Source organism: Peromyscus eremicus, chromosome 2, assembly GCF_949786415.1.
Source record: "Peromyscus eremicus chromosome 2, PerEre_H2_v1, whole genome shotgun sequence".
NCBI classification, from domain to species: domain Eukaryota; kingdom Metazoa; phylum Chordata; class Mammalia; order Rodentia; family Cricetidae; genus Peromyscus; species Peromyscus eremicus.
This window is the reverse complement of record NC_081417.1, coordinates 15,426,353-15,714,710: the sequence shown is the minus strand read 5'-3', so window position 1 is coordinate 15,714,710 and position 288,358 is coordinate 15,426,353. Positions and strand designations below refer to the sequence as shown.

Here is a 288,358-nt window from a genome sequence, read left to right as displayed (position 1 = left end):
TTTCCCCACCAGACTCCTTAGTCCATCACCTTTAATCCAGCCTCCCATCTTCCTATGAAAACTTCTTCTACAGGCTTCTGAACTGAGGGAGTAGAGGTAGAATTGCTGACAGGTAGACAAATAGAGAGAAGGGCCATGACTATGTAATAAAGACATTGAACTTTCAAGATGGCTGGCTTCCTTCTCCCTGTCTTTACCTGAGACAAAAGTCTAGAAGTTCAAACAAAGTCCTAGCATGTCCTTTTCTCCCAGAATCAAAACATCCCTCCTAGTGAACCAGTTGGAAGGCCTGATGAGGACATGTTTACACATTGTTGTGGGCTGATCAGCCATCTTGTGTTTGTCCAATATAGCCAACCTAAACTAGGAGAGGAACACCCTTCAAAAATATGACAAATCCCACCCCTCAAGTAGAGCCTGGATTTCCAGGCTCCAGAGTCCCCATCTGCTTTCCAAACGGTCTCAGTGTGCTTTGCTATTTGTGTTTCCTTACCTCTAATAAAAACCTCTCCACAAGCTGATGGTCTGCTATGTTCTAGAATTTTCCCAATGCTACTGCTTTTTTTTTTCTGAAATTGTTCCTGCCTTTTAATTTTTTAACTGACATAGGAAAAAAAAAAACTGTACGGACCCTTACATGGTAACAGAACCACACAGTCAGGTGGCAACAGCAATCTCTCCACTGTTCTGGTACCGTGTGTGTGTGTGTGTGTGTGTGTGTGTGTGTGTGTGTGTGTGTTTTGTTTTTCTGTTTTAGTCTGACTTTCCATGGCTGTAATAAAATACCTGACATAAATAATGTACAGAATAGATTTGCTATGCCCGATGGTTTTGGAGATCTCAGCCCACCATGACAAAGAGGCTGCAACAGTGCATCTCACACTATGGTTGCTGGGAACAAAGAATCTCCATATTCCTGAGCTCCTGACTGCATCCCCTTTAAGGAAGTACAGGCCCCAGCCAAGGGGATGGTGCCACGACATTCAGGTGGGTCTTATGCTCTAGTGACTCTTCTCTGTAAATGCCATCACAGACATACCCAAGGGTCTGCTTTAGTAACTTAGACTTGTCAATATTAACTATTGCAGCATCCTAACAATGATTTCTATTCCCTACCCAAGCTGACACAGAGAGAGGACCCCCTCCATCTCATCTATATGGATTATTTCCTAAGCTGGCACAGAGAAAGGACCCCCTCCATCTCATCTATATGGGTTATTTCCTAAGCTGGCACAGAGAGAGGACCCCCTCCATATCTTCTATGTGAGTTATTTCCACTCAAACATTTGGAACCTACAGATATCTGCTCTACCTCTTTGATTATATTCTCTATTGTCTTCCCTACATAAGAAGGTTAAAATAGTTTCTATGATTTAGCTAGCTTTACTGTAATGTTATACAGGTGGTTTTCAGGAATGATTAATACAAATTATACCATAAATAGCATGGAAACAAACACCCATCATATGTTAGGTAAAAAGGTCAGAAGAATCCCATCCTACATAACAAGGATACCAGCTATGGGAATGAAAGAATTATCTTTTATTGATCAGTTATTGACAATGGTTAGAATTGAATCTAGATTATTCTCAGTCAGTTCAAAGGCTTAATTGTCCACAAATAAAGTAGGACTTTTTACTTGCCTTCTAAATATCGCTTGAAGATAGTCTCTCCATTGTGGAAACTTGCCCTTCGGACCTTAAATCTGGATCCTTAATTCTCACCCTTCATCTAAAAACAGCATCTCACAAAGACCCATTGTAAATGATACTTTGTGGCTGGAAGGCTGCTAGGCTGCTCTGGAGAAGTGGAGCCTTATCAAGAGACTTTTAAAATCACTTTGTCCTTGTCTGGGAATGGCTATATTATTTAGCCAAGTTACCTGATAATTAACATAGATCTGACCAATTAGGCTAACATTAGTGTCACCTGATGCTTGCTCTGAATCCTGCCTTTTCTATTTAGTGCAAATTAAAGCCTGCTAATTAAATAAATTTGAATGCCAATAGCTAAAGCATGTCAAGGATCAGCTCAGAAAGCCCTGCATTCAGTGGATTTATTAATGCTTGCTTCTCAGTTGATATGAGCTCAAAAGAATGGTGACAGTCTCTCTTTCAGTTCCCTATTGGGGAAAAACCTACAATGGGTTAGAATGTGCAGAAATGTAGTAAATTAAGCAGCACAGTCTACAGTCCAAAAGATGCTAAAAAGGTCATGTCCCACATAATGTAAAATATAGCATTTGGTGGCTCCTTTTCTACAAATCTACTTCACATTTCTAGCGTTCCTGGGCCCAGGTGTCAGGTATCATGGAGACCCAGAGCATACATTGCAATTCCACACAGTGGACTTGACTTCCTTTAATGTTTTCATTAAAATCCATTTGAGGGCTGGAGAGATGGCTCAGCGGTTAAGAGCACTGGTTGTTCTTCCAGAGGTCCTGAGTTCAATTCCCAGCAACCACATGGTGGCTCACAACCATTCGTAATGAGATCTGGTGCCCTCTTCTGGCCTGCAAGCATTCATGTAGGCAGAACACTATATACATAATAAATAAATAAATCTTAAAAAAAAAATTTAAAAAATCCATTTGATATGTTTTATACTGGTTAAATTAAACAGATGAAGCTAACTTTTAACATAAAAACACTTCCATACACTTCATTAAAAGAAGCCATATTTTGCATAGGAATCATTCTTACATATATTCTATCTTCTACTAGAAATACTATCCCAAATTTACTCCCTACTGACTTTTCTACAGCCCAACAGCTCATTGCTTTAACTCACACAGACCTGACCAATTAACTCTTCTCCCATCCCTTTCAACCTACATATTACCAGCATGATATAAATCACATTGCTTCCACACTGCAAAACCTGAATGGGATCCCTACTACCAACAGAATAATTTTTAAAAATAAATTCATGGTTCTTTACCATTGGCTCCAAATTTTGCAGAATTATTGTCTACTATGCTTGTGTAGGTAGATCAACTCTCAGGTTTTCCAAGAACATGCCTGAGCTTTCTTCCTGTTCTCTCCTCTTTTAATTATGTTAGCCTTTACTGGCAATAAACAATAATAGCCACATCTAATGAGTCTTTACTGCATCCACATGATTTTTTTAAAATAATTTTCCATAAATTATCAACTTTTACCCTTATAGCAGTCTTAATAAATAAGGTATTAAAGAAGCTGTCCCCTTTTATAACAGGACTGACCCTGACAGGGACAGTTGTTTTGGTTTTGGGTTTTTTTTTCCAAGAGTCAGTTTGCTAAGACCTCTGCCCTATATTACCATCCTATGTTAACTCATGTCTGGCTTCAATCAGACCCTCAGAAAGTATGTCCAGTCTGGTAGCCAATCTGGCCACAAAAGGAACTGTTCTTGCTATTTTCTGTCAAGTAGACCCCTGACACAACAACTACAGTTGCTGACCAGATGTCATGAGCCAATCATAAAATGATTCCTGTACCATAAGGGTCTATACCCAATACTTCAAAAGTACACTTAACCACAGCTGGAATTCCCCTAGCCCTTTAAAAGCCCCTTAAAAGGAGCTTGCACACTCTCCTCATGATCATCACCATCTTGTCATATGGCTGACCTCTGCATGCTGGAATTTTTACTCTCAAGAAATAAATGCTCTTGTTGATTACATACTTGAATGGTGGTCTTTTGTGGGATGACTCCCGTACACTAATATAGCCCACTTTTATAGATGAGATTTGAGGAAGCCTGTGCCATTTTAAGTGGTAGTCTGTGCACCAAATCCAGACCTGGAATCATGTGCCCAGTCCTCCCTCCACTTCCTTCTGTGAGAGCACAGCCTGCCCTTTCAAACAGTGGTTGCCCATCAGAGGCCAGAGCCCGCAGCCTGAAGAAATCAGGGAATAGAGTTAAGAAGCTGCTCTGTGCTGCAGATAACAACTCTTCATGTATGGTCCTAGCCAGTTCCTCACTCTTCTGTGCTCTTTATCTCACAGGCTGTTGAACTAAGGTTGCTTGAGGTAAAACCTCCCACCCTTGAGAGTGGTTATGAGAGTCAGATGTTACCTTTGTTCAGTGGATTTTCTCTGAAAATTCCACAGGGGATTTCACTGAAGGTGCTCCTCTGTCCTACCTCCAACCATTCCTTCCTGTGGTGCTTATCTCTGCACCCTATCTTTCTAATTCTCATTCTAATGAAGATTCTCTGCAGGTTTTAAAGGAAAGCCTTCTTTCCCTTTAAGCCCTCACCATGCTGCTTTTAGTACATTGGTGTCCCTTTCTAATGTTCTTCATCCTCAAGGCCTGAGCTTGTTTAAGGTGCCTTCTCTTAATCCTCATTCCTAAAGAAGAATTATGTATCTGGTCCTTTCACAAAGCAACTACAGCTTCTTTTCTTTTTCTTTTTCTTTTTCTTTTTCTTTTTCTTTTTCTTTGTACTTAACACTTCCCTCACTTTATTCAAGAAGAATACACACACAAACATGCAAACACATACAAACTAACACATGTACATATACACATAGAAGTTCTATCCATTCTTCAAGGTCCAATCCAGATTATACCTACCTCCTGCATAAAGTCTTTCTTCATCCATTCCCTTTTCCCTGTACATTGTCCTCTCTACCAATAACTCCAGGATATGCTCTGTCCAAGAATCTATTATGCTCCTGGTTTCACAGCTGATGATCTCATAGTAGAGTGATTAACTCTTTAATACTAAAATTATAATGACTCAGACTGGCCAGTGAATCATAAGAGTTGTGCTTTTCTACCAGGGTGCTTTCATGTGTGATTTTTGAGAATCACTTTGGAATACTCACATGCCCCAAAATCTATTGGTTTTCGTTTCCTCCAAGATTAAAGCCTCCATCTTCAAGGGAAGCTTATTAAGATACAGAACATTTACAGGGAGGTGAGACAACAGGATGTTCTAGGCAGAGATGAAACACTTCATCCTTCAGGGAAACGCCAGAGCTCAGGAAGCAAACAACTCAAAGCCTCCAGGAAGTTCCTGAAACTGACCAGATTCACTGGGCCCCTCTTTTCCCAAGCTTATATATGTAGTAAAGACTGCTAGGAGACACTCTCAGACAAACTAAGCTGCCTAGAAGAGGCTTAACCCCCCTGAACTACCTGAAGGGGCTCAGACCACTTGATCAGCCTAAAAGAAACAGTCTCCAGGCTGCTTGGTTGCCTACAAGATGTGCAGTGCACTATTTTCATGTGAGCTGTTACCCATGTTGGGGTCAGTTTTTGTGATGCAACTATTTTGTTTTGTTTTGTTTTTGCCATTTCTCTTCTGTAGTAACCCATCATCCATATTTCTGTAAGTAACCTTGTAAAATCCAGTGGTTCATCAAGCTGATATCTTTGGTTTGTCATCTACACACTCTCTGGGGTGAGTAGTCATTGTTCCACATGCACACCTGCACACACACACACACACACACACACACACATACACACACGCATGCACATGCTTTGAAATCAGCTGTTTCAGAACTTCCCTGGAGTCTCTTCAGAATGTTGCCTTTCTCTGTTCTGATTTGTTTCATGATGAAATACCAGTCTATTTTGCTGTCGCTCAGCTCCTCCTGAAAATGTTCACCAGAAAATTTTGTCGAAAAATCTTTGTTAGACTTCCTGTATCAAAGATTGTCACCATGACAGAGATTCCATAATGTCTAAGAGGAGACAGCTCAGAAGAGGAAATCTATAGTGTCTGAATGATTCCCCCTATTAAGCCAGGTCCCCAAAGTGAAGAGCCAATTGAGGTTAGACAAAGTTTTTGACATAATACTTTAGGGTTGATAGGAACACTGGTACCTAGAGGTACATTATAAAGTAAACTCTTGTCAGATGTTCAAATTGTTGCTTAGATGAGAAATCCGTTGTTCTGAGAGACCTGTTTGTCCAGTTGATTTGGTTTCTTTGGTTTGAAAGAATTTCTTGAATCCAATAATCAAGTTTTGTTTTGTTTTGTTTTAGTCTTTTAGCTGCCAGTAAGTTGGGGGAAATAACAGGCCTTATTGGCACAGACTATGGCAGTTTTCAATTTCTTAATACTGCCTGACTCACAGCTCCACTCAAGCTTTGGTGTGTGGATAATAAGATCTTACTGAATTGTGTGATAATAGGAATGTAATTCAGTTGTCATGTCTGCTGCTAATAGCCTTTATACTTGGAGTTCTTGAGCCCTAAGGTCGACCTCAAGTCCCCGGTCAGCCCCCAGAATATAAGCATGAAGAGAATGCAGAGGTGGCAGGTGGAAACTAACAAGGTAGCAAATCAGGAGGAAACTGAAGGGAAAAATAACCATAGTTAGAGCATCAGTCATGGCTGTCATTGTTTAGGGTTGGTGAGGGTTTGTTATAATTGCATTTCTGCTTGTGATAGCATTTTCCTAGTGAAGTGTGAAGGCTCCCATTCTTTAAGTGTGAGGTCTCAATAGCCTGAAGGGAGACATCTAGATGTGTGGTGATTTTAGAACTCTAATTATAACTATGAGACCATCCTCACACATTCTTCTACTTTCAGCCTCTTGTATTTACCTAACAAGATGCTTTGTAATCACACCCATCAAAGCATCCCTCAAAACAGAGAGCAGGCTTTATGCTTTCCACTGGCCATCTTGTACCTTCAGAGGAAAGAACAACATTTTAAGTTCAGGCTAAATAAATAAATCTATCTTTCAGTCCAGAGAAAACCCATAGCCAAATGATGATCAACTTACTTTTTAATTACTGTGAAAGATTAAAGGCCATTATTATAGCCATTGGTATATTAATATCTCCCCCGCCCCCCAAAAAAAGAATTTGGAAGATCCTGTTCCTGGAAGAATCTTCCTGGGCTGCCCATAAGGTTGAAATTAAGCATCATGTAGAATTTTAATACAGAGAAAGAGAGAGAGAGAGAGAGAGAGAAACCAGGTCACCTAAATGAGACCCTTCCACCCAGCTGTACTGAATGAGAATGAGAAAGACTACAAGGAGAAAGGAAATCATCCTAATTCCTTGAGGTCCTCTACTCCAAACTCTTCAAAAGCCCCACAGACTCTACCATGGACGGAGCCTGGTGTCGCAGGGTGTAAGGAAGGCTACAGACACAATCGCAACATGCCTACCTGCTGTCAAAACTCATCTGTTAATAGCCAAGTGTGTGGAAGGCCCTGGATAGCTCCTATCTGTGGGGAAACTGGTTTCCTATTCAGGAAAAAATGGAGTTGTTATTCTTAAGCAGGGAGATGCCTATTGTGTGGGTAATTAGGAGGAGGCCCAGCTGACCTGGCAATGAGGTAGTGTGGTTAAATACCTGAAGGCAAGGAGAGCCGGGAGCCGGGGATGAAAGCAGAGCCCCATCTGTCAGGCTGTAATGATTGTGCTATTTGGAGGCAGAAAGGTTTGTCTGAAGCAGCTGGTTTCTCTCCAAGTGACCTTTTAGCATTTCTGCTTTCGCCGTCTGACAGATGTGTCAACTCAATAATTTCAAAAGCCCCTGAGTAAATAACCAATTGTGAGCAAGGATGACCCAAAGCGATGACAAAATGGCCGCACGCGGCGCATTATGGAGCATAATAACGGGGGACGAAACCAGGGACATTATCAGAAGGAAAAAACATTTTAGTCTTTATATTGGACTAAATGGCTCTCCTATGCACACAAGAGTCGGTCTCTGAGAGGGGACGAAGGCGGAAATGCGAAGCACAGGAAGGGCTGTGCAGAGGCGCCCCCGGGCCTGCATCAGCCGCAGGACGCAGGTGGTGTCTGGGTGCTGGAAATGGACCCGCTCGTGCCAAGGAGGGCTGCGGGCCCCAGCTAATTGGCATTGTGAAGGATTGGGGGCCATGGAGAGGCAACTGCAATCAGAACAGATCTGATGGAGTTTAAAGGCTTGCAGAGAGTTTGCCAAGGCTAGGTAGGCTCAAGTGTTGTTGCAGAAGAGAGCTGGGGCCACAGGCAGGAGATCCAGACACAAGGGCTGGGCCTTGGGAATGCGCTGTCTGCTCCCCTTTGCCCTACTATGAAGCCTTGAATGGAAACCTGATGCATTTTGCCGCCCTTGGCTTTGCTGTTAGTTTGTTTGTTTTGCTTCTTTGAGCCCTGGCTGACTTAGAACTTGCAGCAGCACATGCCACCACACCCAGGTCTCACCCCTCTGCCCCCAGGCTTTCTAAGGGGTAACGGCTCTGCAGGTAAACACCACACCACCAAACTAAAGTGGAAATCTCTTCTCCCTGGAAGGAGTCGATGGGCTCAGTCCTCAAGTCTTGTCAGACAAGTATGGGGACTTGACTTCAGTCTCCAACACCCAGGTAAAAGTGAGTGAGCGCACTAGGGAGACGGAGATGCCAGAAGAGAGGACACACAAGAAAGGGTGCTGGGAGGAAAGGAGGGTGACGTGATGTAACTACATTTTACTTAAAATAAGCTCCATGTTTAGTTAGGTAGCCTGTCTCAAAAAGTGAGGTGTAGGATGAGCACAGAAGACCCAGGGTCAGCCACTGGCCTACACACACACACACACACACACACACACACACACACATACACACACACACACACACGCGCACACACATACACATACACACACACACGCACACACATACACACACACACACACACACACACACACACACTTGAATGAGGCTTGCTACAACATTGGTGCCAAGTGTTCTTATGTTCTATTTTTCTATGTTAATTTTTAACCTCCTTTTTTTCATAAGTTGCACAAATACAGGTTAAACTAAATACTAGCTTTAAAGTTGGATCTTCCTTACCTAAACCATGATTCTTAAAGAATTAATGTAAACACGGAAGTGGAGGGTCAGAACCAACTAATACTGGCTTGCAAGAATGTATGTCAAATTTTGGAAACTGAGTTTAAAAGCACTGGAGGCTTTCAAATCAGTCCTCGTGGCTGTGCTTAATCCAAAGGACTCAGCAAATGTTGTGCATTAGAGTTCCTTCCCTCTAGAGAACTGTGTGTTAGGAATTTCCAGCTCACCATGACTCAAGTGAACATGAGCACTGGAGACATTCCCATCTGTCCATGAGACCAGCCTCCCTTCCACTCTCACCTGAATACTGTGGATCATATACCTCAGACCCAACAAAGCTGAGGCTGCTCTGTGACCTGACTTTCTGCTTACTCATAAAAGGCTTACAATGTTTAAGCATATGGCTATGTTGTTTGAAAAATCAAACCAAAAAGCATCACCCTATGTCTAGCTTTAAAGTAAAATCCTTGAAATGGCAAACCAGTTCCATACTGGAACCTCCTCAAAATAAAACCTTCAGACAGTGATGGGTAATCTGCTCAAAAGGAACCCAGAATGTCCCACACTGGTCCTTGACATCAGAACTCTGCTTCTTTCTATGTTCTGCATCTGAGCAGTGCCTCCCTATCTGGCTGACCCTGCAGACTCTTGGGGGCCAGCTTTTCCCCCACAGCTCTAATCTAAGATTCACTTTCTCTCCCTAGTATCCTATTATTCCCCAGGACATTTGGTTTCTGCCTCTCACTTGTGCTTTTGGCCACACAAGATACTAAGCTAGGTTCTACTTCATTGCCTTCTCCACCCCACCCCTAGCCCTATGTGCATACCTTGTCTACTCAGAGTAACCAACTGCAGAGACAAGCCTTTGTATCTCAGAGGTTAGCACGTGTTTTCCTCGGCCTAGTACACTACTGCTCAGTCACATAGTAGATCTCTCTTGACTCTAGTATGGCAGCTCTGAAGGAACTGTTGGCAGATTTTACAACCCTGCCCCAAGCTCTCAGATTCTGATTGAGTCTGATCATAATGTGCTATGAAAGTTTCTAATGGTTGCAACTATACCCTACTTCATTGCTACTGGCTCAGAACAATGGTGAACTTAATACACTAAAATAGTTATGAACCTTGAGTTTAAGAGATGTACGGGTGAATTTTGGAATGCAATTCAGTTCACTACCCAACAATGCCCCTCCCCCAACACACACACACAAGAGTGGAAGGAGAAAGGGAGGTGGAAGATAAAATAGACAATTGTTGCTGGAGTGTGGTAGTGCATACCTGCAGTCTCAGGGCTCAAGTAGGGTCAAAACTTCTAGACTAGCCTGAGCTACACAGACACCATCTCAAAAACAACAAAGTAGAGTCAGATAACTGAAATCTACCACTGACCTTCTGCACCTTCAGCGTGACCTTGAAAATCTCAAAGACTAGTACCAAGGCATCTGTAGCAGCACCCCAACTGTCTGTAGTCAAGCATATCCTAGATAGGAGTAATTTGTTCTTTTGTGTCTATTTAGACCCTTCAGCCCCAGGTGTAACCCCTGTTCTTTCATGTCTACCCATTTAGATTCCTTCAGCTCCATGAAATGTACTGGTAAAACCCCTTCAGACCTCAGATGAGATGAGAACGGAATAAGAATCTCTGGAGGATTGGGGTTGGCCTCAGTTGATAGGGTGCTTGCCTAGCATGCGTGAAGCCTAGGGTTCTGTCCTCAGCACACAAAACCAGGCCCGATGTTGAACACCTGTGATAACAGCACTCAGAGGTGGAGGCAGGAGGGGCAGGCAGTCAAGGTAGTACAGGAGGTCAAGGCCATCTGAGCTACATGAGACTATCTCAAAAAAAAGTTTTATTTTAAAGCTCTGTTTTTAATAATAAAATAAAAAAACAGAACAGCTAACTAACTGACAAAAATGGTAAATCCGTTCAAAAGCAGAACAATTCATTTTCTAGTTTGCTTTCATTTCTGATGCATTAGAGAAAGTGATAGCAAGACTGTAAAAGACTGAACACAAATCTTTCTAGGGGAGAGAGAGGAGAGTGCCTGGCAGCCTTAACTGTGTTCAAGTCCAGATGCATCACATCCAAGACAATTAAACCTATTTGCAGCTGTTATTGCAGCTGCTCATGTCCTGGGAAAAAAATCAGAGGGATTGGGAAAATTGCCAGGAGATCAGAGCTGAGCAAATATCTCCATTTCAGAAAGGGGGTTTATAAGCCAGGGCCAGATGACTTTGACAATCACACCTAACCACATTCTAAAACATCTCCTTAGCTCAATTATTTCTATGTACTTAGAAAAAGGGACCCTCACCAGAGACCAGCTCAAAGGTCACCAAATTCAATTCAAGGCAAGCCATTTTTACATAGTTTATTAGAAGAATAACAAAAAATACTAAAGTCAATTTTCATTCAAATATCAGTCACAATTGGTTTCTTTTATTAAATAGAAATAGTGTTCTAAGTCTTTGTATGTGTCATAATATGCACAGGGAATAAAACAGCCAACGAGACAGTCATTGATTTCAAGAGAACTTAAATCCAGTGTGACAGACTGAAATAAACACAAGGTCGTCTTCATGGGATTAAGCCTGGCATTAGAAAAGAATTAAAAGAAACTTTAAGGTAGGTAGAAATGCTCTTGCTGTCTCTTTGCCTTCTTGCTGTCTCTACTGCTCTACTTCTCATTATTCTCTTGCATCCTTGCTATTCTCTACCTCTTGCTGTCTCCACTATTTTCTCCCACTTTCCTAGCCTGGGCATGTCCAGGTTGCTTTCTTTTCTCTCTGCTCTGGACTTTTCCAGATGCCTCTGGATATTTTCTCTCTCTTATTCATAATAAAAACCCTCCCTCTAAAAAAAGAGGTATAAATATCTTAGTTAATGATCAGGGCCTGGAGGGCAAAGAGCCGTTCAGATGCTAGGACAAAAGAGCAAGATGCCAAGGCAGGGACCATGCCTGAAGAAGCCAGAAGTGAAGAGCTTCACACAGGCAGAGAGCAGGGTAGTGTAGACTGCTGCATAGAGTTCAGAAGGACTGGAGCAATGGCTTCCAAGTTGGGAGTGAGGAATGGATTGAGAAAAGAGGGAGAAACTGGTAAATATCACCTCTGAAGCCCTGTTCAGGAGTCTGATATTCTTCTGGAGGTAATAGAGGCATTTAGGAAAATGGTAGCCAGAGAAGGCACATGAATTTCTTCAAGATATTTGATCTTTTTCATAAGATCTTCAGTGATAAAATGGAGAGCTATGGGCTGGCGGTTGATTGCCATGAAGCAGGCGACTTATAAGTGACTGGGAATGGTCCGTGCAATGTCAATGCATCAACTCTTTTTCTAGTAAAAAGAGCTCTGTTGACCTTTCTCTAAGCCCCTTCTTTGGCTCATCATTTTCAATGTCTTTATTAAGAATTGGGGAAATTTAACTTTTTAGCTACTTTTCTGGTTGCTGTGACACAATACCCAACAAGCAACTTCAGGAAAGAGAGGTTTCTTATGGCTCACAGTTTGAGGACACACCATGCTGGGGAAGACAGGAGCATGAGGTGGCAGGTCTTATTGTGTTCCTGGTAGGGAAACAGGGAGAGATTAATGGTAGTACTCAGCTCCTTTTCTCACTCCAGCACGGATTAGTGCTACCCACATTTAGGGTGGCTCTTTCCTCATCAGTTAAAGCTTCCTGGAAATGTCCTCAAAGACAAACCCAGAGGAAATTCCATGGTGAGTCTAAACCCAATCAAGCTGACATTGAAGACTATTCATCACAGAAAAGTCTTTTTACAGATGATACAAAGCTGAGAGATTAAATATACTTGGGATGATAAGGATCCAGCTCCAGATCAGGCTGGAATGGGGACCTGAGATGGTTAATTCTTTCTGACAAGTTGATTGGATCTGGGATCAACTAAAAGACCAGTTGTTGTTTTTCACTCTTTTGACTTTGGGAGAGGGGGGCTTTTTGCTCTTTGGGTGCCTGCTACCCAGCTCCCAAATAAAGACACACAGAGACTTACTATTACTTACAATGCCTACCCTTAGCTTGGCTTGTTTCCAGTGGGTTTTTCTTAAATTATTCCATGTATATTTTGCCTCTGGGCTTTTATCTTTCTCTATTTCTGTATACCTTTCTTTACTTCTTTCTCCATGGCTTGCTGTGTAGATGGGTGGCTGGCCCCTGGAGTCTTCCTCTCCTCCTCTTTCTCTTACTATTACATCTTCTGGTTTCTCCCCAGATTTCTCTTATTTATTCTCTCTGCCTGCCTGCCAGCCCACCTATCCTTTCTCTTGCCTTGCTGTTGGCTGTTCAGCTCTTTATTAGACCAATCAGGTGTTTTAGACAGGCAAAGTGTATGTGTGTGTGTGTGTGTGTGTGTGTGTGTGTGTGTGTGTGTGTATTCATTCTAATAGTTCTGTTTCTCTAGCAAACCTTGCTAATACAGGGGCTTAAACAACAAGCAAGATAAAATTTAACCTGCATTTCTGTTATAAAATAATTCATTATAAAAGGATAAAGTGGTAAAATATAAATTTAAATATTAAAAACTGCTACACTGGAGCTATATGATCTTGACATGTTGATGATATCATTGCGTTTGGTTCCAGACAGGAAATGGCCCTACTACATGCCATCATTCCACACTTAGAGAATTATGTTCAGCTCTAGGTCTAGACACCAGTGTCAAAGGATTTGGGGAACTAGAAACCATGTGATTTTTAAAAGATATAACTGAAAATAATAGATGTCTTTACTGTTTAAGGGGTAACTCCCAATGACTGAAATAAAACCACTGTCTATAACTTTTTTTTTTACAAAAAAGAAACTTTCAGATAAATAACTTTGGAAGTTAGTAGAATTGACTATACAGGTCACAGAGCTTCAGAAAGTTTAGTTTGTAAATAGAAAAGATATTCTCATCACTTGGGATCTTTCCAGCACTAGAGACGTTTGTACCCTCTCCAGAGATGGGCACTGAAGATATATACATCTAGTGATGAGTCCACAGTACTGGAAATGGTCATGAGTCTTGGTTGGGGCAGTTGAAAGGGGATTTTCACACTAGAAGAGAAGATGATGTTTCCTGCTAACATTTCATTTCCCCCGACTACATCTAAGCTGGCTCACTGCAGGGGAAAGCAGTGACTCCAGCTTGGGCCAACCTTACCCCTTGTTGCAACCCTGCTGTCCTCAGTTCACTACTTAATGTTTCATGACTTGAGTCTTCCTTCTCCCGGTCATTCTGCTAAAGAAGCACTAACATGTTTTTGTCACCTTTTACATCTAAAATTTCTGACACCACAAATATGCCAGGTGTGGCACACATAGCCAGAGATAAAATTCAGGATGAACATTTCCTGAGGGAATTTTATATAAGCCCCAGTAGTTCCTTTGTGTCTGTCCTTAGTTATGAACCATGAGTAACATCTTCTTCATGGAATCATGCTGCTGCATCATGGCTTGCACAAGAAACAAGGCTGAGAATGGGTCTCCACTCACCACTGGCCCAGGATGTGGAGCACAAATCCAAGCACGCAGCTGGTCCCTTCATGCATGTGTCAGAACCGCCCCGTTCCTACAACCCCGGCCCACAAGAACAAACTGCACCCATGTTGCTCCCTAAGGCCGTTTGTTCAGAGATTTTCAGGACAAAAAGCTACTCACAAATTTTGTCACAGGCTCTGAGGTAATGATCTCGGGATTCCCCTGTGCTGGGGTCTACCATTTTCACCCACTGTAAAGAGCTTGAACAAGTGAGCTCAGTCCAGCTTCTAGTACCTTACCTTCCTCCCAATCTCTGTTCTTGTATTTTATGCTCTTCCGATAAAGAGTACTTGATAACCGAATGATCCTGCTAGATGTTCACATACCACCATGTTCTGTCAAATTTCCCTAGATAAAAGTCTCTAAACTGACCTCAAACCAGAACACAGCAGACTTTTCATCAATACCACTTTCTTCTTGAGACCTTAATTTGAAACTCTTCCCAACCCATAAACAGGCACTATTGCTGCAAGTTGACTGAAAAAAAAACAACAAAAAAAAAAAACCAGACAAAACCAAGTCTATTTTCAAGAGTGCGCTCCTTCCCTGTGCTTTTCCCGTTTGCTCTCCAATGCATTGCAATCCAGGCTTTTTCCAGAACCGCTCTCCACTCTCCCCATGGTCCATCTTGCCGTTTGAGGAATACAATGGACATGTTCCAGGTCAATTAGTACTTTATCCCCCTACAGCAGTTGACATTGTTGACCGTTTCCTCCTTTTGAAATGTTGTTCTGCCTTAAGCTCCCAGACTTTCCCCATGACTGACTGACTCCTTTTTACTTTTCTTGTCTCTCTCCTCCAGCCACTTTTTAAAAAATTATCTCAACCAAGATTTCACTCTCAGAGCTTTGCTTATCTCTCTCTTCAAGCTCTCCCTTGAATAATCTCATCCACACACCACGCAAGAGCCTCTGCTAACACAGTTGATGACATCTGCCCTCAGGGCTCACGTCTGCCTTCCTGTGCGGTCAGCTTAGAACTTCAAACTGACCAAACTCACCTCAGTGCTGCCCTGTTCTCATTGCGTGAGAGAGAGAGAGAGAGAGAGAGAGAGAGAGAGAGAGAGAGAGAGAGATGTTCTTTAAGCCTAAATTATCTAATTTTTCATTTGGCTTCATCTTCCTCCCTGTTTTGGTTCTAACGATGTGTAAGATGTGAAATAAAATTAAGGTCATACTTGGCAGGTGAATTAGAAACTATCCTCAAGAAATGGTCCAAAGTCACATTACACTTCTTTATAACCCTATTATTTTTTAGAAGAAAATGCTAATTATACTAATTCTTTAATTATAAAATATATGCATATATTAACATACCACATTTTACTCCATATATATATATATATATATATACAATTATGTGCCAATTAAGAATATCATAAAGCTCAAACAATGAAATTGGAAGGATATTCCTAATCATGTTCAGTTGCCACTGTATAACTGTACTTTTCAGTACACAGAAATTCAACTCTGAATTAGAGCAAGCACAGGAGACTGGGGAATCCTATGTGCACTTTCGGAGGGGATTTTGTGAACCAGTCTTCCGCCTGGAGCTCGCCAAACTTCAACCTCTGAGGCTGGTTAACTGATGACACAAAATTAGCTGCCATGTTTCAAGAAAAAAAATTCCTGGTAGCTGTCCTATGATTCTGTCCACAAGCACAGGTAAGTTTGTCATCGGCGAGCTTCTGGCTCTGATGAGAGAGGTAGAGCCTTCACTGCCAAGGTCACAGTGTTTTCTCTGCTGTGAATCCTCAGAAGCAAGTCCCCGCCATTGAAGTCCTACAGCAGAAATCCCCAAATAAGACTGCATAAGCTGAAGTGTCCTGGGCCCTAGCACATGCGGAGAACACAAGCCCATTATTTCACACCTGGTGCTGTGCCAGAGAGACTGTAGGAGCACAGAAATAAACAGTTATTTTGACAAAGCAGAATTGTTGGTTGGCATTCAGTAATTTTGCCTGAAATTCTGACAACTTCCCTGCATAAAAATATCCACCTACCTAACGCTTTCTTTACATGAAATCTTATAATAGCAAACCTGTAATTACATTTCCTATTTTCATTTTTTCCCAGGAACACTGTTGACTTCTACTGTATACAGACTACAGTGCATCTATCTCCATTAACACTGTCACATGGGTTTTATAAAATCATATTACGAAATGTGGGTCAGTGATCACCGAGTCATGTAATTTATCAAGACAATACCCAGATGCACTGTTTGACATTCGTTTTGCAGGGATGCAATCTACTGGTGTATACAGCTCTGCGGAGCCTTCCATTCTTCAGAAGCAGGAGCCATTTATGACTGGGGGGAAAATCAATATCTAGAGTTCCACTATCAAATATTTAATGTCCCAATGTTTTATAAGATAATATATCAGCAAGGCTGACAGGACACCTCTGTTTGATAATACATCATCTCTGCAGCTTGACCATCTAATCATGTCTCCAGACTCAGGCTTTTAGAACAGAAAGCACTTCTCTTAGTCCAGTCTGCCAATTTACTGAGAGCACCAGGTACAGGAGTGAAGTGCAAGCACCTTACCCAGCTGTTGGTCACAGAATCTGTGACTGAAATTCCCCTGATCACAAACTCGGTTAAGGACCCAGTAGATGACCAAGGGGCAAGTCCTTGGGGGTGTCCTTTCCCTGGCTCTCCCTGTGTTTTTCCTGCTTCCTGTATGCAATGAGATGAAGATGCACACACCGCCCCCCATGTTCTCAGCATTATTTTCCAACCAAATCATGGGGTGATGTCACCATGAACCAAATCATCTGAAACCATGAAAAATCCCCCTTTAAGTAGCTTCTGTTCAATATTTGCTACGATGAAGGGACGGCTAAGCAGCTCTTTAGGTCTCTTTCTTCATCACATGTCTAGAAGAGAACTGATTTTCAAATGCTTCCACTGAATTTTATTGAAACATCATTTTTAGTACCTGCTCTATGCTACTTACAAAATACACAAAGGCAGAGACAAAGCTGTTTTCTTATGTCTCCTATGTACTCCCAGAGCAGGACTTTGGAAGGTTATGGGAAATAAGTATGCACATGCTCCCCACATCTTCTACACTCTCTTCTCAGCTTCACTAACAACCGCCCTTCCTGCCTCTGTTGGCCCGTAAGTTTTGTTTTTGTCCTGAGTCATTTTCTTGGATGGCATCACTGAACTTTTTGGGTACCTCATAGCTAACAAGATCTTGGCTGTGAACTTCGCTGGAGAAATCTAAAGTGTATCTCCTGAGTTCTGGTCCTCTACATCATCTATAACCCTTTGCCCTGACCTTTGTTAGAAGTAGGTCATAACTTCATTATGCTGGTGATCTACATGTCCATCAATGTGTGTATCTTTCCCTACTGCAATGCAATCACTGATTGGCGATTGGGCTGTGCGCCTTTTCATCTAGATATTCTCAGGACTCGCCACTGTGATGGCTCCCTATTGAATCAATAAGGGATACTTATATAAAAAGTAAATAAAATTACAGTCTGTATCACTCAAACCAAAATCCTGAGTTGTCTTTATCCAATTCCCGAAAAAGTCCTGTGTATTTTATTTTCTTAAATCTCTCCCAAACCATACCTTTTTCTTCATCAAAATACTGACCTAGTTTAGGTCCCATTTTTCTTACTGACATTGTTGGCAAAAAATCCCTGCTTCCAGAATTTCCCTTCCCCACTCAATCTTGAAGAGTGTTTTAAATAAAACCCTGACTCCAAGAGTCTGTATGCTCATTGCTTCACACCCTTCTGTGTCCCACTTTGCCCAGCAGATGAAGGCTGACATACAACATCCATGTATTCTTACTCTACCCACATCTTCATTTCTTACAATGCAGTCTTTCAACACCAAATCTCTCACATTTCCCTTTCTGTGTGTATCTTACTTTGTTCAGAATGACCCAGATAAACTTTGACCTCGGTGTTTAGCTAAAAAATGTATCACTTGCCGGGCGGTGGTGGCGCACGCCTTTAATCCCAGCACTCGGGAGGCAGAGCCAGGCAGATCTCTGTGAGTTCGAGGCCAGCCTGGACTACCATGTGAGTTCCAGGAAAGGCACAAAGCTACACAGAGAAACCCTGTCTCGAAAAACCAAAAAATAAAAAAAATTCCCCCTAAGCAAAGTTTAGACCTTCATCTTAACAGTCACAACCATGGTTATGTATGTGTTCATTGTGGCACTCAATCAAGGCACTGAAATTCTTGTGTGTGTCTGCCTCTCATGACACAGTGAGGGACAGATTCTTTTCTATCATGTAGCCTCAGTAGTTCACAAATCTCCTGATAAACATGAAGGATTCAGTAAATAATAATGTTTATTATGTAACATTGCACCATCTAACACAAAGCCCCAATCTCGACATTTCCCCATATATGAGTTTTATATTTTATGTGTATGAATGTTTTGTCTTTGTGTGTGTGTGTGTGTGTGTGTGTGTGTGTGTGTGTGTGTGCGCGCATGCGCGCTCGCACGCGCGCGCACATACACATGCACTGTGTGTATGCCTGGTCCCTACAAAAGTAGAAAAGGAGATGAGATTCCCTGGAACTAGATTTAGGGATGTCTGAGAGCTGTATACAGATGCTCAGAACTGGGCCTAAGCCCTTGCAAAATCTTGCACAGCCTTTTTGAGATTAAAATACAGTTACATTTCTCATTTCCCTTTTCTTCCTCCAAGGCCTCTCATATACTCCTTCCCACTTTTCTTCAAATTCATGGCCTCTTTTTTTTCACCAATTGTTATTGCATAATATATGTATACGCAGATATATTCCTAAATGTAACCTGTTCAGTCTGTATAAAGTCACTTCTATGTATAGTATGATACGCCTTATCTCCAGATCTCCCACTCCCATATGTTTCCAATCATGACTCCACTTTGTCTTCCTTTGGATACTTTAATATTACTATAGCCACTTTGTGACTCCAAGATATATAGGACACTAAATAAACAATCGGCACAGAAAAATGTCAAAGGGCCATGGTACACACAGGGAAATAGAATAAACTGGAGGGGAGCATATTTGAGCAAATGGTGACACAGTCCTCTCCTCTTCCCTCTGCCAGAGTTGTCCAAATCATCGTTCACTTGTCTTCTTGCTGTCTACTAACTATTCTTCTTCTCTGTTTGCTACAGAGAAGCCAAGTCCATTGATAAAGTACAAAACCTCTTTCCAGAGAACAATTTTAATATCCTTCCCAAATTTTCAGTGGCTAAGAGAAAGCCTCACAGTAACACTGGAAATTAATCTGCCCTATCCTTCCATGAAGATCACTTCCAATGAGGATTGGAATCAGCAGAACTTCACCAACCTGTCATTGGCTCTGGATCCACCACAGGAGGTGCTGGTGGTATAGACATGTTAAAGTTGTACACCTCAAAATTATTTATGAAACAAAGTCTACACTGATGCTGTCATGATTGTGAAGAAGAATCCTTTCTCTGAGCATGGGAAATTATGATCAGAAGTATTCCAATATATAAATCCTTCAAGTGTTACCAGGAGGCTATGGGTTCTGGATGTAAACATGATGACCCATAACCCTCATTTTTACTATTTAATAACTATCTTAAATTAGATTGCTGTCCAACACTGAGCAGAAGAATGTGCATTACTTCCCAAGATACTTTCCACATCATCCATGGGGACTTGGAGTTTGGGGGATTTGTACAAATAATCAAATCTGAGCAGGATGTGTGTGCTTTGTATCCATATGTAGTAAGATAAGGGTCTCAGGCTGACCTCCCTACTCTGATCCCCCTAGGATACCAACATGAAGTCTTGGGCAGACCACCAAGTAACCCTGCATTACTTCATACTAAATGCCCAAGAAAATTCTAAAATATATCATCCATGTGCCCATCTCTGTGGGAATTTTATTAAAGATGTTTGCTTTTGAGTTGAAAACTACCATGTTGGCAACTGAGTACCTTCCTATGCTCTAGCCTCTGGATAGTACCAGTTGGAGTTCCAGCATTAGGCAGGTAGTTCTATTAATGTATTAATGGTCATATTTGTTGGGGAATTCACCATTTTCAAATAAAAATTAAGATCAAAGGGGGAAGTCTCTTTCTTGTTCTTTCTCTTTACCAGACATTTTCTCTTTATTTGCTTGGATAATGAAAGAAATAAAGAAAAAAAGATAACAGTGTTATTTGCAGTCCCCCAGTCAAATTCCAAGAAATGCACTTGACATCTTACTGATGGAATCAAGTAACCTTCAGAAATCGGATGTAGCAGTTCCCAAGTGCCCACCTTTTCTGTTCTTCTTCCTAAGATGGTAGGGGCTGCTGACTGTGACTGGGGCTCCTTTTCCTTCATCAAAAATGTTGCCATTCCTCTTGAGAATGACCTGTTTCCACCACATCTGCCTTAGAGCTCTGCTCAGCCCCTCGCTGCCGAGGAATCAGCTGAGAGAATTAGTCACACACACACAGAGACACATGGCTGTGGGGAGAGAACTCAAACACATGTTCAGTGTGTTTAAATGTTTCATAGAAAACTCACCTCAGCCCAGCTGTTGGAGATGTGTACACTAAGATGAATGAGCTCTGTAAAGCAAAGCTGACATGAAATCTCCAAATACCGTACCAAAGCCTGCCATGGATGTAAAAGTCTGAAACCATATGCAAATATATGTGACTGATTCCCCAAAGAAAGAAAACCAATATACTTTCTTATTGTTTCCTGTAACAGTAGTCAGGGACATAAAGAATGTTCAGTATGGACCCAAGTGAGCCTCAGATGTTTGCATAATGTCACGCACCTATAATATCAAAAATGAATCACTAAATAAAAGTAATATGATGAAAGGACTTTCTCAACATTTATCAAACATGTACAAAGGACTGTTCCTATTCAACCAGACAACTTTAACTAGTTCAAATGTCAAGTACAGTGCTGGTCCTACAGCAATATACTAGGGTATACTAGGAAAGAAGTGGGTGGCAGGCTGGGATCACGGACAAATAGTAAAATTAGCACACAATGATGAAATCTGTGCTATAGAAACAGAGTTGCTAAGGCACCAAGGGACCTAATATGAGTACAAAAATATCTTCCTGAAAAATAGTAGACCCACAGAATTTTAGTGTAAGCTTTCCATGAAGGTTGCTTTTTGGAATGGATGGATGAACAGATAAATTACTGATCTCAAGAGGAAAACATTTGGATTGTGTATGGAGACTAAGAATATTGATGAGAGTCTGCATTACTCTCCAGAGAATCAGTCTCAACTCAAATGTCACAACTGTACAGCAGCCCCTCTCCCCAAACTCACTCAACTGTACCCAACTTGAAGGTTTTCTTATCTGTCCCTGTCTCTGTCTCTGTCTCTGTCTCTCTCCCTCCCTTTCTCCCTCCCTCTCTGTACCTCTCTCTCTCTCTCTCTCTCTCTCTCTCTCTCTCTCTCTCTCTCTCTCTCCACACACACACACACACACACACACACACACACACACACACACAGAAAGAGAAACCATTTTCATCATACCTTGCAACCCTAAAATTAGGATGAGAGCAGTCATAGCCAGACAGGATGCAAATATCATCTTCTCGACTTTGAGAGGGGAAGGTAAAACTTAGCAGCCTGGCCAAGGCTCACAAAGTGGTAAAAGGGCAAGAGCAGCATCAAGCCCCACAACTGCTGACCCCAAGACCTGTGTATTGCTACAGCCATCTATTAATGTTTCCAGCTGCCCATTAATGTAGCCATCTGATTTTTTCATGTCTCAGATAATTTGAACTTCTGATCTCCAAAGCATGGTACAACATCATCTACTGTTTTGAGAAAATTAAGTAACTGAATTTCTTCAGAAATGACTAGAAAAATCATTTTCTATTCATTTTCAAAAGGCAAGAACTTGTTGTGCCAATATTTATATACCTATTGAGCCCAGTACAGAAGTGAATCTCTTTGCTGGACACTTGCAAGGGACACATTGCACACCTGCACAGTTTATAGTGGAGGCTTTCCCTGCACATTTACTTCAATATACTGCAACATACTACAGTGTGCTGTACCTAGCAAGCACAGGTGATATTTTACAATAAATAGTCAACCTTATTATTATTAGAAAAGCTGCTTTTAGCAACTGTTCTAGTTGTTCCGTCATTTGGAAATGTTGGCATAGTTCTGTGATTCCTACTGCCACCGTTTCTACTGAATATTCAGGGTCTGCTATAGTAGGATAGCTGAGCTCTAGTGGAGACAAATTGTCCTGGCTGTTATTGATTGTGTTTTTATACTGGAGTCTTAACATTAGGGATTGTGATGATTATAGGTCTAGTTGCTGATTTCTGGAATTGTCTTTGTTGAGTGGATGTTTTGTTCCTTGCTTTGTTTTTCCTCTCTGGATTTTTGGAGTGTGTCAGCTGTGTGTTACCTGGTAGGGAATTTTCTTTGGACTTGATAATTGTGGGCACTGGGAGTTCTAGGTTTAAAAAAATTAATTCTGTGTATTGGTAGCTGACAGTTAGGAATGAGGAAAGGATTGGCATCTGCAGGGGTTCACAAGAGGGAGGAGAGCAGAGTGTTCAACCTGGATCTGCTTATCTTATCCCCTTGGAATGGGGGAGGCAGAAGAGAGGGCATTCTAGAGAGTCTGCTCGAGCACTAGGGATAAGAATGGGGAGGATTGGATCTGGAGGAACAGAAGGAGAGAGAAAGATCTACTGGCAGCCTACCTGCTTTTCTGGCAGGAGTGGTCTGTGGGTTAGCGGGGAGAGCCTACTGGAGGTGGGTGCTGGGACAAAGCAACAAGTAGGGACAGGAAGGCTGGGAAGGGAAGGTCTACGGGACCGCAGATGCAGGCAGAAGGAGAAGGAAGGCAGCAGCAGGCATTCTGTTGTAGAGCTGAGACTGGAGGATTGAATTTGAAGGAGAGGAAGAAGAGGTGCAGGTCTTCAGTTAGCTTACTTGTTTTCCTGGCCTGCTCAGGTGGTGTGTTCACAGGGAATGCCTGCTGATGTTGGAGACAGGATAATGGGAAGAGTTGGGAGATGGAAGGTTAGGGGAGAAGATCTTCATTCATTGAGGTTAGGGTCAGAGAAGAAAGAGAGACCAGAGTGGGTTTTCTGCTACACACAGGGGATAGAACTGGGGGTATCAGGTCTGGAGGAGCAGGAGAGGTGTGGATTCCCCTTCAGCCTACTTCTCCTGGTAGGAGAGGCCCTTGAGTTAGCAGGGGGTGCCTGCTGTGTTTGGAAGCTGGGACAAAGAAATGGGAGAGGAGGATTAAAAGGGGGAAGGTCTGTGGGATCCAGGGGAGATGGGAGCAGGAGAGCAGGGAGGCTGCCACAGGAGTTCTGCTGCAGAGCTGGGGATGAAACTGAGTGTTGGATCTGGGGGGAACGTAATAATTACTTTCTTTGCATGCTGTAATTTCCTCTTGCTGTTCTTATAACAATTAAAATTAAATCACTGTCTGGGTCACTTATTTGATCAATGGCAGATGATTTTTCTAAAAAGCTTAAGCTCTGTGTGTACAGATATCACTCTGGCCTGTGCTTCCCTCCCAGGACCAAACAGAACCTAGCAACAGTAGCATACTGAATAAAAAATCAAGTGTAAACACAGTTTTTCTCCTTTAAAGTATCCTGCAGTCAAGGGACTTAATGACAGACAGCACAAGATATAAATTGGACCATTAAACATGTGCAATTCGTGAACTGGAAAAATTATGACAAAATAGAGGATTGTGAGAATTCCAGTTTCTATTAGTTCTGTAATCTAACCAACTGAGCTATCCAGTCTATTAACCATTTTCCACTTTCCAACTAATTCAGTCCTTTGGGGATCAGATTCACAGAGGCATCAAAGCTTAGTGTGTCCCAACTTTGAGTTGAGATGAAAAAATGGACTCAGAGCAATGACTGTCCACCCTACTGAACACTCCAACCATGCCGCCAGCTCTAGCATGGCAGGGCCTGCAACATAACCCAAAGACTCTGATATAAAGAATTCACTTGCAGCCTGATGATGGGAGAAATCCATGGAGTCTGCTTTAAGGGCAAAGGAATTTGGAAAGAAAACTCACAAGACAAAATAGAGGACTTTGTCACAAGATCCTGGAATGGTGAGGCACGGTTCCACACTGTTCTTCTGCCTAAGATTTGCCTGGTCTGTCCCAGCATCCAAAATCATGAGGAAGCCAAGAGAGAGTGCCAAGTACTTACATCCCAGGTCTTAAGGGTCCCCAGCAGCCACGCCCCAGGGGCATGTACTTCAAGGTCATAGGCAAATGTAACGGTTACTTGCTACTTCACTAGGGGCAGTGCTTCAAGGTCATAGCTAGAACAGCTACCCACTACAGCCTGGTCATCTGGATTTCTCAGAGCTCCCCAAGTAATTCTTATGGACAATTAGGTTGAAAAATACTGGTTAAATGGATTCCTGAGATCCAATGGTTCACAGTCCAGGAGACTCATTAATACCTAGAGTTCAGAGTAAGCAATAAAAAATGTGAAGATGATAATAATTCAGGTTCTATCACTGCTGCCTGACTGGTAAAGATGGAAATTCTTGGTGTACTTATTAGTCAGCTCACCAGCGCTGTGTCGAAATACCCAAAGAAAGCAACTTAAAGAGGGCAGTATCCTTTTGTCTTGTCATTTCAGAATTCTCAGCCCAAGGCCAGTATTGTTTCCAAATCTGCAGAGACACATAGCTCATGTCAGAGAGGGTTTGGTGGAACAAAACTGTCTAGCTCTTGGGGAGTGGGAAGCAAAGACTGACAGCCAGGGAATGGGGACAAGATTTACCCTTCAAAGGCATAAACCCAGTTAACTACTCCTCCAACTGGACCCATCACCCTCAGTTCCACTTCACAATAGATCCATGCATCTATGAGTTAACCAATGGAGAATGAAGGTGATATTCCTCATAATCACATCTTAGCACTGATGAGCCAGGGACAAGCTTTTAACACATGAGTCTTTGGAAGGCATTTTACTTATATTCAAATCATAATATTCCACAGCTGGTCCCCAAAGGCTTATATCTATACCTTAATGCAAAATGTATTCTGTATATCTCTAACATTCTCTGACTCTCATCAGTCAAAGTTCCAAGTCTCCTCTGAGACTCAAGGTAACTCTTACTGGTAAGTCCTTGTAAAAATAAACAGCAAGCTGCATGCTTCCAAACCATGGGGTAAACTATTTCAAGAGGGGGGAACAGGAGAATGCCACAGAAAAAAAAGAGACCCAAACCACAACCCATTAGGTAAATAATAAATCCTATAGCTCCAATACAAGTATCCAGGAATGTGTGGCAAGAAATAAGCTCCAAAGGGTTTGAGCAGCCTGGCCTCTATGGCCTTGCTGGCTGCAGTCCATTGGGCACTCTCCTTGGTTGGCTGTAGCTATTGCTTGTGAAATACTGGTAGATATTCCACCTTCCTGAGATTTCTAACTTCCTGGCATCTCCACAGAGCTCTTATCTTCACTCTCCCATCATTATACAGTACCCTGTCAGGGGTTGCCCCAGGATTTCAACCTCAACACATACTGCCTGACCCTCCTTTGAGTGGAAGCTTTATGATACTCCAACTCTTGCATTGTGCATGCTTACAAAACCAAAATCACATGGACAGTTCTGCTGCCAGAGAAAACAGCAGCTGGGCCCATTCGGATCTTGGGTATAGCAAGGTCTCAATGACTGGGTGGCTAATCACAGTGCAGTTGAAGCAGGAAAGCATGGGGAATAGAGTGGTACTCCGAATGGATTGGGTTATACACATCTCCCTCTTCTAAGAATGCACTAGGTAACCTATCTCCTTTGCTTGCACATCCTATGCATACACACACCCCTCTCCAAATAATGCACCTAGCAACCTCAGACCCCCAGCCACCTGCGTTGGACTATACATAAACCTTGCTCTGAATAGTGGGATAAGTTTCTCATTTCCTTGACAATTATCACATTTATGAGTAGATGGTGAAGTTAATGCTCCCATAATCCAATCACCTCTGAATGCCCCATCTCTAAGCATGGCTTCATCAAGGACCAATCCTTCAACATCTGTATCTTGGGGCAGATCTCTCCTATCTAAGCTTGGTCAGGTGTTATGGCGGGGATTATCTATGTGAGCACTGAAAACTGTTGTTTGTTTTTCTCTTTTTGAGGGGCCCGCCACCAAGCTCCCAAATAAATCACACATGGAGGCGTATTCTTAATTATGAATGCCCAGCCTTGGCTTATCTTGTTTCTTGCCAGCTTTTCTTAACTTAAATTAACCCATCTGTCTTTTGGTTCTGGGTTCTTACCTTTTTCCAATTTTATATACCTTTCTTTCTTTTTCCGTGTCTGACTGTGTTGCTGGGTGGCTGGTCCCTGGAGTTCTCCTCCTTCTCTGGCTACTAGGTCTCTACTCCCAGATTTCTCCTTCTATTTATCCTCTCTTTTTGCCAGCCCTGCCTATTTCTCTCTACTGCCTCACTATTGGCTGTTCAGATCTTTATTAGACATTCAGGTGTTTTTAGACAGGCACAGTAACACAGCTTCACAGAGTTAAACAAATACAATATAAGCAAAAGTAACACACCTTGAAATAGTATTCCCCAACAGAAAACCATTCCTCTAGCAGTCCTTATATCTTTGGTGCTCCTGGCTGACTCACAGAGATAGAAAGCCAAAGTTATTGACGGCAAGTAAAGCAACTATGTTAAGGTTTTCGCATTTTTCTCTTTATACTTCCCTCAACCATCTTCTCAAATATTAACAACACCAGGCGTTCCATTCCAGAGGCCAATATGTGGTTTCTGAGAGGTTGTGAACAATGTCCATGCAGGTATGGGTAGTCTCGAACCAGGCACATAAAGGGCTAGCCCTATGATCAAGTGACCAAAGAGAGTAGGACATGTTCAAGTTGCTCCCAAACTTTCCAACACCAACAAATTAAGCCCAGGGAAATTTAGTGAAATTTGATAACAGGGACATTCAAAGATAAGGATATAAAATTAAAACAGTTACAAAAGTAGAATGTTTTGCACATGAGAATTTTTTAAAAAGAATTTATAGCCTTTATATACAACACAATTTCAAGGATGTAAAAACCCTTCAAAGATGTTTGGTCAGCCAAAATATGCAGAACTTTTAGAGACACAACACACTAAGAAAAATGGGACCATGATGGAAGTTTTACTTTTAATCACCTAAAACGTAAATACCAAATAGCTCAGCAAGGGAGAGTGGTGGACTACATAGGCCCTTAGTGATTACCTATACAAGATAAACACACCTATACAAACTGAATAAGCTTTGACTGACCTGGTACTCCCTATGTGTCCCAGGGTGGCCTCAAATTTACAGCAATCCTCCTGTCTTAGTCTGCTGGTGATGGAATTATGGCTATGTTCCACCACATCTGGCTACTCGATCTTGGTCAATGAATCATTTCTCTTTCAAGCCCCAAGAGATAAAGAAGTCTGCTACATTAGCAGTTCACAATCATTAGCTCAGATTCTGATGCAGTAGATCAGGTGATCTGATTGACACAAAAATCTGAGCACCATTCTTTATTTCTGCAAGTGGAAATACCTGAGGCCCCCTGACCTCAGTCAACTACCTAGATACATTTTGATGCTTAAGCCAGAATGAGGCAGACAAAAAGAGTTCACAATTAATTCTACTAGACTTCAAGAATTCATAATGTACTCAAATGTGAACAGTTTATGACTAATAAACTGCAATGTTTGTTATCTCTGGTTGCCATAGTAATATGCAACAAACCAACAATCTTCAGAAGCATTTAGAGAATGTTTCTTTTTTTCATGTGCCTGGAGTGACTGACTAAATGGCTAGCCATCTCTACTATTCTTGCTGGTCTCAAAAGATGTGAATATTGGCTGGCTGCCTTGGCTAGGACACCTAGAACAATTCAGCTTGGATCCGTACTGGTTCTAGAACACAGTTGGAGTTTGTTCTCATGACTAAGACCAAGAGGCAGATATTATGAAGTCCAAGCATACAAGCACTTCCCCTTTCTGATTGTAACTTCCTATTGGTTTAGTAACTTCCTATTGGTTAAATCAAGTCACAGTACTAGACATCAAAATAGGTCTACAATACAAAGTAACACAGTAAAGAATGCTTATATATTCTGCCATATCAGATTTCCCAAGTCTTATTTTAACTGTACCATGCCATGGTAAGAAATTAAAAATTCATACAGTGCCCTGTAAAGTCTCAAGGAAATTCTTTTTCTTTTTTTCCCAAATGTAGACTGTTGGCCAGGCTTTATAGCACATGCCTCTAATACCAACTCTGGGAAGCTAAGGCAGAAGGATCTCAAGCTCAAGGTCAGCCTGTGCTCCATAGCAAAACTCCATCTCAAAAATAAAAATAAATCTGGACCACAACATTTCAGTGACTCATTGCTGAGATTGAGTGGATTGTTACAAGCATTTCTAAGTGGGGTAGGGTTGAAATGAGATGGAGAATAGGTGGAACATCTCAGAGCCCATCACCCATGACAACACCAGTGTTGTACAACACCAGCAGAAAATATATGAGTAGATTGATTTCATATAGAAATTTGAAAGTCACTGTTGTAAAGCATGCTAGTCCAAAGTAAAATTATTTCGCTTTTGCACATTTTACCAATATTTTACCTTCAGGCTTGCTGCCATCAATAGTTCCCACTGACAAAAGGACGAAGGAGTGTCACCAGCCTGTCACCAAAGCCTGAAAGCTCGATCTTCACTCAGCAGAGCCCAGTGCCTGGTGTGGTGAGTTAGAGAGTGGTGGTGGGTTACTTGGCTGGTATAGTTCAAGTCATGGTCTTGGGCCTCAGAGAAGCCTATAGATTGTGACAGTAGCATTACCTGATGCAAAATTAAACCTTCTAGAATGCCACTAACTAGAAGATGTTACACAGGTGATCATGGAATGATGGAACTTGAAATGTGTTCTTCATAATTTTACTCACGTACACTATTTAGTCTGTAGCTCTCCCACCACTCCCATGCCCCCCTCTCCTACTAACTCCATCTCCAGTCATGCCTTTCCTCTGTTTAACAGTTGGGGTTTTGTTTAGTCTCCCTTGCAGCTGAATCAGAGCTGTTTGTGTGACTCTAACTTTGGAACTAATCACTAAAGCCTTGTGGGTACACGACTGGATGCCATGCTTCTCTTTCTCCCACAGTCTGTCAGTTACCAACAGACTATCAGTATCTTGTAGGATTCCATGAGTCCCTTCCCCTTCCATATAAGGCTATTATAAAGGCACCCACTCTGTGGACCTAGTGCCAGTGTTCCCAGATTCTGTGACTTCGTGGTTTCCTTGTCTGTGTCCTTGTTAGAAGCTGATATTTGGGAACACTCCCTCCGTCTTCCAGCTCTATGTTCTCTCTGCTTCCTCTTCTCCAATATCCCCTAAGCCTTAAAGAGGTAGTATAAATGTCTTTTCTAGAACCGAGCACTCAACTGTCTTATTCTTAACATCTTGTAGAGCCATGGGTCTTTGCCTTTATCTATCTCTGTTCACTAAAAAGGAGGGGTTTCTCGGTTTAACACCGAAAGTAACCTTTGTCTATGAGTATAAATTCATATGGTTCGATGCTATGTCCATTCAGCTAAGCAGCAATTTTCGGTTTCCCCCACAGTCTAAGATTTCAGTCTTGGATTTTAGACCAGGTTTACAGTACTAGACATGGACACCCTCTTGTAGCCCAGCATCAAATCCAATTAGTGGGTGAGCGGTTACCCAAATAACATTTGTGGTACCACTACACCAATTTCCTGTTGTCATAAACCAAAATAAACTCTTTCTTCCATACGTTTACTTTTGGTCATGTTTTTTTTTTTTTTTTTTATCACAGCAACAAAAAGTAACACAAAAGAGAATCTTTGTACACTGCTGGTGAGAATATACATTAGTGAAGTCACTTTGGAGATCAATCTAGAGATTCCTCAAGAAAACTAGGTAGTTTTCTTGGCACTAGGCACTAGGTCCACATAGTGGGTACTTTATATTAGCCTTATATGGAAGGGGAAGGGACTCATGGAGTCCTACAAGATACTGATAGTCTGTTGGTAACTGGCAGACTGTGGGAGAAAGAGAAGCATGCTATCCAGTTGTGTACCCACAAGGCAAAGTGCACACATTGGTCACAGAACATGAAGAATTCAAGTTGATACTGATCAGGAGGCTTCCTCCCTGCTGGATAACTTTCATAGATTGGAAGTTGCTATGTAGGCTGCTGGAGGAAAAGGTTCTTAACAGTCTTCCAGCCGTGATCCTTGTGAACCACAATAATGACTAGCATGGCAAAACACACCATGGGTGCAATAATAGCACAAGTTAGCCAATCGTGTTCTCTTTCAATTTAAGGCCTGCTCCTAGGAGGAAACACCTGACTAGTACTGTACATCAGGCCAAGAACCTGTGACTGAGGAGCTCACAGTATCAACTGCCCTCCAAATTCCTATCCACGGACCAAAGATCAATGCAGCTCTCAGACCTCATCAGAGAAGTTTCCTTGTGCAGTGGATGGTGGTTAGTACAGAAATTCACAACGGACCAAAGTGCATAGGGTAAGTGTCAGTGGAGTGGTCAGTCACAAATGAGACACCCATAAAATACCCCACACACACAAGGCGCCAGGGCCATTGTGGAAAAGGGGGCAAAAAGAGTGTAAGAGCCAGAGGTCAGGGAGGATTGGATCAAAATGGTGTCTTCAGAATATAACAGGAGCACTGCACACATGGAGCCATAGCAACTATGCTTTCCACATACGATGAAGCGAGGTAACGTTCTAGTATGAAGTGGGAAGGGCATCGTGAGTCCCCACCCCCTAACTGAGGAGCTATAGATAGTTGTGGCTTCCAGGGAAGGGAGAATAGGTTTTCTTTAAGGGTGTTGCCCCTGGATGTTGACCGTACTCCAGGACATGGCCCTGCAACCAGGAGTATACGGGCAGCACAAATTGAACTCTTGAGGCATGTAAGATATGACTATGCTTGTCTAAGTAAAACACCCCCACCTTACCACTACCAACCTTGTCTAGTGTTATACCCAACTCCCTTCTCCTTATCGCTTTATGTCTTTTCTTTAAGCTAAAGCCCTGTGGTTCCTTGAAAGCCTTTGACATTAAGCCCTATGAAACAGTTGTGAATGAATGAGTACCACTCCCACACCATAAATTCCACCAAGAAAATTTCTGATTCTTCTTGCACATATTTTATGTCTTTGTGCAGAAATGCATTGATGAGACTATTTCTTTTATTGTCTTTCTTCTTTTACAGAGTAATAACACAAACTGAAATTTTAAGCTTTTTGAAGGACCTAAATAAAAATACTTAGCATTGAAAAATAGTAGGTAAAATACACCGTGCTTTTTTTTAACAGAATCCACAGAAATAAACACTTATCACAAAGCTAAAAGGTAAGGAAGCCACTTCCCCTTTTTTATTGATATGACTCTATGTATTTAACATATCATTTTTATGTAGCCTTTATATTTCTTTACAATGTTTCATGTTTCAAAAGTCTCTTAAGAATATGGTCATTCTCTTTTTAAAGATCTGATACTGACTCAATTTCCAACAAATAACCTCCTGCTTGAAGATAACTGTGTCTTTCTGGGTTTGTGATTAATAACACTTCAGATACAGCTGGGTTCAAAACAAAGCAATCATTATGGAAGAATGTATTTTTTTAAGCAGTTTTAAGATCCAAATGAACATTACAGATGAGACTTCTTAATACACAGTGTTTCTGTTCCCTAATGACAGAGAACAAGCATGCCTTAGGTCGGTAATATCACTGAATTATTTTAATCTGGGGAAATACGTTGTCCTTAATTTGCCATTTTTTATATTGCACACATTTTTTTTATTCTCTAAAGTATAAGAGATACATACCACACAAGACAGACCTAAGGGCAAGGATGGAAAATGGGCCCTCCAAGTGAAAACCATGGAAATCCTGAGCTGAAAGTCTACTAGAACTCCAGGAAACAGGCAACTGAAAAGGCTGGCATTTGAGTCAAGACCATTTGCAATCACAACTCAATTCATGACAATTTTAACTGTGATAAATACAGCATTATGGTTTTGAGTTCTTGAGAAATACTCTAAACTTCCCAACACATCATCATTTGTCATGCGCACAGGTTAATTTGAACTGCAGGTGTCGTAACCTAGTCTCACCTGGAGCAGTGACAGAAGAGACCCATCTAAGGACCCAGGTGATAGGCAGCTTTGCTCTGGTGGAGCACAGGGCACTGAGTCCCTGTACTTAAGCTTAGCTTTAGGGCTGAGACAGAAGACTCTCGAATTTACTTTATTACATTTTATAAGAGAATCCATGTTCCAAAAGAGTAGTAATGAGGTTCCATCTCCTGAGAACATCCGTCAACAGTGAAATAGACACCTAAGACTCTTCACTCATGTGTCTGGTCAAGGACCCTAAAAGTATTTCTCACGAGGTAATCTTTCAGCACCATTTTCAACTGGCTGTTGTGAGGCTGTGAGGTTGGCAGCTTTGGGGTGATTCCATGTACATACAAGGGGATTTCATGATCAAAGGTCACTCTGCTCCACGTCTTCATTGTATAAACACTATGGACCAGGGCAACATACACCTATTAATGCTAGCTAAGGTTCCAAGAGCACAAGAGGCAAAGCTGTATCTAGAAGACATATTTATACCTGAAAGAGCAAATAACGGGCACTTTCAGGACAAAATTGATCTAATGAAGTCAGCTTGCCACTAACTAGCTGGTTGGCCTCAGCGACTTGTGAGGGACACTGGGGACTCGGCCTGGGATATGTTGCTGTCAGGTTACATGTTCGGAGTTGAGAATAACATTTGCCATCATACGTGACAATCTATGCTTTCTGGGCTTCGCCTTGCATCTGTGGCCTCTTCACTCATGTGCTCAGGGTGCATTTCTGACATTGACAAATGCCAACTAAAGGCAAGTATCTGAATTGTTGGTATACTTGATTCTTTTAGTACCTATGGTGGTTTGAATGAGAAGGGCCCCCATAGGCTCCTGTATTTAAATATTTGGTCTCCAGTTTGTGGAACCATTCGGGAAGGTTTAGGAGGCCTGGCTCTGTTGGAGGACGTGTGGCCTTTTTGGAGGAGGTGTGTCACTGGCAGCAGGCTTTGAGGTTTCAAGACTCACACCATTCCCAATGTGACCTCTCTCCCCTTGGCTTAGGGATCAAAATGTGAGCTCTCGGCTGTTCCTGCTGTCATGACTTTGTTCCAACATCATGGACTCTAAACTTCTGAAACTGTAAGCCAATTAAACACTTTCTTATATAATTTGTCTCGGTCATGGTGTTTTATCATAGCAATAGAAGAGTAACCAAGTAACCTCTTTATAGCCAATGCTTTCTGTAACTCACGAATTAACACGTGGGTGAAGCACCACACCACTGCAGGTTCTTTTCCCACGCCTGTCCTCATGCTTCCAGCCACAGACTTGATTTCCGATTTAAATTGTTTGCCTTTCAGGATCCTAACTAACTCTCTAAGGTGTTCACTATCATCCCAAGGTTTGCATATGTTGCCATTCAGACACTTCATCTTCCTCACAAAGCATATGGGCTGATGCACTGTTCAGCATTCTCCTACAGGGAGATTTCTCTCCTCCACATTACTTTTCAATGTCTCTTCTTCATGTTGCCATATTGCTGTTATCACCCATTTTCAGCTTGTCTCTATAAACCAAAGCAGCCCAATCACAAGCCAGCTGACAGATGAGTGCTATGACAACCATGGTGAAGAACAAGACGTCTGAGATGCTCATGTCCTTGGCTTGCGGTTTTGACTACCTCATCTCCATTTTACAATGGATTGTGATGAGCATACCAAACAGTTTGGCATGGTGGGTACAACAGAGCCCAGCGAATAACAGGCAGTTCCTATGGGTGTCCTCATAGGCCTGTAGAATGTAGCCCCTGAGAAAATTGTTCTCATGACAGGCTGCTGCTGCTACAGCACTCTTTCCTGATCTAATATTCTCCCAAAAAGACCTACCAGGCATTCACTTCTTACTTTATAATAACAAATAAAAATAATAATTTTATACTCTGGAAGAAATGCCTCAATATCCCCTTGGGCTGCTGGACCCCTAAAGCCATTGCCGAAGTAGGAGGATTCACCAACACCCCACCATCTGTGTCCAATGCACAAACCAGGTCCAAAGATAGTTTTGAATGCATCCCATCACAAAATCATAAACTCAAAACAGTGGTGTGTGTGTGTGTGTGTGTGTGTGTGTGTGTGTGTGTGTGCATGCTCACATTTTCCTGTTGTTCCTCCTGTTGTTTGGTTGTTTGATTGGTGTTTTTAACATTGGGTGGTTGTGGAGCATGAATTTTGCAGATGACTTAGTCACAAGGCTAAGCACCAAGGCCTCCAATGCTCTGACCACTCATTTACATCCCGACAAGCATGATCTCATCGGTGTAATAAATACATATCCTGAACACTATCCCAACAATCCATACCCGTTTAGTCATAGCACAGGACATGAAGTTTAAAATAATTTTTAGATCAACTCTGAATGTATACTCTTTCTCCTCCTTGTTTGTAGATGTAAACTGTTACAACTCTTCACTAACAAGGCAAGGGAAAATGCCATCACTGAGTCAATGGCTACATATTGTGTAGCAAAGCAGATTAATTTACCCTCATAAACTGGAGGCGTGCTGCCAGAGCACCTGAGGCAGTCTACTGCTTGTGTCTGCAGAGTTCGGCGGAGTCCTTCTCCAGAATCCATGCAGCTAACCACAGAGCAGATTGGCTAATGAAATGGATCCGTGATGGGACCATCACTCCTCTGTCCTTACTGTCCTCAAGGAAGCATTAATTGCTCCTTTTTCTTCCACGATCTGATACTACCCTTAATTTCAAAACTTGCCTGGAAACGTAGGCAGACCGTTTCAAAGGCTCCCCCTTCAGCTTTCCCACTATCATAGCTGTAATCTAGCAAAAGAGCTGAAGACTCAATTTTGAAGTTTGTTCATTCCAATTATATATTTAGAAATTGAGGAAAGTCCACCCAGGAAAACACAGGTGCAACTCAAGGAATTTTAGGGAGTCCACTGCCTGGGGATGCAAGCAAACAGTCACAGGTCCTGCTGCAGAAGGATGGGCGGGATTACTACCTTACACACATGCCATTGGTGGCACTGGCTTCTTCCACTGGAAAGCAGATAACTGGAAGTGGCGAGTTCTGGGCCTGAAAACTGACTCAGGTCCAAGAACTGAAAAACAGACCCATGACTTTCTATTACAGTGACTCTCCACAGTTTCTTCTCTTCCATACTTGCTTTCTGAGATCAAACAGTGTTCTGTATTATGCAGTACTTTCTTTAATACCATCTCTATTTTATCCTGAGCAATGGTATTTATATTCTATTAAGTATCTCTTCACAACCCTCTGTAGATTTAGACTCCTTGGCTGCCACTCAACCCTGGCACTTTTTCCAAAAATTTACAACCTCCTGGCTTCTGGCAGTTAAGTCCCACCACCTGGTCTCTACGGCGCTGGCACTCCATAGTCCTCATTAGTATCAGAGAGGATTGTGACAGCCTATCTTGCCATCAGCTTCTGCCTGTGGAGAAGAGCCATGTGGAAATAGACGAAGGCTACTCGAATATAATAAACACAGCCTGTTTATTCAGAGCTTCCTACAACACGGGAGTCAGTCGCCATTATGGGTATTTGGTGTAGACCGGCAGGCAGGCAGAGGCGTGGGAAGCTTTAGCTTCATGAAGAAGCTTCCACTGTGTTCTGATTGAAGCCTGTTGGCATGGTGAAGCTAGAGGCGGGGTAACTAGAAAAGGGGCATCTTAGAGCATCAGGCAAGGAGCAAACCTTGGTGATTGGTCTTGAGTTGGAATAAGAACAAATGGAAACTAGCCATTCTGGGAAATTGCTGCAAAGTTTGTGGTTTGGAATCCAGTCTGTTTGCAGCACAGATTATGGCCCTTTTTCATTGACTGATTTATTTGAGGCTTATTTATCTTTATTTTCTGTGTATGAATGCCTTGCCAGCACGTATGAATGTACACCACATGCAAGCTTGATGTTCACAAAGGACCAAAGAGGGTACTAGATCCCACAAAACAGCAGTTACAGATGTTTGTGAGCTGCAATGTGGGGCCTGGGAATTGAACCCAGGTCCTCTGAAAGAGCAACAAGTGCTCCTAACCTCTGAGTCATCTCTCCAAGCCCCGCCCATCTTCCATTTATTCTTTGAGCCTCTCTAGCATCACTGCACACCAAGTCTCTTAGTAATATGGACTTGTCTCTCACCTGTGATAGTGTGTTCTCTGGACTTTTCCACAGAGCATTCTCCATGAATGAGTTGTTGGTTACTTCCCAGGTAAGCACCTTTGGGGTTATTACACCATGCCATATCATTGGTGTGGTCCATAGACATCATAGCTTCATACAATGGAAGCTGGTCCTCAATAAGGAGGCATTTGGGTAATTTCCAGCTCAGGAGTTTCTGGGCCCTGAGTCTGAGGTTCATGCTGTCTTCAGAAACAGGGAACTCACCTTCCACCTCTGGTGAACAACCAAGAGCAACAGCAATAGCTTGTGATGTTTGGGGAGTCTCGGGACGACCCTGACCAACAACTCAAGAGAGGGCTTCTCATTCTCGGTATTGGAGCTTTTGTTAGACGGTCTTTGGCTCTCAGAGGGAGTATTGTCAGCCCAGATGATAAAATTTGACTTAAACTATATATGTATGTTCATATGCCAACTTACATGTATTGTAGGTATTATTAGATAGTTAATAGTGCGATTCATTGTGACACTTTTAGACATCCTTATTTTACCCTCCTTCTTCTGTATTTACCTTCCTCCCTGTCCCTACCTTTTGGGACACCCCCACTTTCCCCACTTCCCTGATCAGCTTGCTTGCACCCTACTAGTCCCCTCTATTGCCTCCTCACCCTCTCACCCAGGCAACGGCCCCTTTTTACTTCCAGGGTTCTGGATTCACTCCAGGATATGTACTCACATCTCAAGATTCGGAACTAGGAGCCTCAAATAAGAGATAACATGCGACATTTGTCTTTATGAGTCTAAGTTACATCACTCAATATGATCTTTTCTAAGTTCATCCTTTTGCCTGCAAAGTTCATGACTTTTTTTACAGCTGAATAGCATCCCATGGTATTTATGTACCACATTTTCATTATCCATTCATCAGCTGAAGGACATTAAGATTGCTTCCATTTCCTGGCTATTGTGAATACAGCAGCAATGAACATGGATGAGCATGTACCTATGGAGTAGGGTAGTAAATCCTCTGGGCATATGCCAAAGAGTGGTATAGCTGGGTTATATGATAGATCTATTTTTAGCTTTGGAGAAGTTCTCCACACTGATTTCCAGAGTGCTTGGACCATTTTGCAAGCCCACTGATAGCAAGTGAGAGAACACTCATGACCCTTTAATACCCCTTCCTGCCATCTGCTGCAGTAAGGCAGGTATTCTAATTGTTGGCTATTGTTTTCAACAGCCTTTCAGAGTTCCACATCAAGTATCACAAATTGAAAAACTATCCCCCAACTTAATAAATTCACACTAATTCAGTCTGACTTCATTCCTCCTGTTCAAACAACCTTGGTAGCAAACCTCCTGATCTTCCCCCAGCTCCTACCATGGGCTACTTCTTATTATTCTTTTTCCATCTTTATGAGGCCAAGCATATCCCTAACTGTTTTTTTCTTACAACTTTTCTCTAGGTGTCAATTTGGGGGTCGGTAAGGCCAGATCCTAACAGGAAGTCCTCCTGTCTTTCAAGAAGGATGCTTCCATAGGTGTTTTCACCTGGGGAGGGTGACCTTTCTGAATAGAAATGGGTGTGCATTCTATGCAAAGGAAGGCTTCAAAGAATGCTGGAGAGCCAGAATCCTTGGGCATCAATCCAGAAACCCCCACCTCATATGTCAAGGCTCTGTGTCTTCACAACCAGGAACCTAGTCTCAGCATAATAGATCTTTCATTATCCATGTGAATATCTTATAAGCATACAATTCTACTAATAGAACTTGAATTTAGTTGTCAGCCTATTCTGATCACATACTGCAAGAAGAGGCCCCGAGAGACACAAATATTCTCTGCCGGGATTCCATTGTTTGTTAACTGCCCTCAGCTTTCCATTGCTCCCAAGGAGAGCATTGATACAATTGACTAACACTCAGACAATCCACCAGCCTCAGTAACTGGACTGAGATTTTGTGCCACAGTATCTGTTCATTTCATTTCTTACCCAAAAGCAACAGTTCCAGGTTACAATCCATTTCTGTGGGGGAGTTAAGGCAGCAACATGAAGCAGCACATTCAGAGTGAAGAATAGAAAGAGAATAAATACATAGAGCCTTGCTTGCTAGCTAGCTTTCTTCACTCTTACACGTTCACACACACACACACACACACACACACACACACACACACACACACACCTAGGGGGTGATGACATTCACTGTGGGATGGTCTTCCTGCATCAACTAGCTATTAAGACAATGCCCCATATTTATCAACCACACTCCTGGGCAGGTCCCATGCCCAGAAGTAGTTGGCCAATACAAAACAAACGGCATAAATTTTTGTGCAATTTTCATTTTGTTTTGGAGGTTGTTTGTTTGTTTTGATTTTTGGTTTTGAGATCGAGAATGAAAGGTCATGAATTTTGGTGACTAAAGAGATGGGGAAGATCTGTGAGGAATTGGGTGAGGGGAAAGAAGATGATTAAAATATATTGTCTGCAAAACATTTTAATTAATAATAGATAGATAGATAGATAGATAGATAAATAAATAGATAGATAGATAGATAAGAAAAATAGTGTCAAAAACTTGAACTGATGTCATTCACTAAAATCAGGTAAAATGGATGTATCTAAGGGCAATTAAGGTCTAGGGCATTTATTATTATGTTACCATATTAAAATCCATCCTATGAGGAGAAAAAAAACCCTAATCCCCCACAGAAATGCCCACAGGCCAAGCTGATCCAGACAATTACTCAATTGAAATTCTCTTCCATATTGCTTAGATTTCATGGATGCCAGACCTGTATTATGGCAACACAAGTTGATGTGACAACCGGATGGGGAAATTTCACAAGATGATGCCCCAAGATGAAGAGCGACGGGCAATCAATGGGTGCTGAGAGAGGAAGAATCAGTTTTCTCCCTGACAAGCTCCCTCATAGGTTATCCAATTTCATATGGTCAGCCCTAAATACATGTACATATCAGCAACATTAAATGGACTCAGCAGGATTTATATATGCATATATATTATATAAATATTTATGCAAAGTATATTAATACTTTTTTATATATCATAAAATAATAATTAAAGAAGAGATAATAAATTTGAGAGGGATGGAGTGAATATAGTAAGAGTGGATGGGAAAGAGGGAGGGGTAGAAATGGTGTAAATACAGTAGTCATGTACAAAATTCTAAAAAAAAGAAAGAAAGAAAGAAAGAAAGAAAGAAAGGAAGGAAGGAAGGAAGGAAGAAAGGAACTCTAAGTTGAGGCAGGTTGACATTTAAAACTGACCTTCACAGTATCTGCACCCTACATCTCATTGCCAACCAGGCAAGAAATGATCAGTCCCTGTGGGAGTCATGGTTCTCTAGAGGAACAGATCTTGTTGAATGAATCTCTCTCTATATGTACAGAAAGGAGATTCATTAGAATGACACACAGGCCGTGGTCCAGCAAATCCAACAGTGGCTGCCTATGAACAGAAAGTCCAGTAATCCAGTAGTCACTCTGTCTGTGAGGCTGGATGGCTCAGCTGGTCCTCTGTGTATGCTGGAATCCCAAATAAGTAGGCTTTAAGGCCCGTGGAGAAATGGACTTGGTAGCAAGGTGAGAGCAAGGAGGCAAAGAGCAAAAGCTTCCTTCTTCCACATCCTTATACAGGCTTCCAGCAGAAGGTGTGGCCCAGATTAGAGGTGGGTTTTCCCAGCTAAAAAGATCTGGATTAAAGGTGTGTCTTCCTACCTCAAAGATCTGGATTAGAAGTGGCTCTTCCTACTTCAAATTAACAAAAATCCTTCATAGGTATGACATCCATTTTGGGGTTTTAATTAATTCCAGATGTAAGTCCAGTTGACAACCAAGAATAGCCATCACAGTTGCTATATACAATTCTTGCCTTCTTGGCAGCTTCATACACACACACACACACACACACACACACACACACACACACACACATACACACACACACACACATTTATTGGGTCTCTTTAAAGCAGATACATGGGCAATATCTACAAAAGTTTTAAAAGACAAAGAACAGACAATCTAAGCAGGAAAGTTTCAACCAATTGCAGACTAACGAAGTGTCAGCCAACCATGTAGCTGCCCTAGAAAGAAAGAAGGGACAATCCCTATTGGAACAGAACCACATTGAACAGAAATGGCTGGGCATTGGCTGGGGTTGCCTAGAAAACTACAGTAAACCTGGAGTTGCTAGCACTGGAGAAAGTAAGGAGACTGCACTTCGTGTAGCTGAGTAAGCTCTTTCCAGAATGGTCCAGGTAGCACAGGGCTGCCACATCATCCTGCTCACAGCTTCCTTGCTTTTCCTTGACCAATTTGTTGACTATGACTTCAGGACAGTGCTGGTTAATAGCAAGCATCGTTTTCTGAGTTTTAAAATTTCTAGTGAACATCTCACAGGAATCTGACTTTTGGTTTCTGATATTCTTTATCATGTTAAAGAAAATTTGTCTGTTTCGAGTTGAGCTGAGAGAAATTATTAGAAAATAATTAGAATGCAAGTGGTTCTCAGCATTCTTTAAGGTCTTTTTGACATATTGAAGTAACAATAATATAATAGTAGCAGCGTTTTAGCTACTATTGGTTCTTATACTTATCTCCATTTCCTCTAACCTTGCTCTTTCTTTTTGCCTTTGTAAATATTTGATTTCCTTTCTCCTCCTTTTCTTCTTCTTCTTGAATCTCCCCATCTTTCTTCCCCTGCTTCCACCTCTTCCTTTAACCAATAGCACACTGATCTGGGTACCTGCATGCTCCTTTCAAAAACAAAGTCCAATGCCTTCCTTTTTCACTTTTAGAGCTGTTACACCCATACCATGCTTTATACATACTAGAACATTTTCTAGCAAAAATTCAGTGCCTCTGCTTATTAGATAATGACTTCATGTCCTGATCTAAGGTGCTCATACCAATCTACACAAACTTACTGAGTTAGTTACCTACGGTGTAATTTCTGCAAAATAGAGGAGATTAGTTCTACTCTTAGTGAAAAGGGGCACAGCCTTCTGCAGTTTCTCATCACCTGGTAACTTTAAGAGTATCCTTACAGAACATGCCAGTTTGCTCTTCTGCCACTACCAAGCTGTATCTTTCAATACAATATCCAGGAAGAGCAGCCATGCCTTGGAGCTTGCTTTTCTGTTGCAGGCTTTTACTACGCTCTTTTTCTTCTATTAGAGAAAAATACTTGAAAATAATTTGAGGCTTGTGAATTTATTACTCTATTGTCAGCCTATAATTTTATAGACAGGAACCATTTATAGGCCAGGTTGAATGATCTCAATATTGATCCCTGGCTTTTACAGGTCCTTCAGAGTCTTTACTGTAAAGTCAAAAAGAGAGCAAAGTGGATAAGAAATGGCTCTTGACAGGGCACATTGCGGCCCCCAAATGTTGCAAATGTCCTAGAACACCTACTCCTTAACTTCTTCCTAGACCATCTGATGTATCTTTTCATAATCTGGATGCACGACCTTCTGATATAGCATCCTCCTTTATGCTGATGTCATGTTCCTATTGCCATTCAAAGTGTGGCCTCGGGGAGCAACTAAGCTGGTTGGGCAATTACTGCCCCAAGGAACAGCTCAATATCAATTAAACTAGTAGCAAGATTGCTTCTTTTGGCAAACACCCTTCAGCATTTAGATAGCAAATACACACCAGCTCTATTAAAAAGATTAACTCATTTCGTTATCTAATGGAACATTTTGCAATTAATTCATCCAAACCTGCTCATTAGAATGCAGTCCAACACAAAATTAAACAGGTCTAATTTTCACTAGGGAAGAGTCATAATGCTTGCTGGGCCAGTTTTCAAAAGCTTCAATGATAGAACCTTCTATCAAAGTTGGTTCATGACACCAAGGCTAGACAGCCAGTGTGGTGGCAGTAAAATCATGCCAGAAGAAAGGGTGACTCTACCCACTTCTCAGACTGTTCTCACTGTTTCCAAGATGTGTATGTGATTGGCTGCCAGCATGGTTTTGGAACTGTTTGTTCTTTAGGGATATGCAGTCAGAAGTACCTGAAGTTTGAATCTTAGTTCCCATCACAGGAAGTCACTGTCCATCAGTCCAGCTCCTGAATGCAAGAATATGAGGGTCCAAGTCCCTGATGTCAAGTGGGAAGATTATGAAGCAAGTACAGGTTCCTCCCTCAGGCAGTTTGCTGCAAACCGCTTTCTCTAATGTTTCTGCATAAAGATGCATTCCTGGGGTGCAGCCATCACACACAAACTCAGCCCTGGGGAGCCCATGCCACTGAATCTCTACTCACAGTAGGTACGAGTGATCCTTAGGCTGGCTGCCACTTAGCTTTGCAAACTAAAATCCTCAGCCAAAGGAATGAAACTGATGCAAGTAACGTGCATGGAGCAATACCAGGCCCACGTGTGTGCTCACTAAGGGGTTCTTACTATGATTAGTGTGCATAAAATAAAACTATGGATTACTTAACTTTTATTTGGGGGACTATGCAAAATAGATTGCCTCCCCTTAGGCAAGAAAGATGTTTCTTATTTCTAAATCTATAAGATAATAATGAACTATAAAATGTATGAAATCTATATATTACCATTTTCATCTCCATAGAAAATTTAATAGCATAAGGTTACATCAATAAGCATATAGAGTTACTGAAAGGATGTATCAGTAGTACAAAAACTACTTTATGCACATCAGAAAGAAAAGCATTATTTTTATTATTACTATTATTATTATTGTGTCATCTGTCAAGTTGAACTATTCTTTAATAAATTAAAATTTATTTACAAATTCCAAGTGATTATATCATAGCTGGTAAAGAATAAAATCACGCCGGGCGGTGGTGGCGCACGCCTTTAATCCCAGCACTTGGGAGGCAGAGCCAGGCGGATCTCTGTGAGTTCGAGGCCAGCCTGGGCTACCAAGTGAGTTCCAGGAAAGGCGCAAAGCTACACAGAGAAACCCTGTCTCGAAAAACAAAAAAAAAAACAAACAAACAAAAAAAAGAATAAAATCACTTGGCATTCTTCATCTAACCTGACTTCTCCTCCCATCGCCTATGGCATCCTGATCTCTTCCATCTCTTCCATTCCCTTAAAGTTACCAAATCTGCACTTTCTTCTCTTTTTTCCCATTACTGCATTTGCCATGCCTGGTCACATTTCTCCTGGACCACGGCACAGACTCCAAACTCACCACGTATCATGGGAGTTCTAAAGGATCTGGCGTGGTTCCTGCCCACCAGCCTGTGCCTGGTAAACTGTGTTTTAAGAACAGCAAAGTCCTTGCAATTCTTTACATGCTTGTTTTTAGAAGTTATTGCCTCTCCCTAGAATGTCTATGAGCACTTTCATCTGCTGTTTAAAATCCATAGTTAAACATTAACCTTAAGAAGTGTGGTCCCTGCAATCTCTTTCCTAAGCCCCAAAGTGAATCCAGCCCACACTCTCCTTCTGCAGTCCCCAAGCATGCTTCCATCATAGAATTTATCAGAGTCTAGCCCAACAATCCCTCCATGGCAATCTCAAGAGCAAGATGGTCCTGGGCTCAAATACGGCTCCATCATTAATCTGAAAAGCCAGGTCACAATAAAGAATACATGAAATGTTTGTCGAAGACTTGGCACAGCAACTAGAAAGCCATAAAGCTCAGCCAATTGGAGTTCTCATCATGCTGAGCATCTTCCCTTGGCAGACCTATTCCAGTTCTCCATGAGATGTCCCTGCCTGTCTCCACAAAGCAGCTCAAGGGTACATCAATTCACCTGGTCCATGAGGAAAGCGAAAGCCAGCTGCTCTTTCAGGAAGAACAATGGTGCCCCGAGAAGAATGACCATTTGCCTGTTCTCAGACACACCTCACCTGTCCTTCTGTGCTTCTTTGAACCGTCTTCACCACCTGCCTGGTGTCCACCCTGCAGGTGACCTCAGTAGCTTCTCAAACACAGAGCAAGAGCTAAAGCGGGCTACACTGCCGTACACAGCCAAGTGCTCGGCCACACACTGGGGCAGCTTTCTGAGAGTAAGAAACATTTCAAAGGAAGAATCTTAGAATTTCATCTTTTCTTTCCTTTCTGGGACAAAGAACAAGAAACATAGATCATAGAGTCACAGGAAAATCATCTCTCTTCCCAGAGCTAACAAAGACAAGGGGCAATAAAAAAGAACATTCAACCCCCAGCTGAGAAATAAAAATAGAGAGAGAGCCGTTAGCTCAGAATTGTCACCTGACTCTCTCCTTGTGATCATCAACAGAGGTGGGAAGGAGCCCAGAGGGCCAATAGCTGTCCTGCTGGCATGACGTACCCTCCTGCTCCCCACGGCCCCTTTCTCTCAGTCTCCACTGCCTTCCCCAGCCGAAGCTTTAGAATGTGCTCACCCAAGCTGTCCCATAATCACACAATTATCCTACACTCCAAATGCAAGAAAAAGGACATAATTCAAGAATTTCCCACCTACCTAAATTCAGAGCAAACACATGTTGAATAAGATAAAGTAAACCCAACCTTGTACCAAATGCATGCATTTCTCCCTTAACCAGAGGCTTGCTCTGTTTTATCTAAAGCATCAGACATCTTCTCTTGGCATGGTGTCCTAGGTTCCCTTGGGGATGTCTAAGTGTAACAGCAAGTATCGTTGCTCAAATTCTATATGTACTATGCTTCCTACTGGATAATGAGCATCATTTCCACCCAGTGTCCTGAGAGGCTGAAGTGAAAAAGTGAAAAACATACAGATACACACACACACACACACACACACACACACACACACACACGCACACGCACACGCACACACACACACACACACACACTACCCATTGAAGTAAAAGAATGTGACTGACCATTCAAACAAAGATCAGGACACAGATTTTTTTTTCTCTTATTATCTTTTTATTTAGAGAGCACTCAAATTCTTCCTTTAAAATATTATTATTAAAATCTCAAACTTACTATAGACTAGGGCTATATATAGATATGTACGTACATACACATACATGTCTATGTGCACACAGTTTTCTAGGAAATTAATTTCTTTACATTTGAACAGGGAGGTGGACTACAAGAAATATGAAAAGTCTTACAATCTTGTTCTCTGCTTGACATGGGGACTCAGAGAACCAGTCTAGTAAGATTAGAGGTTTCTTTAAGGTCAAGGTCAAACCCCTGCTTTGACCACTGAGGAAACCAGAGTATAGAAAAGTGTGACAATTTTCCAGTACTCAGTGAGATGGCAGAGGAGCTGTGAAATGCATTCATGGATTCTGGCAAGACACCCGGGGAGACAGGAGCTTATGGAACAATGGTAGGGAGAGACACCAGTTGAAACCTCCAAGCTAGAAAGTTCCAGGCTGTAGACCTCACTGTGGTTTAGCAAGTAAAACTGGCAGTCATGCTAGCAGGATGATATAAGCAGAGACCATGTGCGTGTGTTCATACATGTGACCGTGAGTGTGTGCAGACGTAGCTGTGGACCTATGACAATAGATAATCCTGCTTCATGAGTGCCATCATGAAGGACATGCAAGATAGCTTGTTCCTATTCTTATTTCTTTCTCCTTTTTCCCACTTGCAATTATTTTTTCTATTTCTTCTCCTCTTACATACACTACCATTTATCCAAACTGTTTCTTTAAGATTCTAGTATAAAGAAATATAACAGCAGCTCCTGAGAGGTGGAGGTCCCCGAAGCAAGCTAGCTAGCTAGACTGTCTGAATCACGTGTCTCTGGGCTCAGCTGAGAGATGATATAGAAGGTAAAGGATGATTAAGGAAGACACCTGTGGTCAACCTTTGACTGCCACCTGCTCATAAACCTGCACACATGTACAATATACACACATGCAAACATGCAAACACACAAGCATATTGCACACACATACAAGACATACAAAGAAAGCGCTATATGGCCATGTTACATAGTGTTATGATGTGAATATGAACTGTCCCCCACAGGCTGTTTGGACACTTGGTCTCCCCTGGTGGTGGTGTCTGAGAGGTGGTAGAACCCTCATGGAGACATTAATAACTGAAGGAAGGCTGTCACTGGGAAATGGACTTTGAGGCTTATAGCTCTTACCACACATTTTTTTGGCCCAATCACTCTCCTTCCTGGCTGACAACATGTGAACAAGCTGCTATGGAGCTACTCACTACCATGCCTGACCCAACAGGATGGCCTGTATCCCTGTAAACTAAAAGCCAAAATGAAGTATTCATCCATGAATTTGCTTCTTGACTAATATCTAACCAGAGTGACAAAAAAATCACTAGCACAGAAGATTCGAACCAAGAACAGAGGTCATAGCTATCACGAGAAACCTGACCATGTGGTTCTTGGCCTTTAGTACCAGTTTGTAAGGAGAATGTGAACAAGTTTGGAGCTGTGGGCTAGCAAGTCCTAAGAAAGCAGTGAGCAGTTTAACAACCCATTCGGGCAGGAGTGTGGAAGGCCAGAATGCAGACAGAAAGACAAGAAAGACTGTGTCCATGAAGTGTGAGAAGGGAACATGGACTCTCACAGGACTGGACTAGAGTCAACTCACAGTACATTCTGGCAAAAGCACTGGGCTGTGTTCTCCCTCTGTTGTGAAATTAGAGTAAGGCTGATTTCACAAATGATGAATGAATTTGTTTGTCAGAAGAAATTCTGAGACAGAGTAGTATCCAGCAAGGTACTTGCTGATTAACTTTTAGTGAGGCTTATAGTGAGAAATCAGAACAAAATGTAGAGAAGAATTATTTGGGGAAATGTATGGTTTCATGAGGAAAGGAGAGTGGGTGAGGTAAAAGAAGCTGTGGAGAGGTCGGGACAAACCAAGAGTCTGCAGTGGTTAAAGAGTTGAACCAGGGACTCTGCGCCATATAAAAGCCTCTTTGAGAGCAAGACTACAACCATTGGAGGCTGCAGGGTGTGGCCATGCAAACTCATTTTAAACATTCATTTCCAAGAAGAGTGTATGAACCAAGCGTGCCTGAACAGACAGTGCCACAGCAGGGGCACCGTGCTCCAAGAAAGCAACCTAGAGAAATCTGTCCCAGATTCCAGCACTCAGAGGCTCATAGCTGTGCTGAATGCGGGCCAAGGTACATCCTGAGCTAGCAGCAGAGTTTGGCACCAGCTCCACATGCTGCTGGTTTTGCATGCAGGAAAATAGAAGAGTTATAGAGTCATGGAGGCTTGTATCAAGATTCCAGAAAACTGCTAATGCTGAGCAATATGTGAACAAGATTGGATTCCCTGAAGGGAGGCCCTGAGAGGCCATTGTGTGAAACTATGAAGGTAAGACCGAAGTTGCAATGCAGAACCCCCTCCCTGTCGGTTATCAGAAATGACAGAAAATAGGAAACACCCATGGAGACAAGCAGCAGGCAATGAGCAGAGTGACCCGAGAGGCTTGTGTGTACCACAGATGACAGAGCTGAAGGTCAGGACGACTCAAGCCGACTGGAGCCCCAATTATGCCATTACATGCCCTAGATGTTGGTCACGATGCTATAGGGTTTGGTGTTTTCCCTGCAGGCTTTTGGTCTTGTTTTGTTCTGACTTTCCTTGCTATGCTCCCATTTCCACTTTGGGAATGGAAATGCATTGCATATTTCAAGTATATAAGTTGTTCCTTATATACAGAGCTCAGAGGCAGAAGATGGTCTTCAATTTCTGAGAGACTTTGGACTCAAGGTTTTTTTAACAATGTTGGGAATGTAAGGCTGTACAGACATTTGAAGTGAGACTGAATGCATTTTGTATTATGAGATGGCTATGAGCCTATGGGAACCAGGGGTGGAATGTTATGGCTTATATATGAAATGTCCCCCAGGGGTTCCTGAACACTTCGTCACAACTGATGGTACTGTTCTGAAAGGCTGTAGAGCCTGTAGAAAGTGGAGTGCAGAGAGGAAGTCAGTTGCTAAGGTACAAGATTGGAGAATTCTAGTTCCGACCTTTTTCCAGCTCTTTCTCTCCGCTTCCCGCTCCACTGAGATATGAACCACCCATGGAGCCTTTCCCTAGCATGATGTAATATATTCTCCCAAATCATGAGCAAAAAAAGAAGTCTTTCCTCCGTCATCATGGTGGCACACCATTAGAGAAGTGTAGAAGAGGTGTAGGCAGGAGGGTCATGAGTTTGAGACTAACCTGAGCTATACCGTAGGGGGCTGTGGGTGTGACTTAGAAAAGTGTTTGCTGTTGCAAGCCTAAATAACCTATCTTTGTCCCCAACACCCCATGAAACCCAGGAGCAGCGGCATGGCCTGTGAGGCAGTGACAGACCACACCACTGCAACCCACTGTTGGTGGGCAGAGAGAGGTCCTGGAGGCTTGTTACTCGGTTAGCCCAGCTACAGCAGTGAGCTCCATGTTCAGTGAGAAATGCTGTTACAAAGAGTAAGGTGGGGAACAACTGAAGGGGACACTTGATGTCAACCTCTGGCTTCCACACTCATGTGTACACATGTACACACACACACACACACACACACACACACACACACACAAATACACACCCAGATACTGCATACATACATACATTTAAAAAGAAAAAAAGGTGCTTCTTATTGGTATTTGGTCACAGAAATAAAGAAAGTAACCAACACACGTGGTCAGTCATGGTCAGCTGACTTCAGTGATTCCAAGAGCATTAATCTTGTTGGTGTTTCCATGACATGGTCTAATGTTCAAAAACAACATCAACAGTTCAAATACACCAGGTGGCTGGGATGCTTACCACATTAGTTCATACTACAGCATTCTATTAAAGGGCAATAAAGTATGGAATTCATCACATAAGCTGTCCTTGTCACTATAGGAAACTATTGATGAGTAGCAAGAGGACACAGAAGACACTGAACTCAGGATTGCTTCCAGGAGCCTTGATGTGGCAGAGATATGAGAGGAAGACAATGAGTATTCACTGAGCAGTGATGGTAGATAGATAGATAGATAGATAGATAGATAGATAGATAGATAGATAGATAGGCAGTCAGACAGACACCATAGACAGATAATCTTGAGTAGTGAGGAAAGGGGCAAATTTTATTATATTAAATGAAAGGAAAACTATTTTTTATTTGAAAAAAAGCAGACAGAAGTTGGTCATAGAGTAAAATGTTTGGGTTTTGTCTCTAAATGACATCTAAATTCATTGTGTTTTATGAACTGAAGAAAATCATTATTGTCTTAAAGATCTATAATACTATGAATTCCAAATAAACTATAGTGGAAATCTCATATGGAAGTGAAGAAAGATGGTTACTGGTCATTAAAGGCTATCTGGCTCCTTGTGATATTTTACCTAACTGATTTATTTACTTGGATCTTTTTGCAGTATCTCCAAATCACCCTTTAAACTATGCGAGCAGCAGAACACAAACCAATTTCAGTGTGTAAGAGTGAGGGAAAACATATCATGGCCACAAACCTAGTTCCTGTCTGTTGGTTACAGCGTTAGAAAACACATTTCACATCTCCATATTGCATCAAGTCTCAGGTAACCTGTGCCAACAATGGATTAAATACACCGAAGACAGGAACTGAACTTGGATTCTGTTTATCGGTTTTGCCTAGGAGAGAGAGAGACTGACCTCTTTCTTCCTTTGTTACAAAAGCTTTTCTCAAGTAGTTTTTAAAACATTTTGTTACAAAGTGATCAATCTAATCCTGAAAACTCAGGCTTTGGGAAGCTTCAGGTCCCCATAGTCCTCATACTCTCCAGCATAGCAAAGATGGCGTGTCCTCCTTCCCCACCACATCAGTGTTGAGTAGTACCCACAGCACATGTACCACCATGAACATTGGGCACACAGAGCCCGGAGACCTGGACCTTCTGCTTCCTTAGGTTCCATGTGACTGTTTAGAGCTTCAGTGTGACAAGGTGTGTGTGTGTCTGTCTGTCTGTCTGTCTGTGTCTGTGTGTGGCGTCTCCTCCTAACTGGAACACACTCAGTAGTTGTTCTCATGAGCACATGGTTAGTTGTTAGTTTTTCCTTTTTGTTTTAATTTCAAGAAAAACTAATGAGTCCCCAGAAGCAGTGTGAGTGCTCTGGGGCTGCATGTGATTTAAAGCCAGCAGTAAAAGAAAAGGAAGACAGGGAAGGGAGCTGGTTAATTGACCTTTATTGTGCCTTCTGGTTCATTTAGAATTGGAAATTAAATTAACATGATAATTCAGTCCTACTGTGTTAAGGCTGCTATAAACCCATTAAATTTTATGGCCATTGATTTAGCATTTTTTTCTATTAACTGGGTTTAATTTTCAAAATTGTCATGCAGGTTCTGAAAAGTGATTCATTCATCCTGGTTCCTTCAAGTTACTAGTGTGTGGCCGGCCTCTTTTTAATGGTATTCACGTAATTATTCAAGCATGGAGAGCACAACTGCCCTCCAATACCAGGATTCATCCTGAGACAAAGCTGTTGAAGTGAGGGGGATTCTGGATAGAAGAAGTGAGAGGCATCTTCTGCTATAAAATGAGGTTTCCTAAAGGTCAGACCCCAAATTCAACCTGACATAGGGTAGCTTTTAGGATTTATGAGATGGAGAAGGCCAGGTGCACACTATAAGTTGGCACTTTTATTTTTTTACGATTTATTTATTTTTACTTATGGGGAGGGAGCGCAGGTATGTGCATGTGAGTGCAAGTGTCCCAGCAAGCCTTGGATCCCTGATAATAAAGCTGAGCCATCCAGTCTGGGTGCCAGGAACTGAACTAGGGTCCTCTGAAGGATTAGTGCCTGGTCATAACCATTAAGCCATCTTCTCAGCCCCAATGCTTCTATTTTTAAAGTATCTAGCTAATATAAAATCGTGTATTGTAGAATCCCAAATACCTTTTTATCTACTGGGCTGAGATTACATGCAATCTGGAGGTGCTTTCTAGGCTCGTTAGCAGGTGCAGGTTATGTGTGCACAGTTTTCTTAACATGGCAAGGATTATTTTTATAGTCATTATAGTTTATTAGCTCAGACACTCATTTCACTTAGAGGACCATTGGTATCTGAGGTCTCTGAGAACTTCCAAAAGATTGTCTCCTTTAGGGTCATAGTATTTTTGAAAAGTAGAAATATAACCACTTTAGATTTATATTCTTTACCACTAAAGAAATAAGCTAATGCCTCATGCACCCAAGAATAGAACCTTAAGCCTATCAACAATCCTTGGCTTTCAACCCTAGGATTAAACTACCATCATATTTTTTCATCATTTTTAATGGTATGCTCAATTAAAATGTCTTTTTTCCAAAATGCTGCATCATGGCTGATCTGATAATATGATAGTCTAAATGGCTGTTTTAATGTGTGCAGCATGCTTTTGTTAGTTTTGTTTAACAATTGGCAATCATAATTAAAGGTCCTCAGAGCCTCTGAAGATATTTGCCACTGGAAAAATGGCATATAAATACCTCACTTCCCTTTGAGCAAATAAACCATGTCTAAATACTGTTGCCTTCCAGGCATGTGGTTGCCTACAAAGTTCACACTAAGGAACTGCATGATTAAATTACAAAACAAAAGAAAATACTACACACACACACACACACACACCCCTCATAATGCTAAGTTTATGATTTTGTGTTAGGCTGCATCACAGCTGTCCTGGGGTGAATGTGGCCAATAGACTACACATCAGATATGGCTGCTAAATGTTCCTACTCCAAGCCAGTGTTTTTACAACCTCATATGTGCTTTCTGATTTAATGAACAACCAGATGTGATACCAATAGACAATGTTGTCTATATGAATATATTTGTGTGTATATATTTAAATGAAGTTCTTCTCTTAAAGGAATAGCAAACATTAGATTGTTAAAAACATAATTCAATGAAAGTGTCCCAAGTACATCCCAAGTGTGGGGATGATGCTGGCCATGGGGAACATCTGGCTCAATGACAACAGAAAGGAAACCAGATCAAAGAGTGTGAGCATGCAGACAAAACCTAATGGAGACCCTTCCATGAGAAGAGGTAGGACAACACCAAAGGGAAACAAGCTGCCCCCTGAACAAAAAAAAGAAACAAAAAGGAGGCCATGATTGCTCCTAGGTATGGTGGAAGAGAAGGTTTATTATAGATCTGAGGGAAAGCATAGCCAGAGTCAGAGACAGAGACATCCAGGTGAGTCCAGAGTGGACATGACCAGAAGACTGAGTAGGGCCATGTGAGGAGGTAGGGGCAGGGAGAGGAGAGAGCCAGGAGATCAGGAGACCAAGAAGCCAAAATGGCAAAAAGGGCCAAAAAGGGCTGGCTGGTGTAGCCAAAATGGCTGGGTTATACAGGAATTAGGGAAGCTGGAGGAAGGGCAGCCCAGCCCCTGGGCTAGAGAAGTTTAGGAGAGGGGGCAGGTTATGCCAGCCAGGAGGACCCTGTAATGGGTAGGAACTGAGGGATGCAGGGAGAACCTGGCAGTCAGAGTCTGCTTTGGAATGTTCATAGGCACATCAGTTTGTCCCAGGTTTGAGATCTAACATCCCCAAACAAAAGAAGGGGTTACCTTCCATCAGGCTGCTGGACCAGGGTCTGGTAAACTGGCATTTGTTGCGCATGTGTGTGTGTCTGTGTCTGTGTGTGTGTCTCTGTGTCTGTGTCTCTGTGTGTCTCTGTGTGTGTCTGTGCATGTGTCTGTAGTCTGTCTGTCTGTACATATTTGTGCATAAATGGGCATCCATGTGTGTGGAGGCCAGAGAACAATCTCAGGCATCATTCCTCAGGGGCATCCACCTTGTTTTTTGAAACAGTGACACTCATTGGCCTGGAGCTCACCAAGTAGGCTAGTCTATTCTTGACTCTCAGTACTAAGATTACAAGTGCATGCTACCATGCCCAGCTTTTTTAATGTGGGTTCTGGAGGTCAAATGCATGTCCTCATTTTTCCAGTGCAAGCATTCTTCCAATTGAGCAATCTTACATGCAAGTTCTCTAACCTCTGTCCTGCCCGTGAGGGGCAGGGTAGGCATGAGAAGAGGGGATGGGAAGTAAAATCAGTGTAGGGCATTCTGGCACCTTCTCTCTCTTGCTTTTATGGAATGGGCATAGGATTGGCCAGAGTGGTGTTTGCTTCCTTTCTCAAACACTTTGCCTTCCAGAGAGTAGAGCTGCGTAGATAGAACATCTGATCATTCTCATTTCTCTGTTGTCCCTCATATGTCCCTCTGTACTAACCTACCATGACCTCTGTCATCCTCTTTACTCCTTACAGGTCGTCTCCTTTAGAGCCTCAAAATTCACCTACCAGAACATCCCATCTCTCTCCATGCAGTCAGTGGTCCATGGACTGAGTGTGGAGCCCAATGTCAAGTATGGTCAAGGGATGGATTGCTACAAAGCAAGTGGTCCCCTGAAAGTGGGAGCTATGCTGAGTTATATAAACGTTCAGCTACCAGGACATTTTCCAGTTATAAGATAGATAGTCTTTCCTGCTTGAAAACATTCAGAGGGACAAAGAGAAAAGGACATGAAAGAGAGAGAGCGGTGACATCATCTGAAGACCTGGATAGAATAGCTGGCACTGCCCCCTCCTCAAGTATTTGATCTGATAAACACCTGCTTTCCACAAAGTGAATCTGAGTTACATTTATGTTGCAGTAAAGGTCTTATTTGAAAAAGAAGATTGAATAGCTGGGTAGTTAACTGGTGAGTCATTTTTTTCACTAATTTCAGTTATTTTTATGATGCATTGCTGTACTAAAAATTACGGCATATCTACTTTTTGCTAAGTAATGTAGAAATACAAAGGTGTAAAAAAAATAAAATTTTCCTTCAAAGAATTTAAAGTCTATAGAGGAGACAGACAAGCAGATGGACAGAATCTGCAGTTCAAAGTGATTCATAACACACTAATGTGTGTAGTGTTGGAGGCACACTCCTAGATGGGCACACAATGCTGAACCGGCGTGACATCCTAAAGAAGGGACACGAGTCAAGTTTAGAAGAATGAGTTAGAGGTGGAAAGCAAGCTAAGTTTGGGGTGGAAAGAGGCTGATGCTAAGCAGCAGGAGCAGCTTGTGTGATGCACAGGCACGAGGAAGCCTAACTGTGTTAACTAACTTCAAGTATTCAGCGCTACAGATCCATGAGGACAACGCCACAGAAGTGAATATGGTACACAGGGGAGTTTGTGACTAAACTGTAGCCCAAAGACACTCAAAGACTGTAAATGACAGTTGATTGTATCACTGTGATAAACGGGACACATTTGAAATGTTTGATATTCACACACACACACACACACACACACACACACACACACACACACACCTTACATCTTATACAACCATACATCATTTTCTAAGGCTCAGTAAAATAGCAAAACAAAAACATCCTTTTATTTGCTGCAGATGACCTGCTCATAGGCAATTGGGACTGAGCATTCCTCCTCATATGCATGTTCATTCAGCACGTACTTCAAATTCCCAGGAAGAATTTTTGTGAAATGAGTGCTTATCCTTGTATTTTCTCCCTTAGAAAATGCTCACTGGCCTATCATTGGCTCACTTACTAGAGAAGGGTACAGAGAACATATTATCACTGGTTCATGAAATTCAATGAGAATTTATTTACCACAATTGTGGTGTCTGAGGACCAATTTTAAAAACTGTAGATCTGGTTCAATCCAACAAATACCCATTAAGTTTCTACACTGTGAGAGCCACTATTCTGGAGATGCTGGGGGACAAGCTGAATTCCCCATGCAAAAACAAATTTTCTCAATCATGCAATGAAGGGTTCTTTATATATCAAAGTTGGCAGGAAATAGAGAACTAAAATTGTTTCAAACTGTTGTTGGCAGTAAGCTTCTGTCTGTGTTAATTACACTCTGTGTTTGGTGCTCATCATTCAGTCAACAGTTAGTGTTGTAGCCTTTCTGTGATTGACTAAATACCAAATTACTATGTGCAGCTTTGGGGATTTTTGAGTTTATCAAATTTACATCATTTCCAAACTTGGTGATTTAACAATTTCCAGCCCTAACTCCTTTGATAAATAATTAGTCATAAACATAGTGAGCACAAATACAGATACACTTGGGAGAAAGGCTTAAAAGTCAAGGACCTTGCAGACAGACAGATATCTGAGCAAGCCTCCTCAGTTTGTGTTTGAAAGGACAGATAACAAAGAAAAGCTAATCTGCACTGCATCTCAGAATCTTTTCCTTACAAATAATTCTATCAGGCATGGACATAGGAAAAAAGTTAACAAAATTTAGTTAATAACAGGATATGTGTGCATACATATGCTTGTGTAATCCATATTGGTGTGTTGGGGGTGAGAAATGTTCATTAAAATAACTGAGGGTCAGGCACATAACAAACAAAAATAAAACATAAAATGCATGCTTACTGTTCTTGGTTTTATGTTTGGTGTTCAATACTCAATATACAGGTGAAAATGAGTATTTTAGCATGAAGTTAGGACCCAGCAGGCTGCCTGTATTCAGTGTTGTGCTGGAACTACCTAGTGCTGGCTTGCAAGAGCCGATTTTGTGAATCTTTTGTTGGCTCAGTGTTCAGTGGCTTAATATATGGCCCCACTGAGAACAGTTACCCCCATAGAAATTGGCGAATGTTACAAATCACTGCTTTTCTTTTCCAGGAGAGTTTTCTGGTAAGCATTTATCAGAATATCACTGCATATATGTGTGTTTGTACAGATGTACATATACATACAATGTTTGTGTATATAACATATGCACATATATAAACACAGAGTATATATAAAGGAAAAGAAAATTAAGCAAATACAAGCTAGTCATTTATTTTGTTCCCTTATATAGACATTGGGTAGTCTTTCTCTTTAGTAGGGGAAATGATAATGGCAGAAAATGATAGATGATAAATAGACTGATGATAGGTAAGTAGATAACAGAGCATGTTTGAAATTTTATAAGTAAATACAAAACTTAAAAATCACAACAAATAAAAAATGTTTCTATGAAGGAAAATAAATGAATAAAATTGGAATAAAACTGCATAGTGGATCACTAACACTATGCTAATTAGCTTTCTGTTACTGTAACAAATGCCTGAAACAATCAGCTTATAGAGGAAAAGATTAATTTTGGCTCACAGTTCTGAAGTTTCACTCCATGACGGATTGGCACCGTTGCTATGGGCCTGTGGTGGCACATCACAGAAGGTAAGAGAAAGAGGGAAGAAAGAACCCGAGTCACACTGTCCCCTTCAAGGTCGTGTTCTCCTACCAGTGACCTACGGAGCTCCACCTCCTAAAGGTCCCCCGATCTTCCTACTAAGACCAAGCTGGGAGTGAACATATGGACCTTCTGGAGACATTTAAGTTCTAGACAATAGCAAATGATGATTAACTCCGGTGTTGCTAAATGTTGCCAAAAAGAAGTAAAATTCTGAAGTGCTTCTACAAACTGCTAAAAGTGAGAAAAGGGACTTATTCTCAACAAATCCAGCTGTTCAGTTCACTGGGAAGAAGACAGATGTGCAGAAATATAAGTGACTTGTTATAATTATAAAGTGACGAAAGCGGTGACATCAGAACTAGTCTTGGGTCTCCCAACTCATGTTCTTAATGGGTGCGTCATGCTACTGTACCCCCTTCCATGGCACCTTAACAGTCCGAGATTACCAAAGCAAAGGCTTCCATTTTTCCAGCAAATAATCCTATTATCACAACAAAGAATCATTTGCTTTAAGGCCTTTTAAGTGGGCACACTATATCTCAGATGTTTCTTTAAGGCACCCCCAGTTGTCTTGGAGTCCTTCCAAGTGGTAACTAGAGTTACCACCATCCACTGGAAAACTTGGAACACAAAATTTGAGATTTTAGTCTGATTTAAGAATTTCCTTTGACAAAATTTCTCTTATAGCCAATCACATTAGCAGTTTATTTCATTATTTAATATAACCATAAAGGCATGGTTTCATCATCTCAGAGTCCTAAGCTAAACAACTTTTATTACTTACTTAAAATTTTTATTAGAGCCGGGCGGTGGTGGCGCACGCCTTTAGTCCCAGTACTCGGGAGGCCATGGCAGGCAGATCTCTGTGAGTTCGAGGCCAGCCTGGGCTACCAAGTGAGTTCCAGGAAAGGCGCAAAGCTACACAGAGAAACCCTGTCTCGAAAAACAAAAACAAAAAAAAAAAAATTACTAGATTACAAAGTAACAGGCTCCCTGTGGCATTTTCTTTCTTCATTATGACATGCTCATAACTGTATACAACACATTTTAATCATATCTGCCCCCATCACCCACTGCTGTAAATTGTCTTCCTCTTCCCAACGAAAATCCCTTCTACTTCCACATCTTCTTTATAAACCGTTGAGTTTCATTGTCTGCAGGGGCATGAGTGACAGATTGTTTACAGGAACATGGACACCTTCACAGTAGCCAACACTCTGAAGAAAACGTCACTTCTGCCCCCCTCCCCCAGCAACCATTAATTGCATATAAATCCTCAGGAAAAGGTGAAGCCTCACACTCCCAAACCCTTTTATGGAGCCATTAACCTCCTACCAAAACAAGAGAAAGACATAACAATCAGCATTTGGCTCCAGATGTCCTTGATGTCAGCTAGAGTAACATCATTTAACTTCTGCGATCAAAAGGTAGAGGACTGCTATGTGGTGCCCAGTCAGTGAAGGCATACTAGATTCCACTCCTCTCTGCTGGCTTAGAGCTCTGCTCATTAATTAAGTAGAATGGTTTCATGATTTACTTTTTTTCATGTGCTTACGTACACTCTTACTCTCTTTTGCTGAGATTACGTAGTCAATTTGTGTTGACGGCACCCGTATACATTAGTATCATCTCATTTCCACAAGTGAAGAAATTGAACCTTACAGCAGTTGAGAAGCCAGACCCATCTCTAAGTTACTGTAATTGAACATTTTGAAAGCACAGCCCAGGGAGTGGTAAGTCTTGTGTCTGAGGCTAGGACAGCAGGTTTCTGCATCTCCTGCCCATTATCACGCAATGACTCCATCACATTCCAAATGCTGCAGTCATTCTCCATTTCCCCCTTTTACCTTCTCATGCCATAAATATTTCAAATGCATCCATTTCTTTAAATTTAAGCAACTATCATCTCTCAGGGATATTGATAAGAATATGATAATGGTAAGTGTGTGCACATGTATGTGCAATCTCTTTACCACATATACCTTCCAGTTTGTTTCATTTAACAGGGTCTTATACTATATAACTCAGGTTAACCTTGAACTTGTGATCATTCTGCCTCCATCTCCCACATGCTGGAATTATAGGCATGTGCCACTCTGCCCAGTGTCCCCCTCATCCTACTTTTATTAATTTATTATGTTTAATTCTCCCATTTACTCCTGAGGTAAGTACTTTGTGTCTCTCATTTGACAACAAATAGAGATATTCTTAGAGAGATGAGAAAACAAAGAACATCCGATTGATTTTCCTACTTTTTCTTCCTCCACTTCACTTTCTACAACATAGCTACGGTTTGCACTCAACACTCCCCCTCCCCGCTCCCCCTTCCTCTGTTCCTCTCTCCCTCCTCGCCCTCCTTCCTCTGTCCCTCTCTCCCTCCCTGCTCCCCCTTCCTCTGTCCCTCTCTCCCTCCCCGCTCCCCTTCCTCTGTCCCTCTCTCCCTCCCTCCATTTGTGAGCCTAAACCTGTGCCTGTCTCCTGGCCTCTATGGTCCCTCTTTTTGAGATACTATCACATGTTTTCTAAAGCATGCCTGAGATGCACACCCCTCAGGGGAGTTCCGTTTCAATTTTTAGAGCTTTGTTATAAGGTTGAAAAGCTCTGGATGACGTTAACTACTGGGTCAATCCTATGTGGACATATGTGTGTCTCTCTCTCCCCCTTTAACCCTAAGTGAGATATATCCATGCAACAACTGAATGACCCAAAATGTCTTCCAAAGAAAGACATGGAATTCCTTTTCAAATTACCCAATTAAACAGAATACTCTGGAAGTATTCAAGGGCCCAGGATTCCTGCTACCTCCTGATTCAGAGAAGCCCCCACCATTGGCCAAAGGAACCAAAACAGATGATACAAGTAGGCATTGAATCAGAAGACCTCTGGGCCGGGATGTTCAGAGTAGACAGGAGTCAATACCGATACCCTTCAGCTCACTTCTCACAAACTGTTCTCCAGCATGCCTGTTCCCTGTTTTTTCCCTCTATTCCTCTCTCCCTCCCTCCCACCTGCTTGTCTCTCATGGAGTTAACTGTTTCCCATTCTGGTGTGAATAGAAAAGACCCTTTGGAGTATCAGTGCAAGCTGTCTTCAGAGTGCAGAATGCAGAATGCAGCCCTCCATTCTCCTCCCCTGAGGATCCCATTCACTGCAAACTCCAGCGCTTCCTCTCATTTACCTTTCTGACTTGGGCCTAGTCCATCACGTCTTCCATGGAGAAAGCAGCCATGTCCTCAGGTGTGCCCAGCTACCCAGTGTTTTCCTACATTATCACATAGCAGGTTTATTCCTTGGATAAAATCTCAGTTTCAGAAGACATACAAGCCTGTATCTAACTTTCCCAAAGGACATGAGGTTCAACTTATGTGGTACTACCTCCCCAACATTCTCACTTGAATCTCAATGCTACCTCATCATTCATTAGTGCCCTTTATCCAGGTTTTCATGCTGTTGATTTCTTTCTAGAATGTCCTTTTTCACAGCCCCATGGAGGTCCAGGTTAAATAGCATCTCTGCCTTATTGCACTCATCCATTTTTGCATTCATCCCGATGCCTCAGGCATTGCCCTAGAGCCTGCAGCAAATGAGTCCTCTGCAGAACTGGCATGCAGATCTCGCAGTCCTCTGCCAGAGACCAAGCAACAATCATGCAAAGAAAGGCTAAGCTGAAACTGTGACCAAACCTGAAAAGGAAAACAAGCTCGTGCAGCAGATGAAACCCCGTGTGCCGCGGTCCTGTACTGGGAAGTAAGAAGCAGGGGAGTGACCTCTGTGTTCAGAAGTAACGAGACAAACGCACAGCAGAGGAGAGGAAGAACTGCCCTCCGGGGCTGTGAGTGATGCTCACAGAAGGCAGATCCCCAAAGCCTTGATGGCGGGCGGTAAGACAGTCTTACTTATTTCGTGAGAGCAGTGGGCAAGCACGAGAAAGTTTACAGTAGAAGGTGACTAGGTCAGCTTTCCCAAGGAACAGTGGGAGAGGTCGTGATGTAAAAGAGCTTAGATAGGAGCAAGACGAATCTAGGGCAGTCACAAAGCACATGTGCCAGTATCCACCTTGTCCCCACAGCCTGCTCTCTCCTGCTTCTGCCGCCATTCTGAAAGAGCATGTGTGAGGGACAGAAACCAACTCAGATGAAAACACCTTTGATAATGTACAGTAGAGAGGCCTCTTCACTTTTTACTTCTGGCCAGACTCTGGCCTTGAGAGACGTTACTACAGCATTCTTCTGTGATGTTTGGGAAGAGAAAGAACAAAAGAGACCAGAACATCCCTGAGATTCAGAAGGCAGTGACTATTCTTAGAAATAGATCCAGCCTCACCGTACGTGAAGGAAAGAGGATATGGATAACTGTGAGTAGTGTGTGCACACAGATGTCACAAGTGGTCCCAACTGTCATTACCACCACAAGCCAGGTGTGGAGGACTCTATGTACCCCATGAGTTTAGAGCAAGGCCAGGCCAGTAGGAATCCTGAGAGCGTACCTGGAAAGACATCTCCAAAGAAGAATGATAACATGGAGTATGGAAACAGGTGGTTGCTTCACTGCGATTCCTCTGGCCATGGACCAGGGCAAAGAGTCTAGCGTAGACAAAATTCTAAACGGTGTTATTAAATAAGAAACACAGAGCCAAATACAGAGGTAAAAGCCCAGAGATCAGAGCAAGAGCCACGACTCTTTTTAGCTTACCACTCACTGCCGTCCTTCCCCTGAGAGAGAGACCTTCTTCCTGTGTGTCTTGAGTTTCATTGCTTTCCTGTTCTGCTTTCTCATTGGCTCTAAGCCCAGCCACATGACTTCCTCGTCACTGCCTGTCTGTACAGACCTCCTGGTCTCTATGGTTGGTACTGGAATTAAAGACTCAAGGGTCACCACGCTTGGCTGTGTCCTTGACCACACCGAGACTCTGCCTGCCATGTGATCAGATTAAGGGCATGGGCTACCACCACCTGACTTCTATTCCTGGCTCTCTGCTAATGACCTCTGATCTCCGGACAAACTTTATTTATTAACATACAAATAAAATCACATTTCGGTATAATTAAAATATCACCACAGTCTAGGGCTGACTACTTTGCACTGCACAGCTAATTGGCGTTCATGCCTAGGAGGGGCTAATTCTCTTTCTCAGTAATCATTAGTTGTCTTAGAAATCATATGCACACAAATAACAAAACTGGGCTCAGCAGGTTGTATTTATGTATTTGTGTGTGTGTGACAATAATACAAGTGTATTGAAAAAATAAAACAGAACAGTCAACAAGGACATCAGCAGAAAACCCAGTGATTTCACTCCACCCTCAAAATCCTGAGAGTAACATCTTCCGTCACAGTAATTACAGTGTTAGATCAGAATAAAAAAGGGGGAAGAAACCTCGGGTAGGAAAAATAACAACACAGTCAATGCTGAACTCACTAAACATTGAACCCATTTTATATATTACTTTTCAAGATAGCATCTTGCTGTATTTGCCTGGCTGGTAGCTCATGCTTTGAACTCACATCAATTCTCCTGCCTCATCCTCCTAAATAGCAGATTTATAGATATGAGCTGCAATTTTTGGCTTCCATTGTATATAACTTGACCAAAAATCAGGGCACTGAACTGGTTAATTTGAAAATAAGCTGAAAATTCAGGCATAATTTAAAGTCAATGTTGAAGTAAAGCTAATTTTGGAACCAAAGATGCGTGACCACACAGGTGATCCAGTTCCAGGTATGTGTGTCACCCACAGCTTAGCCAACCTTCCTGACACAATTTGTCACCTGGCTAGTTTGGAAGTAAGCATGTGAGATGGGACTTGTGATTTTAAAAGCAAAACAGAGGACAGTTGAGATAGACCATTGGATAAAGAGTAGAAGCATTATTAAAGGACGAACTTTGGCTGAAGCAGATAATCTGGACTGAGAAGCTTGGTAAAGAGTGGTCTTTCCTCAGGAGACAGCTACTTAATGGTGTGACTTAACTTTGTTTTTCAAATGACCCCTCAAGACCCACTTTAATCTTTTCAAATTATTTCCATGTCTCCTAGGCTAGCCTTGAACTCTATGTAGCCAAAGACGGAAATGAGCTTCCGCTCGTCAGGCGCACACTCCAGAATACTGGGATTACAGGTGGGCACCACTACGCCCATTTTAATTCTTGCAAAAAGCACTGATTGAGAGAATGCTGGTAATGTAATTCTATTGTAAGCAAAGCAGACACTTGTTTTCAAATCTGTTGGTGCAGACCAGAATTCCTTCCTTTCTGCCTTGCAGATGATAGTATGTAGCTTGAAGAGATTGAAACCATTCCTTTTAAAGCTCACAAAAGAAAGATGAAACTCCCTCCCTATCTCCTCTGGACATAAGGAGAAAGAAACCAACACCAAAGTCTCTTTTTCTAAAGTATATGAATATACTACTTTTACTAATTGATTTTAATGAAAAAGAAAACCAAGCAATTACCCTCTCCCATGACTTAGCTTCCTCCAGTGTAGCTTTGATCCACTGACCATGATCCGGACTCACACTTTAGCAGCCATATAGGGTGGGGAGGGGTTTGGCCTTGAGAAACAAGGGAGGGAGCTTTTTAAGGGGTCAGAATCTAACATTCACTCAGGCAAGCGTCGTCTGCAAGCCCAGATGTGGTTTCTCAGCAGTGACTCCCACGGCGGTGCAAAAGCAAGAAACAGTAAAGAGGCTCCAGGTGGGACAGGTGCACAGAGACCAGCGAATCCGATACCAAGTGAAATTGTCACGCGGATGTTCTGTACTGAAAGCTAACACGCTGCCTGAAAGGGCCCACATGGTCGGTCCCTCGGGCGAGACATGCCCCCGGGTTGTTATTGTTTATCTAGAGCCCCAGGTGGACAGTGAGCTCTGTAATAGGTAGCATGTGCCAAAACAAAGAGCGCAGCCCTTGCCCGGAAGTTTGCCTTCTAAAGACACATTTGGGTACTATTATGCTCCACGAGTCGACAAAGCCGAAAATAAACACAGCACAGACACCAAGGAACACAGCTTTGCTGAGTGTGTCAGAGCTTTCAGAAATGGGAGGTTTAGAACAGTTGTGGCTTCTAGGTGTTGTTGTTGTTGTTGTATTAGAATATGCCGTTCATAAGATAAGAAACCTTGACAGCTTAGAGCAATGAGCTAAACATCCTGAGATGACTTTAATATTTGCAGTGTAAGGCTCTATACTTGGGGGAAAAAAATCAAAAGATGATTTAGGAGCCAATTATATGAGTATCATCAACGCAGCCTTATGCTTGAACTCCCCAAACAATAGGTTGATCTCAGGATGGTGCAGATAAAGAGGTTGCAGCCAGGGTTGGGGTTATAACCCCAAAGTCCTGCCCCCAATGACCCACTTCTGCCAGTGAAGCCCCATTCCCTAGAGATTCCACAGTGTGTTGTTACCTTTGTGTCATTGTGACCAAAATATCTGACAAAACGACTTGAGGGGGAGCTTAAGGCTCACTAGCTTTGGAAGTCCGAGTCCATCACTGGTGGTGAAGAGCAGCTCCGGTTGCCATGGCAGCATGAACATGCTGCAGTAGAAGCTACTCACATCACAATGGACCAATACACAGAAAAAGAGGCAGAAACCAGGGGTTGGGCTGTGACAATCACAGCCCTGATCCTCTGGTGTCTTACTTACAAGGCAGGTCCCAGCTCCTAAAGATTCCACCGCTTCCAAACAGTGAGACTGGTTGGAGAACAAAACACGACCTCTGTAGGGTCTCTTAGAACCTAGTCCTAACAGAGACCTGGGAAGGGGGATGTGATTTGGTTCAGGAAGGCCTCAGAACAGGTTCTAACCTCAATCAAGACGACACATACAGTTAACTAAGGGAACAGCCCACTTGCTCTGCTCACTGCCCGAGTGTAGGCAGTGTTTCCCTGGACCTGAGCCTGCAGGAAGGTTGCTTGTGGCAAGAACTGTCACAGAGAATATGTTCCAACAACCTCCGATTGCCCAAATTCAGCTGGTCAGTGTGTAAAGATCCTGCCTCCCTTAGCCAGCAGGTGTGTGTCTAATTAGGGGAGGAGGGTGGCATGCTCTCCTCTCAGGTCCTAAATCATACCATTCCTTCCAAGATGCGGAGGCTGCTGATTGGTGACCTCAGTAAGAACACTGTAAGCAGAGGGAAGGCTTCTGGTTAGTTTCAAAGGACACAGGTTGAGGGTCCCATTGCTATGAAAAGTCCTTGTATTGACTACGGCAGACTGGGAGTGATGCTCTCTGATTGGCAGCTACTACTTCCCCAGTGACTGCGCTTGGGCTGCCTGTGAAGACCCCAGCATCATTACCTATTCATGCATTCTACGTGCCATCTCGCCCCTCTCTTGTTTCTGAGTGACTTTTCACTTGGCCTTTTCTGTAGATCAGCTTCTCGGAATAAACCATCTGGAAAAACGAAGAGTGAGGCACTGTTTTAAATTAAAAAGGGAAAAAGGGAAAGAAAGAGACTTTTCATCACCTCGAATTAGACCCAATTTTCCCACTCTGTCACCACCCCGTCACAAGAGCTGGCACGGTCTTCAGAAGCTGTCCATGTTCCTTCTAACCATGACAGAAGGAGGAGATGAGAGAAAGAGAGAGGAAAGGAGGGGAAGGAGAGAAAGGGGGACGGAGAGGGGCAGGGGGAAGGGGGAGAAGAAAGGAGAGGGCAGGGGAAAGAGAGCTAGAGTGAGTGACAGCAAGAGCAGGAGACAGACAGAGAGTGAGAGAGAGGAGGAAAAGCCATCCAATACGTTAGGTAGAGTTGGCTAGATTGATGTCATTGCTCATTAAGAAAACAGGCAATCTGCATCTTGTTCTCATTGGAGAAAATAAATCTGCACAGAGACCAGCCAAATAATGTGTAGCAAATGATCGATGTTATCTGAGGGAGAGGATGATTGATCCTTTATTTCTTACAGCCTCTCATGCATAATGCATAAGATCCAGGATGTCCCCGGCTTGCCTCGGGATCCAGCAATGATGTACCACATTACCATGCAGAACACTCACTCTGAATTTCTAGTGACAATCTTCATGTCCCTGAGCAAGTGAGAGCCAGGAATGCTTCAGAATCCCAGAGTTCCTGAGAGCAGGATGATGGTTTCTTGAATTCCTTCCAGGCCTTTCACAAGCACATCCCTGACTCATGGGAACTCTCAAGAGGCTTCAGAACCCAGCAGCTCCCCTAATACAAGACCAAATTGGTAATGCTACCTTCTCACAGAATATCAGTTAAAAGATTAGAAAAATGGGGACCCTAAAGGAACTGAAACTGGGAGAGATAGCCAGCAATGATAAAGAACCGCATCTGTATTTCATTACAATATCTGAGTTTCAGAGATCCAAGGAAATCCCAGGTGATTCTGGAGAATGCTGGCTTCTCAAAGGTTAAATGCTGGAGTCATTTTGTTGTTACTTCTCCATAGTCATTAAATGAAGATAGTGGGGGGGGGGTTGGGGCAGTGAGGAGGAGGAGGATAATGGCAATAACAACTAACATAGTTCAGTGAATGTTAGTAGGGTGTGAATTAAGAACCGCATGCATTATCTCATGTAATATAAAACTGTAACATAATGCTCCTGGGCTGCAGTTAGAGATCAAAGGAAGGAACCAGAGGTCAAAGGAGAAGTGTTCATCTTCAACAGCTACTGGTAGGATATTATAAAAGCAAAGCTTGAAAACTAAGGACAAACCTCATGAGTTTAGCCCTCCCCGATATGGGGCCAGTCACCGTACTACACTCTTTATATAAATCGTAGTGATGATTATTGATGAGAACCAAATGATGGGATTAGTAGTGTCGCTCTGTGCTGGTGATTATGCCTCAGTTTGAAATGCCCACTCTCTGCTGCTCAGACTGTGTATGGCTGGACTCTCCAGACCACATTTCCACTTTGCCTGTAGCTCTAGGTTGGGCTCTGACAACTGGAACACCAGAGAAAGACTGCAAGCTGGAGGAGGAGGAGGAGGAGGAGGAGGAGGAGGAGGAGGAGGAGGAGGAGGAGGAAGGGGAAGAATTTGGCCTCTTTCCTATCTATTCTGCATCTTCATGGTACTGTTTCTTAGCCATGGAAGCCATAGTTCCTTCCAGCTTACCATTCAGTTTGCATAATGATTCAGGGCTAGTTTTTCTAATAAGGAGTCAGCCCCATTGTGCTCTCCCTCAGAGATACCAGCACACCCTTTGCAGAAGGCTGCACCTCAGCTCCACAGAGCCTTCACTCCATTCTTCTTCATTTGAATCACTGCGATTGTTTCTTTTATTTCCCTGGCTGAGGGAGGGGCTGGTAACTGCTCCCTGATGTATCTTCATGATATCGTGTTATCTGTTTGATTTTTATGATTTCCCTCTTATCTAATTTGGATAAATTTTATATAAATTAACATTTCCTAATGCTAAATTCTCTCTGTTTATATAACTTGTATGGCTGCTGTTTTCTGGCTGGAACTCAAGGGGCTCAGCCCCCCACTAGGCAATGGAGGTGTGCTGTTCACACTCATTTCTGAGCCAATAGGAGGAGTTGAAGTTGAACTCCACCTGAGGTCTGTCTAGTTAGCACACTCCTTAGGATATTTCCCCAAGCCAGGCAACAGGCTAAACAAGACCTACATAGGAAACATGAAACATCGTGCTAAATAAACACCATGGTTATCGCTCTTCTATGTAAAACAGAAGGAGGCTATGCACAGAAATTTCTTACCAGTATTTTATTGATGTAATGACCATTGTGCATATGTAACCCTGAAATTCCTCATTCAATGGCTTGTCCCTCTTCCCTGTCTCATGTCACTTCCTGTCACTGTCCAAGGACCTAACATGGAAACCTTCTACATGGGAAAGGTCAAATTCTACTAAGAAACTTTGAGCAGAGTCTAAAAACGATAACTTATAATATTCTCGTACTAAAAAGAGCATCAAGATCTTCGGAGATTGTAAGAATTTGCTGATGCTCTAAGAAAATGACTGAACTAATCAAGTTCTGAGGAGAAATGCTTTACTCTAGCTCATAGACTGAGGGTTCCTAGCCCATGACCTATGTTGAGGTAACATATTATGGCAAGACCACAATGCAGAGAAAAATCATGTACCTTATGGCCGAGAAGCAAGAGAGACTACAGGGGGGCTGGTGGCCTTCTGCGTAATGCCACCAATGACCTCCGAGAGGGAGGTCACTAAGATAATTGCTAAATCTAAAGACTAAGGAAATTAAGAGTGTAAAATCTATACTGATAACACTCAAAAAATGAAAAGGATGCCCCCCCATTTGTCCCTGCTGTCTGTGGTGGGCAAGGGAGCTGACCCTTCCCCTTACCAGCTCAGCACTCAGGAAAGTGGGCCCTACACCTTACCTAGGCAACAGAGTAGAGCTGGCCCTGATGGTCCAGGTGTGGGAGAGTAGACCCTGAGTGCATGAAAGCAGGAGAATTGACCCTGCCCCTTGTTCATTGCTAAAAGGGGTGAACTAGCCAGGACAAAGCTGGAGAGCTCACCCTGGTGGTGAGTACAGGGGAGAGCTGGTGGACTGAGCAACCCTACAAATACCCAGGCCCAGAGCCAGGGTTATGAGTTGGCCCACTCCAACATCCACCCCATGTATGATCTGCAGGAGCATGTAAAGGGGCCAGTTCTGCAGACCCAAAGCAGCAGGATCTCCATGACACTGGACAATAACAGGACAACCAAGAGGAGTGCCAGTGAGGGCCCAGCTTTGTTAGTGTAGCAGAAGCCAGAGGCCTCGAACCAGACCAAGGACTCTGCAATGAACACTTGCAAGTAAGATACATGGAAAAAAGGGTTTACTGTGTGGCTCACTGTGTCACACTACAGCTTCCATGACAAGATTTTTCCTTTATTTCTTCTTTTTTCTTTTCTTTCTCTTAAATTTTATTTTAGTGGGGGGGGGGGGGTGTTGCAAGGGCAGAGGGTGGGTATGAAGGGACAAAGAGACAGGGAAATGAATGGGATTGAGACACATGATCTGAAAGACACAAAGACCAATAAAAATAAAGATACAAAAAGAACGGCAGGCTTTAGCGCTCTGAAAGCGCCGTGTTACTACAGTCAATGCTGTTTAACGTCTGCGGATGAGAAGAAGACAAAGGCCAGTCTACTTTAGCAGGTTACGTTTTTATTAAGTGTTTGTGTAGAAAATGACAAATGAGGGTCAACAGGTGGCTCCGCTAGTCAAAGTGCTGCCAACCAGCCTGAGGACCTGAGCTTGATCCCTAGGACCCACATGGTGGAAGGAGAGACCTGACTCCTGCACGCTGTCCTGTGACTGCCATGTGCGTGTCGTGGCATACACACTCACACATACACATACACATACACATTCACACACACACAGACTCACACACACACACACACTCACACACACACTCACACAGACACACACACACAGACACACACACTTGTGCACATGTACTAATAAATAAGTGTAAAAAATAATTTTTTAAAAAAAACAAAGAAATGAAATGGAACCCTAAGAAAAACATAGAGGACTTCCCCAGAAATCCTGGCATATTATACATAATAAGATAAGTTGGTGTCTTAGACAGGGTTTCTATTGCTGTGAAGCGACACTATAACCGTGGCAACTCTTCTAAGGAAAACATTCACTTGGGGTGGCTCACAGTTTCAGAGGTTTAGTGCATTATCATCATGGTGGGACATGGTAGCATGCAGGCAGACATGGTACCAGAGAAGCAGCTAAGAGTTCTATATCTTGATTCACACACAGCAAAAGAGTCTGTGTCACACTGGCAAGACTTAAGCTTATGAGTCCTCAAAGACTGCCGTCCACAGTGACACATTTTTTCCAACAAGACCACACCTACTCCAACAGTGCCACACCTCCTATAATGCCACTCCCTATGGACCAAGTATTCAAAGACATGAGTCCATATGGGTCATACCTATTCAAATCACATTCCACTCCCTGGCTCCCATAAGCTTATAGCCATAACATAATGCAAAATGCTTTCAGTCCAACTTCAAAAGTCCCCATAGTCTACCACAGTCTGAACTGTCCCAAAGTTCAGTCTCAAAGTCCAAAATTCAAAGTCTTTTCTGAGACTTTTAACTGTGATCCCCTATAAAGTCAAATTTTAAAAAGCAGATCACATACTTCCAACATATAATGGCACTGCATCTACATTACCATTCCAAAAGGTAGGGATGGAAGCATAGTGAAGAAATACTGAACCAAAGCAAGACTGAAAACCAGCTGGGCAAACTCCAAACTCTGCATCTCCGTGCCGGATGTCAAAACACTCTTCAGATCTCCAACTCCTTTCAGCTTTGTTGACTGCAGCACACTTCTTTCTCTTGGGCTGATTCCACTGGCTGTTAGCAGCTTCACTGGCAGATATCCCACAGCTCTTGCATCTCTAACACCTTAGAGTCTCCAAGGCAATCCAAGCATCATCTTCAGAACTTCATGAAATGGCCTCTCTAGGCCTTACATTCAGGGACATCCCTGACACATGCCTGGCCTTGGCAGCTTTCCTTAGTTACAGGTAAAGATTCCAAAACCCCTTTTTTGTATTCTTGATTCTAAAACCAGAACCACGTGGCCAAAGCTGCCAAGTTCTGCTGCTTGCTAGGGCTAGAACATGGCCCCCTCATTCAATTATGTCTTTACCAACTTCCATTTTAAGTGGTTTCCTTCACTACCTAAGCTTGGCTGTCCTGAAACTCAATCTGCAGACCAGGCTGACCTCAAACTCAGAGATCTGCCAACCTCTGCCTTCTGAGTACTGGGATTAAAGGCATGCACCACCATGTCTGGACCTAAGCTGTTCTTTAGTTTCTTTCTCACAAATTGGAAGTTTAGCTGGGTAGGATCTTGTCCTGAGGTCACCACTCACTCTATTCCATTTCTTAATCTGTTTATTTCCTTGAACACAGGATTTGGCTCCATTCTACTTCCTGGTGCTTCTTTTCTCCTCAATCTGTACATTGTGTATTTTTCCTTGCTCACCTTGCTCCTTTTCATTATAAATCTTCATAAGAGTGAACACTAGTAACCACACAACAGAGTCTATATTAGGCTGTTTGGAGATTTTCTTTGTCAATGCAATTAATCCAAATCTCTTCACTTTAGCTAGCTGCAGGCAAACTCTTCAGACAAGGGCAAAAAGCGCTGCTTTCTTCACCAAAATATCACAAAAGCAATCACAAGGCAATATAATAAATTTCTCCTCTGAAATCTCTTGAGCCAGGCTCCCACAGTTCAAATCAACCTCAAGACCATTATCTTTCACACTTCTACTGACATGGCCCATTAAGCCTCACTTAAAGTGCTCAACTGTTTTTTTAATCCAAACTCCCAAAGTCTATATTCCTCCAAACAAAAGCATGGTCAGGCCGATCACAGCAATGCCCCAGTCCCTGGTACCAACTTCTGTCTCAGAGTTTCTGTTGCTGTGAAGAGACACCATGACAATGGCAACTCTTATAAAGGAAAACATTTAATTGGGGGTGTCTTACAGTTTCGTAAGTTTAGTTCATTATCATCATGGTGGGACATGGTAGCATGCAGGCATACATGGTGCTGGAGAAGGAGCTGAGAGTTCTGCATCTTGATCTGCAGGCAGCAGCAGGAGTCTGTGTCACATTGGCAAGACTTACACTTAGGAGACCTCAAAGCCTGTCTCCACAGTGACACACTTCCACAAACAAGACCATACCTACTGCAACAATGCGACACCTCCTATAATGCCATTCCCTATGGACCAAGTATTCAAAGACATACCTATTCAAACTACCACTGTTGGATTATTTTGGAAGATGAGCCTATAAATATTTACAAGACATATTAAGTTCAGTGCCATAAATATTGAGGTGAAAGCAGAAGCTTTTATCCCACAAAACATACACATGGAATATCCCCCTTTTCAGCAAGTATTCTATGGTCCAATCAGTGGTTCAAGTTGCAGAAATTTCTTGCTTCTCACTGTGTTACAATTTAAATACATTACAGTTGCAAACCTACCTGGAGCTCATATTGTTCATTTGAGCCCATCTGAAAACACATGATGAGTACATTCATATTTGCTGGGCAGCCTGAAAGAACTGACAGGACATTAAGAATAATTTGACCTAGCTACTGGCCTAAACCACAGAGAAAGGTAGAATGGTGGACTACAGAGAAAAATAGTCTTGTTCCTCTCTTGTAATGCTTCATTCTGAATAAGTGCCCTTGGCAGCACCTGTCCCAATGTCACACATCCAATAGATGCCTAATAAATACTGCCTGCCTCTGATAACAATGACAGAACACAGGGGCATTATAATGAATGGTGGGTGATAATAGTGATATATGTGTGTGTGTATATATGTGTGTGTGTGTGTGTGTGTGTGTGTGTGTGTGTGTAATGGCTCAGTACTGGTTGTGTCTTTATATAACAGTTTAGAACAATAAAGCCTGTTATTTATTATACTACATATATATGGATAACATTAAATGTGAAAACTAAAACTGCCTTGTCTTATGTCACCCCAGGAAAATAGAGCTAGGAAGACAGCACACAATTCCTTTCTGTTGTATTTAAAAAGTTACTGTATTCAACTGTCTATGTTCTGATTTGGAGACAAGGTCAGAAAACATGCAGCCAATGAGGTGGACAGTATGGAATTCGGCATTTAAGAGATAAGCATACTTAGTGGTGCTGAGACTTGTCGTGCAAATGCCCAAAACCAATGAGAATGTGAGAAATACAAAGCCTAGCTGGGGGCGGAGAATATGGCCCAGTTGGTAAACCACTTACCACACAAGCATTAGAATCTGAATTCAAATCCCCAGCACCCATGTAAAGAGCCAGGTGTGGAGGCATGCCATCATCATCCTAACACTGTGCTGTGGATGCAGAGACAGCAGACTTCCAGAGCTTGCTGGACCCCCAGCCCTTTCAAACCAGTGAGCCCCAGGCTCTATCTCAAAAGGAGAAGGTGGAAAGCAATAGAGGAAGAAATCTAACACTGATCTCTGGCCTCCACATGCTCATGCATTAGATACACACTAATACCTCATTACATAGCCTCTACCTATCCTAGATAAGGAATGTTAAGTGTTTGAACATTCAGTCTCCTATGTAATAGAGCTATTGACTTTAATTAAAGAACATCATTGTATATATACATATGTACACATGTTTTAATGACACTCACCCATACATGAGTACATAAACATACACACAACAAAAACATATTCAGAGAGAGACAGACAGACAGATAAGAAAGACATAATCTGATCTATTTTCTTTGAAAGCAAGCATAAAGAAGAAACGCATCAGTAGGGGAGACATGTATATAGTAACAGAAAAGGAAGGTTGTGAATTTGTCAATGTTTATCCAACACTGAACAAAGGACAGACACCATATTAAATAAGGATTCCTGCCACTAAAAGATTTTTTTATGCTTTGGGGTGCGGGCAAAATTTGTCCAGTTATGAGAAGCCAGCATACTAAATATGTAGGGTGAGGAGAGAAAGGAGTCAAAGAAACTACTCCACATCAAGTTGTTCTAGAGACGCATAGGACACTAAAGGAAAGTCTTAAATCTGGAGGAACCCAGACTCATAAACTAATTAGGCTAGTCCAACTCCATCAAGTAAAGGCACCGGGGGAGAAACAAGTCATTTGGATACCCACAATGTGTACTGCCAATTTAATTTGAGAAATCTAGGTATCATAGTAATTGGTAGATATAAAACAGCTGGAAGTGAGAACTTACTGTTCTCACAAAGTGGACAACCAAACAAAGTTCTAGACAGAGCATATAATCCCATAGTGAGCCCTATATAACTAGAACTGTATGTCTCTTCTGGTTAAAAATACTCTGACCATATATTTGATCAATGTGACTTAGTACTTGAAATCTGAATTGACTTAGCGCAACAAGACCACAAAACTGAGAACTAATGACTGCACCAGGTCACTGCTGTCCTGAAATGTCTGTCTTGCAGCGAGTCCCCCTTCTCACATCCCCACACCTGCCACATCAGCCTTGTGTTAACCTCCTCTGAGAAATAAGGGTTGGGAAGTGAACATCATCTTCTCCTTAATGAATTATTTTCCATGTCTGTAATCACTCCAATGAAGTTATAAAAGACAGGATGAATGGAATCAAGTCCTAAGCTTCTTCACATTAGGAGCTGAGATTCTCTAGAGGAGCACTCTGTTTTCTAGCTCCTGTACTGAGCACTTTCTTTTCTGACTTTGCTTGTGACAACTCAGAGGTAGGTATTGCTTTTTCCTTTTACGTGGAGAGAAATCAATGTGTGAGTCATTTAAGGCCCCTCAGGGACACTTGCCTGTGTTTACATTATTGTAAGTGTTGAGGTTATATTAAGCATCATGTGATCTTAACCCCTACAAAATGTTCATCACATCTATGTGATGTGGCACAATGCTAAAAAACAAATGGTGTGCATCCCAGTTGACCAATGCATTCTGTTAATACTTTTGAAAGGTTGGCCTTTCAAAAGGAGACTATGGGTTCATAGACAAGTAAATTCAGTCATTACTCAGTATGTATCAAAATACATAAACTTATGAAGCACCTCTAAACAATAAGGAAAATAGAAAATTCAGTATGTGATGATGGAGAACATTAAAGAGGAAGTATTAAATCCCTAACTCACTTTTGATCTTGTGAAATATCCTATTTCAAAATTAAAATAAGAAAAATATTAGAAGAAAATATAAGTAAAATGAATGAAGTCTATACCCAGGAATTATATCAGAGAACAAATGGAGGGAATAAATGGGTAAGTCTGATTGCACATCATTTGGAAAAGGAATGCATTTTAAATTTTTATTAGCATGTAAAAATAATGGTTTCCATTAAGACACATCTATATATGAGTGTACACATTGATTATATTTGGCCTGTCTTCCCCCAGCCCTCCTCCCCACCTCTGGTCATTCCCCCTCAATTATCACTTTTAAGGTTTCTAATTGACCCAAAATATTATTAACTAAACTTTTCAAAGATAATTGACAATTAGCATACATGAGGGAAAAACTTTTGGGAAAAGTATCAATAAGCTTAATACCTGAAAAACTTAAAATTCGATAAAGAAAATTTAAACATTCCCATAGGGAAAAAAAAGCAGAAGTCATAAGGAAGCAGATAATAATGAAAGAATATGGATGAGGGGGTTGTAGAGGTGGCTCAGTAATTAAGAACTGCAATTGTTCTTCCAGAGGACCCAGGTTCGATTCCCAGCTCCCACATGACGGTTGACACCATCTGTAGATCCAGTCTAGGAGATCTGACACCCTCTTCTGGCCTCTGCAAGGTTGCCCAAGGTATGGAGATAAACACACAGGAAAAACACCCATGCACAAAATAAATAACTTGTTTAAAAGGAATATGCATTATATGCAAGTTAACACACACATGCTGTTAAATACTGTAAGTAATACGTGTAAATAAGGATAGAAAATTTGTACTATTTTAATGTAACAGATTAACATAGCTTCACAAAAACACAAAACCTAATACTGGCCAGAACCTCTGAGAAGAGTTATTTCCACACTTCACTGATGGATATCTAAAATGATTTTACATCTTTAGTTAAAAATTTGACTGTAATATCAACTTACATGAGGAAAACTATTTCCTAACATAATTAATCAAATATAAAACAAAAACACTGCAGAAGAATTCATCACAAAAAAATTTGTTTTAAAAGCAAAATAGTAGAAACAAACCAAAAGTTCATCGATAGAAAAATGGCCAGTGGCAAATCTTTATAATTGAGTGCTGTGTGGCTATAAGAAATATTCACGTCTGGGGGTGGAGACACAGTGCAGTCATTCAAAGCATACACACTCTGTAAAAGACCCAAGTTCATCAGGCAGATCACAGCACCTGTCACTCCAGCTTCATATCTAACACCTTTTCTGGCCTCGGCAGGTTCTACTCAGATGCTCAAACCCACATGGACATTTATTTACATACATCACTTAAAGATATTTATATATGCTTAATGTGTTTTACATAAAATCATGATGGCATAGTATCCAGTGAAAGCTGGAGATTATTAAACTAGAGATATGAATATCCTGTCATTATAAACATGTGTGTATAGCGGATTACATATGTATATTTAACAACATGGAAAACTGTAGGCCAATATATTAACAAGAATTACCAGTAGATAGTCACATTACAATTCAGAGATACTTTCTCTTTTATTTTGTCAGAATACTTTGTATTATACATATTTCTCCTTCATCATTGAAATGATAGACAAGAATGCCAGTACTTTCATGGGAACACAGACAAATGTCACCACACGCTGCTTCATTCAAAAAAGTTTTTAATTGCATTTGTTTATTTTATGCCTCTGCACACACGTGGAGGTGAGAGGACAGCTTGCCGGAGTCTGTTCTTTCCTTCTGCCATACGGAGGCCAGAGACTGAACCCAGGTAGTCAGTTTAGAAGCAAGCACCTTTCCCTGCTGAGCCATCCCATCAGCCCTCAGTTTTAAAGCTAAGAACTATACATGTGATTCACTTCAATCCCACCCACCCCCCAAAAAATAAAAATCCCTCAGAACTATTTCTACCCTTAAGTACTGAAAAAAAAAAAAAAAGCCTTTTCTAGGGAGGAGCCAAAGAAAACAAGGAAGCTGCATGTATAAGAGACATTCAAATGCAAGTCTGGAGGGGCATTTTGCCAATTTGAATGAGAGGCACTTCTGTGACAGTCCCTTAAACTGTGCTGGACTCTGTGTCAACAGCAAGGAAGGGTTAAGCTTTTCTAACTGAGTGAGAAGTCAACAGCCACAGCCTGTCTCTGCTTCAACCAAACTAGTGTGCGCTGGAAGAGAGTATGCTTCGAGAACTTCTGCTCTGGGCTTCATTTAGGGATTAAATGCCATTTAACTGTTTTCTCAAAAATTTCCAATGAACGAGGGGCCTGAATCTCGACCTGTTTAGTATTTGTGAATCTAGTTAGTAAAAGATCACAATGAACTGAATGTTTGCTTCCTGGAAACATTCATGTTGAAACGCTTAACTCTTGCATGGTGAGATGGCTCCAGGGGTAAAGGCGCTTGCAGCCAAAGCCTGATGACCTGAGTTGTTCCCTAGAGAAAGAAAGAGAAAATTGTCACGAAGAAAGTAGAGAACCAACTCCTGTAAGAAGTCTCCTGACCTTCACATGCCATGAACAAACACAGTAATAAATAAAGGTAAAGATAAATCAATCAACCCCAGCTATCAACGTGATGGTCGTAGGTGGTGGAGATTTTTGAGGCTAAAAGGGGGAGTCTTCACAAATATTTGAACCTGCTCTGGTTTTATATGGAATGTCCCCCACAGACTTGGTGCTTGAACCCCTGGTTGCTGTTTGGGAAAATTGTGGAACCTATTGATGAAGTCTTGCTGGAGGAAGAGGTCACTGGGAACACACCTGGAGAGTTCACAGTCCTGTCCATACCCTCTCTGCTTCCTGAAAGCTGATGTAATGTGATCAGATGCCTCTTGCTCCTATGCCCAGGCCTTTCCAGCTGGGATGGACTGAATCTCCTCACACTGTGAGCCGCAATAAACTGACTCGCTTCTTGTCAGTTACAGCAACAGGAAGGGTCACTACAGGATCCTTCTAAAGGAGACCACAGGGAGTGTCCTCCCTCTGTTCACCCCATAGTGACCCAAGGACAGGCAGCTGTCTGCAGTCTGGAAGAGGGCCCTCCTCAGAACCCAACTGTGCTTGCACCTTGATCTTGGGCCTCCAGTCTCCACTCTTCTAGTCTATGGTACTTTGTCATAGCATCCCAAAGAACTAACACCTGGTGACAGCATAGCACACACCAAGGCACATGGATGTCCAGGAAAGCTCTGCACAACCTACCATGAGACAACTAAGCAAGCTGGAGTCACACCTCCTCCCTTGGCCTTCCCACATGAGCAGCTAGACCAAAGCCAATGTGCTAAAACAAAGTGTCTGTCATAGGTGCCTGTGGCCATGACTCCTTACCGTAGCCCACCTGTCACAGCTGACGAAAGCTCTGAAGGTGACACCCTCCAGCAGCACTACAGAGCACATGTTCAGTTTTAGTGGGTGTGTGGTATGTGCATGTGCGGAGGTCATGCTCCCTCGCACACACTTACAGAGGAGGACATAGCGTGTTCTGCCCTGTTACTCTCTGCTTTATACACTTGTGACAGGTCTCTCACTAAGCCAGGAGTGAGGCTGGCATCCAGCAAACTCCCAGAAATCCTCCTATCTCTGCACTCCACAATGCTAGGTTGCAGACATAAGCATGGCCCTATCCACATTATTTTGTGTGGATGCTGGGGATTACAACTCAGGTCCTCAGCCAGGACCTGTGCTGAGAATTCTTACATGCAAAAGTTCATTTTATCACTACTGTACACTGCAAAGTTAGCATGGCCTTAAGGTTGAGGAACAAACTTCTATTTTAGGTTGAGGACCTTGTCCAAGAGTCAGGATCTTAAAACTATTACTTAAAACTATTCCCTGGCTGTACTGGAGTGTGACATGGGCTGATGAGAAGTACACACACACACACACACACACACACACACACACACACACACACAGGGAGGGGTGTGCCTTTCAATTCTAAGTATATAGTTGGTTAATTCTATAAGACAGCTGCATAGCCTTGGAGAAGTTGCTTACTTTCTCTGAGGTCCCTGTTTGTCATTGTAGAAAAGTGGCCTCAGACTATCTGGCCTGCTGGAATAACTACGCCACTCAAATTGAAGTACACACAAGACTAAACAAATACAGATCAGTAATGGTCCAGCTAGGGTACCTGTCCCAAACAACTGACAAATAATCTGTAAAGATGACATTTGCCAATTTTTCTTCTTTGGCATGTGTTGGGGGTAGGTGTAAATCTAAAAATATTTTAATTGCCTCAAAATATAACTATCTGATACATATGTGAAGAAGAAGGTGGGCCTTTCAGAGGAAACCAAACGACCTACTTGGGAACATTAAACACAACTCTAAGCTGGGTGTGGTGAGGCTATGACCATCCTACCGGGAATGAATACGTCCATTCTCTTCTTGTGCCTCTCAGATTATTGAAATAGCCCCGAAGGAACTAGAATTTCCTCAGGAATTTCATGTCCTGAGAAGGAAAGGGTTGAACCCTGATGCCAGTGTGGGTGGGGGAAAGGGGACTGGGGGGAAGGGGAGGAGGGGCAGAAAGAAGGGGGCTGGGGTGGGTGGGTAAAGAAGGAGCAGTAACTTTCTCCTAGGAAGAGATTTCCCATAGTTTTCACAACTTGTCAGACCACCCTGCAGAAAAGACCGAGGTCAATACAACAGGTCAGTGACCGGCAGGACCACACTGTGACTGAGACTGCTTCTGCTTGTGACACACACCTGTCACCCTCTACTTAAACCTCAAGCTCATGTAGTACCCTGAAGATGGGCTGTGTGTGTGTGTGTGTGTGTGTGTGTGTGTGTGTGTGTGTGTTAGAGGTGTTATGGAGAGAATCACTAAATCACTTTATTTCCTCTTCTTTCCCAATGTGACCACTGTTAGGATTCACTTACTCAATCCCAAGGGAGTTTTGGGGTCCCACCTCTCCTTCCTGTTTCCCTATTGTTGGGGTAGGGGGACAGCCTTACCACCTCACCAGACCCCACCACTTAGTTGTACTTTCAGGGTACCTAATGGGAAGAGATTTTCCAGCTAAGGTAGGAGCTTTCATTTCATTTGCTCCCTCCATGTGCCTCACTCCAGACCAGTCAGAAGTGCTTCTCCTCCTCATGCACAGTGACACAGACAGGGCCCTGCTCTCTCTCAAGTTCCAGAGGACACCAGGATCCACTGCCTTGTCACCAATTCCAGAAGAATGAGGTCTCACCCCACAAGCTTTTCTCTTCCTGGTTCCCTCTTCTAATTAACTACTCAGCTAATTGTTACAGGATCACCATGGAGCTGGAGTCCAAGGACCATCAAGTATATATCCAAGTGGTAAGGAACCAGTAACAGTCCAAAGGTATTTACACCCCCAGACCCAAAAGTGTCTGGCTCTACAAAAAACAGACTTTAATATAACAATCTATTACTATTAAATGCTCTCATCAATTGATCACCTGTGTCTCCTGGATGCTAAACTAATAAAGGAAACAGGTACCTTAAAATAATCTGTCTCTGATAAAGCTTATCTCAGGTAAAAATTAAAAACATGTTACAAATCTCTCTCTTTCTCTCTCACTAACACTAACCAATGTAAGCAGAGTACTAAATACTACAATGTCTTGGTCACCAGCCCAAGACTTTAATTTTCTCATGGCTGCTTCTTAATATGTTTTAAATTTTTTCTAAGCTCCACAAACCAGCTTGAATCCATCTGGACAGGTTGTCGGATCTGCTTCAGATAAGTGCAACCCAAACTTTCCTGGTCCCAGGACCCCTTCCCTCACCCTGGGACTCCCCCCCTTGCACAAAGACAAAAATAAAAATAATAACAAACCTTTTTTAAGCTTTTCTCTGTCTTACCAGCATCCTGTCAGACACAAGCAGACAGAAGTCCCAAGCCGAGAAAGATGATGGATGACTCCAAAGCAACAGATGACCCCAGGACGCCTGTCTACCTCAGAAGCCCCCTTCCTTACCCCCCCCAAGAGTCAACTGATGCCCACCAAGTCAGCTGGAAGCAGTTTTTAGGAAAAACGAGGCCCCTATTCCTGTTCACTTGCTTCTTTATAATAAGCAAAGAGTCTAAAATGTTAGGATTCCGGCCACTTCTCCAGCTATGACCGCACATGCTCAGTTCAGTAGCTAAGCAAAGGGTCTTATGTCTTACATCATTCATGTACTGCGTGATTGTGCAATGAGCACAGTGTGGTCACGCAATCTGTGCATGCACGGCATAGCTCCATAAGCCCATATGCGCATGTGCAGGGGAATCCTTAAAAAGCCGGTCACAGACTCCTCCCCTCTCTCCTCCCCCTCCTCCTCCCCCTCCTCCTCCTCCCCCTCCTCCTCCTCCTCCTCCTCCTCCTCCTCCTCCTTCTTCTTCTTCTTCTTCTTCTTCTTCTCTCTCTCTCTCTCTCTCTCTCTCTCTCTCTCTCTCTCTCTCTCTCTCTCTCTCCCCACAGGCCTGGTCACATTACCTTCTGTCCCTCTTTCCCTCTCCTCCCTTCTAATAAAACTCTGCTCTGATAATGGGTTTTGTCATGCCTCATGACCTTTCCTGCATGGTGACAAGCACCACATTTAAAACCAACAATCACATGGAATAAATCTTCTTTTTCTTAAATAAATAAATTAATAATAATAAATTTAAAAAAGAATGACAGTACTTTACAAAAGTGAAGCTTTCTCATCTCCTGAGATTTTTTTTCAATTAGTGCTTTTATTACATTAGTATGTAATTTGTCTACCCACCAAAATTCAACAAATGTCCAGTCTTGTCCTTCAGTGACTGGAAAGCCTTTGCCCTCTGCTGAACCCAGGGAAGAATTGGAGCTCTAAGGCATCAGAAGTTCTCAGGTGCGTCCCAAGAGATCACCTGAGTGAACTCTCGTTTTCTGCCCATGAAAACTCAACACTGAAGGGGGCCTCAGTCCATCCTTGCGTGTTTTCTGTTTATGTCTGCATTGTTGATTGGCAGATGGATTATCAGTAACAACTGTGTTGTGCAAGAAAAGTGGAAGGCAGAATTTGCAAGACTATTCTTACATCATGGTGTCTCATATTTGGAAGACAAAAGAAAAACAAAAACATTTTGTGATCCTCCAAACTGCCACTGGCTACCTGCCTTGTTTACCCAAATATCAATGTCTGCCTACAGACATGTTGTCCTCCCCATTCAGTGGTCTCAGGCAGAAAAGCCAGAAATGTCGTGAAGCATCCTGTCTCCCTCTGCAGCAATTAGAGCCTACATCTCTGGGGCTCGACGGGATGACCCATCCCTTAAGGTCTCCATTCTACAGCAGCTGTTCCACACCCTCCAATTGTGGTGAGGTAAGAGATGGCTCTTCACACAGCCTGATAACAGCTGTTTTATCATTCCTTCCGCAATCTAGGAAAACTCCAAGGAAAACTCCCAACTGTGAAGCCAGGATGATTGGGAACACTCTGAGCCCCAGATTAAAAGCAAGGAAATTGCTCTAAACCTCATAGAGACTTTTTTTCTGTGTTTCACACAGAGGACCCCCACTATCACGGACTCCTTGATTAAATTGTTAGTTTAATGAATTGTTATGTTGCTCCCTCAGAAAACTATAACTTAAGACTTTGTTTTTAATTGAAAGCTCCATGTACTTACAGGCTAGCAAGTTTCCCACTAATGATGATTTTCAAAAGCATAATTTGCATCCACATATAAACCTTCCTCAACACACACACACACACACACACACACACACACACACACACACACAGTACCGCACTATCTTAAGCACCACAATCCTCAAATGTACCTCATTCTGTTAGACTCAGACAAGTAATGCCTCACATAGCGATTGTCACATCAACACAAAAGGCAGAAGCAGAACTAAATGAATCGCATAGAGAAAGCCACAGGGATGAGGGAGACAGCCTTCATTTGCACATTTATATAGCTCAGGAATCTAAAGAAAGTATATGAGTAATGAAAACTGAAACTTGTTTACCCACAGTTCTTTTCATTTGTAAGAAAACTTGAATTTTTAAGAGGTGAGAAATAAATAGATGGCTGAAAGAGACTATCTGGTGAATTATTCATCCTAGCCAGGCGATTCCAGGACACAGACAGGACTTCTCATAATAATCTTACACGGAGTAGAGATTGAGGGCAGCGGCTATCTTATATCAGTTTATAGTGCATTCATTTCTTAAAAACACAGTGATGGTACAGCCTGGGTAGAGCCAGGAGAGAAACACAGGAGACAAATTGTCAGGAATCACAGGAAAGAGGACCAAAATAGAAGGTTATTCTTCAAAGCAGTTTTTCCAGAAGGCCAGATAAAGGGGAAATGCCACACAGGACTCCTACCCTTCTCCCAACTTCACGCCACCATTATTAAGATTACTTTAATAATATGCTGTACAGTACATTTTAAGGTGAACAGGAACAGAAAAAGTATACAGCTTATGATGGGTTTTTAAAACATTCTGAATGGTTATTAAAAAAAATGTGTGGATAGAGAAAAATTTGAAGAATACAGGAAAGTCAAAAAACAAACAAAGATAATGATTGACACTTGGTTTAAAACCTTTGGTCTATTTTATGTGTTTGATAGTAATGATCAATCTAAAGTATATACAGTTATATATAACTTAATTTCCTCTAAACTTTATAACATATATAATTTTCCTTTAAATTGGACATATATATATATATATATACATATATATGTCTAGTTTATACGTCCACCAAAGTTGATTTCTCTAATATGTACTATTTATAACCCAGTTTCTTTTAACTGAATATTCCTGAGTATTTTATTTTATTATTTTTTGAGTGTATAGGTGCATGTGTTGTGACCACAAAGTCTAGAAGGAGAAACTTGGAGCTAAAGTTTCAGTCAGCTATGAGCCATCCAACCCCGGTGCTGGGAACCTAACCCAGGTCTTCTGTGAGAGCAAGGACACCTAACCTGAAGACATCTCTCTAGCCCATATTTGTAAGTATTTTAATATGATATTAGAATAGTCTAGATTTTTCATCACCATCAAAAATGTTTTAAGTACCAATATACAAGTTATAAGTTAAAATTTCCAAGTTAAAAAAGTAAGATCAAGGCATAACATAATTCAGTTCTGGAATTAATTTTATTTTTAAAGATGTCAGTAAAAAGAAGGTTCTCCACAATGCTATCAACACATCAGCTGAGGTCAGCTGAAGAGTTCAGCACACCAGGGGTGAGGGAAGCAGCCTTGAGCATCCAGTGTGTGTGCATGTAAACGACATGCCTCAAATGGAAAGTTTCACAAAAGCCAGCTGCTGGCTAAGGGTATAAAGATGACGTAATGAGTAATCGTGGGAAGTGCACACCACAGCCCAGCACAGTGTACTAGATTATTTCCTGTGCACAGCAGCTAAAAAGGAGAGGAAGCCTAAGAAAATGGCAAAGACCCTTGTGCTGTTCGCTCACAGTCATTAGACGCTCACCAAAATCTGCCAGCCAGGGCCAGGCAAAAGCAGCAGCAGTGCCAAGGAACAGCCATGAGGCTGGGCCAGGACTGTGGGAAGAAGATCACAGACAGTGGACTGAACACGGTCTACCTGTCACGATAGCTGCCAGATGTTTGATCCCAGTGTCCAAGGGAAGACATCTTGTAAGCTGGAAAAAGAAACCGAATCAAACAGAAGATGGAACTCACGGGGATCAAACACTGGGACAGTATTTTAAACCCAAAGAGTCAGCTTCACCTTCTGCTTCTTCTGTGTCTATGTATGTATTTGTAAATGGACCTTGAATTTTCTTACTTTGAGCCAAGTAATGGGGTACCAACAATGACAACTCAGAGGGAAAAAAGCAAACCTGTATCTCTTCTATATAATGGAGAACTGAAGGAATGCACACTAACAATCAGTAGATGCAGTGTCAACAGTGTGTGTTTAAAAAAAAATCAGTAAATATCCTTTTACTGACAGCAAGAGCTGAATCTTTTTTGTAGATAACAAACGCTAAGAAAATTGATGACTAAGCAGGAGTTTAGGAACTCTAGGGCCAGGGTTGTAAATAATAAGGAAACGCAATCAAAGAATTGTTGCTCACATTTTAACATGAAATGCTTATGAGTAACAATGGAAAGAATAAGAAGAGAGAAATGTTCTTGCTTAACAAGTTGAAACATATCACTCAGTCCCAGGCAAACTTTGGAGTATATCAGTCTGTTCCAAATGTCTTACTGCCACAGCCTCCTTTGGTAAGTCATAAAAGACTAGCAACTTCAGAAAGTTCTGTCACCTCTTACAAAGCCACAGGCTCTTAAAATATGCCCTAAAATTGAAGCGTTGGGTGTTTATCCCAGAGATATCAAACTTATGTTTGCATAAAAACCTATAAATGAATGCTCATAGCAGCTCCAAACTAAAGGCAGCCTGGATGTCCTTCAGCGGGCAAACAGCTAATCAAGCAGTGTTGCCTTCCACTGTGGAATGTCACTCAATGATAAAAAGAGTGGACCACTAAGACGATCAACAACAGCCTGGGCAACTCTCTCCAGAGATTTGTGCTGGAGGGAAATAAATCTCAAAATTCAACAAATAACGTGATCCCGGTTCTATAGTATGTCTTATATAACACAAGTACAGGGATGAACACCTGAGTAGTAGCTCTCAGGGATTAGGGGTAGAAGGGAAGTGCATGTGGATAAAGAAGGGGTAACAGGAAGGATCATGTGCTTATGATAATTATGAGGGTGATTACACACATCTGCCTATAGTACACCTGCACAAAATTATATACAACACACACAAACACACACATAAACGTGCACACCCACACATATACACACATATGCATGTGCACACGCGCACGCACACACACACACACACATGCTAGAATATGAAATCACATGTTATACTAATGGTGCTGATGTTGATTCCTTAGGTTTCTTTGTACCACAGTTACACAAAATGTTACAGGTAAAGGGAAGACTAAACCCCCCCAAAAAAAACCTGTTGTTTATGTCTTACAACTTCCCTGTGCAGGCCATGTGTGTGCGGTCACAGATGCTGTGAGTTCAGATGCCCTGTCACATCCAGCAACTACACTTAACTGAAGATGTCCACCACCTCCAGCTCTTACAATCTTCCCACTTCTTCTGTGCTGATCTGTGAGCCTTAGGGAAAGGTCTCTTAATCGATGATTATTTCAAAATCAAGTTGTTTAAAAGGCAGTTCAGCACATATGTTCTGATACGGAGATATACACTGACACTATTAAAGTCCAATAAAATGATGGTCTGATCCCCTGAGGATGTAAGAAGTAAAAAGTGAAGAAAGGGGAATTCTTTTTACCCGATACATATTTCCATTCAATTGTAATTTTTACTTGATATGCTTCTAAGTACTTCAAACTTTTAGAGAATAAGTACATCACTTTTGTCATTTAAAAAGGCAAATGAATATGAAATTATTTTTTTCAAGTCTATGGACCCTCTATCCCCAGTTTACACACAGTTTTATGCAGATCTTCAGCCTCCTCATGGCCCTCAATGCCCATCATCCAAGGGTGTGTGCCAGCTGGTCAGGAGCCCCAGCTTTAAAAATCAGGATGCCTGCACACATGGAGAGAAGTAGGCTCAGGGGACTTATTAAACACGTTCAGTAATCACCCCAGTCTCTATTCTCTATGACTCTTAGTTGTCCTCAGTGGGAAATAAAGATCCAGTCCTTTGTTTCTTTGGAAGTGACTAGATGGGACCTCTGCATTGTAACTTTAGGAGCCATACCAAGGGTGATCTCAACAAACATGAAGGAATACATTAACATATAAATGACTTATTACTAAGAGTGCTTAGAACAACATGAGGAGATAGATGATTCTTTGAGCATGTGTTTACTAGTTATATTTCCAGGCAATAGGCTAGACATTGAAAACAAGACAGTGGGAATGCAGACTTGTTTTCCATCCAGACACTGCATGAAGTGTGCCTGGTCTGCTTAAGAGTGAGCCATCTTGCTGGAAAGCTTCCATGCAGGAACTACAAGCACAGAGTATTGACCCAATGCCTCTGGGGATCAATCCTTAAAGAAAATAGAGCAAACAAATACATGAAGAAATACTTGATGCAAGCATTTGATTATAGCATGTTATGTACATTTATCACACACACACACACACACACACACACACACACACACGCACACATGCATGCACGCACATACATTTGCCCATCAGACCAATCACTCATCTGGAACACTTTTCTACAACAAAACACTGTATCCAATCTTCTGAACCAAACAGGGCAAGGAAAGCTAAATGACTCAATAATCCAGCCAAATGATATCTCACAGTTCTTTTTAATGGACATCTTTGTGGAGAACTAAAAGAAGACATTAGTAGCACTAATAGAAACAAGCCTGGTAAGAAGATACATGAAATATTCAAAACATTCAAATTGAGAAGCAAGATGGCATAGAACACAAGCAGATAATAATATCGACGCCTAGCTGACTTGGATCTGGAATCTGCCATTTGGGAACAATATGACCAAAGGTGTTGCCTGAGTCTCTGGTGACTCTGTCTCCTCATCTGCATAACTGATGCACAATAGAGTTGAAATGTGGAATGAATGAAGTACAGCACCATAAAACAAACATTTTATATTAGCCAGAGTCCTCCAGAGAGTCAAAGGCAATAAGATAAACAGAAGAAATGAATTTATTACAACAAATGGTTTAGATCATTTATAGGGACTGGAAATCCAATAGGCTGTCATCTGCAGGCTTAGAGACCTAGGTCCTCTGGTGGTGACCTCAGTCCAAGTCGGGTGTCTCTACGCCATGGAGCCAGTGGTGTACATTCCAACCCAAGGTCAGAAGGCTGATGTCCTGGGTGAATAGTCAGACAGAAAAAGAGAATCCAGTCTCCTATGGCTTTTAGTTGTTTTCAGGCCTTAAACAGATTGTAATGATTCTCAGTTACACTCAGGAGGGAAGTCTACTGATTAAATTGTTCATCTCTTGAAACTGCTCCATAGACAAACCAAAAAATGAGGATTAGCCAGAAAGCCAGGTATGGTGGCACATTCCTTTAACCCCAGTATTGGAGAGGCAGAGGCAGACACCAACCTGGTGTACAGACTGAGTTCCAGGATAGCCCCACCTAACCAGAGAAACCTTGTCTCAAAAAACTAAAGTAAAATAGAATAAAAGTATTAGCCAGATATCCGGGCAGCCCATGCCCAGTGAAACAGACACATGAAATAAACTATCATATATTTTTCGGCTGATGTCAAATACTATGGTATCCAGAGGAAAAATGTTTTGTTTTCTGACAGAAGAGATAGACAAGAAGCTGTCAAATAGTACAATCTCTCCTTTCTCCCCACCCCCCAGAGAGTCCAGGGGCCAAGGCACAGGAGAAAAGCAGGTTTGGGACACAGTGCTGACGTCAGACCCAGCTGGCTACAGACTTGCACTTGTGCCTTAAGACAGGTATCAAATTAGACCCAAGACTCTGCCAACGAGACCCTGCCTGCCAGCTGGAGGGTTGGACTTCATAGATAAGCAATGCTATACCTGTGAGGGGCCCTGGATAAAGACGAGTCATGGACAGAGCTAGGCTTTCAGAACATCAGCCTGCCCCATCAGCCCTGTGAGGAAATGAAGGTGGGTGACAGTCTGAAACTATTGTATGGAAAAGTGCCATTAGAAATGCGGTGAGGCAAGACCAGCCAACAGAATGAGTCAGCATGAGCAATAACAGAGTAAGGGGACAGCAGAAATAGCATGGCCACTATAAAATAATGAAATTACGAAAGTAAGTATGAGAAATTATTACACATAAAACATAGTAGGCATGTTCCCTAAGATTTTTATATTTGATGGGCCAAACAATCGTACAAATATATCTGTGAAAAGTAAAATGATTCCTGTGTCTACCCCACAAGAATCTGAAAATCAAAAGAATAAATCTTTTTTTAAAAAAAAGTAAAATTACAAATCAGACATAGTGGCACCTGCCTGTATTCCCAGCACTTGAGAGTCTGAGATATGAGGATCACAAATTTTAGGGCAGCCTGGAAAACATAGTATGTTCAAAGCTAGCCTGCACTACATGGTAAGACCCTAATCTTTTCTGAAGGGCAAAGGAGGGAATCTGGAGGAGAAAGGGCTTGGGTGCCTGGGAGGAGAGGAAGGGGGACTTCACTCCGGATGTATTGTATGAGGGAAGAATAAAACAATAATACCAGGGGCCTGAGATATAACTCAACAGAACAGTACCTGCTTAGCATGCACAAGACCTGGAGTCTGATATTACAGACACAGAAAGTAAGGGAGGGAGGGACAAAGGAGTGGGGGACAGAAGTAAGGGAAAGAAGTGAAATCATTTGCCTACATGACACAGCCCAAAGGGCCAGGACTTGAACCCACATTTTCCTGACTTCACGGGTCATGATCATCTCCTTAGACCACTGTGATTGGTGCGGGAGGTGGTAGCTTCCTTTCCGGATGCATCAGTAAGCCTCCATGTGAGCTTGTTCACTGAGCAGCCAGAACGGCACACTGAAGTCAGGATAGGGGAATTAGTGTTGGAAAATGGAATGTGGAAGTCTTCCGGGGGTTTTGTAAGGCTGGAGTGAATGATCAATAGCAGATCATTTCTACTTACTAACTCATGCTTGTATGCTGGGATACAGCCATGTTTGTCTGAAGAGCCAACACAGCAGTTTTAAAAGGATTCACAAACAGAAGAAAGCTGCTGTTCTCTCTAGTAAGCAATATTTCAGTGGCAAAACACCCTGTGAATGGTTGGCGAGTACAAAGCAGCCAGCATGTGAGTAGCTTTTTACAATATCACCCGCTCCTTCCACTTGGGAAGGAAGCACAATGCTACCCTAAGCAGATACTAAGAGAGCACAGATGCAGGCGCTGATGTCAGCTTAAATGCTGTCCCACAGCCTCCCCCCAAAATCCCAAAGTACTGTGCCTGCATAAATCGTGTATTTTATGAATCACTGCCATTACAGCAACCTCACACTGAAAATGTGTGCCTTTGATGTGAATGGATCTTTCTAAATAGTTTTCTTTCTCTCAGATAGTAATTTATACTTGACTGTGTATCACATCCAAACAGGGCTTCGCCTCCTAGACTGCCCAAATGGCAGCCTGTGCTCACTGCTGCTAAAGTTCGGAAGTGTAGTCTAACTGTAATCCGGGGGAACGGGGGAGGCAGGGGACAGAATCAGTGTGATGCCTCTGTTGCCACGCTGTGGGCATCCAGCCACAGATTCAACACTAACATTTCCACTTCTTATCCACAGTGGTATTCCAGAGCCAACAAATACATCCAGCTATACGATTTTATGCTTTGTAAAAGGTGACCTATACTTTCTTTACAAATGCAGTTTCTTTAATGAAAATATTGTAATGTCAGTCCATGCAAAGCAAATGCATATTAATATGCGTTTACATCTGTCTCCTATTAATATTCATGCCTGAATCCACATCCCTACACAAAGCCAATTTTCTGACCATCTGTGTGATGGCTGGTGGAAGCAATGAATAAATTTTATTTGTGAGGAGAGTGATAAATCATGTATCTTCAGTTTTTCACCCGCAATCTTTCTTCTTAGGTGCAAAAATGTTTTCATCATAGTTTGGAATATTTAAGTAAATGAAACCAATTAACCCTTTAACATTCCTACAGACACTGACAATTTTGTAAAGGTCAAAAAATGCAATCTCAATAACTCCAGCCCCAAAAAAAAGAAAAGGAAACTGTGAATTTTCTTGCTTAGAATTTGCTTCCCTGGTTCCTCTGTGAGTTCTAACTCTTTGCAATAATTCCGTCTTGTTTAAAATGTACTCCAGCTCATTTTTGAAATATTGCACAGATCAAAAACAAGTGTACTGAGAAAAGTATCTTCCTGAATAAAGTCCTCACAGGCACCAAGTATCTTACATGAAGACTGGCAGGGTGGATAGATGGGTCACCACTTAAGAGCATGGGCTGCTGTTCATCCGAAGGACCCAGGTTTGAATCCTAGCACCCACAGGGAGCTCACAGCCCTCTATAACTGTCGTCCAAGAGATCTGATGCCGTTGCCCACCCTCTGCAGACAATACATGTACATGGTGCACAGACTTGCATGCATGCAGGAAACACACCCACACACATAAAAAGGAGGAAAAAAGATGATGACTGGCAACACACAGGAAGGTTTCAAACAGGAAACCAGGGTCCAAGGGAAGGAAACTCCTGGTACTTATACATGAACTCAGTGCTTTCCGTTTTACCCAAGTGAAATATCGATATTTTAGCAGCCACAGCCTGTTCGCAGATTTGGTGATCTGTTGGGGATATTGCATCCAAATCTTAGAAACAATTACTTTTCAGGATTTGAGACAAATGCTGCTGTATAAACTGGTCAACAGAGCCCAAAAGGTAGGACAAACTGAAGAGCAGCAATTCCCATGGTAGGGAGAGGGTGACAGCCACACTCCCAAAAGCAAGAGTGTGATCTGATGAAGACTGAAGACTGATCAGTGGCCCATGGTAGGGAGGGACTCACAGCCACACTCCCAAAAGCAAGAGAGTGATCTGATGAAGACTGAAGACTGATCAGTGGTCTAAACAGTTTCTCAGCCGCTCCCAAGAATGGCTTTTATGAATTCTAGATGATTGAGCTACTAAATGGAATCCAAATTCAGACTTTAAATTTCATTTGCCTTCTCCGTGTTCAAGCTTTTCTGAGGTCTCCAAGAATGCTCACAGTTTCAAATAGGCTAAACCTTAACTTCCGGGTTAAAGCAGAGGTAAACTGGAGCCTGCTGTTCTCACAGAGTCTGCTGAGGTTTCTACTGCTGTCCTGACACTAAACAGTGACCAAGTCAGGTGAGAACTTATGGGGCTGTCACTGCCGGAGACACAGCCTGCTAGCAAAGGGATAATCATACATGTACCAAAGTTGGGGAACTTTCATATCAAATAAGTTTCAATTGTTTACTAAACACCTGCTACTGACAAAGACTCATCCAGTGAGAGAAATCAGTAGGTCATACCGACCTCAAAACATTACCAGTTGCTCAGGTTTGTGAACAGATTCTCCCACAAGAAACTTAAGCACTAAGTTGGTACATGATAACTATGCACTGAGTGCTAGAAAGGCAATATGAAATTGATGGTTCTTACAGCCTCAGATACAACAGAACCTCTCCAAGAGGAAGTTAGGATCAGTATTTAGGGCTAGAGTGCTTCAGATGATGGAGAGATGGTCCTATCAGATGGAAGAAGCTTCCCAAAGGCTCCAAGCAAAATACTTAATGGGAAAGAATAGTAAGACATTAGTGGATAGAACTCACTGGGTATAGCTGGGTACTGATGCCCAAAACTAAAGTGAAGAGAATTGATCTGGGGACATGCACATGTAGGTATTAAATCACTACTAATTACAAAGTCACAAAAGTAGTTACTTAGTAATTTAATTGCCTTCAGAAGGCAGTCTGCTTCTTATCCCGTATCTTAAACATCACTGCAATACTTGCTAAATTCCTTTCCTATTTTAAAGACTTGGTTTTAAATTATGTGTATATGTATGTATCTGTACATGGTATGTGCATGTGAGTGCAGGTGCCCTCAGAGGCCAGGGGTATCAGAATCCCTGAGCTGTTAATTCCTGTGAGCCACCCAAGCTGGGTACTGAGAACTGAGCAGGGCCCTCTGCACGAGCAGTACATGCTCTCAACCACTGGACCATCTCTCTAGAGGCAGCTTCCTTTTCTTAAACAAAGATAAAGCGAGATGTGAAATTCAAAATCTACAGACTAAAATTACAATACTATCTGGTTGCCTGTGTTCATTGTCAGTACTATGTTACTTATTTTATACAAAGTAACACTCAGTGCTTTTCCATTTGTAGTGGGAAAATACAACTTTGTGGGGAAATGTATTCTAAACCATTTTAATTATCTGTTTTGCTGTTAAGAGGAATTAGTTCTAGTTGTAGGTAATATAGTAAGATAAATTTTGGTTAGAACAATCTGGAATATAATTCAAAATAACTAGAAAAGCATGGAAGTTACTAACAGAAATGATTGTTTGAAGAGAAAGAAATGATTATGACCCTGATTTCACGTTTATACATTACATTCAAAGATCAAATTATCATGCCATGCCACTTAAAGATACACAAATATATGAATCAATCTAAAAACTAGTTGTAACAATTAAGTATAGCCCTCATCCTTCATCTAAGAAATTTCTCTTTTTAAATAGATGGAGACTATTACAGAGATCCACAACTGGTCAAAATGTAGACATTGGACACCCAACCTCAATCATTACATCCACAACTTAACCTGTGTGCCAAAGGTTCAGAGAAAAATCACAGAAGAGAAGACTGAAAACTCTAACAGCCAGAAGACAGATGCCTGAAATAGTGCCCTCTAGACATGACAGGGAAGCTGTATCTACAGTATCTCTACAATATGGTTGCCTAAACAAGACCCCGGCAATGCCCACACCAGTTAGCATCCCAACATGGATGAGAGAAATTTTAAATGGCCCTACCCAAGAGCTACATGGCTGCTGAAAGGAGACTCAGTCTTCTCCAGGGACAAGCTGTCTAATAGACTGTCCAACCCCAGGGGGCCAGTCCTAAACACGTGTACATATGAGCGATACTAAATTGACTCAGTAGGTTAATGAGAGAGAGAGAGAGAGAGAGAGAGAGAGAGAGAGAGAGAGAGAGAGAGAGAGAGAGTAAAACAATAATAATTACAAAAGAAAAGGTCATGAACTTGAGAGGGAGATACGGGTGATATGGGAGGAGTTGGAGGTAAGAGAAGGAGGGGTAGAAATGATATAAATGTAACACTTGTGTATGATATCTTCAAAAAATAAAAAATTTAAGTTAAAAATAGAGGGAATAATAATGTAAATAATTCTTTTAACAAACAAAACAAAGATATAGTCTTATAAGGATATATATGTATATGTATATTCTAATACATGTGAATGTGACAAGCAAACAAATTAAGGTTGAAAAAACTCCAGCATGACATAGAAATTGGTAAGATAAAAATCAGTTTGAGTTTTAACCAGAAATACTTCAATTTAGAAACTGAATAGGTTAAAACCCAGCCTGTGATGTAGATTCAATCTGTTAACTTTAAGTCTCCATGTCCTCAACATGGGGTCAATGTTTGTAAAATCTCTTTCAGGCCTCAAATTTAAAATAAAACTATGTCCAAGCCAATTTCATTTAAGCAAAAGAAGCATTTCTAAATTGATACAAGAGGCAGAAAAAAAAAACAGTTTAGGTCACCCAAGTCCTGTACCTCAGAGAGCTACCATGAATAATATAAGCATAAAATAATTCAGCAGGAGCAAAAGATATTACTTTCATTAAATTGCTCTGGATTGCACACCACATACTTAACTATTATTTAGCATAATATTGATACTTGTTTATCCTTACTCCTACCTATTTCCCAGTGATATAGGAAGGATTAGTGGCATAACATTTCTAAAGACTTCTCAGCCCCCAGAAGAAAATATACACTATAAAATCAAGGTAATAGTAATAATAGTCATCACTGTAACAGCAATAACTGCTCATGCATTTTCAAACATGGGCTCTGTGTTGATGGAAAGGGAAATTAGGCTGCAAGCTGAAACTCGGGCTTATCAGCTGGTTGGAACACAAAGACTTAGCATGGGATAATAGTGATGCCTTCTGCAACGTGTCTGTGTCTGGAGTGGGATCTGAGTGGCTGCCACTTGTAACCCCTGGGGGGCTGCTGATGCCTCACCACTGAGGCCACACTTGGAGTGGTCAGACCTCCCCACTCTTTCAGAGTCAAATCTAACATTTTTGTCACTTACTGTCAGGGGACTTCAGGAACCGTCTGAACGCGTCTTAACAGATCTGTCACTATTGCTGACGCCCTGACCATTGTGCAGCCTTCATTCTTGATATTCTATCTCCATTGTCCAATCTGAAATCTACACGAAAAGAATCTCTCTCGTTTTCAGCCCTACCCCACTGCTACTGCAAAATTAGATCTAAACTCTTCAAGACCAGAAACCATTCTGAAAACTTAACCATATGGTTTGCAATCCGTTTAGGCTCAGAAATATTTATTTTAGAATTCTTTGTAACATCATAAAGTAGGAAAATCATGCTTCCAGTAAAATAGTTAGTAATGTGGAGTAATGTAGCCATAAGTTTTCTCTGGTCCAGCCCAGCCCCATGGTCTGATGGCCACTTATAAAATAATCACTCAGAGGTTTAATATTAATTGCAAATTATATGGCCTATGGCTCAGGCTTCTTATTAACTAACTCTTATAACTTAACTCAACCCATAACTATTAATCTATGTATCACCACATGTTCTGTGCCTTTACCTGCATCCCATTACATGTTGCTCCTTGGAGGGCGATTTGGCAGCTCACACACTCTCTATCCTTTCTCCTTTCACTATCTCTCTTGGATTTTCCCGCCTGGCTCCAGCCTGCCCTGCCATAGGCCAATGCAGCTTTATTTATCAACCATAGTGTACAGAAAGACATCCTACAGCAGAGTATGTTCATGGTACAACACTGGATTAAAAGGAAAATTGGGGCTGGAATACAACTTAGTCAGTAAAGTGTTTGCCTCACAAAATTGAGGGTCTGGATTTGATCCCCATAACCCACATAAAAATGCTGGTTATCGTTGGTGTCTAAAGGCCATGCTGCCATGGGGGCCATGCCAGTCTGGGTGGCCTACATGGTCGCAGGGGCCATAGTGACAACCTGGGCTGCTGCCAAAAACCATGTCTGGGTCTGCGGTCCTGCCACAACTGGGGTCTGTGTTGATGTCTCTGGCCCATCCTGCCGCCATGGCCCACATAGATGCCCAGGGTCTGGGCCACAACCTGTGACTATGTTGGTGTCCGAGGGCTGTTCTGCTACCAGTGCCATGCCAATTTGGGTGGCCATTGCTATCAACTGGGATCATAGCATTGTCTGGACCAGGGCTGCGGCTGAGGGCCATATCTGGGTCCATGATCCTGCCTTATCCAGAGTCTGTGTTGATGTCTGTGGCTCCGGAGAACATCAAAGATCATGCTGATGCTGCCAGGGGTCTAGGCTGTCACCTGGGACCATGTTGCTGGAGAATTTCTCTCCAGCTCCCGCCAAGTCCTAGAGCCCTCTTATAAAATAAACACACAGACTCTTACATTATTTAAACTGCTTGGCCTTTAGCTCAGGCCTATCATTGTCTAGCTCTTACTCTTATAATTAGCCCATTTCTATTAATCTTTACTTTGCCACGTGGCTCGTGGCTTACCGGTACTTTACATCTTCCTTGTCCTGGCTGCGGCTCCAGGCAGTCCCTCTCTTTCCTTCCTCCTTCCTCAGTTCTCCTCTCTGTTAGTCCCACCTATACTTCCTGTCTGGCTATTGGCCAATCAGTGTTTATTTATATAGAGCGATATCCACAGCAGGACCATGTTGGTATCCAAGGCTGTGCTGCAGCGGGGGCTATGCTGGTCCTGATGGCCTGTGCTGCCACCTGGAGCCATGGGGTCATCCAGGCACAGGCTGATGCCTAGGGCCATGTCTAGGTCGGTGGCCCTGCAGAGGCCTGGGTCTGGGGTGTTGTCCATGGCTCCAGTTGCTACCAAGGGCTCTGAGGATGCCCAGGGTCAGGCCAGCCACCTGGAATCATGTTGATGCCTGGGGTCTGTGCTGATCTGAGGGGCCTGTACTGCTCCTGGGACCACAATGACATCTGGGCTGAGCAGCTGCCAAGGGCCATATCTGGGTCTGTGGTCCTGCTGCAGGTGGAGTCTATGGTGATGTCCATGGCCATGGTTAACATAGGGATCATTGGAACCGTGATGTGCTGAGCCAGTTCCACCCTTCACTTGCCCTGGGATGGCTGGTCCTGCCCCTTGCTGGATATTGATTACAGCAGGGAAGCTGGCCCCACCACTCAGGGGAGAGCTCAATATCCCCCCCATACACATACACTCAGGAAAGAGGGTCCCACCCCTCCCCATAGACATGCACCCCACATAGGAAGCACACTAGAACTGACCCTATGGTCAGGGACACAGGTGAGCTATCCCTGAGGGCATGAGAGCAGGAGAGTTGACCCTGGCCCCCATCTGCCATGTGTTGGCATGGGTGAGGGAAGGACACCCTCACCCCCATTACCCATTACCACCTGTAGTAGGTCAGAGAGCTGGCCCTGGGGTCACAAAGTAGGAGAGCTAACCCTGACCCTCACCAGCTGCAGCGTAAAGAAAGCAGCCTCTCCTTCCCATCTGGGCAGCACACTAGAGCTGACCCTGTTGTCGGGATGCAAATGAGCCAGTCCTGAGGGCATGAAAACAGGAGAGCTGACCCTGCTACCCACCCTCCATATGCCCCCTACAGCAATCAGGAGGGAGGGCACTGCACCTGGGCAAAATAGTAGAGGTGGCCCTGGCGATATGAGTGAGGAAGACCAGATCTGAGGGCCCTAGAGCAGGAGAACTGGCCCCCACTCCTTGCTGTAGGCGCCTTAGGTGAGCTAGCCCAGGCAGTGCTGGAGAGCGCATCTGGGTGGTGACAATGAGGGAAAGCTAGCCAGCTGACCAACCCAGGCCCAGAACCAGGGCGATGAGTTGGCCCATCCTAACATCCACCGAATCTTTGAACTATTGGAGCATGTGAAGGAGACAAACATGCAAATCCAAAACAGCAGGATCTCCCTGACATAGGACAACAACAAGATATCCAAGAGGAGCCCCGGTGAGAGCCCATTATCAATAGTGTAGCAGAAACCAGAGTCCTCGAGCCAGACTAATAACTCATAGCAATGAACACTTACAAGTAAAGATGTATGGACTAAAGGGTAAACTGTGTGACTCACCAGGCCACACTACAGCTTCCATGACAAGATTCTTCTTTTTATTGTTGTTATTGTTTTTGTTTTTATTTTTGCTTTGTTTGGATTTTGCTTTTTCTTTTAAATTGGTTTTGTTTCTTGGGGGAAGGTTTGAAGGGCTGAGGGTGAGCGGATGCGAGCAGACAGGGAGACAAGTGGGATCAGAATTCATGGTGTGAAATCCACAAAGAACCAATAAAAGTAAAAAAAAAAAAAAGTTAGAAGAAAACTATAGTCCAGAAATTTACTTCATATATTCTAAAGCCATTACTGCCTGAAATGAATAACAGCTCAAATTAAAAATTATTTGTTCATATATGTAAAAAAAAAATGCTGGTTATTCATTGGTCAATGTGTGCCTCATCAGAGACACTTCTTGCAATGGATGAGGATTAACCGGAGGCTTCACAACTGGACAATGTGCGGAGTGAGACTTGTGATTGCTCAGTCTAAATGGGATGTCTTCACCAAAGCCCTGCCCTCAAGGCTCACAGATCTATGCAGAAGAGGAAGGAAGCAGAAAAACAAGAGGTGACAGATGACTCCAATGCGGGAGGCCTGCTCCCACTTTTTCCCCAGGGTACTCTTGAGGAGAGAGGGATAAGAGATATTAGGTAGAAAGATAGAGGGGAGAGAAACAGATAGAAACACAGTATAGCTTCTGGAGGGCCTGGACCAATATCCACGGCCCCTCCTTTAGCTTCTAAAGGGCCTTTTATAGGAATGCCGAGGGGTGGAACAAAAGACCTTCCCCTAGCACAGCTAAGGGCAGACACTTTTAATCACCTGGTCACCACACACATGGTCAAACAATCCTCTAATTGCAGCCCTGATGGGTAAAGCAAGCTCAGATCTCACTAGGAAACTTTTATGGGTCTCCACACTCCGAGGAAACCATGTATTTTAGACACAACAATACTGGCGCACATATGAGCTTGCAGAGACAGAAGCATGCACAAAACCCTCATAAGATCAAACCAGACAGTGTCCTGGGTCTGAGAGGGGGAAGTGGACATGGCTTCCACCCCTAACAAAAACTATCTGCAAAGGGAAAATCAGTTTTCTCCAGTGGAGTCTCACTGAGTATATTAACCGCACTTCAGAGTAGATCCCATGCCCAGGAGTAGTTGGCCAACACAAAACAAATGCAATGGTATTTTTGTAGATTTTTTTTGTCTCAATTTGCTTTGTTTGGGTTTTTTTTCTTCACAGTCTTTTGATTGTTTATCTTGATTTCCATTTCTGTGAGGATTTTTCATGTATGTTTCTTGTTTCTTTTTTTGATATTGTTTGGTTTTTTGTTTGTTTGATTGATTGATTTGGAGAGAGAGAACACAAAGTTGGGTGAGTGAGGAGATAGGGAGAATCTGGGAGGAATTGGAGAAGGGAAAAACATGATCAAAGTCTATCTGCCTTTTTCCTCTGGTGTAACAGAGTACCACAGGCAAAATTCATGAAGAAACAAAATTTGCTTTTCAAAGTAGTTTCTAGCTTGGGGTATTTCTGGTCAAAGATCAGCTTGATTTTATCTGGCTAATTTCTATGCCATGCTGAATTCGTTTTTCATTCTGAAGTTACCAGTCTCATTTCCCAGTTGTGTTGGATATTTTGAATGTTGGGTATGGTGGTATACACTAATAGTCCAGCATTGAGAATGCAGAACAGGAGGGTCCCTGGACTTGCTAGATTGGTAGTCTAGGCTAATGGATGAAATACATGCCAGTGAAAAATCCTACATCAAATAAAGTGGATGGTATTTCTGAGGATGACACCCTAGTTCATTCTCTGGCCTCCACATTCTCATGAACATACTTGTACACTTGCCCACCCACACAGGCATGCAAATCACACACACACACACACACACACACACACACACACACACACACACACACACATACACACATACACACACACACACACACACACACACACGCACTTTAAAAAAATTATGGGCTGCAGAGATGATTCAGATGTTGCTGGGGGTTTTAACTCTTTTGGGGGGGTCTGCCACCCAGCTCCCAAATAAATCACACATGAGGGCTTATTCTTAATTATGAATGCCTGGCCTTAGCTTGGCTTAGTTTCTAGTCAGCTTTTCTTAACTTAAATTATCCCATTTATCTTTTGCCTCTGGTCTTTTCTTGTTCTCTTATTTCTGTAAATCTTACTCTTACTCCATGGCTTGCTGGGTGGCTGGGTGGCTGGACCCTGGAGTCCTCCTTCTTCTCTGGCTGCTTTTTCTTCCCTCCTCCATCTCTGGCCCATTCCTCCCAGATTTCTCCTTCTACATACTCTCTCTGCCTGCCAGCCTCACCTATTCTTTCTCCTGCTTCACTATTGGCCATTCAGTTCTTTATTAGACCATCAGGTATTTTAGACAGGCACAGTAGCACAGCTTCACAGAATTAAACAAATGCAACATAAACAAAAGTAACACACCTTAAAATAATATTCTACAACACTCAGAGGTTTAAGAGCACTGGCTGTTCTTCCAGAGGTCCTGAGTTCCATTCACAGCAACCAAGTGGTAGCTCACAACCATCTATAATGAGATCTGGTGCCCTCTTCTGGCCTGCAGGCATACATGCAGGTGGTACACTGTATATATAATAAACAAATCTTTTTTAAAGGGAAAAATTATGTTCAGTACTATTTAAATCATTAAATATAGGTAACAAGAAACACAAGGTTATTGCAGGCATACATGCTGGTGAAACACTGTATACATAATAAGTAAATAAATCTTAAGAAACACAGGGTTACAATCAATATATTAATTAACATCATGTAGTCGTTGTCACTGAGTAATCATGAGCAGAAAGAGTGAAATACAATTTTCACTTCCCACCCCCCTCCATCTTCTGAAGAACAAGGCCTGTGAAGTTGGAGAGTGGGTTAGAGTTTTAATCACAGCAACACTTACCAAGCTTGAGCTTTAGGTGGCAGAGGTGACTTGAAAATATTAGAAATCCATGATCCAGATCCAAAAAGCTAGATTCCATAAGACTGGAAGCTGAAATTCAGAGATGTGCTACTACACTCTGGCTCTCTGTGATGTGCCACACAGGTGGGCATGAGTCACGGATATCTGGCACCTCAGCAGAGTTCCTGGTGAACTGCAAGATGTCTTGGCTGCAAGAAGACCCAGATGTCTTCACCCCTGAATGGACCTTGAGGACTGTGCACTGAAGATTATAATATCCCTGTACAGTGCAAGCTCTTGGATGGGCATATGCTTTCCATTCGCGTAACAGAGTACCATGGGTAGAAATTCATGAAGAAAAGACATTTGCTTTTCAGAGTTCTGAAGGCCAGGAGGGCCAATATCAAGGTGCTAGCATCTGGTTAGGACCATCTTACTGTGCTAACCATAGCATAGAGCATTCTACAGTGTGTGTGTGTGTGTGTGTGTGTGTGTGTGTGTGTGTGTGTGTGTTATAAAACCAACCCTTTCATAACCAATCCACTTTCATAATACTGAACTGCCCAAAGTGACTCCATTTTGTCCTATCTTTAACTAGCTCCATCTTGTACTTCACCCAACTGCTCCCCAGTCCCAGAAAACCACAGCATTCATGAATGTTTTAGGAGTCCATTGTTTTAGACAATTAAAACTGTTTAAATCAACTGAACTAAAACTTTTGAACTTCTGTTATCTGGCCTGTCCAGATAACAGACAGGATGTAATTGTGGGTTTGGGCTTCATACACCCTACGCTATCTTGCTTCAGGGGTAAAAGTCCCTTCTGTCATGAGCCTGCTCTCTATTGCCAGCAAATAAAGGACTCTTAACCTGATCTTTCCTAAGTGAAATTTTTGTGTCCCATGTGATTACAACAATACAGGCATTAAAGCATCAATGAGAGCAGATTCCCTATGACCTAGTCACCCCCTAAAGGCTCCACCTTTGATACTTGCACATTGGCAAGTATGAATTTCAGAGGGGACATTTGGAGGGGTCTTCTATAATCTCATCAAAGCAGTTTGGTTAATAATAAGTCCAATTTACCAGGATGTTGAAAAAACTTATAAATGTGTTTTTCTTGCGTTGAAGTATTTTAGGGCTTCCTATCAGGGAGTTATCATAAATGCAAAAAACTTTCACATGGACATAGACATGGAACCATTGGAAGAAACACTCCAAAATGCTGAGTAGTCTGTGTTTGGAGAAGTTTATTGTACATTTCTATAATTTTAAATAGTCTTTTAAATTCTAAGTCCCTCTTAGAAATATGAAAAGAACATTTGAGGAATAAATCTTTAAAATCAGACTACATATCCATTCATTGGTTTGGTGTTTGCATTTGCTATTTGTGCTGTAAGAGATCCAAATTGGTAGATGAGCACTGTGTCCCTGAGCCACATCCACAGCCTTCACACTCACCTTTAAAGCAGCACCTGCCCCTCGCTAGGACAGCAACATCAATCCCATACCAACGGGTCTATGCTATTCACAAGGTACAGTAAAAAAAAAAACAAACAAACAAACAAAAAGCACTCATCAGAACCAAACACTCGTAGATGCAAAATACATCTCCAGCCTCTTTAGAAAATGAACTTCCTATCTAAACCTCATTTTGCTCCTTTGTTAAATAAACCTTCCAAGGAGTAAAATACCAAAGGTTTATAGCAAGAAGACCCCTGAGGATGGAAAATTTCACTAAGTTATTCCTCCAGGTTGCCAACCAAGTCTCTCCTACCTATTTCGAAGTGGCACGGTGTGCACTGCTGACTGATGCATTCCCCAGGGTCAGGTGGCTCAGGGTGGCTGCTGCTCTCTGGAAACTATGACTGTATGGAGTATGTTTCTTCAGTCACTTGGGCAAGCCACAGCCACAGGAGGCCCCCTGCTTTCCTACTCTTCCTTCTCACTTCTTCACACTGTGGATATTTTTCTCATTACACAGAGGGTTGTAAAGTTGGATACAATATCTACAGTACCCACAATCCCCTTCTTGCTGCCCTAAAAAAAAGCACAACAAATTTGTGGTCCCAATATCATCTGCCTGGTACTGTTGGGCAGTACCAAGTGGTCAGCCCTAAAACCATATATAAACAAGCAACACTAAATGGACTCAGCAAATTGCAATATGTGTTTATTTATACACACACACACACACACACACACACACACACACACACACATATACAGAGCAACAAGAACAGTTACAGAAAAAGCTATGAATTTGAGAGGGGCCAGGAGAAGGGGAATGGGAGGTGTTAGAAGGTAGAGGGGAGAATGATGAGTGTTTTTTTAAAAGAAAGAGGGAGAATCTACACAGCAGAGGATGTCTTGTCATGCAGCAGAGTTTACCAAGTGACATCCACCTGTGGTAATCTCAGTCTGGGTCAGAGGTCAGGCTCCCAATCTTCCTCTGTGCAGAGATTCCTCACAGACAGAAAGGAAGACATAACTGGGACAAAGGCAACTGCCTGCTGTAGCTAGATTCAGGACAAATCTCTGTCACCCGCCAGTCCCACAGCCGCTCAGACCCAACCAAGTAAACACAGAGACTTACATTGCTTACAAACTGTATGGCCGTGGCAGGCTTCTTGCTACTGTTCTTATATCTTAAATTAATCCATTTCTATAAATCTATACCTTGCCACGTGGCTTGTGGCTTACCGGCATCTTCACATGCTGCATGTCATGGCACCCGCTGGCAGTGTCTCCTTCCGCCTTCCTGTTCTCTCAATCCTCCCCTCTGTTAGTCCCGCCTATACTTCCTGCCTGGCCACTGGCCAATCAGTGTTTTATTTATTGACCAATCAGAGCACACATTTGACATACAGACCATCCCACAGCACTTCCCCTTTTCTTTTTTCTTTTTTTTTTTTTAAAGGAAGGTTTTAACTTTTACACATCTCCAAAGTCAGCTTGGTATATTTGGGAATTTGGACGTAGCTTTTCTTACTACTTCCTGCTGGGGGGGGGGGTGCTGTATCTTATGGGGACACAAAGAAAATTTTAGGATTATGGACTAGTCCGTGAGGGTGTATCGTCTGAGCCAGTTGCCTTGAAACGGTTCTGGATGTTGAATCATCTGGGCCTTGGTGTCATTGGAAACCTTTCAGGGGGTCTTGGCTGGTCAAACCTGATGTATCTTATACAAATATATACTGGAACAAATACATAGTCTCTGGCTTTCTGTGGAAACAAAAGCAGAGCCTCCTTTCCAAAGCAACATATCCTTATATCCAAATTTTGAAGTCAAGTTACCTTTAAAATATACATTTTGGCATAACTCAACAGCTTTTGTAATCAAATGTTTTTCTGCAGTTACAAACATCAAAGAGAACATAATCCAGATTCTCTGTGTGATAGCCATCTTTATGTGGCTTATTTTTTATATTACCTTGAGTCTATTGCTTTAAACTGCAGCATTCTAAGACTGAAACAGTGCTGTGGCTGCTGGCTCCGCCCACTTCAGCTTCCCAACATGGCGGTGGTACCTTTTCCTCCAGCTGTGGGAGCCATCAACTCTCAGAAATAGTGAGTCTATGCTTCTATCAAAGCAGCGTGTAGCCCAGAAACCTCTTTTTTTGTTTTGTACTAGCAAAGGCTAAATCCACCACGCAGTTTAATGTGCCACTTGCAGAGGCCCAGCTTAATGTGCCACTTGCAGAGGCCTCATTCCCGCCATACTGCAGGTTGAGCACACACGCCAGGAACCCGCCATAGTAGCTCAAACACACAGGCTGCCACTAACTTGAAACAGACAACTAGGAACGGTTTTTAGTTCTGTTTTAGTATCTTTTTTCTCAGGTTTTAGGTGGAAACTCTTGCCAACCCATTGGGCGCAATTTGTAGCTAGAGTTTTCCTGCCTGGCCCACAGTCAGGACAAATCTCTGTCACCCGCCAGTCCCACAGCCTCTGAGACCCAACCAAATAAACACAGAGACTTATATTGTTTACAAACTGTATGGCCATGACAGGCTTCTTGCTAACTGTTCTTATATCTTAAATTAATCCATTTCTATAAATCTATACCTTGCCATGTGGCTCGTGGCTTACCAGCATCTTCACATGCTGCTTGTCATGGCGGAGGCTGGCAGTGTCTCCTTCCACCTTCCTGTTCTCTCAATCCTCCTCTCTGTTAGTCCCGCCTATACTTCCTGCCTGGCCACTGGCCAATCAGTGTTTTATTTATTGACCAATCAGAGCACACGTTTGACATACAGACCATCCCACAGCAGCCTGCACTTTCTACAGATTTCATTTTGCAAAAGGGCAGTTTCTCTGAGCCACCTCCATTTCTGCAGAAGTCTGTCATTTCTCTGAATAACCAAGAAAACATGTTTGTGGTGAGATATTTTACTCTCCATGGTGTCTTCCTCTTCTCTCCAGTCCACACCCTCACTGGTGTGAGATGTGGCTCCCTTTTCTTTTGCCTCCCCCATAAGATGTCACCAGTGTGCAAAGGTGTGAGGCAGGGTGGCAAAATCCACACAGACAACAGCTGGACAGCAATTATCAAATTAACAGAACTTCTACCCTTGACAGACCATCAGCCCCTGACTTCTGAGATCTGCTTCCCTCACTGGAGCACCTCAAGAGCACTGTGGTGGGCAGGGGGGAGGAAGGGGAGGCTGGAGGGTAGGAAGCGGGGGGGGGGGGCTTAATACTTCTTAAAACATAGAACTTCAAAGGATCCGAAATGTTTCTGATTCTTGGCATGGAAGTTAAATCTATCTTTCTGCCTGTCTTTCTCAAGAGCCATCAAAGCTCAGTTAATCAATCTTTTTGTTATTTCTGCTATTTGTCTAAATTGCTACTTTCTTTGTGTGAAATCGAAATCATTTTGTTTCTAGAACCTTCTCATCCTTAAAGTAGAAATGCTAAAGAAAGTGGGAAGCTCTGTCTTGGTTGTATCTACCTATCCCTTGCCTGTAGAGGGCATGGCCAAGCACTTCCAAGTTCTCCCCTTTTCTGATGGACTCATATTTCACTTTTTCTTCCCCTGCTAGATTATGGATTCTTTGGATCTGGTGCCCACCATTTCACTTCTTTCTTTGTGTTCCCAGAATGTAGTCCCAGACATGGGAGGCCTTAATAGACTGACTAACTGAATCCCATGACCAACATTTATCAATCAGCTTCTCTTTCTTCATAACTGATCTCATCCATACATAGCCATGACAAAGACACCATATGTTTATGTTGGAGTAGGTGAATAAAAGAAAGATGAGAAGAGCATTACGCATCATCTGGGCATTTACAACAGAGAAGGTTTATATCCTTGTGTTAATAGATGCCGCTCAAACACTGCTGCCAGGGCTGAACATGATTATCCAAGCTTGTTCCTCACACACTTGATATTTTAATATTTATATATTGTGAGTGCTATGAGTCAGAACAGACCCTGAGTGTTCTTGAACTTCAGCAAGGAACAAGCTATCCCTGTCGTGGATACCCTGCTATAGGGAAGGCTAGCTGGTGGTACCTCCCAAACAGACAAGCCCAAGCACAGAGACCTAGAGACAAGGTGATCTCTGTAGCCTGTTTGGCTCACTGCCTGCCTTCCACCTCAACATTGAGCCCTAAATCAACTTGAAGGTTTTCTTTAAACCCTACTCCTGTTCTAGATGACACCACTAAGCTTGTCCTTCTGCCTATGTCAGGAAGCCCATGGGATCTTGGGGTACTAGCCTGCACACTTGGTAGACTTTGTCCTAGCATCCATGTTCATGTTGATGTTGGCACTCTGTTTGCCAGATAAATAAGCTTTTGCCTTGCAGCAGCAGCAAGAAAAGTCATACCCTCCAACTCACCGACTGGAATACAAATTCTATCTCTAAACTACAAAATTTTTGGACCTGGCAGTTAAGTCCCATGCAGGGTCTATCACATCACACAACTCCAGGGAGAACCATGACTTTGAACTTTCTGATGACACCTGCATCCCACCACTGCTTCCTCCATCAGCGTTCTGCCCCACTGTAGACATTTTATGATGTTCAACCCTTGACTCAGTGTTTTCCACTCCTTTTCACATCGTGACACACATTGAAAACAGCACTTATCCTTAATGGTTGAACTATTCCTAGGCAGAGGCAGGAAGGCAAGGCTTTGTCCTATTTCAAACACCATGACCAAAAGCAACTTGGGAAGGAAGGGGCTTGTTTCATCTTACACGTCTGAGGTCACTGTCATCACTGGGGGAAGTCAGGGTAGAAACTCCAATCAAGAAACTGGAGGCGGGAACTGAAGCTGACACCATGGAGGCTCTCAGTTTTTTCTCTTATACGATCCAGGACCACCTTCTCAGGGGTGGTATTGCCAACAGTGGGCTTGGCCTTCCCACATCAATCATTAATCAAGAAAGTGTCCCACAGACTTGCTTATAGGCCAGTCTGATGGGGGCAATTCCTTGAATGATGTTTCCTCTTCCTAGATGCCTCTAGCTTGTGCCAAGTTGACAAAAACTAATCATCACAAGCTTCCAGATCTTTCTGATCCTTTCTGTGGCCACTTCTGTGGGTACTACCATGGTGGCTCACTGTACCCTTTTCATGGCCTGCCTGCAGTGTGGTCTTTGGGCTGCTTTGGGGAACTAGCGGGCTTCCAGTCTGGGTCCACTATGAGCCAACTTAATATTTTCAGGCCTTCCTGTCAATAGACTTTGTTTTTTGTTTTGTTTTGTTTTCTAATGTGATCAGTAAAGTCAAAGAAAGGCAGAAGAAATTCGGGTATGATCAGTAAACTCAAAGAAAGGCAGAAGAAATTCGGGTGTGGGAAACAAGGGGTTAGTCTTTAATTGAATCTGAATTGGCCAGTCAAAAAGCTTTCCAACTGACAAGAAAGAGAAACTAGGGGTAGAACTGAGCACCTGAAAAGCAAGCTTCATCTCTCTTCCTAAGTCTTCTTGCCCTGTTTCATAAATGCATTTATTACTGCATTGTGCACTTTTAGATAACATTAATTGTTCCCAAATATTCAATACTTCCTCTGTGCCAGGCAATGGGCCAAGGGATCTCTGGAGATTACCTTCCTGACTCAGCATATCATCTTTGAGGCAAAAACTATTATTCTCATTTTATAAATGAGCAAACTAAGGCATACGAGTTAAAGGTCTCACTTTAAAGTTGTGCTGACTAGATTCAAACTCAGCTCTGTGTCCTCCTCTGAATGCCATGATAAAAAGAAGTCACATGAAGAATGTAGCAGCTACGACTTTCTCTAATTGTTTATGTTACTTAAATCAAATTAAATATGACTTCAAGTCCATATTCCATAAGAGGATTTCAATCTCAGTCTGTATGCTACTGAATGCCCCCTCTATGGGGAGACACAACTCCATGGGTCTCTCTCACATTTCAGCACTTCATCATATGAGCAGAGGTACTGACTATTCGTGACTACACTTTGTTCTAGACTGTTCTACAGAACTGAGGGTCCCAGAGCTCCTCCTGTATGTGCGGGTACCACTTAGCCCTCTGCACACCACCCCATGGGCACTGTAGCTCAGATAATCAATGTGGAATTGAGATAGTCTGGCTACTAGTGTAGCTGTGAATAATGGGTCACCCTTTGCTTCTGACTTAGTGGTCTTATATCTGCTAGATCCATAAAAGAGTATTAAGTTAATTTATCAACTCTCAGATAAGGTAAGCTCACAAGACTTTAAGAGCTCTCCACACTCTCTCTTCTCTAGATTCTCACAGAGACCTGGAAGGACTCTGGGTACCTCCAAAGCAGGCAGATCTACACTGTCCCTTTTGTGACCATAACTAGTTCTTTCTGGCTCAGGTTCATTGCCTGCAGAGGGATGTTGATCCCAAAACAGGCAGTGGAATCTTTCCCAGCAAGCCCTGTGTTTAGTATCCAGTCCTCCATACTGGCATTGTCTCTGAGGTTCTGCCAGCCATAGGTCCACTGGGAGAGGACGGAGTGTAGATATGGACTGCCTTAAGATTTTGCTAGGCTTGGTGGATCTCCCTTTTCCTCAGTGTCTTCTTATTTTTCTGCTGATTTCCAGGGCACTTCTATTAACCACCTCAAAGGGCTCCATCTTTCTCTAAAGCAGGAAGAAAAGTTCCTTTCTGATGCGAACTTCCACTGAGGTCACCTTCATTTTATAAACAACAAAAGCAAAACATAACTCCTATCTCAATAAATCACCCTGTAAACAACCAGCTCCCAGTGAGATCAGCTGTGGTGAACTTGCCTGCCAAACTTGCCTGCCAATGGCATCTCTTTTGTATCTTTAGTTTGGGGTTTATGAGGTAAATATTTCTTTTGGTTTCTTCCACAATTACATTGTGATAGATAGAAAAGAAAATTTCTTAGTGCCCCCCACCCTCTCTCTCTCTCTCTCTCTCTTTCTCTCTCTCTCTCTCTCTCTCTCTCTCTCTCTCTCTCTCTCTCTCTCGTGTGTGTGTGTGTATGTGTGTATTTTCTGATCCACTAAATTAAAAACAAACAAACAAACAACAAAACAAAACAAAAACAAAAAAGGACACCACTATGTGAAAAGCACACAAAATACTTACAATGGTGACAGGCTCCCAGTCAGCACCCCCCAACTCTGTTCGGCATGTATCACATCTTTCTGCCTAGCTGTACTCAGTGTGCTGGGATAATGACCTGAAAGAAAAGGAAATTCTTTTTATCATAAAGAAAGAGTGTGTACAGTCTCCGTTTTATTTTATTTGCAGGCAATTCAGTCAATGCAAATGTCCTTCTAAGTGTTGATTTCCTGAGAGTATCTGTTGACGGTGAAAATGGCCATCTTGGCATGATTTCCTGTAGGTACCAACTCATCGCTTCTCCTGGTTGTAAATAAACCCCAACTCTCTTAGTCCCCAAATAGCCCTGGCTACATGTTAGCTATTGTTTTTAATGACATTTTCTCCATCTACCTCTCTTGCAAGGTATAGACAGTACATACACCCTTGGGAATACAGGTTGTCTAGTTATAAAGAAATGTAACCCTAGTTATATTTCAGAGATCTCACATAAATAATTATTGCCTTAAAAGAAACGATTGAGTCATCTGTGTCATGTTTATCTGTTTTTGGAATCTTGAGATGGTAAACTACCTCATGCAGAAAGGCAAGCTCTCTGGAGATCTTGCCTAGGAAACTATTTTGTCCGTTACGAAAACTATTTAACAAATATTTGTTGACTAACTGAATGATTGTGTGGAATAAGTGAATAAGATTCCTAAAGACTCAGAAGATTAAAATATCCTTGGTTCAGACCCAAATGCTGAAATGTTGGTCTTGTAAGTTTTTGTAGAATGCACCCTTAAATAAATTGTTCCCTATAACTTCACTTTTTCCAGAGAGTCAAGAAAAAATATTTTCTTCCTTTACCAGTAAAGATTGGTAAATTTATGCACAACCCCAGATCGTGAGAATACTCAAGAAATTCCTTTTAACAATTGTAGCCATGCAGGGTTTCTCAGCTGGGGTTCTGAATTCCTTGAGTGTGGAATGCCCCACATACTGCAGCACTCTGAGCATAATCCCTGCCCCATCAAGTCACAAGTGCTGCCCACCATGCTCTCCAGTCACCCCATGCTACCCAAGCCTACACTTGAGAGTCTATTCTAACTCATGGGATAAATTATAAGCTCTCCTCAGTAAAGGATGAATTTCAAAACTAATCATACTTGGTCACATCCTCCATGGCTTGTCCTGTCTGTCACTGGGAGTCTTATTGCCTGTGATAGCACTAATACCCTTACCTTCAGTATCATCAACCTATTTGCTGTGTACTGTGTTCTTTAATAACCAGATACCATTACTCTTATTGTTCCCCCTAACTACTGTGCCCCTCCAATCCCTGCTTCCCACATACCCTAATAGTCAAGTCCAGACAACTCAAGGATCTGTTAACGTTCGATACATAATTCTGACATGCCACTCCCGTCCCTACTCTGAGACATTATAGCTGATTCTTCCTTGTCCATGTCCTAGCTAAACTTTGTATTGTCTCAAGTTAGGAATTTGGGGAGCTGGGGAGATGCCTCAGAGGATAAAGTACTTGCTCTGCAAGCATGAGGACTGGAATTCAGATTTCCAGAACCTGTGTAAACAGTAGGTGGGCAGCAACCATCCTGTAATTCCAGGTCTTGGAAAGTGGAGATTAGGGGTTCCCCAGAGCAAGCTGGTTAGCTAGACTAGCCAATCAGCAAGCTCTGATTAACTGAGAGAGAGTACCTCAATAAGTAAAAGAAAAGAGTGAACGAAGACACCTAACATCATTTTGGGACCTACGCCTACAAGTGCACACATGTGCACAGTCAACAACACATATGTGAGCCAATATGCATGCAAACATGCATACACACACATGCATGTGTAAAACACACACACACACACACACACACACACACACACAATTGTCTTCTTCATATCTATGTCCCTAACACTGAGAAATGTGTGCACTCAAATGTATCACATGCTGTAGTACTAGTAGGCTGTGCACGTGCCACCAATGGAATATGTTAAATCTGTAATCATGTGCTGGGAACCTTCTCCTGGCTGCCTAGACTGAGTTCTAGGAGGCCATAGTGAGAGAATAAAACCAGCATGAACTATTTCCTTCTGATGTTTCCAGTCTGTAAAGAACAGACATTAAACAACAGTATAATAAAGGAAGCAGTAGAGGAAAAGGACCAGGAGAAGGAAGAGTTCAGCCTCAGTTGTGCATAGGTCCTCATAATCAGAACAGTGTGAGATGTGCAGGAGTCAGACAGACAAGAAGAGGTGAGAGGAAAATCCGGGGACAGATTCTGCTCATTTTTTTCTAGTTATTAATTCATTTGGAGTAAAGTTCTAATAGCCAAAATGCCTTGGTCAAAACACAGGGACCTTTATTTACAGTCTACACAATGCTCAGCAAATCATAAATCTGTTTCTGTTTTCTTTGGCATAGATGGGGATGATGACCTACATACAATAGCTTTGCTCTGAGAGTCAATGAATAGGATAAGTGCATAGCACATAATCTGATACAAAGCAAGTCCCCAAATACAGTTCCCTTTACTGCATTTTCTTATTATTATTTATATAAATAAGTGTGGGCATGGTTGTCACGTGCCAGACACCCTGCTAACCATAGGATACAAAGAGGAGGGGCTGGAATTCGGGCACCAGGAAGGGAGGGGACAGGTGAGAGAACACTACCCACAGCAATCATTCATGAAAGGTTGTCTGGAATGCTCTCATCTTTGCTCTTTGGAGTAGTAATAACACATGGGCAATAAAGTGTCTCTGTAGCTATGATAGCTATGAAGGAGACAGGCCTTCTGGTTATGTCTTCTCAGTTCCACCTGCTCCAAAGACGCTGGTCCAGCAGCCTCCCCATTCCTTCTCTGTCTTCCCTCCTGCTGCTCCTAGTATGTCTTTCTTCTTCCCTGAGCCAGCTACAGTAGTTGGCATCAAAGCCTCATGCTTGTCCTGAATCCCACAGAAGACCTGCCTTCTACCCCAGACAGCTCTAGGTTTACTCTCACTAACTCTTACTTCGTATTGAAGAAGAAGGTCTCGTGGAATGCACAGTATTTTCATGAGTAAGGCTAAAAATACACAGCTCTGTAAGTGGACATCATGAAGCAGAGAACAAGATGGGCCTGTGGACCCATTCCAAACGATCAAAGAAGTTATGAAGAATTTCTCTATCAAAACTGGTCAACAAATCATGTGGCATCTCTGAGTCATTTTAGTACATTTAACTCTCCATTCTTTCTGTTAAACTAAACTTTCTCCATCCACACCCTCATCATTAGACCTGTTGAGTGATGGTATCCTTGGGTAAAACATGAGAATTTCTTTATAATATGCTCCCCAGATAATAGTTAATGAAGGCAAGTTTAGAAAATACTTGTTTTTTACAGTGATCACTGCTGCCAGCCATGAACTTTAAAACTTATTGGCATTAGATAATTGTATTGTCTCAGTATCCTATAGGTCAGGTCTTTGAATCAGAATAGGTGAGTACTGCTTGTTGGTGCTCCTCAGTATTGGGTTTTTTTTTTTTTTTTGCCTGTACTGATTCAAAATACAGTCATGCACAGGTTCACAGGTCTCCACATTCATGCTGAAGACAACACATTCACTCCCTGCTGCCTGTGTCCAGAGGACCCTCTAGCCCATAAGCTTGGGATGTGATAGGATTCCTTCAGAAGGCTTCTGGCTTCTAATCCACTGTGAACCTACCAGAAGAACTGGATGGAAGCTGTAGGGCCTTTCTAACCAAGTCCCAAGACCATGTGGCATTTCTACTACATTCTGTGGGTTGAAGCAGTGAAAATGTCACATCAAGTCAAAGAGAAGGGAGTTACATCCTTCCTCTTAGTGATGGGAGATACATCCTTCCTCTTAGTGATGGGAGATACATCCTTCCTCTTAGTGATGGAATATACACCCTTTCTCTTAGTGATGGGAGTTAACAAGCTTCCTCTTAGTGATGGAAGATATGCCCTTCTTCTTAGTGATGGGAGATTCATCCTTCCTCTTAGTGATGGAATATACACCCTTTCTCTTAGTGATGGGAGTTAACAAGCTTCCTCTTAGTGATGGAAGATATGCCCTTCTTCTTAGTGACAGGAGATAAACCCTTTTGCCTCATGGCAGGAGTATCAGGATTTAAGGACAAATATTTCAACCATTACAGATTTTTGTTGTTGTTGTTCACTTACAAACATTTCCTTTTTCTAGTCTTTATGATTTTATATATATATATATATATATATATATATATATATATATATATATATATAATCAAAAGTTCACAAATATATATATTTGATCAAGGCTATGATTCCTTAGAAGCCATCAGTAGTCCTAAATGACACCAAAACACAACACCTTCAACCAGGAAATGATCCTTTTTAATCCATTCTCTCTTCAAACCTCTTCCAGAAGGTTTAAAAAGCCTCAACAATGTTACTGTCATTTTAATTCACATAAAACCAACTATTAAGATCTTCATAGTACACAGGTTATAAACTATGCCTTTGCCTCTGATATTTCCTATTTTTAGTCATATAAAATGTTGTGATCCAAAGCCTGGAAGAGATTAAAGGAAGAATTTTCACCCTAATTCATCATGCACATATATACAATTCCTTCGGCTGGCGCCTGCCTTGTTTATGCATTGGAGCATGTTTTATTCATGTCCCTGTGTATAATTGTCCACACTTATGTCACACAATCCATTCAAATGCCTAAACATTATAAATACTCATACAATTTTATACTATTTGGGATTACATAGAAATTAGATGTGTCAGGGCTTTGTGTATTTTGATGATATGACACTAAAATAGTTGAGTCCATGAGTTCAGATTCTGAGGCATATTAATCACTTTGTTACAGTGAAATGCACAGATGCAGTAGAATAATAGCAGTCGGCAATTGCTCTAGCAAGTTCTATTAGAAATGTGTGTATTTTTCCCCCAAAGCCATCTTCATTTTTTTCTTTCCATATAAAATGGGTTCTGAGGAGGGAGGGAAAGGCTGAAATCCACTTTGGCATTTTCAAGAATCGCACTATCTAATGTGAGACGTTTTATCACATTAGCAATCATATTCAGAGAAGAAGGGGTTTTTCTAATGTGAAATTTTCAATTCAGCTCAATGGTTATATACAACTACATCAGTGCATTGTGGGGAATATGACCACATTGGCCCAATCACGTAGTAATAACCCTTTCACACAACTCCTCTAATTTGATATTGCTGCCCAATTTAAATTACAGAGGAGTTTGAAAGAATACTGTATAGCTGCTTTTGAATATCAAATGTATTTTCTTCTAATTACATTCTGATCACATTTCACAGAAGAAAATACATCTGGCCTATCAGTGTTACAAAATGGGTATTTCCTCAGGGGTGTTTAAAGTATGTATAAATCTCATCTCCTGCCTGAGGTTTGCACAGATTCTAATGCACAGGTCACTTGCATGCTGATTTTTCTTTGTGATTTGGGAGCAATGCCTGAACTCTCTGTGGTGTAATGAGATCATGGGCTGTTCGGCTTATATGCATAAAGCTTTAGCACCTTTGGAAGTAGTCCCTCTGCCCTGTATGTTAGATTTCTGCACTGCCTTAATATACCACCCTCCTGCTTATTTAAGAAAAAAATAAAAGCAATATTTTCTTTAGTTTACTCAAACTAAAAGAAAAATCCATGTATATGCATATAGTTATGAACTACATCGATGGTATTAAATAAATACATTATAGGGGCTCTCATTTTTAATGACTCAATTTTTTTCCTTTGATTGCCTTCACCAATAAAAACGTAGTCTGTGAAAAAGCACCCTTCTGGATAATCCATTGTCTCATTTTAACTCATCTTTATCAAGGAATTCCCCTTGCAGCAATCCCCACTGCCAGCCATTAGCTGTGCACATCTGCCTGCAGTAATGACCACTCCTGTGTACATACCTGACCGCCATCTCATTTAGACTTAGCTCATAGGACATTAATGCAATGTCTCCAGGGCCAGCTAAACTCTGGACTGTTGATGCATTATAGTTATCACTTCATTTAGTCTTTGGAAATGAATGAAGAGCACCTGAGGTCACCAATAGGTCAAATGCTTATGTCTCAGGCTTTACCTGAATCTGGCCTCATGTGTGCTCTGGAAGAATGCAAGTCTTACCATAGTCCTCAGAATTCCATTGCAGTTCTGACCAAAAGAAAATTGATTTTGATCCTTTTCCTTCCTCTAAAAAAAGGACAAAATATCATGGGCATGTCAATATGATCACAAAGAAGTATGTATCTTCATCAAAATTTCTTATATATCAATCTTATTTCTCTATTTGTGTGTTTGTTTACTTCTATGAACATATCCCAGTTGGGGGGATCATTTAAACAGAGCTATGGAAATTAGAGGACTGATTTTAAACTTGTCATAAGTGTGTTCACATCTTTGTCTCCAATCCCCAGAGTAGATCTTTTCTGTCAGACCTTAAGGAACTGGAGGGGAGAATCAGCAAAAAAGATGCTGTATTCTACAAGGGTTGGACTACAAGGAGACATTTGTGAAGACAGTCCAAGGAGCAGATCTAAAGCAGCGCATCACTGGAGAGGAAGTATCCTTTGGAAAGCACCACATTTACCAAACAAGGAATCGTGGTGGGTGGTTAAAGCTGGCATGTTTAAGAGATACTTTTGAAAAAGAAGTAAAGACACTTAGACATGAAATGTGAGAGATTAGGGATTGAAACAGAATTAGGTCTCAGCTCAGACATACAGAGACCTTGAATGTCATTATACTCCTAACCTTATGACAATAAGAGGTTGCACAAACTGAGAATCTGCAAAATTTCTGGATTTACCATAGAACTCACGTGGGAAGGCAAAGTACCTCTGAAATCTGGACAGATAGAAATTTAGTCCAAAAGATACAATCATCCCTCAGCTCAAACTCCAGATATGGTCAGGATGTAGTCAAGATGAATTACTAGAGAGTGAGTGTATACTAACATTAGTTAGAAATTCCAGGAGGGATCAAAGTTCGGAGGGGTTTCCTGTGATTCTACTAAGTTTTCATAATGTCAATCTGAAAAATATCCCTCCTAGAACTATCATGAGGAAGAAGAGCAACCATTATGAAACTCACCCAGAGCCCTTTTTACCATGACCCCAAAGCTTGGTGTGTGGTTCAAAAGAAAATGCCCCCCCATAGGAAGTAGCACTATTAGGAAGTGTGGCTTTGTTGGAGGAAGTCTGTCACTATGGAGGTGGGCTTTGAGATCTTCTATGCTCAAGCTACACCCAGTGACACAGTTCACTTCCTGTTGCCTGCAGATCAAGATGAAGAACTCTCAGCTCCTTCTCCAGCATCATGTCTACCCGCATGCTACCATATCCCACCATGATGATAATGGACCAAATCTCTGAACTGCAAGCTAGCTCCAATTAAATCTTTTCTTTTATAAGAGTTATCATGGTCATGATGTCTCTTCACAGCAATAGAAACCCTAACTAAGACACTTGGGTCCTGGAACACTGACTAGAGGCCATGAGGGAATGAAGAAAAGACAGACATATAGACACATGTACAGAAAAGCTGGGATCAGGTGGGACTGTGATAGCTCTAGCAACCTGGAACCTCAGTGTGTTTATTAAATGCAGCACATAGGGAAGGTCTGATAGGAGATCTTTGCAGGTGAGCAGGCTGTAAGCATCTAGGTAAGAGGAAGAAACCACAGTTGCTAGTCTTTTCACACATTGGTTACTCACTCACACTCAGAACCCAAAGGAAAGCTTTGCCATCACTCTTGAGCCTGGCCCATATCGGGAAAGAGCTTTGCTGATTTCCCATGGGTCCAAGTCTTTGGTCTTTGTCATGATCCATGTCAACAATATACATCCACTCAGGACCTCACTAACTCAAGGCTCCCTAGACCTTTCCTAAGCACAGACCCATTCTTCATGGGGAAAGTCTTCACTTGTGTATACTTCTGAAACCTTAAGTCACCTAGAGGACAGGAATTTTTTCTCACTCTAGCAATTCACTGCCTTTCTGTCTCATATAATGTGGGGAAATGATCCCGTGATGATCAAAGAACAAGGCTTCAAGGAAACAGATTGGGAAGATGCGGCCATGGTTTACTAGGGAAGAAGAGGGGAAAAGATGCACAACTATAAAAAGGATAGAAACACATGTGATGGCCACAGCCTCAAAACACAGGTTCCCAAAGAGACTAAGACGTAATCATTAGATTATAGAGTGTTCATGCAAACATAGCCAATTGCCATATGGGCTCCAGCATAATGACAGAGATTTTAGATGAAACAGGTACAAGACCTAGAGTCTATCTAAGAACCAGTACACAGGGAAACCTCAAGAACAGAAACAGCACAACTAGAAGGCACCAAATCATCTTGTAGCTAGAGCTAAAATTAACATTAAACATTGTCTAACTTCTAGTCAGATTAACATAACCTTCTCACTGAAGATCTATTTTCCTACATTCTTACTACTCAATGAAGCATGTCCAACTTTCAAAACAAGATTACAAGGCAAAACCATCTGGTGAGAAAAATCCATCATCAGAATCAGAATTAGGAATAGTATTAATGTTGAAATTATGATATGGGGAATTTAAAATAACTAATGATACATTAAGGATTCTAGAGGACAAAGTAGGCAGACAACATATAAGTTGAGAAATGTAAGTAGAAGAATGAAACATCATGAAATAATCAAAATGAGGGGCTAGAAATAAAAACCCAGTAACAGAAATGAAGAATGCTCTAGATTAGCTCATCAGTAGTAAACTGAACCTCACTCCCAGGTGGTAGGCCAGATGGTACTTGATTTCATCAAGGCAAGGGATTATAGCTGGAGGAATCACTTTAGAGCAAAAATGTTTGCCTAATTTTTAATTTTGTAGTACTGAGGGTTGACCCTAGGGCCTTGCTCACCTTAGCTAAGTGCTCTACCACCAGACTTTGTTCCCAGCCTTCTTCCTTTTTATTTTGAGCCAGAATCTCACTAAGCTGCTCAGGCAGGCCTTGATCTTGCAGAACTCCTATTTCAGCCTCCTGAATATCTGGAATTATGGACATGCACCACCATGTGGGCATGTCTATGAATCATTTTCTTGATTTTTAGTTGATGAAGGAGAGCCCAGCTCACTGTTGTCAGTGGCAGCTGGTAAGCAGCATTCCTCCATTGGTTTCTGATTCAAGCTCCTGTCTTACATTCTTTGCCTTGGCTTCCCTCAGTGATAGACTGTAACCTGTAAAATAAAATATACCATTTCCTTCCAACGTTGCTTTTGGATGTGGTTTTATCACAGCAATAAGAAAATAAACTACAACAAAAAGGAATGGTAGATTCAGATTCCTTGCAAAACCTTGGCAGGGACAGGTTTTGATGGAGAGCATGAATAACATGCTTTGAATAGAAAATTGTTTCCTTTATTATTAATATTATTAATATATGTATTATTAGCATTGTATGAAATGATGGCTCTCATTGTGAAATTTTCATTCATTTGTATCATATCTTGCTCATATTCACTTTCTTATTACCCTCTCTTATTCTATTTGCCATATCCAACTGGTACCCTTATTCTAGTTCCTCTTCCACTTTACTTTCACCTCTAGATGACTGAGGTGGGGGAAAGTTCTTAAGATGGCAGGCTTGTGAAATTATTTGTACGTTGAGCATGAAAATGTTTAAATGTCTGGGTGGAGGAGAGAGAACACATTCATTAAGTAAGGCTCTAAAGTTAGCTGATGAGACTTGGCCCCTGAGTGCAGGTACAAGAACCACCTCAAAAGGAGGCAAGAATTCTACTCCTTCCATTGAACGATAGCTCTTTTGGCTCATAGAAGGGAAGATAAGGCTAGATAAGTGTACAGTTGCTGTTGGCAGCAGGAAACTAAAAGAACTCATTCAGACCAAGGGGACATGGTACTGTCCAGCATCTCACTTCCAAACACTGTTTATTTTGAACTTGATTTGAACATATCACAAAGACATGTTTTACTATAAACCTCACACAAGCTGAGGAGATGGCTCAGTGGATAAAGTAATTGTCATGTTAGAAAAAGAATTTAAGTTCAGATCCCTAACACCTACATAAAAAGCAGGCATGATGGTGGCTCATATTTGTAATCCCTGAGGGTTTCTGCACAGGTAGTGTAGCTAATTGGTGAGCTCCAGAATAAGTGAAAGTCCATATCTTATAAAATAAAGTGGAGAGTTACAGAGAAAGACACCTAATATCAGCCACTGGCCTCCTCAGTTCGGTGAACTGGCACAGGCTTCTGTACACATACATCCCTATGCCACACATACACACACAAATGATAGATAGATAGATAGATAGATAGATAGATAGATAGATAGATAGATAGATAGATAGATAGATAGATAGATAGATAGATAAAGAGATAGATAGATAGATAGATAGATAGATAGATAGATAGATAGATAGATAGATAGATAGACAAAAAGTAAATAAAGTTTCACACGAATGATACTGTCAATATTTAGTGTTAGATTTTGTTGTACACTGAGATTAAAAAGTGAAGAGTGGAGGAAGCCTTGAGTGAATGTGTAAAGATAAAGTGAAGTTCTAAGTGAATGTGTACTGTTTTACACGGACTCAGCCATCTTAAGGACCCAATGCCTCAGACCCATGGAAATGGCAAAGCTTGACTCTCTCCTCCCTGGGTGGGGCTCAGAGGCATGGCAAAGCCTTCCCCTGGTCCCAGCACAAACATTGAAAGCGTGTGCAAGTGCAAGTGCTTAGGAACCAGTGTGTGAGAAAACTAGCCACAGCAGCTTCCTCCACCCAGATGTTTCCATCCTAAGACTGCTCATCTACAGAGACTTCCAACCAAGAACAGCAACGCCTTCCCCTGTTCCACCCCTAATTAACGGGCTGAGTTTCTGGACTGTTGCAGTAGATGGTGCCACCTGACCCCATCTTTTCAGTACGTATTTCTGTCTGTCTGATTTCTTCATTCCCTCACTACTCTTAGTTCAGGTCCCAGCACCACAAGGCACAGTAACTAGGTGTGGGACATGACCTATGATCATCATACTCCTCCCTAGAGTTTACTTTCTCTGTGTTCAAAGCTCTGCTCCGCACTTGATTCTCAATTAGGTATTTAAATAAAGCTGGCTCAAAACCCCAAATTCTTCTATTGTGGTTTCTGAACACTCTGTCCAAACACATGCACCTTGAACTAACCCTGTTTATTAATATTCATACCCATGAGTCATGGAAGCCACCACCCCCTCATCTTCCAGCTGCTGGTTTGAACCAAGTAGTATTGGTTAGCTTCCTCCACAGACATTATCTCTTTAACTTGATGTGTATATAAACAAATCTTAGATATTCACATCTTCATTAGTTGCAGCCATTCTCTCCATGCTCCCTGCTTGGTGTCACATCTGCAGGCATTCCCCGCAATGAGTCTATACTGTCCTTGCAGACAAAATGCAACAACTCTTAGCTGCCAGAGGCAGTCCTGAACCTCTGGCTTAGCTCCGTTGTCACTTCACTGACCACCAGTCTGTCAGCCGTCAGCTCTCTCTTCCGTCAGGAGGACGTTGGCTTGCAGCCTCCTCTGTCCTCTTCCAGTTGGAAGCTCCTTAACTGCTCTGGGCTGGAAACTATGACATGTTGAGAGCGGAAGATGAAACAGGAGGCAGTGGAGACCTTAGGATGGGTTGGGGAGCTGGCTTCATGCAGGCATACTCATTTTATCACAAATGAGCTGTGTTCTAGATTGGTCTCTGTATGTACTGGAGGTATCATATGTGTATAATGTTGTCTTAATGCAAAATAAATTTTTGCTTTGCTTATAACACTGGCGTCATCATCAGAAATATAGCGAAATTAAAATTCACCATTCCTAAGAATTCAGAAGCAGAAATCTGTCCTAATATATTTTTCATCCTGTATTAGCAAAATATATTCCTAAAATTTATATAAATTGCCACGGTTTATAAACTTCTATTCTTCCTAAAGTCTTTGTGTTGGGAAGTAGTCGTAATTCACGTGGTACAATGCAAACCAATCAGTAGATTGATGCCCACCTTCCAGAGGCCCCAACTTCCTGAAATCGAGAGAAAAGTTAAGAAAGCAGAAATCCATCCAGCTGATTCCCCAGGAGTGCCCCTCTACAAGACAGAGAGAAGTATCTAGGAACTGCTCCATCTGTACCAACGATCCTCATTTCCATTATAAGCCGCAAATGGCAAAATCAATGGAGAGTGATGAAGCTAGAATATAAAAGACCCAAAAACTGCTACAAATCACTGCTCTACCCTGGGAAGCCTAAGCAGAAATTCCTCGGAGAGTTTCTCTGCAAATGGCTCTGCTATTCCACCAAAGCGCTAAGCTTCTCCTGAGGGGCTCTGTTCCCAAGTGGACAAAGAGGCTCTCAGTGCCTCCTAACCCTCCCAGGGAAGGAAGAGTCCATAAACCCCTACCATTGAGAACCCATGCACAGGAGGCCGTGTGGAAAACTACAGCCATTCAGCTCACAATGCTTCAGAGTAGCAAATCAGCCGCTTTCCTACACTAACAGCCAACAGGATTGGGAGGGCAGGGTCCCATAGGCCAGCAACTGGAAGGCAAAAGAGAAATCTCCCCAATTCTCTCCACTTTATTCCTGAGTGGCTGTGAATTCTCTGCTACCAAGAAGAAGAATGGACTCCAGACTGATTGCCTTCTCTTTCCCATTGCTTCATTCGCTACAAGTTTTTCTGGAACTATCCAGCAGTTTTTTTTTTCCCATATTAATTTTAGTTCTTCAGTAAATCATTATTCTAAATATTTAATAAACCCTTAGTATGGCCAGTTACTTTCCCAGGTGCTGAATCCCTGATGCTGTGGCATTTAGAGTCTGAGGGGAGGGGGCAAGTACAGAAAACCATATACAAATGAAATGGACAAAGTCAGGGATTTTGAAGGAAAATAGAGTTCAGGGACAGAAAGAACAGCAGGGTAGAAAAGCACTCTCCAAGAAGATAAAGTTTGGGGCTGGAGAGATGGCTCAGAGGGTAGGAACACTGGCTGCTCTTCCAGAGCACCCAGGTTCAATTCCCAGCATACACATGGCAGCTCACCAGTCTGTAACTCCAGTTCCAGGGGTTCTGACATCTTCACAGAGACATATATGCAGGCACACCAATGTACATAAAATAAAACAAGTAAGTCATCTTAGAAGAAGGCGAAGGAGGAAGATGAGGAAAGAAGAAGATGATGATGATGATGATGATGATGATGATAAAACTTGAGCAGAAACACAAAGTATTGATGGAGTAGAGATAGGTGGACATGGGAAAATGTGTGCCTGGCTGGAGAATGCTGAGAACATACAGCATCACAGGCAGAAGCTCCATGGAGCCCTAGAGCAGCAGAGAGAAGGAGGCCAGCTGACCTAACGGGAGTGAGAGGGAAAAGGAGAGAAAGAAATGGAGATGCACGCAAGCTTTGGACTCAAAGGACTCTAGAGGCCACAGTGAGACTCTTGATTGTGACAGAAAGCCACTGGGGTTAAATACGGAGGAGTTTTTATTACTGCAGTGCCTGAAAAAAAACATGCTGGAAGGGGAGCAAAAGAGAGACCAAGTTTGTCTTTCTGAGTCTGGGTTACCTCACTCAGGATGATTTTTTCTAGATCCATCCATTTGTCTGCAAACCTCATGATGTCATTGTTTTTCTCTGCTGAGTAGTATTCCATTGTGTATATGTACCACATTTTGTTTATCCATTCTTCAGTTGAAGGGCATCTAGCTTGTTTCCATGTTTTGGCTATTACAAACAATGCTGATATGAACATAGCTGAAAAAGTGCTCTTGTGGTGTGGTTGAACATTCCTTGGGTATATGCCCAAGAGTGGTATAGCTGGATCTTGGGGGAGATGGATTCCCAATTTTCTAAGAAATCGCCATATTGATTTCCAAAGTGGTTGTACAAGCTTGCATTCCCACCAGCAGTGGAGGAGAGTTCCCCTAGCTCCACATCCTCTCCAGCATAAGGTGTCTTCAGTGTTTTTGATCTTAGCCATTCTGACAGGCATAAGGTGGTATCTCAGAGTTGTTTTGATTTGCATTTCCCTGATGATTAGGGATGTTGAGCAATTCCTTAAATGTCTTTCAGCCATTTGAGTTTCCTCTGTTGAGAATTCTCTGTTTAGTTCTATAGCCCATTTCTTAATTGGACTGTTGGGCATTTTGATGTCTAATTTCTTGAGTTCCTTATATATTCTGGATATCAGTCTTCTGTCAGATGTGGGGTATGTACTCACTCATAGCAGGATACTAGATGTGGAACAAGGATGACTGGACTGCTACTCACATCACCAGGGAGGCTACCTGGAAAACAGGACCCCAAGAAAGACCCGGGGATCGCCCAATGACAGACAAATGGAATGAGATCTACATGAACAGCCTGGACATGAGTGGGGGTAGTGAAGGGTGAGGGTCGAGGGAAAGAGAGCTTGGGGGAGCGGGAGATCCCAGCTGGATCAACAACAGAAAGGGAGAACAAGGAATAGGAGACCATGGTAAATGAAGACCACATGAGAATAGGAAGAAACAAAGTGCTAGAGAGGCCCACAGAAATCCACAAAGATACCCCCACAACAGACTGCTGGCAATGGTCGAGAGACAGCCCGAAATGACCTACTCTGGTGATGGGATGGCCAAACACCCTAGTTGTCATGCTAGAAACCTCATCCAATGACTGAGGGATCTGGATGCAGAGATCCATGACTAGGCCCCAGGTGGATCTCTGGGAGTCCAATTAGCAAGAATGAGGAGGGTTTATATGAGCGAGAATTGTTGAGACCAAGGTTGGATAAAGCACAGGGACAAATAGCCAAACGAACGGAAACACATGAAATATGAACCAGTGGCTGAGCGGTCACCAACTGGATCAGGCCCTCTGAGTGGGTGAGACAGTTGATTGGCCTGATCTGTTTGGGAGGCATCCAGGCAGTGGCACCGGGTCCTGTGCTCATTGCATGAGTCGGCTGTTTGAAACCTGGGGCCTATGCAGGGTCGCTTGGCTCGGCCTGGGAGGAGGGGACTGGACCTACCTGGACTGAGTCTACCAGGTTGATCTCAGTCTGCGGGGAAGGCTTTGCCCTAGAGGAGATGGGAATGGGGGGCGGGCTGGGGGGGGGAAGTTGACGGGGGGCGGGAAGGGAGAGAACAAGGGAATCCGTGGCTGATATGTAGAACTGAATTGTATTGCAAAATAAAAATTAAAAAAAAAAAAAGAGAGAGAGAGACCAAGGAGAAACTCTTGCAGTAGTCAAGGCAGGAAGAAGAGGTGTCTCGGGTCCCCTACTAGCAGTGAAGAGACGAGATTAGACTGGGGATGGGCTACAAAGACAGAGCTGGCAGGATGTACACAGATCGGGATATGCAAAAGAGAAGTCAAAGAAACACCGGTGTGCTCTTCCAACAGAAATGGAGATGACTGGGAGAGGCATGGATATGGGAGGATGAAATTCCAATATATATACCCAGGTGAGGGCATGTTCTACCCAATCTGCTAATTCAAGCCAGTTCCTTCCAGAAATATCCTTGCAAACACACTCAAAAGTAATGTTCACCGCTGATCAGCCCAGTCAAGTTGACACACAAAACCGACCATCATGGAGCAGTTATTGACTTCATTCCTCATCTTAAAATAGAAATCAGATGAGCAGCTCTCTTAGGACTGTTGTGAATGCTAAAGAAGAGATTGCATATGGAATACTCAGAACAATGTCCGGACACACATAGTATATGTCATTCTGTCACTGAATACAGAGAGTGAGACCATGACAAGTGGATCAGAAGGCCAAAGCTATGACAAATAATTTATTGCTGGCTACTAGCCTTTCTTAAGGCAGTAAAAAAGACTTCTATATCACCCAAAAGGCACCATGCAAGAAAATAAAGGAGAGCAAAGATGTCTTTCAGGCCACAGTAAATATTTTATCAATTGCAATTACATATGTATAATCCTATTTTTGTTTCCTTTTGTAGCTTGCAAGTCACGGAACAATAATTTTGCTATCAGAGAGGGTTGTGTGAATCTGCAGCCTCCAAATCCAGAAGTTTAGGGGGCAGTGCTTCCGCCGGTGTGTTCTCATCCTCAGAAGGCTTAGTCAGGGCAGAACTACCCACATTGTTGGCACCTGACGGTTTGAGCAGCAGGTACTTAGCTGTGAGTGACAGCGATGGAGAAGGCTGGGTGGAGAAGGTCACTTTGCAGGGTGGGCATGAGTAAAGCATGCACTAGCCAGCTGCACTGCACACATGCAGGTGTTGCACACCACTGCAGCTGTGCCATATCCTTGGCAGCGTTTCCAGATGTTCTGAACTTGGACATCCCCCGAGGGCCTGTTAAAAAACCCAAGGAAATTTTTTTTAAAAAAATTTAAAATATCAAATACTTTATAACTTGAAGTGCTACTGTTTAGCAGACATAATTTAAAATGAAAACCAAAGGTCTTTTCCCTTCAATGTGACAGGCTCTAAAGAAACTTTAAAGCAAAAAAATATAAAGCAAACCCAAGTAAAAATCTAAAAGAAAAAGGAGACAATGAAAACACCAATTGGAAGGTGAAGGGAAAGGAGAAAACTTTGAAGGAACAACAGTGAGATTTTTAAATGCCCTTACTTGGAAGGAAGTTGTTTGAAACCCTTTGTTACGTCTTTCTGTGATAAGAATTTTATAGTGCACCTACTAGGTTCCTAGCATTATGCTTGGAGATCTTGAAGAACCAACCTTGCAGAGCAGACAGTAGACAGGCAGTTATAAAAGAGAAAGAAATTTTGTATTGAGGAAAGTGAAAACTGACTGATTTTTGAGACTTGAGGAGAGTGTGTGTCTCCGTGCCATCAATGGAGGAGGAAGATTAGCCTGTGAAAGTAGGAGGTCATGAAGCACAGGAGAACGGACCTCCCGGACCAGGTGTGATCCCTCTTTACCACCAGGACCTGGAGAAAGTCAGTCCTCTCTACACTCCCATTCCTCCATCCTTGAAGAATGGCCATGGGCTGTGTAAGTGATTCATCGCCTCCTCTCGTTCTTCACACTTCACCTCCAATGTGTGTCGTCAGTGGCTACTGGTGCCACCTTCAAAGCACACACTCAGGTTCTGTCCTCCTCTGACTCTTCGCCGTCTGTCATTGCATGGCCAGGGACTACATCACTTCTCATCAAGCCTCCTTCTGCCTTCCACCCTCAGTCTGAAATGTTTCCCTTCTGGCCCTTTACATTTGCCGGCCTCTATGCCAGACCACCGGAATGTCAGACCAGAAGACAAAAGGTTTCATTTCACTCACCACCATCTCACCAGCACTTACCCTGGACCTGGTACACAGCAGACACCCAGAAGTCCGGGAACAGCTACAGTAGCTGATAGAAAGTACCACATGCAGAACACTTATCTGAACAGTCACTCAATTATTTAAACCTCACAATAACTCAATGGTAGAACCTAATCCTATCATCTTTATTTTGTAGACAGAAAAACAAACACAAAAAGATTAAGTAAGCTGTCCATCAGCACACTGGAGAACTCTGAGTCCCAGCACCCTAGCCACACAGTACATCGGCTTAACCCCTCCTGCCAACCGCCTCTCAGCCAGTCAGCCAGCCAGGGCCAGAGACCCCAGGGAGGCTACTCCTTTCTCATCCTTTATCTTCCTCACATGCCTTCCTGAGAGAAGGTCCTATGGATTCTTCTCCCCCTCCACCCCTGAGAACCATTGAACTCAATCTAATTAAACTGATTTCCCGCTTAGCATTCTAAAATCTGCTTTTAGCAAGAGCCACTTAAAACACAAAGCGGTTTTTTTTGGGGGGTGCTCTTTTTTTTTATTGCAACCTGAATCCATGACCATCTCCTTTTCACGCCCCAAAAGACATCCTCACACAAGTTCACTCTAGAACTCACCCCAGTTGCAAGAAATAGGGAAACTAATTGCTTCTGCAAGAAAGAGTAACAAAAACTCAAGCGTTTTTGCATCTGTTGACGCTTTCCAAAAATATAGGGGAAAACGGTATCAAAGGCCTCCAAGTCTAATTTCACTTTTAATTCTCTGCTGGCTGCAAGGGTGCAGGCTGATCTGGAAAGGGGCACAGCACCTGCAGAATCCCAAACACAGAATCTGCAGCTGACACAACCGTTAGGCAGCGTGAAATTCACTCCAAAGCTGCAGCTTTCATCCCTGAACTGTTCTGATTTTCCAGCATGTGAGCACTCATTTTCCAGCTCTGGGACATCAATAAGTCAGGCTGAGGATAATCTCCAGGTCATTAATTAAACTCTGTGTACAGGCATGCACACGATAGCATCACACATAGCATACGGAGCCGTAAACACTACGTGCAACCAGCAACTATAAATCATGAGCATATAATCCCCTTGAGTTTCATAAACCATAAAAATGAAACTCAAGTGGTTTGTGTAGTCATTTGAATCCCAGAAGAAAACACAGCACTGTGATTCAAAAGTTGCTTATTGTTTATTTTTAAATAATGGATGGATCCTACTTCTCAATTCACGAGTGCCCGCCTCCCAGTGGGGCTGTCCATCTCCACACTGCAGTCCTCTGTCAGCCAGCCCCCTGCAAAGCTTTCCCCCCAACAAGAAAAGGCCCCCTTGCCAGGGACAGAAGCACGGGTGTGCTGGGGCTGCTTCTCAGCTCGTGAGCAAATTGCAATCATTCAATGTAATTCTCATGAACAGTGGATGAGTTTTTAACATGTAATGAAGCATATTTAACAGTCCTTCTCATGTACTATAACCTTCTTACAGATTCCAAAAGAGAAGGATGGTTAATTGGGCACTAGTATTTTTGTTGAAGTGCTGGTTTTTATTGTCACTATGCTGCCCATGCTGACCCTGAACCAAATTTGTAGCCCAAGCTTGTCTTTGCTCTCACTGGTGAGTTAGTTCATCTACCCTGTTGCTGCTGATGCTATTGCTGCTGCATTACTTTGCTGATATGAGAACTCAGCTTCTTGAAGCTTCCCATATGATCTGAAGAGCAAAAGCTCTCCAAGAATCCTCTACGTCTTCCATTATTGGGAGCACAGCAGGAAGGCCCTTGTGCCCACAGATCTCCAGGGAGACCAGGAATGTTAAGCACGGAGGAGGATCGTCTTTCCAATGGAAAAGACGGGTGAAACTTGTTCTTCCATCCAGAAAGCTGGGGATTGGAAGTGATTAATAGCTCGGTGACTTGCTTTGTCTATTGGTCCAGGCAATATCAAGCTCCTACAACTAGAACTGGAGGTGGCTAGTAATCTAAAGGACTCTTACAGACAGGGGTTCCTCAAGCTTCCACACCAGGCCCAAATGACCCCTACAATAGCTGTGTGGCTGAGACCAGACCACATCCTTCCTTGGGCCTTCAGCTAGCACAGGCAGCCTATCTCTAGAAGCCATCTTCTTGGAAGCAACGACGTGTACCATGAGTTGCGTTTCAATGTAATTATGTTTCTTGTGCACAGTGATTGTATTTCATCAGGAAACTTTTTCCCAAATTGTACTGGGTTTAAATATGCTGGCAATAAACCGCCTGGCATGAGACTCCCAGAAGTCTTGATCCAGGCTGACGAAGTCAATCTGAACTGAGTTTTCTTTCTCACCTCTTTTTGGTTCACTTCCCTGCCTGTCCTGACCACCTGCAGAGTTCCCTTCATTCAGTGCCAGACTGGGTGTGGCTGCTGAGACATCCAACTGCATGGAGCAGGTACCAGGTTCTCAGCCTCTTCAGTGTGAGGTGGCCATCAGGAGACTATTCAGGCCATGCTGTGTAAGTCAATGTAATAAACTCCTTCTAATAGATAGTGATCCTATTAATATCATTCCTCTAGAGAGCCTGAATACACCAAGGAAGGAGGTACCAAAAAGTTGTCAGGCTCTGGATAGGGAAATTAGGATAAGAATGGAGAGCAAGGTTCAGGAAAAAATTCCATTACATTTAGTAGATGATTAGATGTGAAAGGTCAAGAACATGTGTCTTTATTGGGGTTATTGAGACAAGATGTTATATAGCTCAGGTCAGCCTCAAACTTGCTGTGTAGCTGAGGATGACCTTGAACTCTTGATCACCCTGCCTTATTTACCCAAATGCTCACTTTACAGGTGTCTACCACCTTGCCTTGTTGAAAAATTTTAATAGATCAAAAATTTTGTTAAAATTGGCTAAAATTATATTGTCTCATTGACTGAGACCTAGAGATTGGAGAGATGAAGATGTTTAATGGGCTGACTTCTGATCTGAATGAATAGAATGAGCCTCAGTTTATAGGAAGAACAGCTCACAGCATTCACTAGGCTGATACCTTAGCAAGCTTTTGGATGCCCCCATCTACGGTTTCCCATCTTTAAAGGGCCCTTATTATTATAAAATAAATAACAAGACGGGACCTAAAAAAGAAAAACAATTCAATTGTATACATACTCAAATGGGAAGAGGCAAATGAAATTTCCACCTAATGAATTTAACATCCTTCTTTGAGGGAAGGAATCACCTGGTATAAACATCAGAGGGGTGTCTTTTAAGGGCCCTGTGTGACTTTAAAAGAGGGGAAACATGTCCCTTAGCCAACTTCTCCCTGCTGTTTTGTGCCTTTGGGCCAAGACTAACTTTGGCCTCTTGCCTGGCAAAACAGACTGACCAGACAAAGTCGAGAGCTTAGAGAATTCACATGCGCCGAAGTAACCCACAGTGCTTTCTAGTTTCCTCATAAATAACATGCATTATTATACCATTATGTCTACTAGACCTTTGCATTGGAAGTTTGGCTTGAGCTAACAGAAGTTGTACTATAAATGCACATTGGTAGTGAGCCCAGGTGCTTTAGAGAATCGTGCTAGAGCAGAAGGAAAATCCTCCAGGAGACACCTTCCTGCATGTTGCCATCCTCCCCAACACAAAGGAGAAAACTGAGTCCCAGGATGCAGGCTTTCACCCACACGTGTACACTGACTTGCAGGCAGTACTAGTTCAATGAGTAGTCTCGGAATACAGAAGGCTATACACTGTCAAAAAGCTATGAAAAAAAAAAGGCAGGATTGTTCAACAATTAAACCAGTACTGTTTCATTCCTGGACTTCCTTGGGGGAAAATTAGTTCTCAGACAATCAAGAAATAATTTTAGATGGGTGGGCTACCCGCTGACTGATGATAGAGATTTCCACACAACTCAAGTCATAAAACTCCAGGAAATGAAATAAAAAAGCAAGGTAAATCACTGTTGGTTTATTTATGTTATTCATACTATGCTAATTGTAAAACTCAATCTAAAGATGATACTCTCAGCAGGGCTACAAAGGCCCAATCACAGCCTTCCCTGCTGCTCCCAAGGCCAATGAGCTGGTCATACAGCCCCTCCAGCCATCCACCAGAGCAGAACAAAAGGCTGCTCCCCATATCTACCCCAGCTCCTGGGTTAACAGCACCACTCTTCACCAGACTTGGGACTTTAAACAAGCCTAGGAGAGTGTGCACCTAATAGTTCTTTCCCAACAATTACAAACGAGAGGCACAGAACGTTATTCCGGAAAAGAATCACTGCTTTCTAATGCGTGCTGGCCAAGCACTCACTCTACCACTGAACTATACACTCAGTTTTTTCACATTTGTTTGCATGCGTGTGTGTGTGTGTGTGTGTGTGTGTGTGTGTGTGTGTGTGTGTACACACGTAGGAATTGTCTCTTTCTGCTTTGTGGGTACTGAAGATAGAACTTGGGTCGTTAGGTTGGTGAAAAGCACCTTTGCCTACTGAACTATCTCATCAGCACTTTCTTCCCCAGGCTCAGGAATCATTGTGGAAATGGGGGGGAAAGGTTGCAAGAGGCAGAGGCCATAAATGACTACAAAGAAATCATGTTTTCTGGACATAGCAGGACAGTTACACATGTGACAGCATGCACAAGAGCTATACAAACTCAAGCAAGACAAAGTCTCAGCATGGTGAGAAGGTGGACAAGAAGTCCCACCCTTAGCTCAGCAGCTACTAGCAATTGATGCCTGCTGGCAGAAGGAGAGCCATTCTTTTCAAAGGTGTGCCCCCTGGTATACAGGTCATGCTCCAATGGAAGACCACACATCCAAAAGTATATGAGAAGCACACAATATACTTAGTGGTGAGGCATGTGTGTACATCTCCAAAATACATTGTTACTCCCAAATATAAATCACAGAGTACTTCTATCAGCTGTGAAGAAACATTATCAAGTACCATCTTCACAAGCCCTTGGTCCGCAAAAAGTCAGGCCTTCAGGGAGAGGCTCCCTGCCTCATTAGTTGAAACATTAGAGATCTGCTTACTTTTTACTGAAAAGTATGGAAAGAACACCACTCTTGACTTGGAGAACCCAAATTTAAACAGAAATCATTCCAAAGCCAGATACAATTCTATTATCTAGCAGAGCTCAGCAGGATAGCACTAAGTCAATACAGCCAAGGGCAACCCTGACAGCTCGGACTGTGGAAGAGATCTAGCACTCCTTGGTTGAAATGCCTACTAAGATGTATGTTTTCCAGTCTCCACCCTGAGGTAGACACTGTAGGGTTTGTTTCAGCAGTGTGGTGACATTTACACAGTCAGAACAGCATCACTGCTGAATGCAATAAAAATGACCTTGCTTTTAATTATTTGTACCTATGGCAATTACAGATTTCTGGCTTTTACAAACCACTTTCTGTCTCAGTGGGACTATCCATCTACTTCTTAGATCCCTCCTTCTTTGTCTTTTCTTAAACCTTATTTAATTCTGGATCCTTTAGTCTCTTACACACTGCTTGCACTGTATTTGTACAAACTAAATCTTCAGATACAGTACTTTACATTTCAAGGACAAAATAATGTCAAAGTGAGGCAGGTGGCGGCGGCGGCACGCCTTTAAACCCAGCACATGAGAGGCAGAGGCAGGTGGATCTCTGTGAGTTCGAGGCCAGCCTGGGTTACAGAGTGAGTTCCAGGAAAGGTGCCAAAGCTACACAGAGAAACCCTGTCTCAAAAAAACAAATAATAATAACAATAATAATAATAATAATAATAATAATAATAATGTCAAAGTGAACCTCTTTTATAACTTTCTCATAGATCTTCATTAGTTTACTAAAACCACATAATTCCTGGTCTGGTCTGTACACCACTGAAAACCCTGTCTTTGTGACTATCTCTGACTGTGTATTATGGTCTGTACACCACTGAAAACCCTGTCTTTGTGACTATCTCTGACTGTGTATTATGGTCTGTACACCAATGAAAACCCTGTCTTTGTGACTATCTCTGACTGTGTATTAGAAGGAAGGAGGGAAGGAAAGACACAGAATAAATGGATTTCCAGAACAAAAATGTGTCACAGATGATAAGTATGAAATTCAAGTAATAAAAAAAGACTCTACTGAGTTAAAATTTTATTTACAGATAAAATCAGATACATCAAAAATTTAATCCAGATGTGCTAGTACATGCCTATAATCTCAGCACGCAGGAGACTAAGGCCAGGGGACCAGAAATTCCCAAGACCAGCCCTGACTACATACTAGGCTCAAAGCCAGGTGGAGACAGGAGAATTGCTTTGAGTTTGAGGCCAGACTGGGCTACATAGAGAATTAGAGGACACTTTGAGCTACAGAATGTGACCAAGTATCCCATGAAATAAAGATGTTTTTTTCCTAAAATTTGTCCTGTTCTTTTGAAGAAATTAGATTAGTATTGAGTTTAGTGTCGCAAAGTATTAAAATAATAAATGAAGTAGCTATTATAGGAGACTATAGTGAAAGGTTAATTATAATTAGGAAATGTTTAATTAAAATTGAAGTTTCTTAAAATATTATTTCCAGTGTCATCTCACCCATATCTCCAGGGATGCTAGAGTAGCTACAATACATTCACCTGAGCTGCCCGCCACCCTTCCAGGCTCTTCCTTCCCGCCCCCATGTCTATGTTAACATCAGTAAACTTGCCAGTAGAGGACACCACAGGCCCAATACTTAAACAGAAGTACAGAGGCCTGGAGAATCATCATCCCTACTCCACTGCCTCTGCGTCCACTTTTCAACAGTCATTCACCACGGTGGTTACAACAAAAGGTCTGTGTTGGTTAGGTTTTATTGTCAACTGGACAAAATCTAGAGTCGCCTGGGAAAAGCAAACCTCGACTGAAGAATTGCCTGTATCATATTGGCCTGTGATATAGCAGGCCTAGCCCACTGTGGGGGGCATCATCCTTCACTAGGTGAGACTGGGTTGTACAAGAAAGAAAGCCAAATATGAATCAGAAAGCAATCTAGCAAACAGCATTCTGCCAAGATTTCTGCTTCAAGCTCCTTCCTTGAGTTCCTTTCCTGATTTGCCTTAATGATGGATTGTGGCTGGGAAATATAAACCAAACAACCCTTTTCTCCCTGGGTTGCTTTTGCTCCGAGTGTTTTATCACCAAAACAAATGAAGCTGGGATACTGACCAACCACAGGCAGACAGCTGCCAGGCTTAAGAATCAATGAAAAAAGAATGAGCTGGAAAGGAGCAGGATGATACGGGATGGAATAAGAGAAAGAGAGTGGAATGGATGGATGAGCTGCATGGGCAGGATAGAGAGGATAGGATGGGATGGGATGGAGTGAATGGGAAGCGATAGGAGGTTGATAGGATAAGATGGAGGGGGTTGTATAGAATAGGGATGGCTCTTCATCCATCCTTGAACTATAGGTCTTTTTGGTTAAGTAGAAATAAAATCTATTAAAGCAGAGCCTCATAAAAAATGAACCCATCGCTGGGCGGTGGTGGCGCACACCTTTAATCCCAGCACTTGGGAGGCAGAGCCAGGCAGATCTCTGTGAGTTCGAGGCCAGCCTGGGCTACCAAGTGAGTCCCAGGAAAGGCGCAAAGCTACACAGAGAAACCCTGTCTTGAAAAACCAAAAAAAAAAAAAAAAAGAACCCATCATCATCATCATCATCATCATCATCATCATCATTTAGGTTACAAACAGAATACCTATAGCCTAAAATGACATATGACTTGAACACTGTAAAATTTCAAATAATTCTCCCTAAGAAAAAATGAATGAATAATGAAAAATAGCTGTAGATATAGAGGCAATGTTAGCAAGGAGTGAGAAACAAAGACATCGCCCGAGTCCTCAGTGACCCACACATACAAAATTACACAGGCTGGGGTAATGTGATTGCCCATTCTCCAATCAGCCAGCAGATGTGCTGCTGCATTCTGCATGAGCAGCAAGTGAGAGAAAAGCCCTGCTGGAAGTCCTACGAGAAGAGAATTACAATAATCAAGCCTGCGCTCAGCCAGGACATGTGTTACTGTAGCAGAATTAAATACAGAAGCACACCCAGCCTCCAGCCTGAAAGGCACAAAACCATCACCATAACCTTCCACACGTTGCTCATTAAAAGAAAAGGCACAGTTAAAAAGAAAAATAAAAAGCCCAGCAACATGATTTAGCTTCATTTGTGCTGTTGAATCACTGGCTCTACCCATATTTTTCTCTTTCTACTGATGGCCTTTGCCACTGTTTATGCTGTCTCCCAATCTTGACTTTTAATTGCAAGATGTCAATCATGAGACTACAAGGATTTAGAAATGATTCCCTCCACAGAACACTTTAAATAAAACATGGCAAGCAGTCTGTATATACCTTGATAATGGATTTCTATCATCAAAAGCTGTTGTATAACATCTGAATATGAAAAACTAGAATCTTAACTTCAAAGAAACAATAGGCCCAGCCTCTAGCTAATGCCATCAGTTCATTCAAATGATAGTTGTATGTCTGAAGTTTTCTTTAAACCGTACTTTACTTTGTTCATAGCAAAACAATTTACAAATTAAATAACACTATAATAAAATGATTTGATACAGTTTTAAACAGAAGAAAGGAATGGAAAGTTTTCAGGTTACAAACACCCTCCCCCAGAATGAATTTTATAATAACCTTTTCTAAATCTGTCAATGTGACAAATGTATTCAGTGATCAATCTTGTCTAATTCCTACTGCACCAGTGGTCAATGGAATTAAAAGGCTTGCCTGCCTTTCAGAATTGCTGCTTCAGAGGAAGACCTCTTGTTAGCATCTTTTGGAAAGCAAAAACCATCTTGCTACACAGAAAATTCAATTCACACTATCAACCACCTCATAAACAAATTTCTTTTTGCCCTCTATAAATTAGTGGATTTCAAATTGTATACCCAGAGTAGAGGGCTCCCCACAGCCCGAGTAAAGACAATCTGGCCTGCCTATCGCTGGCTCACAATCAGCCCCATCTCCAATGACTGGCTTCCTTCCTACCCCCCCTTTGCAGCCCCAACACAAGCCACTGGGCTTTCTCCAGGGCTGTGCAGCAGCTCCTTTCCATTATCTTTGCTGCCTGTCTTGTTCACCTCCATCTGCTCCCCACAACAGCCCAGCATAACCCAGCATCTCCAAACACAAGCCACCTGCTCCTAGGGCTTCCCATTTCACCTAAAAAAAAACCAACCAAAGCCTTTACCTTGACTGAGAAGACCCAGCCTGCACAACCTGACACTCACCCTGCCATCTTCTAGTCTTTCCATGTTCTCTCCTTTCCTTCAGATGCACAAAAAAATTGGTTTCTTTCTCTGCCCTGAAAATACCAAGATCCTTCACACCTTGAAGACTCCCCACCTCCAGGCTTATATTCTTCTCCTCTTGGCCTTGAACGTTCTTGTGCTCCTTCTTTTCGTGGAGGCTCCTCTTCTACAGTGTGAGCTTCACTGTCCCTCCTCCAAGAAGCTCTCTGTCCAGGACCACTGGGCATTATCATCTACTCTTGAGCCCTACTTATGGCTGACAGAGCAGGCGCTATAAATGTGCACTAATGAAGCCACTTCCTTTACTAATTTACCAACTCTATCTTCAACGAGACTGAATTCTACAAGCCATGGACATCACCAGCTCCTGGGAAAATGGCAATGCAATTAATATCTGAGAGTGAAAGAATGAAGAGGTGAAGAGAAGGGAAGGAAGAGGGATGTGGGTAGGGAAAGGAAGGGGATGGGTGTTCTAATACGCTTTTCTGTTGCTTTGTTAAAGCATTCTGACACAAAGCAACTGGGGGAAGAAACCATTTATTTGGATTTTGATGCTACAGTTAATCACCAAGGAAGGCAAAAACACAAACTCAAGGCAGGAAACGAGAGGCAGGAACTGATGCAGAGACCACGGAGAATGGTGTTTACTGTGACTCCCATGACTGCTCAGTTTTCTTCTTTTTTTTATTTGATTTCTGAGATTATAATATAATTGCAACATTCCTCCCTCCAAACCCTCCCACAGTCCTCTCGATCCTTCAAGTCTATGGCCTCTGTTTTCACTGATTATTACTGTATGTATGCAAATATGTATACTTAAATATAACCTGCTTAGTCTGTATAACATCATTACTATGCATGTTTTCAGGGCTGACAGTTCACTCTCTTAAACAATCTAGGACCACCTGCCCAGGGGGGCACAGCCGACTGTGGGCCAGTCCTTCCGTGTCAATCATTAATCAAGAAAAAGCTTGCCTGCAGGCCAATCCAGCGGAAGCAACTCCTCAACTGATTCACCTCTTCCCAGGTGACTCTAGTTGGTGTCAAGTTGACAAAATAAGCAGCACAAGTGAGAAGAAAAGCAGGAAAGGAGGGGAGGAGAAAGGAGGGGAGGGAAGGAGAGGAGAAAAGAGGGGAGAGGAGGGAAGGAGAGGAGAGGAAAGTACAGGGGAGGGGAGGAGAGAAGAGAAGTGGGGAGGGGAAGGGAGGAGAGGGGAAGGGAGGAGAGAGGAGGTGAGGGGAAAGGGGTGGTAAAGGGAGCGGAGGAAGGAAAGAATGAACAAACAGTGAAAAGGAAGCATGGATTAACATGGGCCTAACCATCTGTTTATGTCTGTTACATCTGAAATGTTAGTTGAATTGAATTCTGTGCAATGTGAACTATGTTCTTCAATGTCTTTTCCTATATCCTCAGAAAGGAGACTCCACAAAGAATTAGGAATAGATTTTGAATGAAGCTGTCCCTATCAACTTGTCTTGCATCCCGTTTGATGGGACAAAGTGCTGGCAGCCGTAGGGGTGGGCTCCTGCACCTCCTCTTCCTGCAGCTTTCCTGGGCTTGATTATGCAGCAATCCTTCCTTACTGGCCAACAGCACTTCTTGTCTGTGGCTCAGGCAGCGTATCCCACACTTTCTAACCCAACTCTGTGAGGTCTCCTGGAGCACATAGAACATCTGACCTCAAGTCACACGTGCAGATGCTGCTGCAAAGGTGTTTCCATAAATTACCTTCCTGTTCCAGAAGGAGACACGTTATTTCTAGTTGAAATCACTTTTTCATTTCTCCAGGTCACAGGAAGTTCACACTCCCTGCTCAATCTTCCTCAGCCAGACTTCCAAATTTTGTCACATTTTAAAATGATCTATTTTAAAATGTACTGGTTTATGTAGATATGTATCTAGAAGCAAGAACATGTGTTTGAGTCTAATTTATAAAAAACAACATACATGAAAAGTAAGTCATATTTTAAATTCTAATTCACCAGGTAAGACCAATTGTTTTCCCCAAAACACAATTTATTAGTATATGTACTAGTTTTTTACCTCAAAAATATTAATTCAAATCTGCCCTCATATTTGACAGAAACTCTATTACCAGACATTTTTAATTCAGTACCCAATGAGAAAGCATTCATTTTTCATAGAAACTCCAGAGCCAGGGATATACAACTTTCACAAGCTATTCAATTTTGTTTTAGTTTTTAATTTATTTTAGTTGTACAAATTTATGGGGTGCTGTGCAGTGGTTCAATGTATGTTTCTGTATGTATTGATCATGTCAGAGTAGGCAATGTCTCCGTCTTCCTAACCATGTTGGATTAACAAGCAATAATTTGACACAGGTAGGGGCTATAGCACCCACTTCAATCCCCACATAAATATGCACTGGCAAAATCAAGGCACTGATGTGCCTCATCATTACGTTACGTTTGGAACGTTGGAGCTCTTCAAAACTCTGTTTTAGGCTGTGGTGAACTATCATGTTGGCCCGTCTGACAGAACGCTAGACGTCACTGCTTCTTACAACTTCTCGGATGCTGGTGATCTGATGTCCCACCTGTCCCTCCTAGTCTCTAATCATTTATACACTGTAATCCAGAGAAGCATCCACATATATGAGAGAACGTGCAGAAATTGCCTTTTTGAATTGGACTTACTTCACCTAACATAGTGTATTCCAGCTTCAGAAGTTTTACTACTAGTAAAATGATAGGCTATTATTCTTGATAGCCTACTGAATAACATGTTATCAGTATATTTCATATAACCAGTATATGATATATGTCATTGAAATACAAATATATGTGTAGCTACCACTTTCTTGATGGGCATCTAAGTTGATGCCACATCTTGGCCCTTGTGACTTAGTGCAGCCAGGAATCCATCTGTGATGTGCTGGCATTTCCTTGGATTTCTTCAGTGACTGGATAACTGGATCGTATGGTAGATATATTTTTTGTTGTTTCCTGAAGAGCCTCCATCCCCACTGTTCTTTGTAATGACTGTACTGATATCATTCCTGTAGTTGGAGAATTCCTACCAAGAGTACACGAGAGTCCCCTTTTCTTTACACCCTTGCCAGTGTTTGTTACATTTTTAATTTTTTGATAAGAAATTTTCTAACCAGGGTGAAATAAAATCTCATTGTGATTTTGACTAACATTTATCTGACAGCCAACAAAGTTGAACATTTTTTTCATACATTTGTTGACCATTTGAATTTCTTCATTTGAAGAAGAATCTATTCATATTTTTCTCATTTTAATTGTTATTTGGGGGATTTTTGTCATTGCCCTTTTAAATTGGTTGTCTATTCTGGATATTAACTCCTGGTCACAAGAATAGCTTATAAATATTTTTCCCATTTATAGTTTGACTTTTCAATGCTTTAGTCGATTTACTGGACCAAAGTTCCCTGACTTGATGCAGTCGGATTTGTTCATTTCTGGTCTTGTTTCCTGGATTTGGGGCATCTTATCCCAAGTCAATGCCTGTGTCAATGTGCTGGAGTGTTTCCCCACGCTTCCTTCTGGAAGTTTCACAAGTCCAATTCTCATGGTCGGGTCTTCGATACCTTTTTTTTTTTTTAATTTGATTTTCATACAAAATGAAAGACAGGTTGACTTTCAGTCTTCTGCGTGCAAATAACCAGTTTCCCCAGAACCATATATTAAAGAGGCTTCCTTCTGTCTGGGTGTTGTTCAGACCTTTGCCAAAATCAGCTGGCAGCAAATGCGTACTTATTTCTATGTACTCCGTTTTGCCCCGTTGGTCTGTGTAGCTGCCCTTATACCAGTACTGTATGAGTTGTGTGGTATATTTTCAAGTCAGGAAGTGTATTCCCTCTTTCTAAATGTTGTATTTAAATTTTTAATTATTTTTTATGTATTAAATTTAAAAATTTTAGAAAAAATTTATGTATTTATTTATCCACTTCTCCAGTTGGTGAGCATACAGTTTTCCTAACAATCTCCAGTGACTGTGTACATCTGGAGCAGCCATAATAAACTGTACCTTTTACCCAACTTTATATGAGTCTTCTCTCTTTTAAATTACTCTAGCTAAAGGTTTTTACTTAAAAACAAACAAACGAACAAAACCCTCTGCTTTATTGATTCTTTGTATTGTTTGTGGTGTCTTTTATTTGCTTAGATTTTTCTCTCTTTTTCTCCTTCTGCTGGATTTGGGGTTGCTTTGCTTTGCATTGTTTGTTGGGTTACTTCTTTTTTATGGAGGTTTTATTGCTATAAACTTTTTTTTGTTTTGTTTTGTTTTGTTTTTCGAGACAGGGTTTCTCTGTGTAGCTTTGCGCCTTTCCTGGGACTCACTTGGTAGCCCAGGCTGGCCTCGAACTCACAGAGATCCGCCTGGCTCTGCCTCCCGAGTGCTGGGATTAAAGGTGTGCGCCACCACCGCCCAGCTTGCTATAAACTTTTATGGTAGTACTGCTTTCGCTGGATCCCTTAAGTTTTAATATGTTATGTTGCTATTTTCATTTGTTTCAAAAAAATTTCGTGATTTCCTTTTTTACTTCGTTTTCTGTTTGTCTTTGGTTTTTGTTTTTTCTGAGACGGGGTTTCCTTTGTAACCCTGGCTGTCCTGGAACTCACCCTGTAAACCAGGCTAACCTTAAACTCAGAGACGCGCCGGCCTCTGCCCCCCCGAGTGCTGGGATTGAAGGCGTGCGCTGCCATACCCGCCCCTTTTTACCGTGTTAGTGACTCTCTTGTCTTTTCGCACCGTGTTGTTCATTACCAGGCCCATGTGACACACAGCACAGTTGTCACATCCTATATAGCTCCCACAGAGCTCCAGGATAGATTTCATGACTGGGAAGATCCTGAAGTCACAGAACATGCCACTTGGGAACTCGGTAATTGGGAGCTGTAGATCTCTGAAGTACCACCACCTCCCCAGTCCATCATCACCGATACACAGTCTCAGCTGCTACAAATCCAACACTACTTTACAGAACTTCAGAGACACAGCCTTCAACAAACATATAAAGGTCGGTTTCAGTTTGGCACTATATTATATGATGACAGACTTTTAACAAAAATGCTAATTTATATTACCTCAGCATTAGACCCCTTTTCCACTAACTTTATTATTGGAAATTTATTTTTGTCTTCAAGCCCAAAGCCATAGCTGCCTTCACTGGATTTAATCTGAAATGTAAAATACTAACATTATTGATAAAGAACCAAGAGAGCATCACAATGAAATCGACTGAAAGCATCAGCGTGCTTGCCTGCTGATTGCTACACCTGAAGGAAACTTAAGGCACGGAGGCTTCCCAACAGTGACTGAGCTATGACGTTCTCCGCAACTTTCAAGTCATGTTTCATAAGCCTGTGTTTCATATTCGATCCTTCCATTTCCTCGTCGGCAAAAAAGTGGAAAAGTAGAGGCTCATCTTTGAATTTACTTTTTTCCAGGACTGCAGAAATGGAGAGATTCAAGTAGTTTCAGTAAATTTGGGTCTCAAGCTCACTTTCCACACCAGCACACACTCAGGAAATTCCTGCCAACAATGAGCTCAGGTGTACATCCTAGGACAAGAGGACAAGGGGACCTCACATATACCCCTCAGATTCCTTTGATAAATTATGCCTCCCTTCCCTGTAAATTACTGTCATCTACAAGATTTAGTATTTTAAAATAAGTAGTATCTTTCCAATGTTGCATTTCTTAGTCTTCCATTGTCCAAACGGAAAATCTAAATTTAAGAGAGAAAACACAATAACTCCTAAACCCCGTAAACTCTAAATATAAAAACTTAGGGCATTTTCTACTTTCAGAAAACATCATAAACGTGTTTTGAATGCAGTACATCTTCATAGGAAACTGCAAAAGAGTTGCACAGCATCTTTCTATGTGTGAGCAACTCCCAGTGAGGAGTCACAGTTGGTCCAACACTTCAATCTAGAAACATGTCTTCTGGGTAAAATGTGATTTTAGTTTCCATGACTTGCTAGCTCTTCTCTGTTTCAAAACAATATTCTCAAATAATCTTATTTCTGCAAAGGTCAATTTTTTTCTCTTTTACATAAATGTTAATATTTCCCCTTAGTCCCTAGGAATGTTGATCTGTTTTGTTAGCCTTGTTTATACTACAGGCAGATACAGAGAATAAGAATGTATACTTACTAAGAGCTGACAGCTGCCAAAGTGTGTTAAAAGAGAAATCTGTGTTTCTCATTCTTGGTCATTAGTACCTTGTAGTGTGCTTGTTGGGACAAGGTGACTGACAGTACAGGAAGGCTGTGGTCCCGGGGCACTAAGCTTTGTGATGTATCAGTCTGGGGCCAATTCTGAGTGTGAAAATTACAAAGTTACCTAAACTCTCTGCATTTTAGTTTTCTCATCTGCAAAATGAGGGTGAAAGAAATCTTCATACTACCTTCCCTAAAATGAAGTACTACATATAAACAGCTTGGCATATGTCAAACAATCCAAAGAGGTAACTATTTCATTATTTTTACCGAGTTCCAGAAAATAATGTGGAGCAGATGGGTGAACGGGTGATCTCTGGATGGAAGAGCATCTGGTAACATGGTGACAAATGAAGCCATCCACCACACCATAAAAACTAACACGAGCCACCGTACTCTGTACTGTACTGTAACAGTACAGTACAAGACTGTACTGTTAGTCCAATGAGCGGAGAAACAGAACAGAAAGGAAAAACACTTTGGACTGAGTTAAGTTTTGCCTCCGTGATCTAATTGTTTTTCCAAAGATCACATGACATTTCCTCCAACAGCCTGTCCCTTCATGTGCTGATGACCCCTCCTGCTACTGTAATAGAGTTGACTTTCTGCCTTTTCAGTAGAATGCTTCCTTTATAAAACTGGGCATTCTGGCATTGAGTGTAAACGTATTTATAATTTCTACATCTTATTTTACTGACCCATTATTGTGGCCTTCATCTCTTTGTGTGGTTTGTCTTTCTCCCGCTCAGGTTCCTGTTTCTGATCCAAACCTAGCTTCTCTTGCTCATGCTCAGTTTCTATTCACATAGCGTATCACTTTTCCTACTTTCACTTTCCGTCTGTGTATCTGTGGAAGAGAAGTGCATTTCCTGTAGGCAGGTATTTCTCCCTCTTCACTTTGCACCCATTTACCACATCCATATCTTCTAATTGGGGCTTCAATGGGTTTCTGTCAAGGTTATTACTGATGTGTAAACACTGTTGTCATTTTGTTAAATTTGTTTTTAGTATTCTTTATTCTGTTCCTTCTTCCCTCTGCTTCCTAGCTGCCATGATGTCAGCAGCTTTGCTCCACGTGAGTTCCCAGATGTGGTGCCTCACCCCAGACTCAGAGGCAGGGGAAGCAAATAGCCATGGACTGGAAGCTCTGACCGAGTAAGTCAAAATAAACCGCTCCCTTTCTGAGTTGTTCAGCTCACAGTTTGTCGCAGTGATGGAATGCTGACTAATGCAGCGAAGACTGTATTGTTAGTCCAATGAGCGGAGCCCTCAAATGTGGCCTGGAAGTTTTCCCTTAGAGTTCTTAACATTTTCTCTTTGGTGTGTGTGTGTGTGTGTGTGTGTGTGTGTGTGTGTGTGTGTGTGTGTATAGGTCAGAGGTCAATCTCAGATCCTTGCCTTATACTTTATTTCATACAAGGTCTCTTGTTTTTCACTGCTGTTCATACCAGGCTAGCTGCCTTTAAGCTTATAGGGATTCCTCTGGCTTCACTTGCCATCTCCCATGAGGATGTGCTGGGCTTAGAGTCACATGTGATTCTGAGGATCCAAACTCTGCTTGTTATGCTTGTAAAGCAAACACTTTACCTTCTGGGCCATCTTTTTGACCTCGCTTTATACTTTTAAATTCTTGACTACAATATATCGCGGCACAGATGTCCCTGGCCATGTCTACGTGGTGTCCTAAGAGCCTCCCACATCTGGAAGGTCTTATCTTACCACAATTAGGGAGATTGTTATTATTATACATTTTTCTTTCTTTTCTTTCCCTTTGGAGACACCAAAGATAAAATGTTTATTTCAGTTAATGACATGAAAAATACCTCAGGTGCTTTCTTTAATATTTTCTTCCCCCCACTCTGTGTGTGTGTTTCTGTGTATCTGTGTGTGTGTCTGTGTGTCTGTGTGTGTGACTGGTAAATTCCAAAAGACACACCATCGGATTCAGCCTTCTTCTGTCTGCTCCCCATGGTCTGTCACTGAGGCTTTCAGCAGTGCTTTTGGTCTTATTGAGCTGATTTCCAAGGTTTCTATTTGTTTCTTTTTCAAGATCACTATTGCTTTGCTGAATTTCTCATTCATAGCATACTTTGTTTCCCTCACCCTGTCCAATTGTCTCTTCTCTTTGAATCTCTGAGACTTTTGTAATTATCTTTTGAATCTTATCAAGCATTTCATCAATACTGTTTTATTTAGGATCTGTTGCAAGAGGGTTATTATGCTCACTTGCACTTGTAGGCATGAGATAACCTCATTTTTCCATATTCCTGATGGTGCTACATTGTGACTTACACTCATGGTGGGTAAATTATCTATGCTGCTTTTGTAAGCCAGCTCCCCGCCACACTCACACACAAATGGCTTTCTCCTGAAGACATGCATTGTGAGGTGGTATGCAATCCCGTCCTTGTGTCCAGTTGAGCTCTGTAACGTAGTCCTCCTATACTATATATACACTATGCATAGGGCCAATAGCTTCTTTTGACTATAATTAGTGCCCTGCTACATTAGTTACTTTCATTGCAGTGACCAAAATGCCTCCCATACACAGCTTAGGTTCATATTTCCAGGGCTTCAGTCCATGTGCTTAAGCAGGATATCACGGCAGTGAGCACACATGCCAAAAAAATTCTTCATATCGTGTCAGACAGGAAGCAGAAAAATGTCATACAGAAAGATGCCAAACAAAAGACAGCCCCCAGTGACCCACTTCCTCCAACTGAGTTCCACCTTCTGCCTTTCACTACCTCCCAATCACGCCATCATACAATGATCCATCAGAGGATTGATTACATCAAACAGTTGGGACCTAATTGTCTCTGGAGATTGGCCACAGACATACCCAAAGGTACTCTTCACTAATCTAATCTCCATCCCTGCAGGTTAGCAATCAATATTAACCAGCACAGAGGTCTCTGGGAGCCACATAGAGTCAGGGACACTCTAGCATACCACAGGGTATAGCACACAGCAGCAGAGGGTGTGCAGTGCCCATCTTGTGGACGTGACAGCTGGGGGAATGTTGACAACAGGTGAGTAACAAGATTTCCTCAGGCACCACAGGAGTGAGCTCTGCCACTGGCCATAGCCTCTAACACTGTCAGACAAAGAACAGCAGACTCCGGTGCCCAGCACTGGGGGAGGCGACATCGAGAACCTGACTGGATCCTAGTCCCAGCAATAGTGAAGGACCCACATATGGCTGTCCAAAGGCAGAGGTGGAGGCAGACAAGGGTGGCGTCCCTCTCCTAGCACCCAGTTTCAGGAGTAGCTACCACCTCCACACAAGTTTCACAAATCACATCAGTTGCAAAATTGCAATTCTTGCCCCAAATTTACAGATTGCCAAATAAAATTATATGCCAATCTATCACTTCTATATGCTAATCAAATTACAAAACAACACTTTCGCTATTTGAAAGAAACACAGATTTTTCTATTTCTACTTCAATAATTTCATTAAAGGTTGATAAAATGTGACTTGATATAGCTTGAACACTCCAAAAGCCATGTTTAAGATTAATCCTGTTTTGAGGGATTAATAGGTTAGAAACAACCAGGCAATGGTGGCACATGCCTTTAATCACTGAGGCAGAGGCAAGCAGACCTCTGAGTTCAAGGCCCGCCTGGTCTACAGAGAAAGTTACAGGACAGCTAAGGCAACACAGAGAAACCCTGTCTTGAAAAACCACCCAAAAAAAAGAGGTTTGAACCATAAACCAACTACTTTGGAATGTGCTCAGGATTAGATGAGGTCATCAGAACAGAGCATCATAATTAACTACTGGTGGTTTTATGAAGAGAGGGTAGATGTGCAGTACACATATGCACACACATCATAGTCTCTTGCCATGTGGTGCTCAGCTATCTGAAGACTGTACCAGCAAGATGGCCATGATCAGACATCAATCTTGGACATGAGCTTCTGACCATGAGGTAAAGTAAACTCCTTGTTCTCTTTAGTGTACCCAGTCTGTGGTATTGTGCTATTAGCAACTGAAAACGGACAAAGAAAGGACCTGAAAAACAGTGCGTGAGAATGATGATTGCAAGTCTTTTAAATATTAAAGGTAAAATCAAGCCAAATGGATTTTCTTGAGAAGTAGTTCACGAGATGTATAATTTAAGGCCCTAAAATAGTTTGAAAAGAATAATTTCTCCAAGAACCTCTGGTGTCTGCACAGAAACCTTCAGCTGAGCAACCTCAGCACCATTGCAACTAGTCTTTAATCTTCTTGATTTCTCTGGCAACTTGCATGTTTTCTTCATTTTAATTTTAATTTCTCTTGAGCTATAGTTTCTGTTTTTAACTTCCAAATTTCTTTCTAAGAGGAAAAAAAATCCTCAGAGGCAGAGGAAGTTCTCGTCGACACATAATTTCCTGGTTTGGACGATGCACGATAGATGCCAGTATTTTCCACTGGACATGGGTACACTCCCTGGGCCGACAGTCTCTCCTCTCAGAGTCCTCGTCACAGTCTTAGGGTGTTTCTCTTCCTCCCTCCAACAAACCCATACAACTACCTGCTACCTGCCAGACACTAGCACCTCAGGAATGATCCATCAATCCAACCTGGGCGTGGCCTGGCTTCAAGTTTAACCTTCCCAAGTGCTGCCTGGCTAGAGTTGTTCCCACTCCACTCTTCACACGTTCCCTTCAGAGATCACCTTTCCAGAAGGCATGGAGACTAGGAGGACAAGACAAGGACTTTGAAACCAGACACCACTGAATTTGAATTGTATGCAGAGCATAGCTGTGTGACTTTAGGCAATGTAGTTAACCTCTCTGAAACCTAATCTTCCTGAACATAAAATGCAAATAATAATTTCTTGTGCATTTTTCAACAGATTGTTTATAACAAATAAAGGCCAGAATATAGTAATTACTGATAAATGAAAAACAATAATTCTATAATAATATTTTTCTGTACCTTGGAAAAGATTGATCAGCCAATAAATGTAGACATCTATATAAAGTGTTAGTAACAGCTTTCCACGAATGCCATCTAGATGGAATTTTGCCTGTGGCTAATGTGGTTCATCTAATAAGTGCCACATGGTGGGGGCATGATGGCTTGGGAATGTAATCCCAGCACTCATGAGCTGAGGCACAAAGACTGTGAGTTCAAGGCCTGCCTAAGCTATATAGTGAGATGATTTAGAAAAGAGAGAGAGAGGGAGAGAAATACCAAAGAGACATTTAGCTACTATTTGTGTTTTGTATGTGTGCATGGATACATGTGGGTGTGGGGACATGTGTCCATGTATGTATGGAGGCCAGAGGTAGACACCAAGTGTCTTTCTCTATCACACTCTACCTTATTGTCTGAGACAGGGTCTCTCACTGCAGGTGGAGACCAGCAATTGACTGACTGGCTGACCAGCCTCCAGGACTGTCCTACCTCCATCTCCCTGCTGGCATTACAGGTGCCTGAAAGCAGCCCAACTCTTCACACAAGTGCTAGAGATCAGCTCTTCATGCTTGTGAAGCAAGCACTCCCCCTCACCTATTCCCACCAGTGTTCCCACAGGTTTCATCTCTCTAGCACTGGCTACAGGCTTTGTATCTCAAGATCAGACCTGATTCACTTCTATACATGTTGTAAAATGCATTCATATCTGTAACATTCTAGAAAGGCATTGATTAAAAATAAGAGCGACAAATTGATCAAAAGTTTAACAGAAACACACACATAAAAGAAGTCCAAGCAAAATTCAGAAACCAAGAAATGTTGTCACTAATTCAATCAAGTTCTGGTTATCAGAAAGTCCACACAAAATATCTCCTACAGAAGCTGGAGAGATGGCTCTGCAGTTAAGAGTTCATTTCCCAGCATGGTGGCTTGCAACCACCTGTAACTCCAGCTCAGAAGAATCTAACGCCCTCTTCTGACCTCTGCAGGCACCATGCATGCATGTGGCGTAGATACATACATGCAAGTAAAATATTCATGCATATAAAATAAAAAATAAATCTTTAAAAAATATATACCTTACTTCCAAAACACTGTAAATACAGAAATGATCCAGGCATGATCACTGTCAAGACATTTCACACCAAAGATACCTACCCCAATCAATTAAGATGAGTGACATGATGGAAGTTAAGTGAAGAGAGTAGGCCCCAGAATTGAATACTGGTAACTTTGTAAGGACAGCAATAGTAGTAATGTGTGTATGTGAGTGTGTGAGTGTTTGTGTGTGTGTGAGTGTGTGTGTATACATTCTTATAGAAGCACAAAAGAGGAAGTGCCCTTCACCTAAGCAACGCTTAAGGTAAAGCTTTCTGGAAAAGATACCCGCACTGTGTGAGGGAAAACAAATTGTCAAAACTATGCAGGTAAAGAAAAAATTATGCACGAAAGAAAACCAAACAGCTTGGAGAGAATAATCCAGCAGACAGTGTTACTAGAACATACATCAAAGGTGTGTGAAGACCGATAAGAAATGGGTGAAGGGTGGCAGAGGACAGGAGGCAACAGGCTTTCCACTGTGCTGAGAAGCATGCCTTCGTTCTGGCAGAGGCACATTGAAGGGCTGTATGGAAGGAGCTGGTTCCCAGAGCTCACTCTGGCTGTGCTGAGAAGACAGACTGACGCTGGAACTAGTGGAGAGAGGGTGCCAGAGAACCACAGGCTGAGACTGTTCCACAAATCCAAGAGAGGGACAACCGCTGTCTGAACTGGGCAAAGAAATACAAGGACAAGTTTCAGAAATAGTTAGAAGGTAAGGGAACAGGCTACTTACACAAGCATGAACAGGTAACAAAGGAATAAACAAAGAGCCAAATGTCGGTCTCTGACCAACGGCTTTCCAATACAGAAAGTAGTTACCAGTGCTAGGGGAGTGAGGACATTAAAACTCCTGGTTTGCCATCTGCAAATCCATGTCTTTTAGTTGCCAAACCAGGGCTATCTGAGCACTAAAATGTTTCAAATTATTAAGAAAACTGCACCCTGGGAATAGCCACGTAGCCAGGAATAAGTGATGCACACCTCTAGCTTTTTGCTTTCTTCCTACCAATTCATAAATCACTCAATGAAGATATAAGATAATATCCACAAAAATCATTTGAGAATCTTGAATAAAATGATAACTGTTTTTAATCATAGTATTGTTTTACTAGCTTAATAAACAGTGAATGGAGTTAGCTGTTTGGTCAAGATGGTTGAGGTGCTTGTCCTACTGACAAGTTCCTTGTCAATGAAAAAGTGGGTCTGCAATTACATAAGAAGCAAACTTCTAAGATATAGGAGCTTGACAGAATAAAAGTTTAAAGTGAAAAGATCCAATCAGATAGCTTTAACTATTAATGAGTTGCGAGAAAATTTGTAAGAGATTAAAATATCTATAAAATTGGTTGACACAGCATTCTCCAACATTAATATTCATACTATTGCCTGGGCATGATGGCACAACCCTATAATCCCATCAGAGGCAAGTGAATCAAAAGTTTGAGGCCAGCCTGGACTATATAACAAGATCATGTCTCAAAAAATTTTTTTTAAATAGTACTATTGGATGAAGATATTCTAAACATTCAGTGTTTTAAAACATTGATGTGTTAAATGTCAGTCAATAGAAAAGTGATTAAAGTGGGTGCAAATGTGTTTTGGGGGGACGATGGAAATATTCTAAACCTAGACTTTAATAAACATTACACAGCTCACTAGATATACTGAACCACATTGATTTGTGCACTTATACAAGTGAATCTCATGGCACATAAATTACCAGTAAAAAGAAGCCAATAAAGTAAAGCAGTGTTCAAATCGAATACAAATCTTTACTCTGTGTAAAGAAGGAAGTAGCCAACAGGCCCACTGGGTCCTCACAGCCCTGGACTGGCTGAAGGTAGTCACAGGCCTGTCCAGCTCCACAAGGCACTGGGCAGGTAGATGCCATTGTGATGAGTGAATACATGGTGAAGAAATGGGTGAGAAAGAGAAGTGGACCACTTCATGTGTCCAGTTCTTCAGACAGAACTGAAGAAACCAAGGTTGTAAGGAGCAGACTGATGTGAGTGGCCTATTTGCCGCCTGGGGCCAGGGTGACTTCAGGGCCCAAGCTGCTGCCAAGGGTCGTGTCTGGATCCATGGTCCTACTGCAGTTGGGGTCTATGCTGATCTCTGTGGCCCAAGATACCACAGGGGAGCATCGGAGCCATGTGTGTTGAAATCCGAGGGCCATGCTGAACCAGCTGAGCCAGGGAGAAAAGACCCTGCCCCTCACTGGCCAATGCAGTAGAAGTGGTCCCACACCCCTCACCACAGGTATGGGAAAGCCATCCCCAATGGCATGGACATAGAAGAGCTGATTCTATCCCAGAGGCCCAGACTGACCAAATCAGCTGACATCCAGATCCACATCCAGGGCTTTGAGTTAGCCCACCCCAGCATCTGTCCCATCCATGACTTGTCAGAGTGCATGAAGGGACTGATCCTGTAGAACCATGGCTGTGGGATCTCCATGACCCCACATAACAGCAGGATATCCCAGAGGGGTTTTAGTGAGGGTCCCATGCTGACGGTGTACCAGAAGCCAGAGGCCTTGAACCAGACCAACGACTCATTGCAATGAACACTTGCTAAAGCAGAGTAGACAAAAGGGTACACTGTCTGACACACCACAGCTCCCAGGGCCACTACAACAAATGAAGAAGTGTTGGAGGGGCAGGAAAGATGGAGGAGTGAGGTGGTTTTTTTGTTTGTTTTGGTTTGGTTTTAATTAATAGTTTTTTAATTTTCCTTTGGAGCATGCTATGGGGGTGGGGGCGGATGTGGAGGGACTAGGAAATGAGTAGGATTCGGGTACATGTGAAATTCCCAAAGAATCGATTAAAAAATTATGTTAAAAAATAAAGAAAGAGCCGGGCAGTGGTGGCGCACGCCTTTAATCCCAGCACTCGGGAGGCAGAGCCAGGCGGATCTCCGTGAGTTCGAGGCCAGCCTGGGCTACCAAGTGAGTTCCAGGAGAGGCGCAAAGCTACACAGAGAAACCCTGTCTTGAAAAAACCAAAAAAATAAATAAATAAATAAATAAAAAAAAAATAAAGAAAGAAAAGAAGGAAGTGGCCACCGGAGGAACGCAGGCCACAGTCTCTTGTGTAAAGTAATAGTGATCTCAATCCTGGAGAGATGACAAACACATCTGTCTCCTTTCTTACCTAACATAGCACCCTTCTATATTTATGTCATCAACTCATAGATAGGTAGATAGATAGATAGATAGATAGATAGATAGATAGATAGATGACAGATAAATGATATCTAGATAAAAGACAGACAGACAGATAGATAGATGATAGATAGATACACACATAGGTGATAGGTAAATTAATAGATAGATAGATAGATAGATAGATAGATAGATAGATAGATAGATAGATAGATACATGATAAATAGATGATAGATTTCTCACAAGAAAAGACATGTAACATTTATTTCAATGATACAAAAGCAGAAACATGTCAGAGGAAAAATTTGTTGTCCATAACTTAAAGAAGAGATAAAAGAGAGAATTACAAATGACCAACCACTTTTATGGGAAAAAACAGAAATGAGGAGATTTTAGAGAGAGAGTGGTAGTATATGCCGGGGAAATGGAGACAGCATTTGAGCACAGTCACTGTGTCTGAGAATGATTGGTTATGAGAAGCGCAGAGAGGGAAGAACGGAGAAAATGTGGAACACCCTTGCATTTCTCAGTCTTATTTCTTGGCAGAAGAAAAAAATCTGACTCCAAGAAATTGTTCTGAGTTCTTAGGAAGTCTAAGTTATAAAACAGTTGAAAATAGGGATTAGCCAGAGTCGGAGTGTCCTGGACATACATTCAATAGCTGTGTGTGATGGCTAGTTCAAAGTGTGCGGTACCGGTTCCGCAGGAAGACTTGCTGCAAATGTTTTTTCTGTTTTTCAGAAAAGTAATATTGGCAATGTGATTGTGATGTTCTTCTAACATGTTATAGAAGGATATTGTAATGGCTGCTTTATGTATTCCGGCTCACAAAGATGATTTCTCACTTATACTGTTTGAAGTCTATCATGGGTTTAGCTGTGGTTGTTGCCAGACAGCAAAATACAGAGTTAGGATTAATTACATAAATTAGTGTTGTCATTTTGAAGTTTTAACTGTATTCAGAATAAAAAGCACTTGTACAGCCTCATACCTATAGGTGTGTAAGGTGTAGACCTCTATTTTGCCCTCATGAATAGCTTCTGCCAATCTGGAAAGATCTGTAGGGCACGTACTCCTGAGACAGCTCATTCCCAAATGAAGCAATAAATCTGGGATTGACAGCTCCACAGATCCATCACCAGGTCAGAGAGGCCTGTGCTCTGGTGCCATGACACTCAGGTAATTGGAGAATGAGAATGAAACGTGGACTGACATGACCCTCTGTTGGGAACACCACCAGAGACTATGACGTCTCCAAAACCACCAGGTTTGAGAATGTATCAGCAATCTTTAAGTGTTTTTATTCTAATAACAGAACTCATTAAAAATTTAACTTATCTCATAAAATACATATAGGTTATCTCTTTAAAAACAACACCAAGAAGTGGCTGGTTGTTTTTCAAACGGAAGACATTTCTTCTTTTTTTTTTTTTTTTTTTTTTTTTTTGGTTTTTCGAGACAGGGTTTCTCTGTGTAGCTTTGCGCCTTTCCTGGGACTCACTTGGTAGCCCAGGCTGGCCTCGAACTCACAGAGATCCGCCTGGCTCTGCCTCCCGAGTGCTGGGATTAAAGGCGTGCGCCACCACCGCCCGGCGGAAGACATTTCTAAGGAGAGCTAAAGTGATTCATGATTTTGAGGTGAATTATGGATTCTAAAAACCTTTTAATGAAGCCCTCTTTGCGCCAACATCTACCTTTAGGGTTTGGCTTTAAATAACGTTTGGTCAAATACCATCCTTGTTTCATACCCCAAAAGAGAGCTTATATTTTAAAATTTACATCTAGTGAAATAAATGCAATTGTATTAAGGAACATTAGTCAGTCAAGCTGCAAAAATTATGAATTTATTAGTGATAATTTTTCTTCAAATTCTCCACAATTTGTTTTCATAAAAACTCTTTAAAACACTTGCTAAGAAGGCATCATTGAAATATTTTGTCTTTGTGTAATGGTGTATGTGTGCACTGTATGTTTGTGTTTATGTGTGTGTGTGTGCACATGTAGGTATGAACATCTGTGCATGTGTATGTGAGCATGGAGATCAGAAGTTAACGGCAGATATTTTCCTCAGTCACTCTGTGTGTGTGTGTGTGTGTGTGTGTGTGTGTGTGTGTGTGTGTGTGTGTGTCTATGTGTATGTATGTAAAAGATAGAGAGGGAGGAGAGAGAAAGAGACGAGGGGATGTGCCATGGCATATGTGTGGGGGTCAAAGGACAATGTAGTGAAGCTGGCTCCCTCCTTCCACCTTACATGGGCACTGGGAAACAAACTCGGTTGGTCAGGCTTGTGTGGCCAGTGCTTCGTCCACTGAGCAGTTTGCTGGCTCTTCGCCTTCATTTTTGAAACTGTGTCTCTCACTGGACCTGAAGCTGACTGATTTGACTGGACTGGCTGGCCAGAGAGCCCGAGTGACCCTCCTGTGTCTGCCTCCCTAGCGCGGATTACAGACTTGCACCTCGATGTGTACCACCTGTTCACGCGTTCTGGGACTCACACCCATCCTCATGCTGGGACAGCAAGAACTTTACTGACTGGGCCATCTTCATAGCTCCTGACTTTGACATTTCTACACAAGGCAGGCAAATATTTTTTATGGTAGTACATTCTATTTGTTATGGAAATAAGCATATCTGCTGTATAATTTTCCCTTTGGGTTACTGGGACAGCATTAAGGAGAAATAGCAAACTGTTCTCAGAAAACCAATTCTTAGCCACATTTTTTTTTTAAGATTAAAGGATATCTTCTGGCTTAAAGGGAGACGGAAATATTCAAAGGCATAAAAATCAAATGGGTGATACGAGTTTAAGTTTCTTTGAAGAAACTGCTGAAGTTTAGCCAGAAGATATTATCATTTATACACTTTCTTTAAAATCCCTTTTCCAGAAGACAGCTTCTCAATGCCTCATGGAAGACGGCATGATTTAAGGAAAATCTTTAAGGCAGGGAGAGAGCTTTTCCCACCAGTGGCATCAAATCAGAAAGAGAAAGAAAAAAGAATTTTAAAAAAAGAAAGAAAAAAAAACCTCTTCAACAGAAATATCTAAAGTGGGGAGCACTGTTTGGGTACTTTACATAAATCTGTGAAATAGCTGTCTAGAAGGTGTGATTATACGTAAAAATCGAACATACCTGAGTCTGAGGTGGTTCAGCGTGGATTTGATACATGAGACCCTCAACGAGTAGCCGGCTTCGAAGACTCTTCCGACAGAAAACCAGCGACATCTACTGTCTGGAAGTGAAATGGCAGCGAAGCTGTTCCCTGCCCTGTGGGTAGGCCCCTGGGAAGGTTGAGCTGTCACCGATGCAGCTGAGGCTGGGAACTGGGTCCTTCCTTGACTGAGTACTCTGCAGAAAGGGGGGGGGGGGAGCAAAACCGTAAAACAGGCAGAGAAGGAGGAAGGCGGATGCTCTGCGCGTGTCACCAGCGACAGCCATTATTTCCCTGAGCACTGGGCTCTTCTCAAAGCAAAATCTCTCCCACTTTATATTCTCTGCAGGTTTTCTAGCCGGCCTCCTCCAAATGTAGAAGCATTCCTTTTGACCTGTACTCACCTTTTTTGCAACATTGATGAGACAGTATTTAAATTCCTTCATAAGTCTAGGAATTTCTGGCATTGAGAAGAGAAATGTATGCAGCCACACAGGCTGTTAAGTCCCACCTGCTTATCTTTAACAGAAGAGGACTCCGAGGTCAGGAACATTGGGCTGTCCTGGGGTAACCCACTCGTTAAGTGCCTACGTGGTTACTAGGTTTCCTCAGTGGTGAGTCTCAGTAGGAACGAATTTTCCCACACTGCTCCAGGGTTCCCCTATCCCAAGTCCACTTTTATTTGGTTTTGAAGTGTTTAAAGTTTCAGAGATTTTAATACAATTGTACGTTTTCACCTGGGGAGATACTTCAGGAAAAATCAAACTGTGACGTAAGTACACAACACGAGAAAGCCGAGTCAGCCGTTCTCAGTGCGATTTGTCTCCTACAATAACGATAAACTGATTCACTATGAACTTTACGCTTCCTAGTCTTTTAGTACAATATAAAAAATGAAACTCCTGATGCTTTATCCTAATTCTTTGTATATTTTTCAACTTTCTTGTCTTATCTTTGCCCTTCATTCAGAAAGAACTTTTTAGGAATTCAATAAACAGTCTTTCATTTTCCTATAGAGGAAACACCTTAAGGGAAAAGGGTGAATGCCTTTAAGAAAGACTTCCTGAATATTCAAATTCAAAGATTACTTTTTTCCTACACTTCATATTCTTATTTTAAATATGCAGTGCCCCTGGGTGTCAGTTACCATACAAACCAGTAGCAAACTGCATGTCCAATTGTGTTCTTTATCTCTAAAGATTCCTTTTGTGTTCATGATTTTATTTTTAGATGATTTACATACCACACACATACACGTATCTTGAAGAGCAAATTTCAAATGTCAAAATTAACAGCCATCAAATTATTATTTTAATCCCTTTGTAAAAGAAAAAAAAAGGCTAGGGTATTTTTCTAAACCTACCCTAAGTTCCAAAGTGAACAAATTTGACCTGAGCTCTGTGTTGGAACCCACCAGAGGTTAAAGGCACCTCCCTGCTCTTTTCTGAGGTCTGCAGCTTGGCTTGCCACAAGGAATCACCCTTCCTGTCAAGATCTTTGCTCCATGTTTACCTCTGCTCTGACAAGGCCATGGACCCTCTGAATTGCTGTTCTTTGCTCTGTTCAGATCTCTACTCTGTTCCCACCTCTCTGTCACCCCACATCCTGTGTCAGTTCTTTGTCGCCTGATTCATGTCTTAGAAAGGAAATACCTTCTCTCCAGTTGTTGAGACTACTCAGTAGTCTCAGGGCCACAGCATCCTCTCTACTGCAATGTCCCACTCCCCACTTACAGTAACCCTGTCAAACAAGGTCTCCCCTTACAAAGAGGTCCAGGTTTCTGTTTTATTTAACAAAACCAATAACTCTGACTAAAGCTAAGGGAAATTGACCAAATAAAATAATCAAAATTATTAAATAGAGTCTTCCTGCTCTAAAAGCAAAGCCACGCAGTTTTCTTCAGAGCATCTGTGTTACTCTTAGGCACTTTTCTTTACTTGAAAGCAAAATTGGAAAACTTTACAAAAGTCAGACTTTCTGGGAATTATTTGCACTCAAACAAATTGAAACTGATATTATTTTGTACTCTGATAAATTATACTACAAGTCTGAACATTTTCCCTATTTTGTCCTAAGTATCAAATTCCCCCGAATTTATCCAAATCTGAACTTGTTTTTGTTGAGTGAAGGTAATTTACTATCAACTCAGTAAGTGTCCTTGAAACCCACTATTTTGCAACAGGATGAGAACTCTGAACCTCCTCATTCAAAATTCCTGTCAAAACGTTCAGCACTCAGTTGTTAGAAAAGAAATCTAATTTTCAATGACAAAAACCACATAGTAAGGCCTAGTGCCACTGTTAATCTTCAGGACATGTCTGCGGCCAGAACTGACCACTGCCATATGCCACACCATGTAAACAAACATGTACCAATGGACTCAATGGTACAAACCACAGGTAACAGCAGCGAGGAGCTGAGCAGAGGTCTTTGAAGCATCTCGCTGTTCTGGCAGGTAAGGAGACAAAGGTCCTCTGATGTGTAGAAATGGATTGGAATCCTTACATGTTGACTCTTACATAGAAGCTCGCTAACACAGTGAAACAATTAGTTGGCTTTTTATAAAATAGATCTAGGTAAATGTGAGCTAATTTTGCTAGTGCGTTTCCACATATGACGGGGGAAACCCATTCATCTCCCTTGACATTAGTTCTAGGCTCAGATCCAATGCATATACACTATGGCTCATTTCTGCTGTGTTTGTTGAAGGCTGCTATCTGTTTATTTATTCCTTAAATATGTATTGGTCTCCTACTTTGTGCTAAGCACTATGAATAGAGTTGCAAACAGAATTGGCAAAACTCTCTATTCTAGTGTAACTTGCATTCTAGACCAATAAATAAATAAATAAATAAGATAAATGAGAAAAAACACAATTCGTTATGTATTTTGTGCTAAGAAAAAAAAATAATATTACAGGAAAAGGAAATCCAAAATGATGTAAAGCAGGAGGATTTCAGACACTGAGAATGTGAATTTTCAGTGAAGAACCCACACAAGAGAGTGAAGTAGTCATGCAGATATCAGAGCCAATCACTCCTAGCAAAGGGAACAGCACATGCAAAGGCCCCGAGCAAGGAACCTACTCCACGCAAGACTCAGTGTACAGAGGCCTCAAAGCTGAGTAAGTTCAGAGCTTGTAATTAATAAAGTGGCTCAGGATAAAGTTTACCTAAATTATGTGGGGGGTGGGGGAGTTTAAATTATAAAAAAGATAGAAACATGATTCTATAATGATTCAGAAGATGAAGCAATATAGTATGGAAACATGGAAAGTCAGCAGGCTGGGGAAACATAACAGAGAAGGAGGAGATGATCACAGCCCCAAACCCCACTGAGAAACCATTTGCCGTTGATCCTGCTGAGGAGGGAGAATCGTTCTTCTTTGAGGATGTGGCTTCTGGTAGATTGCCCCTCCTCCCAGCAATGAGCCCACACCCATCTGTATATTGGCAGCACTAACTGAACCTATTGGGTTCCCAGTAAAGGAAAAGAAGATACAAAGTTATGATGGGGGATTATAGGGGATATGGGAGGACTTGAAGGGAAAATGAGATGAGGCGTATATGGCTATAGTTCATCCTATACATGTATGAAGGTTCCAAATAATAAAAAGTATATGTAAAAACATAAGTACACATCAATTTTATTTATTTTTCTAGCTCTGATAATTTAAAATATATTTAAATAATATATATAGTCCAATAGATTTTTTTAAAGGATATAGGACATGAAAGTAGAGGGAGACTATGCAGGGGAAGAGCTTTAAAGAGAGGAAGTAGGAGGAAAAAGAGAGAGAATAATGGGGGAAGGTGAATAAAGCATGTTTTCTCTCATGTGTAGAATCTAAATGTACATATATGCACATTTACATCCATACAACATGAAAGCAGAGTAGGGATTACTTAGAGGGAGGAAGGAGTCAGTGGGAGGAGGGGGAACAGAGGGTGGTAGGGCAGAGCTGCAAGGGTGGGACCTAACGGAAACCATTATCTTTCATGCTAACCAAAAGTTACTGAAATTAAAAAATGATTCTGGTGACTTCTCTTGGGCTCTTTTACTTCTGCTGATTTGTCTTATCCAGCCTTGATGGGATGGGTTTTATTTTATCTTACTATTAATCTTATTTTGCTGTGTTTGGTTGTTGTCTCTCAGAAGCCTGTTCTTTTCTAATGAGAGACAGAAAAGGAGTGGATCCAGAGGGGAGGGGCAATGGGGAGGAGCTGGGAGGGGAAAACTGTAACCAGAATATACATTTAAAAAAAAAACAAACAAACAAAGAAAAAAATGAGAATGTAATTTGAAAAAACAAAGTAGAAAGAAAAGAATGCACACATCCTGGCATCTTAAAATAATATAAAATCAAAGCAGGAAGATATTAGTAAATGTTGATATTTAGACCAAGATTCAGATTGAGATGATATGTAAATTTATTACTTTAAAGCAATAGTTTTAAATGTTTATGTCAGCATGAAAGAAATGAATGTTACTCTAAAAGAATAAGGAAGATGTGAATTGAATCTTATTTAGGGATGTTATTTACTATAATTAAACAGGTTTTTGTGGAGGGTTTTTTGTTTTTGTAAGTCATCCTGCATGAACTGTTCCCGCTCAAAACCAATCATTTGCTGCCCCCTGCCTGTGAAAAGCCTTTATTTTTTTTTTTAATGAATTTGCCTTTAAAGGAAAAGGTTACTACACCAGATATTTAAAAACTGAAGAAGAATTCAGGAGACTTACCACATCCTATAAACAACAAAGTACTAATTAAGAACCTATACTTTTAGGTTAGACTACCTGGGTTCAAATCCAAACCCAAGTACAGGTATGAACCCGTCTGTGTAGTCAACTTAGATGACACATTTGTTTTCATTTCCTAATCTATTTAAAGAAGATAAGACAAATAATTCTCATCTTCTGGAGCTGGCCTCAGACTTAAATGTGTTCGTCTTTAGATAAGTAGCGCAGATTTGGATGTCATTAGTGAGAGGACTGGACGTTGTCCTTCCCAGCACTAGTACTCCTGGCTTCTTGCATTCTGCTCTATTTTTCTGTTTGCTTTTTGTAATAATTTACAATTTTTAGACCACAAGAAATGAAAGTATTGCCTACATTCATCTATCATTCTCTGCCCGTATCTCATCACTGAAAAAAATATAGAGATTTTCGGTTTTGTTCCTTAATGTGTGCCGGTGTACACCAGGCATCACGTCAGATCTGGCCCATAGGAGATAGTTAGTAAATTTGTGCTATTGAATGAATTTACTGCCATAATTTCCTCAATACTTACAGAACCCAACTTTAAATTCTTAAGGGCCAGACCCTTCATTCAACCTCCTTTTGTGTAGATTCACCCTGTGTTTGCTACTATTCAAAACATATGGTGCTCGAAATAACTAAGGTGCAATTTGTGATCAAGGAGCAAGTAGAGCACAAAAGCAAATCACTTAACTACAATAAACGCTGATAGGTTCAAGAATAAAATGTTGAGCACTGAAGACAAGAGGGTGATGATCCCTCTAGGGAGTCAAAGACAAACACAGTAGAATAAGAGGTGTTTTCTGAGTAGCAAGTGCTGGGTGCATTCAAGTCAGGAACAGCATGAAGCAGAACCATGAAAGAACAGAGTGTCTAGCATCACAGGGGGGCATGGAGAGCTTATGCTGGGAAAGATTTACTACTGTAATTACCAAAGGAAACACCCTCAGACACACAAGGACCGTGTCTGTGGGTATGAATGTTACCACATATTCTTTGATGTGGTGTGGTTTTAAACAGGCATAGCTAAGCACTAAAAAGAGGTTCTCGAATGAGACATGTGGAGACCAAGAGATTGTCAGATCATCCAGGACCCCAGAGAGCAAGGTATTAGTCAACACAAAACAGAGTGAAAGGACAGATGTCAAGAGATAAAGATGACTGCATGTTTTAAGGTAAATATCCAAAGTTTCATAAAAGGGGAATTTTGTTGTCACTATTGTCATTGTTAAATTAAGAAGAAAACTTTGCCAGGTCATTGTATCAGAACAAATAGCACCAAATTTAGAGTATCACTGGCTAGAGCTGGGCTGCTAAAGGAAGAAGGGTACTCAGCCTTCAGCCAGAAGACACCTTAGCTTCATCACCTCAAAAGAACAACCATACCAAGAGAGACATCATATTAATCCAGAGTTACCACATGAGTCATGTTCAGTATTATTATAGATGCTGCACACACACACACACACACACACACACACACACACACACGCACACACACAAGTTACCTGATTATCTAAACGTAAGCCATTCCATAGACAGGAGCCTGAACTGAGAAAACCTAGCAAGCATGATGGGCATGATCCTAGAGTCCAGACAGAGTAACTGGTCAAACTCCAAATAGATTCTTCCTGTATGAATGTGCACCCCCAAAAGTCTGATATTCATTCAAAGCCAGGTCTGATAGTGTTAGGGTCCACAGAACACCCCACAAAACAGAGACCACCACTCACATATGCAAACAGCAGGGTTATTGTTTATTCCAACATACTGGGGTCTGCCAGCCAGACTACAAAATGGCGGAGACCCCAATGGAGCTCACAGGCTTCTTCTATAGGCAGCCAGGAGGAGATGAGGTCATCCTGAACATGATTGGCTGAGGCTCCTCTTCCTGCTCTAATATGGTACTGAAACAGAAACTGAAACTCAACAGGGTACAGAAACAGAAACTGAAACTGAATTAAAACTCAGGCCTGGTGGAGGCTGGGGCCAGGAGAAGCCTAGCCATGGTGCTGCTGTGGCCTCTCAAACAAGCCTAGAGTTTACTCCATTCCAATGTGAGCACTGGCTTTAGCACTCTGGACAAGTCCTTTCCCATACACTCTGAAATATTAGTTACACTCTTTCAAGTAACTCCTTCTGCTCAGCCCCCCTCCTCCAGGCAACACATTTTGTTAGTTCATAACCAGAAGAAGAAAAAAAAACTAGCTATTTAGTATACAAAATAATGAACTGGTTGATTGAATTTTCCAACTTTAAAATTTGTTTTTTGGTGTGGTATAGAACCAGTCATAACAAAAGGAAATGAATAATGTCTTAAAATCATGTAGAAGTGCCCTACTTTATTTTCTATTGCTGGGGTAATCACCACAAACCAAAGCAACTTCCATGGAGGAAAGGCTTTATTTCAATGTACAGTTTATGGTTCATCAGGAAGGGGAATCAAGGCAGAAAATCCGGGCAGAAACCCGGAAGCAGGAGCTGAAACAATGCCATGGAGGAGTGCTGCTCACCATCTGGGGCTTGTGGCTTTCTCAGCTTGTTTTCTTATACAGCCCATGACCACTTGCCCAAAGGTGGCACCACCCACAGTGGGCTTGACCCTTCCAGCTCAATCATTAATCAAGAAAAGACCCCCCAGACATGCCCATAGGATAACCTAATCAAGGTAACACAACCAAGGAGGCCCCCCTTTCCATAGATGTCTGGGTTTGTGTCAAGGTGACAAAGCTAACCAGAACAAAAAGGAATTCAGAGTCTGTTAGAGGAGAAAGTGGGGGTACAACTCAACTTACGGGACAAGTAACGACTTCCTGAACAGGACTCTGGTAGCACAGGATTAAGACCAACTGGCAAATGGAAATCTCATGAAACTTAAAGGGTTCTGTAAAGCAAAGGGCACACTCAATCAAGTGAATACACCTTTAGGACAGTAAAAATAAAATCTTTACCAGGTGTAATCTGACAGAGTATTAGTGTCTAGACTATACAGAGAACTAAAAAACTAAGCACCAATTTTAAAAAAAATTAAAAGTAGGGCATGGAATCAAACAGAGTTCTCAAAAGAAGAAATACAAGTGGCTAAGAAATAATGTTTAATGTTCAAATGGAGAAATCCAGATGGTACCAACCTAGAGCTTCACCCCTACTGGCCAGCTTTTATAATGCTACAATAATGCCATGCACATGATTCAAGGAGAGAAATGATCAACAACCTTATCCGACTGTAAGGTACCAAAGCAGCTTGCCTGGCAAGGTATGTCTTTTGGTGGAAACATGGCACAGGTGCTCTAGGAGTAACCAAAGACTTTCTAAGTGGGTTTAAGGCCTTCTTCACAAGACAGAACACATGCCCGGTAGTGTCAACTGAGTCGAGAAGCTGTGGATGTGTAGGTCATAGGCCACAGGAGAGAACCCATTATTATTCTGCTAAATGGACACAGTATGAAACTGCACCCTGGGTATTTTTTTTTTATATCTTACCTATAGACTAGTACATTTCTTAACCCTCATCAGAGAAACTTTTGTTTTGCAGTGAATGGTAATTAATAATACAGAGGCCCACAACTGGTCAATAAGGGGGGAATAAATGACTGTGGAGTGTCCGGCCCTAAATGAAACAGCTGTATCACACATCCCTCTTCCTCAGGCTCAAGGATCCTTATAGAAGGGGAATAAAAAGAGTATAAAGCTAGAGGTAGTGGGTGACCACCACTGCTACAAAACAGTGTTTTCTGAGTGTGACAGGGGTTTTGCACACATGAACTCAAAGTAGTTGTCACTGCATACAGAAGATCTACACAAAATCAACCTGGGTATGGAAGAGACTTGTGAAGTTGCACTCCAGCTGAGGAGCTGTTGGCAATTCATGGCTGCTGGGAAATGTGACTCCTGATAGGCTGCCCGCACTGGGGCAGCAGATGGTCCTACACCCATACACATCGTTTCGGCACCCGATGAACTTGATGATCTCTAAAAGCAGTACATAAAATTGGGAGGAAAAGGTTGGGTGCTGGAGGAGTTGGAGGAGAGGGAGGGAGAGGTATATTTGACCAAAATTTATTATGTGTGTGTGTGTGTGTGTGTGTGTGTGTGTGTGTGTGTGCATGTGTGACATTTTCAATTTATTTTTCACTTTTTAAAAACAAAAGAATGAAGCAATAAAACATTAAAAGGCATGTAGAAGCCAGGAGGTGTTGGCGCACACCTTTAATCCCAGCACTTGGGAGGCAGAGCCAGGTGGATCTCTGTGAGTTCAACACCAGCTTGGTCTACAGAGCGAGATCCAGGACAGGCACCAAAGCTACACAGAGAAACACTGTCTGGAAAAACAAAAACCAAAAAAAAAAAAAAAAGAGTACTTATAAAGGCACGTAGAAATATATCATTGATTTTAATTTCAATCTCCTTGATGACAGAGGGTTTCGATCAGCATACCTTTGAGAATATTCTCAGGTTCACAACAGCACAGTTGCGTGTCAAGAGTCCATGTTCTCATTTCTTTATATGCTGTCCTAACTAACATTACATAACACAAATAATAGCAAATAAGCCTCACCACAAGTTTTTCTACAGAGACAGATAGTAAACGTTTTCTATAAAAGCAGTCATAACTCACATAGACAGATCCATGTAAAAAAAGAAAAATGGGGGAGGTTGTGCATCAATAAAACTGTATTTTTTAAAAAATGGGCAGCAAGTGCTTGCAATCCCATAACCTACATCAATGTATCTTATTTTATCTTATTCTTTCTCTTTAAACAATATTAAACAATATATGCTAGACTGAGTTTTATGTAAGGATATTAGAGATGTCTCAGTTTTAAAGAAATATATAGTAATCTACTGCAATGTATCATGATTTATTTAGCTCATTCTATTTTGATAAACATTTTGATCATTTTCTTATGTTTGATAATAGAATAACTGTAGTGAAACACATTTACATAATTCTCTGTGTACATGCATGAATATATTGTAAATACCAGAAATTAAAGCATACAATCTAAATCTACATTGTCCAATAGCTCTCTAATTACTCACCCACTGCCAACGTCAGAGAAAAAAATCTCTCCCAGGCCCGCACTGGTATAGTAGTAAATGTGAGCTCTAATTGTATTGTTTTATGGTTATACAAGTGTGTACTCTCTTGTCCTGAGATCATTTACTATATTATCTTTACCCACTAACTTGAGATTTTAGTTGATTAAAGCCTTCTGCCTTTATTAACAGCCCCAAAATTGTTTTCTGCTAACATGGCAAATTAAGAAGGAAAAAAATCAAATGAGTTTTGTCAGCAAAACTACTTCTCTTCCTCACTTGGTCAATCAGTTTTATTTCAATTTTTTGAATCAATCTATAAAAGATATGGAATCATTTTAGATAAATACATTACCTACGGTCTAATTTTGAAGACATCACAACTAGCTATTGATAACACAAGCATGAGATGCAAATGTGTGTGTTTGTGTTAAAGTGTTATCATATTGTCACATCCAAAGTTCCAAAATTCTGTGTAAGAGCTACATAAAAATCTGAACCCATAGCCCTGAGGTTATGTCAGAGTCAAGTCTCATGAACTACAGAAATCCTTCACTGGACATTTGCTCGGTAGCAGCTGGCATTGAACAATGCAAAGCAGGGAGACTGACTGTCTAAGGCCATACTAGAACATCAGTGTCTAACACATACACTAAGTGTATCAGACCACATGGCAGCCACTAACTGCAGATAGATATTAGGCACCTGATGTTGGGAAAATGGAAGACATAATGAACTATTAAATACACCACAGACTTTTAAGACTTAACAAAAATATTATAATTAAATCTCAAGTTTTAGATGTGTTCATTAAATAAAATTTGTTATAAAAAACTTCATTCTTTTTTCTCTTTTAGTATAGCTACTACATAATTTATAAACATAAACATGGCTCATGTTGCAATTCTGGCAGACAGGGCTACTTTAGGCAGTTCACAGCAAGAGACCATATAATTTCATTAGGTGGTCTAAAGGGTTAGCTGTGACTCTTAGAGACCACAAATGGTAAGTGTGATCATAAGGCTTATGGTTTGAATGAGAATGGCCTCCATGAGCTCATATGTTTGAATATTTAGTCCCCAGCTGGTGGAATTGTTTGGGAATAATTAAGAGGTGTGGCCTCATTGGAAGAGGTGTGTCACTGAAGGTGGGCTTTTATGTCTCAAAAGACTCATGTTATCCCCAGTGTTTCCTGTCTACCTCCTGTTTTCAGGGCAAGATGTGAGCTCTCAACTGTTCATGCCATCATGCCTTTGCTCTGCCATCATGGACTCTAAGCCTCTGAAAGTGTAAGCCCAATTCAATGTTTTCTTCTATGAGTTGTCTTGGTCATTGTGTTTTATCACAGCAATAGAAAAGTAACTAAGACAAGGTTTCCTGAAAGTTCGCAGAAAATAGCAGGAAATGATACACACTAGGAGGAAAAAGCATCATTCATTTCACAAATATGAATCAAACATCAATTACTCTCAGGAAAGTACTTGCCATGGTACAGGATTGTAGACCCCCATACAGTTGTATAGCCTTAACCTTGTTGAGGCGTTTTTTATTCTTTTTCTCTTTTATTTAAAATAGATTCTTTTCTCATACAATATATGTTGATTATAGATTCCCTGTCCTCTACTTGTCCCAGCTCCTCCCCACCTCTCCTCCACTCCAGATCCACTCCCTTTCTGTCTCTCATTTGAAAAGACAACAACCATACATGACAAAATAAAATATAATAAGGTGAAGCAGAAAGTATCATACCAAAGTTGGTCACAGAAACCCAAAAGGAAGAAAAGAGTTCCAAGAACACGAACATGAGTCAGAGACCCAATTGTTCTCAGAGTCAGTGGGGATGCCAAACAGGTAAACAGTCCACTTTATTTTAAAAAAAAAAAAAAGGGGGGGGCGGAATCTGTGGGGCATACATGGGCTGCAAAGAGGGTGCCGAGAGAAAGTTAGACAAATAGAGCTTAAGCTTTAAGGTGTTTACACAGAGAATGTATACAAGTGGTACCAGAGGAAGTTAGTTTAAGCTGTTTGTATAGAGAATAGATACAAAGGATGGCTAAGAGAAAGTTAGCTTGGGTTGTTTGTATGGAGATTAAAGACAAATAGTGAGGAAGGAAGTTAGCTCAAGTTATTTATGCTAAGATAAGATACTAAAAAACAGGAGATGATGTCAGTGCATGAACAACTTGTAAATAGGTGACCTTTAAAATGATTGGTTGGTGCCTTCACCCCCTCCTAGGGTTCTGAGGTTTTCTGGTATAAAAGAGGCTTAGTGCCTATCAATAAATGAGTTCTTGCTTGACTTGACTTCGCGCTGCGTCTGATTGTCTCCGGGTAAGAGGGAGGCTGGGGAACGGGGCGAGCAGCACACACTTACCTTTCCTGGGTTCCAGGCCACCTCTTCACAGGTGACCTAAGTTCCTGGTGGGGCAGGTCCCCACAAGTAGTCCCATAAAAATACTAAGCTACAAGCTGTAATATGTACACAGAGGACCTGGTGCAGACTCATAAGGGCACTCTGCTTGCTTCTTCAGTCTCTGTGAGCTCATATGCATCTTGCTTAGTTGATTCAGAGGGCCTTGTTCTTCTGGTGTCCTCCATCCCTCTGGCTATTACAGTTTCCTTGTGATTCCCTGAGCGCTGAGGGGAGGGATTTGATGGAGACATCCAATTTAGACTCTGTGTGTGTGTGTGTGTGTGTGTGTGTGTGTGTGTGTGTACATCTGTTCCCATCTGTTGCCAGAGGAAGCCTCTCTGATGATGACTGGATAAGGCACTGATCTAGTAGTATAACAGAATATCATTAGGAATCATTTTATTGATACTTTTTTTTACAAGCAGTGTTTGCTTTTACCCTAGATCTCTGGGCTATCTAGACTCTGGTTCTTGGTTACCATAGAAGTGTCCTGTATATGTTCCATCTCATGGAGTGGGCCTTAGGTCAAATCAGACATTGGTTGGCTACTCCCACAAATTCTGCGCTATCATTGCCCTGGCATAATTTGCAGGCAGGACAGATTGTAGGTCAAATGTTTTGTGGCTGTGTTGGTGTCCATGTTTCTCTTTCAGTAGCCTGCAGAACATCTTTCTACACCAAAGACCCTAGAATGTTGTGGTGAAGGCTCCATGTGGGTACCAGCTCAACTTCTCTTTTTAATGAATTTGTGTGTGTGTGTGTGTGTGTGTGTGTGTGTGTGTGTGTGTTGTCCTCAGCAATAGGGCCCAGTTATTGCTTTGTAAAGAACAATTCATTGTCTTAGCAGCAGCCTGGGTTGTTTGTATATTTCCATTTCCCCTGCCCTTGACCAACAACTCAATTTGATCCAACCCAGTCCTACCACTAGAAGTCTTGGCTGGCCATCAGAGATGGCCAGTTAAGACTACATATCCTCCATTACTAGGAGTCCTCATTAGGATCACCTTCATAGATTTCAGGAAGTTCTCCTTGCACTGTTTCCACGAACACCCCTAAGGCCCTTGAATTCTAGCTATGTTTCCTCTCTCTCTCTCTCTCTCTCTCTCTCTCTCTCTCTCTCTCTCTCTTCCCAATTTTCCCTACCTAATTCCCCAGCTCCCATCAGCACCTTCCCCCAACTCTGCCCATAAAAATCTATTTATTTCCCCCTCTCAGGGAGATCCATGCATTACCTAGAGCCCTCCTCTGAGTCTACAGATTGGAGCATGGTTATCATTTACTTAACAGATAATATCCACTTATAAATGAGTACATGCCATATTTATCTTTCTGGGTCTGGATTATCTCACTCAGAATGATTTTTTTTCTAGTTCTATCCCATCCATTTACCAGCAAATTTCATTATTTCACTTTTTTAACAGCTGAGTAATACTTCACTATATAACTATACCACATTTTCTTTATTCAGTTCTTCTGTGAGGGGCATCTAGGTTGTTTCCAATTTCTGGCTATTGTGAATAAAACTATAATACACATGGTTGGACAAGTGTCCTTGTAGTAGGTACACTGGGTATATGACCAACAGTAGTATACTTGTATCTTGAGGCAGATTAATTCCCAACTTTCTGAGGAATCGCCACATTGATTTCCATAGTGACTTTACAAGTTTGCACTCCCACCAGCAATGGAAGAGTGTTCAACACCTCACCAGCATGAGCTGTCACTTGTTTTCTTGATCTTAGCCATCTGACAAGTGTGAAATGGAATCTCAAAGTAGTTTTGATTTGCAGTTCCCTGGTGGCTAAGGATGTTGGACTGTTTTTAAGTTTTTCTCAGCCATTTGAGTTTATTCTATTGATAATTCTTTGTTTAGGTGTATACCCCACTTTTAAACTGGATTACTGGGGGTTTTGATATCCAGTTTCTTGAGTTCTTTATATGTTTTGAATATTAGTCTTCTATCAGAAGCAGAGTTGATAAAAATTTCTCCCCATTCTGTAGGCTGCTTCTTTACCTGAATGATGGTGTCCTTTGCCTTACAGAAGCTTTTCAGTTTCATGAGGTCCCATTTGTTAATTAATGATCTTAGTACCTGCACTATTGGTGTTCTGGTCAGAAAATCATCTCCTGTGTCAATGAGTTTAAGGCTATTTCCCACTGTCTCTTCTATCAGGGCCAGTATAACTGGCTTTATGTTGAGGTCTTTGGTCCACTTAGACTTGAGTTATGTACTTGAGTTTTGTATTCTTCTAAAAATACAGACATCCAATTTAACCAACACCAATTGTGGAAGATGCTGTCTTTTTCCCAGTGTGTATTTGGGGTTTCTTTATAAAAAATTAGGTGTTCCTAAGTGTGTGGACTTATGTCTGGGTCTTCAATTTGATTCCATTGATCAACATGTCTATGTTTATGCCAATACCAATACCATGTTGTTTTTATTACTATAGTTCTGTAGTACAACTTGAAATCAGAATGGTGAGACTTCCAGAAGTTCTCAGGGTTCTTTTAGCTATCCTGGGTTTTTTGTTTTTCCAAATGAATTTGAGAATTCTGCTTTCAAGGTCTGTGAAGAATTATGTTGAGATTTTGATGGAGATTGCATTGAATCTGCAGATTGCTTTTGGTAGGATGGCCATCATTACTATGCTAATCCTACCAATCCATGAGTATGGGAAACCTTCCCATCTGTGATATATTCTTCAATTTCTTTTTTCGAAGACTTGGAGTTTATACCATACAAGTTTTCACTTGCTTAATTAAAGTTACCCCAAGATATTTTATATTATTTGAGGCTGTTGTGAAAAGTGTTGTTTCCCTAATTTCTTTCTCAGTCCATTTGTCATTTGTACATAGGAGGGCTGTTGGTTGTTTTGTTTTGTTTTGTTTTTAAGTTAATCTTGTATCTAGCCATTTTGCTGAAAATGTTTATCAGCTATAGTAGTTCCCTAGTGGAATTTTTAAGGTCATTTATGTATACTATCATACCATCTGCAAATAAAGATACTTTGACTTATTCCTTTTCAATTTGTATCTCCTTGATCTCCATCTGTTGTCTTATTGCTCTAGCTAAAACTTCAAGTACTATATTGAATGGCATGGAAAGAGTGGACAAATCTGTCTTTTTCCTGATTTTTAACAGAATTGCTTTGAGTTTCTCTCCATTTAATATGATGCTGTCTATAGGCTTGCTGTGTATTGATTTTATTATGTTTAGGTATGTCCCTTGTATCCCTAATCTCTTCAGGACTTTTATCAGAAGGATGTTGGATTTTGTCAAAGGCCTTTCTGAATCTGATAAGATTATCATGTGTTTTTTTTTATTTCAGTTTATTTATGTAGTAGATTACATTTACTGATTTTCATATGTTGAACCATCCCTGCATCGGTGGGATGGAGCCTACTTGATCATGGTGGATAATCTTTTTTGTGTGTTCTTGGATCCAATTTGCAAGTGTTTTATTAAGTATTTTTGATTCTATGTTCATAAGGGAAATTGGTCTGTAATTTCCTTTCTTTGTTGAGTCTTCATGTGGTTTCAGTATCAAGGTACCTGCAACCTCATAAATGAGTTGGGAAGTATTCCTTCTATTTCTATTTTGTGGACTAATTTAAGGAGTATCAGTGTTAGCGCTTCTTTGAAAGTCTAGTAGAATCTGTACTAAAACCATCTGGCCCTGGACTTTTTTGGGGGGAGGTGGGAGACTTTTAATACCTGTTTCTATTTCACTAGGGATTATAGGTCTATTTAAATTGTTTATCCGATCTTGACTTAACTTTGGTAAGTGGTACCTATCAAGGAAATTACCCATGTCTTTTAAATTTTCCAATTTGTTGGAGTTCAGGTTTTTAAAGTATGTCCTTACAATTCTCTGGATTTCCTTGGTGTCTGTTATGTCCCCTTTTAATTCCTGATTTAATTCTCTCTCTACCTTTTAGTTAGTTTGGATTCTTATCATTTTTATCTTATTTGCTTGTCTTGATTGTCTAAACGAACCAAATCTTTGTTTCATTGATTTCAGTCCTGAGTTTGAGTATTTCTTACCATCTACTCCTCTTGAATGTGATTATTTTTTGTTCTAGAGTTATTAGGTGTGCTGTTAAGTTGATGGTATGATAGTCAGCCTATTTTTCTGTATGTATTTAGTGCTTTGTGTTTTCCTCTTATTACTGCTTTCATTTGTGTCCCATAAGTTTGGTGTGCTGTGTATTTATTTTCATTGAATTCTAGAAAGTCTTTAATTTCTTTCTTATTCCTGTCTTGACCTGTTTTTCATGCAGTAGACAGTTTAGTTTCCATGAATGTGTAGACTTTCTGTTGTTTCTGTTCTTGTTGACATCTAGCTTTACTCAGTGGTGGTCGGATAGGATACAGGGAGTTATTATTTCAGTTTTCATGTATCTTTTGTGAGTTGCTTTGTCTCCCAATATTTAGTAAATTTTTGGAGAAAGTTCCATTGAGGTGATGAGAAGAATTTATATTCTATTGTTTTGGGGTGAAATTTTCTTTAGATATCTGTTAGGTTCCTTTGGTTCATAATGTCTGTTAGCTCCAGTATTTCTCTGTTTAGTTTTTGTCTGGATGACCTGTCCATTGATGAGAGTGGGGTATCGAGGTCTCCCACTACCAGTGTGTGAGGGTCAATATGTGATTTAAGATGTAGTAGTGTTTCTTTTACAAATTTGGATGCCCTTGTGTTTGAGGCATAGATCTTAAGAATTAAAATGTCATCTTGGTGGATTTTTCATTTAATAGGTGTGGAATTTGAATGTAATTGGTCCCCATAATCTCATAGGAAATGGCATTATTAGGAAGTATGGCTTTGTTGAAGTGGGTATGGCCTTTTTGGAGGAAGTGTGTCATTGTGGGGACAGGCTTTGAGGTTTCCTATGCTCGGAATACTGCCCAATGTCTCAGTAGACTTTCTGTTGCCTGAAAGATGTAGGGCTCTCAGCTACTATTCCAGCACCACATCTGCCTACATGCAGTCATGATGATAATGGACTGAGCCTCTGAAACTGTAAGTGAGCCCCTAAATGTTTTCATTATAAGAGTTGCTGTGGTCATGATGTCTTCAGTTTCAATGTACCACCTAACCTTATCCTGCCCTGCCATAAGCCAATGCAGTTTTATTTATCAACGAATCAGAGCAACACATATTCATAGCATACAGAAAGACATCCCACAACAGGGCCAGGGAATAGAATGTGGTAGTTTGAACACAATTGGCCCCCATAATCTTGTAGGGAGTGGCACTATTAGGAAGTGTGGCTTTGTTGGAATGGGTATGGCCTTGTTGGAGGAAGCATCACTGTGAGGGTGGGATACTGCCTAGTGTCTCAGTAGACTTTCTGTTCCCTTCAAGATGTAGGACTCTCAGTTATTCCTCCAGAACCACCTTTGCCTGCATGCCACCATGCTCCCAGCCATGATGGTAATGGACTGAACCTCTGAAACTGTAAGCAAGCCATATCAACTGAATGCTTTCCTTATAAGAGTTGCCATGGTCATGGTGTCTTTTCACAGCAATAGAAAACCCTAACTAAGACAACGCAAATGTAGTGTCCTTTCCTATCTCTTTTTATTAGTTTTTGTTTGAAGTCTATTTTGTTGGATATTAAAATGGCTTACTTCTTAAATACATTTGCTTGGAATATCTTTCTCCAATCCTTTACCTGGAGGTAATGTTTATTCTTGATGTTAAGGTGTGTTTCTTGAATGTAGCAGAGAAATGGATTCTATTTTTGCATCGATTCTATTAGTCTGTGTCTTTTTATTGAGGCATTGAGACCACTGATATTGAGAGAGGTCAATGACCAATGATTGTTGATTCCTGTTATTTTGTAATTATTATTGTTGCTGATGATGATGGTGGTAGTGGTGGTGTATATGTGAGTGTGTAAGTGTGTATGTGTGTGTGTGTGTGTGTTTCCCTTCTTGGTGATTCATTTGGGCATTGTTCAGTTTCCATGAGATTGTAGGCTTTTATAATTTTTGTTGTTGTTGAAATCTAACTTTAAGTCATGGTGTCTGATAAAATACAGGAGGTTATTCTAATTTTTTTATATCAGTTGAGATTTACTTTGTGACCAAGCATGTGGTCGATTTTAGAGAAGGTTTCATGGGGTGCTGAGAAGAAGGTATATTCTTTTGTGTGAGGGTGGAATGTTTTATAGATATCTATTAAGTCCATTTGAGTCATAATGCTTGTTAGTTCCCTTATTTCTCTATTAAGTCTCTGTCTGACTGGTGGTGGTGGCACACGCCTTTAATCCCAGCACTTGGGAGGCAGAGCCAGGTGGATCTCTGTGAGTTTGAGGCCAGCCTGGTCTACAGAACAAGATCCAGGACAAGCACCAAAACTACACAGAGAAACCCTGTCTCGAAAATCAATTAAAAAAAAAGTTTCTGTCTGGCAGACCTGTCCATTGGTGAGCAGGGTGTTGAAGTCTCCCACTACTAGTGTGTGGGGTTTTATGTGTGATTTAAGCTTTAGTAATGTTTCTTTTACATGTGTGGGTGCCCTTGTATTTAGGGCATAAATGTTCAGAATTGAGACTTCATCTTCATGGATTTTTCCTGTGATGAATATGTAATGTTCTTCCCAATCTCTTTCGACTGATTTTAGTTTGAAGTCTATTTTATTAGATATTAGGATGGCTGCACCAGCTTGCTTCTTAAGTCCATTTGATTGGAAAGTCTTTTCCCAGCCTTTTACTCTGAGGTAGTATTTATCTTTGACATTGAGGTGTGTTTCTTGTATGCAGCAGAAGGATGGAGCCTGTTTTCATGTCCATTCTGTAAACCTGTGTCTTTTTATAGGCAAATTGAGACCATTGATATTAATAGATATTAATGACCAATGATTGTTAATTCCTGTTTTTGTTTTTTTTTTTGTTGGTAGTGTTGTGTGTTTCCCTTCTTTGGTATTTGTTGGTATGGGGTTATCTATTGCCTGTATTTTCATGGGTGTATCTAACTTCCTTAGTTGGAGTTTTCCTTCTAGTGCTTTCTGTAGGGCTGGATTTGTGGATAGGTATTGTTTAAATCTGATTTTATCATGGAATGTTTTGTTTTCTCCATCTATGGCAATTGAGAGTTTTGCTGGATACAGTAGTCTGGGTTGGCATCTATGGTCTCTTAGTGTCTGCATAGCATCTGTCCAAGACCTTCTGGCTTTCAGAGTCTCCATTGAGAAGTCAGGTGTTATTCTGATGGGTCTGCCTTTATATGTTACTTGGCCTTTTTCCTTTGCAGCTCTTAATATTTTTTCTTTATTCTGTATGTTTAGTGGATTGATTATTATGTGGTGAGGGGACTTTTTTGAGGGGGGTCTAGTCTGTTTGGTGTTCTTTGGGCTTCTTGTACCTTCATAGGTATTTCCTTCTTTAAGTTGGGAAAGTTTTCTTCTATGATTTTGTTGAATATATTTTCTGTGCCTTTGAGTTGGTATTCTTCTCCTTCTTCTGTCCCTATTATTCATAGGTTTGGTCTTTTTATGGTGTCCCAAATTTCCTGGACATTTTGTGTTATGACTTTTTTGGCTTTAGTGTTTTCTTTGACTGGTGAATCTATTTCTCCTCTCGTATCTTCAACACCAGAAATTCTCTCTTCCGTCTCTTGCATTCTGTTGCTTATGCTTGCATCTATAGTTCCTGTTCATTTACTCAGATTTTCCATTTCCATCCTTCCCTCAGTTTGTGTCTTCTTTATTGTCTCTATTTCAGTTTTCAAATCTTGAACTGTTTCCTTCACCTCTTAATTGCTTTTTGTTGGCTTTCTTTAGGGGATTTATTGATTTCTTCCAATTTTTTGTTTGTCTTTTCCTCAATTTCTTTAAGGGAATTTTTTATTTCCTCTTTAAAGGCCTCTATCATCTTCTTACAGTCATTTTTAAGGTCCATTTCTTCTGCTTCCTCTGCGTTGGGATGTTCAGGTGTTGCTGATGTAGCACCACTAGGTTCTGATGGTACCATATTGTTCTTTTTGTTGTTGACTGTATTTTTGCACTGGCGTCTACCCATCTCTTCCTCTACTTGATGCAAGAGCAGTGTCTGTGACTAAAGGAGCCTCTATTGGTCCAATTGACACTCTTATTCCAATGGGAGCTCTTGGTCCAATGGGTGCTGATGGACTCTATGTCTTAGGGAACAGCTCTTAGTTCAATCAGCACTGGCAGGTTCACTTAGTCCAATTAAGGTTGGCGAGCTCTATCTCAGGGAGCAGCTGCAGTCTTGGAGGGTGGGTGGGTTTAGCAGAGGTGGGACTTGTGGGTTCCAGGTTGTTATTCTAACCTGTCTGCAGGAGACCTCTCTGCTGGCCTGAAACTGGGACTGCAGTGGATAGTGGTGTGGGGGTGCAGGGTTGTACACCTGGGCCCAAAGCCTAGAGGTTGAGGTGTTTGGCTATAAGAACAAAGACTCACCTCTTAGTCTGATCGGCACTGACAGGCTCTGTCAAATTTACATAATTTTACATGAACCTTTCTTCTTCTCTGTGCACACGTTTCCTCAGTGACTAAAATATCCAAAGCCATACATTTCTGTAATCAATGTTTTTGTTATACTTATAAGTTGCATATGGATTCAGCATGATGGCACACACCTTTAATCCCAGCACTTGAGAAGCAGAGGGAGGTAGATCTCTGAGTTTGAGACCAACCTGGTCTATAAAGCTAGTTCCACGACAGCCAGGGCTACACAAATCTGTCTTAAAATAATTAGTAATACTAATAATACTAATACAAAGAAGAAGAAGAAGAAGGAGAAGAAGAAGAAGAAGAAGAAGAAGAAGAAGAAGAAGAAGAAGAAGTCACTTCCACATGTCTATGTACCATATTTTGATAACAGTTCTATTTTGAGATACATTTCCTTTTTCATTTATTCATTAAGGGACAATTTTATGAGTATAAGACAATATTTCATATGGGTTCAAACACCTAGTAGCATTTTTAAGTATGTTCTTGGGTAGCATAGCCCTGTGTACAGTTTTCCTGGTCCAAGTTACTACCTACTTTAATTGGTTCATTGTTCATGCCAATCAACATATGTCACTGCTGTTTTCTGTTTACATCTTTTTCCTTCCTAGACTATTATATTATTAATGAATCATTAATTTTCCTCATCTTTGAGTTCAGTGCACATGCCTGCCATATAGATGTTCATGAAAGACACTGTATGCGTCTATTACCACCACCAGCACTGGTGAGGTCACAGCATTTGGCTCTGGGCATGATATCCTGATAATGACTACTATGGGATATCTTTCTGTATGCTGTGAATATGTGTTGCTCTGATTGGTTGATAAATAAAGCCATTTGGCCTATGGCAAGTCAGGTTATAGCTAGGTGGGAAATCGAAGAGAGAGACAGGAAGAAGAAAGGCAGAGAGGAGAGACACCAGCCTGCAGCCCAAGGAAAAACAGGCCAGCAGACTGGTAAGCCACAGAACATGTGTCAAAACATAGATTAATAGAAATGGGTTAAGTTATAAGAGCTAGCTAGCAAGAAGCCTGTCATAGGCCATACAATTGTAAATAATATTAAGCATCTGAATAATTATTTTATAAACAGTTGAGGGTCCGTGGAACTGGGCAGGATCAGAGGAACTTGGGACCATAGAAACCTTCTGGCTACAAATGGCAAAGCATTAAGTGTTCTGTACATTGGCCAATATATCATGGGGGAAGCATTAGACAAGTACAAAATGAAATGATAAACAATTACTTTAAAATGTGGGTGGGGGAGGTAGAAACTATATTCTTATAAAATATTAAAGACATAAAAAAAGAGAGAAGAAAGTTGTGAAAGCATTCCACAGTAAAGTGAGCTAAAGTGACAAGACAATAGTACTGGTTAGCTTTTGTCAACTTGGTACAAACTAGAGTCACCCAGGAAAAGAGAGCATCAACTGAGGACTTGCCTGCATTGGACTGACCTGTAGGCACATCTGTGGAAGCATTTTCTTAATTAGTGACTGATGTAGGAGGGCCCATCCCAGCAGTACCACTCCTGAGCTGTACAGGGAAGCACGCTGAGAAAGCCAGGGAGAACAAGCCAATAAGTGGCTTTCCTCCTTGGCTCCTGCCTCTGCCCGTGCTTGAGTTCTTGTCCTGACTCCCTTCCACAACAGCCTCTGATCATGGCATGTGAGCCAAATAAACCTTTTCTTCTCCATGTTGCTTTTGCTCAGTGTTTTATCACAGCAGAAGAGTAGCAAATTAAGACAATAATTAATGCAGTAATTTTCTGTGGATCCAACAGAAATTTTATTCTTATTATTAAATATACATGAAAATATTTAAAAGAAAAGGGGTTTAACACAGGTAGACCTCAAGGTCCAGTAAAATTTTGAGCTACTGTGGTAGTGTCACACAGAATCCTAGCACTTGGGACACTAAGGCAAGCTTGAGCTTCATAGAGAAACCCTGGGTCAAAAATAATTACAGAGAAAGAGATTCATAGATATACAAGAGTAAACAAAGAAGCTAATGAAGATTCTGTAATAAGTGGACTCAGTTTGGGTGACTGCATGATCAGTGCAGTTTTTAACAGTGCCAAGAAATTACACATAACCTGCTGCTGACTCTTCTTTAGACCTCTTGGGTTTCCAGAGATGTGCTACACATTTTTACTTCAGATTGAGCGTTAATCTGTCAAAGGAAGACAGAAGAAAGGAGCAAAATTCAGGTTGTAACAAGACAGAAAAAATATAACTACAACTCGTGCCCCCAATGAAGCAGATCTGATGGACGTATTGTAATCATCAAGTAACTGGTGTTTTTTTTAAATCAAACACAGAATTTCAAAGATTAGCATAGCAAATAATGTTAAAATAATATATGAGGATGTTAATTGTGTAGCTTTCTTTACATCTGATTTTGTGTCCCATATGGGAAATTATTTGTTGAAATGATCATTTTATATATAAAAAGAATGAAACCCTGGAAGTCAAGTGAATGTTAGCAATGGAGGAAGTTGAATGCAAAGTTACATACATACTTTGAAATGTTTTTATATCTTACTTTTTGATAAATTTGAAACTACTTCCAAACAAAATACTCCAATATTATCTGCCCTACCAAATGTATACTTTAAAGGATGATTGACTTCATTACTATTTAAAGACATTTTAAAAATTATTTTTATACAGGGTCATTCAATACATATTCCAGGCTATCCTCAAACTTTTCTTCCTCTTGTTTCAGATTCCTGAATGCTGAGATTACAGGGATGCAACACCATACAGAGCCTTTGAAGAAATTCAGATTTAAATAGAGAGAGAACAAGCTGTAGTTAACTTCAGCTGTCAACTATACATAAACTTAGAGAACCTCAACCAAAGAACTGCCTGATCATATTTGACCTATGCCCATATCTGTGAGGCATTTTCTTAACTGCTAATTCATGTAGGAAAGCTCAGGCCACTGTGGGCAGCACCATCCCTAGGCAATCAGGCCTGGCCTGTATAAAAAGGCTAGCTGAACAAACCAGAGAAAGCAAGCCACTAATCAGCATTCCTCTGTGCTTTCTGCTTCAAGTTCTGCCTTGTCTACCTTTTAATGGTAGACTGTAACCTATAACTATACGCTACAATAAACCCTTTCTTCTCCAACTTGTTTTTGGACATGGTGTTTATCAAAGCAACAGAGAAGCAAACTAGGATCAAACAGATTAAGTCACTGGTAATATTTTGAAGGATGGATGATAGTCAATGAAAGAAAAGCTACAGAGAAACTAATATTCTCTCCTCACACAAATATGGATGGGAATACAAACCCTTTTTCTGAGAATAATTCAGCACTATCAAGCTGCACTTTAAATCTTTTAGCCTGGCAACTTAACGTCCCAGATGAAGCAAATGAGTGTGGGCACTCTGAACAAATTAATGTAGGTCTGGAGACAAGAAACCAGTTGGCTGTAGGCCAGAAGATACATGTGCAGATGCCTGGATCCATGGAAAAGAGAAAGGAAATCCCATCTCAAAAACTCAAAGGTAAGAGTATGAAATAAACAAACCATCAGCTAAATTCAGGAAGAAGCCTTTCCCAAGACTTGCTCAGCTAAAGAACTAGAGAGGAAACAAAGACTTCTCTAACCTCATTGAAGGTAGCAATGAAGAAAAGAAACTGAATCAGAGAAGACATTCCTTTGAACGAGTCAATCAACCTTATGGGAAAAGATTTCCATCAACCCCACATCTGACAGAGGGCTGATCTCCAAAATATATAAAGAACTCAAGAAACTAAACATCAAAATACTGAACAATCCAATTTAAAAAATGGGCTATAGAGCTAAACAGAGAATTCTCAAAGGAAGAATTTCAAATGGCTGAAAAAGACATTTAAGGAATTGCTCAGCACCCTTAGTCATCAGGGAAATGCAAATCAAAAAGACTCTGAGATACCATCTTACACCTGTCAGAATGGCTAAGATCAAAAACACTGAAGATAGCTTATATTGGAGAGGATGTGGAGAAAGGGGAACACTCCTCTACTGTTGGTGGGAGTGCAAACTTGTACAGCCACTTTGGAAATCAATGTGGCAGTTTCTCAGAAAATTGGGAATCAATCTTCCTCAAGACCCAGCTATACCACTCTTGAGCATACACCCAAGAAATGCTCAATCATACCACAGGGACACATGCTCAACTATGTTCATAGCAGCATTATTTGTAATAGCCAAAACCTGGAAACAACCTAGATGCCCCTCAACTGAAGAATGGATTATGAAAATGTGGTACATATACACAATGGAGTACTACTCCATAGAGAAAAAACAATGACATCATGAAATTTGCAGGCAAATTTCTAGATGGAACTAGAAAATATCCTGAGTGAGGTAACTCAAACTCAGAAGGACAAACATGGTATGTACCCACACATAAGTGGATACTAGAAGTAAAGCAAAGGATAACCAGACAACAACCCACAACTCCAGAGAAGCTAGCTAACAAGGAAGACCCAAAGAGGGATGCATGGATCGCCCTGGGAAGGGGAAATAGATGAGATCTCCATAAGTGAACTGGCAGTGAGTGGTTGGCAATGGAGGATAAGTGATGGGGGATGAGAACATAAAGGAATGGGATGGTTGAACTAGAACAGGGATGGAGTGGGAAAGCAATGAGAGAAATACCATGATGGATGGAGATATCATGGGGAATAGAGAGAAACCAGGTGCTGGGGAAGGTGCCAGGAATTCCCCAAGGATGACCCCAGCTTAGACTACTAGAAATAGTGGATAGGGTACCTGAACTGAACTGGCTTACCCCAGGGATCAGACTGGTGAATACCCTAACTGTCATCACAGAGCTCTTCTCCAATGACTGATAGAGGCAGATGGAGAGATCCACAGCCAAACACCAGGCAGAGCTCCAGGAGTCCAGTTGGAAAGAGAGAGGAGGGATTCTATGAGCAAGTGCATCAGGATCATGATGAGGAAACGTGAAGAGACGACCAAACCAAACTAGTGGGAACTCATGAAAGTTGGATGGCTTTGGAGCCTGCTTTACACTAGGCCCTCTGTGTGGCAAGACAATTGTGTAGCTCGATTTGCTTGGGGCGCCCCCTAGTGGTAGAATCAGAATCTATACCTGGAGCATGAGGGGGCTTTTTGGAGCCCACTACTATGATGGGACACCTCAGGCAGCCTTGGGCAGGGGGAGGGCTTGGACTTGTCTCTGCTGGATGTGCTTCCCCATGGGAGGCCTTGCCTTCTTGTGGGGGGAGTGGGGTAGTTTGGGGGGGGCCTACAGCGGGTGGGAGGAGGGAAGAGGGGGATCTCTGATTGGTGTGTAAAAGGAATGAAAACATTTTCTTAATTAAAAAAAAGGACTCAATCAACCATGACTGTCTTGCAAGCCCATCCCATGATTGTCTTGCAAGCCCATCCAGATGATTTCATTGTCTATACTTGGAGTCAGAGGTTTCATTCAGGGATGATAACAGTAGCTCAATTGGCACATCATAGTCAGTGATGTCCCCATGAACAGATTTTATCTGGTCTGGAAGAGAGAGACCAAAGGCATAAGAGACATGTGTTATGGAACTCCAGCCTCAGAGCATGGAATAGTGGTTGCCATCCTAAAATAAGAACAACTACCACTCATGGGAGACACACATTGAGTTTATCAACATTCCCTCCTAGGACATGGAAAGTCATCAGACCCTCATCTAGATTCCAACCACTTAGGAACACATACCTAGTCCCATGTAATCTTGCCCAGCTGCAAATAGTTTGGGGGCGGTGCTGTATAAGATTATATATAGTAGCCGGGCGGTGGTGGCGCACGCCTTTAATCCCAGCACTCGGGAGGCAGAGCCAGGCAGATCTCTGTGAGTTCGAGGCCAGCCCGGGCTACCAAGTGAGTTCCAGGAAAGGCACAAAGCTACACAGAGAAACCCTGTCTCGAAAAACCAAAAAAAAAAAAAAAAAAGATTATATATAGTATACAGGAGGTGAAAGTTTGGGGACTCCAATAATATAGCTTCATGAGTTGCCATCTATGCTTGGGTGGGCTTTGAGGGAATGCAGCTGTTTTTGAGTCATCTGTGTTCATTAGGGTAAATACCCTCACTGTATTAGTCAGGGTTCTCTAGAGTAACAGACCTGATAGAATATACATACACACACACACACACACACACACACACAGACACACACACAGACACGTGTGTGTGTGTGTGTGTGTGTGTGTGTGTGTGTGTGTGTGTGTGTATACTGAGATTTATTAAAATGACTTACAGGCTGTGGTCCAGCAAATCTAACAATGGTTGTCTATGTATGGAAGGTCCAAGAATCCAGTAATTGTTTAGAGACTCAATGTTTCAGCTGGTCTTTAGCACACACCAGAATCCAGAAGTGGGTTCTAATGCCAGTGAAGGAATGGCTTTGCCAGTAAGGTGAGAGCAAGCAGGCAAAGAGCAAACACTTCCTTCTTCTATGTCCTTATGTATGCTTCCAAGCAGAAGGTGTGACCCAGATTAGGGGTGTGTCTTCCCACCTCAAAAGATCTGGATTAAAGATGTGACTCCACAGCTCAAAGATCCAGATTAGTAATGGATCTTTCCTCTTAAAATTAATCAAAAATACCTCAGAGATATGTCCCTCCATCTTGGGGTTTTGGTTAATTCTGGATGCAGTCAATTTGAAAACCAAGAATAGCCACAATGCTCACCCACACTCTGGTAAGTGAGAACAATAAATTCATTGTTTCATCAAGCTGAACTTGGATAGAATCATTTCTTTGATCTGCCATTGGACTCTGTCTAGCTGAAGAGGTGTTTGTTCATATCATCTCAAGAAAAACAATGCAACATTTAGGTGATCTCTAAAAACTCATGGAAAAGAACTCCAAGTAAATACAAAAATCCCTATACAACAGAGAAGTCCATGGGACATAAAGCCTACCAAGGACTCTGCACATTGGTAGGAGTATCAGAGAATGCTGTCATCCATTCCAGAGCCACATGTCCCTATTTGTTAATAGAACCCCAATTTTATCCTGATAATTCAAGTCTTCTATTAGATCATAGACTCTAGCTTCCTCTGAAGCTTGGTGTAGCCACAGAGTCAACATTTGACTGAGGACATGTAAGCCAGTTGTTCCTTGAGACAGTTTTTAAGCCCTTAAAGGGCCATAGACCTTTATAGGAAAGCTTTAAAAAACAAACTGTAATATTTTATTTTTTCTGTGAATTGCATACATGTTTACAGTGTACTTTGACCATATTCTAACCATGCTCACACACCCCTACTCCTCACACTAACTCCACTCATATCCACCACTGCAACCTCTCCCAACTTCGTATATTTTAATAGCCTTTCTCTTAATTCTTCCAGTTTTTCAAAAATTGTCAGAAACCAAAAATCTGGTGTAGTATCTGAACTGAAATTCTGTTGCAACATCTGAAAGAAGTTTTCTTGGTGTAACATTTTGTGGAGCCTCTACAGATCACCTCTGCACCATACAGCCCACCTCTGCACATCTCTTCTGTGATACAAATGTGAGCAAATGACTCTCTTCTACACCTAGCAAAGTCAGCATTCCTAAAGTCAACTGTGCAATGGGGAAGAGCAGGGTGTTTTCTATATAGTAAGGTAATTATAGCAACAACAATATATTTCAAAGTAAGTAGAACAGAGGGAAATTACTAGAAAGGAAAGGTGATGAAAAATTCAACAAATTATTTGGCACAAATACCTCGCATTATATATAAAAACACATTCATACTAGGACCTACAATTAAAAACTCCTCTCCTATAAAAGTAATTACAAACAACATGAAAATACAAGCTACATGGATACTCTAGAGAAAATCAAGCAAATGCTTGAGAGGATGGATATGCTAAATAAACTAATTTGATCAGTATACAATGTGTACATGTATCAAAACATCATCCTGTATCTATAAATACTTAAAGGTATGTATTAGTCAAAAATAAAATAAGATGAGATACAGGGATGTAGCTAAGTTGTGGAGTGTTTACCAAGCATGCTTGAGGCTCTGGGTTCAGTCACCAGCACCACATTAACCAGGCATGGTGGTGCCACATGTGACCCAGCACTCAGGAGACAGAAGCAGAAGGTTCAGAAGTTCAAGCTCATCCTCGGCCACATAGGGAGTTTGAGTCCAACACAAGCTAGAGAGAAATTGTCAAAAAAGCAAAGGGGAGGGAGGGAGGGAGGGAGGGAGGAGGGAGGGAGGGAGGAACGAGTAAACATAAGTCTACAGCTAAACAAAAATCAAAAGTTAAAAAAAGCATTTTAAAAAACAACCATTTTGAAATGCTTAAGATCCTGGTCCTATTTCTCTGAACATATGCTTCTCCTTTTTAGTTGCTTTAGAGGAGTCTTTGAGACCAATAAGAAATACATGAAGCCACAAATTTCCAAGAAATGTACAGATTGTTAAATCAAGAGTGCAAGGAAAAATGAGCAGTTAGGAATAAAAATATAAGACTGTTATCCTATAGCTTGGAACAAACAGGTACATTAAAAGGTGAATCACATACAATGAAACCTTATAAAAGTTACACAGGAAAAGCAGGGGAAGGGCTTTCCAATAAATAAAAGTAAATCCTGAAGCAAATACCATTAAACAGACCACATAAATGCACTTACCTGTTTGAAATATAAAGAAGCAAATTAAAAATACACACACACACACACACACACACCTGCATTCTAGCGAGTGCTCCATGTCTGAGAAGCATATCAATTTACTACAACTGGTTCCTGGGCTCTCGGGGTAAACTGCACAGCCTCGGTGTCTGCATGGATACAGTCTACCAACAAGCAGGGCAGAGATACAAGCTGTGCTTATTCATCACCCAAGTACTTACGACTAGGGCTGGGAAGAAGTGTGAGCCATTTGGGGTGCTTGGCGTTTTCCATTTTTATTTTTCATTTTTGTCAAAAGTGTTATAACTTCCTTAGTAATAAAAAAGGAATAAATATGAGAGAATTTTAAAGAAGATAATTGGGATTACATTCTGAATAATGAATCTTTTGGTCTGATACTATTACATCTACATTGAGAAGAATATTTCTGAGAAGTATTTGAATATGTGATTTCCTTCCAGAATACAGATCTAGACACAGTCTGACAAATGAAAGGACTCCTAATTCCATGACGGGCATCTAGAAGCAGGGTGTTCATTAGAGTCTGAAGAAATCTTGAGGCTATCCCTGTCTGTAAACCACATGAAACTTCCCCCAGTACAAGGAGCACATTATGTCAAACAAATCATTTTAGAATTTTAGTCTTTAGGTCAAAAGTATGAAGGCAAAGAGAGTTATGACTGAATCAAGCTTTCACCCATGATACTCTGTTTTCACAAAGCTATGCCCAGGCTCGAGAGATGGCTCAGTGGTTAACACTGGCTCCTCTTCCGGAGGACCCCACTCCCATTCCCAGCACACACACAGTGACTCACAACTATCTGTAATCCCAGTTCCAGGGGATCTGGCAGCTTCTGGCCTCTATGGGCACCAGATATGCAGGTGGTGCACAGACATCCATGCAAGCAAAATACCAAAACATAAAATAAAAATAAATAAACCAAAGTAAAAAAATATTTTTAAGCTGAGTATCTGGTCTCACTGGCCATTTGCCAACAGGAGACATAAATGCATACATGTGTGGTGACATATTGTATACCCCACTATATTGTGTACCCTAATAAACTTATCTGGGGATCAGAGGACAGAGCCAGCCACTAGATTAAACATAGAGGCAGGACAGTGGTGGCACACACCCTTAATCCTATCACTCGGGAGACAGAGATCTGATCCGTCTGGATCTCTGTGAGTTTAAGGCCACACTTGAAACAGAGCCAGGCATGGTGACACACGCCTTTAATCTCAGCACTAGGAAGGAAGGAAGATGGCAGGGCACAGAAAGGAATATATGGCGTGAATAAACAGAAAGTCTTGCTCTGGAGGCTGAGGAGTTGGTATGGTGAGGTTGACTGTGGCTTGTTCTGTTACTCTGATCTTTTAGCTTTCACCTCAATATCTGGCTCTGGGTTTTCTATTAATAAGACCATTTAGCAATTTGTTCCTCATACATGAGGCAGAAATATTTTAAAACACACATGGAAAGGAGACATACCACTTTTTTCTGGTTTTTTTGAGACAGGGTTTCTCGGTGTAGCCCTGGCTGTCCTAGAACTCACTTGTAGACCAGGCTGACCTCAAACTCAGAGATCTACCTACTTCTGCCTCTGAGTGCTGACCTCAAACTCAGAGATCTGCCTACTTCTGCCTCTGAGTGCTGGGATTAAAGGTGTGTGCTACCACAGCCCAGCATGAGATGTAGCACTTTTAAAACAGATTGATTGTTGAGATTGTAAGAAGTAATGGTCAGAGTGTGAATTTACCATTCAAGGGAGGAGTTTATCTTATCTAGGACTTTTGATTATTAACAACATGAAAGACAGCCCTGTGGTTAATCCCTTGCTGTGCAAATGTGAGGAGTGGAGACTGGATCCTCAGTGTTCCCACAAAGCTGGGTGTTGTAATCCCAGCATTCCTACAGTGAGGTAGGTGAAGACAGGGAAATCCTCCTCAAGTGTATGGGCCAGCTAGCCTGGAGGACACAGTGGCTAACAACAAAGAAACCCTGTTCCAAACAAAGTAGAAGGTTAGGACCAACACCGGAGGTTTTCCTGTGACCACCACACACACACACACACACACACACACACACACACACACACATCCTGTTTTGATAAGATTGCCTCTCTGATCACTGTGTGTGCACACATTTGTGGCAGGTTTTACCTACCTTCCTACTTGGGAGAGGGGACAGAGAAGGAAGGGAGGGAAGGGGAAAACCCTAATAGTAGCGTTTTATAGGCATTTTTAAATGTCTCTTAGCAGTGATGAGACTTTCTAACGAACCTGTGATGTGGCAGTTTACTTCTAAAACTCAAAGGGCTTTGCTTTGTTTCATGCCTTTTTTCACATCTGCTTCTTAATGTGCATTTTCTATTCCAGGATTCATCCACAATTTCGTGTCCTTCTCATATCTCATGTTTCAGTTTAGATCCTCTCAGTTTTTGATGACCTTGAAAGTTGTTGAGGAGTACTACTCAGTCAGTAATGCTGAAAAATATCCCTGTGCTGGGATCCATTTGATGCTTTTCTCATGATTACAGTGGGATAATCAGCTTGGAAGTCAAAGACCACAAGTGTGTGATACCATTTCCACTGTGGGTTTTATGTATTTTTAATGTGTATGATTGTCTTGCCTACATGTGTGTCTGTGCACTGTGTGTATATCTGGTGCACATGGGGGCAAGAAGAAGGCATCAGATACGCTGGGAATGCCGTTACAGACGGTTGTGAGCGGCTCTGTGGGTGCTGGGAATCAAACCTATGTCCTGTGGAAGAGCAGCCAGTGCTCTTGACTGCTCAGCCGTCTCTCTTGTCCCGTCTTCATCGTTATCTGTGGTAGAATTGTGTTCCCCAAAATATTGTACACCCTAATAAACTTATCTGGGGTCAGAGAATGGAACAGCCACAATATTAAACATAGAGGATAGGCAGTGGTAGCATACACCTTTAATCCTAGGATTCCAGAGGCAGAAATCCCTCTGGATCTCTGTGAGTTCAAGGCCACACTGGAAACAGCCAGGCATGGTGACTCACGCCTTTAATCCCAAGAAGTGAGCCTTTAATCCCAGGGAGTGATGGCAGAAAACAGAAAGATATATAAGGCGTGAGGACCAGAAACTAGAAGCTGGTTAAGCTTTCAGGCTTTCAAGCAGCAGTTCAGCTGAGATTCATTCTGGATGAGGACTCAGGCATCCAGTCTGAGGAAACAGGATCAGCTGAGGAATTGGCAAGGTGAGGTAGCTGTGGCTTGTTCTGCTTCTCTGATCTTCCAGCATTCATCCCAATAACTGGCCTCAGGTTTGATTTTATTAATAAGACTCTTTAAGATTTGTGCTACAGTTGTATATAATGTTATATATAAATGTTTATGTGTTACATACTCATAGCACCTCCTTTCTCTGTCAGTATTGACACTGGACCCCTGGTTGAGACAGTTTGTCATGTTTCTCTACTATAGAGCACCTCTCTTCCTTTTTCATGTACCATACTGGTTTTGTCTGTCCATAGGAGGGGCAGTTTTACTCAGCCTGCTTGAAGACAGTATGTCTATACACATCCTATGGAGTTCTTATGCACAGGCAATTTCTAGTTTCTCCACTTATCTCAATACTTACATATTTATTCAAGTGTTGTTTTATCTCGACATGGATTCAGAGATATTCATCTTTTGCTTTGGGTTATAATCCATAACTACTTTATTTTCTTGTTCAGACTCTTTCCAATTTAACCACTGAGAGATCTTCAATTGGTTCTTACTTCTTTTTGCCATGCACCATATGTGTACTTTTAATGAATATTCAAAAGATTAATATACAAATAGAAGAATGATAGTAACTGCTAATAGTGCTTACACTATTAGGCACAAAGGCCTCAGTGATAAGTAAAATTGCCAATATAACTCAAATAACAACATAATAAACTGCATAATATTATTTAAAAGTTCTAGCTTATACTTAGAATTTTTAAAATGCTAATAGTTTTTTTAACAGTTATTTGTTTGTTTATTGTGTTGCTTAGAATGGAACCCAGAACCATATATGTATTTTTATTTTTAATCAAAATACAATTACATCACGCTCCCCTTTTCACTTTTCTCCCTCCAGTCCTCGCATGTACTTTATCCCCATCCCCCACCCCACATGCCTTGTACCTTGCTCTCTATCAAATTCATGGCCTCTAGCCTCTTTTTCCATTGATAAATATGATAGTAGTAGGAGCTAACTATGTGGAGTGCTTACTGTAGCAGATATCACAGTAAGCACTTAACAATGAATGTTTCTACTAATCTTCACAACAATCCCATGGCTAAGCTGTGAGAATGCAAGACTGTCCACTGTTCCAAAAGCATGGTCCCTGGGAGCTTGTGTGGAGGTTCTAGTAAGAGTACAACTACTCATATAGCCTTGACCAAAAAGCAATCTTCCTCTCTCCTGTGTCAGGAAGGTCTTGAGGAGGGACCAGAGAGACAAGTGGGAGAGGAATGGATCACCTGCCTGCCCAGGCAGATCGACTGAATTAACCTGGGATCACCCTCACACCCAACCTTGTTTCCTGCACAAGAAGAACCAGAGTCACCCTAAAAAAACATTATTATGCACATCCCTGGACTCACCACAGACCTCTTTAGTCATAAATTCTAGGGCTTGAGAATATGCATTTTAACATCCATTCCAGGAGATTCAGACACATGCCAATGTGTGTGAGCAAGCTGACACCAGAACTGAATTCCTTGTCACAGAAATGAGAGCTTATCAAAGCCCTTGTGCCTAGTTACCTAAGCACACCCCCTACCCACTGTTCTGAGAAGAAAGTCAATTTCAGGTCATTTCTATTTAAAACTCATCATGAAAAAGTATCCAGTATCAGTCTTTCTCCTTGGCTGGTAGTATTGGACCAAATAAGTTTATGTACAAAACTTCCCACTAGAGGGAGTCCCTATATCCCTTCCTAGAACAAGCCATGTGGAGAGTACTATCTTGTAACACTTTAAAAATATAAATGTTTTAAGGCATTTGAAGGGAGACACACTGTAGGGCTGGGTAATGGCTGCTTCTAGATGACAAAGATGATTAAAGAAAAAAACTTATCAGAAATTATTGAGATCCAGCCTCTGTAGTTTCCTTCCCAGGGACCCAGAAGAGACACTACTAATGGTCAGAATAATCTGAGGGAAAGGAAGCTATGGGCACCATGCTCCTTTGTCCATCCACTTTATTCCTCTAAGACAAAAGTCTACAGCTTCAGTTCTGTCCTCACACTCGGCTCCTCTCTGTCCTTTCTCTTCCTGTCCTCTCATTGTCTAGTCCTAACTAAGCTCTTTTGCTCTCAATCTCATCTTCATCCTCCGTTCCTCCGTCCGTTTTCATTCCTTCCTCTCCTACCCTCCTGACCTGACCCAATCCATCTACAATCTCCAAAAAACTCTGCCCTGCTGCTTCCTGGTCGGGCAGGGCAACTCTGCTCTGAGCTAGGAAACCTGCCTCATGGCTACATTGCACCTGGTGTGCAAAAATCCTTTTGTTCTGAGTCAATTGTTCTGGAATGCACTTGGGCTGTGAGAGGAAGGGGGGTCTGAGTGTCATTGCACAAGAAACACAGCTATGCTAGGCAGTGTCTCCATAAGGGGGTTTACCTTAATTCAGATCAGCAGTTGGTCTGAAAGGTTTATTCTGTCTGCCATTTTGGCCTAGGAGTTTGAGAGGTATTTCAGATAAATACACTGTTAAAAGTTCTTGGGTAAGTTATGAGCACACATGAAATTCATAGCAGGAAACAGCTGATATATAAAAAGCCAAATAACACCAAATACTCCTTGAGATTTGGGTTCCTCTGGAAGAATTCCTTGATTCTTCCAGGTATAGCTTTACTATATACAGCTGAATCCCTACTTCATATTCCTGCGGCTTGTAGCAAAAACTTGGTGCTGGGGTAGGATACTTTGTTATGAGTCATTGGTCAATAAGATTCCAGAGATAATACCAAAAATCATACAGGTTTTTGCCATTCCTCTTGGTTTCCCCCACAACTAGATGATAAGACCTTATTGCAGAAGTTAGCTGCACAATAGATAGAAATCAAGCCGGAACTAAGCTGGAAGCTTCCTCTGTGCCAGTTAGCTTTCCTGGCCCCGATGGCGCTGAGCAGGCACCTGAAGGATAAAAGTATCAAAGGTCTTACAAAGGTCTTACCCAACTGTGAACCATATGAACCATGAGCCCAACCTTCCAGGGAAGACATGCTCACTGTACAACAGTGGCAGTGCTGTTATGGGGCCACCAGCTACTCTCTGGTTTGATATGAGTTCCACTTCACAGAAGGGAATCAATTCCTGGTACTCTAAATGCATGGTGGATGAGTTCATAGGTCCCAGAGGGGAATTGAATACTGTTGTTTAGCTAAATTGATATGGTATCAAATTGCCTTCTATATATTAATGTTTATAGCCCCAGACAAACGCTACTCTCATCCTAATCAGAGAAGCATCCCCCAGCAATGAATGCTGATGAGTACAGAGACAGATTGCTGCACAAGATTCTGAGAATAAATGACAGATGAGTTGTCAGCCCTCATCAAGGCATTTATACTATCCATCTAAGGCTCAGGGAACATTGCAGAAGAGGGTGTACAAAGAATATAAGAGCTAGATAATAGGGAGAAGGGCTGTAAAATGCCAACCTTTATGCAAAATACAGCTATTGCAATCACGAACTCACAGCAGTACAGTTGGCTACACCAAGAATGGGCCTGTCAACAATCATGCACGGATGGAGAAGAAGCTCAGGAGACCTCTCGCTGCTGAACTATGTGCCCCTGATAAATTCTGGGAGAGGGGAATCATTGCCTGCAGTTGCATACCCATCAGTGACCCTACCATGTTTTAAGTGATAGTTCCAACACAATAAACTGGATAGGTCAGTCATAAAACAAACCCAAAGCCAGGAATTTAGTTAAAAAAAAAAATGTCTCTGGTAGGGAAAATGTTTAGTACTACACATCGCCATTAAAGCAATTTGTTTAACCTATTGTACAAGGACTCGTCTTAACTCACTGTTAGCAGTTAAATAAAATACACTATAATTGATCATTTAACATTTTGTGTTCATTTGTTTTTCTTTGGGAAGGGGAGTTAGGAGCTAGGGATGAGCTCCAGGTTTGGGGGCATGCTAAGAAAGATATTCTGACATTGTTTGTTCACTCATTAAGTAAGACCAGGGAAGTGAGAGAAAAAGCTTAGATTAACAAAATAATTACATTTTTAAATTACAAAAATTCTAATTTAAAGTGTATTATCACCTCTAAAATCCAAAATAGGGGCTTAAAATAGTTTTTAATAATAATCCATTTGTGGGTATGTTCTGTCCTTCCACCTTACTTAAAATGCTAGAGTTTAGGAATAGTAAATCTAGGATATGGAACATGACTATTTCTCCATAACTAGTGTGCATGCACTTAGCTTACTTAAGCATAGCAGTGGTCTTGAGGAGGATGGTAAATGATGATGGGAGGTGGTGATAAGGGTGAATTAAAAAGGCTATATATAAGAAATGAAGAAGTGAATCACAATACGCTTTTGAAGGTAGGACATATGGAAATGGCCAGTGTGGCTAGAGAAAAGAAACAGTAACTCCTAGGTTTTTTACCTGACCTGTTGCTTGAAAAATGGTGTAATTTTCTGAGATTTGCAGTTCTGGAGAGAGATAAGAACTGCTGTGAGAAGGAGACAATTTGCCTATGCTGTCCCTCTCATTGGCCAAATTTTAAGCCCCTTTTCACCTTCTTATTCTTTGAGTCTTAGTTCAGGACTCTTTTTCGGTGAAATTCTTCAAGTAGGTCAAACCAAAGCTCTGCTTTAAGTACATGCTCTCTTGGTGCCATGTGGGTAGATCCACTCAATACATGGTGTGGTGGTTTGAAAGACAATGGCCCTCAAAGGGAGTGTGTGGACTGTTGAAGTAGGTGTGGTCTTGTTGGAGGAAGTGTGTCACTGTGGAGGCGGGTTTTGGGGTCTCATATATGCTCAAGCCACACCCAGTGAGACAGTTCACTTCCTGTTGCCTGCAAGATTTAGAACTCTCAGCTACTTCTCCAGCACCATGTCTGCCTTCACACCACCATGCCCCACCATGATGACAATGCACTGAACTTGTGAACTGTAAGTGAGCCACCACAATTAAATGTTTTCCTTTATAAGAGTTGCTGTGGCCATGTTGTCTCTTCACAGCAACAGAAACCCTAACTTAGACACATAGATTGGCAAACAGAAGCAGCCACTACCCAGGTCCCTGATAATTAGTGTGCTACTCTGGTCTGGACCATGTGACCTACATCAACCAATAGTGTAGAGGCATATATGACAAATGCAAACACTTTAAAGGCATGTGTACAGTGGGGCTCACCATGTCTTGCTTTGTTAAGTGTGGGGACCAGCCTCCACACTTATTTACCTCAGGAACTCTTGAGGAATGAGGAATAAGAGACTTAGTTAGAAATAGAGAAGAGAGAAACAGAAAACACAGGATAGACTCGGGTGAGCCTGGATCCTTATCCACAGGCCCAGAACTGTATTCCAAAGGTCTATTTATAATAATGCCAAGGGGTGAAGCAAAAGACCTCTCCATTGCTAGTTACAGTCACCTGGTACCCAGGCCCGTGGTCCAATCAACCTGTTATACAGTCCTGCTGGGTACAGCCACTAGGAAACCTAGTGGGCTCCAACAGTTAAGGTCAATTACATGAGTCTGTGTAGTGGGTAATTGGGATTTATTAAGATATAAATTGGGGAAATGGACTCATGAATACAGAACTGAGTAAACAGCGGAAATGGTCCTCTGTTCTGCCCAGGAGTGAATGCACGCCCTGTGTCTGATCATGCCAAGGGCAGTGTGGCCCCTCCTTCTTTCCTTTCAAGAGGACATGTATGCAGGCAAGAAGTCAAGAAGTCACATGTGCCGGCAAGAAGCACCGCCTCTACCGGGCTGGATAGCCCAAGATGACGGGCGGAGCAAATACCACTACATTGCTTGTTACTTTAGAAAGAGGCTATATGAAGAATCCTGGCTAACCTGCTGAAATAAAAAACATGATGCCTCTGCTGACAGGCTCCTACAGCGTGACATGTTAGTTAGGCCACCTGCAGTTGTCTACTTTACATTACTGTTGTAAAATACCTGAGGCTACAGGGCTGGAGCAATGGTTCAGTTAGAAGTGCTTATTGCTCTTACAGAGGATTTGATTTCATTCCCAGAACTTACATGGTGGCTCACAGTAGCCTGAAACTCGGGTTCCAAGGAAATCCATGCCCTCTCTGGCCTTCCTGCACATACATGGTGCACATAAACTGAAGAGAGACACATGAACACACATAAACATAATAAATAAATAAATAAATAAATAAATAGATAAGCCTTGTTTAAAAAAAATACCTGAGGCTGGCAAATGTACACAAATAAAGGGTTATTTGGTTCACAGTTCCGGATATTCAAGGGCATGGTGCTAGCGGCTCTGCTCTAAAAGACTCCCTTTAGCAGATTTGGTCACAATGGCAGCCACATGCGTGGATGGAAAAGATCACATCCAGGTGGGGCCACACTCTGTGTAACAACCCTCTCCAGACAACTAAATGTTGTGGAATATTATTTTACGATGTGTTACATTCATTTATGCTGTGGAATATTTGTTTAATGATACAAAAACGTACTGGATTCTTTTATGTTGCATTTGTTTAACTCTGTGAAGCTATGTTACTTTGCCTGCCTGAAACACCTGATTGGTCTAATAAAGAGATGAACAGCCAATAGCTAGGCAGGATAAAGGATAGGTGGGGCTGGCAGGCAGAGAGAATAAATAGAAGGAGAAATCTGGGAAGAGAGGATCAAGAAGCAAGAGAAGGAGGAGAACACCAGGAGCCAGCTACATAGCAAGCCATGGAGTAAGAAGTAAAGAAAGTTATACAGAATAGGGAAAGATAAAAAGCCCAGAGACAAAAGGTAGACAGCTAATTTAAGAAAAGCTGGCTAGAAACAAGCCAAGCTAAAGCCAGGCATTCATAAGAATGAATAAACCTCCATGTATTTATTTGGGAGCTGGATGGTGGGCCCCCCAAGGAGCAAAGAACCAAAGAGTAAAAAAGAAAAAACAAAACAACAATAACAAAAAAAACACAACTAATAATAATGGACCAAAAAAAATCACTTTAATCCCTTCCAAGAGTGGTAGTCTCCATGGCCCAACATTATCCCCCTAGGCTCCTCATCTCAAATTTCTACATCTCTCACCACACATTAAGGAGCAAACCAAGCCTTCACATCATGTGCTACTGGAGGGCACACTCAAACCATATCCAACCACAGCATTTAATGAGATTACACACTACTAGCAGACTCACCACCTGGAGAGAAAGGCAGGAAAGAGTCCAGCTGAACAGAACCAAAGAACTACTATCCATCCCATTCCTGAACCACCTAATGCATTTTGTAAGCCACTCAGTTTTATAACTTGTTATACAACTAAAGCTGACACAGTAGCACATTTCTGGGTTGTATTTTTGTGTGTTTGATGGTTTGGTGTGGTGGTTTGAATGTAATTGGCCCCCATAAGCTCACAGGGGGTGGCACTATTAGGAGGTATGGCTTTGTTGAAGTAGGTGTGGCCTTGTTGGAAGAAGTGTGTCACTGTGGAGGCAGGCTTTGAGGTCTCATATATGCTCAAGCCACTCCCAGTGTATCAGTTCACTTCCTGTTGCCTACAGATCAAGATGCAGGACTCTCAGCTCTAGTACCATGCCTGCCTGCATTCTACCATGTCCCACCATGATGATAATGAACTAAACCTCTGAAACTGTCAGCCACCCCATTAAATGTTTTCTTTATAAGAGTTGTTGTGGTCATGGTGTCTCTCCACAGCAATGGAAATCCTAAGACATTTGGCTAGCTTTATCTGTCCCCCAAGGCTGTGAGCTCTATATGAGCAAAGACTCTTTTAATCTTTGGTTAGAGCTCTATTCTGAGACTATGGGCACTGGGCAGCTGGCTTCTGCATAAGTACAAGGGAGAAAGGAGGCGTGTGTAACATGAGAGAGCAGGGGGCACTGAAACAGAGGTAGTAACAGGAGGCTCTGAAACACAAGTTACAACATGAAAGAATAGAGGGATGCAGGGAGTAGCTGTTCTGTCTATGACCTTGACGCACCACCCCGAGAGGCAGTAGGTAACTGCTCCACCTGCCTAGGACCTTGAAATACATGTCCCTGGGGCATGGCCTCCTGGACTCTAAAGACCTGGGATGCAGTAGGCATCTCTCTCTCTCTCTCTTTGTGGTTTTCAGATGCTGAGATGGACCAGGAGGAAGAACAATGTGGATCATAGCTCGGCTTTCCAGGACCCCACGATAACTCTCCCATACTGTGATGGCTTTGATCACTAATAAATGTCTTGCCCTTTTTGCAGACTCCATGGATTTCTCACTCTAGGGGAATTTGAAGCAGAAGTTACACAAGACTAGGACATCCATTTGTGCAAAATAACCGTTCACAGAGTTGTAGAAGGCACTGATGAGTACCAGACAAAAAAATCACATTTCCCCTGCTTCAAGGAGAGGACACAAACTCGGGAGTGTTCTAGTCAAGCGTGGGAGCAGCCCAGGAAGCAGATAAAGCTTGGATGAAAGAGAAGTTTCTCTCTGTCTCTTTCCCTTTCTCACCCTCCCCTCTTAGACACACGCACACACACACATACACACACGCACGCACACGCACATACACACACATGCGCGCGCACACACACGCACATACACACACGCACACGCGCACACACACACGCACACGCACACACGCACGCGCACACACACGCACACACACACACACACACACACACACGCCAGTCTAGGCCATGGGTGTTCAGAAGTTAAAGGAAAAGCTCTGGGCTTTCCGTGTCTCTTCAAACTGGGGACCTTCATTCAAGCCTATACCCTTGTTTCTTTTCTTTGACTTATTCCCGGGATCTAACATAATCTTTTTCATAAAGTAGAAACTGCAAGGGGGAAATTAATTAAGATGAGGCAGTAAGCACTATTGTGCTACTTAGATTCCATTTGGCTTGTTTGTTTGTTTGTTTTGTGTTTTTGACACAAGCTAGAGTTATTCAGAAAATGCCCCCATTAGATTGGCCTGTAGGCAAACTTGTAAGGCGGTTTTCTTGATTGATGATTGATGTGGAAGGGCCCAGCCCACTGTGGACAGTGCCACCCCTTCGCAGGTCATCCTGGGGTATATAAGAAAGCCAAGTGAAGAAGCCAGCAAGCAGTGGTCCTCCATGGCCTCTGCTTCAGTCCCTGCCTCCAGGTTCAGGCCCTGAGTTCCTCAATGAGCTGTGACTTGGGATGTGTCAGCCAAAGAAACCCTTTCCTCCCCAACTTGTTTTCCGTCATGGTCTCATCACAGCAATAGAAATCTAACTAATAAAGCCGTTCTTTCACAAAGGCAGCTTCCAAGAGCCCACACTGTCACGTTCAGCAGAGAAGCGCGGGGACAAGCACGGCATTAAGTCCTCACACCCAGAAGCAGAGCCCGGACCCCATTCACCTTTACTTTCACGTCCCCCTTCCGGTTACTGGTGTGTTGTTTTCCCCTGTACTTCCAGCGGCCCGGGAGGGCTACAGAGCAGCACCGAAGGAGGATGCTTGGTGGTCCCTCTGCCCAATGCCGTCTGGTCTCCCTTGCCCTGCCCTTGACCGCAGGGGCGCCCGCCGCGTTGCCACGGAAACGCCGGCCAGGCGCGGCGGCGCGCACAGCGCGCTCTCGCCTCTCGGTGGAAGTGGCGGCGGCTCCTGTTCCCGCGCGCCCTGGCGCCCCGGAGCCGCGCTCGTTGGGCTCCCACCCCGGGTCCCCGGTGGCGCGCAAGGCAAGATGTGGAGGCGCAACCTGGAAGACCGGTAACCGCCCGGGGCCGCGTCCTGCAGGCCGCCCGAGGGAGAGGGCCGGGTGGGCGAGGGGAGCCGGGCGCAGGGATCGGAAGCCGGCCGGGGCGTGAGGAGGCCGCACGGTCCCCGCGGCGCTCTGCAGCTCGTCCTCCTCCGGGCTGCAGCGAGTACCGGGCCGAGAGAGTCTCCCGGCCGACCCATCCTCCTGAGCTGGGCCGGGCCCCGCCGAGGTACAGAGCCCGGGAGGCCGCTGGTGCCCGGGCCACGGCTCGCCCCTGCCTCCCCTGCACGGCGGGCACGGCTAGGGCCTAACCCCGGGCCTGCACTGTCCAAGAACTGAGTGGGGCTCTAGAGAAGGGCGGGCCTCCGGGAGAGTTGGGAAGGTTGGGCCTCTGGGTGCCCCGCGAATGTTTGCATATAAAATTGACGGGGCACAATCTTAATGTTTTAAGAACAGTGTCTCCTTTTTCTAGAGATGCTCAAACAAAACAACTGCAGGATGCTGTCACAAATGTGGAGAAGCATTTTGGAGAGCTTTGCCAAATCTTTGCTGCTTATGTACGGAAAACGGCCAGGCTGCGAGACAAAGCCGACCTCCTGGTTAATGAAATCAATGTGTATGCCTCTACCGAGACCCCAAATTTAAAGCAGGGTCTGAAAAACTTTGCCGATGAGTTTGCCAAACTTCAAGATTACCGCCAAGCAGAGGTACGAAGTGTGGTCATGGTGTCATTATTATAAGTCCAAGAAGTAATGTATAGGAATTCTGGAGACGTTTTCATTGTAACATATCTTAACAGAGGCGAATGCACACTTGATAAAGCATTTCCTGTCTATACCACGTGAGTCCACTATAGGGAATCTTTCTATGACCTGACAAATTTCAAACTAAACCTAAGGTGTGTTTGAAGTCTTGAATTTCCCTATTCATTTGCCAACTTTAGTTACAGGTTCAGAAAAGGTGGCAAATACAGCGCTCATAGGGAAGGAAATCGCATGTGTGTCCCGTGTGCATCAAGTGCATTTTATAGAGTGCCTAGAGATGAGAATGCTGTAAATGGGCAGGCAACATGTTGCTGATATTCTTATGGTTTGAAAGTTGACCAATCGGAAAGCTGTGGTTTATAACACAGAAGCAAAACCAAGGGATACATCTGAGAGTTGGCTGTGTGGTTGATTTGAGGGACCGACCATAGCCTTGCTCTTGTGGCGTCTTTCTTAAAACAACAACAAAACCCCAGTCTTCTTCTTACTTTGATACCTCGTAAGCCCTTTCACATACTTCTTTTAAGTACTAGTTTACTTACAAAAGTCGCCAAGTTTAAACTCCATTGCTTTTTTACTTTTGTAATAAGTGCCATTGTTCTTTTTCATGTTTAAAACCTAGAACAAATTTCAGTTACCAAAAAATTTTGAACTTATCATCATTATGCATACAAAATTTGAGTACTAATCACGCCGGGATACTGTTAGGAAAATGTTGAGTTCTTGGCATACATTTCTTCTATAACAAGCAATGCTCAGTTATACATGGTAATTGGAGATTCAATGTTTCAAAAGTAGTTTTTAGTCACATTTCACCAATAATTCCCCTTTCTAGAAATTTTTTATGCTACTTATCAAATAGCAAAGTGAATTGATTTGCATTTGCTCTGCTCTGTTTCCTGCTTACCAAATGGTGGAGATGCTAATGAACAGGACAAAGGTAGGCAAGGGAAAGAAACGGAAGCTGTTAGGACAGCTTTGGCTAATCCACACAGTGTGTGTTATCAGAAATGGGATACATTAAACTGTCCTGAATATTCGTAACTCTGATTTCAGAATTCTGAATATTTAAATGTTGATGGGAATCTATTTTTTACATTTTCCTAAAACCTTTTAAAATGAAACATCCATATAACTCCATTTTCAGAAACTAAAGAATACATAGGAAACAAAATTTCATTGATTAGCTATGAAATGAAAATGCATTGATTAGGTAAAAATGTATCATTTTAAAAAGCATTTTAGTTGCTGTAAAAATGCTTGTTTTAAGCAGTAGCTGTCATCTGATTGCCCACCCTGACAAAGTTGCAGTGCCCCATAATTTTCTTGTGTATGTATTTGTAGAAAAGATACTTCTCCCATTCCTTTTACTAGTGCTAGTAAGAGAATTGCTAGTATTTTTGATAAAAATGTAAATGAGTATGAGAAAGTGTTTAATTCTAGATAAAAAGATCAGGTGTACAGTTTGGCAGATGAGTAACACCAAGCTCACTTGTCTTGTTCTCTAGGCTTCTATAACTCATAAATGGCTGTCTAAAGAAATGCAGCTAATACAATAATCCCCAAGCTGTTTGCTCTTGAGAGTTATGTTTCCTTAAATGTTCCTAGTAACACTGTATCTTTCAGATTTAGTTTTTCTGAAAAGTCGGGTTATAGGAATTAAGAGACAATATCTGTAATTCCTAACAATATCTGCTTGAACACATGAAAATGGTAACTGTCCTAAAACTATAGATGTCTTCAAACTTCCTGGGAACTACAGCTGTAAGGTGAATGCTGTGCTTCTTCAAGGATGCGCATTTAGAAGTGCAGGCACATTCCTGTCAGGCTGCGGCTGTTGCTGTATGGTTTACGTTTTTAATATTAGTAATATCCAGATGATTATCCTTTTATAAAGTTGTCATAGAGTATCATCTTAACTTAAAATTTCAAAAATATTAATGTCTACAGTATTTATTTCAGATTAAACAGCATAGATTTTATTTCAGTATTTAAATTTTGATATTTCTATGTTTCTTTTCAGTTATATTTTATATAATTTTCAATAGGTTGAAAGGCTTGAAGCCAAAGTAGTTGAACCGTTGAAAGCTTATGGAACCATTGTAAAAATGAAACGGGTAAGTAAATCCATTTTTTAATCCATTTGGTAGTATGACAAGGTATGGTTTTTTGTTTTTTTTTTTTGTCTTTTTCATAACAAATACAAAATAACATGAGCTATTGTTTTTACATACTTTGAAAAAAATTGAATCTTTAAAAATAATAAAGCATGTTTACCAAATTTGCTAAGTATACTAATAGTCTACTCTAGCAGTAAAAATCATTATTACGGAAATTTTTAAAAAAGCTAATGAATTTATATATTATTGTTTTAAAGCAGGTGGCTTATATTTTTAAAATCTGACAAACTGTTTTTAAAATCAAATCAGAGTAAAATTTACACACAATAAAATACTTATTTTTCAATGTTTGGATTTCATGAATACATGTGCTCTTTTAAGCATCACCACAAAATTAGAGTCATGTGTTTGTATGGTTCATTTTCCTTTTATATTGTATCTTATTTTGAGAAAATATCAATGAAATACATGCTCTCATGTGCATACACACACACATTGTACAGTACTCATAACTATGTGCCTGGATCAAACAAGAAGCATTCTTTCATTTTTAACATAGAGTGTTTTAATTCTTAAGTTAGAAGGTTTTATTAACAAAAATGCTTATTTTCAGGATGATCTCAAAGCAACATTAACAGCAAGAAATCGAGAAGCCAAACAGTTATCTCAGTTAGAAAGGACTCGCCAACGAAACCCATCCGATCGACATGTGATTGTATCCTTTGGATTTTGATGTTAAAAAAATAGTTTTGTAAGGTATGCAATACAAAAGCAAATGTATATGAAAATTATATATCTCTAGTTCTAAGTGTATGGAGAATTCTCCTGTCAGTGGCAAAAAAGAAACCCACTTAGGAATCCTCACAATAAAAACTAGCCAGCTGTAAAGTAGTTATACTTCCTGATCCAGTCCTTCTCATTTTTCAGATAGACTATCCTCAAATCCACTCAGAAATATAAATGTTTTCAGAGTAAATTAAAAAGTAAATGCTAATGTCTCAATGCCCTATCAGCTGTACTTCTAAGGAAGGAGGAAAAATTCCCACAATGGCCTTCATCAAATTAAAAAAATACGTGAAACCATAGCTATAACTCTCAGTCAAACCTTCAGGAGATTTGAGTATAATTAAGGTCATAGCAAGACACTATAGTATTTAAGTAGGAGTGTTTGCTGTAAAATGGAGCTTCTAGAAAACAAATTACTTCCTGAACAACAGAAACATACAGTGCTAGCATTAACATCTCCCTGTGGCCCCTCCCCATTCTTCCTTACCTGTGTCTTCTTCCTACCCAAGGTTGATACTGCTAGCCCAGCCAGACTCCACCTAAGGAGTGGCTCTCTGTGGGCACTGGAGGTTGAAGAACACCTGGATTCCTGAAGGCAGTCCCCCACGCAGTGATCTGGGGCTCTACTGGTTGCCTGGTCCATCTTCCTCTGGACCAACCTTCTGCTTTAAACAAGAAAAAGCAGAGAGGCAGTTCAGTTGGGTTGGTGCAGCACATTTGTTGGACATTTATTGCAGCTTAAGGTTTCCAGTTAGAGTCTGTTTGAAGCAAGCTGAACAAACTAGAGACTGCTCCAGATTCACGCCTGACCACTCTGCCAGAGATTAGGGGATCACCGATGTTTGAGAATTAAGTCAGGAATCAACCTTTGTTCTTAGGGAAAAGAGTATCTGAAGACAGGTAAAAATAATACCTGAAATCCTACGTAACTGTTGATTGAATCATAAGCGTTCATACAATCTTTAACACAGAAGTGAATATGCTGCTAAGTCTAACTTTCCTGACCTGTACGTGCTATATCAGCATTGCTGTAGAGGAAGGAGGTAGTTCTTATGGCACACCTAAAACAGGATGGGGAAAAGCAACCTAAGTGAGTTACAGGTGAATTGTTCTGCTCTCTAGATAGATCTGTGGAAGGATTCTGACAACCTGAAACTAGAACCTAAATGACAGTGTACATGTAAAGGTATTCGAAGAGCATCGTAGTGTTTATCCAGGTAGACCCTTACAACTCAGCTGTTTACTCAGAAGTATGCTAAAGTTCAGTATGGAAATAGAGTGGAGTCCCTTCTTTTGGTGACTATAATCCTAGGATCCACCTCTCCACCCCAAGGCACCAGATGACTTCTGAACAGGCTGTGACAATCTGAAAGTTTTGACCAACTCTACTGGCTACGCTGGTACCTGTTCATGGAACTATACCTTAACATACTCAAGATTGGTTCATTGTAGAATTTTGAGCAATTTTCAGTGAATATAATAATTATCACAAATGTACATTTTTCTTTGCTAAAGAATGACTCTGGTTGAGTTCTGTGCTCAAGAAGAGGATTTCAGACTTTAGAAATGGATTGAAGTTTCTAGAGGCTGGAATATAAAGATCCCAGCTGTGGCTTCTACTTCCCATGCTTTCCTTTAGACAGTCTACAGAGATTCCTTCCCAGTTTTTAAACCTAAATATCAGGAAATGAGAAAGGCAAAGACAAGATCACACAATAAAAGTCACAACACTGCCTGTCTATAAAATGTAATAATCATTAGGAGTCAGCCTGAATAGTCTCAGAAAAGAATGATCAGACATCAGGTAACTGGCAGCAGCTGTTTTCAGAACAGCTCTCCGAAGGGGCTCGACATTACATTTGAACTTTCTGTTTAAAAAAAAAGCCCAGAAGTGTACAGAAAAATTTTATAGTTTTCAATACTAGTTAGGGTTAAGTTGAAAGTCTTTGCTTTTAAAAACTATGCTTTATATGGTGAATATAAACAAATACAGATACAAGTTGATATACCTTTAAATGTGTAGTATCTTAAAGTTGTATACTTACACTAATTGTAAGAGCAGTACTATAAAGGTATATGAGTATATTTAAACATGTTCGATTCTCTTTGAAATGTATTTTTTCCTTTATGAAAATTTTCAGTCGCAGGTGGGCAATAAAATGGTGTGTCAAGAAATGGATCCTGAGAGTAAACCCTTTTACTTGTTTCAATTTATAGATTCTTTTAAAAGAAAGCAATAGCTAAATGTCAGAATATTACATCTCAAAACTTTGATGACAAATGCCAATTTTTCATACAGTTCACTTTAGAGAAAATATAATTTTAGTATAATGCACAAAACTTTATTATGAATAATTTAATCATAAAATTGAGGTATGTCTTTTTAATTGTTGGTACTGCTTAACATTTAATGTGTGGAGGCAACTATTGTCCTAAAGGAAGAGATGCTTAAAGAAAAATAACATGATTAAATTGGAATTTTCTACACTTAACAGTATATATTGCTGCAGTGTGTACCTGAATTCTTGATATGCAACTAGGGTAACTTAGGAAACAGTTTTTTGAAAATCTCTATAGCTGCAATTCACAAGTAAATAGCAATATTTAGATAGTAACCATGATAATTGGTTTTACAACACATCTTGACAGTCTAGGGTGTATGTCACCTTGTATAAAGCAACACATTAAAACTTGATATATGTATTTATCCATAAGCCAAACCAAAACAATGCACTTTAGTTAGCTTGTAAGAATCTGATTGATCTGATTGAGCTTAGCTTGATGGTACATGCCTGTAATCCCATCACTTGGAAGGTAAAAGTAGGATCAGAAGTTCAAAGTTATCTTCCACCAGATAATAAGCTTACAGCCAGCATAGACCATGTTATTTATATGTGTGTGTGTGTGTGTGTGTGTGTGTGTGTGTGTGTGTGTGTGTATTCCAAAGCTATATAGATACAGATATAGATGATGGTGACATATACCTGTAATCACAGCAGTGAAGAGGCAGAGGCAGGAGAACGTGAGTTCACGATCAGCCTGCTTAGAGAATCCTAGGACAGCCCAGGCTATATAAGGAGACTCTGTCACAAAAATTATATATCTAATGCATTTGGGGAACTCTTAAAAGTAAATAGTGATAAGATACTTGAGTGTCACTAGCATCACTTGTATGTTGTGATAAAAAATTTGATTCTGTGTAGTGGAAATTGTTATAGCTGTAGGTCTTTTTACTGTGTGCTCTTAGTCCTTCACAAAGATTTATTTAGTTCATTTAATATATAAAATAGTCTTGTGCGATCATCTTTATTTTACAGATACAATATGAAAGCATTGAAAATACCAACAAAAGCCAAGTCTTGTCTCTGGGGGTGAGGGGTGAAGGAGCGAGGATTAAATGAAGGAGAGGATGATAAATGGCACCGACTGGACTAGAGGGGAGTAGTAGAAAACAGGGAACCCCAGGGCACCAGAGAAACCAGCTTTCAAGATGGGATTTTTGTTTTGAGACTGAATGTCATTTAGCAAACTTAAAGTTCTCTAGTGCATATATTGTTTAATAGAGTTATTTCATTGTATGCGGTAAAAGGTAAATTTGAACAGTTTACACTTTATGCCAGAAAAAGCCAACACTGAAATTGTAACTTTTGCCAAAAAATTCAACTACATGGATTCTGATTGGAATCTCTCCTTTTGTTGGGGGATTCCCTTTTAGGCAGAAACTGAATTACAGAGAGCCACGATTGATGCTACCCGAACAAGTCGTCATTTGGAGGAAACTATTGACAATTTTGAAAAGCAGAAAATGAAGGACATAAAGGTAATTAACTTAATACAGAATGTTTTCTAATGTTACCTAAAGTTAGCCCAGAGTCCTTAAGTTAAAAAAAAAATTAAAGACCAAAATATATCAAGTGTTATTATGAACACAATGACACATTATAGGGGCTGTAATCTTTTTTTTTAATTAATTACTTTTTTTTTTTACATCCTGACTGCAATTTCTCCTCCCTCCTCTCTTCCTGGTCACCCTCCCCACCCCCATCCAGTCCTCCTTTTCTCTTCAGAAAAGGGCAAGCCTCCCATGGATAGCAACCAGCCATGGCATATCAAGTTGCAGTGAGACTAGGCACATTCTCTTCTATTAAGACTGGACCAGGCGACCCAGTAGGAGGAAAGAGTCCCCAAAACAGGCAATAGAGTCAGAGACAGCCCCTGCTCCCACTGTTAGAGGAGTCTGAAGATCAAGCTACACAACTGTAACATATGCAGAGGCCTAGGTCAGTCCCATGCAGGCTCCCTGGTTGTCAGTTCAGTCCTTGTGGTATGGTGGAATGACCTTTGGGTATATGCCAAAGAGTAGTGTAGCTGGGTCTTGAGGTAGATCAATTACCAATTCTCTGAGAAACTACCATGTTGATTTCTAAAGTAGCTGTACAGGTTTGTGTAAGACAAATTGCTAAACAGTCTTATTAATAAAAAACCCAGAGTCAGATATTGGGGTGAAAAACTGAGAGATCAGAAAAACAGAAAGAAACCAGCCACATTCTTACCACTTGGAAATCCTCAGCCAAAGAAAGCTACTTCCTGTATTCCCACACCTATATGCCTTTCTGTTCTGCATCTCACTTTCTCTCTCCAGCAAACCACATCACTTCCTGTCTGTCTGTACAGACCTCCAGACCTCTATGGTTAGTGCTGGGATTAAAGGCATGTGTCACTATGCCTGACTTTGTTCCCCAGTGTGGCCTTGAACTCACAGAGATCCAGATGGATCTCTGCCTCCTGAATGCTAGGATTAAAGGCGTGTGCTACCATTGTCTGACTTCTATGTTTAATATAGTGGCTGGCTTTTTCCACTTATCCTCAGATAAGCTTTATTAGGGTGCACAGTATATTGGGGGACACAATATATCACAAGTTTGCACTCCCACCAGCAATGGAGGAGTGTTCCCCTTGCTCCACATCCTCGCCAGCATGAGCTGTCACTTGAGTTAATGATCTTAGCCATTCTGACAGGTGTAAGATGGAATCTCAAAGTAGTTTTAATTTGCATTTCCCTGATGGCTAAAGATATTGAACATTTCTTTAAGTGTTTGTTGGCCATTTGAGATTCCTCTGTTGAAAATTCTGTTTAGATCTGTACCCCATTTTTTAATTGGATTATTTGGTTTGGTGATGTCTAGTTTCTTGAGTTTTTATATATTTTTGATATCAGCCCTCTGTTAGATGTGGGGTTGTTGAAGATCTTTTCCCATTCTGTAGGCTGCCGTTTTGTCCATTAGACAGTGTCCTTTGCCTTACAGAAGCTTCTCAGTTTCATGAGGTCCCATTTATTAATTGTTGATCTTAGTGTCTGCACTGTTGGTGTTCTGTTCTGGAAATTGTCTCCTGTGCCACTGTGTTCAAGGCTATTCTCTACTTTCTCTTCTATCAAGTTTAGTGTGTCTGGTTTAAATTGAGGTCTTTGGTCCACTTGGACTTGAATTTTGTGTGTGTGGGGGGGTGATAAATGGGTCTATTTGATTCTTCTATATGCAGACATCCAGTTAGGCCAGTACCATTTGCTCAAGATGCTTTCTTTTTATATTTCTGGCTACTTTATCAAAAATTTATGTCTGGGTCTTTGATTCAACTCCATTGATCAACCTGTTTTTATGTCAATACTACTTGGTTTTTATTCTATTGCTCTGTAGTACAGCTTGAAATCAGGGATGGTGAGACATCCAAAAGTTCTTTTATTGTACAGGATTGTTTTAGCTATCCTGGGTTTTTTATTTTTCTACATGAAATTGAGTATGTTCTTTCAAGGTCTGTAAAGAATTGTGTTGTATTTTGATTGCATTGAATCTGTAGATTGCTTTTTTAAGATTGCCATTTTTACTATGTTAATCCTACTGATCCGTGAGCATCGGAGATCTTCCCTTCTTCTGATATTTCTCCAATATCTTTCTTCAAAGACTTGAAGTTCTTGTTACTCAGGTCTTTCACTTGCTTGATTAGAGTTACACCAAGTAATTTTATATTATTTGTAGCTACTGTGAAGCGTGTTGTTTCTCTGATTTCATTCTCAGCTCGTTTATTGTTTGTATATTGTATACTGATTTTTTTTTTCTTTTGAGTTAATTTTGTATCCAGCCACTTCCCTGAAGGTGTTTATCAGCTGTAGGAGTTCCCAGGTAGAATTTTTGGGGTCACTTATGTATACTATCATATCATCTGCAAATAGCAGAAGTTTGACTTCTTCCTTTCCAGTTTGTATCCCCTTGATCTCCTTTAGTTGTCTTATTGCTCTAGCTAGAACTTTTAAGTACTATATTGAATAGGTTTGGAGAAAGTGGATAGCCTTGTCTTCTCCCTGATTTTGCTTTGAGTTTATCTCCATTTAATTTGATGTTTGCTGTCAGCTTGTTTTATATTGCTTTTATTATATTTAAGTATGTCCCTTGTATCCCTGATCTCTCCAAAACTTTTATTATGAAGAGGTGTTATATTTTGTCTAAGGCTTTAAATCGTGTGGTTTTTCTTTCAGTTTGTTTATATGGTGGATTACATTGACAGATTTTCATATGTTGAACCATCCCTGCATCTCTGGGATGACACCTACTTGATCATGGTGGATGATCTTTTTGATATGTTCTTGAATTTGGTTTGTGAGTATTTTTTGAGTATTTTTGCATCAATGTTCATGAGGGAACTTGGTCTGTAATTTTCTTTGTTGAGTCTTTGTGTGGGTATCAGGATGAGTGTGGCCTCATGAAATGAATTTGGCAATGTTCCTTCTGTTTCTATTTTCTGGAATAATTTGAGGAATATTGATATTAGCTCTTCCTTGAAGGTTTGGTAGAATTCTGCACTAAAACCATCTGGCCCTGCTTTTTTTGGCTGGGAGACTTTTAATGACTGTTTCTATTTCACTAGGGGCTATAGATCTATTTAAATTATCTGATCTTGATTTAACTTTGGTAGGTGATATTTCTTTTATATTTTCCCATTTTGTGGAATGCAGGTGTTTGAAGTATGACCTAATAATGATTCTCTGTATTTCCTTGGTGTCTGTTATGTCCTTTTCCTTTCTGATTTTGTTAATTTGGATATTTTCTCTCTGCCTTTTGATTAGTTTGGATAAGGGTTTGTCTATGTTGTTGATTTTCTCAAAGTACCAACTCTTTGTTTCATTCATTCTTTGTATTGTTCCCTTTGTTTCTATTTTATTGATTTCAGTGCTGAGTTTAATTATTTCCTGCTATCTACTCCTCTTGGGTGTGTTTGCTTCTTTTTATTCTAGAGCTTTCAGGTGTGTTGTTAAGTTGCTAGTATGAGATCTCTCTAATTTCCTCATGAAGGTACTTAGTGCTATGAATTTTCTTCTTAGCACTGCTTTGTGTCCCATAAATTTGGGTATGATGCACATTCATTTTCATTGAATTTTAGGAAGTCTTTAATTTATTTCTTTTAATTTATTTTTTGACCCAGTGGTGATTCAGTAGAGAATTGTTCAGTTTCAATGAGTTTGTAGGCTTTTTGTTGTTTCTGTTGTTGAAATCCAGCTTTAATCCATGGTGATCTGATAAGATACAGGAGGTTATTGCAATTACCTTGTATCTGTTGGGACTTGCTTTGTGACCAAGTATATAGTCAGTTTTGGAGAAGGTTCCATGAGGTGCTGAGAAGAAGGTATATTTTTTTGTTTGGGTGAAATGTTCTGTAGATGTCTGTTAGGTCCATTTGAGACATAACATCTGTTAGCTCCATTATTTCTTTTGTCTGTATAACCTGTCCATTGGTGAGAGTTGGGTATTGATGTCTCCAAAAATTAATGTGTAATATTCGATGTGTGATTTAAGCTTTAGTAATGTTTCTTTTACAAATATGGGTACCCTTGACATTTGGGGCATAGATGTTCATATCTGAAACATCATCTGATAAGATAAAAAGGTAGATTATTGAATCTACTTTTAAAAAGGAATTACTCATTTTAAAAATTTTACATTGGATTGGACTTTTGTATATTGCATACAAATTTTGGACTCACCAAAATAGGGTAAGTAATGAAATTTTTTATCTGAATTTGTCAAATGTTAATGGACTAAACATTGTTAATGTAATTCTTGACTGTATATATTGTATATACTTATTGTATATACTTTTTCTTATATTAGCTATAACTTCTTTATTTTAAACAAAAAGGGGGAAATGTGGTTGATATATTGTGCGCCCCAATAAACTTACCTGGGGGTCTGAGAACAGAACAGCCACAATATTAAACATAGAGGTTAGGCAGTGGTAGCACACGCCTTTAATCCTAGCATTCGGGAGGCAGAGATCCATCTGAATCTCTGTGATTTCAGGGCCACACTGGAAACTGAGCCAGGCATGGTGGCACACACCTTTAATCCCAGGAAGTGATGGCAGGAAGCAGAAAGGTATATAAGGTGTGAAAACCAGGAACTAGGCTTTTAAGCTTTTAGGCTTTCAGCAGCAGTTCAGCTGAGATTCATTTGGATAAGGACTCAGAGGCTTCCAGTTTGAAGAAATAGGAACAGCTGAGAAGTTATTGAGGTGAGGTTAGCTATGGCTTGTTCTGTTTCTCTGATCTTTCAGTATTCACCCCAATATCTGGCTCCGGGTTTGTTTTTATTAAAAAGACCTTTTAAGATTCATGTTATAATCATCATGGTGGATTTTTCCATTGATGAGTATGAAATGTCCTTCCCTATCTCTTTTGATTAATTTTGGTTTGAAGTCTATTTTGTTAGATATTAGAATGGCTTCATCTGTAGTTGGAAGTTTCTCCGGTCCTGCCTGGGCCCTGCGGTCAGGATGAATCTCTCCTGCCTGGTCCTGTAGCCACTCAGACCCAAATAAATATATAGAGGCTTACTGTTAATTACAAACTGTATGGCCATTAGCTCAGGCTTATTACTGACTAGTTCTTACACTTAAATTAACCATAATTCTTATCTATATTTAGCCACAAGGTATATTTAGTACCTTTTCTCAGTTCTGCCTTGTCATCTTGCTTCCTCTGTGTCTGGCTGGTGACTCCTGACTCAGCTTTCCTCTTCCCAGAATTCCCCTTCTCTGCTTATCCTGCCTATACTTCTTGCCTGGCTACTGGCCAGTCAGCATTTTATTTATCAACCAATCAGAGCAACACACATTCACAGCATACAGAATGACATTCCACAGCACTTCCCTTTTTCTGTCTAATCAAAAAGGAAGGTTTTAATTTTAACATAGTAAAATTACATATAACAAAACAGTTTATCAAGTAAGAATTACAGTACAATATCTAGTTTATTTGAATTTGGCAAAATTAAAGAAAATATTCTATCTATCCTATATTTGTGAGTCTAAAGTTTCATATCTAATTTATCTTTTATCATAACTAAGCAAAATTAATTATAACTATCTAGTTTTCAACTACATCAAAGACCCCATAAGGATATTAACATTACCTAAGTAAACAGGAAATGCATTATAAGCAACTTCTAAAATTCTGGAAATGACAGAGACAGCTGCCTGTCTGGACAGTCATCCAAAGTTCCTCTGCAACGATAGGGCATCCATTTTTCAGCCCATAGGCCTAGTCTCTCAGTCACTTCTGTGTCCTGTAGAATGTCTGGCAGTCTCCTCTGCAAAGCAGGAACCTGAAGGACCATTTTGCCTTAAAATAAAGCTGGCCAATGGTGAGGCAGAATAAGGTTAGGCAGGACATTCCAACTAGAGAGAGGAAGGAGAAAGGCAGAGCAGAGAAGAACAAGATGTAAAGTACTGGTAAGCCACAAGCCATGTGGCAAAATATAGATTTATAGAAATGGGTTAATTTAAGATGTAAGAGCTAGCTAGCGAGAAGCCTGAGCCATTAGGCCATATAGTTTAAAAATAATATAAGCCTCTGTGTGTTTATTTGGGTCTGAGCGGCTGCAGGACTGGTTGGGACACAGGAAAACTTTCAGCTATGTACACCAGCTTGCTTCTTGGTTCCATTTGCTTGGAAAATCTTTTTCCAACCTTTTACTCTGAGGTACTACTGGCTGTCTTTAATGTTGAGGTGCATTTCTTGTATGCAGCAAAATGATGGATCCTGTTTTTGCATCTATTCTGTTAGCCTGTGTTTTTTTAATTGGGAAATTTAGTCCATTGATATTGAGAGATATTAATAACCAGTGATTGTTAATTCCTGTTATTTTGATGTTGGTGGTGATGGTGTGTATGTGCAAGTACTTCACTTCTTTTGGTTTTGCTGGTATGAAATTATTTTCCTGTGTTTTCTTGAGTGAAGATAACCTCCTTGGGTTGGAGTTTTCCTTCTAGTAGCTTCTGTAGGGCTGGATTTGTACATATTATTTAGATTTGGTTTTATCATGGATTATCTTATTTTCTCCATCTATAGTGATTAAAAGTTTTACTGGATATAGCAGTCTGGGTTGGCATCTGTGATCTCTTAGAGTCTGCAAGACATCTGTCCAGGCCCTTCTGGCTAGAGTCTGTTGAGAAGTCAGGTGTAATTCTAATAGGTCTGCCTTTATATGTTATTTGGTCTTTTTCCTTTGCAGTTTTTAATATTCTTTGTTCTGTATTTTTAGTGCTTTATTGTATGGCGGAGGACTTTGTTTTCTGGTCCAATCTGTTTGGTGTTCTGTAAACTTCTTGTATGTTTATAGGCATCTTTCTTTAGGTTAGGGAAATTTTCTATGGTTTTATTGAAAATATTTCCTGGGCCTTTGGGCTGGGAATCTTCTCTTTCTTCTATTCCTGTTATTCTTAGGTTTGGTCTTTTCATAGTGTCCCAGATTTCCTGGATGTTTTGTGTCAGGAACTTTTTAGATTTAATATTCTTTGGCCAATGTATCAGTTTCTTCTATCATATCTTCTACACCAAACATTCTCTTCCATCTCTTGTATTCTGTTGGTGTTGCTTGCACCTGTAGTTCCTGTTAACTTACCTAGATTTTCCATCTTCAGAATTTTGAGTTTGTTTTCTTTACTGTTTCTATTTCCATTTTCAGGTATTGAACAGTTTTATTCATTTCCTTCATCTGTTTGTATTTTCCTGGATTTCTTTAAGGGATTTATTCATTTAAGGGCCTCTGTCATCTTCCTAAGATTGGATTTAAGGTCATTTTCTTGTGCTTCAGCTGTGTTGGAATATCCAGGGCTTGCTGTAGTAAGATAGCTGGGTTCTGGTGGTGCCATATTACCCTGGCTGTTGTGTTCTTACATTGCCTGTAGTAATATGGGTTTGGGCTTATTATAGGTTTAGGTGCTGATTTCCGAGTTTATCTTGGTTAGATGACTGTTTTTCCCTTGGTTTCTATTTCCTTTCTGGTTTTCTGGCCTGAGTGGCCTGGGGTTCTGGTGACCAGTGAGTCTTTAGATCCAGTAGCGTGTCTCCACTGAGGTTTTTGCTACCTGCATAACCTCTGGGGTGTTGGGTGCCAGTGTTGCTTCTCGGGTTCCAAGTACCTCCTGTGTAGCCTCTGGGGTTCTGGGTACCTGCTTGGTTGCTGTGGTTCCTATTATGTTGTGGCCTCCAGTAAAGCAGAAGTCTTCTGCTTCAGTTGTGGGATATGGAGCCCAGGGGAAGGGGTGCTGTTGGGGGCTGTTGTGTGGGCTTAAAGGAGTGTTAACAGGCAGTGGGCTAACGAGGACTATGGGGGTCCAGCCCCTTGATTGTCCCCTCCCAGAGTCCAGGGAGAATCTACAACCAGATGATAATTTTATCTTTGATGAAAAGAAATGAATCTCCTTAGTCCATACACTTTATTATTCTGTGATGGTTCTCTCTCTACACAGCTTCTGTTCTGTTCTCATGTCTAGCTCCTTTCTTGCCTGATTTGTCTCTACCTTTATCTGTTGTCCCCTCTAAGTTCTGTCTTAATTTTCTCATCTTAGTTCTACCCCATCTAGGTTCTCATCCATCTAGTTCCTTCCCATCTTAGCTCCTCTCCCATGTCCTTCTTCTCATCTTGTTCTTCCTCGTCTTGTTCTTCCCCATCTGGCTCTTCCTCATCTTCCATCTCGTTCCTCTAGTATTCTCTTCTAGCCCTCTAATCTAGTTCTTCCCCATCTTAGTTCATTCCTCTCCAATTCTTACCCATCTAGTTCTTCCGTTCTCTTTTCCTTTGTCTCTCCTCCTCCTCTCCATCTCCTTATTCTCTCAGTTCTCCCTAAGTCTCTCAGGAATCCAGTTATAAATCCAAGCAATAGCAACCTTCTGCTGGTCAAGCAAGGTCACCAGGCTTGAATTCTTATGGGGTCATAAAGGCAGGTAAGAATTTTCCTCAGGCAGTGACTGTTGTCGGGCTTTCTTTTACAACCCAAAAGGGGAATGGTAAGAGAGGTTATGCTAACGGATCTATGTGCTCAGTCTACATTCCTAGAAGTGGTTAGGTAAGAAGTTAGGAGTATTTTAGCAAGGTTGTATAAGAAAGGAGGGTCTCATCCTAAATTGCACAAGAAATAAAGCTATCCGCCTGACCTAGGAGACAGGTGTTGTTTTGTTTGGCCTTGGATGCTTGATAGGCATTTTAGATAAATACACTATTAGGAGTTCTTGGAAGCACACAAGAAAATCATTTTAGGAACCAGCTAATATATATATATATACACACACAAAAAAAAAATCACCAAGACTTCTTAAGCCATGGTTTGACGTTTAGAGAAGTCCTTGACTTTTCCAAATAGTAGCTTTTATGATAGTAGCTGAATTCCTTTACATTTTCTTGCGGCTTACAGCAGTGGGCATTATCTTACCTATGGTCTCTAGTTGGCAGCATGGCCTCCAATAAAGCAGAAGTCTTCTCCTGGAGTTGTGGGCCAGAATCAAGGGGCTATATTCTTAACAGAGCTAACATATGTATTTATGTACCATTCCTGGCACCTTAAACAAAGTGTTCCATTTACACCAACTGAACTTTAAAATAGTTACTAAAAGTAAGCAAATACACAGAGTAACTTATTCAGGGAACTCCAACCAAAAATATGAACTGTAAACCAGTTGTGCTTTTAAATCTGCGATTTCCATTATAGTAGACTGCTATTAATATCTATGGCATAAAATTAACAGCTACATTATTTTCAAAGATATAAAAAGATTAATAAAATAACTGTGCTGGCTAATTTTATGTCAGCTTGACCCAAGCTGGTCATTGGAAAGAAGGCAGACTCAATTGAGAAAATGGCCTCTATACCCAAATGTACAGCATTTTCTTAGTGATTGATGGGGGAGAGCCCAGCCCATTGTGAGTGGTGCCATCACTGGGCTGGTGGTACTGGGTTCTCTAAGAAAGAAGGCTGAGCAAGTTGTGATGAGCAAGCCAGTAAGTAGCACCCCTCCCATAAGCTCCTGCCTTGAGTTTCATGCTTTGAGTTCCTGTCCTGACTTCCTTCAGTGAATGACTATGATGTGGAAGTGGAAGCTAAATAAACCCTTTCCTCCCCAGCTTGCTTTTGGTCATGGTGTTTCATCACAGCAATAGTAACTCTAATTAGGACAGGAACATAAATTGTATCCACAATGATAAACTGGTTTGGTTCCAAATATTCAAAACTGCTTTTATTGTGTGACAAACCTGCAGATTTGACTTTTCAGCATGTCTTTAATGATATTGTTTTAGGCGTCTTTGAAATATCTTAAATACTGCTTAATGATCATTTTATATGCTATTAAAAATTAAGGATTTTTTTGGCTCACTGCAAATTTCCTGTAACAGCAGTTATTTTTGCTCTATTGTCAATAAAATAAGAATTATCTGACACTTGTAGGTAATTCATCTTTAAAAGCAATTGAATATTTCCTGATGATAGTTTTAAAACATTTCAGAGCTTTGGCCTCTAAATTAAGTCACATGGTCTATACTGTGCTATGTAATAGCAGATTGGTGCTCTGAGTATCTAAAGAGGGTATTCTGAAATAAACATCTTTTCTAAGCTGAGAGAATATGGGAAGACTGACATTCTTTGTCAAATTTAGGGTTAAGAGTTCTAAGAAAATTAGCACTGACCTGAACATTGAGAATGAAGAATTATTCCCTTTGCCACTTAACCACTAACCCTTCCTTGCACCTGCAAATGTTTTTCATGTGAAATCTGTGATCTTTGGGTTCACTTTTGTTTCCCACTTACATGCAAGTGCTATAAAGTGTTTATATATGGGTGTTATAATTTTCCTGCTCAGTCCTGAGTACAAAACTAGGGCAGAGAAAGTGAGTGCAGAATTAGATGGAGGAGCTACACAGTGTGTCCAAGTTCCTCCTCTTGTCTGCAATATTGTGCCCCTCGAAAATGTCTCTTGGTGTTTACAGGGAGAAAAGAACAGGGAAGACATCACCTTTGAAGTAGATATAACTCTAAAGCATACAACTCCCTGCTTCTTAGGGTATGCACCACCATCACCAGTTTTGGAACATTTTCATCATCTCAGCTTTATACACTTTAGCTTTACCTCTCTGCCTGCTTACTAGCTCTAAGAAACCACGGTTGAGCTTGTCTCTATGGATAGGGTCTAGACATTCCACCATGAAAGGAACAGTTTTTGTGTGTTCTGCTTCACTTAGCATGTTTGCAGGCTTATCCATGTTGTAGCATGCATCATTCTTTCATTGGTTTTAGCCAAATGAATTTGACTGTATAATACTATTTTGTTTATCCATTAATCAGTTAATGGCTACTTTAATTGCTCCCACCATTTTCATTTCTTATGTATATATAATAGGAGCAAAGTCACTGGATCATGCAGTAACCACTTAACTATCTGTAGAATTGCCAGACTGTTCCAAGATGGCTTTGTCATTGTACATCCTTCCTAGCATTGGATAATGGTTCCTAATTCTTTTGACTTCTCAGTACTTTTTAGAATTTTTAATTATAGCCATACTGGTGTGTATAAAGTAGCATCTCATTGTAGTTTTCATAATCTTCAGTAACTCTTTTTTGTTTTGTTTTGTTTTGTTTTGTAGACAGGGTTTCTCAGGGTAGCCCTGGCTGTCCTGGAACTCGCTCTGTAGTGCAGGCTGGCCTGGGATTCACAGAGATCTGCCTGCCTCTGCCTCCCAAGTGCTGGAATTAAAGGTGTTTACTACTACCTCCTAGCCCTCAGTAATGTTTACTGACCATTTGTATATATTTCCCTTGGAGAAACACCCATTCAGTTCTTTGTCCATCTTTCAACTGGATTATCTTCACTATTAGGTTGTAAAGGTGGTTCTTTGTTTTGTTTTGTTTGGTTTTTTTTGTTTTTGTTTTTGTTTTTGTCATATTCTGGATACAAGTTCCTTACTAAATAATAGATGTCATTGTTTTTATCACATTCTGTTAGCTGTCTTTGCTTTCTTGATGGTGTTATGTGAACACACATTTTCAATTTGTGTAATATCTATTCAGTTTCCTGTGTTGCTTGTGGTTTAGTGTCACAGCTAAAAATCCATTGCCAAAGTGGGTGGTGACCTCTCTCAGCTTCCCTCTAAGTTTTGTCATTTTCGTTCATGTACAGTCTACAGTGCACCAGTGTTCACATTGTATGAGCTCAGGGTTCAGTTCCATTCTTTTGGTATACCCCTTTGTTGAAAAGGTTTCATTTTTCTGGAATCTTACTGATGTGACCCTTACACAGTAGAACAATGTCATCATTCTTCTGTGGGTTTTTGACCCTTTCTCAGGGAAACTGACAATTACGGAATTAATTCCTAGTCAGAAGCCATTCAGTCTCTTCAGGTATCCCTATCTCTGGAGATGCTCAATATGAAATCCCAAGTGTATCTTAAACATAGTCCTATTCATTATGATACTGAATTGTACATCATAGAGTAACAATTATTGTTGGTCATAGTTTCATGTCTGATCTCAGAAGCCAGTCTTATATAGTTTGCTTCAAAACTTTAACATGAATATTTATAGGATGTAGTACTGGAGTATATAGTCATTCACATTTAGTCATCTTTTTTTTTATTCAAATGTCAATTATCATAAAAAGAGAATTTTTTAAAAGAGAAAGAAGTGAATAGTGATTAAGGCAACACTTTGCACAACTTAAATTTTTTGCTATAAAAAGTTTTCACATATTTATTTTAGTTATGGTTTGTCCTGCACAAAAACCGACACCTTGTTCTTTCATAAAATTCTAAGACTATATAATGGAGAATATAAAACTCTATGGTTCTATAATAAACTCTTAAGTACATAAAAACAATTTAAATGACTTTAAAATTCCAATCTTTGTTTTTCAGAACATATTTTCTGAGTTTATCACAATTGAAATGTTATTTCATGGCAAAGCTTTAGAGGTCTTCACTGCTGCATACCAAAATATACAAAAGATTGATGAGGATGAAGATCTAGAGGTAGGCCTACATCTAAACTCAGTTCTTCTGCTAGTGTGGAAATGTCTGAGTTTGAGTTTGTATGGGTAATAATCTATGTTATCGTGTGTAACCCAAGTAACTGGTCTTTTGTGCTTTTCCATTTATGCATTGTTAACAGATGACTGTCACTCTCTTCAAGTACTCAAGCTAACAATTAATCTCCACTCCTACGATGTTTTCTTCTTTAAAAGATTATCAGGCTTTTACATGACAATTATAAAATATTACCAAATATTTATGGAATCATCACTTTGAACAGATCTGTGTATCTTAACTATGCTAATTAATCCACCAACTTTAATAAAAATTGTCCTCACACTAAGGATGAGAAAAACTGAGAGTGAAGAAATTTCCCAGAGGTCGTTAGCTGGTTTAGTGGCACAGGTGGGAGTGGACTCCAGCAGTCTATCAGAATGCTGTTCTCAAGGCTTTGTACTCAAGGCTACAGCGATAGTTGAGGACAGGTGACTTGCACCATTTCCTGCATCGAGTAGCAGGCTCAAGTGATCTACTTTTCCTGCAAAACTGGAGTCCCCTTTCCAAGTACAGTCTCCTTTTTCTAACATTCCTGACTTGTGAACTGATACTCGAGTTCAGTTCTTTGACCCTTAAAATTTTCCTCCTCATTCCAGAGTCCCTAGATATGTCCTTTATAAATCATCACTGCTCTTAATCAGCTAGCTAAGTAGGTTGTATAGAAAAAACAGATGAAAAACTAAAGGTTTCAGTGTTGTATAGTAGATGTATTTTTGAACAGTTTCCTTCACATTCCAGTGAAATAGTACTGATTAACTTCTTTACTTCATCTTCATGATAAAATAAAAATTACGCCACTTACCTAAGATGTCCAGGCAACAACTGGTTTGTTCAGCACCTATTATGCCAAGCACCATTCTAAGTAATAGGATCATGAATAAGAAATAGTCTATATTGTCAAACCAAATTACAATCTACCAGTGGTATCCAAGAAGACAAAAATTCTATGTAGCCATTAAAATTTTATAATGGCCGGGCGGTGGTGGCTCACGCCTTTAATCCCAGCACTCGGGAGGCAGAGCCAGGCGGATCTCTGTGAGTTCGAGGCCAGCCTGGGCTACCAAGTGAGTTCCAGGAGAGGCGCAAAGCTACACAGAGAAACCCTGTCTCGAAAAAAAAAAAAAAAAAAAAAATTTATAATGCAGGAGAGGCGCAAAGCTACACAGAGAAACCCTGTCTCGGAAAAAAAAAAAAAAAATTATAATGCAGCCAGTCCCATAACATGTGGAGTGTGTGATGGAAAGTTCTAGTCTTAAAGCCAAAGGAGCTTGAGATGAGGATCCCTATCAAAACCCTTATGATGGCATAGATAATACAAAGGTCCTTAGGCTATTGTGAACGAAGAGCAATGTACTTTAAACATTTAGCACGAATGAATGGAAACATGGCCCTCAACCTATACCATCTAGCATACATGACTCTGGGACCAGAGGAAGTATAATAATATGTATTCATATAACCTAAAGATTTCTTGAAAACAAGAAAAATGCAGAGGGACAGAACTTGTTTTTCTTCATAGTCATACTTTATGAGAACCATACATTTATTCGTGCAGCAGCTAACTTTTTGCACTTATTACAAACTATCTTGTTCCTCACATAAATAGTATTTCTCAGGCCCACTTCAAGAATAATTTCTGTGCTTTCAGTTGAGAGGATATCCAGATCTTGTGATTGCTTCTTGATTTTTGGATCATGTTGAGAAATACACTGTCAATACATTCATTCTTCTGTAAATCTGTTGTTTTTATAGCCAAAGGGTTCATCTTAATACTTGTTTAAAGTTTATCTCAAGGGTTCCATATCATGTTTCTTTGTTAGAAAAGTTTACAGTGTTCAAACAAAAATATATTCCCTCTCAATACTAGGTGACAATGAACCACCCATCTGTTATACCTGGATGTCAGTGTGACCTCAATGTAAAATCTGCTATCTTAATTATTCAACTACCCTAAAATACAGTTCTTATATCCTAAATTGTACCCCTTGATTCCATTTGTATTCTGCAGTAGTGGAAGGCTTACAGCAGTGGTTTTCAACCTGTGCCATGACCCCTTTGGGGATGAATGACCCTTTCACAAGAGTCACCTGACACCATCAGAAAACAGATATTTACATTACGATTCATAAGAGCAAAATTAGTTATGAAGTAACAACAAAATAACTATGGTTGGAGGTCACCACAACATGAAGAATGATTAAAGGGTCGCCGTATTAGGAAGGTTGAGAACCACTGGCTTAGAAGAATGTAAAGGACAGTCCTTAGTTTGGTTCTTTACTTCCACAAAATGGGGATTATGTTTGTGTTAAAATTCATTGGGCAAAAGTGAATTTAATTAGCACCATTTATTTGGAAGAATGGCAAAGATAAAACAGGGTTCCTTTCACTAGAAACATAAAGCTAGTTGTAGAGACATCTGATTAAAGATAGTAACATAACAATTACCCTTGAGAGTGAGAATAGGAGCCACTGGCTACTAGACAGGGGAAAGGTAACATTTGTCTTGGCTCTTAAGGATTGGTAAATCTGCAGAGATGTCCTGCTGAGGAACCAGCAATAAAGAGGCACAGTATCATGTCCATTCCCCCACATAAGTTAGTTCTGTAAGTTTGAGTGACACTAGGTTTCTGAAGGTCACTTGAAACATTTGACTCTGGTAGGGAAGAGCCACAGAAAGGATTTTTAGTTGAGGATATTTTGTCTGCGGTAATACCAGGTTAAATAGGCTGTGAAGAAAGGTATATAGTCAGTATGTAGAAGTACTTCAGGTAAGAAATTAAGTTTTTGCCCATACTGCTAGGTATAAAGCCTTTCATTATAAAACTGAGGCTACACCCAATATAATAGAACAAGTTTTATGTGGCTCTCTTAATATTAAAAAAAAAAATCAAAATCCCACACAAACCATTCTAAGTGGTTAGCAGCCACACATAGCTAGGGCCTTTTTGGCCATCAAACATTTCCTCATCTCAGAACATGTTATTGGACTCTATTAGTCTATAATAAAAGGTATATGAAGTATACAGAGAATTCATTAGTTGGCAAGACATTAAACACTGCAGAGGAAAAAAAAATTAAGTGACCAAAACCCTTAAACCATATTTAAGAGGTAAGCAGTAGACGAGATAGGCACTTTCTGCATGATTGGCTGTGAACAGATGAAGCAAGATAGCAGTGACTTGTGACATCATAGCAAGAGGAAAAGTTGGGGTTGAGGAAGATAAAGATTTAGGGATTCTGATGAGCAACTCTTGTGGGATGAATGTCCAATTCTAGTCGCAGGGGCAGGGGGTTGAAGTAAAAAGTAACTGATCAGGTTCTTAAAAGTTATACCTTGAAGTAATAAAATAAGAAAAAAAAAGACTGAGTAGATGCTTGTTTCTAGAGCAGGGGTTCTCAATCTGTGGATGGCAACCCCTCTGGGGGGTCAAATGACCCTTTCACAGGGGCCGCCTAAGACCACTGGAAAACATAGATATTAATGATTCATAATAGTAGCAAAATTAGTTATGAAGTGGCAACAAAAATAATTTTATGATTAGGGGTCACCACAACCTGAGGAACTGTATTAAAGGGCCTCAGCATTAGGAAGGTTGAGAACTACTTTCTAGAGGGAACCTGTGGAAACCAGTGAAGGAAAAATACACATTGGAAAAAATTAGAATGGCATTTGCTTTAAAAAAAAAAAAAAAGTGGAATAAAGAGTTTGGAAGGAGGTGTTTGACTCTTTAACTGTTAGAAAAAAGGGGTAAGTATAAAAGATAGGAAGGCCTGAGAAACACTGACAACATTTGAGAGTACTGACAAGTTTAGATTCGAATGATGTTGATATCCATGTTAGGGTAAGGGTGGCTCCAATGTAAACTGTGCACAGTGATACTCCTACAGTGAGTAGGCAAAGCAAAAGGAACCAAAGATAAATGTGTAACACACTAGTTTGCCATTGCCTCAATCAAATGATTTTATGACTACTGTACATCTTTTATCAACTTGCATGATTCTAGTGGAACTTTATCCTTCTTTTCCAACTTGATTAGATTTGTAATTTTTCCTCTTAAGCTTACAATAACTCACATTTAAGAATATAAGTTGGTTATCTAGATGTTCATTTAGCATCTACCTTATAATGTTGTTTTACATTGCAATAGGTTTTCCGAAATTCTCTGTATCTACCAGATTATCCATCTCGTTTAGATATTGTAAGAGCAAATTCAAAGTCACCTCTTCAGAGATCAGTATCAGCTAAATGCACATCTGGAACTGGACAGGTGAGCTGAAAAAACTGTAAAGGAATCTGAGTTGCCACCTTTAGAACTGTTGAGTACTAAAAGGGTTTCTCTTGCTATGTGACCTCAAACAATGTATTAATTATTTCTGGCCACAGTTCCTCCTCTGAAAATGATGAAAAGTTTCTATAATCACACTCTACTACTCTGTGAGGCAGAACACTGAAAAAAACAGATAGGAAAGACAAAACAATGCTAATGTAGATTTGCTGTGTCTAGTATCTACACAAATTCGAAAATCAAACAGTGAGTTTAATTATGCCAAACGTGGCTTTTTCTAAATGTTCATGGACCCAGACACATAGCTCTTTAGATCAACAGTCACAACCATAACTGCAATGTGCTAAAATCTGATATTGCCTCAGAATTTTAAAACTGAATAAAACAATCTCAAAATACAATTTTAGGTAAAACTGCCAAAGGTCAAACTTCCTGTCACTGGATTCTGTGCATTGTTTGTTTTATATCATCTCTTCCCCTTAGCCAAATTACATTTCTATTATTTTAGCCTTGACACACGTATTCCATACAAAATTCTATTTAAAACTAAGTCTTGTATACTTGGGTATTTTTAAAACTAACCTGAGATCAGGTACTTGGGGGTTGGATAGAGATACTGTCCATATGTGTACTGTAAAGATGTTGAGCAACATGTCATTAGCAATCCATATCCACAATGTGACCACCTCTAGTGTCCAAACATTGCCCAGTGTCTCCTGGGTGGCACAGATAACCCTCAGAGAGGTTGACCTGGTAAGATAGCTAAGAATAAGATGGACAGCTAGTGAGTTGGTTCTCAACTCATTCCACATTATTTCTAATGTCAGTATTGCTGTCTGACTGACATCCATTTGATGATTCTCATTCCGATACTGCAAGGATTGTTTAACTTACTTTCACATTCACAATACACAGTAATGGAACTTTATGTTACTGAAGCATACTACTGGAATCAAATATGGTTAACTTCATATATACTGATAAATGGAGACTTCGATCTTAAAATTCACAGGGAACTTAGTCATTTTCTGAAATAGTTGTTCTACATTCCCTTTCTTATAAGGACACGTAAAAAGATGCCAAATGTGTAAAAACATGTTTTTATTTTTTCATGTGTTAATTCTTAACAGATAACGACCTGTCGAACAAGGAAGGACCAACAACTAGAAGATGAAGATGACGAAGAATTAGATGTGACAGAAGATGAAAACTAATTTTAAGAAAACTTCACATTTCCATTTTCATGTTAAATGACTTGAAATCCAGGATCACTTTATACTCACTTGACAGGTTCAACTTCAGAATGATACACTATTATGAAATGGGGAGGGAGGGATTAAAGGAAATTATGCTCACAAAAAAAAAAAAATGATTTTTTTAATGTTATATACCAGTCTTTTGTTGTTTTGGTTTTTGGGGTTTTTTTTGTTTGTTTGTTTTATTTTTCGAGACAGGGTTTCTCTATGTAGCCCTGGCTGTCCTGGAACTCACTCTGTAGACCAGGTTGGCCTTGAACTCACAGAGATCCTCCTGCCTTTGCCTCCTGAGTGCTGGGATTAAAGGTGTGCACCACCATCCAGCTCATACCAGTCTTTCAACATCCTCTCTATAGTAGTGTATTTTTCTGTATATGTTCTATTAAAAAAAAAAAAAAGATTATGTATTTCAAAGCATTTCAGATTTAATGCAGTATATATACACCTATTAAAGATGCAAAAGGAAGCGGGTAACAAAAGACTGAATAATTCCTTTCAGTTTCTTTTAGGTTAAAATTTTGGGTTTTAAATACCAGATCAATGAATAATTCTATGCCATAATGCCTTACGTAAAAAGATTGCTTCTTTTACTTTTATTATAACCTTATGTTTCATCATTTTGTATGTCAATTTAGTGTTTTCAGCAAAAATGTAGTTAAATTAAAGGTATGGGACACTGACATCGGATTTTATAAATGTACATAATGCTTAAATTTCCAACTTAAAACAGCCACATTCAACCTCACTGGTTTTAAAACAAAACTGCTCTCACTCTAAAGCACTGTATATTCTACTTGTACAAGTCACTAATAGTTGGAAGGCAAGTAATTAGAAATGTTGTTTCCCTCATCATTGAATGCCATAAACCCCTACACACACTCTAATCAGGCCACCAGTATAATAAACATGTATACACTTTATTCCTAAATCCATAAACTTACATTATATCTGACATTTTTTTCTTTTGGTAAAGAATTATGCTTTTAAAATCTCAAAGTAGTTATTCAAAGCAGAAAATTTTAAAGTATTGCTTCCTGAGAATACTTTTAAGATTACTTTGGTACTTTTTCTCAGAATACTTTAAAGCCCTAGGTAGTTAAGGAATTGAGATTATTACTCAATTTTTATATTTTTGGTCAGTATTCAAATTTGATGTTAGAGTTGAAAGTGGAAACAGCTATGGTATTTGTTGCTGCTCAATAAATAGTAACATCTCTCAAACAGCAACTGCCTCATCTGTCAAGTTAATGCCTAATACAGCAAACAGTTCTGGTTTTACAGCTGCTGCTGTTACTTCAGAGAATGTTCTAAGAACAAGAGCTAAGTATGGAATACAAGCCCGTTATCCCACCACTAAGAAGGCAGAGGCAGGAGGATCAGTTGTTCAAGGTCATCCTTGACTTCAGTTGAGTTCAGGACCAGCATGGTCTACATGATACTGAGAAAAGAACGTTAAGATTACTTACATACACCTAGCAGCGGTGGCACATATCTTTAATCCTAGCTAGCTCTTGGGAGGCAGAGGCAGGCAGTTGTCTGTGAGTTCAAGGCTAGCTGGGTGCACAGCAAGCTCCAGGACAGCCAGGGCTGTTACACAGAGAAACCCTGTCTCAAAAAAAACAAAAAAGAATGTATACATGTATGTATATAAAAACAAAAGGAATATTACACCACATTTTACTTTTTGTGGGCAATAAGGCAAAAACAAGGCCACTATGACTGTTTACACAACCAGTTTGGATATAACTACATTTAAGAATGTGACAACTGGGCTGGGGTTAGCACTAGCCTAGCATGCATGATGAGAACCTGTGTTGAATTCCCAGGACAACTCAAAAAAAAAAAAAAATTAGCATGTTAAATAGCCCATAATTTGGCATCTCTAATAAAAATTACGATTATCAGTGGTAAGGTCATTCTCAGCTGCTTAGATGAACACTTCTACGATGGTTTTATATATCTTAGAGGATTAACTTTACTTTCTAGACATGTTTTATTATTTTTGTATACATTCTGAACAGAAAAAGGTATGATTTGAATGCAAAATGGCACTGGGTGTTGTGTTAAAAGAACCAATACACTCCCAGTGTACCTTCTGTTGGGAGAAAGAAGACTAGCCCATGGAATTACTGAAGCTGGGTGATCAAAACATGAAGCTTTAGGACTATTTGTTCATGTGTCTGAAACTGTAGTGTACAGTTCCCTGGGCTTGGCAAACAAGGGAAATCTCTGACTTGGTATAAATATTAGCTACTACCATGGCCAACTGCAGTTAAATCAACATGTTACTCAAGGCAGTATTAGAAAGATGTGCAAAAGACGGCTCCCATACCACTGTTTAGGAAACAAGTTTTCTATAAATTTTTATAATGAAGTTTACAAAATATTAAACCTGGAGCTGACCAAGATGGCTCAGTCAGTAAAGTGCTGCACAACCGTAAGGCCTGAAAGTGCTGAGGAGGCAAATACAGAAAGACCCTGGGGGTTGCTGGCCAGTCAATCTAGCAAGTTTCAGTGAGAGACCTTACCTCATAAAAAAGTTGAAAAGTGTTTAAACAAGACACCATTATCAAACACTAGCCAATAACACACTAAATGTGAATTGAGCCTGATAACCAAGATAAAATAGCCACGGTACTTCATTTGACAATCAAGGCATGGGAATGGAGAAGTGGCTCAGCAGTTAGGAGCCCATACTGCTGTTGCAGAGGTTCAGTTCCTAGCACTCACAACTGTCTGTAGTTCCAGTCCCAGGGGATCTGATGCACTCTTCTCAGCTCCACAGACGCATGGTACACATACATACATGCAAATCACTCACACATATAAAATATAAATAAGAATCAAGACATAGTGCTGTGTTTCCCAGCTATTCTCTTGTCCACCACTCCCATCCCACCCCAGCCCAATTTGAGAAGCAATTACATATTCAATATCTTTCACTTTAAGCTTAACTTATTTGTATCACTGTGTATTGGTCTGGAAAGTATTTACAGTCTGACAGGTCTGATCACATGAACCGTCTATGTAATCACTCTGCTTGACTTAGTTATTCAAATTTTTCATTCTACCTGTAAACGGTTATTAGTTTTAAGATTCACAGGGTGTTTTTTTTTCCAACAAACTTTAATTTATTCTATTTAATTATTAACTATTAAAAATGACATTAACTATTAAAAACAAAAACTTATGCAGGCTTCTCTTAGATTTCTTTAAATTACTGAATGTTAATTCAAGATACTGAAAGTTTTTTTACTTCTGCAATAGCTAAATATTTTATTCACAATTACTCAGTGAGGGAAATGTCTGAAGAAAGTAGGTAAAACTGTTTCATATAAACTATAAAAATTGTAAATCAAATTAGATAAAATGGAGAATTTTGAATTGGAAGCCAATATATATAATGTATCCCAAGAGAAACTATAAAATCTTAAGTCATTTTTCTCTTTAATTTAGCTTACAATGTTTAAGTATCATACTTTTTAATCGTACTTTAAATGCACCTTTAAAAACAAAATAGAAGAAAATATAATTTACTCCTGAAAATATTTTTATCATGGTCTTACTGAAGTTAAAGATTCCATGTAACAAAGTGACACAGCAAAAATATTTATGGACATAGTATAATCAGAAGTCTGCTTATAGGTGTTGAAATTGGTTCCCTAACTTCGTGTGACTTCAGGCAGCTTGCTTAACCTCTCTAAACTTCTTTTCTCATTTGTGAAATAGAGACAATAGAGATCATACATATAAAGTATTTATTGCCTAATTATGTGTCCATTGTCAGCTACTTCTATTATTGTGGGAAAGGAAAATCTAAGTATAAGCAAAATATAAACATTTAGTATCAAAGTCAAAAATTCACACTCAGAAATCTTCTATTTAGTGAGTCTGGATATAAATACCAAGTTTTGAAGCTAAAAAGGAAACCTAATGAGTCACCAGTAAGTTCTTCCTAGAAAAAACTATATTCATTTGTCATATTCTTCCCAGCCTGAGAGTCCCCCTTTAACCCTAAACAAATTATTTTACTGTCCTCTGGACACTGTTAATCTTAGCAATCTAGGAGAAGCCCTAGGCCCCAGTGCTTAGAATAAAATGACGTTGAAGAAATCAAAGACCTGTACATTATTATTACAGATTATTTGGTCCCGCTCACCGTATTGTTTTAATACAACTGTTGAGAAGTTTTATAATACCCAGCTGCGATTCTGTCTTTGTTCTTGTTATACAAATACAAGTTAATAAGTATTTCAGTTGCAATTTTATTTTTATAAAACTTTTCAAAGTTATGAACACAAATTTTGAGAATTTCCTAAGCCTTTCACATAAGTAAATTTCAAGTTCACAGTATGTTCATTTTCTGAGCTATTTAGAGTTAATAGGAGACCTTAACACAGTATCTCAAACAAAAGGGAGTTCTGCAGGCAGGTAGCAATGAAAGTGCCAGATCTGAACCATCGGTCATCCATCCTTTCCTTACACAGTCTGAGTAAAAGATGGTGAAAACAAAATTAAATTTTCCTTCCCCCAACATAACTCCACAGTTCACAAGACTGGGCTTTATCCATAACATCAGTGAAACTAATGAATTCAGGAAATTTGTTTTCTCTCTCCTAGCAAAAAAAAAAAAAAAAAGCATATGTAATTTTAAATTAGGGAGAAAAAGAATGTCCATTTGTAAGCAAAGGAAAACCAGATTTACACAACATTTTGTCTATTCACAGGTTAAAATTAAAATGTTTAATTAGATAATTAAAAATAAACTTTTTTAAGAAGCTGTATTTTTACTGCATCAATACTGTGGAAGAAAACTATGGACTCAGAAAGGCTCTCTAAAGCAAAATGAGCTTAACTTTGCGGGGACCGACTGGTCTACCATTTAGTTCTTTAACAGCAGCTATAGCTTCATTATAATTTATCATAGCAACAATGGCTTCTCCTATGGGTAACCCTTGCTCATTATACTGTATGGAAACTGAGTCAGGTATGACTTTGTAACCATGGAAAAAGTCTAAAATTTCATTAGCATTGGCTTTAAATGGAAGATTCATGATCTTAACAGGAGTTATTCTACCTGAACCACAATTTAATTTTACATCAGGCATAAATCTTCCCTCAGGAAAACATCCCACATTATGCTTTCCAAAATCAAACTTGCCACTTTCTAAGTGACCAAAGTTTATAAAAGGACGGTGACCTCTGAAATCAGGCGAGGTCCAAAAACCCTCACCAGGAGGTCTAAAACTATCAGGAAATCTAAGGTCCTCCTCTGGTACTTCCCTAAGGTCTTCCTCAGAGAGCTGCCTCAAGTCCTCATCGGTGGGACATCTCAAATCTTCTTCTTGGGGGGGCCTGAAGTCCTCATCAGAAGGGTGCCTAAAGTCTTCATCTGCCACATGCCTGAAATACTCCTCTCGGGAAAGCCTGAAATGTTCTTGGGGTGGCCGTCTAAAGTGCTCCTGGGATGGCCTCCTGAAGTGCTCCTGAGGTGGCCGTCTGAAGTCTTCCTCCCAAGGGTATCTGAAATCCTCCTCTGGTAGCGGCCTAAAATCGTTTTCATCAGAGTGCCTGAAATCATCTTCCGGGGACCATCTCCAATCCTCCAGAGGCCGTCTCCAGTCTTCCTCCCTAGAGCGCCTGATGTGTTCCTCCTGGGGGTGTCTATAGTCATCTGGAGAATGTCGGAAGTCCTCAGGAGAGTGTCGGAAGTCTTCTGGAGGGTGCCTGTCAGACTGCTGGAAATACCTGTGGGGATGCCTTACGTCTTCTGGCTGGTAACCAACGCTTTCAGACCGGCCAAGTGAACATACTGGTGAGTCTTTCAAGTCAAACAGACGGGAACGGTCATCTCTGCTGTGTGACTGGGAACGAGCTTGTGTTTTCTCATTGCACATAAAGGAAAAATTGACACCAAACTCCTGCATTTGTCCATCAGATATAAGTCTTAACAACACTTCTGTCCCTAAGAATCTTCTCCGGTTTAAACGTTCAGCTTTCATAGCCTGTTCTTCTGATTTAAATCTCACCAGTGCTTCTCCCAAACCAACTCCTTTGTCATCATAAAGCAAATAAATGTCATCCTCAACAAGGGAAAAGTCCGCAAAGAACTTCTGCACTTCAACTTTCGTAACGTCAAATGGAAAATTTCTTATATATATATACAGCTTCTGCCCAGAGTAGCCTTCTTCAAAGTACTTCTGTGAAACACGCCCAGGCCTTCCTTTCTCTATGGACCCTGGTCTCTTCTTTTCATAGCATTCAATGAATTTCATCATTTGTTTCCTAGAGATCGGATCAATAAAAACTGGCCGATATTGTAAAACAGTCTTATGCAAGCCCAGGGCAGTATTATAGTCTTTTAGATTCTTAAACATCACAAAGGCATACCGTGTTCTTCGTTCATCTTTATATAAGAACTTAATCTGCTCATTAGACAGGTCAGTATGTTTAAAGAAATTTCTTAAATCTCTTTTGTTAATACTTAAGGACAGATTTTTTAAGTGAAGATAAAATCCAAGAGGGGAGCGAGAACGCGTTCTTCTAGGGGATTTTGAATGAGACCGTTTTCGAAAGTGCCTATCACTGACCCCTCTGGGAGGAGAATGGTCTTCAGCTCTCATACGAGGAATGCCACCACCCGAAGTTGCATTACCACCAAATTCAATCCACTGTTGCTCTGAGCCCTGCATTACTTCTATAAATCTTGAACCCATGAAACTTCTATGGCATTTAAGACCTCCTGAAGCATCAATACATGAAGCAAATTTTACTACAGCATCACCATTATTTCGGCCATCATGATGTTTTAAGAAAATTACTCCATCCACACACAAACCAGAGAAAAAGACACGTACATCATCTTCATTTACTAAGTAAGGCAAACCTCGTAGAAACAAGTAAGGGTTCTCAGCCTTCGATGGCCTGGTCTTTCTTGGCCTTACATCAAGTCCTGTACCATTAGTATGAAACCCAGCATCTTGATTAATTGAAGAGCCATATGCAGAATAACTCTCCTCTTCCTTCATAGCATCAATAAAATGGTACAGGTTGCCAACCCCTGAAGCCCCTGATCCCAGTCGCCCTCTTCCTCCACGAACAGGTCTTTGCATTTCTATGGTCTTCTGCATTTCTGCCTTGCTACTAAGAAAAAGCTCTACAGATGAATCCTTGATAAACCCTCCTGAACGACTTATGGCACGTCTCGCATCTTCATCTGTTGCAAAAATAATAAAAGCCTCCCCAACTTTCCCTCCAATTATATGCACTCCTCCATCAGGAATAGTCAATCCCTTGAAGAAGTGACGGATATCCACAGGCCCCGCAATAAAAGGAAGCCCCAGTAAACGGATGACTACAGCCATGCTGAGCTCAAACCACAGCAATAATGACCTGCAGACAAAAAGGTACACATAATAGCAAGTCTTATTTTTGCAGTACCTTAGCGCAAACTAGCTTAATAATTACAAGGTTCCTGCTTCCTTCAGCATTAATAAATGGAAACAAGATACTAGTTCACAAAAAAAAAACACCCTGATCTTATCTTATTCTTAAAGAAAACAAATATGCTTTCTCCTATCTAAACCTACAAATAAACCAACTGCCTTAAAGTAACATTTCAGTCACCTATCCTGTTCAATAGGAACATCAAAAATATCAACTCTTCCTTTTTAAGTCTGCCAAATGCTGTTTCACAACCAGACCAAACTACTTTCAGACTCTTAGAAACATGTCTCCTATTGGCTTGTCTTCTCCTAACCACAATAGTTTACATATTCAGAAAAGCCATCTATGGTCAGTGTACAGTTCTGCTCAGGATACATGGCTGCCACATAAAGAACAGAAGCAGTGAGTACAAAGATGCACTAATCTAGCTGCTTTTGTCACACTGCTGTGCAAAGCCTGAAACTCTGATGTCTTACCTTTTCCTTTTATTTCTTGGAGACCTGTTAATTCTGTAAAAGCAACTTAACTGTGGAAAGAAAATGAAATATGATTAATCTTTGAACTCTGTAATTGACCTCAATGCCTGATATCCATTTCAGAATTACCTATTAGAGTGAAACAATATAAAGCATCAAAATTGTGGGCATTAGAAAATGATCTTTTTTGTCCCAAAGGGAACTTGATTATACTTCTGCAAAAAGAGAAATATTAAACCAGAGCAGACAACTGGGAAGTATTAAAAAATAAGCATGTATGCTGAAAGTTAGACTACTTGATTGGAATTAGCATGAAAAGGTATAAAGCAAATAGATATTTTGAGTGTAGTGTTGGTTACATGAGTGTATAAAATATATCAAAGCTCACTGAATTCTATCATAGTTAACTCCAGGTTTATCACATGCTGATATATAGAAGTTGTACATGTACTTAAAAAAATCTGTTTTATAAGTAAAACATCAATTTGAAATCAGATATTTGTAAAGCCCTTCCATCACTTCACCTACTGATGACCCAGACATGTAGTTCAGACTTATGTCCAACTCCCTTGCCATTCTCCACCCTACCAAACCTAATACAAATTCTGTATATTACAAATAGAAACAAATGTTATAACAATATAATACATAATGTAGTAAGGCAAATACTACAGCATCCTTAAAATTGAAAAAAAAAAAGTCACTCCTTATCCAATATGCTTACAACAGTGTAGACTATTAAATTCATCTCAAGCACACACACACAAAAAAACCAAAAAACAAAAAACTATATTAACTTTTGGAATTTTATTATGCCAACAGCCACTTCAAAAAAACTACCCTACACACTTACATTACAGAAACTTTAATAATTATATAGAGAAGTAAACAATATAAAGACTAATTTGAAATATTGGGATTGCCAATATTCATTACTGAAAAAGAAAACTCAACTTAGCATTAAAAGGAAACTTGTCTGTAGCACTTTCACAGATACCCAAACAATATTTACCAAATAACTTTTAAAATGTGCCAAAATAATCATTATAATTAATATTAGTGTGCAAATAAAGTTTTGTTCTCTTAAACTTAAGTACCACTGTGCATAAATATATTCCTTCAAGCTTGAAAGGTTGTCTTTAAGAAGGGGTACGGGGGCCCTACAGCTTAAACTTCTTAAACTAGATGTTAATCAATAAAAATAATGGCACACACTACATTTTAAAATTTAAATTTACTATTAAAATCTTTGCAGCACATACAAAGAAAGTGTAAGCCTGATTTTAACAAGTTAATTTTCACACCCAACACTTCAACAAAAACTATAAATGGCTCCTTGAAACTCTTGTCCACATTCAAATTCCAAGACTCCTATGTAAACTGACTTGACTGCTTTTTAACTCTTTAAATATTTTGGGGAGCAAATGATTAAGTACCACTTTGCCTGCCCTTAAATTTTTTAAATTCAAAGGGGATGGACCCCAAGGACGTAAATTCAGCTGCAACTACATGAATTCAGAGACATTTCAAGGAAATAAGTACACACCAAGTTCAAAATGCCGCTCACAACACAGCCTAGCTTGAAAACCACCTTATCTAAGTGTCTTAACTAAAACCATTTCCATTAAGCAGTTTCAAAGGCACAAAGCTATTGAATTCCAATCCAAGAGACCTAAAGTTTGCTCTAATTTGCCAAATAGAAGTTAATGTCTAAAATTCTTTGCTTTTGCCATAGTAGAGCAATGCTATCATTTATCCATAGACAGTAACATCTAGAACATCTCTAAGAGACTCAAAGTATTTCTCACAATACACTATTTCCTTAAAATCTCCAGGAAGTCTGACACATTAGATTGCACAAAAATCAAATCACAAATTATCCTGTTCTAGTTTTGAATGTCACTGCACAAAAGTCAAAGCACACACTAACCCTGGTTTAGTTATGAATGCCAAAGTGATGAGTGAGGGTGTTGATGTCAGGCCACAATGAACTGCTGGGAAAAGGAAGCCAAGCCCTAAAAATTCATTTAATGATAAACAGATTTTAAACAACTTTGCTAATTTTACCATGCCACCCTTCCATTTAAATTAGCGTCTTAATTAAATGATCTTAAGTGTGCATCTTTTAATCAAGATTCAGAGAAAAACGGTAGACTGAAGAGCTATAATTTCAGATCCACTTGATTTTAACTATCAAATAAATGCATTTTCCAGATATGGTAAGGGAGATAGTTTTACTATATTCTCCAACCATGTCTTACTGCCCAGTTATGAAGAACATTAAAATTCTAAACTTGAAATTTTTTTGCAGAAAATCTACCTCAGTCCACAAATAGTCTCTGATAAAATCTGCCTTTTATAATGCAGATATCTAAAATTAAAGAAAAAAATGCATGACCACACAGAGCCAGAGTCCCCCCCATCAGGAACTGTTAAACGAAGTCGAATCCACAGGGCACAGACTTCTTGTGTCATCCATCATCATCAATGGGGACTCTTCGGAAGGCATCGATTCCACAGCCTGACGCCTTTGTCCAGGCTCCCGAGGATCAGTTTCCTTCTCTGACCGCCAGGCCAACTTGCTATGTCGGATCCAATACTGTCGCCAGAGTTTGAGCCCAAATTGGCTTTCAAATTAACCAGGACCGCCCAACCAACGTGCCTTTGCGTTCGCTGTCCCGAGGGCAAATGCTCCACCCCAGCTCGCCCAAAGGGACCGGCTCCCAACCTCACTGAACCGCTCCGCGCCCCTCCAGCCCGAGGAAACCGGCCTGCGGAGCTCTCCCGCGCCGCTACGAACGTGGACACGGCAAAGAAAAGAAATACCTAGGCGAGGCTCCGAGATCTTCGCTGTCAAGATCCCAGCAAGCGCACACACCATCACTGGGAGGCTGACGGGAGGAGTCGGGGTCAGCGAGCGGGACTCTAACCGTACAGGCCGCGCTCGCTCCCGGCCCCGCCTGCCCGTCCCGCGGCTCGCACCCCTCCCGCCCGGCGCCCCGAGGAGAAGTGCTTCGCCCTGGGCACTGCGCACACACCACACAAACTGGGGCTGGGACGCTCCTCGTCGCAGCAGCCTCCACACAGCCAGCTGAGCCCCCCGGCGGCCCCGGTGAAGATGGCGCCCACACTGCCCTCCCGTCGGGACAAACCGACGTTCAGTTTGTCTGCCCATGCGCTCTCCGGGCATAACCCACAACCCAGGCGCCGGGGCGGCGCATGCGCACACGCCCCGCGCCGCTTGCGGTTGTAAGCGGCACCCCGGGCATATGGAGCTTCTGCGCAGGCCCAGTTCCTAGCCAATCCGGGAGCCTGGACCTGCCCCCAGCGAAATTCCCATCTGCAGGAGACGACTGCCAAAAATACGCTAACCAAGCAGGTTTCTTCTCTCTTTCTTGTCAAGTTAAGGAAAAAGATGCGGAGGGAAACTGGAGATTTCTTTATCCTTCATTGCTGCGGTTCCTGTTAGACCTGAGGGGGGGGGGGGAAATTCCACGACTGTCTGATTGAAGCAAGCTGTATTTAGAACTGGCCAGCCCGCTGCCTCTCCCGGGACTTTCAGAAAGCGGCCCCTCACTGGCTTTTGAGGTCCCTTTTATGGGGAAGGGTTAGTGTTGATAGAAAACAGCTGTGGAGATAATTAACTGTTAGCACCTGGACAGAAGCGTGGGGACTCGGGGCTCAAGCCTGCCTGTGGGTTAGATAAATGCAAGAATATGTCATGTGGAAGGGGAGTCATCAAGGTATCCGGAAGACACATTTTTGGCAAAAGGGCAACCATGTATCACAGGTTCAGGAGTTTAGCAAGGCAAGGGGGTGGGCATACAACATGCGGTCACAAGTTCAGCGTGGATTGAAAAACATGGTTTGCAGTCTACATTAGGCTTTGGAAACAAACTTATTCTTGTAAGGAATGGAGACTTAATAACTGTATAACAGTGTGGCTCCTGTGTTGGTTTCACATTTCCACAGATGCAAGCTCTTCTGAAAGGATTTAACTAACATTCAGGAAAGCCACAGTAATGTCCCTTTTACACACACACACACACACACACACACACACACACACAAATTTACACAAGTACAATGTCAATGGCTAAGGGCTTAATAAATAATGCTTAATCAATCTAATAGACATCAGTAATGTTGGTAAGTACCTTTATAAACTTGCTTTCATCTGGAATTTTTGAATCAAAGTAGATAGACCACTTTGAAAATTTAGAAATGAAAAGTATAATCACAAGCATGTTCTGTGATGCCTGCTCTGATTTGGGTTTCCTTAATTACTTGAAAATAACCACGAGATGTACTTATGGGTGGTTTCAAAGCCCACTAAGAAAACAAACACTTTTAAATCTTAGAAGGAAATGAGTTTAATTTCCGTCACTAAATAACATCCTAAATGATGTGTAGTAAGAAACGAGGTCTCTAACAAGCGAATAAAAGATGTTTCTGCCGGGCGGTGGTGGCGAACGCCTTTAATCCCAGCACTCGGGAGGCAGAGCCAGGCGGATCTCTGTGAGTTCGAGGCCAGCCTGGGCTACCAAGTGAGTCCCAGGAAAGGCGCAAAGCTACACAGAGAAACCCTGTCTGGAAAAACAAAAACAAAAAAAAAACAAAACAAAAAAAAAACAAACAAAAAAAGATGTTTCTGGGCCATTTTAGTTTGCTATTCTAAAATGGGAATAATAGTACGTGCCTCTTTGGTTTGAGATAAACAATGACAGTGAAAAAAGTATTAAAAGTCCTGGTGACTTCTTTGAGTGTCAAGTTGATCCCAACAGAAGCAGAGGATGTCATGAGAGGCATGATTCTTGAACTATGTATCAGATATTTAATCCTGGCTTTGGCCCTGGCATTGTGGGCTCAGAATCCTGATCTCAAAAGCTTACTAACATTTATTAGGGTTTTATGTCCCAGGCCTTGTGCATTATCTCATTTTAGTCTCAGAACTTTGTTCAAATGTAAATACTATTATTTTCTTATTTTATATATAAGTTAAAATGGGACATAGGGAATTATAAAGCCTTGCCAAGGTAATTGCCTTAGAGTTTTATTGCTGTGAAGAGACACCATAAAAAAAGATTTTATTGCTGTGAAGAGACACCACAACCACAGAAACATTAAATTGGGGCTGGCTTGCAGCTTAGAGATTATCGTCATGGCAGGAAGCATGGTGGCACGCAGGCAGACATGGTGCTGGAGAAGGAGCTGAGAGTTCTACATCCTTTTCCAAGGGCAGCAGAAGTGAATGGCACACTGGATGTGACTTGAGACCACAAAGCCCACCCCCAGTGACCACTTCCTCCAACAAGACTTATGGGGTCCGTTTTCTTTCAAACCACCACAGTAATATAAATGGTAAAAGACAAATCCAGGAATTGAGCCCTGATGACTTCTTCAGAGAGCACTACAGAGAGGGTTCTGAACTCCTACGGCACGTCAAGCGTACACAATTGATGATCCAAGTGGCAATGTTCAGCAAAAGGAAGAAACACTGACAGCAAAGTTGAGATCAACTCTACACTGTGTGCTTTCTGCACGAAATCAAATGTTTAGAGCACTGCTCTAACTAATGAACACCACATCTCAAAACATGATGCCAGTGGATGGTGAGGTGGTGAGATGGGTTCAAGTAGTTCTAGAGAAGCCTGGTGTCCTCAGTTCAATTCCCAGAACCCACGTACATGAGTGAAGAGAACCACCTCCACAAAGTCGTCGTCGCCTGACCTCCATGTGTGTGCTGTGGCATGCCTGTGCCCTACACCTACACACACACACACACACACACACACACATACACACACACACATACACACACACACACACACACACACACACACACACACACACACACGCGCGCGCGCGCACACACACACACACACACACACACACACATTGGTAAGTGTGAGTCTGTTAGAAGGACATGTAAATAGGTAGAAAAAAGTCTATTAGGGAAGAGGAAGGGAACCACTGCAGGATTGAAGGGGACAAGAGGTGAGAATAGACGCCATGTGTGGTTCTCGTCTAAGGCTACTTGTAGTGATCTTCACCCACATTTACAAAAACTTCAACCAAGATTTAATGAGGATTTAATTCACCTGTACAAGAATGCTCATAGACTCTCAACATACTTGACAGACAGTGCCAGCCTCCAGCTACCTCCCTCATTGCTCTGGGCTGACATTGTTCACACAGAGTTTCTCCAAATAGGACACGAAAGTAAATGTCTGTATTTCTAGTCCCTCCTGTTTGTCTCAAATGATAATGCCATTATAATATAAAAAGAGAAGTTTTTGTCAAGGTGATACCACATGGTGTTCTCATTATTGCACCTAAGCATTTTTACAAACAGAAAACATAGTTTTCAGAACAGCAAAACACAGGTCATAAAATAATCACACTGAACTATGGAGAGTCTTTGGTCTTTCCAGACATTTAGGACAAATCACAGAACTGCTGAATGGATGTCCCAAAATATTGGATGGACCTCCAAGGCTGAGTGACTTTCTGAGTTGTCATGAAGGCTCTGTTTTCAGATAATTTTATGTCTCAGTTCAGTTTAATCCTGTGAACAACCCTAAATTCCACTTCCAACTTCTTCACCAAGCACTGGACCTGGTCCACATCCATGGCTGCCATTCCTCCCCAACTCAAGAGGTAAGCAAATGACCCCATCTTCTCCCCACACTGTTCACCTCTACTGTAGGACTCACCTACTTCATTCTCTAGCTGCCCCCATTGTAAGTTTTGCAACTCTGGGGAAGAAGTATCCTGACCACTCGAGGAGTCAGGTGGTGGCTGGAACTGCAATGAGACAGCAGCCCTGGAGGGTGAGGTATCCTGGATACCTCAAGCCGCTTAGGACAGCTCTGATGACTGGAGGGCAAGGTATCCCAGATGCCTCAAGCTGCTTACAGGTATCCCAGATGCCTCGAGCTGCTTAGGACAGCTCTTCCTTGGAGGGGACGTTATTCTAACTGTTCAGGTCAGACCTGGAGCTGCTAGGATAGGAAGGGTATCCTGACTGTTTGGAAGAGTCGGACCTGGAACTGCTAGGACAGGAAGGGTATCCTGACTGTTGGGGAGAGTCAGGCCTGGAGCTGCTAGGACAGGAAGGGTATCCTGACTGTTCAGGAATCAGGATATACCTGGTGTGGTGGGGGATGGTCTCCCTGCAGGATATAGCAATCCTGCTCTGCTCATGGAGAGCTGCTACAGCTGAGCTTTACTCAGCCCCCACTTAAGGGTGCTTCCTAGCAGAGCTCTGCTTCTCCAGCCTAAGATGTTGCTTCTTTTGCTTCACTCTGTAAAGGGGAAACCCCTGCAGAATTGTAGCAATCTCCTTGGGTTCCAGAGAAAAGTGTTACTTTTTCAGCTCTCCCTTGCTCTGTCCACTATGGGACGTCTCAGCAAGGTTCTTCTCTACGACAGTGAATGAAGATCTTCACACCCAAAACTCCTTTGAGAAAGAGATTTATTTGGAAAGGAGAGTAGCTGCCTCTGCTAGGGTGGAGAGAACAGCCCTCAACTTAACAGTTAGTACGGTTTATATAGGATGTCTTTGGGGCAGAGTCAACCAGTGATTGGTTAGTTTTTTTTCTGCCCAGGGATTGGTCAGTTTTGTGGGCTGGGGAAAGAGGTGGACCTGATTTCAGAGCCAAACTGTGTTTCTTTCATTGGCCTTTCTTGGCTTTTTGACACTACTTCTAAGGCCAGGGCACATTTCTTTCACTGACTCTGATTCTAAGGACCAAGAGTGTTACTTTGGTACTAATTTCAGAGTCAGGGCATGTTTTCTTGGTTCTGGGTTTGGGGATAAAGTGTTCATTTCTCTGACTAAGGTCCCAGACCCAGGCTGTGTTTCTTTCCCTGGTTCTGGGCTCCAGGGTCAGGGTGGGTTTCTTTAGCCAGCCCCTTTCCCTACACCCATGCCAAAACGATTTACTCTTATGTTATAGAATACAGCTTTTTTTTTTCAAATCTGAAAGCAACTACCCTTCCAATTACCATGTTATTTCAAAATATTTCATATCTGTTTTCATGTTCTTTTCCCAGAAAACTGATCATGCCTGATTTCTCTCATCTCCACTCTGGGCTTTATTTCTGGCTAGATTCACCTCTCTTCTTTGGGGACTCTGAGAAAGAATATAGTGGAACTCTAATAGAATCATTGCATCTAGGGTAAACATTAGAAGCAAATAGTTGTTTTCACTCTGTCTATAGTTAACATCAGAATGAACAGCTATTTTCTAGAAGTACTTAGACCTTGAAGAAATCATTGAGGAAAACAGTGATTGTTTTCTGTGATCAACAGAGTTGTTTTTCTGAAGGAGTTTTACAGCCTTTGCATGATTTTGGTCACAAGACTATCCTGGCACACTTGGATATCGTGAATTATTGGGTTCTGCAAACAGTAGACAGTGAGGACTAAAATGGCTGGGGTGTAATGCTTTCCTCTAGAAGAACATAGATTAGATCAAGGACTTTGATATGCACAACTTGCTTTATCCAAAAACCAACTCTCGTGTAAAAATCAAGAAATAATCATTTGCATGGCTGTTCAAGACTCAGTCCATCAGCAGCTGGACCTCCCTGCTGCAGAGAGCGGAGTTCATCTTGGAGTGGCCCTTGGCCTTCAAGGGACCCACATAAAATAGAACAGGCAACAAAAGAATGAATTGCCCCCAGTGAAGTTCTTCCTCCCAGCTTCCACCTCAGTCTTTTTCTGAACAAGAGAAAATACGTATTTATTTCAAATCTTTCCTCCTTCAAGCATTTCCTCTTCATTTACAGATATATTGCCTTTATACTTAATTTTTAAAAAATTCTTCTGCTCATCATTTCTTTTGAAAATTTTCTCAAAATAATTATTATCTGCTCCTTATGTCTCATTAATGCTGAATGGCTTCTTTCTCAAACACTGTAATAAAATCATACTCTTAGAAGTAACACATGATCATTCAGGTGCTAGCTGCAAAGACTATTTCTCTATTTTAACCCCCTTTGCAGCATTTATATTGTTAGGGGGCACAACATTTTGGTTAAACAACTCCTGCAGTTAAATGTACAGAATTCAAAGTTTGTTTCTGCAAATTGCAAGGCGAGAATTTAAGTTTTAAAGCTCTAATTCTTGTCTCCATTTAATAGATCAATAATGACTTACAGAAAGATATAACAAGCTGGGCGGTGGTGGCGCACGCCTTTAATCCCAGCACTCGGGAGGTAGAGCCAGGCGGATCTCTGTGAGTTCGAGGCCAGCCTGGGCTACCAAGTGAGTTCCAGGAAAGGCGCAAAGCTACACAGAGAAACCCTGTCTCGAAAAACCAAAAAAAAAAAAAAAAAGATATAACAGGTTAATGTTAACATTATTAATATTTATATTAATTAACATTGGTATTATAGAGAGAGCATAGTTTGGTGCCTACATCATAGTCTATATTCTATCAGAAGTCAATCTTTCTCTGGTATATTTCTCTCTAAGTCCTTAAGCTCCATACCCCTAGTTTCTGCCACTTTCATGAATGACTTCTATATCTTAACTGGGTAATGTTGAGCATGTCTCTAATCCTTGTAAATGAAGATAATTGTACTGCTTGCTCAGGGTTGCTTAAAAATATTGAAAGGATATATGCATGTTAGGAATTTAGCAGAAGATATGAGCGAGTATTAGTGTGCTTGATTAAAGGGGCAGGAAATACCTGCTGTTCAGCTCCTTTCTTTATTCAGATCTTAGAGTTGAAACTTGATGTCTGGCATATGGCAACCCCCTACAATTAAGAGGGATGACCCAGTACACTAAACAAACATCAGCAACCACATACCTTCAGACTTAAGGTTTTTTTTTTTTTCATTTAAACTGTTATGAATTGGCTTAAGCTGCATGGTCTTTGATTATTTGCAACAAAAATAATCCAAATGATACAATCTCAAATTTATACTTAATGGTTTTAGTTTACGTATTTTCCCTAACTTTCGTAATGCCTGGTAAGCCTACAGTATCTACAGTTATTTCGAAGATAATTGTGTTCATATATGTCGAGTCCTTGTGCTACAGATAAACTGTTTCTTAGAATTTTTGTTAAGTTCAATGGCCAAAGGTGTTGGAAAGTTGTAATTCTGATGTAGGTGGTATGTAACTATAGTTTCACTTTTAGCTAGTCATGATGCGTGTAAACAAGCCCTCTTTTTCTGCAACTGTTCATGTAGCAGCCACTCAATGCAGTGAAGAGATAACAAGTTTTGGAATGACAAAATAAAGATAAATCTTAGGTTTGTCAGCATCTAACATTTTTGATATTCTCATTTCCACTTTCATTAAAATTCGGATGTACTTCCTCCAAAAGCTGTTATGAAAACTTAAGACTAAAGTTGCCAAGTGCCTGGCACAGTGTGAAATGTGGGTCCATCATGAAGAGGAACTCTATCATTTAATTTACACAGTGGACAGGAAGTACATATCATGGCTTTAATCACCTCCAGAGACCAGTAACAAGTACACACCTTATCAAGGAAAACTAGAGTCAAAACGCACCCATGGCAAGCTTTCACACATTAATTCCAACCATTCTAACTCCCCCACATGCTTTTAAATGTATCCAAATAAGTTATTTCCAGTTCAATAAAATAATGTCTCAAAAGCTTTTTTTAAAAAAGATTTTTCTCTTTGGGGAATCCCTTAAGAGTATACAATTCTTTTGTCAGACATTCTAGAAACCAAATCAATGTTAGTCTTTTGAGAAAGGCACAATGGTAACTTAAAAATACATTTGAAATAGCCACCCCTACTTTAGTCTGTGCCTAACCCATCTTTTCCCGCGTGCGTGGTAACCTAGCAACCAGGCGGGGCAAAGAGCGGTCCTGAACCCAGTTGTCCAATCAGCTCAGCGGACTCACTAGCGTCACCGCGGAGGAGCCGGCGCCTGCGTACCCGGGAGCGGGTACCATGGTGACGCGTGCTGGGCCTGCGGCGGCCATGGCGGTCAAATCTAGCTCTCCGGTCCCGGCTGGCATCGCGTTCCTTCTCTTGGTCCTCTGCGAAGTCTCATGGGCCCAGGTCTTCTCTTTCCCTTTCCGGCGGCCGGAGGCGTGCGGCCTCAATCAGTACTTCGACATCTCTGCGCTCTCCTGTGAGCCCTGTGGCGCCAACCAGAGGCGGGATAGCCTAGGTGAGGCGGTTTGGGATGGATGGACCCTGACCGAAAAGACACACTTGACAGCCCGATATTTTGTTAGAATAGTATTTCCGAAAACTCACAGCTGCCATGCCTAAGAAAAGGGTTTCTGGGAGGATTGCACTGGCCCACTGATAAGATCGGGAACTCTGGTCCCACCACTCCACCTTAACCAGGAACTCATTGGTCCCTGGAATGGAATCCTTAGGATAGTACCTGGAAAGCCTCCTAAGAAAACTAGGATAGAAATAGTAAAGAGGTAACATGGGGTGACGAGAGAGGCACGCTGACAGGAAAGAAAGAGGGGAAATGTGAATTTCTCTTGTGACCCTACTCCCAAATTCAAGAAATTGAGAGCTGTAGGCGACCTTAACTATGATCAGATTCTGTACACTGTACTCATAAGGAAATTGAAACCCAGATTTTGTGATATTTGTATGATGTACACTGGAAGCTAAGAGAGCTCTTGTCTCTTTTCCCGCACTCTCCATCTGTGAATCGATTACAGGTTTCCTTAGGACCTACCCCTTTTATTGTTGATGGTTACTGTTTGCACTAATGTCTTTTTATACTTAGGTTCATCTTTCTGCTAAATTGCATCAGTTAGTCTAGTTCTCACGGAAACTACTCAGAATAAGTTTTTTTCTGTTTACTAAAGTCTAAAAGCTTTGAATCTCAATTTGGCTAACTGTCATCTTTAGATCTCAATTCAGTCATTGAGCAGTGCAGAGCAGGGTGTCTGGAGAGGAAGTGTGAGAGAAAACGTGTTCTACATTGTATTTGTTCCATGGTTATGCAGAAAGGGGTGTGTGTGTGTGTCTGTGTGTGTGTGTTGTACATAGACTCCTATGGGTGCTGTTTCTGCTTAGGGTCCTTAGAGCTTAATTATCCAGCAAGTTCAGTAGCAAATACCATACACTATTTATTGTCTTTCTCAACAAAGAGTAACTGGGTGAAACTAATTTTCCAATAAGATATTGACAAAATTCATTAAACACACATGTATGATTTAGTGACAAGAAAATAGTTTTCATAGTTTAATAATAATTACAATTTAAATAGTAGCAACATAATACCAGACGTATTTCTAAGTCTTGATGCTATTAGATAGGTAGTGTTATTTTCTCCATTTTACTAAGTAAGAAACCAAGGTCTGAAGTTCAGTGACCCACTCAATGTTCCCACTCACGCACACATGCACACGTGTGCACACACACTGCACACAAACGTGCACACACACATGATGCCCAGACTGGCCTCCCACTCCCTGTGTAGCGAGGATAACCTTGAACTCCTGCCTGATCTTCCTGCCTCTTCCTCTCAGGTGTTGGGGTTACAGGCGTGCACCACCCCTCCCAGCTTCGAGAGCTTAAGAACTGTTAAGTTTCCTTGTCTTGAAATTTCATTTTCTAAGGACAAAATTGGCTTTTTTCCCTTTCAGGAACTTCATGTGTATGTCTACCAGGATATCGTATGATCTCTAATAATGGCGGACCTTCCATTATTTGTAAAAAGTGTCCAGAAAACATGGTATGAAAAACTTAGTTTAAAATAACTTTTGGAAAAAAAGTAATAAATGTCTTTCTCTCTTAAACTTCAGTATAATCTTTCCCATTTCTCCACAACTTTAAAGTTATTAAGCTAACTTTATTATTGCACATTTGAGAGATCAATAAAACTACATGAAAACTTCAGGGAAAAAGCAGAAATTCATTTTGTTATGAAAGTGTTTGAGTCAGATATCCCAAAGTACCAAGCTGTGAAAAATTGTTTCTGTTTTCCTCATAGAGTAACTCAGGTAGAAAAAAGAGAAGGTGAGCGTTACATACATAGAGCAATTCAGGGTGGATCTCTAATATAGATGGCTTAGACCTATGGTGTCAGGACTCTCACATGATGATTGATATTCATAATGCTATACAAAGTGCAATAAGTTTATGCAGTGCCAGTTGCATCAATAAAAATTCAAATATGCTTTGCAGTTTGTTTAGTCTCTTCATTACATACTGATTTGGGGAAATTAAATCAATTAGTAGTTGCTTCATAGGCTAATTTTCAATTAATAGAAATATATTTTCCTTTCCAATCAGTTTAGCTAATTGGGAGTCTTTGTAACAGTTCTGAGTTTTATTGTAATGTTTCTTATTCTATTAGTCTGAGAATCCATTATCATTAGCAGTTATCCTCGGAACTGCTCATCCTGTAGATCCGGTTGCCATATTTATATTTAGTCCATGTTTTGGAAGTTCTAGTCATAGCTGAATGACTGATGATGAGAGCCGTGGATAGAACATAGTTCCGGGGCAAGTTTATTTTCCAGTGATATTATTGACGCTATTGTCGTTTTTAGTGTTAAACAAGCAGACCAAATGTAGAAACATTTGTAAATAAGTCCAGTCTCTTCAACAAAGTCTAATTGGTGTCATTATTTTGATTTTAGCATTAGTCTCTATGGATTTCAGTCATAACTGTATTTTTTTTTTTTGGTTTTTTTCAAGACTATAATTTTAATGACTGTTATTCCTGGTTTGTCCTAAACCATGTAATATGAGAAGGTCAAATCTTCATGATATCAAACTTTAAAACCTTTGCTAGTCCACTTTACTAGATAAATATTCTATTGAATTCTCTTGAATCAAATTACTAACTATATCATTGGAATCGTAACTTAAATTTTAAAGGCCAATAAACTTGAATTTTTAAACATTAGAATATTGTGGAACTGGTAACAGTAAACTGATAAATGGCTTTTTATTTATTAAATTGTCTTGAGTTTTGTTGTATTTTATATTTGTGAATGCAAAGCTGACAATTTTGAATTTATATGATCAATTTAAAAGGAAGTTAATTAAGAAAAAAATCTATTTTTTTTAACTTTAGAAAGGCGTTACCAAAGATGGCTGGGACTGTATTTCTTGCCCTAGTGGCTTTACTGCTGAAGGAAAATGCCACTGTCCTACTGGTCATATATTAGGTAAGAACAGTATTTACAAAATAGTAGTGATGAATATTTATTTTTGTTTATTTTGTAAAGGACATCAACTTAAATGCTTTGTAGTTGTGTAAAAAATTATTGTAGTACAAAATTTTATGATGCTTAACACAGTAGACATTGAGAAGAAATTTTTAAGAATTCTTCCCAATTCAACATTAGATGGATATTTCTTTAATAAAACGTGATATACATATCTCAACTCCAAAGTCAATATGATTCTTTTTAATTTTTAAAATTACACTATTTATTTATGTGTGTGCATGTGCACATAAGCTCTTAGATGTGCTCCTGCATAGTGCGTGCTTGTCAGGAGTTGAGAGGACACCTTGCAGAAGTCAGTTCTCTCCTTCCACCTTGTGGGCCTCAGACAGTACTCCAAACAATCTTGCTGGCCCCTGGTTCTTTTTTTTCTTTCCTTTGAGACAGGGAATCTAGATAGCCCTGGCTGTCCTGGAACTTGTTTTGTAGATCCAGCTGGCCTTGGACTCACAGAGATCTTCCTGCTTCTGCCTCCCAAGGGCTAGGTTTAAAGGTGTGCACCACCAGACATGACACTCATTCCTGAGAGGGAAGAGTAGTAAGCATGTCCGTTAATGTCAGTACCTGGAAAAGGATAGAAACTGCTGGACTCAAGTAAAAGTCAAAAGTATTCTTAGGAAAGAAAAGATTTTTTTTTAAAGTCATTACTTGAATATAAAGTCATTGTATGTTTGGAAAACCCAAGGAAATCATTAAACATTCCTATAAACACAGAGTTTAAGTTGCAAAATTAATATTCAGAAGTTATAGTCTATGTAAAAAAGAAGTTGTTAGAAAATGTGATGTAAGAAAATAAAGAATGAATCAAACTTTAGAAGAAATGTACAAGATAAATTAATTGAAGATATATGTAAATGAGCTTTGAAAGAAGGCCTTTTTTTTTTTTTTTAAAAGCTAAGGAAAATTTTCATTAGAGTTTAAAAGGAAAACACCTCAGGGCAGGTAAGCTGTAAATCTTGGCTGCTGCCCAGAGGAGGAGGCTTGAGGAAGGAAGGGAAAGCCATACTGTGCCATGCTGCTGAGTTGAGCTGACTCGAGGTCAACCATGTGGCTCTGGCCAGCATCAAAAAAAGATAAAGGAAAGAAAGACTGAGGTCAGATGAATGTCATGCAGCTTCAGAGAGACTGCCAAAAGCAAGCCTTAGTAATGAAAATACACTCTTTGTATTTGGTTGAGAAGATTAAATATAAAAACTATCATCTGTCCTACCAGCCTGTATATTAAAGAATGATATTGATAATAAAATCTACCAGGATTTATTTGTCCCAGATGATTTACAGATCCTCGAGTTTATATACAAAATACATGAGAATTCTGAAAGAGGAAACTGTACTGTCAGATATTTTCTATGTTTTTTGCTTTCCACAGCAGCATGTGTGGAACTTAAGACAGAATTAAAATGAGTCCAGTCATTTGTTATGCACCAACCATTTGGTATGAAGAACTGGCATTATCAGTAAGGATGAGACTGGTTAACTGGTAATGGTGCTAAAAAAACTTTTAATTGGGTTTCTACCTCAATCTGTAAATTCCAAGTAAATCCAATATTTAAATATTTACTGTAAAACATGAAAATTCTTAAAATAAAGACAAACTTACATTCTTTGTATGTAAATCTTTCTAAGTATAGAAAAACAACTATAAAGCCAAAGATGGGGAAATTGATAAATTTGATTACATAAAACATTTAAATGTCATAAAATAAAAGTCCCCAAATCCAAGGCTGAAGAGATGGCTGAGTGGGTTAATTTAAGTACTTGAGGCCAAACATGTGGACCTGAATTTACATACCCAGAACCCATGTGAAAGCCAATGTGTACACACATCTATAATGCCAGCAGGAGTGGTGTGTGTGTGGGTGTGTGTGTGTGTGTGGGTGTGTGTGTGTGTAACAGCCTGGATCCCAGAAACTTAATGGGTAGCCATTCTACCTAAAGTGTGAGCTCCAGATTTGGCAAAAGACTTTGAAACAATAGGCAGAACATTATAAAGGAAAACATCCATTTGACATTTGGTCTCCACATACCCATGCATAGTCACACCTACCCACCTACACAGAGTACCTAGAACCTAACTGCAAACTAAAGAAATTTTCATAATGTGGACAGCAGTTAGAAGTCCAAATTATTCAATAAATATAAGGATCATCCTACAAATTATTGAGTAAGATATATATAGTGTTTTTACTTTTTATTAATTAAATTTGTTGATTGGACAATTTTGTACATGTATATAATGTATTCTAATTATAATTATACTCAGCCTCCACCCTCTTTTATCTCTTTACACCTTTGTAAATCCTCCCTTCGCACTACAAGTGGGATGTATGATATCTTGTTTGTTTTGAGGCAAGGTCTCATGTAGACCAGGCTGGCAGCCTCACTGTGTAGTCACAGATGTCCTGAATTCCTGATGCCCCTGCCTCTACTTCCCAAGTGTTGGGATGATAGGCATGTGCCACCTTGCCTGTGGCTTACAATTTTTTTAAATAGTAAAAAAATCACAGAATTCAGAGGCTAAATCTATTATATCTTGAAAAAAGCTAATCATAGGTGTATCACCCTTCTGCTATTTTAGACATTTTGGTTCTGCTCTACCCAATACCGTGTAACCAAATACAATAACCATCTGGTGAAGACTGTTTTGTGCTGGTGTAAGTGCTTCTGTAGGTTTTACATCTAAAAATCAAGTCTAGTGCTGGGTGGGGTATATGAGTTGGAGGCTATTAAAAGTCCTCCCATTTATGGAAACTGGCCAGCAATCTATGAAGATAATATGTTTCCTCATCCCAGTGTGACAGGAAAGATGTTAATTTTGTTTAGGAAAAATGTTGATTTACTGTTATAATCCCTTAGAAAACTGGCTTCTGTATGTTTTCAGTTGGAGTGGGGAAGATTTTCCTTGTATACTTTATATATACATGGTTGACATGCCTTTCAAGCAAATGATGTTGCTTTGAGAATTATTATAATACTAATAATTATACATTTATGTAAATATTTCAGAGTATATCATATGATGTTCATCATTTTGCTTGTGTTTTGTACAGTGGAAAGAAATGTCAGTGGGTCTTTGTTATCCCAAGCCACTTGCGAGCTTTGTGATGAAAAGGAGAACTCATTTACAAAAGCCAATGCTTTAGGAACCAGGTAAGTGGTATACTAAAAACGGACTTCCTTAATAGCATCATGTTTTTGTGTACCAGCTGTATATCTCAAAAAAGTATGTGAATAGACATTAAAGGAGCTGAGACTCAGATTCCATGAAAAACTGTGTTCAAGTCTCCAATTAGCCTTCTACTAACTTGACTAGGTAGTCACAATCCCTTGGATTTAGAATGGAAATATACTCTTCACTTCATAGGTTTCAGAAGCTGTCCTGCCTCAAAATAAATGTGCAAAGGTCTTAGCATAGTGCTGGAGTAATTGCTTGCAAAAGGAAGCTATTTTTGTTCTTTGTTATATAACTTGTACATAAGCTATAGAATAGTATGTATAAAGTTTGGTTCGAAAACCATTTTATATTACAGTGTTATGTAGAAGGGTGTCTTGCTTACTGTTATTTTGCTGTGAAGAGGCACTGTGACCATGATAACTTTTATAAAAGAAAGCATTTAATTAGGGGCTTGCTTACAGTTTCAGAGGCTTAGTCCATGATCATCACTGTGGCAAGCAGACAGGCATGGCACTGGAGTAAGAGCTGAAAGCCTTATATGCTGGTCTTCAGGCAACAGGCAAAAAGAGAGACTGGGCCTGGCCTGGGTTTTTGAAACCTAAAAGCCCACCCCAGTGACACACCTCCTCCAATATGGCCACACTTTCTAATCCTTCCCAAACAGTTCCACTCCCTGATGACTAAGCATTAAAATATATGAGCCTATGGGGGCCATTCTCATTCAGTCCAGCACAAGGGCATATTAATAAATGTTGTCATAACTCAGGTACACTGATTTGTGGCCCAATTTTGTATTGTTTCTGTTCCCTTTTTATGTGTGCATTTACCACATGCACATAAATTCATAAGCACATCCCTTTCTCTACACATTCCTCTAGTGTAAACATACTATACCTAGTCCAGCATTTCCAGTGTTTTCAGAAGTGTGTGCTGATAACTTGCCTCTTGGCACTGTTTTTCTCTTTACTTTCTTAAGTTTATTGTAGAAGGTAACAGATCTCCTTGTGAAACTGGGCAGCAGGTGATTTTCTCTCTCAGACTGACTGGAGCTCCCAGGCTGACTGATTTATAAGTTTCCCCTCTAATGCTTCCCCAGCCTGGTCTGAGTTTCATGCCGTGCTATAGCCTGCTTCTTAACCTGTCTATCTCATAGGTAGTTGATGTCCATATGAGCCCATCTCAATCCCCACTAGTCCACACTACTCTCTCCATCTCATTCCTTAATTGAAGACAACAGAGATGATAGACTAAAGTGTTCTTGCAGGTTTGATGAAAGGCTAAACATGCATGTGTTCTCAGCTCACACTGAAAAGGTGGGTTTGATATGCCTACATGTGCAAATTGATTAGTGCCATTTATATGAGTTTGATGGGCTCTGTTAATGATTCTGTAATCTTTGCTATTTAATGTTACTCATGCTATACATTCATGTATGTAGTTAAGAAAATGGTCCTCTATGATTAGCCAGTGTCATTTATACTTTACCTTATAATAATGATGTAGAACTCTTTAAAGGCAGGCTAGTGTTTTAAGCTTATATAATTAATTACTTAGTTGACTTACTGTGTTCTAATGTGTCATTTAGGGGAGAGAAGTTCTCAGTTACATTAGGCTCAGTGTCACTCATCAGCATTTTAAAATGATTTGTATTATATTGACCAGGTGTGTGCGCTGTGAACCCACGTTTGTGAACACCAGCAGGTCTTGTGCATGTTCAGAGCCTCACGTTCTAGTAAGGACAATCAAGGGGGTGAAGTATGTACCAGTAGATACTTTAATTCAATAGATAAACCTTTCTATAATTAGATATTTTTCTCTTATCAATTTGTGAAGGCAGGTGGATTATGTTTCAGCAACACAGGGAATTTTCATCAACGTGTAATTTCCACAGCACGTTATGGAGAGCTTGTGAGTATTTTTGGTTCTTTTTTTTTTTTTGCTTGTTTGGTTGAGAAAAGTTGTCCTGCATTTCTTCCTTTGATTAATTTCAGACAAACTGAGAAATCTTTATGTGTAAATCACTTTAAAATACAAATAGCTAAAACCATGAGTCTGACAGCCCAGCACTATATTTTAAAAATGTACTCCCTTCTGTACTTTAGCTCATCCTTTTAATTTACATGTATTTACTTTTTCATGTAATTAAAACTAAAATTGCTGGAAGGTGGTGGCACATACCTTTAATCCCAGCTCTCAGGAGACAGAAGCAGGCGGATCTCTGTGAGTTTGAGGCCAGCCTAGTCTACAGAGTGAGTTCCAGGATAGCCAGGCCTACACAGAGAAACCCTGTTTGGGGGTGGGGGCGGGAAGAGGGGGCACGGAGTATAATTTTTCAAGAACTCACAGCAATGTCTTTTTTTTCCCTGAAATTGCCAGGCTTTTAGAGGTTATATCCTTTTTTATTTTCCACTATGAGATAAGTCCTCAGTCTTTCCCAGTCTTTCATGAACTTGACAGTTCAGGTTCTAAGGCTTACCATCTGTGGGACAATCCCAGCCTGTATCTGTCCTGTCTTTCATCACATTCAATGTATGCTTGCTAGAAAGCCAGTAAAGAAGCAAATGGTGTGCCCAACTCAGTACCTAACACCATGTCAGAGAGGATACGGAGTCTGTCTACCTCTCCCATCCTGATACTGTTGAGTTTGAACACCTGCCATGAAGTTATCATGAGTACATTAAACTCACCGTTTCCTTTGTAATTGAAGAGTGCTTTGTTGTTGTTTGTTTGTTTGTTTGTTTTTTGAGACATGGTTTCTCAGTAGTTTGGATGCCTGTCCTGGATCTCACTTTGTAGACCAGGTTGGCTTCGATCTCACAGAGATCTGCTTGTCTCTGCCTCCCGAGTGCTGGGATTAAAGGCTTGCGCCACCACTGCCCGGCTGACGAGTGATTTTTTTGAGGAGAACGTTTCCCGTCCAAGGACTGTCTAGGCCCGACCCAGTTTAGCTTCTGAGATGAAGCACAGTCAGACTGGTATGGCTGTAGATGGTGTGAGGAGAATTTCAAAGGTTACACTGCACTGGCTCTTTCTTAATGTACTAGCTAGTCTGCTTTTGTGATTTTTCCCTTTGACATCCTTCCATGTTTATTCATTAACAGTCTGCCATAAAGAACATTTGTGTATGTGTGAATATGTGTGTGAGTGTAACTGTACATGTGTGAATATGTGTGTGTGTGAGTGTAACTGTCCATGTTTGAATATGTGTGTGAGTGTAACTGTGCATGTGTGAATATGTGTGTGTGAGTATAACTGTGCATGTGTGAATATGTATGTGTGAGTATAACTGTCCATGTGTGAATATGTGTGTGAGTGTAACTGTCCATGTGTGAATATGTGTGTGTGAGTGTAACTGTCCATGTGTGAATATGTGTGTGTGAGTGTAACTGTCCATGTGTGAATATGTGTGTGTGAGTGTAACTGTCCATGTGTGAATATGTGTGTGTGAGTGTAACTGTTCATGTGTGAATATGTGTGTGAGTATAACTGTCCATGTGTGAATATGTGTGTGAGAGTATAACTGTGCATGTGTGAATATGTGTGTGTGAGTATAACTGTCCATGTGTGAATATGTGTGTGAGAGTATAACTGTGCATGTGTGAATATGTGTGTTTGAGTATAACTGTCCATGTGTGAATATGTGTGTGAGAGTATAACTGTGCATGTGTGAATATGTGTGTTTGAGTATAACTGTCCATGTGTGAATATGTGTGTGAGAGTATAACTGTGCATGTGTGAATATGTGTGTGTGTGAATATAACTGTGTATATGTGAATATGTATGTGTGAGTATAACTGTCCATGTGTGAATATGTGAGTATAACTGTGCATGTGTGAATATGTGTGTGTGAGTATAACTGTCCATGTGTGAATATGTGTGTGTGAGTATAACTGCGTGTGTGAATATGTGTATGAGTATAACTGTGCATGTGTGAATATGTGTGTGAGTATAACTGTCCATGTGTGAATATGTGTGTGAGTATAACTGTGAATGTGTGAATATGTATGTGTGAGTATAACTGTCCATGTGTGAATATGTGTGTGAGTATAACTGTGCATGTGTGAATATGTGTGTGAGTATAACTGTGAATGTGTGAATATGTGTGTGAGTATAACTGTGCATGTGTGAATATGTGTGTGTGTGAGTATAACTGTCCATGTGTGAATATGTGTGTGTGAGTATAACTGTGTATGTGTGAATATGTATGTGTGAGTATAACTGTCCATGTGTGAATATGTGTGTGTGAGTATAACTGTGTATATGTGAATATGTGTGTGAGTATAACTGTGTATGTGTGAATGTGTATGTGTGAGTATAACTGTCCATGTGTGAATATGTGTGTGTGAGTATAACTGTGCATGTGTGAATATGTGTGTGTGAGTATAACTGTCCATGTGTGAATATGTGTGTGTGAGTATAACTGTAAGTGTGAATATGTATGTGTGAGTATAACTGTGCATGTGTGAATGTGTGTGAGTATAACTGTGAATGTGTGAATATGTGTGTGAGTATAACTGTGAATGTGTGAATATGTGTGTGAGTATAACTGTGCATGTGTGAATATGTGTGTGTGTGTGTGAGTATAACTGTCCATGTGTGAATATGTGTGTGTGAGTATAACTGTGTATGTGTGAATATGTATGTGTGAGTATAACTGTCCATGTGTGAATATGTGTGTGCGAGTATAACTGTGTATATGTGAATATGTGTGTGAGTATAACTGTGTATGTGTGAATATGTGTGTGTGAGTGTAACTGTGTAAGTGTGAATATGTATGTGTGAGTATAACTGTGCATGTGTGAATATGTGTGTGAGTATAACTGTGCATGTGTGAATATGTGTGTGAGTTTAACTGCATGTGTGAATATGTGTGTGTGAGTATAACTGTGCATGTGTGAATATGTGTGTGAGTTTAACTGTGCATGTATGTGTTTTCTTCAACCTCACTCTATGCATTTATTCTTTTTCCTAAAAAAGAAAACTTTACTTATTAAAGAGATGAAAACAGTGCCTCAAAATTGTATTTTAAATATTGATGGCTGAGAATCCATTCTAGATGATTTGGTTGTGGCTCCCCTGTTAATCTGTAACTCACACTTATGTTCTCAGAGTCTCAGCCTTTGACCAGAGGTTTATACCTACATTTCTCAGAAATCAGTTATGAAAACAGGTTTGATGCCACACTTCTGTAGTCCACTTAAAAGTGGAGCCAGGAGGATCAGGAGTTCAAGGTCACAGTTGGCTATGTAGTGAGTTTGAGACCAATCTGGGCTCCGTGAAACCTGTCTCAATAAAACAGAACAAAACAAAAACCATGCATGCCTGTCCTGGTCTCCTGGTGGTTCTGGTTGCCTTTGGTTAAATCAGGTACCTTTTGGTGTGGGGTTATTCTGATGTCCTTCGTTGTTTACAAAACACCATTTTGGAAATGTCAGATATTACTCTGTAGAGCCCAACTTTCCCATCGTGTAGCAGTGGTTCTCCTAATTCAGTGCTCATCATTTTGATACACTTACCATAATCCTAAATCAACAAATACGAACCATTCACACTCAATCAGGCACTCTCATTTTTCTTTTTCCACTTCATTTTTTTGTAATTTGGGAGTGTAGACATATTCTGTCACCTCATCCTTTGTCTACGTGTCATTGTTTTGTCACACAGCTTTAATTGTACTGAAAGACATCATCAGCATTTTTTTAAATTCCAGTAAACTGTTTTTCTAATAACAAGAAACTAGCATTGTTCATTTCTCAGTTAATATATGTATTAATGTCTTCCTAACACATAGGATTAAGGAATCTTCCTTTGAATTTAAACCTACCTCCATCTTTCTGTTTATAGGGCATGTCATTAAACTCAGAATGGTTTGCCAAGTATTTGCAGGCAGCAGCAGCTGCATGCTGGGTAAGTTTAAATATTTTCAAAATCAATTTCACATTGATAAATAGTAGTATTTTTTACTTAGATAAAAGTTTTCTCAGTGGATACACCTCTTTAGTCAGATTCTATAAAAAGAATAAAGCCTCTCTATTGGTTGAAATGGAATATATAAACTATTATGTAGTTTACACATACTGATTGTCTCTAGGGTTATTTGATGGTTGTCTTAGTTACTGTTCAGATGCTGTGACAAAACACCAGGACCAAGGCAACTTCTAGAAGAAAGCATTTAGTTGGACCTAGAGTTCAGAAGGTTAGAGTTCCTGATGGCAGAGCAGGCATGGTGGCAGGGACAGCTGAGACTCACATTCTAATCCACAGCAGGAGCAGAGAGAACACTGGGAATGGCAGGTAGCACCCCAGTGCCACACCCCCTAACCCTTCCCAAGCAGCTCCATCCAGTGGGCCCAAGTACTCAAACATATGAGTCTATGGGGTGATCTTCATTCAAAGCACCTCAGTTGTAATTTACTGTCTGGAGAAACTGAATGTCACTTAGGAAGGATCTTAGGGGTGACATGGTATGTGCCAGGCCTGTTCTCAGCTTAAGACAGAAAAAACTCCCTCATGTAAGTAATCAAAATGTGCTTATCATTCCTCTTTACATTTGGTCTAAATAAATGCCAGGTCGTTAATAGTTTATGAAGGTAATACTTCAGAATAAGGAACAAAGAAAGTGTATCTTTTTAGTTTTTTGTTTGTTTTTTGGTGGTTTTTTTTTTTTAAGTTGTTTAGTTGTTGTTGTTGTTTTTAAGATAGGATCTCATTATGAAGCCTTGGCTGGTCTGAAACTCACTCACTGTAAACCAGGCTGTCTCAAACCGACAGAGATCCACCTATCTCTGCCTCCTGAGTACTGAGATGAAATATGTGCACCAGCATGCCTGGCCAGTGCTGTGCTATCTAGAGTGGTAAAGGCTTACGTCTCTTAGAGAGTGATATTTGAGCAAAGACCGAAAAAAGTGCTAGTAGGCCATGTAAGTACAAAGGGAAAGAGTGTTCTGAGAGGAGACCACCACTGGAGTAAAGATCACGGCACCAAGAGTTGACTCTCTATCTCACTGGCACTTAAGAAGCTAGAAGTGATGCAGCCTGCGCAGGGGAAGTGGAGGTGGAGCCAGAGTGTAGTGAGTGGCTCTGGGGAGGAGCTAGAGGATTTCTACACCAGAGGTCATAATCCGATTTCAGATTTGGAAAGTATTGCTGTGGCACAAAGAATAGACTTGTTGGGGCAACAGCAGGAGCAAGGAGATCCTTTAGAGTCATGTTAGAGTAATCTGAGGGGAGCGCGGGTGTGGGTGGAGATGCGCAGACTGGGCAGCAGGAAGGTAAGTTCTTCCTCAAGCTTCCTACTTCAGTAACAAAGTAGAGTTGCATTTTCCAAATAGGGAAAACTGGGAAAGGAAGTTGAGAGGTTAAACTCAACTAATGATTTGATTTTGTTGTTCATAAAAACAAATTACTCAAGCAAAGTGGAATAAATTCAAAGTGGAATAAATCACAATATTCCTTGAAATATAACTATTTAATAGTTTTTTTTAAAAATATCAATCTCTATATTTGTACTTCTTTCAGGTACTCATGCTAGTATTTTTCCTAAGATTTTTAATTAAAATATTCTTATTATTCATCTTCATGTATTAAGATTTTATTTTCTGGGGCTGGCAAGATAGCTTAGCAATTAAGAGCCCTGGCTACTCTTGCAAAGGACCCAGGTTCAGTTCTGAGCACCCACATGGTGGCTCACGACTCTCTGTAACTTCAGTCCCAGGGGAACCGAAGCCCTCTTCTGGCTCTGCTGACATGAGGCATGCACTTGGTGCAGACACACTTACAGGCAAAGTCCACAGACACATAAATAAGAGTGTTTAAAAGTTCATTATCTACTTAATCGGCTACATCATTTTTCTATCAACATTTGTTTACACTACTAATGTTGCTCCACTTCCTTGTGTAGATGCATGCCAACCTGACATCTTGCCAAGCTCTTGGAAATATGTGTGTGATGAACATGAACTCTTACGACTCTACCACATTTGATGCATGTCGCCTGTTCCATTATATCTTCGAAAGTACTGCCGGATTGAGCAGTGCTCATTCTATCCCTTTCTGGTAAGGAGATTTGGATTGATAAAATGTTCTCAAATGAACTCAGTGCAGTTATTTTCACAAATGTTAGTCACATGAGCTATTTCCTCCTTTTATTAAGACAAGTTTCGTTGTTCATAGGAGACAGAACCTTCCTTGGCTGTTTTATGGAGACCAGCCTGGATTGGCACCTCAAATTCTTGGTTCTACCCCTCTTCCTACAAACTTCAGTTTTAAAGGACAAAACCAGGTACAAGTCTCCATATCACTGGAGGGATAACTACATGTGATCTACTAACTTTAAGATAAGAAGTAACTGGCTGGGAATACAGCTCAGTGGTGATGTGCTTATTTGACATACACAAGGTCCTGGCTTCAATCCCCAATCCCCAGTGTCAGGACAAAGGGACAGTTACTAGTCACACTTCTTCATTTCCAAGATTATTTTTAAAAGTACGTGTTCAACTGTATAAATGTTAGCCGCTGTAGAAACTGCATAGTGTAGAGTTAGGCTCTCCTACTTTGGGTGACTGGATTGTGGTTATGGTGGCACTTGGAGGGCTGAGAAGAGAGGCCTCATCACCAAGTGCAGACTCATCTCACTGTACGTGCCCTCCCTTCTAGACAGCTCACAGAACTGCCCGAGGCTCTCTGCACTTCATGGCACCCACAGCTCCTAATTGCCACCTCTACCCATTGAGCTTTCCAGAATGAGATACTATACCTCCCGGGGCACTCAGCTCATTAACAGACTGAGAGGAAGGTGCCTACCACTAGTGTCCTTCTCGGTTCTCAAGTAATGCTCCTGCCGAACCCCAGTCCTGTCCTACAGTGTGTTTACATGTAGAGATGGTGGGTTAATTTACGTTCACATAAATTTAGTTGAATTTAATTTTTCAGCAAATATAGTGTTAACATTGACAAGATAGTAATAAAAATGCCCTCCATAGAGAATTTGACATCATTTTACTGTTGTTTTTCTTTAACCAAAACATAAAGCTGAACTTTGTTGCTGCTTCCTATGATATAAGAGGAAATTTTATCAAATGGCAAACTTTAGAAGGTGGTGTTTTACAGGTAAGTGTGATTCTAGCTAAAATATTACTAATGCACTTTATTGTTGTCTGAAGCAAGGACAAAAGGAACAGACTAGAGTATTGCTTGAAGAGACTGTGATGGGACGCTAGTGTGGTGTAGGGGAGGGGTGTTGCTGATGCTTGAAATTAGAATTTTAAAATTACATTGTGTGTGTGTGTGTGTGTGTGTGTGTGTGTGTGTGTATTCATGCACACATGTAATGTGTGGAGGACAGAGGACAACTTGTGGGAGTCAGTTCTCTTCCTTCTTCCATGCTGGTCCCAGGGACAGAGAAGCTGGGTGGCAGGTGCCTTTACCTGCTGAGCCATTTTGCCAGCCCCAAGTTGGAATTTCTTAAAACTGTTTTTTTAGTTATAACAAAAAAAGCTCACTTAACCTAGCCCTGGCTGTCCTGGAACTCACTCTGTAGACCAGGCTAGCCTCAAACTCATAGAGATCCTCCTGAGTGCTGGTATTAGCGGCGTACACCACCACCACCCAGCAGCCTCCCTTACCTTTTTTTATGGCCTTTGCACATTAAATTAGTAGAAAATAAAACATATGTTCATATAGGAGCCAGAGAACTTTTCAGCAAAGAAATCACTTGAGAGAGATACTTATCAGTTGTATTCTTCTGCTAAAGCTTTGTCCAGACACAGAGACAAGACTGGATGCAGCTTATTCTTTTGGAACGACCTACCAGCAAACTGTGAGTGTGTGTGTATTTTAGACAGTCTGTGTTTTCACTTTGTTCTCTAGTAACTGCAATGGTAGGTGGATATTTCTTTTCATCAGAAATTCTTTTAGTGGCAATGAACAATTTCATTAGTTCATAAATCTTGTATTATCTGGGCACAGAGAATGTTAATCATCAAGACAAAGGTACATTGGCATCTACAGAGTTTTAAATATTCTATAATGTTAGATTTTCATAGTCAATTGTTTATCTGCATCTAGGCTTATGTGTCTTAAACATAATGCTACTCCTGAAAGCGTTATAATAAAGTTAGTGACTACTAAAAATGTAATTCCCTGTTCACTTTACCTCCCAATAAAATAACAGTGCTTCCTTCCTTTTCTTTTAATATATCCCTCTCTTTCCACACTTCCTTTCTCCTTCCTGTTATGACTTACTTTCTCTTGGATGTTGTAGTATGGTACAAAGGAATATTGTGAGCCATTTAACATTTGAAAGATCCTCAGTAGCATATAGAAATGTTTCTTAATTTGTATGTGCGTACACATAGAACAAAACCACAGTGAACAGTGCCACCACGAGCAACTAATGGAAGAAAATAAACATTTTTATTGATCAATTTTGGACAGTTGTGTCAGAGTTGATTTTTGTTTCATTTCCTTTATTTTCCAAATTTTCTACCATAAACATGAATTTGTTCTTAGATAAGAAACGACTTACAGGGTGTTTCACCATCATCCTTTTCTAACAACATGAGCTACAGTGAGCAGGGGGATCAGCAGGCATTACGTACCTGATGATGCATTTTATCACTGACGTCCCGTTCAATCCTAACACATCATGTGAGGTACTTGGTATATGTGCTTCAATGGGACCCAATGGTATTAGGTGATTATTAAAATGGTTGCATCACGTAAATGTTCTGCTAGGTTTAAAATAATGATTATTGCAGTGTAACTGGTTGCCACTCATAAAAGTAGTTCACAGCTCACTAAACAAAATACCTATATAGACAGAGAATGGCAGAGCTGTCCATGTATTATATGTAGATATGCACACAATACCAATTCTCAGGGAAACAGAGAAAGACTGGAGAGTCAGTGATGCTCAGGTTATCTAATAACATAAGTTGGATGGAGCACAGTAAGAAAGGAATGAATGCAGAACCCACATTTGCAATGGTGGGAAGATAGAATGGCCTGGCGTATACATGGTAAGGAACTGTAATGGATTAGTGTGAACGGATGAACATAGACTGGTAGGGAACAGTGAGAGATGAGCTTCACCTCTGTGAGGGAGCCAGTCAGATACATGGTTGTACATCAGGAGAAAGAGTTGTCCTTGGTCCTGGAGGACAACAGCAGCTTTTAAACCTCGTCTTTGATATGCACTTATATTAAAAGTAAAAGCTGATCTCCTCCTCATGGTATAGATTAAAAACAGAAGTTCTTTACTGGCTGGATTTTTTATTTTTTTTTTTTTGAGTAGGGCCTTTAAGAATTCATGTTTTGGAAGTCTCTTGGAAGTGCATGCAAATAATGTAGTTGAAAGATACTTCACAAAATTAAAAAAAAATGTTTAATGGTCATATACTTTCTAATTTTGATGCTTTTATTTTATTTTACTTCCTAGTGTGAAATTTCTCTTTCTAAAATCCTGGCTGACTTTCCCAGTCCTATATTTTATGACGTTTATCTCGAATATACTGGCGAAGATCAACACCGTTATATTTGGGCTGTCCCTGTGTTAAACCTAAATCTTCAACACAATAAGATGTTTGTGAACCAAGGTAAGACTTTCTCCTCTTGTTTTCTCATAGCTGAACTCAGTAGATGTAAACCAATAGGATAATTTTGGTAAACCAGTGATGATGATAATGATGGATCCTCTTAGTATATGATTTTATATAGTGTGCCCCAAAGTGCAATAAAGTAGTAGGATGGCTGCTGTGTTTCGGCCTTTTATTAATTTGATTTTCAAAACTTTAAGAATCAACCCTTGCTGAGAGAGTAGCCCGAGGAAAATGAGTAGAACTGCAAACTGACTTCTTCTTCCCTGTTCTTGACCCTCTTTGGGGACAGGCTAACTTCTTTTGTTTTTATCCGTGCTACAAAATATGACGCAGGCAGGGAGCAGAGAAGACTGACAGTTCTTACAGGAACAGGTCTTTGTGGCCATCTTACTTGAAACAAAATACTAAGTGTTGATCTGGGTTTTGTCAGTAACTGTTGTGAGTGCTATCATAGGCAGTTGGAAAGCAGTTTTCCTAATGCCATTTTTCCCTTTTTGTAATAAAAGACAGTAGCTCCAGCAAGTGGCTTCTCACTCGGCGCATTTTCTTGGTGGATGCAGTCAGTGGACGAGAAAATGACCTAGGAAGTCAGCCAAGAGTAATTCGAATTGCTACCCAGATATCACTGAGGTAAACATGCCTAATGACTAAGTTAGACTTGGGAGTTTATAAGACAATGCCGTAAGGAGAGTTTTTGCCAGGAATTATCAGACTGAAACAGGAAGGAGAACTGAGCTGAAATAATACGGAAGGTTTTCTTAGCTATGTCTAGGTTGGCATAGACCAATAAAGGGTAAGGGATAAAGGGATATCAGAAGGACCTCAGGGGTTTGCCCAGATTCATGCTCTAGGTCACTGTACCTGGTGAATTACAGTGGGTTGAAGGAGAAAGGAAGTTAAGACCAGTAGCTGAAATGGGTCCTTTAATAAGAGCTGAGAAATGAGTCTGAGTTCAGCCTCCTCACCTCCATTTCCTTCATGGCTGCCTCTCTAGACTGACCCAGGGTAGGCAGCATCTCCCTCTTTCTAAAATACCCTACCTTAGAGCAGTACCGTGCAGCCTGTAATTGAGTCCCCACTCCAGTGTTTTATAATGTATGCTCTGAATACAGTAGTCTTTCACTTATGAGTTGGGCACTGTGAGAGTTTTCTTATACATCATGCTGACATCCATATGTATTGCATTTTGACTTCTGTTCAATCTGTCAGTGTGGAATTCCTAATAAAAATGAAATCACACCTAATTAGGGTAGACTCGTTCTTGGTAAGGCCATGCTGGCATGTTTCTTTTTGGGTTCACTAATACATTGTACTTGCCAAATTGGGCCTACAGCAAAACTAGATGTAACGTGTATTTTAGTAAGACTTTGTCTTTCTTATGTGAAGATCCACGTTCTGTCTGCCATTCCTTGGGTGTCATGTGACCCAGCTCTTTCCGCTGTCCCTTAAAGACGGTCCCAGTGCTTCAGCGGTTTCGTTTGTAGTGTCAGAGCCTGCACCAACAGGGCTTCAGTCTCCTGCAGCATGCTTTAGTGTTACAGTTCTTATATAACAATATATAAAACAATGAAGATGAGCTATGGCTTAACACTTAGTTTGTATTAGCCTCCTCCAGCCTTACGGACTGGCTGAGTCTAAAATATAAAGAAAGTCTATACAGAATTCAAAAGAAATGATAAGTATATGCTTAAAGGATTAAGTATATTTATAATTTTGAGTATATTTTCTTTTAATAGCATACGCCTTGTACCCAACACAAAAAATGGGAACATATATACTCCCTTACTTACCATTGCCTACAGTGACATTGACCTCAAAAGTGCTAACAGCCAGTCTGTGAAGGTGAGTTCTTTGTTGGTCTTATAATTATAAATGTTAGTATAATGCTGGTGAAGCTTAGCATGGTCAAAAGGTAATCTTTTTAAAGTTTTAAACCAATCTTTTTCTTTATATATTCAAATATTAATTAGGAGTATCTAATGAAAGAAACTGAGTTCTTGAGGAACTTGAGTATTAAAAGGCAGGAATAGATGAAATTTTTATTATTTTTAATTATGTGTATTGTGTAGTGGGGGTAGGGCAGGTATGTGCATGTGAGTGCAGGTTCCCATGGAGGTCAGAGCCATCAGATGCCCTGGAACTGAGCTGGAGTTGAGTGGGAATTAAGGATGCTTCATTCAACCTGGGAACTGGGAATTGAACCGAACTCAGGTCCTGTGCAAGAGCAGTATGCACTCTTGACCACTGGGCCATCCTTCCAGCCCCAAGAATGGAGGAAGATTTTCAGTGGATGGATTACCAGCAGCTAAGTACCCCTGCTGTCCTGTGACACTGAGACACAGCATCTGGGTCTGTCTTTTCTGATCATTCTGCTCTTTGTTTCCTTGCCTGATTAAACCAGGAACGCAGAAGGTGCCGTGGATCTATGTGGGCTCATCACTGCGTAGAGTGGCTTCAGCAGACAGAAAGATTAACACATCAGTTTCATAACGAGTAGTGCAAAGATAGGCTAGGGAATGGAGTTCGAACCTGCAGCCTCAGTTCACTAAAGAGATGAAGGCCTTCTGTGTCTGAGAGGACCCACTTATGAGAGAAAAAGAGCTCATACATCCAGAAGGCAGGCAGTACCAAAGAATAAGCCTGGGAATTCCTGGCCGCACATGGCCAGTGTCTCCTTGGTCTGTCCCTCAGAGAGAGCACTCCTGCTTGGAGGAGGGATAAATGAGAGAGGGACAGAGTGAAACAGGAAAACCTGGATGCTTTCTTTTCTCCAGAAGATTAATATATTACCTGTCCTCTGGAAACATGAGAAGCAGGAGATGAAGTTTCCTTACCTCCAGAACTGACTCAGAACTTGATTTCTGTCAGCTTCCTTTTTATTATTATTATTTTAGTCTTCTTTGGTTGGCTGGTGCTCTTGTTCCTGCTTGTTCTCAGGTTGTGACCAGGCTTGCATTAAACAAAAGAGGGACATAACAGAACTTCAAAGATGTCCTCATTTGTAGTACCTGATACAATTAGGTAAAATCAACCTCCACTCACTGAGTTTACATGCACTATAATGAGAGAGGAAAATCTAGAAACAAGCTAAATAACAACAGAAAAGGCTGCCTGGCTTAAAACTTCCTAAAAGTATATCTATTTTATTGCAGGCCCTCTTTTCTTTAAATATTATTCTTGTCCACAGTTTGCAAACTAAGTGCTGAGAAACTGAAACGTAAGAAACACAAGAGCAGCACCAGCTGGATGCTCCGTGGGTTTCCATGCTCCCCGGGAGCCTGACGGGTTCGATCCCGGAACCTGCTGATGGGGGAAGAAGAGAACTGACTCCACAGAGCTGTCCTCTGACCTTCACACATGAGCCATGGCATACGTGTGCATGCACACACACACACACACACACACACACACACACACAAATAAAATTTAAAATAAAAGAAGAAAAAGAGAAATTTAGAGCCAGGAACTACCTTGATTTGATGATACCTCAAATTTACTCTAAGTGCAAAATATACAGTTCTTTAATCATTTTTAATTTTTAATAATATACTTTAATTTTAATTAAAGTATAATTACATAGTTTTAAATTCTATGGCAGCCATTACAGAAGTTCTATCTGAGTTTTAGATATCCAGCTGTGCCTTTTCTCTCTGACCCACAGCAGCTCATTTACTTCCTGCTTTCCCAACATAAATCCCTTTGGATCCAGCTTTGTTTCCTTTCTCATTCTTGTCTGTTCCTCCATCCTCAGTGACCCTGTGCCTGTGGGACACCCCTTCCTTCATCCCCAGTGACCCTGTGCCTGTGGGACACCCCTTCCTCCATCCCCAGTGACCCTGTGCCTGTGGGACACCCCTTCCTCCCCAGTGACCCTGTGCCTGTGGGACACCCCTTCCTCCATCCCCAGTGACCCTGTGCCTGTGGGACACCCCTTCCTCCCCACCTGGTATTCAGCCAGCCTCCCTGATAGATCATTTCCTTTGCTTGTAGAACTCTTCGGGTGCTTCACCTTAAAAACACACTAAAGCAAATACCAGCCATTCAGATCTTTCCTCAGCTTGCCATTGGCTCCCTTCCGTCCCTTTTCCAACCATTTGAATCTTTTATTATTTTCACTCCAGCTCTTGACATTTTCCTTCTCTGAAAATCACAGAGGTCAGCCATCTTTCCCTTGGTATCGAAACAGCTGACACCTAAGTCCCTCTCCACCCCAAACTCACTCTCTGTGGCCGTGGTAAAACCAAGTGAACTGCCTCCCCCACCCCCACACCCTTTTCTGACTCTTTCTCTGCCTTGATACTATGCTGTCCCTAGGTTTCCGGTTCAGACATTTGAGTATTCTGCCTTCTTAGGATACGGTTGCCTAGCTAGTTGATAATTTTTGATACAGTATTTCTCAGTGACAATGAAATATGATTAATTTGGCTTGAACTTCTGTCAGTGACTTTAGTTCCTAATAAACCCCTCTTTCCTTTCATGCATGTTCAAGATAGAGATTTAATGCAGCATAAAGGTTCTCAAAAAAGCATATCTCTGTGAATAAAGACCAACATCCATAATAGTGATTGTAAAAAGATGGTGTTTATGGCAGAACCCAGCTACAAATTTATTCTTATGAAAGTAGTTGTATGGTGTCTAATTTTAGTGTAACTGATCTGTTCTCTTTACCAGATTTCCTTCTCAGTCAAATACGAGATGAATCAAGGGGATGCATTTGTCCAGACAGATGTGAGTACCTTTGGCCTTGTTAAAATAGTTACACTACAATTCTAATTTTAGAATTTTCGGATGTAAATGAAATTGTGACAATAGATTTGCCGTGCACTCTTACCCTGACTTCCCCCTGGTACAGTGACGGTAGCCAGGAAATTAATATTGATGGAATCCTGTCAGTTAACCTGCATTGTGTGTGGGTATCACAGGTTTTTCTCTATCATTCTTCAGATTTAATTGCTTTCAGTTGTCACATCTTCTGTGTGTCCTCCAGTCTAGAACAGTGCCCCAGTATCTCTCTGTCTTCCATGGCCATGATACTTTGTTAGCATTTATTAGTTAGCTTGTTTGACCATCAATTTGGATTTCTCTCGAAGTTTCCCCCGGTTTAATTGAGTTTGTGTAGTTTTATTAGAGATGCCATAGGAGTTCATCAAGCCCTTCTCAGTGCATGGGGTCAGGAGCGTGTGTGTGTATGTGTGTGTGTGTGTGTGTGTGTGTGTGTGTGTGTGTGTGTGTGTGCGCGCACATATGTTCACATGAAGGCCAGAGATCAACTTTAGGTATCTTCCTCCATATATTTCTTCCTTATTTTTTTAAGACAGTGTCTCTTAGTAAACTCACAGATTTGGCAAAACTATCTGGCCAGCAAGCTGCAGGGCCTGTGTGCCTCTACATCATTGGGATCACGGCCCATGCACCATGCTTTTTATGTGACTGTCACGGGGATCTGGGCACCCAAACTGATGTCCTTTGTGCAGCAAGCACTTGCTGACTGAGCCGTCTCCACAGCGGCTGCCCTCTAATGCTGGTGCCCACTGGTGATGCTTGTCTGTAGCACAAATCCTAACTGGCCTTAATAAAAACCCTGAGTCAGATATCAGAGTAAATGCTGAAAGATCAGAGAGACAAAGGAACAAGCCACAGCCACCTCTCACCTCACCAACTCCTTAGCCCAAAAAAAAAAAGAGGCTGAGCTCCTGTCTCTTCCTGCCTTATTCCCCTCTCCTCCCAGCCATAGCACTTCCTGTCTCCACCTTCCTGGTGCTGGGATTAAAGGCATGAGATCCCAAGTGCTGGGATCAAAGATGTGTGCCACCACTGCCTGGCTCTATTTCTCTTTTAGACTAGATCAATCTTGTGTGGCTCAGGGTGGTCTTGAACTCACATAGATCCGTCTGCCTCTGCATGAGATCCCAAATACTGGGATTAAAGTGTGTGCCACCACTGCCTGGCCTCTAAGTCTAACTAGTAGCTTAGCTCCTTCACTCTGATCTTCAGGCAAGCTTTATTTGTTAGATCACAAAACAAAACATCACCACATTTCCCCTGTTTTGTCTAATTTTAAAAATTTGCAGCAAGTATCACTGTGGTGTTTGCCTGATGGTTTTTCCTTCATTTCTTCTGAATTTATGAATTGGAACTTGATTATAAGGTAGAGCTTTCCTTTTTGCCCTCATTAATATTTATTCAGTTAATTTATTTAAGTCAATATGATCTCATGGATAGTTAATTTAGGTGATTTTTTAATCCATTAGTATTCATTTTCTTGCTCAATTTTCCCCAAATTTAGCCACTGGAATTTCTTACAGCTTGTCTCCCATATCCTTTCAACTGTTCCCCATCAGTTTTTAAGTAATTTCACTTTCTATTTACAGTGGTTTTTAGGAGCAATAAGAGGAATTATGAAAATTCTAAAATGTTTTTTTTTTCTTTTCCTTTTCTAGATTGCATTGGGTGTGTTGGGTGGACTGGCTGTGTTATCATCTCTTTTGAAGACAGCAGGGTGGAAGAGGCGCATTGGGAGCCCCATGATTGATTTACAGGTACACTCAGTTTTTAATGAACTTTTTTTATGTTTTGACTAGTCTGGATCTTTTCCATAAATACAGATAGAAGGTGAGTAAGGAAGTTGCCTTTGATTTCTGGAGTGTAAGTTAGGAAACTCATTCTGAGGCCACAGAACGTATGTGACTTGACTTTCTTACCAGGATCCCAAGGTCTGTCCACATGCCCACCACCACTTTTATTTTTGTCTTTGCCAATGCCTGATACTTTCCAAAATCAACATGTTTGCGCCATATAGTGGTCTATATCAAGATGTCATTGTTGGCTTCATTTTCTTTATTTTATTATTCATACACTTTAAAGGTTTTATTTTATATATATGGTGTTTTGCTTGCATGTACACCTGTACACTACGTGCTTGCCTGGTGCCCACAGAAACCAGAAGAGGCACCAGATCCACTGGAACCTGAGTCATAAATGGTTGTGAGAGGCCTTGTGGATGCTGGAAGTTGAACCCCTGGAAGAGCAGAAAGTGTTCTTGACTGCTAAGCCTCTCTCCAGGCCTTTATATACTTTTTAAATGTTAAGGCTTTCTTTTTGTCAACTGTTTAGCTCTCTTGCTCATTTTTTTTATTAGGTTCCTTGTTTTGAAGGAGCTGTCTTTTCAAAATATTAGTCTCCTTCTTATTTTTCATGTTGAAATCTTTTATGCAAATTTGTGAGCTACCTATTATCTATGCCTTTAACATTCAATATATAATTAGCATTTAACATTTAGTTACTTTTCACACTGTTACATGAATTTTGTGTGTGTTATATATATTATGTTCTTTTTGTTTAGGAAAACTGGCCCATCTCAACACCAAAAAAGATTTTACTCCATTACCTTCATATTTAATCTTTAAAATTTTGGATTTGTTTGCCTAACATTTATTGACTATTTACTGTGTGCCAGGCACATTTTTAAGCTCTAGATGTATAGTTTACTTAACCTTCACATCGCTCTGTGTAATTGAGCATTATTATTATTCCCATTTTATATATGATAAAAGTGAACTAGAGCTTAGATTTTCTGCTTAATTTTTGCAGTAACTCAACAACAGGTGTTGTTTCTATTTTGCAAAGCAAGAGCATGAGAAAGGTTCTGTAATCATTGTTTAGCCAGCGTGTCTTCCTGACTCCAAAGCCAGTATGATAAGGAGTCAGAGCAAAGGGCTTGTGCTCCTGTATGGGAGAGTCAAAGAAGGCCTTTCATACAGGTATACTCTAAACTGTTCATTCCACAGTGGTCATTGCAGGTCTGTTGTAGAGTGCCAAGTACTGGGGGGAACGTGGTAGTAACAAACACAACAGAGCCTGCCCTTAGAGTTCATGATAAAGAAAGGGAAGACTATTTGACAAAATTGTGACAGTTGCTGTCCACAAAGTATTTGAGATGGAACTGTGAAGTGGATAGCATTGAGTGAGTGTTGAAACGAGCCCAGAAGCCAAGTAGAAAGTTAAGTTTTGTCTATACTGAGAAGGATCTTGTGGGTCAAGAATTTAGTGAACAGTCATTGTATATTTTTAAGAAAAAAAGTGACATAATCTAATTTACATTTGAGAAAGCTAACTCTAGGGTCCAGAGATATAGCTCAGTATATGCCTACCATGAGCAAGCTTCAATCCTTTTGTGTAACAAATAATAATATTTCGTAATAATAACTGTGAAAATATATAAGATAGATTTGGGTAGCGATTCCCAACTAAGGTAATTTGGAAGCAGTTTCCATTTTCTCATAAAGTGGAAGATGAGGTGGATTGAAGAGGAATGGAATGAAAAGGATTCAGGAGAAATACAGCAGGCAAACTCAGTTGGTCTTTGTAACTGGTAGCATATGGATACGAATGGCCAGTGTATTAATATTATTAGAAGTAATACTGAGTGGGCTAGAGAGGCCCAATGATTAAGAGTGTACTGCTCTTGCAGAAGACCCAACCTCAGCTCCCAGCATCCATGTTGGACATCTCATAGCCGCCAATAACTCCACTTGCAGGGGATCTGATGCCCTCTTCCATACTCTGCAGGCACCAGCACTCACATGGGTGTGTTTGTGCACACACATGCACACAATCTAAAATAATAAAAATAAATAAAAAATAAGAAGTAGTAATATTCAAAAATAATAAAAACAAATAAGTAAATAAGTAAGAAGTAGTAATATTCATGGGCCAATAAGACAGCTCAGTAAAGTAAAGACACTTGCCACACAAGCCATCAGACCTGGGTTCTATTCCTAGAACCCAAATAAAGGTAGAAGGAGAGAACCAACTCCATAAATTGTCTTCTGACCTCTAAATGCATCCTGTGGTAGTCAACGCTCATACACCCACTTCTTGCACACACACACAGGAAGAAGTAAATATTTTTATACTTTAAGTTCTTATAAAGGTAGTACTTTTGTTATTCCCATTTTATATATTGTGACAATGAAGTAGAGCTTATATTTTCTGCTTAATTTTTGAGAAGAAATAAATGTAATAAGTGGGTAATAAATGAAAATAAATGGAATCTTTAACAATTGTAATTCTTTTTAAATTGCAGACAGTTATGAAATTCTTGATGTATTATGCTGGTGATCTGGCCAATGTATTTTTTATCGTCACAGTGGGAACTGGTCTCTATTGGCTTATTTTCTTCAAAGTGAGTGAATTTCTGAATTTAACCTAAATGCCAATATCTGAATGACTGGTAAGCTGCTTTAATAGCAGAACTATTTGGGGACATTTCTGTTCAAGGTCATTGAGGCAGCTGCTAGGCTCCTCACCTTTGGTGTGCCATTTAGTGGGGATATAACTGCTTGTCACTTATGCTTCCTTTGGTTTATAAGTGGTACATGACAGCCTTATGTGGTTGTTATTTTAGGCACAGAAGTCTGTCTCTGTCTTGCTGCCGATGCCAGTCCAGGAAGAACGCTTCGTCACTTACGTGGGGTGTGCCTTTGCTATGAAGGTGCGTCAAAGGACCTGTGACTCAGTTTCTCAGGACTGCTAAGAAGCTGCTGAGTTGTTCAAATTCAGATGCTTTTATGATTTTGGTGTAAAATTTGTTTGATTTTGAAAGAAAGCATTCGTCATTTTATTGTACATAGGAAATGTGCCTTTATTTATAATATCCCATTTAAAGGTATGCCTTAAATCATTTTTTCAAAGAAGTTATAAATATGCCTGAGCAATCATGAGTTGCAGCTAATTTGATGAAATGATATTTCAATGTTTAACTTTTCCGTTAAAATCTGGCAATGTGTTCACAATGGGACAATTATCTTCCACCATGGATTTTGTCTCTTCGTTAATGAAGAGTAACAGCCAACTCTGATGGAGCACTGAAATTGTACAAGCTATTATTGATCTCTCCTCCTCATCTTTCTGTGGCAACCACCCCTCAGCGTGTTCTCATCCATGTAGCTGGCAACTATTCACATACCCTCGCCCCCTTCACTTTTGGGAGTGAAATATCTGTTTCATCCACTGAGAAAGTAACTCCTCAGGACAGTTACCCTCCTGTAATTAGGTTTTTGTTCTTGATCAGTAAGGCCCCAGGGACAAGAGCTAGGTTTAACTGACCACTCCTGTAAACGAGAGGCTGTGTGTCAAGAGTCTCTGCTCTCCGTCTCAGACCCAGAGATAGAACAGACAGTAGAGCATCTACTGTTTTCGATTTGCAAATTACCTCCCTCATAAGGAGTCGGGTGATGTACAGAGCCAGGAGGAGGGGCGTCGTTTACGCCAGGGTCCTGTAGGGGAGGGGAAGGAGGCTAGCTCCTCTTTTTCATGTTCCTATTTTAAGGACAGAAAGAAAAAAGATGGTGAATTAATAGGTATGTGACAGTTGTGTGCACTTGGTGATTCAGAATGTATGAGGTACTCTTGTGATTACACTGTGCTTTGAAGAGTCGTGTAGGTTTTATAATTGGTCTTAAGTACTGACACTTCTCAGGTGTTTTGTTGCATGTTATTTTTAGGCTCTACAATTTTTGCATAAGCTCATATCCCAGATCACCATCGATATATTCTTTATTGATTGGGAACGGCCGAAAGGAAAAGTTCTTAAAGCTGTTGAAGGTAACTGAAATCAGTGTTTGGACCAGAATTCTTTCACTGTCTTGCAGAGCAAGGGAGAAAAGCTTTTACTCATTTTGTCTCCCTTCCCAGGTGAGGGTGGTGTACGGAGTGCCACTGTTCCTGTGAGCATATGGAGAACATATTTTGTAGCAAACGAATGGAATGAGATACAGACTGTGAGAAAAATTAATCCTCTCTTTCAAGTGCTTGCCACACTCTTCTTTTTGGAGGTATAAACTGTGTAATACAGTCATTTGATGTAACTGAATGCAGCTTCTTATTAGCACTTCATGAATGTGACTAGAATCTTCAGGTCTCAGACGGTGGAACACTTTTCTGTGGTGAAGTGTTATTGTCAAGACAGTATAAGGGAATGTCTCATTTTTCCCTTTTTACCCTTCCTATAAAACAAACAAAAGCAAAAACTTAACTAAGTTGTGACGAAACATGCGGAAGCTTTACCGTCTGAGCCACTTACGTAGACAGGTCAGTGCTGTAGGTACATTCGTGCTACTGTAACGAACTCCACCACCACCCGCCTCCAGAGCTCTTCAGACCCTTCCTTCCAGTGCAGCACCATCATGCGGTCACTCGGTCCTCTTCCCTGCAGCCCCGGGGTCACCACCATTCCTCTTGAGTCTCCGTGGATTTGAGTACTCCGGGTTTGAGAGAGTAGCTTTTGTACCAGTGGTCTGCAGCAGAATTCCAAGATGAACTTGTATAAAATACCTGTGCACATGTCATTGCAGATTATTTTTTGGTAGCTTTTAGGTGATCTCATCTGTATATTTTCAAAAATCTCTCTTCTATATGACCTATATTCCCACCCCTGCCTCAGAACCAACCACTGTTGTATGCTTGCTATATCACAGCTACTTGGGAATTTGAGGTGAGAGGGTCACAAGGTCAAGGCCTGCCTGGGCTTCAGAGTAAGTTCAAGGCTAGCCTGGACAACTTAGCAAGACCTTGTCCCCAAGTAGTTATAGGCAGGATGTGGGGAGAGCAAGTGCAGGAGGATATAGCTCAATAACAGAGAAGTTACTCTACTACGATGGAGTATAATAGACCATCCATGAGGCCCGGGGTTACTCTCCAGCAATCCTCTCCACACCAGTGATATGGTTTTAGTAGACAGTATGATTTATCAATATACGTATGTATTGTAGGATGGCTGAATTAGACTAATCAGCACCTCTGTTGCCCCGCATACTTACCTTTTGGGTAAAGCAGTGTTGTTGTTCTTTCTAATCTTGTTTGACGAAGCTGGTGTAGTAGTAAGGGCTGTAACCCCAGCTCTCCGAAGGTAGAGGCAGAAGAGGATCAGGAATTCAAGGCCATGTACATAGCAAGTTTCAACCTAGCCTAGGCTAAGGAGATCCTACTTCAAACCCCAAAAGAGAAAAAAGGATTTGAATATATGATGACTTGAAGGGGTATCTTGTGCTTCTGCAGTTAACTTTGCAAAAACACTAGAGTAAATAAAATTGTATAGAAAGCTTACTATAAAAATTCTCAGAGCCTTTGTTTTACAAGGAGAAGAGACATAGCAGTCAATGTTATATACCATCAAACTTATTAATTATGGCTTTATTTCACCCTAGAGGGTACATTCCTTGAAAGACATTTTGGAGTGTACTGTTTTGCAATACAGAAAGTATTTAGTGTAGTACCCAGCACATGTTAACTACTTGTGAATTGCTAGTTGTTTGTTTAACTTACTGGTAGTTTTAGGTTTGTGATTTGTGTCTAGGTTTTTCCTACTGTTTGCAAGCTTGGATATTTTAGCTTTACAAGGTAAGTAGAGATGAGTATTTCATTTTCAGTCTGGAAGAGTTTTCTTTACCTATGTCTATTTAAATTCCCATTTTTCCTTTTCCTTCAGGTTGTGGGGTTCAAAAACTTAGCATTAATGGATTCATCCTCTAGCCTTTCTAGAAATCCGTCAGACTACATAGCTCCTTACAGCCGCATTTTGAGATATGCCGTGGCTACCGCTATCTGGCTGGTGATTGGAATAATACAGGTAACAAGAGATTGTACTGTAAGTGACATTCCCAGTTTATAACCCTGCTTATGTCCTAACGTCTCCAAATGCTGAGTTCTACAGCAGAAAGAAGGTGACAAAGGCAATAATAATAGCTATTTATATTGAATCGTGATCAGGCACTGTGAGAATCAATACTTGCTTTACACACATTAACTACTTAGTCCATATGCTAGCCTTCAGAGACGGGTTAAGTTAGTATCCTCATGTAACAAGCAAGGAAACCTGAGGCTTTGGAGAGTTAACTAGTTCCTTAAAGTCTCACAGTTAGAGTTGGCAGCACTGGAATTTGAACCCAGGCAGTTTCGTTTCAGAGTTCACTTCCTATCCATTGTGGACTCTGAAGGGTCTTTTGGACCTCAGACCCCGGGCAGAGTAGTTTATATGTAACTAAGGGGCCAGATGTGCTGCTATACTCTGGGTATTCTCTTTTTCTTGTTGTTTATCTTTGTTTAGACGGCATTTCCTGTGTCTGTGTAAATTATCCTTTCCCTTTGGACTCAAGTGGCATTCCATAACCTGAGAATGGACATTTTCCCCCAGAGCTGGGAATTACACGCAGGGCCTCACATATATCAGGCAAGGCTTTACCACTGAACTGCCTTCCCAGCCTGAGAACTGACTTTTGGAATGCACTCTTTTTCTGCGTTGGTGACACTGTTCAACTGGGACTAGTGAGAGTTAGTGAATGACCACCAGGAGAGAAGAGCACACAGAAGAGAGAACTTGAAATAAGATCTTTTGATAAGTGTAGGGCTGGGTGTTAGGAGGTATTGTGCACATACCACCGTGTGTTGTGATTTTAAAGTAGCATCATTGTAGAGAATTTCACAGACTGCCGTCTGAAACATTTCCCATTTCATTAAATGTAACAACAACAAAACAAAACAGGAATGCCGGGGGTGGGGGAGCCATTCCCTCCCCCTCCCCCCTTCTTCTCATGAAAACGAAGGGCCGAAGTCGGCAGTACGGCTGTTCTCAATGTTCTCGTTGCTCTCAGTGGGACCCGGAAGCCTGTTCTCTGTGGGGCGGAACCTCCATCCCTGAGTTCATCTCCTGGTCCATAATGGCTGATGGGTTTACAGGAGGAGTTGGGAGTCTGGTTTTCCTGTCCCTTTTTAAGTCTTGGGGCTGGAGAAATGATTGTGGTTAAGAGTGCTCTGCTCTCATTCTGTTACTGTGCCGTCCACCAGTGACAAAACCAACTAGGGTGGTCACCGGTGATCAGTGAGGAGTGTCAGGGCAGAGAATCAGCCAGGAACTGAAGCCTTCCTGTGGAGCAGGGCTGCTTGCTGGCTTGTCTACAGGCTCCTGTTTGACTAGGTTCTCAGACAGCACAGGACCACCCGCCCACAGAACGTTGGTGCTCGTAGGTAACGGGACTCTCCTACATCGGCTACTAATCAAGACAATCCCCAACAGACATGCCCAAAAGCTAGTCTGACCGGGAAGTCCCCCAACTGAAACCCTTCTCAGGTGACTAGGCCATATCAAGTTAGTGATTTAAACTAACTAGAACAGCAGTAGGTACTCTAGCAGGGAAACAGAATTTGGTTCCAAGCACACAAATTGTGTGGCTCGCAACCTATGTAACTCCAACTCTAGAGGATCCAGCGGCCTCTCTGGCCTCTGAAGATGCCTGCCTGCACATGCACATTTGCGTACTCACCAGCAGGTACACACACTCTTAAAAGTAAAATCTTGGTTTTAAAGAAAGAGTCTTTGTGAAGTACCATTCGGTGTCTTCTAAACTCAAACTTAGTCATGTGGCCACGCCTAACTGTGCTGGTGCCCTTCGGCTAGGCATCTCTGTGTCCTGCCCAAAGGACAGGTCTCTGGCTAAGAGGAAAGGGGGAAGGTGGTTAGGACAGCAGCTGGCACTCCTGCCACCCCTACCCTCACCTGTGCTCTCACTTTGCCTTCAGACCTTCAGAACACCTTCCTCTCTGAGGCAGGTTCCAAGATCACTCCTCGGTAGCCTGTGCGTTCCTTTACCTGCTGCAGCTCACACGTGCATCTAACCTCTCTGCGTTGTGAGAGGCAGGCTCTAGGGTCCATTCCTTCTACATGTTTTAACCTGACTGCTGGTATTTCCACGTTCTTTAATAGCGCATGCGTGTGTGTGTGTGTGTGTGTGTGTGTGTGTATGTGTGTGTGTGGTGTTGTTGTTGTTGGTGTTGATGTTGTTGTTGTCCTTATTGTTTTGTTGTTGTTTGGCTTGGTTTACGGACATACTGTAAATCAGTTGCTGCAGAGTCTCTAATCCATCCTCAGACTTAAGCGTGTTCTATATAATGGACAAATTCAAGGGAGGCTCTAACAAGAGCTAACTAGGGAGTGTGAAGAGTGCTGTGAAGATATTTGACAGGGATGTGAGATAGTCAACAAAGAAGAGTGGAGGTTAGCGTAGGGGAGCGGGGGGGGGGGGGCAGCTCTAAATAGGATAGTTAGGAAACATGTTTATCTGAACATATCTAGAAAGGTCTGCAATTGAAATTTTTGAATTACAAAAGTCCCTTACCTAGTATTGCTATTAAATCTATATAATTAGACAGTTAAGAAGCATTTAATTTGAAAGTTAACACATTATCAGTAGTTAAAATTTAATGCTAAATGTATGTTTCTATATGCTATTCTGTTCAAGATTAATATCTTGGCCACCAATACATTGATTTATTCAAATATGTGAGTGGGTGGTGTACATACTTGTGCATGTAGATGTGTGTGTGTACATGTGTAAGCCAGAGATCAGCATCCAGTGTCTCCTTCAGTCACTCCACTGTACTTTGAGGGTCTCTTAGTGAGTCAGGGATCCACTGTCTCCACCCCTTGTGCTGAGGTTAGTTGCATGCCTCCACACCAAGCTTTTGATGCGGCTGCTGGGGATCCAAACTCAGGTCCTCACGCATGTGCAGCCAGCACTTTATATACTGAGCCCTCTTCCCAGCACTAATATGTGCTAAATTTGTAAGACTTTCTTCCCACCTTTGTCTTTCCTTGTTTCATTAGCACACATAAGTTCTTAAAATTCCCAATGGACTCACTCAGTAACTCTTCACAGAATTCTAAATCTCCCTCCATTGAGGATAGAATCAGAACTGACAAGTGGGATTTTATCCAATGGGAACCTTTAGAGACCACTGTGTTCTTGGTTGGAACTTCATTTTTTTCTGTCTGAAAATACTGCACTGTGGTTATTAAGGAAGATGGCTGCCCTGGCGGCAAGTCCTCACGACCCTGACTTACTGTTTCAGGTTGTTTTCTTTGCTGCCTTTTATGAGAGATTCATAGAAGACAAAATCCGGCAGTTCGTTGACCTGTGCTCCATGAGTAATGTGAGTACTTTCTCACCCCATCTGTTACTGTTATTGGTCCACTTTGAAAAGACACAGGTATGTTTAGAGAGGCTTTACAAATGTGTCCATATGTTTCACAAAGCCATTCTATTGCAGTTTAACAAGTTGTGGTGATTGGATTATTAGTCTGAAGAATATTATTATTAATATGAAGAATAGATATAATGTTCCACAAGTTAATATTCCTGCCTTAACTTTTTTCTTCTTTATCCACAGTTCTTAATTATGAATAATTAATAATTCATTCACCCTCAGCCCCTGAAATTTGTTTCATGCATCAGAATGTCTTCCTTTTTTAGAAAACAGCTCCAATCTTCTTTCCCTTTACCTATATTATCCTCACTACCTTGGTTTTCATCTCATGTACCTCCTAAAAATTTAGTGCTTATCATTTTGGGGAGAGGGGAGCAATTTTAACAAAACCGACTTTTGTAGTTTTATGGCTGAGCCTCTGATGGCTTTCTTTCTCCCCTTTCTGTAGGTGTCTGTGTTCCTGCTGTCCCACAGATGTTTCGGGTATTACATTCACGGGAGGTCAGTCCATGGACATGCAGACACTAACATGGAAGAGATGAATATGAATCTCAAGAGAGAAGCGGTAGGAAGGTCTTCTACATTGTCTTTATTTTAAAGTTGGAAACTTCAGTGTTCACAGGCGACTTTTGAAAGTTGCAGGGACATAGCTCATGACCCTGAATGTTAATAGAGCCTGGTTTTGGCCTTTAGTTTCCATGTGAACTACATCTCAGAGTTATCAAGTGAAACGGGAAAGTTCTTCCTCAGCAGGGGAAGAAAACAGACATTTCAATTAGGAAACCACCACATCACAGTGACTAGTAGTAAATGAGTGTGGCTGTGGTCATCAGTGGATGTTAGAACAAGTGTGTGTCAGTGGGAACTGGTAATGATGGGTTAATTAGCAGAGTATAGGAGACAACATGGAGACATACAGGGAAGCTGGGGTGAGAAGGATGTGGAACATGAGTAACATTAGAATCTTTGTCTCAAGTAGTTATCAGCAAAATCTCACTAGGTTAATCAATCCTGTAACATGATACTAACTAAAGAAAAATTGTATGCTTCTCTTTGTAAGAAAGCCCTTTTGCAATCATTTCTGTCTTAATTTAAATCCTTTAAAATTTTCAGGAAAATTTGTGCAGCCAAAGAGGTCTGGTACCCAACACAGATGGGCAGACTTTTCAGATTGCCGTTTCTGATCAGATGAGACAGCACTATGACAGAATTCATGAAGCACTAACAAGGGTTTGTATAAAGGGTCGTTCACATGTACTTTGCCATACTTAAGGTCATTTACCTTCCAAAGCACAGGGCGTGTTGTATTTATACATTTCTTTTTTCCATATTAGAGAAATGGCCCTGCCAGACTACTGAGTTCATCAGCGAGTACCTTTGAACAAAGTATAAAAGCGTACCATGCCATGAACAAGTTCCTTGGCTCTTTCATTGATCATGTATGTATGCTGATATCTGTATGCAAGCAGGGGTCATCCACTGCTTTTGAACAGTTAAATGGGAGTTCAGTGCTATTTTCAGTCAACCATGTCAGGGAACCTCTTGTTTTTGTTTTCTGCCTCATTTAATACTTACAAATATTTAAAAAAAAAAACGTTTATAGTCATTAACAATTTGTGGTTTAGAGATAATGTTAGATTATGTAAAAGAAAGATGTGAATTTAATGTGCCCATTAGCAAATGATGATTCTCTTAAATAGTCTATACTAGAATTTTATGTCACCAAAATGTTATTTATTACTCATTGAAATCCTTATGCTATTCTTAAAATTCTTAAAATCATCTTATAAATCAATTTTCAGTCTATCTAGTCTTAAATATATTCACAGAATTTAAGATTTAAAATTTTTCTAAAAATAGTTTTATTATAAATACTAGTGTAGTGATTCATTTTACACAAGTTTTTCTTTGTATGTTACTCATTCTTTATCTTTTCTACTTCTTACTTCATGTTCACTGGAAAACATTTATTTCATACAGTTTCTCACACGACTGTCTTCTCCAACTAGGTCCATAAGGAAATGGATTACTTTATAAAAGATAAGCTCCTTCTTGAGAGGGTCCTGGGCATGGAGTTTATGGAGCCCATGGAGAAGAGCATCTTCTACAACGGTGATCCCTTGTGTCCTGATGACCTTGAGTCCTCTTGTCAAGTGGGGCGGGGGTGGGGGGGGCTTGAAGTCATTTTTTCATTGATTTTTGTAATTTTATATAGAAACAATGAGAGCTTCATTAACTCAACCTCGTGGAACTGAAGTCATTTCTGTGTTCCATTTTATTCTGAAATACAACAAATATATAAATATAGAAAAGACTGAGTGAGAGCAAAAAGGCCAAGTTTCAGAATTAACCATGTCACAAATAGGTAGTAAGACAAATACATTAAATTCAGATTTTATTGGAATATTCACTTAATGTGGGACTTACAGAATGTATAAGGAGTACTGTGTGGTTTATCTTTCATATCTAACTCATTTTTAGCTAAAGTCTTAAAATTACTTACATTGATATAGGAATCATTTTAATTTTTTTATATTTTAAACTTTCATGTTTATAGATTTTTGCCTGAATGTATGTCTATGTTCCTTGTATGTGCCTGATACCTACCAAGGCCAACAAGGGTGTTGATCCTCTAGTATTGGAGTTATAGGCAGTTGTGAGCCAGCCTGTGGTTGCTGGGAATCAAGCCCAGGTCCCTGGAAGAGCAGCCAGTGCTCTTAATTGCTGAGCCATCTCTCCAGCCCCATTTAAAAAAAAAATTTAGAGAATTTGTTTTGTGAGTTTCCCTTTATCTAATAGACTAGTCGTTCAAAAGGAATTCTTAATTTACACCACCAGCTATATGTAAATTGATTCATGGAGGTGTAAAATACTAAAATTACTTTGTAAATGTGTCATTCCATTATTCTTAACCTGTATTTTTAAAAGTTTATAATATAAAAGGTAATAGGATATGTCTACTGTGAGCGTGCATTACCAGCATTTTATTTTGGTGAGGACACATGAGAAAAGCAGTTTAGAAGGCACTGCTAATGAGCATGGCTACTGAAGTGTGTATGTATGTGGTCCAGTATGTAGGTTGGATGAGTTACTCTGGCGGCATGGTGCAGGCTGCGTTAAAGAAATGAGCCAGTTGTTAAGAATATAGCTTCAGAGTCTTCTGACCTTAGGTTTAAAACCTGACTAGACGCTCATTAGCTTTGTGAACTTCAAAATGTTGCTTAACCTATCTGAACTTTTAAAGTTCCCTTCTCTCTAAAGTTAGTATGACCTTCTAAAGGTTTTGTGTAATAATAATGTGCAAAAACTAAAGCAGAGCCCGTTATGGGTAGGTGTCAGGAGAGGAGTGTAGGGTGGGTGTCAGGAGAGGGGTGTAGGGTGGGTGTCAGGAGAGGAGTGTAGGGTGGGTGTCAGGAGAGGGGTGTTCGGGTAGTTGCTGAGGGAGGATGTTCTAAAGCACAATTAACAACTGTGTTCTTGTGTTCTTCCTTTTCCTGTGTCTCTTCCTTCTTTTCCTACCCTCCATTTCTCTCTCAGTCTCAGTCTTCATCAGGAGAGGGTGATAAGTTTAAGGCAGTAGGGTGGATACAAGGAGGAAAGGGGTTCCCCCGAGATGTTAGGAGAAAAAGGCAATAGGAAAGGAAAGCTAGCCAATGCTGGGCATGTATGCTCCTTCAATTCCATCCACTCAGGAGGCTGAGATAAGACCTCAGGTTTCAGGTCAGCCTGAGGAACATAGTGAGATCTCATCAATAAAGAAGAGATGGATGTGTGTGCATGAAACCTGAGTTTGGACCACCGTAACCATTAAGCTGGACCATGACCACATGCCTGTCCGTAACCTCACTGCCCCAGCAAGGGTAATGGGGCATAAGGAAATGAGGCTTACCAGCTGCCAGCCTAGCTCCAACTTTAATGAGGGACCCTGTCCCAGAAGTATAAGGCAGAGACACCTGATGCCTTCCTCTAGCATCCACATGCATCATATGTATGCACAGACATGTATACTCCCACACACGTGTGCATACACCACACACACCCTCTAGCATCAACAGCCATCATATGCATGCACAGACATGTATACTCCCACACACGTGTGCATACACCACACACACACACACACACACACACACACACACACACACTACCACCGTCATTACCACTACCACCACACAAATTAAAAAGAAGAAAGAGAGGAAAGGAAGACAAAAAATTATCCAGATTTCCAGCTGAGATTCCAACCTAGTGAATGATAGCGATGCCCTTCCCTAATCGGGGATCAGAAGATGAGGACAAGGTTTGAGGAATGAGAATGAGACTGTTGTATCTGAAGGTAACTTGGGACGTGTAGGAAGAAGTGACCATCAAGGAAACATAAGGGAGCAGCTCTTGGGAGGAAGAGAAGGTGCACAATTAACTAGGGGCCATCCTGTGTGTCATTGCTAGAAGAGATAGTGGTCACCGCTCTGCTTATATGTAATTGCATGCCTATACATATGTAGAGAAGTGCATATGTTGTAAGGGTATTGCTGACAGACCAGGGAATTTTCACAAACTGAATCATCCTTGTTCCTACCACCAATCATGATGCAATGGTACCAGTACCCTGATGTTACCACCTTGTATAAAACGGACTCTTGTGGCAGTGTTGGGGGTTCTCTGAACCCCTAAAAATTATTTATAGCATTTGTGTATGTCTACTTGATATTTTTGTTTGTTTTTCGTGGTAAAAGTGTCTGTAGCACTCATCAGGTCTTTTAAAAGGGTGTTCACATCCCACAAAGGACAGAATTGTGTGTTGAGTGCAGAGAGGACCAACTGTAGGAAGCTGAGACAGAAATTCTCCAACACCTGTGCTATGCCTTGCTGGATTTTAACTTCGATTCTTTATCTTACACATGGTTTTTGTAGATGAAGGCCATTCTTTCAGCAGTGTGCTATATTATGGAAATGAGGCCACGCTCCTTATCTTTGATCTGCTGTTCTTCTGTGTTGTGGACTTGGCTTGCCAGGATTTTGTTTTAGCATCCTTCCTCACATACCTGCAACAAGAGGTAACTCTAAAGGCATATTCTGGGCTTCTTCTAAAGCAGAAGTGTCAGAAGTGTGGGTATTTATTTTCTTAACAGAGTGTATGAACATCCACTTACAGCAGGCTTTGGGGAATGTTTAGAATATGATTAACCCTACCAAAGAAAGGAAGAACCATTCAGCAGATCACACTCTGTGCTCTGTCCCTGGGGACAGTAAAATGCTAGGATCCAGTGGAGGGCAGAGGTTCCCTGAGCAACCAGGAAGATACTTAACTACCAGTCTCCCACGTATGAAAATTAAGCACTCATTTTTATAACAGTCCCATTCAAACACAAAAAGCAGGCCTTGGAGATGCCATTTAGGGCTGTCCACCAGACTCACACAGCCTCACCTCTGTGCCTAGTGAATAACTGAGTGGGTAAAGCCTCTGGAATGGAAAGTTCAAGAAATGGCAACTGTTCTTGAAATGCCATTATTAATAGCACCCAAACACCCTCCTGCATGAAGGAAGAAGGCATGAGTTAGGACAAGATTTATTATCCCTAGGTAGAGATCTAGAATCAGAGACAAATTCTGTTCTTACCAAAGAGATGCTTTTGATGCTTCTGTAGTTTTCTGTAGTTTTAGGCAGTTAAAAAAAATTCCTTAAGTATTTAAAAGTATGTTCTTGTGTGCATGAGATATATATATTAATTCATAAAAGCATTTCCTATTATTTTATAGTTTTAAAATAATTATATCAAGTAATTAAAATTCATGACAAGAAATGGTTGAGAAAATTTACTGATTTAGCTATTTTTAATTGGTTTGCATATTTAATTTTTTCTGAATATTTACTTTCCTTCTTGACTATTTTATTTTTCCAGATTTTTCGATTTATCCGCAATACAGTAGGACAAAAGAATCTGGCAACCAAAACACTGGTTGACGAAAGATTTCTGATCTAACCTGTGACTGCAGAGCTTCAGGACTCAGTGTGATTGGGCACAAGCAGTGCTGTCAAGCTATATTTTAAGACTTGTATAGTTCATATTATTCTTTCATTTTTTACCTATAGAAAAACTTATTTTTATAACTTGTAAAATATGACATATAGTAAAAGGTTCTATTTCCCCATTATGTGTTGTAGATAATTTACTAGGTAATACATTAACACTGACAATAACACAAAAAAAAAAGAAAGAAAGAGAAAAAAAGAATTCCAGTGCTACTTTCCATGGTCAGGTCTTGATGGTAAGCTAGACTCTGTGACGGTCACCATTTCAGAATTGATCTGCCCACATTTTCTCACAGTTACAAATCTATTTGATTCTAAGTTCAAAGCTAGTGTTCAGTATTTGCATGTTTTATTTATGCTTGTAGTTAAATAAATGTTTAAGGATATTTTCAAATGTACTTAAAATTTTTTGTTATATTATTGCTGACTCGGCATGCTTCCCTCTAATACCCTGTCTGTCAGTGGGCCAACCCCTCTTAGACAAAGTATGATGTGGTACAAATCCAGTCCATTATAAACCTGGTTTCTCATGTCATTTACATTTATGAAGGTGGGTGATTTTTTTTTTCCCAACATAGGATTTTTCACACACTTTAATATTTAAAGAGCACTTTTCTAAAGTGTTACTTTTCAATTATAAGTAAATACTATAAATAACAGACTATATATATATCATGTTATATTGACCAATTTATTGAAAGCAAATTTAGGCTTCATAAGTCAATAGCTTATTTTTTATTTTTGTTTTGTTTTGTTTTGTTGTTTTTGTTTTTAGGGATAGGGTTTCTCTTTGTAGCCCCGGGTGTCCTGGAACTCACTCTACTCTGTAGAATATGCTGGCCTCAAACTCAGAGATTTTCCTGCCTCTGCCTCCTGAGTGCTGGGATTAAAGGCAGGTAGCACCACTGCCTGGCCTAGTAGCTTATTTTTTTTATAAGAAATATTGGGTTCAAAGTACAATTAAAGTAGCCAGGTGGTGGTGGCCCACACCTTTAACCCCAGCACTCTAGAGGCAGAGGCAGGTGGATCTCTGAGTTTGAGGCCAGCCTGGTCTACAGAGTGAGTTCCAGAACAGCCAGGGGTACACAGAGAAACTCTGTCTCTGAAAAAATAATACAATTAAAGTAAGCCCTAAACCATATAGTTAATCATTTTCTGTTTTTCTCCTCAAGATACTCTTAAGTAATTCTTTCCATGGCATACCATATACTTGGAGGGCCCTGGTACCTCAGGATAGTTGTCATACTCCAACATTCCTGACTGCTTTCTACAATGATGTCGTGTAACCACTTAAATACAGTGCTGTGTACATACTGTATATATTATGAATTGAAAAATATGTAATAAAATATTTTACATTTCTGTTTCCTTTTTGATTTGTATATACCGGAAGACCTAGCATTCCGGAATGCAATATTTCAGGGCAGGATGCTGGGCCACTGCCCAAGCTGGATCTTTCATTTTCCCTTTGTTTTATGGATGACTGAACAGAAAAAGGAAGAAGTAAAAAGTTAGGTCATTGGAACTGTGGTTTCTGAAGGGCCACAGAACAGGGATGTCTTTATAGAGCTACAGAGGCAAATAAATGAGGCAGCATAGAGTTTTAAAACCACCTACTCAGAAGAATTTCAGCCTTCGTTACACAATATACAGTTATTTCTAAGGTGAGTGCTGTAAATAAATTTCAGAATATAGGATCTTGTACTGCACTTGGCTGAGAATGAGAAGGGAAAATATTAAAATCCACTTTGAATTAGTTTTGTGTGTTACTTGATGTCTTGGTTAGATCCCGTGGTCCTGTTTCCAGTGTGGCAGCCGTTGGTCTCAGTACCCCACCTTAAGTCTGTGCTCATCTTTTCCCTCGGTTGTTTCCTTTTGTTTATTTCTGTAGCACCTTTACCAGTTGCTCAGGCCCTGGCAACACTGGCTGTGTCTCCTATGAACCATGCCCTAGAGGCTCCTTTAAGCTGCCATGTGCTTTATGTCCTTCTCAGAAACAGGCAATCCCTAAAATACTTGGGTAAACAAGCTGTGCTGTTGGAGGAAGCCACACTGGGGACCTGAATGGGGGCACATTCACGATGACTTTTAACTCAAGTGCTTTCAAGCAGGAAGCTTGTGTCTTTTTCCTGTATGTAAATATTGACTAGTATCATCTGAGGGGAAGTAAAGCTAAGTCACAGAGCAGTAAGCCAAATGTCTTAATGAAGATGTGCCAGATTTACCAGAAGCAGCTGTGAATTCACAGGAGAGGTTTTCCCTCACCAGGAAAGATACTACATCTTTTCCAGAAATAGTATCCTTTCCTCACTACATGGGGTGTCCCAAAGATTAGTATATTAAGATGCTGGTTTGTATTACAAACAGCTGGTCTGCTTACAACAGGAGTCTGGGGTGTATCTCAGTGGTGGAACACTTGCCTGGTGTATTAGTCAGGGTTCTCTAGAGGAACAGGACTTTACAGAACAATATGTATAGATTGAACATATAGAGAGGAGGGGTGTTAGAATGGTTTACAGGCAATGGTCCAGCTAGTCCAACAATGGCTGTCCACCAAGAAATGGTTGGAGAACCCAGTAGTTGTTCATTACACACATCTGGATGTCTTAGCTGCTCTTCAGTGAAGAATCAGGCTCTAATGCCGTAAGGGAATGGACTTGCTATTGAGACTGAGAGCAAGAGCAAGCAGGCAAAGGGAAAGAGGGTTTCCTTGTTCCATGTCCTTTATATGGGCTGCCAGCCAAAGGTGTGGCCCAGGTCAAAGGTGCATCTTCCTATCCAAAGATCCAGGTTGGAAGTGGGACTTCACACTTCAAATGACGTGATGAAGAAAAAGCCCTCACGGGTGTGCACAACCATTTAGGCTTCAGTTAATTCCATACGTGGTCAAGTTGACAGTCAAGAACAGCCATCACACCTAACATACATGACATCCTGGGTCTGATCCTTAGCACTACATACACACAAAAGTAAGCAAAAAGCTCCAAATAGTAGCCTATGAATGTTGAGGTTCCTAGATTTTAGCACTAAATTATTGTTATTATTAGCTTCAAAATATATGTTCTGTCTTGCTTAGTGAATTACTTTCATGGTATTAAAACTCAGATTCATGGTCTCAATAACTGACTGATGCAGATACTGAGCCTTCTTCATCTATTCCAGCCTCAGCACACAGCCCCAGTAGTGGTCACATAGCACAAGGTGAAGGATGGCAAGGAAGGAGCTGTCACCATCCAGCGCTGGAGATTTGGTTCATGATACAGAGTGGAGAAACACAGGGGATATGGGATACTGCCTTTGGAATAGGGAGATTTCTTTCATTCATTCATTCATCCAAACACCTCTCCCCACTTCCTAGCCTTTCAAAAGGTCCTATCACTGATAGAGGAAAAGGGGGTATTAACCAGTAAGTACAGCTGTAGTCACAAGGATATAACTTAAGAAAATGTATTAACTGTGCCTCTGGGTCATCAGGGCTTCAGCCTCAGAAAAGATGTTTGATTGAGATTTTGAGATAAGCCAAAAGTCAAGTACATCCAAAACAAACTAGCAAAGGAAGCACATAGCAGGCTAGGGTGGCACAGGTAGTTTGAATAGAATATTCTGTGCTTTTTGTTATGCTATGATGTCTCAGCATCTTAAGTGTTTCTTGCTGGGAGTTTCTGTTCCTCCTGGAGCCAGTTCTTAGAACTAGTGAGGTTAGGTAGAAGCATGCCTGGGGTACATTATACAGACTAATTCATCCTGAGCCACACCTCAAGAGGCAACTGTCCTCTGCCTTGATCATCCCAGGGCCAGGAAACAAAATGATCACTCAGGTGGCTTAGAACTCTGAAATTACTCAAACTATGCTTTCCTAAACCAATCACCCTGCCTCGGATTGCCTTTTTTGTGGAAATCCCAAATAAAACTATGAATCCCCTCAACCTGCCAGTGTATCCTTCTAACTGGTGCTTTCATGCGACCTAGCACTGTGCCTTCTGTTTCTAGAACCTGATAGTAGAATGCTCATGTGTTACTGTCTTAGTGAGGGTGTCTATTGCTGTGAAGAGACACCATGACCACAGCAACTCTTAGAAAGGAAGACATTTAATTCAGGTGGCTTACAGTTTCAGAGGCTTAGTCCATTATCATCATGGTGGAACATGGTGGTGTGCAGGCAGACACAGTGTGTGGAAACCCACAAAGGTTTTCTAGTGAGATCTGTGCTTGCTTTACCCAGCAGGGCTGCATTAGGGGATGGCTTGACCATGTGCATGGTCACCAGGTGTCTGGGATGGTCTATACTTGGCTGTGCTTGGGGGTGGTCTTTTGCTCCACCCCTTGACATTCCTTTAAAAGCCCATTAGTAGAGACAGAAGGGGCTGGTGGGTTCTGATCCAGGCCCTCCCGAGGCTATCCTATGTTTCTAACTGTCTCTCTCTTCTATATTTCTATCTACATACTCCTCATTTCTCCCTGCTCAAGAGTACCCTGGGAGAAAAAGTGGGGGCAGGCCCCACAATGGTGTTGGAGAAGGAGCTGGAAGTCCTACATCTTGATCTGAAGGCAACAGGAAGTGGACTATGTCACTGGCATAGCTTGAGCATAGGAGACCTCAAAGCCCACCCCCACAGTGACACACTTCCTCCAACAAGGCCACACCTACTCCAACAAGGCCACACCTACTCCAACAAAGCCACACCTTCCAATAGTTCCATTCCCTATGAGCTTATGGGGGCCAATTCATACTACCATAGTTAATCTCATAGCTATAACTGGCTGTCCATCACATAGGACAGTCCACTTGAGGGTTTGGGAAGATGATGAAGTTGAAAAGCATTGACACATCATTAAAAATCCCCACACCAAGCTGTATCTCAACCACATGTAGAGTTTAGCCAAGCTAAGTTTCCTAGCTGCTTCGGATATGTATATATTGAAGCCTGTGCATTGAAATTTTGGCTCTCAGGTAGTGATGCTAATGAGAGGTGACTGGATCGTGCAAGTCTTAACTTCTCAATGACTTCATCCATTGATGAATTCATACAGAATAGGTTATCTGGTGGGTCTTTGGGGGTATGCTTTTGAAGGGCCCTTAGCCTCTTCTTGTCTCAGCTTCTGGCTGCCATGAGTTGAACAGCTTTATGCCATTTCATGTCTCATTTCACACGACCACCAAACAGTGATTCCAGCCAACTGTGAAATAGCACCTCTGAAACTGAACTCAACCAATCTTTCCTCTAAGATTTCTCAGATATTTTTTCATGACAACTGGAACTAACACACTTTTCCTACCTTCAAATAGATGAGTGGGCCTTCCAAATCTGAGATCCAAGGATTTAGCTATGTGTCAAAATATATTTTGTGTGTCCTAACTGAACACATACAAACTTTTTTCCTTTTCCTTATTTTCTAAACAATACAATCTAACAACTATAAGACACTGACATTGTAGCAGGTATTATATGTAAGCTAATGCAGATTGGAAGTATATGGGAAGATATGAGCAGGTTATATGCAAGTACTGTGCATAAGTGCATGGAAAAATATTCACCCTTGTTAGTGAACTGGGAGTGCAGAATAAAGCCAGAAGGTACCACCAGAGTGCCACCAATATGACAACAGCTTTAAAAGTTTACCATGTGTTATCAGGGCTGTGTAGAACAAATGAACTTTCATATTATTTTCACTACATAAAGTCATCTTAATCTGATCATTGTGAAACTTAGAGGCACGGAGACTTCCCCAGACACAACAGCAGGGGGCAGTAGAGAGCACAATCACAATGAGCTTTTCGGGATTGGGCGGGGCTTTTCTAAAAAAAAAAAAAATCCCTGAAGGATGTGCTCATTGAACTAGAGTCTACAGAAACTTGCCTGCCTCTGCCTGCAGCTTCACCAACCTGCACTTCCTCTGTCTCTCTTCTTACTGCACTGGAGAGCCCAGCAGCTCAGCTAACAAGCATGTTGAGTGCTCTTCTAACCCAGGTTTTGAACTGGACGCTAATACCATCATCTTCCACCGAGGAGGAGAGTCACAGCACAAGCTTGACCTCAGAACGCAGAAAAGCACGTTACCTGATGATTACGGAATCTCTTTCAACTCATTTTACTGTAATACCAATTAGCATTTAAAATATTTTTAGTCAGGTGGTGGTGGCACATGCCTTTAATCCCAGCACTCCGGAGGCAGAGCCAGGTGGATCTCTGTGAGTTCGAGGCCAGCCTGGTCTACAGAGCAAGATCCAGTACAGGCACCAAAACTACACAGAGAAACCCTCTCTTGAAAAAACCAAAAAGAAAAAAAAAATTTTAATTAGGCTATTATCTTGAATATCGAGTATTATATTGAGTAATGCCCCTTCTACAGTGAAATCTTCTAAGTCTTACTTTAATAATTTGTTACACATCTTAATGTTGCAACTAGAAACATTTACAAGGAAATATAGTTCTAAAGACCATGACCCTCACACTGAAACCTCCACATTAAGAGAAACTATTATATATTTTACCTGCATAAAAATATTCATGCACATGGATGTACCCTCCCCCATTTTTGTTACAAAGCATTTGTACTTTTCAGTACTGATGTGCTATTACTTTTCTAGTTTGTGTCTTTTCTGGTCATTCCTATTTCAGAAAAAAGAAATTAATCACGTAAAGTTTGATTGGATGGGAAGAGCTATGACCAGTCCATTACCAGGCCTCATTTCCACCATCAGGAGCCCCTAATTTGAACCTAGGTTTTTTGTTGTTGTTGTTGTTGTTGTTGTTTTTTCCTTTTGGGAGACAGTGGCATTTATCCATAATTACCTGAAATATTTGCAACTGTTGCTTACTCAAGCAGCTTCCTAGTAATTACTTTGCACGTACCCACAACCTCCCTACGCGTCTTCCAGTTACGAATCTTTTCTGTTTGTTTTTACAAATGGCATGGCAAATATAAACAAGACTTTTCACCAAATATTAACAACACACTCCTCAGTCGTTTTGGACCTTGGGTGCAATTGTGTATCGGCAGCTGCTGCTGTCCTGATAAAGACTTTTCACTGAAGGGGGGGGGGGGGGCCGAGCCACCTCTGTTCAGTGTCTTGATTGTCTGGAAGGTACTACAGACATTCCAGAAACATTTGAAGGAAAGAACTGAACAGAGATTTTGATTGGGCTGTCTGTTGTGATGATACACACACACACACACACACACACACACACACACACACACACACACGCAACCCATCCTTGCTGCTGGCTTCTCTAGAGCCCAGTTAATTTGCAAACGTGTACGCTGTGTTTGTGAGTGACAGTTACTGTGCATGCGTGCTAAGGGAACATCGGGAAGGGAAGACAGAGGAGCAAGTGACTACAGTCAGTGCATTGTTCATTTTGTTAATTCTGTAACGTTAGCAGGATTTTGTGCCTCACAGAAGAACAGAGGTATCTCTCAGTGCTGGACATCGGAAGTCCACTTCATTGGACTCAGGCTGTCATCCAGGCTGCATGTCTTCCATGGCTCCATTTCTTGCCAGCTTCTAGAGGATGCTTACATCCCATGCTTCTTGTGCCCCTTCCTCATCTGAAGCTAGCCACGGAGCTCCCTCAGATCTCTCTCCTGACCCTCCTGCCTCTCTCTTTGGCTATAAGGATTTCTGGGGCTCTATCTCACCCACTGGATATTTTCAGGT

At 41.0% G+C, this 288,358-nt stretch overlaps 3 protein-coding genes and 3 long non-coding RNA genes across 11 annotated transcripts; 3 read left to right on the top strand and 3 right to left on the bottom strand.

The window, feature by feature from the left end:
- The first annotated feature begins 64,222 nt into the window (after positions 1–64,222).
- LOC131903349 (uncharacterized) lies at positions 64,223–65,142 on the top strand. The gene is made up of 2 exons (XR_009377505.1): positions 64,223–64,747; positions 64,820–65,142. It is a non-coding gene; the product is annotated as an uncharacterized LOC131903349 (long non-coding RNA).
- A 59,415-nt stretch (positions 65,143–124,557) lies between these two features.
- LOC131903346 (uncharacterized) lies at positions 124,558–196,138 on the bottom strand. Of its 3 annotated transcripts, XR_009377503.1 has the most exons (3): positions 195,771–196,089; positions 153,843–154,058; positions 140,621–140,758 (listed from the first exon to the last, which is right to left on the bottom strand). It is a non-coding gene; the product is annotated as an uncharacterized LOC131903346 (long non-coding RNA). The 3 variants fall into 3 exon arrangements; XR_009377501.1 differs by lacking the exons at positions 140,621–140,758; positions 153,843–154,058 and adding an exon at positions 124,558–125,110 and having other exon boundaries at positions 195,771–196,138; XR_009377502.1 differs by lacking the exons at positions 140,621–140,758; positions 153,843–154,058; positions 195,771–196,089 and adding exons at positions 124,558–125,110; positions 137,047–137,211.
- Cibar1 (CBY1 interacting BAR domain containing 1) lies at positions 195,873–221,854 on the top strand. Its single transcript, XM_059253877.1, has 9 exons — positions 195,873–196,120; positions 196,582–196,816; positions 198,922–198,990; positions 199,607–199,708; positions 201,921–201,941; positions 203,495–203,599; positions 216,012–216,125; positions 220,331–220,450; positions 221,599–221,854. The coding sequence occupies exons 1-9, from the start codon at positions 195,888–195,890 to the stop codon at positions 221,680–221,682; spliced, it is 1,083 nt and encodes a 360-aa protein (XP_059109860.1). The 5' UTR covers positions 195,873–195,887; the 3' UTR covers positions 221,683–221,854.
- On the bottom strand, positions 217,705–223,121 carry LOC131903348 (uncharacterized). Its single transcript, XR_009377504.1, has 2 exons — positions 221,051–223,121; positions 217,705–218,908 (listed from the first exon to the last, which is right to left on the bottom strand). It is a non-coding gene; the product is annotated as an uncharacterized LOC131903348 (long non-coding RNA).
- Positions 223,122–225,969: 2,848 nt separating this feature from the next.
- Positions 225,970–232,899, bottom strand: Rbm12b (RNA binding motif protein 12B). Of its 4 annotated transcripts, XM_059253874.1 has the most exons (5): positions 232,685–232,899; positions 232,473–232,537; positions 231,967–232,245; positions 229,647–229,696; positions 225,970–229,116 (listed from the first exon to the last, which is right to left on the bottom strand). In XM_059253874.1, exon 5 carries the CDS (start codon positions 229,086–229,088, stop codon positions 226,560–226,562), a length of 2,529 nt encoding a protein of 842 aa, XP_059109857.1. In that variant the 5' UTR covers positions 229,089–229,116; positions 229,647–229,696; positions 231,967–232,245; positions 232,473–232,537; positions 232,685–232,899; the 3' UTR covers positions 225,970–226,559. The 4 variants fall into 4 exon arrangements, with proteins under 4 accessions (XP_059109857.1, XP_059109858.1, XP_059109856.1 ...); XM_059253875.1 differs by having other exon boundaries at positions 232,473–232,899; XM_059253873.1 differs by lacking the exon at positions 231,967–232,245.
- A 7,663-nt stretch (positions 232,900–240,562) lies between these two features.
- On the top strand, positions 240,563–282,063 carry Tmem67 (transmembrane protein 67). The gene is made up of 28 exons (XM_059253872.1): positions 240,563–240,814; positions 242,262–242,350; positions 243,701–243,794; positions 246,905–247,004; positions 248,692–248,761; positions 248,863–248,937; positions 252,874–252,936; positions 254,930–255,084; positions 255,202–255,310; positions 256,060–256,137; positions 256,781–256,846; positions 258,467–258,623; positions 259,133–259,256; positions 260,363–260,468; positions 263,298–263,354; positions 265,067–265,165; positions 267,712–267,810; positions 268,033–268,119; positions 269,132–269,231; positions 269,322–269,461; positions 271,114–271,254; positions 274,530–274,610; positions 275,113–275,229; positions 275,778–275,894; positions 275,999–276,103; positions 276,674–276,776; positions 279,576–279,718; positions 280,565–282,063. The coding sequence occupies exons 1-28, from the start codon at positions 240,592–240,594 to the stop codon at positions 280,643–280,645; spliced, it is 2,979 nt and encodes a 992-aa protein (XP_059109855.1). The 5' UTR covers positions 240,563–240,591; the 3' UTR covers positions 280,646–282,063.
- The last annotated feature ends 6,295 nt before the right edge of the window (positions 282,064–288,358 follow it).

What these genes read in the sequence shown, in the direction of transcription:
- Rbm12b (XM_059253875.1), bottom strand. Translation starts at nt 229,088, where the DNA reads ATGGCTGTAGTCATCCGTTTACTGGGGCTTCCTTTTATTGCGGGGCCT.
- Tmem67 (XM_059253872.1), top strand. Translation starts at nt 240,592, where the DNA reads ATGGTGACGCGTGCTGGGCCTGCGGCGGCCATGGCGGTCAAATCTAGC. An exon ending in CAGCAGCAGCTGCATGCTGG is followed by an intron (nt 252,937 to 254,929) that starts GTAAGTTTAAAT and finishes TTCCTTGTGTAG; the next exon opens with ATGCATGCCAACCTGACATC. An exon ending in CTAACAGCCAGTCTGTGAAG is followed by an intron (nt 260,469 to 263,297) that starts GTGAGTTCTTTG and finishes TCTCTTTACCAG; the next exon opens with ATTTCCTTCTCAGTCAAATA.
- Cibar1 (XM_059253877.1), top strand. Translation starts at nt 195,888, where the DNA reads ATGCCGTCTGGTCTCCCTTGCCCTGCCCTTGACCGCAGGGGCGCCCGC. An exon ending in CGCAGGTGGGCAATAAAATG is followed by an intron (nt 201,942 to 203,494) that starts GTGTGTCAAGAA and finishes ATTCCCTTTTAG; the next exon opens with GCAGAAACTGAATTACAGAG. An exon ending in ATGAGGATGAAGATCTAGAG is followed by an intron (nt 216,126 to 220,330) that starts GTAGGCCTACAT and finishes ACATTGCAATAG; the next exon opens with GTTTTCCGAAATTCTCTGTA.